This window comes from Neofelis nebulosa, chromosome 1 (genome assembly GCF_028018385.1).
Source record: "Neofelis nebulosa isolate mNeoNeb1 chromosome 1, mNeoNeb1.pri, whole genome shotgun sequence".
NCBI lineage: Eukaryota > Metazoa > Chordata > Mammalia > Carnivora > Felidae > Neofelis > Neofelis nebulosa.
Genome location: NC_080782.1, coordinates 751,758 through 1,026,552, shown reverse-complemented (window position 1 = coordinate 1,026,552; position 274,795 = coordinate 751,758). Strand labels below are relative to the sequence as shown.

Here is a 274,795-nt window from a genome sequence, read left to right as displayed (position 1 = left end):
CAGGGCCCCCCCACTTCAGACAGGGTCCCCCCCACCTTGGGCATGGGTCCCCCACCTCAGGCAGGGCCCCCCCACTTCTGACAGGGTCCCCCCCACCTTGGGCATGGGTCTCTCCACTTCAGGCAGGACCCCCACTTCAATCAGGGTCCCCTCACCTCGGGCATGGATCCCCCCACTTCGGGCAGGGCACCCCGACTCGGGCAGGGACCGCTCACAGCCCCCACCCTTCCCAGGGCTCCTGTCCTATCTGCGTGCACGCATTTCAGAACCACGGTGCTCGTGAAGATTCAAGTCTGTTTCTGTGTCATCGGGTGGCATCTAAGGAGAGCAGGATGGGTCGCTCGGGATCCTGCCAGGGCCCCTGAAATCACCACGGGGTCTCACCTGAGTCTTTGGGGAAGCTTGAAGGTCAAGACCCTTCGTGCTGGGCCTGTCAAGTTGCCCAGGGCCTGGACTCTGGGCTGCTCACTGGGGGCCGGTGAGCTGCCCGTGGGGCTGGCTGGATGAGGTGGGGACAGAGAGCGGCCGTCCCAAAGCATGAAACAAGGCAGAGTGGGGGGCATCTGTCTCAAAGCCAAACGTGAGCATAAAGGGAGAGCCACACTTCCGTCAGCCTTGGAGCTGAGGCCCCACTGTGGTTCCAGTCGGGTGTCGGGGCCTGAGGCCACAGGCGTGTGCAGGGACCGCCATGGGGCCGTGTGGGCGTCAGGAAGCTGGGCCCTCACGGCGGCTCCTTGGCCATCTGTTTCCCCGATGAGAAGGTGGAGGCCTTGAGAAGGGGGACACAGGACAGGCAGGGCTGCTGGGAACTCGGGGCAGGATGACATATGACAAACCCAGCCCTCATCCCCACGGGGCATCAGTGAGGAGGGGCTCCACCTGTGGCGTGCACTTGCTTATTGATTGACTTTTTCCGAGCAAGCACAGTCCTCCTGTGACTTTAAAAGGAGGTTTTATAATGATTTTTAAGTTTATTTATCTTGAGAGAGAGAGAGCATGAGCAGGGGAGGGGCAGAGAGAGAGACACAGACAGAGAGGATCCCAAGCAGACTCCACACTGTACTCAGAGCCCAGCATGGGGCTTGATCCCACAAACCGCAAGATCACGACCTGAGCCGAAACCAGGAGTCAGACACTCAACCGACTGAGCCACCCGGTGCCCCTAAAAGGACGTTCTAAACGTTCTGGACAAAGCAGTGCCACACCGTGCTCACAGTGCTTTGGGGTAAAGGTCGCGTGATGCTGAGGGGTACCTGGCCACCTCGGCACAGTCCGCCAGGGACTGAATTTACAAAATTCTGCTCCTGCCAGAAATCTCTACGACTCTCCATCCTGGGGTTCCCTGGCTGCTCAGGCAGCCCACTGAGGGCAAGGGGATGAGCCCCCTAACCTGGGGTGGCCTCGCCAAGGGCTGGAGACGAGCCCCCTGACCTGGGGTGTCCTCGCCAAGGGCTGGGGATGAGCCCCCTGACCTGGGGTGGCCCTGCTGTGGGCTGGAGACGAGCCCCCTGACCTGGGGTGGCCTCACCGAGGGCTGAAGACAAGTTCCCTGACCTGGGGTGGCCTCTGCGAGGGCTGGAGATGAGTTCCCTGACCTGGGGTGGCCCCGCCGTGGGTTGGAGATGAGCCCCCTCACCTGGGGTGGCCTCGCCGAGGGCTGGAGACGAGTTCCCTGACCTGGGGTGGCCTCACCAAGGGCTGGAGACGCGGCCCCTGACCTAGGATGTCCTTGCCGAGGGCTGGAGACGAGCCCCCTGACCTGGGGTGTCCTTGCCAAGGGCTGGAGACAAGCCCCCTGACCTGGGATGTCCTCGCCAAGGGCTGGGGATGAGCCCCCTGACCTGGGGTGGCCCCACTGTGGGCTGGAGACGAGCCCCCTGACCTGGGGTGGCCCCGCTGTGGCCTGGAGATGAGCCCCCTGACCTGGGGTGGCCTCGCCGAGGGCTGCCCACCACTCCTGTCCCACGGAGGGTGCCCCGGGCGACAAGGAGCCCACCGCGCAGGAACAATGGGTAAGCACGCCTCCCCTGGCGCCTGGAGCAGGGCTGTGCCCACAGAGCCCGATGAGCAAGCCGCTGTGGAACAGGATTAGGCAGTGGAAGGGGACCTTCTGCCCCGACCAGCTCCATAGGGGCCGGAAGGGAGGGGCCGCAGAGACAGGGAGGGCAGATGGACACCACGTGGGTGACCCCAAAAGGCTACGCTTCACCCCTGCCCTCTCTGCAGGAGGCCACACCAAAACCAAAGGAGCAACATGGCGAAACCCAGCCCTGCTTCTTCAGCCACTGAACCTTTCGTGCTCCGAGGTCGGGGCCTGGGATTTCCCACTGCGGTGGGTCCCGTGTCCCCTTATTCCTGCTCTTCCCCACGTCTCCCAGACCCCTCGGGTGTGGCGGCCCCCCCACCTCGGCCCCCTTCACTGCCCATTTGGTCCCCTAAAGAGCCCGCAGGAGGCAGGTGCCTTGGCTGTTGGGCGCAGGGTTGCTGGACCCACGGAGGGATCACCGATCATTTAACCACAAGATGAGAAGATTCAAGAAGACGTCATCAGCCCTACTGTGTCCCCGCAAAATTCATACGTTGACTCTCTAGCCCCCAGCACCTCAGAACGGACTCTATTTGGAGACAGTCCTTAAAGAGGTGATTAAGGCAAAACGAGGTCACTAGGGCAGCCCTGATCCCACAGGACCGGTGTCCTTGTAGGAGAGGAGGTCAGGACACAAGGGCAGGAGCCGGGCTACGCCCCCAGGAGAGGAGCCTCAGGAACCAGCCTGCCCAAGCCTGCCTCTGGACATCCCACCCAGGGACCACGGGACCACCGGGTGGCAGACAATGACTTCCTACTGTTGAGGGCGCCCACCCGCGGTGTTCCTACCCCCACCCTCCGGGACTAATGTGGGGAGCAAGTGGCCATTTCCAAGTATCTGGGGAGCCCCCATGTGGAGATGAGTAGACTCGTCACTGCCAGGTCCCACGGGCAGGACTGACGGGAAAGAAGGCGTCTGAGCCGTGGCTCATCCCCTGAGCGCTGGCTCGGTGCCCGGCCCAGAGGCCCTGGGCACATGGGTTAACCAGCCCTGCTCCTCCCTCAGAGCCACCCGCCAGGCAGGGCACGGGCAGCCCAGGGCCAGACATCACCCACCCCCGGGAACGTGAGCTGCCGCCATCGGGCCCAGGAGGGGACGCTGACCCCGCGGGGGGATGGCCCCGGGCAGGAGGAGACGTCAGAGGGGCACTGGGGCTGCGGGAAGGTTGCCAGCAGCTTACGGGGCTTCGATGGGGCCAGACTGTCACGGGCCTTACTGACCTCTACCCCTCAGGCCCTGGGGTGGCTCCAGTGCAGGGGAGGCCCACAGGAAGCCAGCCAGGGTGCCGGTGGGGGGCGTCCAGGGGCCGCTCTCCCTGAAATGGAGCACCCCTGCTGGCTGCAGCCTCTCGCGGGGGTGCCCCGAGGGAGCCGGCCTCTGAGGTCCCGGCCGCCTGGGCCACAGGTCCTGTATTAGAGAATCTCGGAGCGAAGGCCTCTCCACAAATGGGAACGGAGGGCAGAGTTGAGCACAAGACGTGGCGGCTGAGAGCCCGAGCTGCCGGGAGACCATCTCCCTCCGTCCAGCTGCTCCGGACCGAGACGCTGTGCGAGGCACCGCGCTTCACGGGCAAAGTGCCCAGACAGACGCGCTGTTCCCTGCACACGCAGAGCGGGGCATCCGGACGGCAGGAGCCCCCCGGAGGGCAGGGCTGTGGGTGTGGACCCGGGAGGAGCCGGCTGCAGCTCGCAGGCCCAGGAATCTCAGGCCCACGTCGCCCTCTGATCACTGAGCTTTGTAAGGCGGGTCGTCTGGGCTGGCGCTCACCCGCAGGGTGGGAGATCCGGGTGTGTGCGAACACCGCGTAGACACTGGCAGACGGAGCGGTATGGCGGCGACGGCCGAGGGCTGGCGCGGGAGGGGGTCACAGGCCCCGATACGCACGGTCCTCCCCCCTTGAGTCTGCAAACATCACAGCTGGAACGTTACACCTGATGATCCCGGGGAGGCGCCACCCCCCCCCCCCCCAGCATTGAATCTGTGCTACGTGCTCGGTTTCGCCTGGGTTGTTGCCAAAAGTAACAATGTTTCCCGCCCTATTCCTCGATACAAGCGACTGTACACGCCCCCACACACGCACACACCTGTACACGCCTGCACACACACGCATATACACGCACCTGCACACGTGTGCACACCCAATACCTATACCCGCACACACCTGCACCTGCACGCGCGGACACGCTTACACACGCCTGCACACACACGTCTGCACACACGTGCACAGGCACACAGGGCCCAGAGCGTGGCCGAGGCCCCGGGTGTGAACCTGCCCGTCCCTGGGTACCCCCCCCCCCCCCCCGTAAGCCTGCCGGGCCTCGGCCCCAGCTGAGGCTCTTCCGTCCACAGCCCGGCCACAACTGTGGCCGGAGAGTCTGCGTGAGCAGGGGAAGGACACGGATGGCGGACTGTCCTCAAACTGGGGCCACTTGTGTTCACAAACTTCTAACTCCCTTTCCTGGTTGCGGCCCTAGCTCCATGTGGCCTTCCCCGCTGACCTGGGCGTGCTCTCGCTGCCCCCATGTCCCAGATGGCAGTGCCCGCCTCCGTCAGACGCCTGGCCCGAGGGCAGGACTTGGGTGGTGACGGCCCCCACCCAGCCAGGGTCAGGCGGGACGAGCAGGCCTGGTACCAAAGCCCCCAGGCCGCCAAAGTGTCTCCAGTATTCACCTAACTGCCAAGTAGCTGCTGGGAACTGAACCGCGTCCCCCCGTTTGGAGATAGGAGGTCACCCAGGTTCGATGAGGCCCTGAGGCTGTGGCCCTGACACGAGCGGATCGGCGCCCTTATACGAAGGGGCACCATGGCGCGCTCTCTCCCTCTCTCTGTCTCTCTTCGTCTGGCTCTCCCTCTGTCTCTCCCCCGGACTCTCTTCCTCTCTCCCCCTCCCTCTGTCTCCCCGTCTCTCCCTCTCTCCCCCTGACTCTCTGTCTCTTTCCCCCTCCCTCTCTCTCCCTCTGTCTCCTTGTCTCTTTCCCCCTCCCTCTCTCTCCCTCTGTCTCCTTGTCTCTTTCCCCCTCCCTCTGTCTCCGTCTCCTTGTCTCTTTCCCCCTCCCTCTCTCTCCCTCTGTCTCCTTGTCTCTTCCCCCTCCCTCTCTCTCCCTCTGTCTCCTTCTCTCTTTCCCCCTCCCTCTCTCTCCCTCTGTCTCCTCTCTTTCCCCCTCCCTCTCTCTGTCTCCCTCTCTGTGTCTCCATCTCCTTCTCCGTCTCTCTCTCTCTGCCAGGTGAGGGCCCAGCAAGCTGGCAGCCGTCCAGGGCCAGAACAGCCTTCGCCAGAGCCCGATGCTGCTGACACCGTGATCTTGGACGTCCGGCTACAGAACCTGGACCAAGTGTCTGTTGACCAGGCGCCGGGTCTGTGGGTTCTGTTCCGGCGGCCCAAGCGGAAGGAGGCGGAAGTCACGTCTCAAACCCACCGAATCCTGCCACCACACTGCCTGCCCTGTTTAGACGGAGGGGGGGCGGGGAACTCTGGCCTTCTGGGTGGCGACGAGGGGAGGCCACAAGAAAACGGCCACGGAAGGGAACCCGGCTATGGGGTCGCCCTGCCCGCAGGAAGGCCGCCCGTGTGAAGCAGACACCCTGCCCGGCCGGCGGGGCAGGGGGGAAGCGGCAGAGACCCTGTGCCCGCGTGGCCGCCGTGTCCCCAAGTGTCTGTGGGCACATCCGCGCTTCCTGACCGGGCTTCGCGACAAACCCCCGCCCCCCTCGGAGAGAAAAGCGCTCTTGCTGGACCGTCCCTTTGGTGGCCAGAGCCACGGCCCCACTTGGAAGCAATCAAGCCCGTCCTCCAGGAGAAAGACACTTCAAAGACAAAAATCCTCAATGTGCCGGGAATAAACCAGCAAGCTGGGACTCCCTGAGGGAGGAGAGAGGAGAGAGGGGAGAAACGCCCTCTCCCTGGCTCTCGGGAGCATTTTAAAAGTTAAAAACGGAATTTTGTTTTGTTTCTAAGACTCACGTTCGTCAAAAAGGTCTCATTTAAGGCCTCGCGGTTTTGAAGGTCAACACTGTGTCGCAGTTGAAATTCACTGCCCTGAGCCACGGACGAAGTTAGGCGGCCGTAATCGGGGGACAGCAGGTGGCCGGCCCTGTGTCCGCAAATTGCATTTCTCTCCCCGAGAAATCCCTCTGTTGTGACGCGGCCGGACGAGGCCCCGCACCGTCCACACCACCCACCCGCCCCGGGGCCTTTGCCCTCGGCTCCCGCCAGGCCCCCCACGCCGGCCGCCAGGAGCTGGGGCGCGCTTGCCTCCTTCTAAATTAAAATTGTAACTCGCTCGGTCCCATTTACACAAGCCTCTGCTTTGACACATGAATTACTACGAACACGGGGGCAACATGATTGCTGAGGGCTCCAGAAAGAGAGTTTAATCAGAAAACACGGAGTCGTCCCGGCCGATTTATAATTTCGCTGCTCGCTATTCCTTTATGTTCGTGTGTGTTCAGATAATTAGATACACTGGTTCTTGCTTCCCGAGAGGCCAGAAAGGGCAAAATTCCTATTCTTTTTACATTAAAAAGATTAAATTATAATATAGAAAATCTGTAACTTTGGGTAGAAATGACACATTCACACTACATTAATTTCAGTGGTTACAAAGTGTTACAAATAATTTGTGTGTTCTTTCTTCTCTCGTAGGTGCGTGTGAATTAATTACCTACCCGATTTCAGTGCCTTTCAATGTCTTCTCACAGACAACCCGAAATTAAAAGAAAATAGGGTTTGATTTCCATTCACTGAGATGTGTTTTAGCCGGGTGACCGTTTACGTCTCTGTGCACAAACACGAGCACACGGGCAGTTAGCAGCCCCACGCACGAATACAAGCACTGCAGGACCATCACGGTCCACGGGAACAGCAGCGTCCACGGGGACAGCACAGTCAGCAGTGTCCACGGGAACAGCATGGTCCACAGGAACACCACGGTCCATGGGAACAGCACGGTCCATGGGAACAACACAGTCCATGGGAACAGCAGCGTCCACAGGAACAGCAGTGTCCACGGGAACAGCACAGTCAGCAGCGTCCACGGGAACAGCAGCATCCATGGGAACAGCAGTGTCCACGGGAACACCACGGTCCACAGGAACAGCAGCATCCATGGGAACAGCACAGTCAGCCACATCCAGGGGAACAGCATAGTCCACGGGAACAGCAGCGTCCATGGGAACACCACGGTCCATGGGAACAGCACGGTCCACGGGGACAGCACGGTCCATGGGAACAGCACGGTCCATGGGAACAGCAGCGTCCACGGGAAGAGCACAGTCTGAGAGACTCCCGATTGTGAACCAAAAGTGGCAAGCTTCAGTCTGGATACTTTGCAGACAGGAGCCAACTCACCGTAGCCACAAGGTGGGCCACTGGCACCCCAGGTCAGCAGACTCCACAGGAAAGCATCTTCCCGAGGGCTCTGGTGTGCAAGCTGCACGTGAGAAGGGGTCTGGCTGGGCGTGAGCGGCATCAGGCACCAAAATCTAAGCCGAAATTGCAATGGGAATCCTGTGAACATTTCGTTTACTTTTCAGAGTCACATTCCTGTCGCACAAAAAATTGATCTTCATGATGGCTCCTAAAAAATGGTGGCTCCAAGGGGCAGCTGGGTGGCTCGATTGGTTAAGCATCCAACTCTCGACACTGGCTCAGGTTGTGATCTCAAGGTTGTGGGACTGAGCCCTGCCGTTGGGCTCCTTGCTGCGTGTGGAGACTGCTTGGGATTCTCTCTCTCCCTCTCTGTGCTCCTCCCCCACTGGCGCTTTCCCTCTCTCAAAATAAATAGATAAACATTTTTTTTAATGGCGGTTCCAAAATGCCAAGTTCAAATGAATTTTCACAGAAGTCACCAAAGTATAAAAAAAATGAATACACATCCCAGGAGGGTTAAAATGCCAGGAAAATGGGCAAAGAACTGAGCCGATCCTTGGAAAGAGATAGCTGATGCCTGACAAGCCGCTCACCTTCGGAGCCGTCAGGGTCATGCAGGAGGAGCACCCGGCCCACCACAGGCTGGGTGACCCTCGCGGCCACTGGGACGCCACATGGTGGAACCAAAGTGAGACCCGCCCACCTGTGACCCCGCAGTAACCACCCCAAACCTGGATGCCCCAAATGACACAGGCTTGTCCCCTCACCGTTCCGGAGGCCAGAGTCTGAAATCGGAGGGTGTCGAGGTTTGGTCCCTCGAGCTCGGAGGGGAATCTGCTCCGGGTGTCTCTCCTCCGGCTTCTCGCGGCTGCTGCCTGGCCCCGCCCCTTGGCTCGTAGATGCGAAGCCCCATCTCTGCCTGTGTCTGGGTCTGTCTTCCCATGGCGCTCTCTTCCCTTCCTGTAGGGACACCAGTCACTGGATTTAGGGCTCACCTCCCTCCAGGATGGCCTTATCTTAACCAATTACATCCGTGAGGGTGTATTTCTCCCAGAGAAGGTCAAATTCCAAGGTCTGGAAAAGGATATGAATCTGGGGGGACTAGCATTCGGGACCCATTTAGACAGTCCAGGGCGATCTGCCCGTCTCTACAGCTTTAACTTACTGCCATCTGCAAAGTCCCGAACCATGTAAGGGAACGTAAGACTTCCGGGATTAGGACGCAGACCCCTTTGGGGGCCGTGACTCAGACAACCACACGGTATATACCCAGCAAATACGCCCCCGTGTCCGGCCACAGACGTGCTGGAAAGTTCATGGCAGAGCCAGTCTTCAGCCAAGAGCAGAAACTCCCAAATGCCCATCCATAGCAGAGGAGTGACAGTGGTTCACTCACGTGGCAGTGGACAATCTGTGCTCACGTGGCTCGAAGAAAGACCCTCACGAACTCTGTGTCACGCCAAAGCCAGATACAAGGGAGCAAACGCTGTAAGACCCCACGTGTGTGTTTGAATCTGAGATACGAGGGGAGGGACAGCTGAGCGAGGGTGGTAGGCTCAGGGTAAGAGCTGTCCCCACCCCCAGACTGGGAGGGAGCAGGGGATTCCTGGGGTGCAAGTGACATTCTGTGTCTTCCCCTGGCCACTGGCTTCACGGGTTCAACAGAGTGAGTGTTTATTCCTACGATAAACCCAAAAAGTTGTCAGCCGTGTCCCGTCCTGCCAAGGACAGCACCGGCCTTCCCCTGTCGGCACACAGGACCCTGCTTGACTCCAGCCCCCCCTCACCGAGCCCCCCACTGCTCTCTGCCGGGTCTCACGGCTCCTGGGGGCTGGGTGGCCTGTCCCCCGCTCGGCTCTCTTGGGACTTGCCGGTCTGGGGCAGCCTCTGGCCGGTCCCCCCAGGGGAGAGCTTGGCTGACCGGCAGGCCCCGAGGCTAAGAAGTCTTCGGGGACACAGAGGGTCTTTTTAGGTAAAAACTGCGGCCAGTGGTCTGCCTGCTGCTGGGTCTGCTTGTTCCTCGTCCTTCCATGGACCTGGCCAGGCACGCTGGGGGTGGGGGGTAAAGGGCCCGGCCTCCTCCCCGGCCCTCTCGGAGACACAAATCAGCTGCTTCCCAAACCCGGCGCCTCAGCAGGGCCCGTGTGCAGGTGAGGCGTCACCAGGGGGCGCTGCCGGCTCGATCACGGCCAGCGCCTGGAACTTGACCCGCGGAGCCCTGTGCAGAAGCTGTCAGAATTCCAGAAACCACGCCGGACTGCGCGTGGACCGGCCAGGGCTGCAGCCCGGGTTCAGCAACAGCCTGGGAAGAAGGCAGCATGGGTTTCAGTCACTCCGCACCCCAGAGGCTGGCCCTCCGGGAGAAGCCCCACACCCTCTCGTGTACACTCGTCCCCCCAGCATGCGCACTCTCGTGCACACGCCCGTGAGCACACTCACACAGGTGCACATGCTCACGAACACACTCGCACACATGCACACGCCCGCGAACACACTCACACGTGCACACGCCCGCGAACACACTCACACAGGTGCACACACCCACGAACACACTCGCACATGTGTACATGCCCGCAAACACACACAGGTTCATATGCCCGTGAACACACTCAGGTGCACACGCCCGTGAACACACACACACAGGTGCACACGCCTGCGAACACTCACACGTGCACACGCCCATGAACACACTCACACACGTGCATGCACAGACACAGGCACGTGGATGCATGCGTGGACACACAAGCATGTACATACTCGATGCACACACAGCCACACACGACCCCAGACACACACTCATGCTTGCACATGTGCACACTCAGGTGTGTGCACACTTGCTCACACGCACTCCAGGTGCAGATACCCTGCCGTGGAGGATGGGGCTCTGCTGGGGGATGAAGGCTGGGTCAGGAAAGCCGGAGGAGGCGGCGCCCCACTCGTGTCCTGTCCCCTGTCCCCTTGGTGTGGACGTCTGCTTCGGGCGGCCTTCTCCTGGAGCCTGAGGGAGGAAGAGGGCGCCCTGTGCCCCTGTCCTGGTCCCTCCTGACGGAGCCCGAGCATCCCAGCTCCATGCAGCACCCACACTGTCCACTAGAGGGGAGTGTTGGCTGCGGCTCCAGGGACGGGGCTCCGAGCCAGGCCTGCAACGTCCTAACTGTGGAAACACAGCCCGCCTTTTCAGGCCTGGGAAGGCCGGGAGCCCACCGTCCACGTTGGCCTCCCCAGTGAACCACGTCCTGCCCCCCATAACCTTCTCATTCACTGTTATTCAAAGGTGGTCCCCACACATCCCAGCAGGGACCCCGGGCCTTTCGAGGACACAGCTTCCTGGGCCCGGGCTGACCGAAGGGGCCTCTTAGGCACGGGACAGGGAAGCTGCGGTGACCTGGGGAGGTCGGGGGTGGGCACGGGGGCGCCTTCCCTGTCCCGGCACATCCCACCTACAGGGCCCCTCATCCCGTGGAAAGGCGGTCTAACTGGCCGCACGGGCCCGGTCGTGGAGAGGAGGAAAGGGCCCGAGGTTCCCCGCCCGGTGTCCCCACTCCTGCACCAGTGCCTCCAGGCCCGTGTCTGCCCCAGCCAGACCGCAGATGACCAGGAGCCGTGGGGACACAGGGCCCTTCTCTCCTCCTGCAGAAAAAGCTGGGGCGTCAGCACCTCCCTCAGGAGCCTGCAGACCCACGTGAGTGGGAGTCACGCTAGGAGCAGCTGGCAGGTCCACGACTGGGCAGTGGCCATCACGGGCCACGGCTGGTGCCAGGCGGGCCTTCTCGGTCAGCGTGCCGACCCCACGCAGGCCGCTGTGACCCGAGGGTTGTTGGAGTGGAGGCCGTGGGAAGAAGCAGACGGGCCAGCTTCCGCGAGGGGCCCCCTTTCGGTACCGGGGGTGGGGGACTCACTGAGCCCAGAGCCACCAAACCCCCGTGGGCTGCCCTTGTCCTCTGATGCTTCCCCACATGTCTGCCCTCCTTCCTTTGCTTTGTCCCTTGTGGATGTGTCCTGCTTTGTCCAAAGGGGTAAAACCCTCCACGTCTAGCCATTTTGTGGGGGGGGGTTTCTCTCCTTCCCACGAAGCTACTTTTTGGGTGCGACAAGCTTTTGAGAAGTCGTGTCCTCGTGAAATGCGTCCTTTCTGCCGAGAAGCAGGAAAAGCGAGGTGGAGGGAGAGGGCGTCGTGTGCAGTCGGCCGGGCTGCTGTGGGGGGCTGACTTCGCCAGGGCCGGGGGCTCGGCTGGCGAGGGCTCCGGGGCCAGCCGGTCAGAGAGGGCTCGGCCCCCGGAGGGGACGCACCGGGCCCCCCCCCAACCCCCGCACACGTGCCCTGGTGTGCACAGACCTGGCACATGGCCCTGGGGGGCCTACCTGGTCAGAAAGCCCTTTCCTCAAGGAATGACCGAGAAACCGGGATTGGGCTGGAAATGTCCCAATAGACAGCGTGGGGCAGAGCTTCCCACACCTGCTTCCTAACTTTCTGGTTCCAGGTAGCCTTCAGAATAAAATTGGAATAAAGCTGTGTCTGCAATTCAAATATATTTTCGCACTCAGCGTTAATTATAACGTGGTGTTTATCCCAGTTATTGGAATGTCTTCAAAAACACGATTTTTGATGCTTGTCAAATATCACAGGCTTCGGATTTGCCACAATTCATCGAACTGTTTGAAAGACGATGCACGATGCTTGAAAGACACATTTGAGTTCCCGTTCTGCTGCGGGTGACACCGGCGGCCTGGTCCGGACACCTGTCCTCTCGCCGCGTCCGTCAGGGACTGGAAATCCTCTGCGCAAGAGGCCACACGGCACGTGGTTTAGGCTCCGTGGCCACACGTGGTCCCCGTCACACACCGGGGTCGTCTGTCCCCGCCAGCCTTCACGGCTGTGAGACGTTCTTGGGCCCCGAGGCATCCGACTACTGCCTGCCCGCCCCGGGGAGTCCCGACGGCACATTACCAGCAGGCCCAGAGGTAGGCACTCTTCAGGCTCCCGGTCCACACTGCCAAATTCCTTCCAGGAAAAGCACAGTTCCGGGGACTCTCACCACATCCCCTGAGTATTCGCGACCCTGAGAGGTCTGGCCTGCTATCATGTTGCGAATTTCCAAGGCAAAAGCCAATCCTGTCTCGCGTCTCGTCCGACGTCCGTGACTCTACTTGTCCGTGTGAAGGATGCAAAGGGTGACGTGCGTCTTCCCCGGGCACGGAGCACCACGCCTGTTCAGGGTACCGGCCGCTGGGCCACGGAGGTCGTGCTGTTTCCAGTTTCTGTTGGCTTGGGGCCGTTGTGTTGCAGTGTTTTTAAACTGTCAAAGGTCTTAGCGCCTGTCGCTAAATCTAAATATTTTCATCTTCCTGTTTCTTTTTTACTTTATGCTTCAAGCGATGGTTGGAGCCCAGAAATCCCTGACAAAGACCCTCCAGGTGGGCTCGGGAGCCCGGACAGCCTGAGCCCCCCACCGAAGGTCCAAAGGGAACGGAAATTCTCACCTGTTGCGCAAAGCAAACGGTCCCACGGTAAACGTCACACCCAGGCGGAGACGTCCTGATCCAAAGCACATTAAACACTTAGCCATTTGTCACGGCTGCATTTTCGGCCTTTACCTGCCCCCACCACCCACCACGCTCACGTCTGGGCTGCATGCCCAGAAGCCGGGGGTGTCGGAGGCTGCCGGGCCGGCCGGCCCACTGCTCCCGATTCTGATCCCCCAGGAGAGAGGAGGCAGAGCTGGGTCCGGGACAGGGGCGGGGGGGGGGGGGGGGCGGGGAGGGGGGCTGCCTGCCACGGCCCACGTGCAACATCTGCCCAAGTCAGGGAGGCTTTGCCGGGACCGAGCGAGGCAGAGGCAGGCCAGGAGCGGACGGCGGACAGGCAGGATGCTTCTGGCTGGCGGCAGGCGTGGAGCCGGTTTTCATGTAAGGGGGTTTGATGACGTTTGCTCTGTTAACGTGGCTTCGCATAAAATCCACTTTCAACCCCACAAGAGGCAGAAAATGAAATAAACCGAGACGTGAGGGGCCCCTTGTCCCGGCTCCCCCACCCCCACCCCGGGCTTCCTTCTGGTGCCAAACATAGCCCCTCCCGGTGTGAAAGATGCTGCCGCCCCCCCCCCCCCCCCCCCCCCCCGTCCACCCCGTGTCCCCACCCTGGAAGCCGAGCAGCTTTACTGACGGGTGGGGTCTTCCTCTGCCGGCCGCCCCTCCCTCCCGGCCATTCCTGAAGAAGCTGTTCTGTGATCCAGAGCCCCGTCCAGCTGGGCGGCCCGTCCCCCGGGGATTGCCTGCCTGTGCGCCGGTCACCCCGCAGCTAAGGCTCCCGGGTCTTCTGTGGGGACGGCAGCCCTGGGGGGACGGCCTTGCCCAGAGGAACACGCCGGGTGCGACCGTGAGATTCAGGCCCCCCAGGCGGTCCGAGCTCAGGGGGCCCAGGATGGAAACAGGCTCACACGGACGCCTGGCGGTGGCCGTCAGAGGTGATGCCCACTTGTATCCACACGACAGTCTCCCCAGCCTTATGAGAGGCCAGCTGGCCACGGGGACCCAGCGTGTGGCCAGGTCTGCTGGGGACGATTAGCCCCAGGAGCCCGGGACCTGGCGTGGGTAGAGCAGACTGGGGCATCCTGTCACCATTGATGTCCAGGGACACCCGTGCCTCCGCCCCTCGGGCCTGGGGGGCCGCTGCTCTGAAGCCATCGAGGGGGCCGGGGACTGAGGGCCACCAGTGCCCATGCCAACCGACCGGGTCTGCCTCAGGCCTGAGGCCCGTGTTCCCTCTGCCCAGACGGGGGTCCCTCCCGGCTCCGCGTCCACAGGACAGAAAAGTCATGGACCCGCCCTGGCCGAACTGACGGACAGGGAGCACTAAGAACGGGCCGGAATTTACAGTCCTGGAAGCCTGCCGGGGCCCTTCCATTAATTCAACCAAGTTTTGTCCCGCTCCTGCCACGGCAGGTGCCGGAGGCCCGGCCACAGTGTCCTCGCCGCCATCGGACCTCTCTCCTCAGCTCAGCGTGTATGGCAGGCTGAGCCAGAAAAGTTCAATCCTGTGCCGATCGCCGGCCCAGGAGACCGGGGACAGCTCAGTGGGGCCCCCCGAAGGTCGTTGGCGGACCCACCCCGGTGCCCAGAGGCAGGCGGGCTCTAAAGTCACCTTCCCATTCACCCAGAAGAGGGGCGAGGCTGAGGGGGGCAGTCCGGTGAGTCCCAGGAGCTGCCCCCAACCGAGGAGGTAAGATGTCCTCTCCAGCCCCGGATGACACGGCTGAAACGTCAGGAAACCACGGTGGGACAAGGTGCAGGTGGCAGGAGAGCTCCCGAGACCTGCGGGCAGGGAGCAGGGGTGAAGGCGGGCCCCGTCAGCCTCCCCAACAGCCGCTCCCCTGCTCTGGGCCCGCAGGGTGCCTCCGCCCCACCTCATTTCCCACCCCCCCCCCCATAGCTCCGGCCCTGCAGCGGCTGTGCCCCGTGGGGGCGGACTCTTGGCCAGGGCCTCGTTGACTTGGTAACGAGAACAGAACAGTCCCTGGTCTCATGCTCACAGAGACCATCAGGGGTCAGTCGTGCTTAGACTTAGACTCACCGCCAGCAGAGCCTGCTTCACAAGGATGTGGAGAGCGCCTGCCAGGGCTCAGGTCCACCCTGGTGCTCGTAGGTGAGACATCTCCTGGGGGCCCAGGATCCAGGCAGGGCCGAGCTCCCCGTCGAGCGGATGGAGGCACGCAGCGTGTTGGGGTGCCCCCCACCCCAGGTCTGGGATATCGCTGGGCACTGAGGGTCCAGGTGGGGCGAGCCCAGAGGCCTACAGGGACCTTCTGGGAAGCAGAAAAGCCATGATCACACGCAGGGTTTCCAGGGGGCCGGCGGCCCCTCCCTCGCCTTCCCGCACACTCTGACGGCCACCGAGCCGGCCCCAGGTCACTGCTGGCCTGAGATGGTCGCAGCAGAGTGGAGACCGTGCTACCCCACCCCCACAGGTGTGAGATGGAAGGAGGTCTGGGGCCGGGGAGGCAGTGGGCGTCCGCTCAGAGAAACTGTGCGTCCCACAGGCGGGTGTGGGTGGTTGTCCGCAGGCTGGGCCGATGTCAGAGCAGCCCCTCTGAGCCCGTCGGTCCTCCCTCCTCATCAGCACGGAGCCGGCTCCAGCCGTGACTCAGAGTTGCCAGCTGGTTTCTATCCCACCTCTCTGTTCCCCAGGCAGTGTCTCTGAGGTCAGGAGCGTCCCCAACGTCCGTTCTCTAAGCGGCTGAAGGACTATCCATCGACATCTGAGTAATCTAAAAAGTTCAGCGTGACAACAGGCAGGGAAGTCAAAACTAAAGACACGGGGGGCTCGGAAACAGAACTCATAGAGCGTTGGGGGAGTGACGTCTACTCTCAAAACTCCCACAGATCGATGAGGGACACGCGGCAGGCAGAAGGAATGAACCAGTCACTCAAAGGAGACGGGCCCGCAAGAACGAGAAGCTGCCTGGACCACGCGAGCCGTCGGGAAACACACATGAAAGAACGAGCCGCCGTAGGGGGTGGTCTCCAGGCCGTGGGACCCAGGGTGAAATGCTGTCCTGGGTGGCGAGGTCAGCCACCTCCAGGAGGCAAGGTGAGCCACCTGTGGAGCATGCTGACCCAGCTGCAGAGGAAAGTCCCGTCTGGGCACCGCAGCCCGTCTGAGACCCCACCAGGCCCCCGGGACCGGGCAGGACAGGTGCACGCCCCAGGAGCCAGCCTGAGGCAGGAAAGGCCAGGAACTTTTCTCTGAAAAGAGAGCGAGGGAGCTCCCCATCAGGGGGTGGTGACTCAGGTGAGCGTCTTGGGAGCTCGGAGGGACAGAGGCACTAGGACACACAGACGATAGACAGGTGCAGGTGCCTGAATATGTCCAGGTGCTGTCCAGGTCCAGGTGCAGGCGCAGGGGCCTCCAAGAAGGCTGACAGAAGAGGAACACGCCTCAGGGGCCACGGCCCTAGGCGGGTGACACCACCACCACGTGCTCACGTTCATATGTGTGTCGGCAACGCCCTCAGCCTGGGGCACGGGGCGGAAACTTCCAAAGTTGCCCTTCTTCTGGGAGCTTTTTTGACACCAGCCCCTGCACAGTCTCTGGACAAACCCACGGGGCAGGCTCACTGCTCTGGGACAAGGGGCAGCAGACACTCCCCGGGCCTACCCGCCGGCTGGACCCACGCAGCCCAACCAGGGAAAGCGGGGAAGGAAGAGGGTCCCCAAAAGAGCCACTCTGGGGCCCCAGGGAGACAGCAAGCCCTCCCGCCCTCTTCACCCACACGTTAGGAGACGCCAGCAGCCTTCGTGCTGTCGGGACATCCCGCCCGCGCAGGTGATTGCCTGCCTCCTTCCAGGTAACCCTCACGACCGCGCTGGTGGGCACCCCTGTCACCTGTGCGACAGACGAGGGACTGAGTCCGAGACATCGGGAGGCTTGGCACGGCTGACCCCTCCCAGACCCAGGACCCGAAGCAGGCAGGCTTCCGGTCCTCCCAGAAGCAGATCTGATGTTTCCTCTGGCGGTCACACGAGGGACAGAGGAGAGAGCGTACCAGCCAGTGTCCCCAGGGGAGCATCAGGACGTACACCCAGGAAGAGACTCCTGGTGAAGAACTGGCATCTGTGGAAGCTGACAAGTCCCACGATCGGCAGGTGGCCGGCTGGAGGCCAGGACAGCCGATGAGCCAGTCTGAGAGCCAGCAGGCTCCAGACCCAGGAACACCTGCTGTCTTAGCTCTAGTCTGAAGGCCAGAAGGACCCACGTCCCAGGTCCAGACAGTCAGGTGGGAGCAACTCTGGCTCACGGCCTTTCTGTTCTTCTTTTTTTTTTTTTTTATTTTTATTTTTGAGAGAGACAGAGACAGTGCACGGGGGAGGGGCAGAGAGAGAAGGGGGGGGGGGAGAGAGAGAGAGAGAGAGAGAGAGAGAGAGAGAGAGAATCCCAAGCAGGCTCCGTGCTGTCAGGGAGGAGCCTGATGTGAGACTTGACATCATGACCATGAGATCATGATCTGAGCTGAAACCAGGAGTCAGATGCAACCAACTGAGCCATCCAGGTGCCCTCACAGCCTTTTATTTTTGAGAGAGACAGAGACAGTGCACGGGGGAGGGGCAGAGAGAGAAGGGGGGGGGAGAGAGAGAGAGAGAGAGAGAGAGAGAGAGAGAGAGAGAGAGAATCCCAAGCAGGCTCCGTGCTGTCAGGGAGGAGCCTGATGTGAGACTTGACATCATGACCATGAGATCATGATCTGAGCTGAAACCAGGAGTCAGATGCAACCAACTGAGCCATCCAGGTGCCCTCACAGCCTTTCTGTTCTAGTCAGCCTTCCACTGATTGGATGAGGCCCACCAACACTGGGGAGACCAATGTGCTTTATTAAGTCCACTGAGTCAAGTGCAGTCGCGGCCCAGCGTTGCTCCTGGAAGACCGGGGAGCAGGCCTCTCCCTCTGGAGGAGACCTTGAGTGGGACGGGGGCAGAGAGGCTCCACCGACGCGGTTGACAGGCACTTCGCTGGCTGCGGGGGGCGGGCCCACCGGCTCCTTGGCAGCAGGGGGCGTGGCCAGTGGCGGGGGGGGGGGGGGGGGACACCGTTCAGTGACGGCCGGGGGCGGGGCCAGAGGCTCCGTGGCGGCCCCGGCAGCTGCCACATAGGCACAGGTGCGCCGTTCACTCGCTGTGGCTTCTGGCTCCTCTGCTGGGTCCACGCCCCTCTCTCCGCCCGCCCGGCCCCCTCGGTGGGGTCGGGACCCTCACAAAGCGAGCGTGGACTCCGGCACAGGAGGAACTGGGGGAGGCAGCTTGGGGGCTCTGCTTCGTGAGCAGAACCGACCCAGCACAGAGACAGGGGCCACGGGAGCCACGGGGGAGTCGGGGGTGGGCGTTACTGTCCCAGCTTCACCGCGAGGAAGGCAGACAGCAGTGTGGGCTGCGAGCCCCTCCCAGAGACCCGACAGGGAGCGAGGGCAGGTGGGCAGAAAGGTCGGCGGACCCCGGGGCGGGACAGCGCCGGCCCCTCCGTGGTTATTGTCTAGCCCCGCAGGGACCACGCCGTACCCGCGTAGCGCGTGGGTCCGGATCCACGGCCTCCTCCCCACCAGGCTCCGGGCCGCGCGGGGTACTCGCTGCTGTACGTCCTCGCGCCGCGCCGGGGTCCGTGGCTGGACAGGGCCACGCACCTCAGTCACTGTCCAGTCGGCCCAGAGCCGACTCGGGACTCGGGCCTCCTGCTACACACCGTGCCCGACTCCAGGCGCATCACTCCGTGCGTTTAAAGGTGTTAGTGCGACTAGAGCAGCGTCACGCCCAGGCCAGGTCTCTGCCTTGTCCCCGCTCTGACCTCGGCCCTGGAGAGCTGTACTCACCAGACGGTCTTGACCTTTGTGACCTGCCAATGGTGCTCCTGCTCTCAGATAAACCAGAACGAGGTGACATTGTTGGCCGGGGGTGGAGGGCGGGCAGAGACACAGGCGCCCAGAGTAGAACCAACTGTTGGAAAGTCAAGCTGGGACAGGTCCTGGATCGTTCTGGATTCCCGCAGTCGGTTGTCAGATGGTCACATGAGCGCGTCGCGGCCTCACCTGGCCCCCACAGCCTCGTCCCCCCTCGGGGACCGTCGCCTGTGCTGCTCCGTTCCCTGCTGACTTTGGACGCGGGTGGCTGGGGTCTGGCCCGGTGGGTGCCCCCGAGCAGAGCACTGACAGAGCCACGGAACCGTGCAGGCTGAGGAACGGCATCTGGAGTCATTTCCGGGACTCACATCCTGAAATATGTCCGAAATGCCCGGAACCAGCAAGGGCGTGCTCGTGGAGTCCGCTGAGCAGATTAAACCACAGAACAGTGGAGCCGTCAGTCCGTCCAGGCCTGGGTGGTGGGTGCAGGTGGGTTCACGCAAGGAGGGCTGGGTGGGGGTGAAGAGAAAAGCACCGGGGGCGGGGGGGGGGCAGGTCCCGGGACCCCCCTGAGGTGGGAGCAGGGAGGCTGGCTTTGGCGAGCAGCAGGTCGGGGGACAGTGGCGGCAGAGGCTCCCATGTGCACCCAGGACCCCCCACCCCCGCCCATGGTCCTGTGGCTCCCACCGCCCTGGGTGCGGGACCGCCCAAACCGATCACGTGTCGGGAAAAGTCAGGAGACAACCTGAAACGGAAGAACAGACCGCCGTCTATACCTTTCCGGCCGCGTATCTGAGCCGCCTCGCGTCGCTCGTCTCTGGAGAAGCAGAACCACGTCGTCTGCTGAACTGGCACTTGACGGTCGCCCTCTGGGTGGGGGGTCACTGGTTCACTTTTTAATACATTTACTTCACTATTCCTAACTGGGTTCTCCTTTGGACCAGATCTCAACGCCTTATCGGTTCTCTTGGTGATCGGTGAGTCGAACGAATTCTTTGACAGTCGGCACTTTTTTAAAACAGGTTTTTAACGCGCCCTTCTCTGCACACAATTCTGCACGTTTAGAAATGACACAGTGGCAGACGGGCCAGAGCAGCACACGAGTCACTGACAGAGGCCGGTGTGACCAGGGAGTTTAGTCCGAGAGCCAGCGGGGCTTCCTAACACCAGACCCAGCATCAGACAGACTCACCTTCCCAGTGACACCTGTGTGGACCCAGCAGCACCCCCCTTGCCGAGAGGGGTCTGGGGGTTCTCGTTCCCTGGAGAGAGGTCCCTCCCAAGACCACAAGCACAGAGCGTCTTTTCTGACTTCCTGGCCGACAAGTCTCTCTGTGTTTCCCAGGGGAGCAGGTTAGGGGCGCCAAAGGCAGGAACGGCTCCGGTGGCCCCACCCACCTGGAAGCAATACCTGGAGGGCTGACACAGGAGACTCATTCCCGCAGCATTGCTGGGGGGGGGGGGGGGCGGTAAGCAGCTGTAATGAGGGCAGAGACTTCCAAAATTGTTAAGCTTACAATGGGTGGGACCGGAGTCTGCTAAACGCCACCCAAAATGCCACTACGGGCCCTCGAGAACGGCTACGAGCTGGTCACATTCAGGGACCCTGACCGATGTTCCAGCTAACCTCCCTGAGACCCAGAGCCCTCCCCCAGCCCCCGTGCCCCGAGCGCCTCCTGCTCTCGGATGGTTTTCTCCCAACAGGTGTGAGTCAGACGAAAGCTAAGAGGTGGTGGAGGGATCCGTGTGGATTTGGTCACAGGTGACCTTGGTGTGGCCTCAGGATCACCGCCTGCTGCTGCGGGAGCGCCGATCCCACCAGGGTGACGGTGGCTGGGGTAGACGCGCCCCACACGGGACGCCCAAGTGCCTCACACGCTTTAGACGCCGCAAAGACGCTGCCACAAACCCTTTCTCTTAGTGATTAGAGCACAAACCTGTTTCATCGACAGCCGAAGTTTTTGGGAACCCAGCTGAACATCTCTGCTGAGTCCCTTTGTCCGGTGTCCCTGAAGGGTCCCAAGGCCCTATGTCCCAAGGAAGAAGGAGCCCTTCTGGGTTAGCCTTGGACTGCTGGATGTCCGCCAGACAGAAGGGGGTCCCCGCTGGCCACGTGAGCCCGCCCTACGGCGCCCACCTCACACCCGCCCTCCGAGGGGCAGAGGGGCCCTTTGCTCGCTCACAGCCCTCCTGGCCCCGGGCAGGGGCCCCGCTCTCGTTGGGCTTCCGGCCAGGTGTCTCTCGTCGCCATAGTGACACAGACACAACAACCAAGGAGGGAGCCCAACCAGGAGCCGCACCAGGAGCCCCACAGGGCACAGGGCACAGGGCACAGGGCTCCAGTCAGCTCCACTAACGGAAGGGCTGCTGGAAGCCAGTCTGCAGCCACGCCTCTGAGTCCACGAAGCAGGAGCCCGCACTCCGCTCTCGAGGACCACGGAACCCGTGGGGCCACTGTAACTAGGCACCACAGACCTGTGGACAACAGGCCTGTTTCTCAGCAGTCTGGGAGCGGGGCGTCAAGATTGGGGTGCTCGCCCACGGAGCGAGGGGCCCGTCCCGCCACAGGTGCGCACCGTGTCCCCTCCCGTGTCCCCTACAAGGACCGCAATCACCGATCCCACTCACAAGGGCTCCCCTGGCCGTCCGGAGCCCCAGCCCCCGAAACCGTCACCACGGGGGCTGGGTTGTGAGTTGTGAGGAGACCCCCGCATTCAGGGCGCAGCCACCACTGACAACGCCAACCAGGAGGGGTTCACGGACCCGTGGCCTCCCACTGGGGAGCCGGGACTGGAACCAGCTCGGGACCACAGCTGCGCAGACCACGGGAGGTGCCGGAGAGTGACGACCCCGCGCCAGGTGGGCTGAGGGGCCGGGATGTCTCTCGTCACCCCAAACCTGGGAGTTCCCTGCCCCGGTCTCTGCAGATGCCAGTCCTGTGCTCTCCCCGTGGCTCTGGAGTCCCCTGCCCCCACAAGCGCCTGTGTGTCTTCCGTGTCTGTGACTCACTCTGGGTATTTCCCGCTGGCCCGTCTCCAGCCCACACGCTGTCTGCTCAGCTGTGTCTAAACTGTGTCACACCCATTCACTGGGCCCGAGATTTGTGCTTATTGTAATGGTTGGGGGATGTACTTAATCGTCACTGCTATTTCTTTGCTGCAATTCTGAATCTCGCCTTTTTTTGTCTTCTGTGTCCTTCAGCAATGTCACAAATGTTGAACTCTGCCTCCGGGAGCCCCCGTGTCTGGACCCAGCGTGTAGACGCTCCATTGCCTGCCCTCTCTCTCGCTGACGCGTATGCACATCTCCCCGTGCACCTGTTAACTTCTTACTTTGGGCCCCAAATTCTATTTGTAAGGTTTTAGAAAGAGAATCCGCGGCCAGAGCAATGGTCTGGTCCTGCAGGGAAGACACCAGCTGTGCGTGCGGCCGCCAGCCGAGGGCTCGATGTGATTGTTGTTGGCTTTCTCTCCACTCATTACATTCACTGGGAGACAACAGCGCAGGGGTGATTTCTCCGGGGAGGGGGGGCACAGGCTTCTCTTCTGACACTTTAATATCACATTGATTGCCAAGAGTCTGTAAACATCAAATCAATGGCGATGTCTCTATAATATAGGGTTTTGGGTGAGAAGTGTGAAATCGCCCGTCAGTGGAACAGTCGTCCCTGGAGTTCTGGGTCACGTGTGCTTGGGGCCGCCTCCCGGGGACAGAGTGGGCCGGGGGAAGGGGGACTCTCACACGCCAGTGCCCTGGGCTCCTCCCCTTCCCAGAGTCCTGGGGGAGGGGGCGGGGGATGCAGGCTCTTGCCCTTAGGAACGACCCACCCTGCAGCCCGCATGACCCCCCAGGTAGAGAATCCTTCCCTCAGAAGAAATGGGGACTGTCCCCCAAGTGAGACCACTTGGGTTACAGAGCATTTGGCATAGTCAGCGACTCCCTCGTGATTTGGGGCTGATGAAAAGCCACTCAGCTCTCGTTCCAGGATTTGTCCTTTCTAAGGCGTCTCGCAGAAAGCCCGTTGTGATCGCCTCGCCAGCGTCGAGGCTGAGGAAATGCCGTTCTTACCCCTGAGACGGGAGCCGGTTCTGCGCTGTGGGGACCCACCATCCCGGGACGTGGGACTCCTTGCACAGATCCGCACAGCCCAGGGCAGAAGGGGCCGCCCGTATCCCTGAGGACCGTTCAGGAATGTTCACCCCCGCGGGGCGCGGGGGTGGGGTGCGGCTCCCACATCCCATCCGGGCTGCTTTCTGTCACCTGCCTTGTTACTCACAACCACTGCTCGTTCGTCCCAGGAGACCCCGCGAGGGAGCCCCCGGCGGCTCCCGTCCCCCTCCCCGTCTTCCAGCTCGGCTGACATCTGGCCCCCACCGCAGACACCCTGAGCCAGATCCAGCCCAAACCTTCTGGAACCCCAGGCCCATGGAGCACGAGTGACGTGGCTGAAAGCCACCCCGTGTGGGAGGCTCCCCGGAGCTTTGACCTCATCCTCCTCCAGCGGCCACGCCGGACCCCAAGGACACTTGTGGCCTTTTGTGTTGTGACATGTTGCAACGCGGCTCTCAGGACCGTGTTTGAACAAATCAGACGGTGAGGATCACACTCAGTGCCCGTCCCCAGCGGCACTGGGAGGTCTGGATTAAAGTCATCGTCACAGATGCCGACCGCGTCTTGAGAAGCTAGAGGTCCCGCGGCAGGTGGTGCGTGACCCACCTGCTGGCGGCAGAGGCCGGGCCGGCCCCGTGTCCCTCCGGCTCCCTGCCCGTTTCGATGCTTGCAGGCAGCCCCCAGCCACTGACGTGAGCAAGGGCCCGAGGACAGACCGAAGACATGGACACAGGAAGAGAGAAAGCAACTGGTGGGGCCGAGGGCTCCTAAGCGGGAGCAGAGGGGCCCCCGGGCCAGCACCGCACTTGGCTCTGTGCTCGAGGTTCCCAGCACGCCGGTCCCCTAAAGCCACATGATTTCAGATGGTGTGCGGGGCCCTGGGGGGCTCACTCAGCCCAGAGGGACAGTCACCCTCCCAAGCGCTGGGTGGGCTCTCCAAAGGGTGATGTTTGAGTGTCCTGGGGCCACAGGAACAAGTGACCACACATTGGTGGCTCAAAGCCACAGAAATGTATCTTCTCCCAGCCTGGAGGCCAGAGTTCGGACATGGAGATCCTGCCTCTTCCAGCTCCTGGTGCCCCAGGCGTCCCTGGGCTGTGGCCACGTCCCTCCGGTCCCTGCCTCCGTCGTCCATCAGGTGGCCTCCCCGTGTCTGCACCTGATCTCTGCCCTGCCCCCTCATAAGGACACTTACGATGCATTTAGGGCCAACCGGCTAATCCGGGATAATCTCCTATCTCAAGATCTCTAACTTAATCACATCTGCTGAATCACATTTCGGCTATTTAAGGAAAGGTCACCTTCCCAGTTTCCGGGGATCAGGACGTGAATGTGGCAGCTGTGAACAGCCCACCACGGAGAGGGTGTGCGAGGATTCGGGACAGCCACGCCAGCCTTCTGCCAGCTGTGAGCAGAGGAACAGATCTGCCCAAGTCAGAAGCAGTGGACCCGTTGGCATCACATCAGACGGTCTCCGGTTTTCCGGGAAGGCCGGAAAGCGAGGCCTAGAAGAGCACAGGAGTGCGGGAGGCCAGAGGCCAGCCAAGGACCGGGTCCAGGAGTAGCCTGGGCAGGGGTCCTGCCTCAGCCACTGGACCCTGAGGGCTCCCAGTGACCCGGCCACCCATCCTGCAATGGATTCTGCTCTGACCCCGCTCTCTGTGTGTACGGGGTCCACGGGCTAATGCCTGGGGAGCCCCAGAGCACCAGGCCCCTTCGTGGGAGGTACCCCTGGGTGGGAGCTTCCTGGATCAGGGGACACGGAAGGGCCCAGGTAGGGGTAAGTTGCAAATGCAAGGAATAAAAGACAGAATATATGAAGACCCCAGGTCCCCTCCCCTGCAGGACCCAGCCATGCAGCAGGAAGGCAGCTGGCGAGGGGGAAAGGTCTCCAGGGACCTGACCCCCCCGGCCACCACTAAGTCCCTTCCCCGGCTGGCCAGGCGTCGCCTCTACTGGAGCTCAAGTCCACATGGCTCACCTCCGCTGACTCCCGAGCCACCGGAATCTGTGTGGTGGGGTCCCGAGTGGGGCTCCGGGAACCCGGGGCCACCAGGCCGTGCAGAGCCAGCATTCGCCATCCTGGTTCCCTCCGGGGGACGCCTGTACCGTGGGCCCTCAGGGCAGGGCTGCCCAAACGCAGAAGGGGGGGGTGGACGCAAGAAGGCCGAAATGACAAACATCTGCCGCAGATGTTGGGGTGCGGCCCCCACAGAGGTGGCAGGAAACCCACAGGCGATAAGAGCTGATCTCTAAGCAGTGTGTCCTCATCTGTGGCTCCTATGTCACATACCTCTAGCGTTGGCTTTTCTTCTATTGCGAGATTCTCAAAGCTCGTGACCCTTTCACTGCGCGTCTCAGGGCACTGCCCGAACAGCCACCTGAGGCCTTGGGAATAGGAGCACACCTGTGTGTGGAAGTGTGAGCCGGAGGACAGGACCCTGGCCAGCCCCGGGTCACAGAGCACAAGTGACCGTGAGCATTGAGAGCACCGATGACGGTCGCCTGCTCTGCAGGAAGGGGCTGCTCCCCCCCACCTGTCACCATCCGCCCCTCCCCCGTTTGTAAACCAGGAGTCGCACTGTATGTTTTCCGTGTGTTAGTGAAACACAGAAAGGTTAAGCGCCAAACCCAAGAAATGCCTAAATCGCTGGACAGATGTGTCATGTTCCCGAGGGGCGGCGCTCGGCGGTGTGGAGCGTCCACTCCGCGAATTCACTGTAACCCTAATCGGAATTCCAACAGAATCGGAGCCCCAGGATCCACGTGGAAGAACTACCAAGTAACAAAGAACTAGCTGATGCCGCGAAGCGGGAAGGGGGGAGGGGACCCGCCCGCGAGCTGGTGCAGACACAGTCACGCCAACGAAGCAGGTCCGATCACCGCATGACTTTCATGACTTGCAGATCCACGGAGGAAAGATAAATTGCTCGATAACCTATATTTTGACAAATGAGTGTACATTTGGCGGGGGGGGGGGGGGGGGCGGGGATGATACCCCAAAGATGAACTCCAAATACTTTAAGACCTAAACACCGACACACTACAAATGTGTCAGAAGCAAACAGAAGACAGTGGGTTTACAATCTTCGATCTTCGAGAATTCCGTCCTTCTTAAACCAGCTGCTAAAAAAAAAGCCCACCAGACAGAACAACTGGCAGAGGGACCACACGGAAACGCGAAACTTCTAAAACACAGTAGGTCAACAGACTGGGGAAATGTGCAACACACGCAGAGATCAGAACTGCCATCCAGCACGTGCGAGGAGCTCGGGAAACCCAGAAAACAGGGCGGATGTGCAACAGGTAACAGGTCACAGGCAGGCACTTCTCCGCGGAGGACGTGCCCGTGGCCGATGGCAAGCGAGCAAGTCCTCAAACTCCCCACCTCGCAATGAAATGCAAGTTAAAGTCACAACTCTTCGCTGCTCAGACTACAGTCATCGGGCCTTCCCCCAGGGGCAGGGGAGGCGGGTCTGCGGTGACCCCCCCAGGTGTCCGGTGTGAGCGTCCCTCCTCGTGTCCTACAAGAGACTCTCCAACGTGTAGCTGGGGGAGTCCGTGTCCCGGCCTCCCCGCACCTGCTCAGCCACGGGGCTGGGTCCCAGTCACTGGCTCGTGATCGGGGGGGCGGGGGGGGGTGTCTCCGGGTGAATGTCCTTAGGGAAGGGGACACACCTTCTTCCTTTTCCCTGGCTGGTTTCCGGGGGGACATGAGGACTGCATCTGGAACACGGGGCCCTGCCGCCGGCTGAGATGACAGCCCCGAGACGAAGGGGGCAGGGCCCCGTCTGACCCCTGAGCCCCCGGCAGCCAAGCCAGGACCATCCTCTAGATTTCGTTTCTGTAAGTCCTTGCTCCTTCTGATGTCCCGTCCACCACGGCTGAAGCAATCCTTACCGCCACAGGCCCTCCTCTCACTGTTGCTGAGAGTGACAGTGGGGGGGGGGGGGGGGGGGGGGAGGGGCATTTAGAATTAAATGTAAACTGTGGATAGTGGCCTGCCTCCTGGTCCTCAAGCAGTGTCCCCACTTTCCTACCCTCTGTTACGCCAGAAACGTCCTCCTGGAACCATCACTAAAATAGCAGACTTGACCGTGGTCCAAATGGCCGTGGCCAACGGGGCAGTGGCATTGGTGGATGGAGACAAGATCTGGGTTTGGTTGTGGTCGGGCAATGAGGGACATCATGTTGGGTTGTGGTCACCGGGTCCCGATGTCACCTCCAAAGCAGCACCCCATGCGGTCAGCGGATGGACTAATGGTGTCAACGCAGGGGACAGGGAAGGACGGCAACGAGGGGCCGTCCCACCCGTGTGGCCTCTTTGGGACCACGTGAAGGAGCCACGCCGGGTTGTGCACCTCCCCACTGGGGCAGATGAGCCTCGGATCGGGGTGTCTCCTGGCACCCCCCCAGCCTCCTTCAGCAGGGAGCCGCGTGGACACGTGGATCTCGGGATTCGTTCCCGTGCGGACACTGGACAACGGTGCCCAGCACTTTGTCTCCTCGTCAGAGCGGCAGGAAGGCTGGTCCAGTGGTGGGTTTCTGTGCGCTCTCCCAGGCAGGACAACCCGATCATTTTCCACTGAACGGACACTGGAAAGATTCACTAATTCAAATCTTCTCTTCTTCTGAACAGAGCAAATCACTCACTGAAACAGCTCAGGGATAGGGCTCAACCCCGACATGGGGACCCCGGCCAGCACAGTCCCGCGGTGACCCAGCCTCATCAAGCTCTGGGCCCAATGGGGCAGGCCAGACACCGGCTTGGGGGCCAAAGCTGGGACCGAGGACTGTGTCCAATGGGAACGCAGAGCCAGCCCGAGGCGCGGCCGGCGAAGGCAGGTGGAGGCGGCCACAGTGCCCCGTGTGAGCAGGCTGCGTGAGCCCTGGAGCTGAGCCAATCCCGCCCCCCCTCGGTGTCACCGGAAACTCCCACAGGATTTCTCCCGGGACGGAGCCGCCCTCCCTCCCGTTCTTCCTCCGTTTCTTTCATCCGTCACCTCCCGGGCCCCGGCCCTGGCCCCGGCTCGGTCTTCACGGAGCTCCGGGCCTCGTGGCCGAGGCTGACGGTCCACAGATGAGGCAACATGGAGGGCAAAGGCCACGGGAGAGGGAGGGCAGAGGGTGCTGACGCCTCAGGGGACGGAACAGTCCCCAGTGTTTGGGAGACAGGGCGTCCCCACGGGAGCCGGAGGAGGGGTCTGCCCACGTGAGACACGGGTGGGCCCCGAGGGACCGGCCGTCAGTAGTCGTGGCTCCCACGTGGCTCCCTCGTGGCAAGGCGGAGAACACGGTCACGAGAACCTCACACACCGAACGACGCGTGTCTGTGGAGTGTCGCACGCAGAAGCCACACGCAGCAGCAGGGGCAGGTCTCCGGGTGAGGTGGGGCGGTGGTGACAGCCAGGCGGGGCATGGGCGACTGCCGTCCCGGCCGTCCAGGTAGCCGCCACAGTGCCCCAGGCACCCAGCGATGCTGGGTCCCTGCGGACACAACTTCTGAGCGCTTCTGGAGACGTGCTTCCCTTTTCTGAGCAACAGAAGGAAGGAGGCGCTGTCGTCACGCTCCGATGGTGACCTCAGCGTGCCACTTGCAGCCCGGGCCTCCTTTCTCTCTGGCCGGGACACTGATGGCGTTCCTATCTCATCCCCACCTGCCCCCACCCGGGACCAGCAGCGCGGAGGGGTCGGCCCGTCCGTCAGGACAGGACCCACGTGCACGCACCGCTTTGCCCCGTGTTCTCTGATTTCGTGTCCAGTTATAACTGAAAATCCTAAAACCAGGGGAGAAAATACACCCGCCCGTCCTGTAGTTCTGCCCCAAGGCCACGGCGACCCAGAGGCACACTCCATCCTGGTCTGGAACAAACCCGCCTCATGGCTGAGTCCGTGTGAGAGCAGCCAGCTGGAGGGTTTAAACAGTGCGACGGGCTGGCTGTATTTCCAGAAACTCCGGGCGGTGTAGGTGAGGTTGCCAGAAACTCCCAAAGTTTGCTGCCGGCTGGGCACGGCCGGCGGGTCTCACCCTCGCACCCTCCCCTGCTCCCCGCGGGTCCGGTGGAGGGGCCACCGGGTGGGCGAGCGCTGTCCCGGCGTGGCACGTGGGGGCCACACGTGGCCTCATCAACCCGTCTGCCCGGCACTTGGGGAGCTTGTCCGAGCAAAGAGAAAACATTGATTCAGAGCTTAGCAAATAACGCTATCGATCGAAACAGGTCTGCCTTCACGGAGAGTAGTTTGAAATCACAGCGATTTTAAGGTAATGGTTGGTTTTGAAATGCTCATTTAGGTGCATTTAAGTGCAACTGTTTTCAAAACGTTATGGTATTTCTGAGAAAGCTTTCATGACACGGGGCAAATAGTGTCATTCGTGTCCTTACCACCATCACCAGAACTCAGATCAAAAGCAGGGCACGGACGGCCTCCGCCGTGCCGCTGTCGCCGGCCCCTGAGGGACCCCGGCCCCACGCGGAAGCCACCACTCAGCTTCACGAACCATGCGGCAGGACGTGCATGGGCCCTCGCCGCCTGGTTTCCTCCTGTCGCTGGGCACGTTTGCAAGGCGTCTGTGGCTATCATTGTCACGTCGCGGTGCAAACCGGGCACACGTCTTCATCCGCCCTGTTGTTAGCGGCACTCGGTGGCCTCCGGGCTGAGGCTGTGAACGTTCCCATCCGCGTGTTCTGGTGAGCACACGTGTGCACCTGCGTACCCCGGGTGTCCCTGCGCCCAGCTGCACACCCGCCGTCCACGATCCTGCCACCAAAGATTTCTCTTTTTCACCTTGGCCATTCTGGCGTGGAACAGAAACTCTTAATTTGGGTGTAAGTCGAATGTGTCTACGTGCAAATTTGTTTCCGGAGCCCCTGTTTCTTCCAGTGTCCCCTCAAGAGCCCACACCGGTACCTGTGGCAACATGAAAATAATCACATTTCCGGTAGCATACGACTCCAGCCTCGTTCTTCCTCAAGTTACGTTGTCTGCTACTGACTCTTTGTATTTCAATATACATTTTAGAAATGGTTTTTTGGGGTGCCTGGGTGGCCCAGTAGTTGAGATCTGACTCTTGATTTCAGCTCGAGTCATGATCTCACAGTTGGTGAGTTCAAGCCCCATGTCGGGCTCTGTGAAGACAACTCGGGGCCTGCTTGGAATTCTCTCTTTCCCTCTCTCTCTCTCTCTCTCTCTCTGTTCCTCCCTGGCGCACAGACTCTCTTGCTCTCTCTCTCTCTCTCAGAATAAGTAAATAAACTTTAAAAATGATTTGTCAATGTCTACATACACACACGTACTGAGATTTTCATCTGGAACACCTAGGAGAGAATTAATATCTTTAAACATGAGGCATCCTGTCCATGACCATGGTATATCTCTACCCTTTAGGACTTCTAAATTTTTTCTGAATGATGTTGTGTAAACGTTTATAAATGATTCTTGTACATCTTTGATTCTATTTTGTTCTTGGTTATTTTATTATTTTTTGGTGCAGTGTAAAAATTGTTTCTCTAATTGTCACTAACACAAAAAAATACAACAAATTTTAGGAGTGCCTGGGTGGCTCGGTCGGTTAAGCATCCAGCTCTTTATCTCAACTCAGGTCTTGATCGCAGGGTTGTGAGTTCAAGGTCCATGTTGGGCTCTGTGCTAGGCATGGAGTTTAAAAAAAAAAAAAAACTACAACAGGTTTTAAAATAGAACTATTTAGGTCTGCAGAAACATTGAGCAGAAAGTACACAGAGTTCTGTAGACACCGCCCTCTGGCCCCGCCTCCACCAGCGGTTTCCCTTGTCTGTGCCGACACTGCTACAGTCAATGAGCGATACTGATACATCACGAGTAATTAAGGTGCACAGTTCGCGTTAGGGTTCTTCCTGTCGCAGGTCCCACGGGTTTGGACAAATGGGTCATGACTTGTATCCAGCAGGTAGTATCACAAAACCCTAAAAATCCTCTGTGCTCCACCTTTTCATGCCTCCAACCTCCCTCACTGCTGGCAAACGCTGATCTTTCTACTGTCTCTGTGGTTCTGCCTTTTCCAGAATGTCACGGAGTTGGAATCATACAGTCTGTATGTATTGGGGCGTCTGGGTGGTGCAGTCGGTTAAGCGTCCGACTTCGGCTCAGGTCATGATCTCGTGGTCTGTGAGTTCGAGCCCCACATCGGGCTCTGTGCTGACGGCTCAGAGCCCGGAGCCTGCTTCGGATTCTGTGTCTCCCTCTTTCTCTGCCCCTCCCCCACTCGTGTGCTGTCTCTCTGTCTCTCAATAATAAATGTTAAAAAAAATATAGTCTGTATGTACCCTTTTCAGACTGGCTTCTTTCACTTAGTGATATGAATTTAAAGTTCTTCTGTGCCTTCAGTTGGCTAAGATTTTAACTTTTTATGCGTCTTTGCTCATGAGAGAAATCGGTCTGCAATTTTCCTCTCTTACATTTTCATGAGGTTTTGTGATCAAGGTTATGTGAGTGGCAAAAATATATATATATATATATATAATATATAAACATATTATATTTTATATATATAATATAATAATAATGATAAATATATATAATATATAATTATATAATAATAAATTATATATAAATTATAATAAATTATCATAATATATATAAATTATATATAAATTATAAAATATTATATATATATATGTGTGTGTGTGTGTGTTTTCTCCTTTCCTATTCTCTCATAGAATTTGCTTAATGTCTATGCTCTTTCTTTCTCAAATATTCGGTGGATTACATGAGTGGATTCACAAGGGAGCATCATTTCCTTTCTCAAGATACATCCAGCTTCTTTAACAGACACAGGAGCATCCCTGCTTCTTTTCTGTCTTACGTCAGTTTGGTTAACCGGGTTTCTCAAAGTGAGTGGTGCCCACGACTTTTATCTCATTGATTTCTGCCCTTGTATCATTTACTTCCTTCTGCTCATTTGGAATTTCATTTTCCATTTTCTAACTTTTCCAAATGGATACTCAGATTATTGATTTCCAAGCTGTCTTATTTTCTAACACATTTAAGTCTATGAATTTCCCACTAAGTATGGTGTTAGGTGAATCGCGCAATTTTGTTGTTGTTGTTGTTGTTGTTTTTCTGTATCATTCAGTTCCGAGTAGTTTTAAATTTCAATCATTTTAGATTCTTCTTTCCTCTGCTGCCGGAGGAGATGCATAGGTTATTTAGAAGAGTGTTGCTTGATGTCCAAACGTTTGGAGGGCTGTTTTTTGAGGGCTGTTTTTGCTACCGATTTTTAGCTTCCTTGTATCGGAGTCAGAAAACATTTTATTATTTCAGAGTTTGAATATACTGAAACTTGTATCATGGTCCAGCCCGTGATCAATGTTAGTAAAGGCACTTAAAACGAGCGTGTATCCCGCAGTCTGGTGAGCGAGCAATACCCCGTCGATGTCAATTAGACACAGTTTGGTAACTGAACTGTTCTGCTTGTCCTCAGTTCCTGGTAAGGGTAGATTCAAATATCCAACTACGATTGTGCATTTGTCCATTTAGGGGTTTTTGTCTTGTTTTGCTTCGTTTCGTTTCTGCTTCACATACCTTTGAGGTTAAGTTATTCGACGCGTCAAATTTAAAATTGTTAGGTCATCCCTGACTGGCTCCTGACCATTGCGGATTGTCCCCTGTTCCCTCTAACGCAGGAACTCTGCTCCTCGCGTCTGCTCTGTTCCTCATGTCAACGCTGACTTCGTCTGACGTTATTTCAGCCACGCCCGCTTTCTTCGGTTAAGGCCACGGTATAACTTCTTTCTCTTCTTTGATAACCTTTTCAAGCTGATGACCCTCGTGTTAATGCAGTTAACGATGATGTGAAATATGATTACTGGTATGATTCAGTCTAAATCTACGCTTTTGCTTTTATTTTCTTTGTTACCCCACCTGCATTTCGTTGCTTTATGCCCTCTTTCCTTCCTTCAGATTAAGCAAACACTTTCGTCATTCTGTTTCACTTCTGTTAGCCTGTGGTCGCTCGAACGGCCTTGCGCGAAGGGGGTTTGGCAACAACATTTTCCCGTCCTGGCTCGTGAAGAGTCAGGCTGCTTTCTCGCGTCCAGTCCAGCTGGCCTCTCTGTCTGCCGGCCTCATCGACCCTCCCGAGTCACGATCGCCCCTCAACTTGCTGTTGTGTTGTTGTTTGGTTAACGACTTCTTCACGCAAAAGGACAGCGAAACACAGGAAGGAGACGGAACACGAAGGCGAAGGGCGAAAGCTTCGCCCACTGGGCAGCGGGTGGGAGGAGGGGGCGGGGGAGGGGACACAGGGCGGGCTCTCCGCTGCTCAGTAAACTTCCAAAAACCTAGAGAAGACAGACAAGAGTCCTCAGTGCCAGAGACGTCACCAGGCATGTGAGCGTGTGGGCGTGCCTAGTTTATGACACAGCAGGTGGTGGCCGTCACGGGCTCTGATCAGGCCACGCTGCCTGCTGCAAAAGGAGGTGCGGCCTCTGCTGCTGCCAGAGGAGACGTGGTCATGGACCCTGTTGGACTCGGTCACCTACGTCCCTGTGTGCTCAGCTGTGCTCCCTGCCCGGAAGCCCCTCCCAAGCTCACACTCTTATCCCCTGTCACCCACCGGCTTTGTGTTTCCCAAAATCCTGCAAAACCGGGAGCTGGGCTCAGGCAGTGACCCCCAGGCATCAGGGCCCTAAAATGTCCGGGGCGCGACCGTCAGAGTGCAGACCCCCCAACACCACCGGCAGTAGGACCCAGTCGGTGGGGCTGGGACCCGTTTCTCAAACGCTGCTGGTCCGGGGCCGACCTTGAGAACGATAGACTGAAAATGTCCTGTTAAATGAGTTGTCGGGATCAATAAGAGCGTGGACCGAGCAAACAGCTGTGGTTGTTAAAGCTTCCGTTTTCGAGTGAATAACTTTTATAATAAAATACGTGACCGACGTATCTATTCATTACAGCGGACCCGGTCGGAATCCTTCCGGGAGGAACTTCATTATTGATTTTTTGTTCTTCAATGGGATAAGACCAGCCTGTATGTTTTCAACAGAATCTCTAATTCGGACTCTTCAATAATGAAAACCAGGTCCCCGGTAACCCCCCAACAGCGAAGTCCGGGCGTAACTCACTGCAGTCACGAACCAGGCCTGGCGGGCACGTCTGAGTCGTATCTTATCTCCAGTACAACTCACTCAACAGGCACGACGTTTCCCACTGCAGGTGGGCACGGGTCCAGGGACAGAACCACGGCCTTGCCGTCCCGGTGGGGCGAGGCAGGGGAGACCCTCTGCTGATGGGCAAGTGGCCGTTCAGGGGGGGTGGCCGTCTGCCTCCCTGAACCCCATCCAGAAACACCCCCCCAGACACACCAGGATAATGTGTGACCAACTATCCGGCCACCCCGTGCTCCAGGCAAGTCGGCCTGGTTAACCATCACGCTGATGTGTATTCCCACAGGTGGTCCTGCTTCTGTCTTGAGAAAGTGCCATTGGATGTGGCAGGGGTAGGAGCTGGGACGCTTGGGGCTTTGCCATGAACCGGGCAGGAGTGAATTTGCCCTTTTACATCTGAGACTTCACGTGGTTTTGAGGGCAGCTGGCTTCCCGGCTTGGTGCTTCCCTCCAAGTATCTGCTTCCAGAATCTGATATGGGGCTTTCTGAGGGCTGGTGTGGGGGCCTCTAATGCCACAGCTTCCTGGCGGCCCCTTCCTGCCCAGGAGGGACCAGCCTTCTCTCGGGTGGACTCACCGCGGTCGCCTGTGCTCTGCTGCCCCTTCCTTGTTCCTCAGGGCTGTCGGGGAAAAAGGAGCAGCCCCCAGTGTGTCCGTGAAAGAGTGGGCTTTTCAGAGTGTCCAAGGCTCTGAAATGAAAGTTGCTGGTGGGGTGGTCTCCTCGTAGGGTTGAGGGGGGGGGGGGGTCCTGGATACCTCCTGGGAAGCTCAGACCCAGAAGCAGCCAGCCAACACCCGTGTTCTGTCTTCTTTAGAAACTGGTGCTTGGGCGTCTGGGGGGCTCAGTCGGTTGAGCATCTGACTTCGCTCAGGTCATCAAGTCGCTGTCGGTCTGTGAGTTCGAGCCCCGCGTCGGGCTCTGGGCTGACGGCTCAGAGCCTGGAGCCTGCTTCGGATTCTGTGTCTCCCTCTCTCTCTGCCCCTCCCCTGCTCATGCTCTGTCTCTCTCTCTCAAAAATAAATAAATGTTAAAAACAAATTTAGAAACTGGTGCTCAACTTAATCATTCAAGTGCATTTGCAGTTGAAGGAAACTGTGATCCTTTTAAAAATCTCTGTAGCCTTGGCTCTCCAAACAGGACTGACTTACCAGCCGTGACCTAACCCATTATTTCCCATAAAACATACAGCCGTCAGAGTGCACTGATCCAAGCGACCATGCGAGACAAATACACCCGAGAGGACAGCGAGTGGCAGCTGGGACACACTGAGACCATTTTCCCCTCTTGACCGTAACTCAAACCCCCCAAATGAAGGAGAATTTACGAGTTTTATTTTTATCTACGCTCCTCAAAGACGTTTAGAATAGAACGAAAATATTCCAATGCGTAAGTGTGAGCCGTCCTCCAGGTAAAACATCAAATCTGAAGAAACGTATCACTTGATGGGCACATAGCAGTGAAACACTTAACGCCCACACACATCTCTGCGGCTTGCCCCTCACGAGCCCGCACGCTGGCCCAGCGGACACGCGACCGTTGCCGGGCAAGACACAGGGCTGGGTTCCTGGGGCCTCTGGCCCCGCGTCCCTCAGCCATCCACCCCCGACCTTGTTGGTGTGTTTCCATTGAAAGGCACCGTGTGGAACGTCTGCCGTCAGCTCTTCAACCCCGGACGCCCGGCCCACGGCCCGTAACCAGGCCTGCGAGACGCGTGGCCGAAGTGCGTTTTCTGTGCGGGGCACGTCACGGCCCCCGGCGCTCGGGGCCACCGGGAAGCACTTCAGCTCCACACCCAGGAGCATTTTAAGCCAACAAAGGCGCCAGCAAAAAGCACAAAAAATGCACAAAGCACGTATCTCGGTCGGCTGTGTAACGGCCACCTGTCTGTAGAAGGAGCTGAGACGGAAGAGCCAGGCCTCAAGGTCCCGTCACGCCAGCACTGGCGCAAACGTCCTCGAAGGCACCACGAGAGTTGGTCTGAGGGTCACGAGGACGTTTTGGTGAGCTGGCGGGTTGGCAAGTACGGACACGGAGCGTGACGGGCACCAACGGGGCTTGTCCCTCACTCCTCCGGGCGGGGACCTAACCTTCACCCCGGACAGGACAGCTCCTCCTGGAAAACGTGCCCAACCGGGGTGTGCGTGTCACTGGCACAAAATACACACAGGACGAGGGCTCAGCGGTGCCTACGAGGCAGGGCGGGAGCAGACACCCCTCTTCCCAGGGCCACGGTCCGCCAGCCAGGGACACGTCCGTCTGGAGCCAGCAAGCCGGACGAAGTCTGACCCCAGCCCAGTTCCTGGTGCTAACTGGACCTGCATAAATAGTCCCTCCCAACGCCAAAGGGCCTCTTGAACCTGCACCGCCACTCCGACGTCCGTGGCACGGCGGGCCAGGCGAAATACCACAGACGCGGAGCCCCGCGGGGAGCCGTCCTTCGCCCTCCGGGACTCGGGGGGCCTGTTTCTGGTGAGAGGAATCCCCGCAGCCGGCGACGGGGCCCCCGCGGTCGTGCCAGTGGTCAGTTAATGTGCAGGAGGGACGGGAGGCAAGGGGGGAGGGGTGGCGGGGGCTACCCTGGCCTGCTTCCAGGAGGAATCTGCTGGCCGAGGAGACGTGCTCAGAGGACACGAGATAACACGGAGCAGGAGAAAGGAAGACAAAGGAGAGACGCGCAGACAGACGCCAGACGCCAGAGACGGAGGCCAAACGGAGGCCACCACGCATCTGAGCATTGTCTCGGTGGGTGGCCACGCCTCGGCCCGCCGTGCCTGCCATGGGAACCGTTGAGCAGCATAGCCCGCGTGGTGTGGCCTCCTGACCCAAAGCCTACAAGAGCTGTCCTGGGGTCCACGCCGATGTCAGCGGTTGGATCGGCAAACTCACGGGGCGAGACGGCTTCCAGGGCAGAAGCCCCAGGCGACCAGACAGGCCGTTGGGCTCCCGGGGCCGAACGGCGTCCTCTCCTGCGCGCGGGCTGCGCATAGCCACGCCCCGTCGGCGTGCGCAGGTACCCCGAACACGCCTGAGCCAGAGGTCAAGGCTGAATCCACAGTGACCTGTCCTCCACGGCCTTCCTCCCAAATCCCACAACCCCAGACCGTCCACGAGAAAACCCACTAGACACGTCCTAATTGAGGGACATTCTCCAAAACACCTGCCCAGCCCTCCTCAAGATGGTCCAGGTCCCCAAAACAAGGGAAGTCTGAGAAACTGCCATTGTCCAGAGGGGCCTGAGGGGACATGATGTCCGGATGTCACATGGGACCCCGAGCAGGATTCTGGGACAGAAGACAGACACCGGGTGAAAACCGAGGAGATCTCAGGCCGCCCCGGGGGGCTCAGTGGGTTAAGCATCTGACTCTTGGTTCGGATCGGGTCATGATCTCACAGCATGTGAGTTCGAGCCCCGAGTCAGGCTCGAACTGTCAGGCGCTGACAGTGCGGAACCTGCTTGGGATTCTCTCCCTCTTTCTCTCTCTGCCCCTGCCCTGCTCTCGAGGTCTCTCTCTCTCAGAATAAATAAATACGTTTTAAGAACTGAGGCGATCTGAACAAAGGGATCACCACTATCCCCCAGCGAGCAGGTGTTGGCAGTACAAGTGGGGCGAGTGAGGGTCCACGGGAACTCTCTGCTGCGGTCCTCTGTAAATGCAAAACAGACCTCAAGTAACAAGTTTGCTATTTCTCTCTCTCTCTCTTTTTTTTTAAGCTTCTGCATCCTCCCTTATCCACTTTGGGTTTTGGGGGTTTTTTAAATTGTTTTTAATGTTTATTTATTTCTGAGACAGAGAGAGACAGAGCATGAGTGGCGGAGGGGCAGAGAGAGAGAGAGGGAGACACAGAATCCGAAGCAGGCTCCAGACTCCGAGCTGTCCGCACAGAGCCCGACGCGGGGCTCGAACCCACAGACCGTGAGATCGTGACCTGAGCCGAAGTCGGTCGCTCAACCGACCGAGCCACCCAGGCGCCCCAACAAGTTTTCTTTTTAAAAAGTGGATGATTTGTATGGAAACCAATGTGACAATAAATTTCATATATTGAAAAAAAAAAAAGTGGATGATTCGGGGATCCAGGCTTGTCCCCAGTGCTAAGTCTCCCCGGAGCCACACCCTTCTCACTCGGTGGCCACACGGACACGCCTGCCCCTCACAGTGAGAGAGGAGCCTGCAGACGAGCAGGGGCGGGCAGGGCCCCGGAGCCCCAGCTGCACAGGACAGCACCTGTCGACGTCACTGGGGAGAGTGTCCTGGGCAGCGCCTGCCTTCACCCCAGCTGGCGCATCCCCCGCCCCCGTGGCAGGGCCACCCACACACAGGCAACGACAGTGCATGAGGTGTGGAGCCCAGGCGAGCCGCGGAGCAGGGTCATGGCTGGCCTGTGGGTGCTGGGGAAAGCCATGCCTACAGCCCACCTTCAGAGTCCCACTCCCACCGCCAAGGAAACCAGAAGGAAAGGCGGAGAGGCCCCAACAGGGCTCTTGCGGGAAGGCTTGCCAGCGGGCACGGAGGAGGGGACCTGGGAGGGTCCGCCTGCCGAGGAGAGCCCCTTCCCCGGCCTTTCCTTTCAGAGGACAGCATGCTGCAGCCTCCTGGAGTGTCTCCATCCCGGGTCCCTCACGAGTAAGGCACGTGATAACCCCCAGCCTGCACGGCCACGGCCACCAACAAGATCCTTGTGTCAAACACAGTGCAGACTATAACACTTGGCTGTCACGGGCGTGATCACCGCGTCATGATAAGGCTCCTGGTTAAAGCCAAACTGTGAAAGAGGAGTGTGACTACTGGTATTTTATCGCAGAAACGGAACGCCGAGCTCTAAAGTGGTGCCCATGTCAGAGGCACCAGAGTTGTGTAAATTATAATCTTTCAAAAATCAACTTTGTGTCAGAAATCACTTCTCTGGGAGGAAGGGTATCAGTGGGCCAGCCGTGGGCCTGAGTCTGGGGGACAGTCCGAGGACGGGGCTGCCGGGACAGGAGGGCCCCCCCCCCCCCGCCGATGCCCTCCCGACCCGCGTGGCTGGCGGCACGGAGGTGAGGTGGGCAGACCCGTGGGAGGCGGGGGCTGGGTTGGCTCCGGGCCGGCCCCCCAGCCTTCTTCTTCCATCGGAATCGGAGTGGCTGGAGAAAAGTCCAACCCCCACAAAGGGGTTTTTCAGAATCCTGGTGGGCAGAGTGAGTCACCCCGGGGCAGGCAGGGCTGCACGGTGGCTCAGCTTGTGACTTTGACTGTGGCCCTGGAGAAGGAACTGATGTGACTGCATTCGCTCCCAGTCGCCTTTGCTCAGCAGGAAGGAGGAAACGGGGCTCGAGGTCTGGTGCGAACGCTGCGTCTGAGCTCCCCTTGTCCCCAGAGGCCCTGGGCAGGGGTGCTCGTGTCCATGGAAAGCAGACTCACCTCGATCCGCTGGCACAGGTGCCCTGTGGCCCAGGCCCTCGGGGATGGCGGAATGGTGCGCACCCCCGCTCCGGAGTCCCGGTCACCCTCGGGGACACTGAGCCCTGACCTTCATGTCAAGCTGGGCGTCTGAAGAGGAGGGGGAATCCCAGACAAGGACGGCGTCTGGCCGAGCTCCAGGACTGCAGAAACTCGAGCGGAGAGAGCCCAGGACCTGGCTTCTCACGCTGACTGATGGCCAGAACTGGTGCAAGCAGTCACGTGGAGTCACGTTGAGTGCCCTGGAAGTCCCACGCTCCAGAGCTTGTCCGAGGCTCGCTCTCACTGCAAGATGACAGCACTCCCGGACCGGAGCAGATGCCTTCGGGCAAATCCCCGCGGCCTTCCTTCACTGGCTGCCCACCCCGCCCCCCGTCAGCCCCCAGCAGCAGGGCCCCAGACTCAGCCCCGACCTCCCCTGTGCTCAGGGGTCCACGGCCTCCAAACCCCACTCAGATGAAGCCCCATCCGGAGCCCCAGGGTCCTAGCCCCAAGCGTCCAAGCAGACAGCGACAGTTGAGGCACCCTACAGACCCCCCCGGGGCAGGGAAGCCAGGAGCCTGAGCTCCAAGCGGAACAGAGAAGCAATGTCCCCACCTGACAGGCAGGACGGGGGAACCCGGGGAGCAGAGTGGCCATGAGACAGCCTCCCGTCTCCATGCCCCAGCGTGCCCCGTGTGGACACACCCGCGTGCTGGTCCTGGTCCGTGGCACGTGTCCCTGACCTGCTGATTTTGAAGAGTCAGCTGACGCGCTCAAGTACAAGTTCCTGTCTGCAGCAATCACCAAAGCTCACGGCCCACAGTCGCTCGAGGGGCGGTGGAGACATGGTCCCTCCACGGCCCCCAGATGCTCACAAACGGAACCCACATGCCATGGTGGCCTGGGCACTGTCCCCTGCCCGGCTTAGTTTCCCCAAGTGAAAGGCCGTGGCTACAAGGAGCTTCTGCTGGGGAAGGGGCTGTCCTGACATGCAGTCACACGGCCCCGGCCCTGGACACCCAGTGGTCTGGGGCACCTGGAAGCTGTGTCCGTGAGTGGCTCCGTTGACCCTGCGGAAGAGCAAGAAACTCAGGGAAGTGAGTGTCTGCCCGCTAGGAGCTGGGCGGAGATGGCCCCTGCCGCACCCAGCTCTTCCGGGCACGCCCACCAAGGCCCAGAACCTGACCTGAACCCAGACCCTCCGTACAAGGTGCACCGCTGACAGGGACGCCTGCGTGTGCCCCCCCCAGGACCCTCGTGCTCTGGGGGTTGCACCCTGTGCCCCTGGGGGACCCTTGCGTGCTGGGGGACGTTCCCTGAGCCCCCTGATTAGCATTCAGGGAGGCAAGTCCCCTGTGTCTGCAGCCTTTGCCGTGGAGGGGAGGGAAGGGGGAAGGGGGGAAGAGGGGAAGGAGGGGAAGGGGGTAAGGGTCAGAAGGGGGGGAAGGGGGGAAGAGGGGGAAAGAGGGGAAGGCAGGGAAGGGGGAGAAGGGGGGAAGGAGGGTAAAGGGGTAAGGGTCAGAAGGGGGGGAAGGGGGGAAGAGGAGGAAAGAGGGGAAGGCAGGGAAGGGGGACCAGGCTGCTCCTCCCGCCACAGAGACCCTACCCTGGGAGGGGGCCGCCCCCCCGCCCCCGGCAGCCTGGCTGAGGCTGGGGTCCCGCTTGCTCACGTGAAGGCCATGTTGCATCCCGGGGGCCCACCCCGGTTTCGGGGAGAGCCCTGACTGTGTCCCCCCAGGGCCCCTCCCGCCTGGACTCACCTGGGGGCTGACCCCCTGGTTCAGAGACCCCTGCACGCTCCCTCCAGAGGTGGTGCTGGGGGTCGGCCAGCGGCCGTCGGCCCGACCCCTGCTCGTCCCTGGCCTGACTGAGGCCTGCGAACGCGCTCTGTGTGTACAGCTGGACCCTAACGGGTCCGGGCTTCACAGGCCGTTCCGTGTCGGCCACTCATCCTCAAGTAGCCGCCCGGCAGCTGGCGGGGCTGCGTTCCTGGAACACTTCGTTCGCTGACCCCTGACCCATGACGGAGGCCTGTCCCTGCCCTGGACCTGCTCGCTAAGGGACGTCACCAGTGAGCAGGCCCCGGAGACCGCACCCGACTCAGACACGTGCGCCCACGTCTGGACGGCGGGTGGGGGCGTCCTGACTTGGCAGGCGCAGGGTCCCGTCAGGCCAGGCGCAGGTCCTTGCAGGATGTGGCGGCCTAGCGAATGTTAGCTCCACATGCCACACCCTCAGCACCTGGCTGCACAGCGGGACCTGGTCCCCGGGGCGGGGCACCCGCAGTGGCTGCCCCAGCAGCCTTGTGGCCTCTGGGCCCGAGGGCTTCGCGTGCCGGGTGTGGGTGCCGCCGGCCTCACTTCCGCCCGTGGCCCCGCTGGCCACAGGACGCTGTGCACACGGCGGGTGGGCGCTGGGTCCCGCCCCCGTGCGCTGAGCTCGGGATCGTGGGCGTCCTCCCGCCCGCGTTGCGGGCACGTCAGAGATGAGCAGAAGGCAGATGGTGCTCCCCTCGCTCGGGGGGCGGATGGAGCACTCAGTTTAAAGAGTGAAAGTTTAAGAGCAAGGACTGGCCGCAAAGGTCAAATGACCCTGATTTCAATAGAAAAGCATTAGGGGAGAAAGCCTTGTGTGCCAAGATGCCCACCGCAGGGAATGCAGGGTGCCGACAGGCACCAGCGACAGCTCCTGCCTCCCAGGGCCCGGCCCCCTCGGGTCATGCCAGACGCCAGGCCTCCGGCAGGCTACCATAAAAACAGTAAAATTCGCCCGCGTGTGGGGCCGAGGGACCGAACCCCTCATCCCACAGAGGAAAAGTCTGAGGAGCGTGGGCCCGGCCTCAGTCAAGGACACAAAGTGACCCGGCCCTCGCCGGCCCCGCACCTGCGTCACACGGGGCTGGGTCTGCAGAATTTCTGTTTGGCACACAGACCCTGCATCGTGACGCCTCCAGGCTCTCCCACCCTTTCCCTGCCTCACGCTGCAGAGTTCAGCCCGCTGCCCCACCTGCTCCCAGACACACTTGAGAAAAGCAAGCAGGGCAGGACCAGGTCGCGCTTTGGCTCGCGTGGCCCTCAGCCCCATGGGAGGGCAGGCGCCCTCGCAAAGCCCCAGGCTGCCCCCCCCCCCAACGCAGCCATCGCCCAGGCTTGCCCACGCTGCACCCCGTTATCTCTGTGTGTTGGGAGGGGCTCATCGGGAACCAAGAGACGGGAGTGGGGGCCGTACACACAGGGGTCAGGGGTCACTGCACCAACCCTCTGGACACCACGCTCCGGGGCCACGTCCCAGGCCAGAGGCACAAGGTCTGAAGGGAGAGAGGAAGGGGTGTGACTGAGGCAGGAGAGCACCTGGGGGAGGTGCCTGGAGAGAGGAGGCCCAGGGGGTGAGGTCAGCCCTGTTTCTGCCCCTGGGGGTCTGGGCCAAGTGGCACTTTAAGGATTGTGCCCGAGAAGAGGAGGAAACGTGTCCCTTCCTCTCCTGCTGAGTCCCGAAAGGGGCCCAGGGCCCCCTGCACGGAGGGGTGCCACCCTTCCATCGGGACCTGAGTGCATTCCTCTGAACAACAAGCACCTTCAGAAGATCACCCCACAGCCGGCAAGAAGAAACATCCAAATGTAAATATCTGAGACGGCACCGTGACATCGCAGAGCGTCCCGGCATCTGCAGCCCGACCCTGAGTGCCCTGCCCTCACCGGAAACACTGGCCTGGGCTGGGTCCCCGGGGAGGGGGCCGATGGCGTCCAACTTGCTGCCGGGATGCAGAATGTCCAAACAGGCCCACCCTCCGCCCCCTCCCGCCAGGGGCCGCCCTGCGCTCTTGTCATGACCCAGCCTCCTTCCGCAGCCCTGCTGGGGCACGTGGTGCCCCAGGGCGGCCGTGTAGCCCTGTGTGGCAGGCGCGGTCCCTCTCCGGGGCTACACCTGTGACTTGTCACCTACTGTCTGTCTCACCTGTCCAGGGTGGGGGCGTCCGGGGTCAGGCCACTCTTAGGACAGGACCCCACCCTCCCCACCTGGGTGCAGAGTGGGTGATCACGGCAGCCCAGCCCACCGCAGGGTCTCCCTGGACGCACTGTCCCCTGGGGCACCGGGCATCGGCGACCCCTCCCCCTTCCTTCCAGAGAACCATCCAAACAGCTCAGGAGTCAAAGCCAAAGAAACAAAACGGACCAAGAACTAAAGGCAACAACCCAGGCGTTGGGGGGAGGGCGTCTGCTTCCTGGAACCGGGCTCCCCGTCCTGAGCATGTGGGCTGACCTCCCGGTGACAGCAGCAGAGTGCTGGCCAATGCCCACCCCCCAGCACTAAACCCAGGGTTCGTGCTGTCGAGCAGGCCAAGAAGAGGTGGCTGTGAGGGGCCGCTGGACTCCAAGCGCCCCGGAAAGCGTAGGACGGGACTCCTCCGGGTTCACCTACTGAACCAGAATCGGGGTGCCCTCAGTTCCTCCCCGCCCGACGGGATGGCCTAGTTAAAGAGTTTTCTCTCAGCAGGCGCCTGTCTCTGATTCGTCACCCACAGCCGTGGTGACGCAGGGACCTTTCTGTACAAAGCCTGTCATCGATGGAACAGAGGCTTTTGTTGCCCAGAGATTTCCAGCTCTGAGTGATCTCACTCCATAGACCGAAGACGCCTGGCCAGCGGCCAGCGGGGGACAGAGGGATCTGTGTGTTGTGTTGGGTCAACATCACAGCACAGCCACGGCGGGAAAGTGGGACGGCTGTTCATAAAACTTGGACTCGTGTGAATGAGGTTTCTTTCTCCAAAGCAGCCAAAATGCCAGTCCACGCTGAAAGCCCGCCAGGGCTGCGGCATGTAGATTTAAAATAAAGTTGTTATAGGATCAGAAGCTAAGATAAATTCTTTTTTCTCTTACTCTCCTTTAACGAAGCTGAATGGAATAATTGAGATCAATATCCTATCCTTCAGACACGCATTCGGCTGAGAATGTCTGTGCCGGACGCCAGCCTGGACTAATCCCTTTGCTGACATTGTAAACGCCCGAAAGACCATCCCCCACAGGCTCTGACACTGCTAGACACGGGCGGGGCAGACGAGCCGCCACTTCTCTTTCCCTCCGTTCCGAAAACCCAGGCGCCGCGTCTAAAACCAGATCCACGAAAATTCTGTTAGCGGTGAAAAAAACCTTCCTATTGGAAGAGCAGTTTCAATCTCCAACGTAAAATAAAACTGGAAAGCCGAAATTAAAAATGCAAACGCCATAGTTTCATTATCAAATCAAATCAAACTAAAACCCTAACACTTCAGTTTATGACTGAGCCCTCGAAAGCTTCCTCAGCACCACCCGCCTCCTCACTCGCACCGGACCCCCCTCCCACTTTTCTAAGCAGACCCCAGGGTGGTCCCCTCCCTCCCCATCCCCTGTCCCCGCTCTTGGCCACACTGGGTTTGTTTGCCGTGGCTGAAACTTTCCAAATCACGGTCCGCCATCTCTGCCTGTCAAAGCCTGTCCATTCGGTCGCTTGGAAACATCTCGGGCCCCATTCAAAGTGCGGCCTGGGAACCCCCACCCCCACCCCCGCACTCTGCCTCCCATTTGTGCCTACGCTGTATTTCAGTGCTTCTAAAAAAAAAAAAAAAAATCCCCATTCAACTGTGGCTCTCGAGCTACGCCGGGGCATTCGTTACTCACACCAGCGGGTGCGTTTAGTTCCCGGTGGTTAATTTGACTCTGTTCGGTGCTCCGTAGGTGACCACGCAAACTTAGGTTATCACTTCCCTCCTTGATGCCCAGTCTCCATTTTCTGTCAATTCCACGATAAAAGGTGCCCTCCTCAGTGAGGTTTCTCTGGGATGTATTCCCAGGGGTGTAACTCCTAGGTCACGGGGCCTGGACATCACTTGCTGGATGTTTGCGAACTGTCCCCCACCCCAGGGGGGCTGCTCTCCTCCTTGTACCGTGTCGCCTCATAGCCCCCAACGCTTGGCCTTGTCAGAACCCCCAGGACTGTGCAGTGGCGGGGAGGAGGGGCGCACCTCCAGCGAGCGCAGGGGCAGGCGCACCTCCTAGTCCTGCGCCTCTCAGACCAGCAAACGGGAACGTCTTTCATCTGTGTTTTCTGCCGCGGGGGCTTCCTCTTCTGGGAATTGCCTGTTCACGTGCTGTGCCCATTATTTTGTTGTTTGTTTTCCTGGAAGCTGTGTACAAGTTCTTCATGTTGTGTGGGTGCTGATCCATTTGTAATGATATCCTTTGTAACTATTTTTTGCACAATTTGTGGCTTGTATCATCAGTGGTTTATTGCAAGACTTTTACACTGTTGTCTTACTTAAATGTATCAATGTTTTTCTGTATGACTTGTGCTCTTTGTGGGTTTCATGGGAAATCCTTCTCTATCCCAGATTCATGAAGATAAATTCATGAAGAAAGATTACACTTTCCACATTTAATCACTCATGTACTGTGGGGCTGGGCTAAATAAGACCGTGTGACTGGGGCGCCTGGGTGGCTCAGTCAGTTAAGCATCTGACTTCGGCTCAGGTCATGATCTCACGGTCCGTGAGTTCAAGCCCCGTGTCAGGCTCTGTGCTGACGGCTCAGAGCCTGGAGCCTGCTTCGGATTCTGTGTCTCCCTCTCTCTCTGCTCCTCCCTGGCCCGTGTGCTCTCTCTCTCTCTCTCTCTCTCTCTCTCTCTCTCTCTCTCTGTCAAAACTAAATGAATAAACATTAAAAAAAAAAAAAAAAAAAAAAAAGACTGTGTGACCACAGCCAAAACCCCTTCATCACTCCAGATCCCCACCCAGCACCTTCCAGGTGCTGGTTCATGTCAGGAAAGGAAATAAATAAACGCCCTGTCCTCTGGCGCTGACCCGCCCTCCGAGGCTGATGGCCAAACAGCGTCACGTGTAAGTGGTCAGGAAAGAGAGACCCGGGCAAGGGGCGCCAGGATCTGTCCCTCTGGCCACCACGCCCGCCAACTGGAGGTGACGAAGCTTTACACCAGCCACGAGCAGCAGCCCTGATCCTAAACTGGGAGCCGCTGTGGATCCAGGCAGTTCCCCCAGGAAAGGAGGCGAGAGCCCCTGTGGAGAAGCAAACCCCCGTTGTTGTGGATGGTGGGGTGGGGTCTGTGTATGGAAGGGAAGGCTAGTTTCCATGAAGGTTTCTGCAGAGCTGAGACCCTTATCCCACGCTAGCGAGGAAGGGTGTCAGACGGACGTGTCACGAGTGGGTCACTGTGCTGGGTTCGTCTGGCAGGGAGGCACACAGCTCAGCAGGGAGCCGGGCTTCTGGAGGTATGGGCAATGCACCCCGGCCCTGGGGTCTGGCGACCGGAGGGCGGCTCTGAGGACGGAACTTGGGCTTGGCCCATTGGGGGCCAGCGGGCAGGCCCTGGAAGCCTCTTTGCGGGTGCGGCCAAGTGCAGCCTGGACCCCTGCGGCCGACGGGGGACCCTCGCTCAGATCGCACGCTGGACGGACAGGCTGATCTGGGCCACGCTCCAAGTCCCTGCTGTGAGATCACGACCTGGGCCGAGATCGAGAGTCTGACGCTTCCCCAACGAAGCCACCGGGCACCCCTACTGTGACTTTGGACAAAGGGGACCACGCTTGGTTCAGCTCACTGTGCTCCTCAGAACCCCCAAGACGGGAGGCTCCCCTCTGGGCCCGGCCAAGTGGAGAGAGTCCTCCCGCACCCCGCCCCCCCCCGTGCCCCTCGCTCTGAGCCCCAACCCTGGAAACGGCATCCGCGGGCAGGACGAGCAGAGACCTGCTGCATCAGCGGTGTCTTGATGTGCCCCCTGCCCCGTGTCGGCTTCTCCCAGGACCCGACCCCCACCCCGCGCCCTGTGAGGTACAGGGTGGCTGCAAACAGCAGGGGCCACGTAGATGTCCGCGTGTGCAGCCGCTCGTGCATGGGGGACTCGGGACCCCTTGTCACGGCGCACCTGTTGGGAACCAGGCACGAATTTTTCGTGAGCACTTATCCCGGCGGGAGGTGGGTCTGGAAGGGCCCCGGGGCGCACTCCACGGGCGCCCCCCGCGGCCTCTCCCCGGGCGCTGCGCACAGGGGCAGCTGCGATCACACACGAGACCGGCTCCCCTCGGTCATGCTGCTCTGCTCTGTGCAGCACTTCCCCCGGGCTTCTGTTTTAAAGGTGGGAAGTCAGAGCTCCCTTAGTTCTTACCGCCTCCCGCAGTGGGATTCAATGTCTGCAGGTGCACGCGGGAGGACCCGGGGCCCTGACTCCCGCCCCCACGCGCCCAGCCCGCCTCCTCGGGACCCAGGCCCGGGACCACGCAGGGAGTTGTTCTCTTCCTAAATCTCTCTGATGGTGACAGAACAAGCCAGGTCTGGAGGCGGCCACTCCCACAGACACCGGGATGGAACTCGAACTCAGAACCGACGACCTTCCGGCCCGGCTGGTGGGCTCCACGGAAGCCCAGCACCCCACGGCAGTGAGGTGGGAGGTGGCCTTTTCCGACGAGGGCAGGCTTTGCCTTTGCAGACATGGGCCTGGCCACCTGTTCATACCTGACAGACCCAGGCGGGAAGGGGACACGACCTGGCCAAAGTTCCCGTCCTGGTAAATGATGGTGCCGGACCCCCACCTGCACGCAGGCTGCCCCCCAGGAGGGCCCCTCGTCGGTGTGCCTATTTACGCATAGTGGGACGTAGAGCCTTTGTTAAGTAGTAACAGACTCCAGAGTCGAAGTGAAGAACCCCATTTGCAACCTGGATCTAATTCTCGAAGCCGTGTGACCAAGTCCCTCCCCTTCAGAAAAGAATCGACACCCGCACTGACGAGCCGCGTCAAGCTCAGAGCACCGAGGATGTGGGCATGTGCCCTGGCCACCCCCCAAGCCCCCCGAAAGCGGGAAGTGAGTGCCACGTACTTGCTACGGTGGCTCACGTTCAGCCTGTGTGCCATGCGTCAGACCCCATCCTGGGCACTGCGGCTGCACTCACCTTCCCAGCCCTTCGAAAACCCTCCAGACCGGTTCAACCCGACCCCACCTTCCAGCCAAGGAGGGCACGGGAGGCGGACGGAAGCACCGCCTCCCCCCCACCCCCCAGGACTGCAACCCGTGCCCACGGCCCCAGGCCACCACCTTCTCGGGTCACAGGATGGAACCCGCGTAGGGAAGAAAGACTGGCCTGTGCAAAACCCTGGTCACAGGCACGGTGCTGGTTACGAGAAGCTTTCTGGGGCAGTCCTATGAATTCTGAGCACAGAGGGAAGGAAGATCGCCGAAAACACTGTCAGAAATCATTACCTATGGGGAGTTTTGTCCAAAGGACAACTGAGCCAGACTGAGCTTAGACGTGTTTGTCGTGTTGGTAGGACCCACCCTCCGTGGCGGGGCCCACGCTCTGCGGACCCCCATCGAATATTCCTCTCCAGCTGGGAACAAGTACCAGGGTCGCCTCGAGTTATCAACACATGTTCTAACTGGGGATCGTTCCCCAAAACCACATGATGAACAAAACACATCCCGTGTCCGTTTTGACTGAGCAAACAGCCCAGGGCTCAAGGACGCCCCCTCCCCCCACCATGTCCTGCCTCAAGCACAAACACCCGCTTCCTTGTTTGAAGATATGCTCTCTCCCGCAAGGCTTCAAAGTTGAGTGGCTTATCAAAGGCCTCCGATCCAATAAGAGAGTTCTTGGCCTCATCAAATGTTGAAAATATGTACAAGGATCCTCTTATGGCCAAATCCTGACGTGAAGAAGTCAGATCAGGTGATTTCCAGCCTCTGTTATGAGAGACCAAATGCTCTCGCTCAGGATGGTTTCCGTGTTTGCTAAAGCACGAGCCACTTGTGAAAAGCACACCTCCTTGGGGCCCGGGTCACCGCGGCTTGGGCGTCAGTGCACGTGAGGTGATGGGAAGAGGGCAGGTGTGCACGCAGGTGCAGTTTTGCATTCACGTGCCAGTGCCCACGCACGTGACGGCTGGACACCCGTGGCTCCCCTGCCCGGCCCACCCCCACCTGCTGTGCCCACTCACCTCTGAGGGAGACTGAGGCACATGATACCACCCAGCTGTGTGACAGGCTCTGTCCAGGAGCCTGCAGCGGGCAAGATAGGGAGGGGAGGAGGGAGGAGGGGAGGGAGCGGCTGTATGGGAGGGGGCGGCGCCACCCGCCAACGGCCCGGGTCTGGGTTGTAGGAGCCTTGCCTGCACTGGGGCGGTGGATGTTCCCACCTCCTCGTGCATTGCTATCTCCCGGCCTCGTTCCGGGTCTCAGGTCCTCCTGCCCGGGACCCCTCTGGGCCCGCCAGCAGGAGCTGTTCCTCTCTGCAAAGCGCCAGGACTTGGTGGCAGGCCCCCAGCTAGGTGCCAGGCAGGCCGGGCAGGCTGGCTTCACCCTGGGGGGCCATCTGCTTCTCTATCGACAAGGAGGCATCGCAGGGAGGAGAGCCAGCGGGTTCCCGGGGCCCGGACCACTGCCCCCGCCTCACGGCGAATCTCCCCCCTTGGAAACTCGCCCTCCCCCCAGCTAAACAAGATCGCTGTCTCTGCAAATTGGCAGAAATAATTCGACACAGCATCTTTCAAAGCCAACTAGGAAGAATTACTGTAAACGATTGTTTTTCATGCGGGATGGCTCCTTTGAGAATAACTGTTTTCATATTTGTGGGGTTTTTGACATTTGGGGAAGCAGAATTACATGTAAACATTTGTTCTGCAAACCCAAAGTGTGAAGAAAGTTGTGCTCAAGCACCAAAAAAAAAAAAAAATGCTTCCATGCCTCTGAGTTTCAAAACCCTCTTAAATTTTGATGAAGACCCATGGAAGAGATCATCACTTCAGATCATGTTTTACACGAGGATCGGTTTTTTTAACGTCAAGGAAAATAAAACAGATGACAGACGACGTGGCTAAGAAGTGTGCCGTGTGGATGAGTTTTTTAATCTCCGGGGCCCTTTAAAACTGCACCTCCACGATAGTCAAAACCTACACATAAAATATAACCTCAAGCATTTACGTCCCTATTTGATGTCAAATGTCTGCATATTTGAGGGAAGTGGTTCTATCTGGAATCCAAGTGTTGTAACAATAGGACCTCTCTGTGGAAAGCTGCCTGCGGAAATGGATGACCACGGGACAGTGCCCACCGTGGAGTCCTGACACGTGGGCAGAAAGAAACACCCCTGGAAATGAGGCCAGAGCCTTCTGTGGCCCTGGCTATGATCTTGGTCCCTCAGTCTGTTACGCCTCAGTTTGACTACCTATAAAAATGGCCCTATTTCACTCACAGAAGGTGTCTTGGAAACTATCTTGTTCCAAACAAATGAACTTCACGTAAAATGCACGTGGGCTGCACGGGTGTACTGAAAGCCATACGCACACGAGGGGCCGGGGCTAACAGGACCCCCAGGTCTTACCAGCCAGACCTGAAGGAAGTGCGGAGCTTTGAACAAAGGTGTCCAGGCACAGGGGACAGCAGAGGGGAGAGACCTGAGGCCACCTGCCCGCAGGGCTGGGAGGCCGCTCCGGGAGGGGCCACGCCCGAGGGGCCGGGCGGAGGGGCTCCCGCCTTCCCAGTGATGGGGGAGGCATTGCCAGTGAACAAGGAGTTGGTCCGTCCCGCCGGCCTGTGGAAGGACCCCTCTGGACGCAGGCCCCGAAGGTCTGCCTTACACAGGCCTTTGCGTTTCTGCGTTTTGACACCGGGCCTGCTGACCCTGGCGGGTGGCCCTTCCCGGAGCTAGTAACTTGCCTCTCACGTGCAAACCAACTCACCCCTCCTCTCTGTGGGCTCTCTACCCCCACCCCCGCCCTGCTCACTCGCCCTCCTCTGTGTCCCCCGGGGAAGCCGCAGTGAAGGGCGTTGCCCCCTCGCCCCGCTGCCTCCTGACGGCCCCTGGTGCTTCCCAGGGAGCACCCCATCCCCATGCCTAGGGAAGCATGAGGAAAACTTCATCCTCTGTCCCACGTCCACGTCTGTGTGTCTTAGAGCACCAACCTGAAACAGACTCCAGGTACCCTTACAACACATTCTCGTGAAGTGTGCAGTTAGCACATTCCAGAACAAGGCTTCCAGTGGACGTTTTAGTGGAATAGGACAGACTTAAAAAGAGGCGGCAAAAGGAATTCACCCTACCGGTCACCAGCGCACACGATTCCAGAGGCGCAGCGGTTAGAACAGTGTGGTGCCACCAGGAACTAACAAACCGTGAAATGGAGCATCCGGAAATGGCTTCACAAGCACTTGTGTTCGTGCCCAAAGGAGCCACAGGCCGGGGAGGCGAGCGGATGATGGTGTCGACTACAGGGTCTCGGTGTAGAGGAGAAAACGTGTGGATGGGTTGGAAACAACATGAAAGGCAGAACTGAAAAGAAGTATCAGAAGGAAACGGAGGAGAACGTCTCTGAAATCTGTAAATAACTCTAAAACTCCGCAAACAGACCCAGAACACTCAGCCCCACGCCCGTGAGCATATCCTGTGCTCTCGGTCCATCTGTGGAAACATTTCTCTCTGAACCTGCCTTCCTCAGACAGGAGCAGAGTAAGAACAAGGGGCCACAGGGACACCGCTAACGCTTCCCAGAGCCTGGCCCGCAGCTCTGTGCGCCAGGGTGTGTTCCAGAAGTTTCCTGGAGAACGCCGTGGGATTTGCCTTCCGAGTCCGGGTCCAAGGGCCCAGCTGGCAGTTTCTCCAAACTAAGAAACTAAGTCCCAGAGATGAATGTCTTTTTCCTTTCACTGAAAGAAAACTGCATATAACCCCTTGCCCAAGCCCAACTTCTCCTAGTCAAGCCTCCAGAACACTCTGGGACTTCTAGAATATTCCATCACAGGATTAAAACTGAAGCAAAGAAAGTATGAAGCAGTGCAAGACAATGAACTTCCCTGGACTCATCCCCTTGGGCCCTCCACTCCTCACCCTTGCTCTCCATAGACTCACCTTTCTGGGCCCTCCACTCCTCACCCTTCCTGTTCATGGACCCACCCTTCTGGGCCCTCCACTCCTCACCCTTGCTCTCCATAGACTCACCTTTCTGGGCCCTCCACTCCTCACCTCTGCTCTCCATAGACCCACCTTTCTGGGCCCTCCACTCCTCACCTCTGCTCTCCATAGACCCACCTTTCTAGGCCCTCCACTCCTCACCCTTGCTCTCCATAGACTCACCTTTCTTGGCCCTCCACTCCTCACCTCTGCTCTCCATAGACCCACCCTTCTTGGCCCTCCACTCCTCACCTCTGCTCTCCATAGACTCACCCTTCTGGGCCCTCCACTCCTTACCTCTGCTCTCCATAGACTCATCCTTCTGGGCCCTCCACTCCTCACTTTTGCCCTTGCTCTCCACGGACCCACCCTCCTGGGCCCTCCACTCCTCACCCCTGCTCTCCATAGACTCACACTTCTTGGCCCTCCACTCCTCACCTCTGCTCTCCACAGACTCACTCTTCTGAGCCCTGGACTCCTCACCTTTCCTGTCCACAGACCCACCCATCTGGGCCCTCCACTCCTTACCCCTGCTCTCCTGGATGTTTTCTGCCCTTGTTGGCCTTTGGGGTTTCTCCACGGATCTGCTTGTTGGGAAGGAGTGGAAAAGCCCTCTCCTTGTTGCCTGTCCCTGGATAAATTCTCACACTGTTCCACCAGCTCCCAGCTGGGCTCTTGTGTCTGTGATCAGGGCAGTTGGCAATTGAATGCTCAGAGGTCAGCTGTGTGCCCACGGCCATGCAGGCAATGGAAACAGCGCCCACCACAGCCCACAAGGGCTACCCTGCCATCACGCACAGCAGAAATGTGGGCACTGCACCAGTTTCCTTCTACAGATTTGACAAGCGAGGTTTGGAGGAGAGGTCACCTGCCCCAGTCCAGAGTGAGGCTTTGAAAGGTTTTGGGGACCTCGCCCCACTCTTTCGCCTCTGTATAGGTGAGGCTGTGGAGGGTGTCATGGACCACCGCAGAGTCACCGGCCTCTCTTTTGTCCTGTGTTCCTCTCTCCATCTAAACACAGGAAGGCCCCCAGCAAGGTCACACTTCACCGTATCAGCTGGCCAGGGTATCAGCTAGATTATCAGAGGGTTGATCGCTTCCTGACCTGCTGCCCAAGCAGGGACAGGGCTGGGGAGCCTCACAGGGCATGGACACACCCAGGACCTCATGGCCAGGCAGTCCTACAGTAGGGTCTGGCCTTCCCCTAGTCCCAGAGCAATGCAGGAAGCATTCAGACTACTTCCTCATGATTTCAGGCATCATGTGAACCGAGGGGCTGCTGGACTGTGTCCAAGTTGCCCTCCCTCACCCATGCCCGCTGCCTGCTTCAGGGGTCACCTCCTGCCCTTCAGGGTCACAAGGACAGTCACACACAGAAACTTAGCCCTGCTCACCACGTAGAGTTTGCGGTAAATTTTAGAAATTTATAAATTTTGATACCTTTTGCCCAGTTAATACTGTGCCACAAATGAAGGATCCCCAAATGCCTCCCCTTCTTGCAAGGGAGTAATTCCACGAACTGGAGTAATGAGCCAACAAGAAAGAATCCTTTGATTCACGACCCTGTTGAACCCCTGGGTCCCATCAGCAAATGCCTCTGTGCACCCCTCCAGCGGATGGCACTCCCCGGGTGGGAGACCGTGCGTCTCGGGGCAGGCCCGCTCTCGGGGTGCAGCTCGCGACGGGGACGGCGGGCACAGACGGACCCAGCAGCAGCGCCCGGAAACCTCCTTTCCCTCCCGCCGCCGCCCACGGAGGTCAGGTCCAGCGAGGGCAGGCAAGCAGGAAAAGCGGCAGGAGCTGGGTCTGGGCCCGTCCCTGTGGAGCTTCGACAGAGTCGGCGCGGGCCTCTGCACGTGCGGCCCGGCTCGTCGTGTCCCTCGGGATTTGGGCTGGGGCTGGGGCTGGGGGTTGGGGGCTGCCGCAGGACGGGGCGACGTGGCGGGCCTCGCTGCGCGGGGGGCCAGGCCCGGCCTGAGGGTCCCCGCCGTCTGGCCACTGCGGGAGGGGCGCCGCCGGAGTCTGGGCGCCCTTCAGGACCGACGGTCCGGGACGCCCCGCCACCCCCTGCGGGTGGGGGGTGGGGGGTGGGGGGGAGGGCGGGAGCCGAGGTCAGGCGCAGGGCGCGGGCGGGGCCGCCCTCCGGGCCCTCGGGGGCGGGGCTCTCGGGACGCCCCGCCCCCGTCCGCCCAGGCCTCACCCCGCCGGCGCCCCCCGCCCGCCCGCCCCGCCCCTCGCGTCACGCCGCCGCCGGCCTGCGCCTGCGCGTCCGCCAGCCCCGGCCGCCGCGCATCCTCGGCCCGCGCCCCGCGCCCCGCGCCCGCTCTGCGTCCCGCTCCGCGCCCGCTCTGCGCCCGGCGCCCGGCTCCCTGCGGCGGGCGGCGGTCATGAGGCTGCGGGCGCGCGGTCCCCGGGTCGCCCCCGCCTCCGGCGCGGGGGCCGGCGACGCGCGGCGGCTGGCGCCCCCGGGGCGGAACCCCTTCGTGCACGAGCTGCGCCTCGGCGCCCTGCGGAAGGCCCAGGTGGGTGCGCTCCCGAGCCCCTGCGGCCGGGGAGGGGGTCTCGCCGGCCTGGCCCCGCCGCCGCCCTCCGCGGCCCGCGACCCCCACGCGGCCCTGCCGCTGGCCGCGCTCACCCCGTCCCCGTCCCTTCTGGCTCGCCCCCCCCCTCCCCCCGGGCCGGGCCCCACATCCCTTCTCCCCACGCCCCCTTCCCGCCATCCCTGCATCCCCGTCGCTCTGCGCCGCGCGGTCCCCCGGTCCCGCGTCCCTTCCCGCCGCTCGCAGGCCCCACGAGGGACAGGCGCGGCCCCCCCGCCCCCGGGATGGGACTTTGTCGCTTGATGAGCTTCTTGTGTGGGGACCTCGTGGCTCGTTCGAGTCCGCGCGAGGTGCCTTGAAGGGAGCGGCAGGATGTCCGCCTCTGCGTTTGCAAGTTGTGTTCTGCGGAGCGTGCAGGGGGGTCCCTCCGGGTTCGTCTGTAACGGAATCGGCTTTATGTACTCTCGGTTCCGTGACGGGAGGGAACAGTGTGCAGTTTTGTTCGCGGCGCCCTCTGGTCCTGGCTGAGGATGGGGCCTGCAGGAGGCAGTGGGGCCCCACACTGGTCCTTTTCCTTCACATCGATCCAGGGTTTCCAAGGTGGGCTCCATTCCCTGACCCGGTGGGGTGCGCCCCCCAGTGGGGTGCGCCCACCTTGATCCCGTGGGGGTGCGCCTCCCCCTGACCCGGTGGGGGCTGGCACCCTGACCCGGTGGGGCGCACTTCCTGGCAGTGTTGGGCCTCTGGTTGTTCATTGTGTTTGCGTTTCTGTAAGACTGCTCTCAGTACAGCTTTTCCTTTAGCTCCAAAACCATAATAGAAACAGGTACAGATTTAGGACTTTAGCTGTTGTCCAGTTGACGGAGAGTATATTTTCCGCTGTGACAGAACTTTTTCGGGTGACACTTAGGTTTCTTTAATGCAAAAAGTTATTCACTTGGAACAATATCAAAGTGAAAAGTTCTTGAACCCAGTCTGAAGTTGTCGTGGGCTGCCTGCTTTTTCTCGAAGCATCCTCTAGGTGGACTTGGTTATTGTGGTGGGAGAGGGAAGGGTGGGCACAAGGTTGAGGACAGAGGACAGAAGGTCGGGTGGCATCCCTTCTGGTGACGGGAGAAAGCAGGGCCATCCCAGTCGGCTCCTGGGCCTTGTCCCTGTGTCTGTCTGGAGCCAGACGCCAGTCGCTGCCTGCGTGTGTGGTCTTTGGTCCCCCTCTGCTGCGTTCCTTGGCTCGCGGACTCGAATTCCTCACCTGCGGTGTCCTACCCAGCTGTGAGGGGGTTAGGAGCGCAGCAGCTTCCTCTGGGCTCCTGAATGGCCCCCCCCACCGGCCGACCCCCTTCGCGCCTGTGATCCATGGCTCTGAACCCTCTGAGGGCGACCCTGGGACTGAGCCCTGACTCTTCTTCCGGGTGGCTTCCAAGGCCCTGCCCCACCTGCAGCCTGACCCCTGGGCGCCAGCTGCTGTAAGCCTGCATCTTCCTGCCTGTGCCTCCTACCTCTGCATCCCTGTCACTTTTGCAGCCTCGCCCCCGTTACTGTGGACGGACAGGGGCCAGGTCTGTCCTGTCCCAAGCTATGTGCTTACTGCTCAGGCGAGGTGCACTGTAGACACTCAGCTGGCTATAGAGTGAGTGAACGAGCGAAGGGGGCCGGATGTAAGAGCCGAGCCAGAAATCCCCCACACCCCTCAGGCCCCGGTCGCAGGGTCGTGGAGCCACCGGGGTTTGGAGCAGCTCTAGGAGCTGTTCTTTAGCGCCAGGCAGAGATTCTGGTTTTAGATGTTGGCTCACAGCTTCTGGAAGACACTCAAGAAAGAACAGGTGAGTGGACTGTTTCAGCCCCTCAGAAAGGGAAGGTTACTTTGTATACACCTGGTCGCGCTCTTTCAGAGGCCGCGTCAGAATATTCGCCAGAATCATCCTGGTGTATTTATACGTTGGTGGCAAAGCTGTGGTTACTGTTCAGCTGTCCCCAGTGTGGTCTGGAGTATGTAACTTGTAAATGCTAACTTCCGAGTTTCGCTTTGCAGAAACATTTTGCTTTTCACAAAGCAGTGCTTTGCGAAGCTTTTTACTTCTCTGCACCGTATTATGCAAAGGTTTCCACAGAGGAAACTAGCCTGTACAAGCATACAAAGTCTGCCTCCCGAATCAGTAAATAAACCGATCCAGCAGTGACTGAGACAGCCAAGGGCTGCTCAGAGACTCACCTAAATTCCGAGTGAAGGGAAGGCGGTGAGGGCGCCTGCCCTCACCTGTGCCGCTGGGGAGGGGCTGTTAGTCACCTGCAGGCTAATGACCAGGCCATCTGTCATTTAGTAGCAGATTTAGCAAGGAGCTTAAGTATCTCTTTGGGCAGAAAATAACTCGTTAAGACATGAAAACTGAATAGTACGGAATTGGTTAGCCTCGTGGTGATGTGCTGTTTTGGGAGTCCTAAAGCGGTGTCTGTCTCCTGGGTGTTGGGGGTTACTTCCTGTTGAAACCCCCAGGTGTGAGTGCACCCCACTTCCAGCTCTGATGTTTCCTCATTTCTGAACTCTTGTGACCTGGGCCAGGGTTAGGGTTAGGATGTACTTCCCAGAAAGCAGTCTGGCTTCCTGTACACCTTGGAACGGAGTCCTTTATGTGAGGACACTGCGGGGTTCACCCTCTCCCAGTTAAATCCACAGAGAGCATTGCCATGAAGGCTGAACGCAGGGACAGGCTCCAACCCAGCACATTTGCAGGGAGGCCTGTGTGCAGTTTTAATCTCCCAGAGGCAGGTGATCTTTGTCTCCAAGTTCTGTCCAAATACATGAGTTTTGATGAAGGAAGGAAGGAAGGAAGGAAGGAAGGAAGGAAGGAAGGAAGGAAGGAAGGAAGGAGGGAAGAAAGAGAAAGAAAGAAAAGAAAGAAAGAAAGAAAAGAAAAGAAAAGAAAAGAAAAGAAGGAGGGAAGAGAAGAAAAGAAAAAAAAAAGGAAAGAAGGAAGGAAGGAAAGAAGAGGGAGAGAGGCAGGCAGGCAAGCAGCAGGTGCCCCTGGTTTCAGCCTGCATCCCGAGTCAGGTGTGGCCCTTCTGGGGCCGGGGGTCCCACACCCCGCACACTTCCAGGCCTGGTGGCTTCCAGCTGCTTCTCTGACCTGCCAGGCTTCCGGGCACCCACCCCAATGCTCCCGCTGCCCCTCTGTCTGGGTACTCCACGCATGAGACCGTACTCTGCTGAAGAGTGTGAAGGGGTGGGTAAAGGGGAGGGCAGCTTGACTCTGGTGTTCGTGAGCCGTGGGTGGCAATGGAATTCCGGGAGGAACGTAACATGGGAATGAGGATTTCCAGGACAGCAGGCGTCGCGTGGGAAGACACAGAGGGCCGGCTGCAGCGGGGCCCGGGGCCCCCCCAGATGCCTGGGAGTCTGAGGCTCTGGAGTGGGACCCTGGTAGCCTGAGAGCACGGCCTCTGTTGGTGCACGTGTGGCCCAGTAAGGTGCAGCGTCCTTGCCGCTGGCCGGCAGCACAGCCCCCGAGGCAGGGGGTGGAGGCCCCACGCCCATCCTGGTGTCCCAGGTGAGTAGACTCCACGTCCCCGGACGCCCAGGCGGGCTCAGTGCCCATGAGCCCTGCCCTCGGGGACTGGCTGTCTCTTTGAATGCACCAAGAGCCGCCTGTAATCCGGTTCTCATTTTCCGGAAGGGCGTGCACATCGCACTTAACTGTGGCTAGAGTCGAGGAGTGGGGAAGGGGGTCCGGGGTTGGAGAGACTTCACTTTTCATCCTGCCTGCTCTCTGGCCCTGAAACAGAGTCTTAATGTGTGTGTATGCACACACACGCGAGTATGGACGCATTCATACTTCATTTCAGTCGTGTTTCGCGTTCTTCTTCATTTCAGAGTACTGAACAAAGTACTGTCAGTTTTACGGCTCGTTTTAGAAAACGGAGGTTTTGTCCCTGAAACTGGCCAGTCAAGCGCCCTGTTGCAGAAGCCGGTGCTTGCCCGCCCTCTGCCCCCGCAGGCATCCACCCACCAGAGGCCTCGCCCCAGATGGTGGAGAAAGTCCGAGGATGTGTCCTGAGCGCTCTGTTCCTGCGAGTCTGAGCAGGACTCCCACAAATCGTGTTTCACAGAGCTTCACCCCTACCCTGCCAGAGACCTGGGGCCTTGCTGGCACTTTGCTCCTTCACCTTCCTGCCCCCGGGGCCTTCCGCCTCTCTGACCTTCACGTCCTGGACCGAACGTCCCGTCCCCAGAGCTCGCCCCTCACAGTTTGCTGCAGTGGGTCGGGACGAGGAGTGTTTCCCACATTTCTGGTGTTCCGCACGCCGTTAGTAAGTCTGCAGATTATTTTGCAAAGGAGGCCAGAGCGAAGGGTGTGTCTGAAGCCTGAGGACAGTGCTTGTGCTTCTCAGGCCCAGTCAGTCATCCTGCAGCCCTCCCTTTCACGATGGGCAGCAGCGTGACTGATTAGCACGTTCCTGGTGTTTTGTGTTTTCCCCGTGTGGTAGCCTTGCACACTTCAGTGACTGCACCTCTGCTAAATGCTGCCCTTAAACACAGACGCAGCAGTGGCACCCGCCTTTTCTAGCACAGGGTCCCCTCGTTCTCTCACACCTGCTGATGCCCCACGAAGCTGCCAGGGACCGGCCTGGGCAGAGCCGCTGGCTCCGTCAGTGCTCACGCGTGGGACGTGTTCCAGGTGCCTGGACACCGTGGCCTTTTTACTCCCACAAGTCTTACTTCCGTGTTAGAGCCAGCGTAGTGATTTCTTTTCCCACATAAAGTCTTTCTGAAGGACATCTTTAGCAGTGTTAATATTTGAAACCCGTAGGACGGGGACACAGAGCTGGGCTCAGACAGAGCCCCTGAGGCCTGGAGGGCAGGTCTGCTCCATATAGAGCATGTCCAGAAGTGACCCTGCTCCGAGACAGCCGGGAATCCGAGGGCTGAGGGCCTGGTTGGGATCAGGCCCTGAATGTTCCCAGCACAGGGCCCACAGCGGAACCCCGTCCCTGTAGTGCTAAGTCTCTCACCAGCAGGAAGGAGTTGAGTCCTTAGTCACTTCTGTGCCACGTGACTCACGAGCTCCACGTCCTCGTGGGCCCACGGAGCTCAGCAGCTCCCAAGCTCAGAGTCCCCCTCCCCCGCCCCCCAGAGCAGCCACGGCCACTGTTGCCTCCCGCCCCCACCCCCACGCCCTCCCATCCTGTCCCAGTGGCTTTTGTGTGCTGTGCCCAGGAGCGCTTGGACCAGCCCACTCCACACTTCCCCTTCCCCAGGGTAGTTGGGGTAGCGAGCTCCCAGGCCCCTCTCCACCCCTGCCAGGCTTGGTGTGAGACCCACCCTGACCCCACAAGTGTTAGGGTGGGCCGGGAGCTCCCTGCAGCTGGGGGGTCAGAGGCAGGATCCTCCCTACATATGAGGGAGGACACAGCTAGGATGTTCTGGGAGCTCCCTACACCTGGGGGGACAGAGCCAGGATCCTCCCTGCAGCTGGGGGGTCAGAGGCAGGATCCTCCCTACATCTGGTGGGGGGGGAGAGCCAGGATGCTCCGGGAGCTCCCTACATCTGGGGGGTCAGAGCCAGGATCCTCCCTACATCTGGGAGGGCAGACAGCCAGGATGCTTTGGGAGCTCCCTACAGCTGGGGGGGGGGACAGAATGTACCCTCGAGTCTCCTTGCAGCTGGAGAGGGACTCACACAGCTGGGGGCTGGAGGCGGCATGTGGTTAAGGGGCTCCCTGCAGTTGGGGGACAGGGCCTGGAGGTTCCCCAGGAGCTTCCCGCAGTTGGTGCCCTGGAGCCATAATTTTGGGGAAGCCAGCTGTTGGGGGTGAGGTTGAGCGGAGATGTCCTGGGGGCGCTCGGTCTGTGAGGGGAGTGGGGTAGGCGGTGCCTGGACGGGGGTGTCTGCAGCTGGAGGCAGGGCATCGTAGGGCTCCGGGAGGGGCCCCTTGCGAGGGACTGAGGATGTGCTATGACCCTGGGCCCCACAGGCTCTGTGGATATTTGCCGAACGATTGGAAGCCTCTGGAAATGCTTCAGCTCTTGAATTTCAAGATTCTTCTATTCAGATCCTGCCGAGGGCCCTAGAGATAAGGGATTTCCTGGGGCGCAAGGCCAGGTGTGTCTGTGGGGGTGAGCAGCTGGGGGGACCGGGTCTGTGTCTCTCAGGTGCGTCTGGGTGGGGGGGAGGGAGGATTGACAGTTACTTATTTTTCTCAGTCTTCTGCCCCCCTGCTGCACGCCAGCCCTGAGGCCCCCACCAGGCAGGGCAGGTTGGTGCCCCTCGCACGTTCCCTGCCCCTCGGACTGCGCTCTGCTCTGCTCTGCTCGTGGCTGAAGCAGTCCTGACCGTGAGGCGAGCGACGGTAAGCTGCTCCCCAGGACCCTTGCGCCCCCTTCCATGCCAGGACACGTCCCAACCTGAGACACTGCTGTTAGGAGCTGCGGGCTGTGTCCTCGGATGGATGGACCTGACCCGAGCGTCACTTTGTCAGGACTGAGCTTCAGGACCGGGCCCTGCTGTGTCCGGGGCAGCGGCTGTGGGAGGAACAGATGCTTCGTGGGCAGGTTAGCTCACAGCTCCTGGTGCGGCCGGAGCACAGGGACTCAGGTGCTCATCCCCAAAGGCCCCGCTGCATTCTGACCCTGTGCTTTGCTTCTGAGCCTCCTTTGCTCGGCGGACAGGGACAGGGGGCCTTCTCCGTGCTCCCTCCCTGCTCCCGCCTACTCCCTGATTGGTTGGTCAGGTCCTGGTCCCTCCCCTTAGCCCCCTTAGGTTGGGGGAGGCACTGTGCCTCTGGGGGCGGGGCGGCCCTCCCCTCCCAGTCCCTCCCTCACCAGGATGTGCCGCCCCCTCCCCCCCAGTGCCTCACCAGGACGTGCCCCCCTCCAGCTGTGCTCCCAGCCTGGGCTTGTACCCATCTGTGGGGGAGAGGGCTCCCGCCACCCTGTAGGTGGGAGCTCTGCCTGGAAAGCTCCCTTTCTGAGGACCTGTAATTACAGGGTGTCCTGGCCCCACAGGTGAGACGCCTGTGGAAACGGGTCAGTTGTCGCTGAGTTCCTACAGTCTTTAAATAGGGATCTGGGGCCAATTCCTGCTCTGGATGTGAGCCTCGTCCCCAGAGTGGAACGTCCAGCCCAGAAATCTTACTCTTTATGGTGTTTCTGCTTCTGTCCCGCTGGTCTGTTCCTGAGCACCTGCCAAGAGAGCCAGGCTGGGGCGCTAAGTTCTCAGGGTGACCCGGGACCCGTGAAGGGCCTCTGGCCTGCCTGGAATTTCAAGTCTGGGGGGGCACAGGATTGGCAGCGTGGAGTCACAGGGACCGGGGGGACAGAGCTCTGGGCTCTAGCTCAGGGGTCCTGAAGACTCTGAGGAAATGAGATTTTGCGTGAAACTCTGTGGATGGGAGGGGCGAGGAGAGGCGGAGGCCGAGGGCGTTTGCTGGCCATCTGAGCCGGGAGGGGCCGGCCGCGAACACCCACAACCGCCCCCTCCCCCACGCAGGGCCCTGCACTTCTTGTCTTTCCTTAAACCCCACCAGGTAGCGGGGAGCTCTCCCATCCCCTCCCCTGGAGGATAGGTGCTCCCTCCCCTCCCCACCCCTGCCCGCAGGCAAGCCCTCTCCCCTGCCTGCTGCTGCCCGCAGGGCTGTGAGCCAGCCAGGGCTGTCCCCACTGGTGTGCATTCCGTGTGGGCGTCGGGAGCACGCTGGCTCTGGCTCTCGATAGACACTTGGCGTGCGTGCACTGGCCCGGTGAACTTGTTCTCCAGCACATGTGTTCTGCCTACTCCCAGCCTGAGCCGCTGCCCACCCCCCCACCCCCAGGGCTCTCTGCAGGTGCACTTGGGCTGAAACCCTGATGTGGCCCGGACAAGAGCTCAGGGAAGCCCAGACTGGGGGGGAGACGGGGGCACACAAGGGGCCCTGGGAGCTCAGAGGTGCTCAGGTAGGAGCGGGTCTTCAGTGGAGGGGGCATCGTGCCGCTGCCCAGCAGTGTGCTCTCAGGGCTGAGCACCAGCGGGGGAGCCTGGGCAGCTGAGGTGGCGGCCGTGACAGTGACAGTGCGGCAGGGGTCTGGGGGTCTTCCTCTCTGCTCCCAGGCCCGTCCAGTCCTTCATTCTCTTGTCTGTGCAGCAGGGACACCGAGGTCCCTGCTTTCCCAGGCCTTTCTCCACCGGCCGCTGCGTCCCTCCCCTTCCTGGGGGCCCAGCCCCTGGTGGTTTTTCCTGGGGACCTGGAGTCTGTGTGGCAGGCATCTCCTGATGTCCCCGAGTGCCCTGCCCGCCCCCTCGGGGCCCCCCCGTGCCTCCGTCTCTGCTACATTCACCGGGGGCCCTGAACTGCCCTCCCGGCTGCCCGCTGACCACGCGCTTGGCTTCACGCCTCCCTCGCCAGCTGGACTGCGTGTGGGCCCTGGTGCCGGGGGCCTGCACACGGGGCCCCATGAAGTGCCTGGTGACAGACCAGACACAGGCCTGAGCCCCTGCAAGGCTCTGACCTCCACCCCCGGACCCTCAGACGCTCGTCAAAGGGCAGGTGAGGAGGACCGTGTAGTGCAGATTCCCTTGGTTACGGGGTGCGTGCCCCGGGGTGCCGGGGACAGAGCAACTCTGATCCCACAGGGAACCGCACAGTTGTTTGCTGCTGCCCGACGAGCCAGGCCGTCCAGTGTGTCAGGCACGGTGTGTGTGTGTGTGTGTGTGTGTGTGTGTGTGTGTGTCTCTGGGAAAACGGCTCTGCCGTTGGACTGCGTTGCAGGTTGCAAACTCAGAGCGAATTACCGAAAGACTGTCCTTTTGCAGAAACTCCAGGTTGGGTGAGTGTATTCGAAATGAGGTTTGAAAGCTTCTTGGGGCGCCTGGGTGGCGCAGTCGGTTGGGCGTCCGACTTCAGCCAGGTCACGATCTCACGGTCCGTGAGTTCGAGCCCCGCGTCAGGCTCTGGGCTGATGGCTCAGAGCCTGGAGCCTGTTTCCGATTCTGTGTCTCCCTCTCTCTGCCCCTCCCCCGTTCATGCTCTGTCTCTCTCTGTCCCAAAAATAAATAAACGTTGAAAAAAAAAAAATTAAAAAAAAAAAAATAAAAGAAAGCTTCTGGACAGACAGGACCGGGGCGCCGGACGGACAGGACCAGGGCTGCCTGCGGGTTGAGGGAAAAAGCAGGTTTTAGGAACGCTATATTTAATTTTAGGTTTGAGTGGGAGAGCTGAGAAAAAATAGCTTCTGTGTAGCGGTGAGCGTGGCCCGACAGTCACACGGCCGGACAGACGGCTTCAGAGTGAGGGACCGTGGGAGCCCAGGGGCGAGAAGACTATCACCTGCACACATCAGCCAGGAAAGGACGGTCAGTCCGATGGGGATTTGGCACCAGAGTAAACAGAATGACAGTCACGCAGGAGGCCCAGTGAAGACAGAGCTGTGCCTCCGACGTGACCCCCCACGTCCCTGTGCTGCCCCCGCCACGGATTTCTAGCCTCGCTCCGTGTTTTGTCTTTTCGTGGAGGGGAGTCTTTGCATGAGAGCAGCCGCGTATGAGGACGTGGGAGCATTGCAGCACAGTTCAGGGCGCGGCTCCCTCTGTCTGCTTTCCAGTAAGGAAGCTGCTGGAAGGAGGTGGTTATCCCCACCCCTGCCGCGTGCGTTTGGGGCACAGTGTGCTCCCCGTCCCCTGCTCCGTCCCCCTGTGGGGACACAGAGGGGATGTGCTTTCTGAGGTTGGCTTGCTGGGCAGGCATCTGTAGGGCGCTGGGTCCGCGTGGCCGCTCCCCTTCCGAGGCTCCGAGGCCGGGGGTTTGTGCAGGGAAGCTCTGGACTGCCAGCTGATGGCTCTCCTGTGACAGTTGCTGTACGTTTTCTAAGTTCTTTAGAAGGAAAGGTAGATGTATGTGTTTTGTTGCTGCGTCGAGGGACAGTGGCCCCAGGGGACATGGCTCTGCGGACCGCTTCCCTCCTGGACCAGGCTCAGGGGGCAGGGGGACATTGGGCATTGGCTTCCCAGTTTCGGAATATTCTGTCTGTTCTAAATCAGGATTTTCAAAAACAACTTGCTTTCGAATTTTTAACTAAGTGACGGCAAAGAGAAGAGAGCTATTCCCCAGGTAGGGTTCTCCTCTGTTTATCCCACGTTGCCCTGGCGATCTTTCTGTAGACTCCGTATGTCTCATCTGTCCTCTCCTCGTGGGAAGAGCCTGGAGCGACCCAGGCCAGCCCCCCAGGGTGCTGTGTGAGGAAACTACAAGACCCATCCCAGACGCCAGGGTGCCCTCAGCCCCTGAGCCCTATGCAGGCTCTTTTCAGAAGATGAGCCCCCGCTAACCCCTGAGCCACCGGGCCTACCTGATGGGACTAGCTGGTTCCCTCTCAGTGTGGCTCCCGGAACTGCAGCCCTTCGGGGACTTGGTCCTGAGGCGTCCCTTCAGCCAGTGAGCTGGGTCTCTGGGCTGGGAGCCCCCCAGTGTCCACAAGTCTGGGACTTCCCTGCTTGGCCCTGGGAGCCCGTCCTGCTGGGTGTGGGCAGGCCACCGCTCAGATGGCACCCCACTGCCAGCTCAGGGTGCCCGTGGTCCCCCCTGGACCCTCTCCCGTGTTCACTGTATTTGTAGCAGCCCCATTAATCCAGGCTCCACCATCCCCCCGGGCCTCGCTCCTTCGGGATCGTCTCCCTTCCCTGTGCTCACTGGGCTGTTGTTCTGGAGGAACGTGCCGTCCGAACACTGGGGTCTAACTGATGTGAAGGCGGTAGCCCTGTCTCCTCCCCCCGGGAGCCGGTCCCCTTGGGTCTGTCCCCGAAGCTCCTCCCCCAGGAGCCGGTCCCTTCTGGTCCATCCCCGAAGCTCCTCCCCCGGGAGCGGGTCCCTTCTGGTCCATCCGCGAAGCTCCTCCCCCGGGAGCCGGTCCCTTCTGGTCCATCCCCGAAGCTCCTCCCCCGGGAGCCGGTCCCTTCTGGTCCATCCCCGAAGCTCCTCCCCCGGGAGCCGATCCCTTCTGGTCCATCCCCGAAGCTCCTCCCCCGGGAGCCGGTCCCTTCTGGTCCATCCCCGAAGCTCCTCCCCCGGGAGCCGGTCCCTTCTGGTCCATCCCCGAAGCTCCTCCCCCGGGAGCCGGTGTCTTCTGGTCCATCCGCGAAGCTCCTCCCCCGGGAGTCGGTCTCTTCTGGTCCATCCGCGAAGCTCCTCCCCCCGGGAGCCTGTCCCCTTGGGTCTGTCCCCGAAGCTCCTCCCCCAGGAGCCGGTCCCTTCTGGTCCATCCCCGAAGCTCCTCCCCCGGGAGCCGGTCTCTTCTGGTCCATCCCCGAAGCTCCTCCCCCAGGAGCCGGTCCCTTCTGGTCCATCCCCGAAGCTCCTCCCCCGGGAGCCGATCTCTTCTGGTCCATCCGCGAAGCTCCTCCCCCGGGAGTCGGTCTCTTCTGGTCCATCCGCGAAGCTCCTCCCCCAGGAGCCGGTCTCTTCTGGTCCATCCCCGAAGCTCCTCCCCCGGGAGTCGGTCTCTTCTGGTCCATCCGCGAAGCTCCTCCCCCGGGAGCCGATCTCTTCTGGTCCATCCGCGAAGCTCCTCCCCCGGGAGTCGGTCTCTTCTGGTCCATCCGCGAAGCTCCTCCCCCAGGAGCCGGTCCCTTCTGGTCCATCCCCGAAGCTCCTCCCCCAGGAGCCGGTCCCTTCTGGTCCATCCCCGAAGCTCCTCCCCCGGGAGCCGATCTCTTCTGGTCCATCCGCGAAGCTCCTCCCCCGGGAGTCGGTCTCTTCTGGTCCATCCCCGAAGCTCCTCCCTCTGGCTGGCCACCAGCACCTGTCACACAGCGACCATCGGCTCAGTGTCCCCTGGTGGCACCATCCGGCTGTGCTGTTAGCAGCAATACCCGCGCGAGCGGCTCCCAGGGAGCTGGGCCCGCCAGCTGCACACACAGGCTCCCTGAGCTGTCACCCGTAGCGCCTTGTCACGCAGCTTCGTGGGAGAGGACGGTTGTTCACAGAACCCCAGGTGCACCTGGCCTCCACCACAGCCGGTGGGCCCCGGGGCCCTGTGTTCAGCCTCATGGCCACGGTGCCGAGCTGTGGTCTCCCACGTTCGCTTTCTCGTTCGTCTGTGTCCAGCAGCCTCCAGGAGGGGCGTGTGTGGCCTGCGGGCTGATTGGGTGCTCGCCGTGTGAGAGCGTCATTCCCCGAGACTTTCTAAGCTGCTGGGTGGAACTAAGTGCAGGGTAGGACCGTGTGTCACTGTGTGTGGCCGGCAGGCGCCTCCGTGTGTGTCTCCTGTTTTCTCAAATCACACGGAGGGTGCATCTTTCTCTACTGCATTTGGGAACACGTTCTCGTGTCCTTTGGATGGTGGTGGTTATCCTTTCTGCAGTTAAAGCACGCTGGCCCTGGAACCCGCTCTCCCTGCAACCTGCCCTCCCCCCGATAGCACCTTGCACCGCGGGCTGGGGTCCCTCGGTGTGCGCTGGGGGCACACGGTATCTCGGTGCCTGGCCAGCCTGTGCACGCCCTGCGAGGACACGTGTCACTGCAGTGACCTGGCCTGCCACAGGGCGGCACAGGTGGAGACACCGGGGACCCTTCCTCGTGTGCGCCCGAGGTCTTTGTCTCTCGTGCACCCTGTTGGCGGTTCTGTGTTGATTGTGAAACACAAGGCACTTGGACCAGCTTGCGTGACGATGATGTCGGTGGTCCTGGTGGCCTTCATGGCCTTGGCAGAGAGGAGGGAGTGGCTGCCACGTGAGCCTGAGCGGGGGTGTTGTGACCACAGCTCCAGACACCGGATCCGGTGTGCTCACTGAGAATCGGGGAACGTTTTACATTAGAACCGTCTTCCTACGGGAGGTTTGAGACAGACGCCAGTGTGCGTGCTCAGGTGCTGACCCCACAGACCTGCAGCTTTAAGAGCAGGTGTTTATCTGTCCCGGTCCTGGGAGCTGGGAGTCCGAGACCCGGGTGTGGGCAGAGTGGGTTCCTCCTGAGGCCTCTCTCCTTGGCGTGGAGGTGCCGTGACTTCCGTGAGTCCTCACCGGCCGTCCCTCTGTGCGTGTCTGTAACCTAGTCTCCTCTTCGTATAAGGACACCTGTCCTATGGAATTAGGGTCTGCTCTGGTGACCTGATTGTATCTTAATACCCTTCCCAAGGCCCTGTCTTCAGTACGGGCACGTCAGGAGGTGGGCTGGGGGTTGTGGCATCAGTACGTGAAGGGGGGCCCACGGTTCAGCCCCTAACACTGAAGCAGAGAAAACGTAGTGAGCCCCGTGCCCACCCTCGCCCACCTCAGCAGTCTCCAACTTCCGGCCACTCTGGTCTCGCCGATGCCCGCTCTCTCCCTGGTCTCACTGATCTGCAAGCAAAGCCCAGACTTGACCTGTAGATGCTCCCGGGTGCGCATGTCTCGAGCAGGGCCGCGGGCATCAACCCCGGAGCCTCACACACATCCTCCCCTGGAGCCTCCTTCCAGCTCCTTGCTTTTGTTTTCTTACGGTGTGTTTGGGGCTTTTGTCCCTGAGCGTCTTGCTCTGCGTTTTACCGATCGCCTCCCCGTGTCTCCCGTGTCTTCTGATCCAGAATCAGGAGGCTCTGTTTCTGTTGGCTTGTCAGGTGGCTCATCCACACGGCGCCCGGCTCACATGTCTGTCTCCGTCCACACAGGCCCCTTCACAGGGGTGTGTGCGAGTGGTGGGGTTCCGGAAGCCCGTGGGGACACTGCCGGGTTCTCCCTGTGGCTGCCCCAAGGGACAGTCTCGGGATGGACAGCACAGTGCCTGATTCTTCGTCCTTGTTGGCCCGGGTGCCACTCGGAGCTGGTCTCCTGGGGTCCGCAGAGGCCCCCGGTGAGGTGGGGCGCGTGCGCCTGGTTGATGGACTCGTGAGCACGTGTGAAGTTCCGTCATCGCATCGGTGGCTCTTGCCGTGCTCACAGTGGCATGTCTGCCACGGGGGCTCCCGGGCCCAGGGACCTCTGCCTGCCTCCCCCGTCTCCGCTGTGCCACTGGGCTCCAGGTGCCCCTTCCACGTTTTCTGCCCCTGCTGGGAGTGCCTTTGCCCAGGAGCCCTGGTTCCGTCTGGCAGGAAATAGAGCTGGGAGCCTGCAGGCGGCCGTGAGGGTCTCCTTGCGCCTGGGTCTGCTCCAGCGGGGACTCCAGACAGAGCATACCGGGCCGGAACAGCTGCTCTGTGACTCAGGGCAACCGTGAACCTGGAGGGCGGCGTCTGTTCCTGGGGACCCCTTTCCGACGGGACCGTGTATCGAAGCCAGCTTCCAAGGAGCGTGAAGCGACTCAGCCAGGGACTGTCACCGCAGGCGCCCCTGGGACTGGCTTTTAAACCCTCAGCTCATGGGAGGGCCGGCCTGGCACTTTTGAGGGTGACTGGGGCTCCCGACAGGGACAGGCCGCAGCCCTCGGAGCATCTTGGAGGGGACGCGGGTCCCGTGTTAGCAGCCTTTTCCTGCTTGGTCCGCAGCGTTCCTCCCCGTGTGCCACTGCTGCCCTGGCCCCCGCCCTGTGCCATCACAGGGCGAGGGGGGGGGGGGGGGTAGCATTCTCTCCCCGAGGCCCCGCTGACCCCGCCCTCCGGCCCAGGGCCGCCCTGAGTGGGGCTCCGGTGGGAGCGGGCACTCCCCAGCCAGGGAGTCCAGCACAGAGCTGGGTCTTACTCAGGTTGTGGGGAGCGGAGACCCGCTCTCTCCCCGGGGCCCCCCTCTGCCTCCCAGCGCACTCCCACTGGGGAATGGGACACCCCCCGCTGGCTCCGGGAAGGAAATACCGTGTCCAGCCTGGTCGCTAATTACAGTGCCTCCCGAACGTTGAGCCGGAACTGCCCGGAAACCGCGCAGTTGGCCCCTTTCGTCTGCTTGTGGCCCTGTTTGTTTTCCAGTCCAGCCAGGACGTTCTGAGCATGCGTTTCCTCGGCCCCAGCACACTTGAGAACGTCCGTGTGGCTGACACGGCTGCCCTGCCTGTGGTCCTGTGGCTGGAAACTCTGAGTGTGCTCCGACAGGCTGGGCACAGGGTGTGGTGGACAGCGAGGGCACCGGGAGGTGGCCGGGCCTGGGAAGGACGCAGGTGGGCCAGAAGATGCAAGGGGACAGGAGGGTCCAACCAGCCGGTAGCCTGGAATTCAGGAGAAGTGGCCACAGCCCACAGAACGTTCTGGAAGAGGCTGTAGGAAGCCTTCCAAGTCTTGCCCCTTCTGGGGACCGTTTGCCTCTCCGGGGCAGGGCTGAGCCCAGTGGACAGCACGTGGACCCAGTGCTGGGGCAAGGTCAAGGCAGGGTCACGGGGTCCTGGGGAGCAGCCCGGGAAACACACGGGGTCTTAGCCCAGGTGGCCGGGGCCCTCTTGCACCCCATGGGCCCCCCGAAGGTGCTCGCTTTCCCCAAGCCGCTCACGTGGCCCTCGTAAACCCGTGTCCACCTTCTCCCCGTCCTTCAGGCCCAGCCAGGCGGTCACTGCAGGCCTGTGACGCTCACTCACCACACTGTGCAGGAGCCCTGTCTGTGAGCTGAGGGCCTCGGCCCGTGCTGGGCACTCACACGCCCCCTCCCAGCTCGCCGTGAAACTCGGAAACCAGGTGGTGTTCTCGGGATGCGTGTAAGAGGTGTGCGAATTGTCGTCACAGTCAGTTGTGGTCACTCACGTGCTGTGTCCCGGGTCCAACAGCTGCTGGCCACCCACGGGAACAACGTGAGGAGCGGCACACATGCCCTGACTCGGGGTACCGGGCGGGTCTGGGTCACCCCTGGAGGGAGCGGGGCGCCGCCCCCCGGGGACCCCTCGCCGCCCCGTCCCCGTCCCCCTCCCCGTCCCCGTCCCCGGTTCTCAGAGGCACAGGGCGGGGCTGGCGCTCCCACGCCCTCCAGGAACCCGTGTGGTTCCGTCTTTGTCGACCCAGAGCGGGGGGTAGGCCCACTGGCGGGCAAACAGCATCGCGGCCGCACCCTCGCAGTGTGAATACTTCCTGGCGGGCTCTGTTCACGTGCTTTGCTGCCCGGTCGTCCCTCGGCCCGTCCCGCGCGGGCAGCAGGTGTAAAGGCCGGCCGGGGCGCCCGTAGCCAGCCGTCCGGAACTTACCGTGGGGCTGGAGAAAGCTGGGCGTTCTCAGTGTGGCAGTGGGAAACGGGACACTTCTGAAAATACTGCTCTGTGCTTTTACCTCAAGAAGTTAAGAGGGATGTTAGAGTCAGAGTAAGAGCGGGGTGCCTGTAGGAGCTAAAATTCATACGACCGACTGACTGGCCACAGGGACGGTAAACCCATCCAAAACTGGTTCAGTAAACAGATTGATAGAGTAGAAAAATACCGGTCAGAGTAGGCAGAAAAGTTTCAGAGGGCACGAACAATGCTGATTACACGGCAGGGCAGGGTGACGAGAGGCACGGGAGAGTGCCACGGGCAGCTTCTCAGGTCTCTTGAAGACGCTTGCGGGGTGGGAGATTGGTTAGGGGAGAAAAAACCTGCTGGGGACTCCCAGAGAGGATTTTCTCAGTAGCAGAAGCACTGAAGGATCACAAGAAGTGGGACACCTAGGTAAGCGATAAAAATCAAATTAGAACAGTGCTTGTGTGTGCATCTCCGTGGAAACTCCCCCAAGAGGCAGCTCGCTGGTGTGCAGAGGGGGCCACGCCACGGGATCCGCCGGAGGGAAGCTGTGGGTCAGGCTTGCCCCCGACTCGACCCAGCGATGCATCGGTGAGCAGACTCAGCAGTTCCTTAAAAAAATCCCCGACTCTTGGTTTCGGCTCAGGTCATGGTCTCACGGTTTGTGGGGTCGAGCCCCACGCGGGGCTCGGTGCTGACAGCGGGGAGCCTGCTTGGGGTTCTCTCTCCCTCTCTCTGCCCCCCTTGCTTGTGCTCTCTATCTCTCAAAATAAATAAACATAAAAAAAAGAAACCCCAGCGCTGTGACCAAGGTTCTCACGTCTAAAAGCAGCATGTGGTGGACGCGGGCTGAGCAAACAAATACTAGAAGCAGGAAGGACAGCGGGTTCGCGTTCACCCATTCGTGACGTAGAGCAAACCCAACTCCCAGAAACCCAGGGGCGGGAAGGTACTTTCTCGTCAGCAAAGCACATCTGCTAGAGCCCAGAGCAAGTCCGTGCTTGGTGGGAAACGTCGTCACCAGCATCAACCACAGGACAGCAGATGTGATGTCTGTGCTACGTTCACTTCCTCACCTTGTGGGGCCACTAGACAGTTTAAACTCACACACACGGCTTGTCTCCCACCTGCTGGGCGGTGCTGCTCCTGACAGGGGACCCGGGAGCGCCTGCAGAGAAACCGCAGGGCCGTCCAGTGTGGGTAACGGACGAGCAGGGGGGCGGCCGTGGGCCGTGCAGCCGGTCGGCCGGGAGCTGGGAGACGTCGCTGTGCACTTTCTCCTGGCCTGTCTTTTCTGTCCTCCCTGCGCCGAAACCTACACGTTCGAAGCGTGTGTTACTGCAAATAATTGTAAGTTGCATCTGTTGATCACCAATCCTTTGTAAGTTTAGGCTTTGCCATCTGTCCCCTGCCCTGTTTTCTCCCTGATTGCTGAGATGCTGGCCCTCTGAGACCGCGTGTGTCCCCAGGCGTGTGCCCCCAGGCGGGGACCACAGCCTGGTTCTGTGCGCACGGGCGCTTGGTTTTAGGAATGGCCATCTGTCCACCGTGTTCTTGCCCTGACCCCTCTGGTGAACCATGTGCCCATCCCCACAGAGCCCCTCCCATGGTGTCACCCCGACCAGACTGCCCGTTTGGAGGTGGGCTGGCTGTGCCCCGTTCTCTGCTGGGCTCCCGCCCATGATGCCCTGGGGCTGGAGAGTCACGGGAGTCCCCAGTGCTCCCTGAGCTCCCACATCTGCCTCACCGCGGGGAACCTCAGCACTGCAGAGGCGTCCTCGGGTTGTGCTGGGGCTCAGGCGTGTGCCGGGGCCGGCCCCAGAGGGGCTCAGGTGCAGGACTGTGGGCACCGGGGTTGGGGGACGGCGGTGCAGCCCAGAGCCTCAGCAGGACGTCCTGGCCACTTACCGCCACGTGTGAGGGCAGGCGTGGCATTTCCACGCCAGCTCCGGGGCTGGCTTCCCATGCGGAGTCCTCCGGTTCTGGAATGACCTCGCCTCTGTCTTCCCAGATGGCCTTCATGACGCTGACACTCTTCCCCATCCGGCTGCTGCTTGTCCTGATCGCGATGCTGCTCGCCTGGCCCTTCACGTTCTTCGCCACGCTGGGGTCCTCGGAGAGGGAGCCCGAGCCGTCCCCGGCCTCGTGGCGGAAGTAAGTCACCCGTCTGCAGGGCCACCGCGTACCCCGGCCTCTCCGGCCTTCCTCCCCCGCCTGGGCCCGGAGCACGCCAGGCTGCCCTCTCCCGGCCGGGACACCGCCGGCCACGTGCCCCCTTCCCCTCGGGGAGTGGCCGGTTCCACCCCTGCTGTGCCCCCACCCCACCCCTGCCCTGAGGGGGTCCTTCGGGGCCGGGCTGCTGTTGGCGTGTCCTCAGCACAGAGATTCCCCGCGGGTTTCCGTGTCCCCAGCCCTGTGAGGCTGTGTGTCGGCCGGCATCTGTCCTTCTCGCTGGTCTGGTCTCCGCAGGGTCCAGCGACCCTCCCTGCTTCGAACACCTGGAAGGTCCCTTGTGTTTGCTCACCAGATACTAACAAAGGAGAGCCGTCTGTAGACGGACGAGTTGTGAATACGTCTCAGCCAGAGACCCAACATGGACCTCAGGAAGTTAAATGAAATCACAGTATTTTCTTGTTTCTTCCTAAAGCTGTTCGCAGAGTATACGCATTAGTAAATGAAGGTGGCGAGTGTCAGGAGGACTTCGAGAAGTATTTCCAGCGTCCTGGAAGTTGTCGTTTCTGTCGTAAACCCGGAGACTTCCCCGCTCTCCACACCCTAACGCCTCTCGTCAGCCATGCGGGGCCCTTGAACGGTCTGTTCAGAAAGAGTTACTACTAGGCCCGCACAGGGGTCAGCAGAAAGGTGCACACGCCAGGTCCAGCTGCACTCGGTTTACCAACAGCTCTGCTGGAGCCCAGCCACACCCGCTGACCTGCGTACCGCCCAGGAGGGTGGAGTCGCCAGGGCGGACGGAGCCCAGGGTATTCGCTCCTGGGCCTTAAGGGGTTTGAGGGACAGGCTCGACTTCCCGCACCGGGAGCGTGTCTGCTCTCCGCTCTGCGGGAACACCATGCCCACGGCCGGCAGGCGGGCGCTGGCGGGTCCTTGGCGCCCGTGGTCCCGACACGCACCTGTCGTGCTCACACAGGGCACTGACATGCGGGGCAAAGACGGCCAATTTCAAGTCGAGCGTTTGCTGAGCCGGTGAGGAGTATGGTGTGGCCATGCCTGGGGACGGTCCAGGTGCCTGGGGGACCCCTCACACAGGGTCTTTGTGTGCACCCCCTGCCGTGTTTCACGTTCTTGGACCATCATCGATGCCAAGTGAGCCACAGTCTGTCTCCCTCCCAGAGGTCCCAAAGGCAGGCCGTGACCTGTTCACATTCTGTCCCCAGCACAGCCCCTGGCCCGGGGACGCCAGGAAGTAGGTCCCGAGAGAGGGACAGCTGCTTGGCATTCCTGTCCACTGGGGTCATCACTGGCTCTGGGGTCCTCGTTCTGACTTTTTGGGTTTCTTAATTCTCTTTGAAGAGCTTGCTTAACCTGGAGGGTGTTTTTCAATGTTTTAGCCCTAAAACAGGGATTTAGTATCAAATATGTAATCAAACAAAATCTACACCGAATAGAAACCAGAATTTCAGTGTCGCTAGGTTGAGAATCCATAGCTAGAAAGCAGAATTTTTTGTAGTTTTTGACAAATTACAAGTGATTTGACTAAAAATTTGAGGTTTGAGTGATGATAGGTTAACACGACTTCTTGGCATTTTTGTCTTAATTCCTTCCTTCTTCAGCTCTGTCCCTGGGCTGGGATCCCCTCCTCTGTCCACACACACAGTGCAGATTCTGTGTTTTCTTTTTTTTTTTTTTTTTTTTTTTTTTTTTAATTTTTTTTTTTCAACGTTTTTTATTTATTTTTGGGACAGAGAGAGACAGAGCATGAACGGGGGAGGTGCAGAGAGAGGGAGACACAGAATCGGAAACAGGCTCCAGGCTCCGAGCCATCAGCCCAGAGCCTGACGCGGGGCTCGAACTCACGGACCGCGAGATCGTGACCTGGCTGAAGTCGGACGCTTAACCGACTGCGCCACCCAGGCGCCCCTAGATTCTGTGTTTTCAAAGTACGGGACTCCGGGCTGCTCTCCATTCCCCGTGCCCACCCCGTGCGGCTCCACGTGGCTCCTTCGATGACAGATGGGCCACTGCCTCCCAGGTGCCTTGTGTGCCCAGAGCATGCCTGAGAAGTGTCCTCGGCAGCGAGAAGTAGAGGTGTCTGTGTCCATGGAGACCGCACGTCACTGTGCACACGTGTATGAGTGTGTATACGTTTATATGTGTCTGACCATGAGTACATGCCTGTGTGGGAGTGCAAGCATGTGTGTGTGTGTGTCCAAGCATGTGCACGTGCATATGTGTACCTGTATGTGAGCATGTGTGTGTGTACAAGCATGTGCGTGTGCATATATGTATGAATGTGTATGTGTGTGTGTGAGCGTGTGAGCACATGCATACATACATGTGTGGGCGTGTGTTGTGAGTGAGCGTGTGTTGTGTGTGAGCATTTGTGTGTATGTACATGCACGTGCAGGTGTGTATGTGCACACGTGTATATGCGTGTGTGGGTGTGTAGAGTGTGTATGTGTATGTGTGTAGAAGCATGTGCATGTGTATGTACGTGTGAATGTATGTGCATGTGTGCAAATGTGTGCACGTGTGTATGCGCATGTGGGTGTGTGCATGAGTGTGCATGCGTATGTGTGCACATGTGCAACCATGTGCATGTATACTTGCATGTATAGGTATGTATGTGTGTATGTGTGCATGTGTGTTTGTATACAAGCACGTGCATATGTATATATGTGAATGCATGTGTACATGCAAATGTGGGTGTGTACACGAGTGTGTGTGTGTGTGTGTGTGTGTGTGTGTGTGTGTGCGAGCGAGCCATGCACAGCCCTGCGCTGGGTCTGGTGCTGGAGGGAAAACACGAGTACCATCAACACTGAACTCCTTGAAGGAGAACGTGGAGACGAGATGCCTGATCCAGGGACTCAGGAGTTAGGAGGAAGCGGATTAGCGCGCACGGGCCTGTGCGGGAGAGTCGTGGGGTCGGCTGGGAGGTGTGCAGCTTTACGCCTTGCAGAGCCGTGCGGGTCTGAGCGGGCTGATGCTCCTCCGTCGGGGAGGGTCTTTGCCGAATGTAAGCTCCTGCCATTCGGACTTGCTAAAGGAAAAGCCTTGGGGCTCCAGGGAAGGGAGGAATGAGCAGTCTCACAAGACACTTCCAACCGCAGTCGTGGAAACAACCGGCCATCTTCTTGCAAAACCCGACCAGCAGGCCAGCGGTGGAGGATGGTCCTTGGCGTTGCCTCTTGGGCCCACTCACGTGGTTAGGAAGGGCCGGTGGTAGTCCCCTTGGGCCACCGCAGCCACGTGCCACAGGCTGGGGAACAGCGCGAGGTTGCGGGGGCTGGAATCGGGCAGATCCGGCTCCTGGCCTGCGCACGTGCTCTCTCGAGGTCCTCACCTGGCGGGCAGCTCCGGTCTGTCTCTCACGGGACACCTGTCCCATCGCGCCAGAGCCCCGCTCTTAGGACCCCATCGAACCTCATTTCCAGTTACAGACTCTCGTTCGCCTGTTGCTCATGGGATGCTGAGCCCGAGCATAGCCTGCACTTCTGCCCCCTCGTGTCCACGCTGCGATGATGCTCTCCTCCTGGGGGTCCCCGAGCCCCCGGCCCCCCATCACACGTTCCTCTTCTGCTGAGTGCAGTGACTTTCTGCAGGTTGGGGCATCGTCTGTCTCCTCAGCCTGGTTTGGGGTTCTTTTTTTCCCTTGTTTCTTTTCTCCAAGATTTTGTGGAGCATCGGGGTTTTTTCTCAGAGGACAAGCAGGAGAAACTGAGGTGCGTTTCATGTCCGGGAGTCTTTGTTTTCCCCTCGGTGTTGACGGGTAGCTTGTCAGGGCGCAGACGACGGGTTCCAGACCTTCCGTCCCCAGGGTTGCGAAGATGTGAGTGTGCCGTGGTGCCCGGGTAGCCCATCTGCTCTTCTGAAGTTTGGGCATCTTCTGTCCGTCCTTGGGAATTTGAAAAATTCTCGAAGGAAGTTGTAGGAGTCTGTGGTTTCGTGTTAAATTTTTCGTGTCCAAAGTGCCATCCTTTCTTCCCTGCCTGTTCCCGGGGGAATCCTGCTCACTCCTCAGCTTCCCAGGGAACTGGCTGCTTCTGCAGCGAGAGACTGGATTTGCCACACTGTTGCCTCGTCCTCTGCTCCTTTCACAGCGCCCCGTTCTGGATTCTAACAGCTCGAGGACGGTGTGGACCGCAGCCTCTCCCCTGGTCAGCCTCTTCTCCATCACGGGGCTGGTTGTGCTCACGTCTCCGGTTCTTGGGCTCCCGCCCGGGCGATGCAGCAAGAATGCCCTTGGGCGTGTACATCTGTGTCCTGCCTCTCTGTTCCCAGGAAACGCTCCGGGCACCTCAGGCTTGTCGTTGCTGCCTGAGCCTGGCCGGGAGGCGTCGGGCCAGGAGGCCTGCTCCACGTCCGCAGGCCTGCTCTTCCCAGTGGGCGGTGTCCTGGGATGGCATTCCCCGAGATCTCAGAGAATCGTCACGGGTGGTGCATCCGCCCACCCCCCGCCCCCGCCCCGCCCGCTTCTGCTTAGTGCCCTTTGGCCTGCTGGCCTGAGGGGTGGTGGGTGTGTGTCCCACAGAAGCATCAGGATTTGGTCCCCACTGGCCACCAGCCCCCCTCTCCTGCACCCGACCTCCCGGGACTGGCTCCCCTTCCGCCACAGCCTGCCCGGTGCCTCCTTCCTCACGCATCCGCAGGTGTCGGCCGGCTGATTCTTGCACGTGATCTTGTTAGGAAAAGTGGCACACGCGCACACAAACACGGTTAGCAGTGCGCTTGGACACGTAAGCAACTGATCGCACCCGGTCGTGGGCATGTGTGAGCCCGGCCCCCAGCTGGTGTACAGCCACACCGGGATTGTTCATCCCCTGTAGGCGACGGCGGCTCAAGGCGGCCCCGTGAGGGACTGCTGCTCAGAGCCGTCGGGCCTCGTCTTCCAGAACTCTCTTGAGGGGATCCGTCCCATGAGATTTCCGGCTCTTTTCTGTCGCTCAGTCCTGTCATCTGCGTCCGCACAGAGGTGACCCCTTCTCGCCGTGGACAGCCCGTGCCACTGGCCCCGGTGTAGTTCCGGTGACGTGGAAATGCTGGTCAGAGATGACGACGGAAGGATGTGCAGATTCAAAATGTCTGTATTCTCGTACATCTGAAACTAAATAGGAAGCAAATTCAGTTCATCTAGGCTGACTTTTACTTTCTTTCCAAAGTCATCGTCCACCTGATCTCCTCTAGAAAAGGCTTGACAGCGTGGCATCTGGTCCTGGGACCACGGGCAGCCTGAGGGAGGTGGGACCGTGGTTTCTCACCGCAGGCCTCTGCTCCTGGTCTCGGCCTGACTTCGCTCCTGATTTTAATTGCATTTCGGGTGTTTTAGCAGGCTGATGTTTCTTTAAAACCTGCATGCTCAGGATGCAAGTCCGTCACCTCCCAGTGCTTGCGGCCCCGGAGTCTGTGAGGTCGGGACTCTGTCTTTACACTGCTGTGGAGCGTGGCACGGCCGCTTCCGTTGTCCTGACAAAGTCACACTGTTGCACATCTACACAGAGGGACGAGAGCACAGCACCTGTTTTCTTCCCTCCTCCGGCCGGTGCACGTTTCGGATCAGCCTGGACGGCACCCTGGGTGGCCTGACGGGTCGGGTCCACGTGCACGGGGCCGGCCTCACGCTCACAAGCCGCGACGGAGCCGACCTGCGACCCCCCCCCCCGCCCTGCTTCGGTTTGACCACAGCACCTTCTTTTGCAGGGTCGTGGACGTCCTGCTCAAGGCCATCATGCGCGCCATGTGGTTTGCTGGAGGCTTCCACTGGCTGGTGGTGAAGGGGCAGCGGGCCCCACCCTCTGAGGCCTCCATCCTCACTCTGGCACCCCATTCCTCCTACTTCGACGCCATCGCCGTCACCATGACGATGTCCTCCATCGTGATGAAGGCAGAGAGCAGAAACATCCCAATATGGGGAAGTGAGTGAGCTCCCCGTCCCCATGTGGGCGTGCGTCCCCCCTCCTGCTGGGAGCGAGTCCTCCCCCCTCCTGCTGGGAGTGAGTCCTCCCCCCTTATGGGAGTGAGTCCCCCCCACCTCCTGCTGGGAGTGAGTCCTCCCCCCTCCTGCTGGGAGTGAGTCCTCCCCACTCCTACTGGGAGTGAGTCCCCCCCACCTCCTACTGGGAATGAGTCCTCCTTCCCTCATACTGGGAGCGAGTCCTCCCCCTCCTACTGGGAGTGAGTCCCCTCCACCTCCTGCTGGGAGTGAGTCCTCCCCCCCTTCTGGGAGTGAGTCCTCCCCTTCTACTGGGACTGAGCCCCCCCACCTCCTGCTGGGAGTGAGTCCCCCCCCACCTCCTGCTGGGAGTGAGTCCCCCACCTCCTACTGGGAGTGAGTCCTCCCCACTCCTACTGGGAGTGAGTCCCCCCCACCTCCTACTGGGAATGAGTCCTCCTTCCCTCATACTGGGAGTGAGTCCCCCCTCCTACTGGGAGTGAGTCCCCCCACCTCCTACTGGGAGTGAGTCCCCCCACCTCCTGCTGGGAGTGAGTCCTCCCCCCCTTCTGGGAGTGAGTCCTCCCCTTCTACTGGGACTGAGCCCCCCCACCTCCTGCTGGGAGTGAGTCCCCCCCACCTCCTGCTGGGATTGAGTCCCCCACCTCCTACTGGGAGTGAGTCCTCCCCCCTTCTACTGGGAGTGTGTCCTCCCCACTCCTACTGGGAGTGAGTCCCCCCCACCTCCTACTGGGAATGAGTCCTCCTTCCCTCATACTGGGAGTGAGTTCCCCCTCCTACTGGGAGTGAGTCCCCCCACCTCCTACTGGGAGTGAGTCCCCCCACCTCCTGCTGGGAGTGAGTCCTCCCCCCTCCTGCTGGGAGTGAGTCCTCCCCCCTAATGGGAGTGAGTCCCCCCCACCTCCTACTGGGATTGAGTCCTCCTCCCTCCTGGGAGTGAGTCTTCCTCCCACCGGGAGTGAGTCCTCCCCTTCCTATTGGGAGTGAGTCCCCCTTCTACTGGGACTGAGTCCTCCCCTCCTACTGGAGGTGAGCCCCCCCGCCTCCTGCTGGGAGTGAGTCCTCCCCCCTTCTGGGAGTTAGTCCTCCTCCCTCCTACCGGGAGTGAGTCCTCCCCCCTCCTACTGGGAGTGATTCCCCCCACCTCCTACTGGGAGTGATTCCCCCCACCTCCTACTGGGAGTGAGTCCCCCCCACCTCCTACTGGGAGTGAGTCCTTCCCCCTCCTACTGGGAGTGAGTCCTCCCCTCTCCTACTGGGAGTGACTCCTCCCCTCCTTCTGGGAGTGAGTCCTCCCCCTCCTACTGGGAGCGAGTCCTCCCCTCCTACTGGGAGTGAGTCCTCCCCCTCCTACTGGGAGTGAGTCCTCCTCCCCTTCGGGGAGTGAGTCCTCCCCTTCTACTGGGACTGAGCCCCCCCACCTCCTGCTGGGAGTGAGTCCCCCCACCTCCTACTGGGAGTGAGTCCTCCCCACTCCTACTGGGAGTGAGTCCCCCCCACCTCCTACTGGGAATGGGTCCTCCTTCCCTCATACTGGGAGTGAGTCCCCTCTCCTACTGGGAGTGAGTCCCCCCACCTCCTGCTGGGAGTGAGTCCCCCCACCTCCTGCTGGGAGTGAATCCTCCCCCCTCCTACTGGGACTGAGTCCCCCCCCTCCTACTGGGACTGAGTCCTCCCCTCCTACTGGGAGTGAGTCCTCCCCCCTCCTACTGGGAGTGAGTCCCCCCCTTCTACTGGGACTGAGTCCTCCCCTCCTGCTGGGAGTGAGTTCCCCCCCACCTCCTGCTGGGAGTGAGTCCCCCCCACCTCCTACTGGGAGTGAGTCCTCCCCCCTTCTACTGGGACTGAGTCCTTCCCCCCTTCTGGGAGTGAGTCCCCCCCTTCTACTGGGACTGAGTCCTCCCCTCCTAATGGGACTGAGTCCCCCCCACCTCCTGCTGGGAGTGAGTCCCCCCCCACCTCCTGCTGGGAGTGAGTCCCCCCCACCTCCTACTGGGAGTGAGTCCTCCCCCCTCCTACTGGGAGTGAGTCCTCCCCCCTCCTACTGGGAGTGAGTCCTCCCCCCTCCTACTGGGACTGAGTCCTCCCCTCCTACTGGGACTGAGTCCCCCCCACCTCCTACTCGACTGCAGCCTGCCCCTCAGGTCCACTGCTGTCCCGTCCTCCCGTCCTGTGGCCTGTTCCCACACGAGTGCCTCTCCTTCCCTTCCAGCTCTGATAAAGTACATCCGGCCGGTGTTCGTGTCCCGGTCGGACCAGGATTCCCGCAGGAAGACCGTAGAGGAGATCAGGAGGCGGGCACAGTCGAATGGAAAGTGGCCACAGGTAGCACAGTCGCGTGTTCGGCACGTCTGTCCTGAGAGATGTGAACTCAGAGGTGGGGCTGGGCGGTGGGGACCCAAAGGGCCGGGCCCCTGTGCCCCTGGGCTGCCCCACAAGAGAGTGGCCGCGTGGCCACGTGAGCCGTATTTTCCAGCGTCGGGGAGACTTATGTTATGTCGCCGGGGTCAGCGTGAGTGAGTTCCAGTGACTGCAACTCCGACCGGGGAGGAGTTTAACCGCATGTGTGGTGTTGCCGCTCTGGCCCGGCCCGGGTCCTTCCGCCCACGGCCTCGTCTGTGTGCCTTCTCTGCCTGTGTCTCTGTGGGCGCCCACTCTGCACTGGCAGTGTGTCCCCGGGCGGCAGCACCTGGGCCTCATAGCAGCTGTGAGCACACCCTCGTGAGCACACCCTCACGAGCACACCCTCGTGAACACACCCTCGTGAGCACACCACTCGTGAGCACTCCCCTTCCTGAGCACTCACCCTCGTGAGCACGCCCCTCGCGAGCACACCCCTCGTGAGCACTCCCCCTCGTGAGCACGCCCCTCGCGAGCACACGCCTCATGAGCACACCCTCGTGAGAACTCCCCCTCGCGAGCATATCCTCGTGAGCACACCCTCGCGAGCACACCCCTCGTGAGCACTCCCCCTCGTGAGCACTCCCCTTCCTGAGCACTCACCCTCGTGAGCACGCCCCTCACGAGCACACCCTCGTGAGCACTCCCCCTTGTGAGCACCCCCTCGTGAGCACTCCCCCTCGTGAGCACACCCCCTCGTGAGCACTCCCCCTCGTGAGCACTCCCCTTCCTGAGCACTCACCCTCGTGAGCACGCCCCTCGCGAGCACACCCCTCGTGAGCACTCCCCCTCGTGAGCACGCCCCTCGCGAGCACACGCCTCATGAGCACACCCTCGTGAGAACTCCCCCTCGCGAGCACACCCTCGTGAGCACACCCTCGCGAGCACGCCCTCGCGAGCACACCCTTCATGAGCACTCCCCCTCCTGAGCACTCACCCTCGTGAGCACGCCCCTCGCGAGCACACCCTCGTGAGAACTCCCCCTTGTGAGCACCCCCTCGTGAGCACTCCCCCTCGTGACACACCCCGTCGTGAGCACTCCCCCTCGTGAGCACTCCCCCTCATGAGCACTCCCCTTCCTGAGCACTCACCCTCGCGAGCACACCCTCGTGAGCACACCCTCGCGAGCACACCCTCGTGAGCACTCCCCCTCGTGAGCACTCCCCTTCCTGAGCACTCACCCTCGTGAGCACGCCCCTCGCGAGCACACGCCTCATGAGCACACCCTCGTGAGAACTCCCCTCGCGAGCACACCCTCGTGAGAACTCCCCCTCGCAAGCACACCCTCGCGAGCACACCCTCGCGAGCACACCCCTCGTGAGCACTCCCCCTCGTGAGCACTCCCCTTCCTGAGCACTCACCCTCGTGAGCACGCCCCTCGCGAGCACACCCTCGTGAGAACTCCCCCTTGTGAGCACCCCCTCGTGAGCACTCCCCCTCGTGAGCACACCCCCTCGTGAGCACTCCCCCTCGTGAGCACTCCCCCTCGTGAGCACTCCCCTTCCTGAGCACTCACCCTCGCGAGCACACCCTCGTGAGAACTCCCCCTCGCGAGCACACCCTCGTGAGCACACCCTCGAGAGCACACCCTCGCGAGCACACCCCTTGTGAGCACTCCCCCTCGTGAGCACTCCCCTTCCTGAGCACGCCCCTCGCGAGCACACCCTCGCGAGCACACCCCTCGTGAGCACTGTCCCTCGTGAGCACTCCCCTTCCTGAGCACTCACCCTCGTGAGCACGCCCCTCGCGAGCACACCCTCGTGAGAACTCCCCCTTGTGAGCACCCCCTCGTGAGCACTCCCCCTCGTGAGCACACCCCCTCGTGAGCACATCCCTCGTGAGCACTCCCCCTTGTGAATACCCCCCTCGTGAGCACACCCTCGTAAGCACTCCCCCTCGTGAGCACACCCCTCGTGAGCACACCCCCTCGTGAGCACACCCCTTTGCACACTCGAAGGAGGCTGTGTTGTGTGTAGGTCTGCACTTCCAGACTTTGGTAGAACCTGTGCTTGGAGAGGAAATCCGTCCGGGTATGCCTTCGTCCTGTGTCTGACCCGTTTCAACGGAGTAGATTAAACATCTGAAGTATGTCAGCAGCAGAGAAAATAGATTGTATTCTGAATTATGTCTAAGATCTACCTTTTTTTCTTTTTATTCCTCCAAGATCATGATTTTTCCGGAAGGAACATGTACCAACAGGACGTGCCTAATTACCTTCAAGCCTGGTATGTAGGGTTTTTTTTTTTTTAATTTTTTTTAACGTTTTATTCATTTTTGAGAGAAAAAGAGCATAAGCAGGGGAGGCGCAGAGAGAGAGGGAGACAGAGAATCCAAAGGAGGCTCCAGGCTCTGAGCTGTCAGCACAGAGCCCGACGCGGGGCTCGAACCCACGAACTGTGAAATCATGACCTGAGCTGAAGTCGGACGCTCGACCGACTGAGCCACCCAGGCGCCCCTGTAGTTTTCTTAATTCCACAGAGAAATTCCTCCTCGAGAAAGCAGGGGAGCCCTTGCTCCCATCGGTGCCTCCCAGATTTCCCACAAAAGTACACCCCAGGCCGGAGACGCTCCTGCGGGATGGGCTGTGAGCCTGGGGTTCCCCTGAGATTTCACAGCTGGCAGCCATGTTGAGGGTCCCTTCAGGCACCTTAATAAGACTTCTGACCAGGAGGGCGAGGTAGAAAAGCTCACATTAACTCCCAAGACCAGCATGAGAGGCGCCAGTGCGGGGCCTGCGGCTCGGGAACTAGGACGCTGCCCTTTCCCCCGCAGGTGCGTTCATCCCAGGAGTTCCTGTCCAGCCTGTGGTTCTGCGGTACCCGAACAAACTGGTGAGCGTGTTTCCCGGGGATTCCGGTGATTTACCTGGGAATGAGAGTTTGAAGACGTTTCAGGCGCCGTTTCTAGTCAATCCCGACATTCCAGAACGCTTCAGTATTCGTGCGTGAAGTCCTGTTTTTGTGGGTCGTGAGCGGAGGCCCTTCCTCTCTGTTCGGTCTGATGGTTTGATGTGAAACGGGCCCCCATGTCCCCAGGAGCCTTCACTGCCTGTTTACCGGGAAACATTAAAATTAAGAGTACTTAAGTTCTGAAAGGCTGGAGACGGCAGGAGGGAAAGGAACTAAGTGACTTGGTATTTAACACGCCGTTGTCGTGCGTCTGGCTCCGTGCAGAGGTCTTTGCTTGTGACAGAGCAGAGTAAAAGAAGGCGCGTGTGGGGCTCCGAGTGCCTGGGTGATCCTGACGGACCCCCAGCTCAGGGGAGGCAGGGAGCTGGACGAAGCCTCAGCAGGTTCTGGTCACAGGCCCCCGTGCCCTCCGCTGCCACCTCTGCAAGAGCATCTCACTTCTGCCAGAACCCCTGCCAGGGGGACGTCCTTGTACCTCGACAGGCGTCAGGCTCTCGTAGCTGAGACCGGGCCACAGGGACTCGTGTCCTTGGGCCCTGCCTGGGCACTGGATGCACTGGACTGTTTCTTGACGGAGGACACAGGAGGTGGGTTTGTCACACCGAGCTGTGTCTCTGTCCCACTGTGTCTTTGTGACAGCAGAACAGAAACTCCCCAGTCGCGGCACGGTGGGGTCTGGAGTTGCTGGTACGGATGGGGGCAGGATTGTGGGTGACGTCTGTGGGCGTGAGGGGCCTGGCCCACCTTCTGCTGGACCAGACCCCGTGCCTTCAGGTACAGACGGACACAAAAGAGGCCCCCAGAGTGGCCAGTGAGTAAATGTCACAAGCGGAAGCCACGGAAACTGACAGGTGGCGCAGTCTCGCGGTAGGTGACCGGAGAGGTGCGTGCGTCAGCCGGCGTCTGAGAGAGAATCTGTCATCGACGTGTAGAATTCTAGGTTTTCCACTTCTTAAATTTGCTTTGTCAACTTAGTTTAAGCAAACTGCCTCTCCTGGGTTCTTCTAGAAGCATTCAGCTTGGCTGCTTTGCAGTCTTTTCTCGTTGGTCTGTGTCGTCCTCTTCAGCTGCATAATTTCCCGGAAAACCGCCACTGACCACTTTGCACCCGGTCCTGTGCGGAGGAGGGTGGGCCAGGGCCCCGGGGTCGGCGGCCGGAGAAGCCCCTGAGGTTGGGGTCGGGGAGGGGAGGGTGTTCAGCAGCCTGTGGGAAGGACTTCAGAAGAAAGCCCACTGGGGGACCGGCGTCAGGGTAGAAACAGGGTGTGTGTCCTCTGACGTCCGTCCCCGCCCAGTGCTGGCACAGCAGCGAAGACCGAGGGTGGGGGGCGTCCACAAGTCTCGGGGTGCTGGGCACACACAGGCCCCGCAGTGGGGGTACAGGTGGGTGTGGGTTGGAACGCGCCTCACGCGGTAGGGACCGCTCCCGAGGCCCGCACAAGGCAGGCTCCTGGGCCGTAGACCGAAGCTGCGGGACGGCTTGAACAAGGGAGGGGACGAGGGATTCACCGGCCCTGGAGCCGTGGGAGGAGAGGAGTGTGTCTAGAGCGGCCCGGAGGTGATAGCCACCCGCCTGCCCCCTTGTCCCAGAGCAGACTGGGGAAGAAGAGGGCGCCAGCGTCTTGGTAAGAGACGGGCAGGTGGAGGCCAGGACGGAGGGCGGGCACACGCTGGGTCAGCTGTGACTCATCCTGCTCCTTTCTTGCCCCCCAGGACACCATCACGTGGACGTGGCAAGGACCTGGAGCGTAAGTGAGACACCGTGCGCTCTCACGCGTCCTGTCCTCCCCAGAAAGCACAGTGGCCACTCAAGCGACTGGCCTGCAGTTTGGCCTGCGTTGTGCACACGTGGGAAGTCTGGATGCGTGACCCGCTGCTGTTCAACAGCAGTTCAGTTCTGCCCCCTGTGCAAACCAGGTGTACAAACCTGGCCCGTTCTCACTCTCCTGGCGTCCAGGACCTAAGTTCGTTGTGGGAAGGTAACTGGGAGTGGCTCTCCTTCCCACTTGCGCCTGTCAGCTCGGTGACCACCGTCACGTCTGACATCTGCAGCTGCTAGGAAGGGAGGGGAGCTGCGGGGACGGCCCCCGTCTCAGGCCCGGGGGCTCCAGGACAGCAGGCCTCCCCACAACGCCAGCATTTGAGCTGCTGTTTGGCGGTGGGAAGGGGCTGGTGGAGCCAGGCCCCCAGGCCTTGCCAAGGCATTTGGAACGGGATGCTGGGAAGACTCCCTAAAGGGCAGCGTCTGCGCCGGCGAGGGGTGGGGGGGGAGTGATAGCGTTGCGGGGGCTGGAGTGTGGAGGGTGGGTGGCAAGAAGCAAGAGGGAAGCTGGGAAAGGCAGGAAGGGGCTCCTCTGGGCTGTGGCAGTCAGGCTTGGGGGTGTCAGTGATGGGGCAGAAGTCGGGTGTGCACGGAGTTAAGAGGGCGCTTGTCCACTGTGGAGGGTGAGCGATGGCCCGAGGACAGGACTCGGATGGTTCCCCTTGTCCAACTTCTGCAAAGAACAGGGTGGTGATGCTGGTCAGGAGCTCTAGGGCCGGGCCCGGAAAGGTCCGTGTCACTGGGGACGGCCAGGTGGGGGACAGTGTCAGGTAGGCGAGGTGTCCTCGGCTGGAGGACACACAGGGGAAACGTGGCATGCAGGGCAAAGGAGAGCTGCAGGGTCGGTGCATTTAGTAGGGACAGGGAAGTCCCCTGTTCAGTAAAGGTAGCCCCATCCTCCTCACTGCTGCGAGGTTCGGGTCAGGCTGTGGGAGGCTCGGCATCCGCTGAAAGAATTCACTGCACAGTGGTGCCCTCTGCAGGGGAAGGCATCCCGAGGTTCTGCTCCAGAATCGAAAGTAGTTTAAACAAAATCGAGAATCCTTTAACCAATGCTGTAAATCTGTTTGTTCGTTTTAAGGTTGAAAATCCTGTGGCTCACGCTCTGTCAGTTTCACAATCGAGTGGAAATCGAGGTTTGTATAGATGCGGTGTCCTCTACAATGTCATGTCGGGGTTTATAAAGGTGGGTACCGTAGTGTTGGCGTCGAGGTCTGCGTAGATGCACCGCGATACGGTGTCACGTCGGGCTCTATACAGATACAGCGTCGCACAGGGTCATCCTCTGTGCAGATACAGCTTAGGCAACCTTCACTGGGGTGTATACAGATACAATGTTGTATTAACGTCTGTACCAACAGATGTGATACGGCGTCTGCTGGTAAAGTTGTATGTTGACGTCTACACGGATACAGCGTTTCACAGTATGTGACTGGGGACTCTACGGATATGAGTTGAGCATTGTTACGTCCTTGTCCGTACAGATGTAATATCGTGTTGGTGTCGTGCAAACGCAACGTGACGTTACCTGTGTGGACGTGGTATTAGCGGATACTGTGTCATATTTGTGTCTGGAGATGTGTTGTACGACGTCAGGGTCTCCACAGACACGGTGTTACTTACGTGTTGTCGCGGCACATATTATACAGTGTCACGTTGTGTCTCAGTGTTATACGCATCTGTCTTGCTTTGTAGCTCCTTAGAGGTACTTCCCGTGGCTTTTCATCAATCGCATTGTGTCTCTTCATGATTTTGAATCCATTCAGATAGGATTTTAAAAATCCACAACCGTCTTTTAACGCGGTTAGCAAATTGGCGCATACGCAGTGAGTTATGTTTTGGCGTCTTTACGTGGTCTGATACTGGCGACGTCACGTGGCACGTGCCTCGTCCTGCCGTTTTCTGTTTGATGTTCGGTCGGATCGCATAACCTGCCTCCCGGCTTGCAGCCCGTTGGGTGTCCGCGAGTCACGACTCCTGTTTCCTCCGCTCTGTTAAATAGTCACAATCGTGCAGCCTGCATGTTTCATCCAAGTGCATGAGGGAGGAGGGTTCCTTTTTAAGAAGGGAACCAATAGGCTAGTCCCGCACCGCAGAGTAGGGATGGCCCGTTTGTGGCGTGGAGGGTGTCACGAGACAACTTCCTTCCGGTAAAAGTTGTCGTGTTGCACCGAACTTACTGATGAGCCTGGCTTTAGGCCGGCCTCCGGGTTTGTTACTGAACAGAAGCCACTTAATCACAACAGGCTGAAGCAAAGGGTCCCCGGCCCACGTCCGAGGGTGGCGGGCCTGCCCCTTAGAACTTTGTATGTGGCTCGTGTGCCGGTGGCCCGGAAGCAGCCGGTGCAGGGGCCTCGGAGGACCGTGCCTCTGGTGTGAACTCCATTTCACCCCTCGTTTCTGATGTTCTGAGTTCAAAAGACACAATGACTTTTTGAAATCGCTCTAAGTGTCTTTACTCACGCCATGCTTACGGGTGTCCGTGAGCACCTGTTGTGACTTCCACGGCGTCCAGTTCACGGTGCCGGGTGAATGAAGTCACGTGACGAGGACTGGTGGGGTTTCGGGATGTCCTTGTACTGTCAAACGTCTGTGGTAAAGAGAGAGGGCGTAGTGACACCTGCACACAGTGGGGCGGCAGCAGAGCGTGGGACTCACTCATTTAAAGCACCGCTCACGCGGATGCACACTTCCGTGGGACGGTTTGTCATAAGTGAAAATGCAGCGGATGTCAAATCTGGTGCTTTTTCATGAGGAGATAGTTTGTCGTGTTACCCCCAACACCAGCTGAGGCCTTTCGAGAGGAAGGCACACGAATAACTTTTTTGCATCCGTAGAGGAAGATTCCGTGTGAGATTGTCACCCAGTGCGCCTGCAGGCAGGGGGCGCTCCTGCGGAGGAGTCGTGGGTTGTGAGTGTTCACACACGTGTCCGTGCGTGCGTGCACGCGCACCGTGGCCACTTTGAAGATGGTTCTCACGGAAAGTGCTTTGACAGACCTTAATCGTGTCAGACTTGCGACCGTCACCTCCGGTGGCCTGGTGACGCCCGTGGAAGTAACTCGGCCTTCTCTGTGCTCAGTTCCTTCCCGTGTACAGCCCCTCGGACGAGGAGAAGAAGGACCCGGCCCTGTATGCCAGCAACGTGCGGCGCGTCATGGCACAGTGAGTGCTGTCCCTCCCACGCCCCGGGCGCAGGCCCCTGCCGCCACCCCGGTGCCCCTGTCACTGCCCGAGCATGGCCCGGGGCTGCCCCTCAGCCGCCGCTTCCTCCTGAGCCCTGGGAGCAAACCAGCCAGGAGCCGTAGGAAAACGGTCTCTGCAGAAGCGAGCGAGGGCCTGTTGAGGGTGCACACGGGCGGGGGGCGTGCGTGGCCACTCTCTCCGCACCTCCGGTGGCCATGGGGTCACGGTTCTGCCTCTGCTTCGTTGCTTAACTTGGTGAATTCAGACGCGTGGGTGGGAACCAGTCAGCCCCATGCCGGGTCTGCGCCCGAGGGCGAGGGGCCGCACCGCCTGGGGGCCCACGGGGCTGTCCTGTGTGTCAGCTCTCTGTTCACCGCTGCAGTAGCCGTCAGCCCTCTTCCTCCCTCTTCCCAAGTCAAGTGTGGGGATTGTACACGTAATCCCGGAAGATAAAGCGCTTCCGCAATGAGTGTGCCTGCCCTCAGGGAGTTTCTCGCTTTTGTTTCCACATCCTTCCCGGCCGTTGTGGATGGGGAGACATCAGCCTGCGCCCTCCGCACCCCCTCCCCCCGTGTCCTGTCTCCTCTCTCCTCCTCTCTTCTACTCCCTGGCAGCAGGGGCTGCCTCTGTGTGGCCACTGAGGTCCCGGGAGGGGTTCTCAGAGCTCAGGGGCTCCGCGGGGTCCCCGGCGGGAGGTCTGTGTGGCCTTGGAGGCGTTTTCACAGGCACTTTTGCTGAGCTGGTGTGGCCTGGGTGTGAAGTCAACCCTGTCCCCTCACTGTATACAGATCGCACCCCTGTGGCAACATATTCTGTGGGACTGTATAAAGCAGAACCCTAACCTGAACACACGTAAATTCGAACTCCGTGTGTCCACACGCCCCTCAGAAAGCTAGGCTGGGGACAGAGCCCAGCAGATGGCTCCGGTCCCCCTGGGTGCCCAGCCACTGGCAGCCCGTGTCCCTCCCGCTCTCAGAATCCCGGACACACAGGCAGCAGCTGGCCACCAGGATGCGCGTGACTCAAGGCAGGGCGTTTGGTGACACCTTGGTTCAGCCTCTCCGTAAATAATTCCTATGGAATCGAAGGCTTGACGGGTGTGAGTTCTTTTTAATTCCCATTCAAATAAATCAGCCATTAATGTTGATGAGTATCTCACAAACTCTGCCTGTTAACGGAGGACAAGCATCATACGTCGAGTGGCAAAGGGCAGAGAACCCAGAAACGGGGATGTGGGGTGTCCCCTTCCTGGTTCCGGACCCACCTGGGAACAGCCCGGGTCCCTGAGGGACAGTCTAAGACGCTCTGGGTACATTCCGGCTCCTGTCCCCACACGGGGATCATAGTAGCTGTGGGAGAGCCGCTTCAGAACCCGCTTCCTTACCCACGATCTCTCGTGGGACCGTCTTGCCACGAGAGGCTGTGGGAACGGTGGGAGGTGCTCTCCGTCATTAGGGGAGGGGCCCAGGGTCCAACACTTGGTGAGTTTTCTACCATCGAGGTTTCCTTTAATGGGAGACGCACATTTTTCAGAAGCCTGATGCAAGTCTTTAGGATGGCTGAGCCCCGCCTCTGACCTCAGGGCACTGTCAGTCTGATGAGAGCGGCCCCTCTCCACCGTTAGACCAGCGGGACTTCCGGGTGAGACCCTCCCCCCTCGCGGGGCGGTGTCCTTTTGGAGGCACCCGCTGGCTGCCTGGCAGGGGGACCGTGGTAATACTGTGCTAGCCACGAAGCCTGGGGCCCCAGGGTCCAAGTAACTGAAATTTGGGGTTTGCTCATAAGCTTTTCTGTTTAGTGCCACGTGTGGACTTGACACGTTGCCTTTCTGTGCACGTCGGCGTGCTGAGCACCCGCCACCCCGTGGCTCCGGTTACGGGCTCGTACGTGGTGGGTGCCCACGTGGGCTTGCGTGAGAACACTGGTGCAGGCTCTGGGGCGAGGGCTGCACCCAGGGCTGATGCTCTGGAACCACGCCGCCCCTGCTCAGACCCCCCATCCTCTCCTCCTTCCTCCAGGCGGGGTCCGTCTGTCCTGCTGGGGCCCCACCAGACACCCCCATCTTGGGGGGATGCAGGAGTGGACGGGAGGGGGCACTCGGGAAGCCACAAGGGTCCTGGCCCAGAGGGCATTTTCAGTGGGTTCCTCCCACCCGGCCTTCCCCGGCTTCACCTGCCTGAAGGCTGCCGGGTGCCAGAATCGCGAGGGACAGCTGTGCTGTGCCCGCAGGATCCAAAGGGACAGAGTGCTGGGCCGGGTGACGAGCCCCTGAGAGGCAGGCTTGAGAACTGCTCATCTGCTTATTAGAAATTTTCACATATTCGTGTGCTTTAGTCCAGTTTTTACAAGTTTTTTTTCTTGTTTATTTGTGAGAGAGAGAGAGAGAGACAGAGTGTGAGCAGGGGAGGGGCACAGAGAGAGGGAGACACAGAATCCCAAGCAGGCTCCAGGCTCTGAGCCATCAGCCCAGAGCCTGACGCGGGGCTCGAACTCACGGACCGCGAGATCGTGACCTGAGCCGAAGTCGGACGCTCAACCGACCGAGCCACCCAGGCGCCCCGGTCACGAGGAAGTTTGACGTTACCTGCCACTTCTTCTTTGTTCCCACAGCGCTGTGGGGGGTGATGTTGGGGCTGCAGGGAACGGAGCCTACAGGCTTCTGGAGATCGGGCTGTTGATAAGGTCGCCTTTTCTTGTAATTTACTAAGATGTTTGCAAACCGACTGAGACTCACGTCCCGCAGGGCCGTGAACTCTATCGGGTAACTGTGTGCTTCTTCCTTCTCTCAGCTTTAGGGCAGCCGGGAGTGTATGAGGAATGTCACCCGTGTCCCACGGGGGGAGGGGAGGGGTGCCAGCTTCGCCCTCAGCCCGCCCCACGCCCTCCCCAGCGCCGGGCTCCCGGGGTCGCCCTGCACGGGCTCCTTGCTGTGCCGCTTGGGGGGTGCTGACGGGGTGCCCTCCTCTCCCGCAGGGCCCTGGGCGTCTCGGTGACCGACTACACGTATGACGATTGCCAGCTGGCCCTGGCAGAAGGCCAGCTCCGTCTCCCCGCGGACACCTGCCTTCTCGAGTTCGCCCGGCTGGTGAGGGGCCTGGGGTGAGTCTGCTTTTTCTCACTCGAGCCGTCAGCCCGGAACGGCCCTCCCTCGAGGCTGTGGCGGGTTTGACGAAGCTCGAGTGGTTTGCTCAGCGACGGGAGAGCTCTGAAGGGCACTGCCGAGATGCTGCTTCTAAGACGGGAAGCTTCCGGAAACTTCTGTCAGGCCCTCGCAGGGGCCCCCACCCCTGCAGTTGTTGGTGATCAGGCTGGAGACGGCAGTGGGCGCGGAGGGGCCGCGGGGGCCGTCGAGCAGATGAAAGGACTTGTTCTCAGGGTTTTGGGGGGTTTTCCAAATACCCACTTCAGACCCCCAGCGCTCGGCAGCGGTCTCTGCGGGCTCTTCCCGGGAGGACCGTCGCAGCACGGCCAGAGGCCGCCCCCACTTGCCCGAGGGTGGGTCCCCACAGCTGGCGGGGCCTCGTTCCCGTAGACGCCGAGGCAAAATTATTAGAACACTTTTTTTTTTTAAACGAACTTGCCTCTTGTTGTAAAAGCAACTTCACTCTTTTCTTGAATTTTCTAAGAGTACATTTCCTGTTCTTAGCATGCTGTAATTTTATCGAAAAATGTCCTTCCTTCTCTTTGTGTGTAGGTTGAAACCAGAAACACTGGAGAAAGATCTGGATAAATACTCCGACCGGGCCCAGACGCAGGGGGGACGCAGGGTGGGCCTCCCCGAGTTCGCCGAGTACCTGGGCGTCCCCGTCTCAGACCCACTACAAGACCTGTTCTCCCTGTTTGATGAGGTGGGGCCATAGCCCTGTGAGCGGTTTCGAGGCAAAACCTCCAGCCTTTCCGTGTATATTGCTTTGTTATATGTTTGAGATGTTTATATGTTTGATGTTATATGTTTGAGATGTTACATGTTGAGATGTTTGAAGCATCTCTTGGAGACTTAGGAAGCAGGGCGGGAACGACCCCTCCACGCCCGTCCGACCAGCCCGCCCGGAGTTTTCTCCCGTGCTGTTAAACGCACACAGAAGTCGGACGTTTAAGTTAACGTCTGCTGGTAAACATACCTATGGTTTGGGGTTTTACGGTGGGACCGCCAAAAACCTAGTAATATCAGTGTCCCCTTCCCCAGAAATCCAGAATTCCCAAATAACGGGCCTGTTTCCCCATGATCGGCACGTGGGGTCGCCACGGACCTCCCGTCCAGCGCGAGAGGACCCCCCAGCACAGCGTCCCTCACCCCCGCCAGCCACGCGTCACAGTCGGGTCACGTGTCGTGGCTGGACCGGGGGTCCACGGCCACCCGCACCAGCTGGGCCCCGGGGGTGGACCTGGGAGACCACACGCCGGGAGCAGTGGCTGCCACGGTCGGCCGTGCCTGCCACGCCCGCTCTTTCCCGGATGTTGGCGTCGAGGGATGGACCCCCGTGGCGGCCAGTCCCACGGCAGGCCATGTGCCGAGCAGCCCCTTCAGCCACAAATGTGTGTGAACAGCACAGCACGCCACGTGAATATCACAGCGTGTTCTCTGTGGCGACGTGCCACGTTCTGTGCAGCCTGGCCCGTGGTGGGACCAAGGAGAGGCAAGCGTGTGACTCGGGCACGTCAGAGACGCCGCAGGCACTCGCAGGTCACGGTGACAGGCGTCCTGCTGACGCGTCGCAGCGCGTGGCCCCGTGTGCCGCCGTCACAAACCGGCGGGCTGGCCTGGAGGGGCCCCCTCACGGAAAGGCCACGCGCTCCCGTCGTCGGAGCCCCAGCCGTGGCGGTATTTTCACGCTGGCGCTTTGACATGGTGTCGCGTTGGAACACAGCAGCGAGCGGCGCCCCCGGCACGTGCATCGTGCGGGGACCCGCAGACCCCCCACCGTGGCACGCGGCTGGGTAGGTCTTACTTCCCACCCCAGGCGCCCAGTGGCCCTGCGACACAGACACTCCCGTTCCACACAAAGACCCTCAGACCCAGAAGCTAAAGGGCCGGGAATGCACAGGCTGAGGGGCCCGAAGTGAACTCACCTGCCCGCCCCCTGAGCTCGCTCCGGAGGCCACCCCGCCTGGACCACGGGCGTGGGGCCATCCCAGGGAAGCCTGTCCCTTCCCTTCGGGGGACGGCAAGGGACCCTTGTGCCCCCACCCCTGTGCCAGAAATCTCTCCATCCGCGAGGCCTCCACCTCCCCGTCCGCCCCCCGGCTCATCCCACGCCCCGTGGCGGCCTGCTCACTCAACAGCAGCCTGGCCCGCAGGCTCCTTGGGGATGTGCAACGTGGGTGCACGGCAGGCCAGGCTGGGTGCCCACCTTTCCACGTGCTCACCTAGGTTCTCGGGGCACAGATGAGAGCCTTGCTGTCTGCTGGGGTTTTTTCTAGAAGGAGAGCCTTAGGCAGCGGGCACCGCATCGCGTGAACTTTCCGGAGGAGATTCACGTGCTGGTCTCGTAGACTTTGAGAATCAATTGTAACGTCCTAAAAGGGTGTGTGCTGAGATCACCTTGTAAAAGCCAGTCGGCCGTGAATGTTCTTACAAAATACTCGTTTCGTGGGGCGCCTGCGTGGCTCATTTGGCTAAGCGTCCAACTTCAGCTCACGGTCTGTGGGTTCGAGCCCCACGTCGGGCTCTGTGCTGACAGCTCAGAGCCTGGACCCTGCGTTGGATTCTGTGTCTCCCTCTCTGCCCCTCCCCCGCTCACGTTCCATTTCTCTCTCTCTCTCTCTCTCTCTCTCTCTCTCTCTCTCTCTCTCTATTTCTCTCTCTCAATAAAACAGATAAACACAAAAAAATTTTTTTAATATGCATTTCATGTAAGCAGGTAATAGCAAATCAAGTGGAACTTTTTTTTTTTAAGTTTATCTTGAGAGAGAGAGAGAGAGAGACAGAGAGAGAGCATGTGCACACACGGGAGGGCCCGGGAGAGAGTGAGAGAGAGAATCCCAAGCGGGCTCTGTGCCGACTCGGCTCCATCTCAGGAACTGTGAAGCGTGACCTGAGCTGAAGTCCGGATCAAACACTTAACTCACCGAGCCACCCAGATGCCCCTGACCTTTCCGCTAATATCCAGGGATTAGCGTTAACACCCCAGCACCGCCCCGCACACGCGCGCGGAGGGACCGAGCGGCGCCCTGAGGATGTGTCTCTTTCCCAGAGTGGAGACGGCACGATGGATCCTCGGGAGTATGTCGTCGCCCTGTCCGTCGTCTGCCGGCCGTCCCGGACTCTGGACACCATCCAGCTGGCGTTCAAGGTAAGCGTGGAGTGCGTATGAGGTTAGTTTGTAGGGACAGTGAGGCGCGGATCACATCAGGCCTGCCGTACCCGATTACGGGCCCTTGCGGTACGGACGGACTTCCTCTCTGCCCAGCCGCCGTTCTCACGTAAGCTCGTATCGGCCGTCGTTTGTGAAAACGCCCAAAACGTCCTCAAATCCATTTCCTCCTGCAGTCCGTGATCCACACTCACAAGAAGGGCACGGGGTGGGATCTTTGTGAGTTCCGGGGCGCCTGGACAGGGCCGCCCTACGCCATCCGTCCGGCGCAGCCCGCACCCGGTCCGCTCTCCCACCACGGCCTCTTCGTCAGCGCGTCGGCTCAGGCTGCAGAGCGGCTGTGTGCCCAGCGCTGAGCTTTCCACCACATCCCCGGGATTCTGAGAGTCTGAGAAACACCCGTAACGGGGTCCCGGCTCACGTGCCCTCACCCGGCTGCCTCCCCCGGACACTGTCAGCTGGGATGGGGCTGGGCCGGCTTCACTCCCCAGAAACACAGTTTTGTCAGGGTCTGAGAATGGCTCCTTGTTACAGATGCACCTCCTATTCTAATATTTTTTGAAGGTTTTTGTTTTTGAGGCAGAGACAGAGCGTGAGCAGGGGAGGGGCAGAGAGAGAGGGAGACACAGAATCCGAAGCAGGCTCCAGGCTCCGAGCTGTCAGCACAGAGCCCGACGCGGGGCTCGAACCCACAGACCGTGAGATCATGACCTGAGCCAAAGTCGGACGCTCGACCGACTGAGCCACCCAGATGCCCCTAGATGCAACTCCTGTTAGCCAGACTCGTGAGAGCCTGATGTATAAGCCAGGCAGTGCTTGTATCTCAGTGCTGGGGTCCCACTGGACGGGCAGGCTTCTCAGGCCACTGAAGGAGGGGGAGCCCGGGAGAGGGTGGCCCCCGGCTAATGGGCAGACCGATGGTGACCAGCCCTGGGGTGCTCACGCTGCGGTTGACAGCTGGTGCCAGCCCCACAGGGACTTCCTCAGTCACTCGCCAGAACCTAAGCAGAAGCTGTTGGAAAAGGTCAGTGGGTCAGCCACCCCCTCAAGGTCAAGCACGGTGATGGCACATTCATTTCATTGAGCACTCACGCGTCCCACCACCCGGAGGCCCCCTGCCAGGGCAGCTGGGTGTGGCGCAGGCCTCTGTGCTCCTGGGAGTGGGAGCCGTGGGGTCAGGGCCTCTGCACAGTTGGGGGATCGTGGGTGACACCGGCCTCTGCCTGCAGATGTACGGGTCACAGGACGGCTGCGTCGATGAAGGCGCCCTGTCCAACATCCTCAAGACTGCCTTAGGCGTGGCCGAGCTCACCGTGACCGACCTCTTCCGGGCCATCGACGAGGAGGAGACAGGGAGGATCACGTTTGGTGAGCGGCCCGGGCACGGGGGGAGGACGGCTGCATGGTGCAGGCGTGTGCCCAGGAGGCGGGCCGCGGGAGACACCATCCATGCTTGCCAGGGCCCCACGGTGTCTCGGGCTACACAAGATTGTCCGAAGGAAGATTCTTCCCCAGACCTGGCGGGGATGGGTTAGGGCATTTGGGATCTGATCCCTGCAGGGAATTAATAGGGCCAGACTTCAAGCCCAGGCTCGGAACCCCAGATCCATGCCACCCCCAAGGGCAGCGGGCGGTGTGTGCTGAGGCCGGGCCGTGGCCGCCCACGGGGGTCCGCGATCCGGGTTCTCCGTGGAGGCGGGGAGCCAGACCCCTCAGGACTGACCGCTGCAGGGAGGGGGTGGGGGGTCGGCTCATCGCTTTCGGCCACACAAAGTGGGACAGCCAAGATCTTCAGGGACTCAGACCTGAAACCCACCCGCAGGCCAAGGAGGAAGGGGGAGGGGCAGTAGGACCCCCAGAAGGCAGCCCCCTCTGCACACCAGCCAGTGCGCACGTCTGAAAGTGAATGTTTCCTCGCTAAAAAAAACAGTAGACATTTGCTCAGGAAAGGTCATTGTTCGTGTCTTGTTTGGATGTGTTTTTAAATTGCGTCCAAATGTCAGACACGTGTGTTGGTTTAGCGTGAGTGTGTGTGTGTGTGTGTGTGTGTGTGTGTGCGCGCGCGCGCGTGTCTCCGCCTGAGGGCAGGTGGCGTTGTCCGGGCGCACTGAGGCGTGGTGATGACGTGCCAAGTGAGCACCTTCCAGAAAAGCCCTCCCACACCCAGGCCTAGAGCGTCTCCAAGCCGTTGGGGCGCCCCGGGGGCACTGCCCACCCCAAGACTGGGTCCCAGGCCTGGGAGATGACGCGGGGGCTCAGAGCCACTCAGGTGATCGGCCGGGAGGGTGACCCTGCTGTCTCCAGCGCATGGACGAGTCCCCAGTGGCGCCTGCCTCGCAGGCTGTCAGGTCACGGGTGTGGACACCTTGTCCTGCCTCTGAGCCGACTCCTGGGTGAACAGCGGCTCCTTTGCACGTGTCAAGCACCTGGAGTACGCCTGCGCCTCGAAGAGCACGTTCGCCTTAGATTTCCCCAAGGCGGCAAAGCCGAATGGCTCTGAGCCCTGTTCATGCGCAGCCCCCCTCCCCCCCCATGGACCCCAGCCCTCCCCCCTCCCCCCCATGGACCCATGCCCTCCCCCCTCCCCCCACATGGACCCCAGCCCTCCCCCCTCCCCCCCCACATGGTCCCAGCCCTCCCCCCTCCCCCCACATGGACCCCAGCCCTCCCCCCTCCCCCCACATGGACCCCAGCCCTCCCCCCTCCCCCCACATGGACCCCAGCCCTCCCCCTCCCCCCCCACATGGACCCCAGCCCTCCCCCCTCCCCCCCCACATGGACCCCAGCCCTCCCCCCTCCCCCCACATGGACCCCAGCCCTCCCCCCACATGGGCCCCAGCCCTCCCCCTCCCCCCACATGGGCCCCAGCCCTCCCCCTCCCCCCCCACATGGACCCCAGCCCTCCCCCCTCCCCCCCCCACATGGACCCCAGCCCTCCCCCCTCCCCCCACATGGACCCCAGCCCTCCCCCTCCCCTCCCACATGGACCCCAGCCCTCCCCCCTCCCCCCACATGGACCCCAGCCCTCCCCCCACATGGGCCCCAGCCCTCCCCCTCCCCCCACATGGGCCCCAGCCCTCCCCCTCCCCCCCCACATGGACCCCAGCCCTCCCCCCTCCCCCCCCCACATGGACCCCAGCCCTCCCCCCTCCCCCCACATGGACCCCAGCCCTCCCCCTCCCCCCCACATGGACCCCAGCCCTCCCCCTCCCCCCCCCACATGGACCCCAGCCCTCCCCCTCCCCCCCCACATGGACCCCAGCCCTCCCCCTCCCCCCCCACATGGACCCCAGCCCTCCCCCCTCCCCCCACATGGGCCCCACCCCTCCCCCCTCCCCCCACATGGATCCAGCCCTCCACACACACATGGACCCAGCCCTCCCGCGAGGGTGTGAGATGTAAGCTGGTTGCCCATGCAGAACCAGGCACAGGGGCCCCAGGTTCCGGACATCTGTCGCCCTATAACCCAGACGCCCGTCTTTTCAGCCGACTTCCGCAGGTTTGCAGAAGCGTTCCCCGACTTTGCGGAGGACTACCTCTACCCTGACCAGACGCGTCCTGAGAGCTGCCCGCGGACGCCCCCAGCTCCAGCCCCCAACGGCTTCTGTGCTGACTTCAGCCCTGAAAACTCGGGTGTTGGGAGGAAACCTTTCCGGAAGAAACTGGACTAGGATGAAGGTTTCTGGCAAGATGAGGCGTCTCCGTGGCCCAGTCACCACCCGCCTCCACGTGGCCGTGCGCCCGCCGGCCTCAGGCCCATCCACAAGACTCGGGCTCGTCACCCTGCTCCTCCGTGGACAGCCCTGCGTGAGGGAGGCCGCGTGGCCGGGTACCTGTCCCCGTCGCCCGGACCATCCTGGCTCGTTTCCACCACGGTCTCTGCCACGTCCCCGTTCGTGTCCCTTCTCGGCGGCTCGGCCGGCGGACGGGCCTCCACGTGCACGCGTGACACACACTTGAGACCAGGGCACGTCACGCGCGTTTCCATCCCAGCACAGACCGTCCGCTGACCTTGGGGGGTCACAGGCTGGCAGGGCCGCATCTAATTTTAAACGTTTCTGTATCTGTGGGCGCTCACGGGCGTTTTATAAACTTCGTTTAGATACTTCGGGAAGCTCACAGCGTTTTTTAAAAAAAAAACAAAACTTGTTTTCTACTTCATTTTTCCTTTCAGGACTAGAGGATATTTATTTACGGGCCCTTTTGTGATCAGGCCTGAGGCTGTGTGGGGCTTTGACTTCAGCCTCTTGCCGGCCTCTCTCCACCAGGTCCACCCGTGTCTGGGTCCCCCACACACGTGGCCCAGAGCTCCCATCTGCCTCTTTAACCCTTTTCAGACCTCTCTTTTCCACAGACATTACCAGCCTGGTGTCTCCGTGTAACGGGACGTGATCTGCCTCCCCGCGCACACAGCGGCCTCAACGGTGGTGCTGGGCCGGCAGGGGGGCTGCACCGGGCCAACGGGCCGGGCCCGCTGGGAGGCCAACCCTCATCCCTGCTCCCGGTGCTGGGTCCCACGTGTGCAGGGGGAGGAGCTGTGGGGGAAGGGAACCATGTGCAGGGAGCGGGAGCCAGTGCCGGGGGGACAGCCCGTGCGGATGGCAGGAGGTCCGGGGAAGGCCGTCAGGCCTCTGGTGAGCCCGAGGGGAGGAGCACAGCCTCCAGACACAGGAAAGGGAAGGTTCCTGTCGCCTCTCCTGCCCGGAGCTCAGCCCAGATCACTCCCTGGACACACAGCTGGAAACCTGTCCTTAAAGCACAATATAAGCGCCGCGGTCTCCACTCCGTTCCCTGAAGCAAAGCCTCTGGGTTTGCCTAGGGGGAAAGTTCTTCTGAATTTCTAAATAAGTTGTATTTTGTTCTTGGGCCTCTGCGTAGGAAGTGACCGCCAGGCCCTAAGTACAGGAAAAAGCGTTTGTAACCTCCCCAGGAGTTCTCGGTGCGCATTTCCATCCACGGCCACGGCCATGAGTGAAGGAAAAGCCCCCCGGCCTCGGCTGTGCCCCCTCCCCGGCCACACCAGCGTGACAGTGCCAGCGGGGCGCCCGCGGTGGCCAGACACAGCCTGGCGGTTCACGGCGATCCGTTTTGTGACTGTAGATGCATAAAGTTTTGTTTTTAAAAGAGAAAACGTACAAGTGACGGGTGAAGGAGGTGAATAGACGAAGATATCCCGAGGGGAGGCCCCTCCCCGTCTGCGCATGAAGGGCTGTTTGAACGGAATGCCGTGCGCGTTTTCAGGAAAAAAGCCTCTGATAAGCAGACTTGGGATGGATGTTTGTTCCTCCTGCGCTTCCGTGCGGCCTCGCACCTGCGGGCGTTCCGAACGTGGACATGGATGGACCCCTTTTGTGGGAGGTGGGGACGGAGACGATGGGGGCCCCGTGGGGACCGGGGGTCCGGGGTGGGCTCCGTGAAACAGCTTTGGTCTCCACTGGAATGAGTAAAGCATAAAGTCGTACGTACCCGAGGACACGCTTTGTCACGTGTCGTTCTTTATCGGAAACGCGACCGCAGACGGTTCTTGGGCCATGACCGAGAACCCGTCACGATGGGGTTTCTCGGGGCAGGTTTGGAAAGCCCCGGAATGGAAATTCTGCGGCTGACACCTCGGGAACCCAAACGTGTGCGGCCGCCCGCCTGCCCGGTGGGTCGGTTCCTCGCATTTCGCACACACCGCACACGCTCCGCCTGGCGCAGCCACGAGAAAGGGTCCGGTGTTCGGGCCTCTTCTCAAGGCCGTAAAGGGCTCAGAAGTGGAAGAAGAGAAACGGCCAGGTCACGACCGTCCCCAGAAGTAACCGCAACGAGACGGTTAAGTGGCCGCTCGCTCCAAGGCGGGAGAATGCGCCACGGCCGTGCTCGGTGAGACGCGCCAGAGAAGCCGGCCCCGCTGGGTGGGCCGGGAGGGTGCGCCCCGAGGTGGCACTCACCTGTGAATCGGTTTTTACTTCTTTGCCCTGTTTCTTGTCGTAACTGGGTGTTGCCTCTGAAGGGGTTCAAGTCACATTCGAAGCCGGGGGCTTCCGGGTGTAGCGGGAAGCAGCAGCCGCCACGGGCTGTGGGGACCGTGGCGGTGACAACGGTGTGGGCCTGCCGCGGCCTCCGGGCACTCGGCTCATCCACGTCCCCACCGGGCGCGGGCTTGACGGGGACGCGCACCCTCGGGAAGTCTCCATCAGGGACCAGGGGCAGAAGAGGCGTCTCCGCGGCCCCCGCCAGGCCCCTGCTGCGCCCCCAGGAGCCGCCGGTAGGAGGGCGCCAGACCCCCGGCCTCGGCCGGTGGACCGGCGCTCCGAACGCTCGACGGGCACTGCCCGTCCGTCCCCTGTCCGCTCCCGCACGCGCCTCCCATCCGGGGTGCTGCCCCTGAGCCACCGCTCCAAACAGACGCGTTACCTTCTCCCCGGGACTATCCCCGCCCGCGGACCTTCGCGTCCAGTCCTGGGCAGCGTGAACGCGGACGCGGTCACACACACCCACCCCCACCCCCCCCGGATGTTGTCTAACAGAACACAGAGCTCACGTCCACTGCCGTTCACGTTCCCACACACAGCACGGGAGTCCACGGAGTGGGGGGAGTGAGTGAACGGCCAACAACCTGCGGCGTGTGCTCCGTCGCACAAGCACACGCCGTGCACGCGCACACACCAGGCCAGGAAGGCGAAGGCGTCCGCGTGGCCGCTTACGGGGTTTCCCACCCGCACGCACGTGTCCTTGGCTCCCGCCGTCCCCGGAAAGTGAGTGTCCTTACCTAGCGGAGCATCTCCGTCCCGAGGTATCTGGAGCCTTTATCAGCCACGATCTTAGTGATGAAAGTGTCCAGAGGGCCACGGGGCTCCGCCCTCCCCGTCCTGCGGGGCCGCTGAGCTCAGTGCGGGGGAGAGGGGGGTCAGCTGTGTCCCCAGGCGGTGGCGCTCCATCCTTAGGAACCATGACCTCAAAGCGAAGGAGCCCAAAGCCGCGAAGAGAAGCGGAAGTGCGTGACCGGCCTCCCGGGAACGAGGGCATCCGGCAGGTCCCCCCCTCGCCCCGGGGGACAGGCCACTTGCAGACCCGGCGGTGTCCGGGCGGCGAGCCGGTCCGCCGGGCGGACAGCACAGGGAGGGGCGGGGAGTCTGCGCAGGAAACACGTCAGCGCTGCTCCCGCTTCCCTGGCCAGAGAACCACGCGCAGACGCGCAGCTGGAATTGGCTTACGGGGCTGGGGGGTGGGGGTGGGGGTGGGAAGGGGGGGTCTGTCCGGAGGAGGCACCCGCCTCGAGACGAAACCACACCAGCCCCCCCCCCCCCGTTACTACCAGGTGTCAGAAGAGCCGCCGCCCTGCCTGGGTCACAGGAGGGTCTCCTGCTAGGAAACGGCCCTCGGGACACGCCCACATCACGGGTGCCGCCCCGGGCCGGGTCCTGGCGCCTCGGGGCTCCTTCGTCCAGCAAGGCCAGCTGCTTCCCGGCGGGGGGAGCTCGGTAAGAGCAGGGGTGCAAGCGCACGCCCGGGCTTCCTTTGCCAAAGCCCCGCCCCTAGTGTCACACACGACATGCCGTGCGGAAGGAAGCCCCCGGTTAGGTGCGCAGACGGTGCTGGCAGAGGTGCCCAGGGCAGAGGAGACACACGCATGCCTGGAAGGAGCGTATTAAAATGAAGGAGGAGCCAGGGTGATCGGCCGGACTCCAGGGAGCGGCAGCGCCTCGGGGGCCACGTCCGGGACCTGCTTCTGTCAAGGGGGAACCAGTGTGACCACATCGGCCCGGGGGGGGGCTCCCAGTCGACCAACTCTGCTTCGTCTCAGTCCCCTTCCAGGGCCGCCCCGTGCAGGTGTCCACACGCTGCGTTGGCTGGGAGAAGAGGCAGCCGCCGTCCACCCCGTGTGTCCTGCCCTGGACCGAGTTCCAGAGACCAGACCCTCTGGGGAAAGTATTCTCGAGAAAATAGCCGTGTGCGGTCCCGGGGACACACGGGCCAAAAACAGAAGGAAACATTCAGTGTTCTGTCACTTGTGATGGAGCCCTGGAACGCAATATCAGGGCAAAAAAATGACTTGACAAAATAACAGCCAGGATTTTTGCAAATCTATATACTCAGGCATCCAAGAAACACAAGAGGCCACAAGCAGAGTAACTATAACAAACATACAGCAAGCCGCACTGTAAGAAACAAACAAAGGCCACTTACAGAGAGACCGTTGTCCAAGCAGCCAGAGAAGGGAAACCTCCACGGCCTGCACATGGAGACCGTGTGCATGAGGACTGTGCACGTGGAGGCCCCGTGCACGAGGACTGTGCATGAGATTGTGCATGTGAAGGCCCTGTGCACGTGGAGGCCCTGTGCGCGAGGACTGTGCATGAGGACTGTGCACGAGATTGTGCATGTGGAGACCCTGCGCACGAGGATTATGCATGTGGAGACCGTGTGCACGAGGATTATGCACGCGAAGACTGTGTGAACGAGGACTTGCACGTGGAGGCCCTGTGCATGAGGACTGTGCACGAGGACTGTGCACGAGATTGTGCATGTGGAGGCCCTGTGCACGAGGACTGTGCACGTGGAGGCCCTGTGCATGAGGACTGTGCACGAGATTGTGTATGTGGAGGCCCTGAGCAGGAGGATTATACACGTGGAGACCGTGTGCATGAGGATTATGCATGTGGAGACCCTGTGCACGAGGACTGTGTGCGTGGAGACCTTGTGCACGAGGACTGTGCACGTGGAGACCCTGTGCACGAGGACTGTGCACGTCGAGACCGTGTGCACGAGGATTGCGAGGATTTGAAAGTAGGATAGGATCGATGTGTATCCTAAGCCCCCAAAGAAATAAAAATGTAGAACGAAGAAGCCAATAGGAGAAGTAAAATATATTTTTAAATAATACTTTATCCAAACTAAGCAGGAAAGTGAGAAAAGGGAACAAAGGACAGACAATACAAACAGAAAACAGATAGCAAACGGTAAATTTCGATCCAACCATACCAATAATTATATCAAATATAGACTAAAAAACTCCTAAATAAGTTGCCAGGCCAAATTTTTTAAAAACCTAACCATTGCTATTTAAAGGTATATTGACAATGTTTAAATGGGAGGTGCACGTAGCGTGCAAACATAACCGTGAGGAAGTCTGTGTGGTCAGACTGTGGTTCCAGTGAGTGTGGAGGTGAGGGGTCACCTTCATGACCATCGAGGGCCCCGTTCAGTCGGAAGACACAATAGCCCCAAAGGTATATGAACCTAACGACGCGGCTCGAAATATACTTAGCGAACACTGGCCGAATTAAAAGGAGAGATCAAGAAATCAGCAAATCTAGTTGGAGGCTTTAACACAGCTCTCTTGGTAATCAATGGAACCACCAGGGAAAGAGACATAATTATGGAGGAAATTCGAACAACCCCATTTACTAAATTGACTGAATTGCTCTTCCAAGCGCGCGTGAAGCCGCAGACAAAACAGATGCGATGCCGGGCTAGAAGGTGCATCTCCGTAAACTTGGAAGTATTTGCACCGTGAGGAGCATGTGCCTCCTGGGACCGAGGCTGCAGAACACGGGCTCCGCCGGCTGCAGCCCAGCCCACCTGACCACACCGGAGACCTGGTGTCTCCCGGGGGCCGAGCGGGGCTCCTCCCCGAACGCGGGGTCGGTCCCTGCCGGGTGATACCGCCAAGGGCTGGGCGGGCCAGTTAATTCTTCTGAAGTGAATAGAAGTTAACGCGTCCACAGTTTTGCTCCTAGTGGCTGTGGAGGAACCAAGACCACCTTGGGTCACCCTCCCTCCGGGAACAAGCCGTCACGGAGGAGACACTGAGGAGGCACCAGCCCTGGACGAACGCTGCGCTGACCCGGCCGAACGCAGCTTAAAAGCACGACCTGGAAGAATGAGCGGGCTGTGTGTAAGTGACTTACCTGCAGCCGCAGAAGTGCCAGAATACTCTCAGGAATGCAAAATTGTGCGGCACCCGACACGGCAAAATCCACAACGCCTGCCATCCAGTCGGAAATCACCGGGATGCAGGAAAGCGGAAAAGAGAGCTCTCGTCAACAGAACCAGCCCTGGGAGGGACTCGGGTGATCGGATTTGCGGACCAGGCACTGACCGCTTGTCTCACTACACAACCGTATCACCTGCTCAGGAACCTCGTGGAGCCAACATGCAACGTGTTCAGTAGAGAATTAAAAATATCTTTTGAAAGACACAAATCTGAATTCTAGAGAAGAGAACGACAGTGTTTGAGATGCGAATGCACGTTTGGGATTAAGGATGGGTTTGACATCACAAAAGACGCGGCAAGTAAACTTGAAGATAAAGCCGTACGAGCAGCTCAAAACGAAATAGAGAAAAAAGAAAGAATTGAACCTTGCATCAGTGAGCGGTAGGAGCTCAAGCTGGGTCCCCAGAGGAAAAGGGCAAAGAAAAATATTTAAAGAAATAGCTTTCCAAATCCGATTCAAACTGCAAACCCATGGATCCAATTTGCTCGGTGAGCTCTAAGCACAGGAACCATGACAGAAACTATACCAGGCACATCATGATCGCTAAAAGACAGTGGGCCGAGGTCTTTAGGGTGGGGAGACAGAGGACCACCAACCCAGGATTCTTTACTCAGCAAAAATGTCAGAGAAAACAGAGAAATAAATGTGTTTTGAGAGAGAACAAGAGCACACACGAGTGAGCGGGGCCGGGGGTAGGGGGGCGGGCGGGGGGGAGACAGAGGGAGAGAGAATCTCAAGCCCAACTCGAGGGGCTGGATCCCAGGACTCTGGGATCATGACCTGAGCCAAGATCATCAAGATTCAGACGCTCAACCGCCTGAGCCACCCACCGCCCCGAGATGTCTTTAGACTTAAAAAAGCTGAAAGGATTCATCGCCGGCAGACCCTACCCAAAAGAAATACTAAAGTTAGTCCTTAAAGCAGAAGGACAATGATACGGTTTTGAAATCTGGACCGACAGAGAATGAGGTCCAGAGATGGGAATTACACTTCTTTTTTCATTATTTAAATCTTTTTAAAAGACAATCGACGGCCTGAAGGAAAACCGACTCCACGTGCTTGGGTTCCCAGCGTGCAGTGGCCACACGTTTGACCACAACATCACAACGACCGGGAGGGGAAAGCAAGTGCCTGCAAAGTCCTCCCACGGTGTGAGGAGGGGGTCGCATCACTCAACGGAAGACTGGGACAGGCGCTGAAGTAACACGACAAAGAGACGTAGCTAATGATCCCAACGAGGGGAAGTTGAATTTTAAAAAACGACTCGACCCGAAAGGAGGCAGAAAAGGAGGAAAAAGGGAACAGAGAACGCATTGGAAAAACAGAAAACAAATAGCAGATGGTAGGTTTGAACCCAACCATATCAACGTTCCCATCAAACGTAGATGATCTCAACACCCGCTCCACCCCAGTGACAGGAGAAACTAAGGATCGGGCTGAAAAGCAAGACCTAACTACATGATGCCTGAAAGAAACACCCTTGAAATAATGGGTTAAAGGGCAAAGGACAGATGCCGACGCTACTGGAAAGGAGGAGTGATGGTCCTAGCATCAAAGTCAATTTCGGAGCAGAGGTTATTAGGCTTCAGCTCCCCAGGAGGACGGAACGGTGCTACGTGTGTGACCCACACAGAGCTTCACGATCGGTGGGACCGGGACACGCAGAGCCGCAGGAGAAACGGGCGGGTCCACACAATCCACCTGGGGTCTCGGCACCCGCCTCCCAACCCGGATTGGACGAGTGTTCAGAAGCGCACAAGGATACAGACGACAGAAACCGTAAAACCAGCTTGCCCTGTTTGAGTTTGCCTATCACCCAGTGACACAGAATATACCTTTTCAAATGCGTGTGAAGCACCTACCAAGATCGTCCGTACTCTAGAATATAAGATGAGTCCCAACAAAATTAAAAGGATCCGAGTGTGTTCTCCAATGAGAAAGTAAGTAAATTAGGTACCGATACAAGAGATACATCCAGAAAAGAATAAAATATACACAGAAAATCCTCAAATATTCGGAGACTAATTTGGCACATCTATAAATGACAATGGTTCCAAGAGGAAGTCAAAAGGGAAATTAGGAAATATTTTGAAATGAATGTAAACAAAAATATTTCAAACTTTACGAACTTTATGGCATCAAATGCTTAGATTTAAAAAGAACAAAGGTCACGAACGAGTGACAGCCTCCACCGAAAGCAACCCCAGCAGGATTTTTTTATGGAAATTGGAATGTTGACTCTAAAATTCATACAAAAATGAAAATGACCCAGAATAGTCAAAACAGCTTTGAAAGAGGACAAAGTTGTGTGACTTTTATTACCTGACGAAAGAATGATCACAACACAACAGTGACCAAGATAGTGCTGTGCTAGTCAGCTCAGCCGCCATAACAAAAACACCATAGACTGCATGGCTCAAACCACAGCAAGTTATTTTCGCACGGAGGCGGGGAAGTCCAAGACCAAGGTCTGTGCAATTCAGTTCCTGGTGAGAGCTCTCTTCCTGATCGCAGAGGGCCGATGTCTGGCTGTGTCTTCACGTGGTGGGCGGGGAGAGGGGTCATCCCTTGTTATGAGGCCACAGTCCAACTGGACTGATGACCGCATTTAACTTTGCCTCCTAAAGACCCCATCTCCCATACAGTCACCCTGGGGTTAGGGCATTTTGGGGGCGGGGGGACACGATTCGTCCATAGCAAGAGTGGAACCAACAACAAAATGCAGGAATAGGTCAAGGAAACAGCTGAGAAATAACCCCACACCCACATATAGGGCAACGAGTTTTTCAACCAAGGTGCAAAGGCAGGTCAGTGGAGAAAAGATGTCTCTTCCACAAACAGAGCAGAAGCTACGGGCTGCCCACCTGTAGAATAACGAACTTCTGTCCTTATCTCGACCATGTCAGTTAAAATGGGTCATCTACCTAAATGTGCAACCTGAAATTTCAAACATTTCAAAGAAAACCTTGGTGAAAATTTTTGTGATCTTGGGTTAGGCGAATATTTCCCAAATACAGCACTTGAAAGCAAGATCCATAAAAGAAAAAAAAAAGTAAATGAGGTTTCATCAAAATTAGTGTCTTGTTTTTTGACAAACTCCATGAAGAGAATGAAAACATAATCCAAGACTGGGGAAAGGATTTGCAAATTACCTATCTGATAAAGGATTTATAGCTGAAGCATGTAAAGAACTCTTAAAACTCGAGAATAATGTAACAATCCAATGTGCAAAATGTCTGAACAGACACGGACAAGAACTTGATGGCAGCCACACACAGGGAGATTGCTGAAACATCTCTGTCGCTAGAGAAATGACAACTTAAACCAGGAGATACTATTACCAATTAGGACAGCTGAAGTGAAAAAGACTGACCATACTAGGTGTTGCAAGGATGCGGACCAACCGAAACTCTTATACGTGGTTCACAGAAAAGTAAAATGGTATAACCACTTTGCAAAACAACCTGGCAGTTTTTTTTTTTTTCAACGTTTTTTATTTATTTTTGGGACAGAGAGAGACAGAGCATGAACGGGGGAGGGGCAGAGAGAGAGGGAGACACAGAATCGGAAACAGGCTCCAGGCTCCGAGCCATCAGCCCAGAGCCTGACGCGGGGCTCGAACTCACGGGCCGCGAGATCGTGACCTGGCTGAAGTCGGACGCTTAACCGACTGCGCCACCCGGGCGCCCCAACCTGGCAGTTTTTAAAAACAGACACACATGTACCAGACGACTCAGCCGCTCCACAGCTGAGTGCTCACCCAGGGGAAATGAAAGCAGAGGTCCGTACAAAGACTTGTACACAAATGCACATAGTAGTCTTATTTATAATATCCTAACGCCCGTCAACAGGTGGAGGGTGCATGGGCAATGCTGGAAGTATATAGTATTTCAGCAAGAAAAGGAATTAACTGCTGATTCACACCATGACATAGAGTCATCTCAAATATGCTGAGTGGAAAAGAACATATTAAAAAACAGTGCTTACTGTATAGCTCCAAGTATATAAGATTCTAGGGAACATAATCTAGAGCTACCGCATCACAGGTTGCCTGGGATGGGGTGGGGTAAAAATGGATCACCAAGGAAGGGGGAGCTTGGGAAGGATGAGCATATTCATCATCCCGATTGTGCTCATGTTTCCACAGCCACACAAATAACCTATCAAACTACGCTTGAAATGTGTTTGAAATGTGTTTGCTGTGTATAGCTCAACAAATCTGTTTCTTTTTTAACATTTGTTCATTTTTTAAGAGACAGAGAGACAGAGCACGAGTGGGGGAGGGGCAGAGAGAGAGAGAGAGACACAGAATCCGAAGCAGGTTCCACGCTCTGAGCTGTCAGCACAGAGCCCGATGCAGGGCTCGAACTCACAAACCGCGAGATCATGACCTGAACCAAAGTCATACACTCAACCGACTGAGCCACCCAGCACCCCAACAACACCACTGTTTTTAAAAAGAGGACACAAGTGGCAAAATAATGACAGAAAAAGTAAATCGGTTTTGTTAGGATGGTGGGATTATGAATGGTGGTTCCTCTGTCCCCCACTTTCCTTCTTCTTTTTTAAGACTGTTTTGGCTGCAGTTGTCATTTCCATCTCCATATATTTTCTAGAATCTGTTGGTACATTTCTTCAAAAACAGCAAGATCGGATTCTGGTTAGTATCCAGTTGAATCTCTATGTTAGTTTGAGAACTAACATCTTAATAGTGAGCCTTTCCACCATGAACATGGTATACCTGTCCACTGATTTAGGCCTTTGTAGTTTCTCAGCGACGTATTCTAGTTTTTAACACAGAGTAGGTTTTTTACGAGATCTGCACATATTTTAGGCCGAGGCATTTGTTTTGGGTGGCACTGCAAGTGAAATTATTTTAAATTGTATTTTACAGTTGATTGCTGCTGGTCTATAGAAATACAATTGACTTACGTTACACCCCACGACCTTGCTAAATTCACTTGTTAATCCTAGTAGTTGATTTTAGGATTCCTTAAGACTTTCTGCATAATTATGTAGTCTGCCAATAAAGATTTTGTCATCTTCTTAATTTCCTTTGAAGTCTCTTACGATACAACCAAACCATTAGCCAATGCCCGTGAGTCAACTGAGACCTCTCTCTGGCCATCCCTCCGTCTTGGCTAAGTAACGGCCTGACACACTGCATGCTTCTCTGCCCACTGGGAACGTTTCCTGCACCGGTGCCTTCTGAGTGTCCCTGTAATGCTGCAGCCCTCCACCTCCTGGTGGGGCCGGTGTGTAGTCTACAACATATGGGATCCCCGTGTGCTTCCTCAGGCAGCCATGAAGCTAGAGGTAGGGGCTACACTCATGCAACAAGAGCGGGCCCTCGTCCGTGCAGCCTCGTGTGTCTTCAGCACCTACTCGAGCGTGATTCCGTAGATATAGCTTCCATTTCATGATGGCAGGTTGCTGTCAGTACCAAACTTTATGGGTTTGTGAGTTGGTTTATGATGGGCTGTTGAGGTTATGTGCTAACTTAGAGTTCCATAAGTTTCTGCATGACTCAGGAACACACCCATTCAAAAGGAGAATACGTATTTTAAGAAGACTATTTGGCTATTCTCCAAAACTCTACGTGTCTGCACTGTGGTCACCTACAGACGCTCCACACCAGAGGCTCCGTCTTCTAGAAACCCCTCCCACCCTATTGGTTCTGCTGAGAGGGGGTCCCTGAACCCGCAGCATTAGTACCACCCGGGAACTCGTTAGAGATGAAAGTTCTCAGGTTCCACCTTAGACCTACTGAATCTAAATCTGAGGGTGAGCCCCAGAGATCTGTGCTTAATGCACCAGAAACACAGTTTATTTAGGGGATTTCAATACATGCTACAGTCTGAGAATAGTCACACCCTTACGGAACCCTTCCTGCTCTGGGCTCTCCTCGAAATTGAACACATTGGGGGTAACTCAGGAAATGGGTCAGAGACGCATTCCCAACTGGAAACCCCAAAACCCAAAGACATTCACCACATATGCTGATTCTTCCTTAGACGTAGATCGCCAGATGTAGCTAGCTTTTATTTGGATGTGTATCTTGCCCGGTCCCAAACTGTAGACCCATAGAAATTTCACCAAGATGGCAAGCTTTGGAATATTTATATTTCTATTTTTTCCCGATCCTCAGTATGCTTGTGTCTCACTGAGGCATCTTGGTATTTTCTATTTCTTGCTCACCTGGTTGATTCGGCACGCCGTTGGCGGTGTGGACCAATGTCGTGCGCTGTGGGGTGGGTGACAGGCGATAACTGTCTGTGGACTGGACGTGACGCTGAGCTGGAGGGTTGATATAGTGCTGAGACGGGGGGCGTACTGCTCTCCCTGCCATGTGAGGGGAAACTGGCCTTACGGTCTTTCCGCATAACTGTTGGGGTGGGGGGCATTCACTGCATCGGTGGCTGCATAGACCAGGATGTGAGTTGAGTTACTGCAGTTAGGAAACCAGCCCTGAAGGTGGAGCTGAGCCCTCACGAGCAGGTAAAGCAGGTGGTTCTGAAAAGGTGCCAGGGGGCGGCTAAGAACTGAACAGGTGCCATCAGAGCTGACGGCATGCCTCTGGGGGGCAATGGCTTCCACTTTGCCTCCGGCTGTCTGGTCACTTATGACTGTCTCTTACCGGCAAATTCTAACCTAGAACTGTATGGGGCAGGGACTCGAGGACATAGAATTCCTGGTTCCTCCCTTGTGGTGCAGAGGAGATCCGAGAAGCAGGCGGTGGTGAGGTCAAGATGATAAAATAGAAGACAGAGCGCGTGGGGTCCTGGCCACGGGGGCGTGGTGGAGGAGAGCGTGTCCGAAGTTCCCAGAGTCGAGGTCATGGGAAATGCCGGGACGATGGCTGGGGCCAGCTGTTGTACCGGGCAGAGGCAGGAGGCTCTAAATCCCAACTGCCACCCAAGGCTTAAAAGATGTAAAGGTGATTGATACTTTTGCTGGAGAATTTGGAGTTGAATTAATGACAGGAGCGTGGAAAATGAACGAATGAGAAAACAGATAATAATTAATTCAAGGGACAGCAAAAGAATTCCACGAAAGGAGTTGAAATCCTAGGACGGTGCAGCTCGGTGTGAACAACATCAACACCTCAGTCCGGAGCTGTTACCCACAGACAGTCTGTGCGCCTCCAAAACTGGAGCCTCAACTCCCAGGGGCCCCAGTGTCGTGCACTGGCCGGAGGGGTCTGGGGGGCTGACTGGGGGTAGACGAGGTCATGCGGGAGGGGCCCGCGATGGGATCAGTGCCCTTTCGGGGAGAGGCCGGGAAGTGCACTCTGTCCATCCATCTCCACACCCCACTCGGCTCTCCTCCCCCAGCACCCCTCCCCGCCCCCCACGTGAGCGCGACCCCGAGAGGCTCTCCGGACGCAGACCTGCCCGGCACCCTGACCTCAGGCTTGCGGACTCCAGAACTGAGAGAAGTGGACGTGTGTCTGTACGTCTGAACTCCCCCCACCCCACCCCCCACCGTGTGCCTTGGCTTCCCTTGTTGGAAAGAAAACCTTTCTGTCCTTGTCCTTGTTGATTAAAGCTCTGTCACTCGGCCACTTCTTTCCCTGAAACCCGAGTTGTTGAGCCCGTGTGGGGAGAGGCAGCCCTTGAGCGACGGCCACGGCCGGGTGACGCATTCAGGGTGGTCTGGCCCCACCTTCTGAACTCCCTGTCACCTCCCCGAGTTCTAGGGACTGAGTTGTGTCTCTGTCACAGTCACGTGTTGAGATCCTACCCCTCTGGGGGTGCTTAGGTCATGAGGGTGCAGGGAGCTCCCTCCAGGTGCAGACGCAGAGACCGCTAGGGACCAGGACCCCGGTCGCCACTGAGTGCCTTGACCCTGAGTTGACAGCCTCCGCAATGAGGACAAATAAATTTCTTTGGTTCATAAGCCTCCCGTCCTGTGGTATTTTTATTCCTGTGGCCACGCAGCCTGAGGCCCCCAGTCTGCCTGGTTGTGGTTGGGTCTGGGAGAGCAGTTCCCGGGGCTCCGGGGAAGGGTCCTGGGTTAGCAGGAGGCGGGGTGAAAGGCAGTGAGGGCGGCCTCGGGGCTGGGGCTGGAGCAGTGCCAGCATGGTTCTGAGGGACAGGGATGCTCAGGTCCCCTCACACAGAGCACCGCTGAGCGACCGCAGGGGGGCCCAGACGCACGGCGCAGCCCCGACTGGCGAAGACGCCCCGCGGCGGCGCACGCACAGTGGGGAAATCAAAGGCTCCCCAGGAGGAAGGTCACGCCAGAGACTGGGTCCCCCGGAGGCGGCCGCTCACCTGGACACCGTTCCCCGCACCTCGGGGTCCTGCGCCTTGGTGGTGGCCTGGAACATGTACAATCTCGTCGCGGGCGCGTCGACAAAGATTCCGGGCCTGTTGGGTCCCAGAGTGGGGCGGGCACCGACCGCCGCGGCTCTCCAGGCCCCTCCGGAGAAACCGGCTCCCGAGGCGCACCGTTCGGGCCTAAGGTCCCAGTGGATGCGCGGGGCTCCAGAAGGCCCCGGGCGACCGCCAGGTACCTGGCGGCCCAGAGGCCCTGGCACGGGGTCCCAGGGGGCAAGGAAGTGCCCCGGGCGGGTCTAGCAGGTGCAGGGGTCAGCCCCGCGGGGCCGGGGACGCCGACGGGACAGCACCCGCCGGACCCGGGACCCCGCGCCGCCGGCCGAACCTCGCTCCGCGCGAGCCCCGGCTGGGAGACGCCCGGGGCGCCGGCCGCGGGAAGGGAGGCTGCTGGGGGAGGAGTCGGTGCCGCCGGACGGTTGGGGACCAGGGTCCGCGCAGCAGAGGGACGGGGCGAGTCGGGGCGCCCAGCTCGGCCCGCGAGTCCCAGCGCTGCGCCCGGCGCGCCCGCCGCCCCGCTCCCTCCCCGCCCGCCGCTCCCCCGGGGCAGACGCGGGGACACCGAGACCGGTTCCTCCGGGCAGCCGCCGTCTTGGGCCCGCGGCACCCGGAGCCCGGACGTGTCCCCGCTCCCACGCGTCCGAGGCCCCGGGATGCGCGACGTCCCCGGCGGAGAGGAGCTGCGCCGGCTGCCGGGCCCGGGGGCGGGGGCGGGGACGGGGGCGCGCCCGGGTCTGGTCCTCCGCCCACCCGGGGCGGGGAGGGGGCGGGGCGGGGCGGGGCGGGCCTGCGACACCATAAGAGCCCCGAGGCCGCGACCGCCCGGCGCTGCGGGACCCGAGCCGGCGCTGGAGCTTTCGCGGGCGCCCGGCGGCGGGACCCCAGCGCGGCGACGAGGCCGGGGCGGGCAGGTAAGCCGGGGCGCATCCGCGGGGCGCGCCGCTCCCCCCGGCGGACCCCGAAGCCCTTGGCCCGGAGGCGCGGAGCCGGGGCGGGCACCGTCGGGGGCCCCGCGGGCTGCAGACCGCGGCGTCTCCAAAAGTGGCTGACGGGGGCGTGCAGCGACCTTGAGGCGGTGCCGACAGGTGTGCCGCGAGGAGGCGGCGCGGGGACGATCGCGCCGCGGTGGCCCCTGGAGTGCCGGGGGGGGGGGTGGGGGGGTGGGAAGGGAAGAGGGCGCACAGGCCCGAACCGGGCGAGGCCGGCGGGAGCGAAGCAATCACCGATCCGGGTGATTTTCTCGGCCAGCGCCTCGTCTCGGCAGGAAGACTGTGGGATTGCAAAGAAGGGGTGCGGGCGCGGAGACGCGGGGCTCCGGGCCCAGGCTGAGGGTAGGGAGTACAAGAGCGAACAGGTTCATCAGCCAGCGCAGTGCCTCGTTCTGGGCGCAGAGCGAAGCTTTCTGAGAGGCCACGCCTTGCTTTCTGTACCCAAACCTGGCCCCTGGGGCCGTGGCTTCAAGATTTGGGTCTGCTCGCCCCAAATACTAGCGTGGGCTTCTAGCAGGCAATCCGGGGTGTGCCTGTAGTGGGGGGGGGGCTTGCTGTGGGCCGTGGGCACACTCCAGCCCTCCCTGCTGCACCCACAGGCCGGTCCCACTGGTCCTCAGTCCCTGCAGAGCCAGGCCCGGGTTTCCCATACATCTCGGGAAGGCTGGGTTTGTCGCTGGAGGAGAAGGGGCCGCACACAAGTGGTGGGGAAGTAACTTGTATGGTGAGTCCTTGTTCCAGTTTGAACGCAGAGGAAAATGACGCCCATTAGAGCCAATGTCGGTTATTCTGCTTCAACCGGGGCATGTGTGTGCGCAAGTGTGCGTGTGCATGTGTGTGCATGTGTATGCACGCGTGTGTGTGTGCGCACGCATGTGTGTGCGTGTATGTGTGCATGTATATATGCGTGTATCTGTGTGTGCATATGTATGTGCGTGTATGTGTATATGTGTGTATGTGTGTGTATATGTGTGGGCACGTGTATGTGTGCATGTATGCATGTATGTGCATGTATATATGTGTGTACCCGTGTGCATGTGTGTACGTGCGTGTGTGTGCATGTGTGTGTGTGTGTCTGTGCATGCGTGTGTGTGTGTACACGCACGTATGTACAATGGAAACAATCCTGATGGACCCCAAAGCCAGGGGTCCTGTTTGAAGGCACCGTCGCAGCCATCGGGGCCACCTGCTATGTCTGTGCGTAATCCTTCTGTTCTAATTATGCTGCACGGAGTTTTAGGAAAGTATCTTGGAAGCAGTTCCTTGGGAAAGTTTCTGGCCAGGGGACCCCGTCTGCCCCCAGCTAAGGGACGACAGTGCTGTGGTCTGCCCGCCTGCAGCGGGGGCGCCTGAGTCCCCGGCCACAGGTGGAGGGCATCACGGGGGCATTCCACGAGGAACGGAATCACCGTGGGCGACCCTGGGGGTAAAAATTTGTTCTTCACCTTTACTGTGTGTGTCAAGAACACATATGCACCTGCTACGAAGACTTAACTTTTGAATGGTACGTGAAGATTGTAAAATGAGTCCCTGGCAATGTGGGCAGAGGTGACGTTTTGCATTATTATTAAAAGTGCAATCACGGGCGCCTGGGTGATGCTCAGTCGGTTGAGCGTCTGACTTCAGCTCAGGTCGTGATCTCACGGTTCATGGGTTCAAGCCTCGCGTCGGGCTCTGTGCTGACAGCTCGGAGCCTGGAGTGTGTTTCAGATTCTGTGTCTCCCTCTCTCTCCCTCCCCCTCTCACGCTCTGTCTCTCTCTCTCTCAAAAAAAATTAATAAATATATAAACCTTTTTTAAAAAGCAGACTTAGAGATGACACAGTGTTGAACTTTGATAGGAACAGAGAGGGTGCTGGGGGGGGAGCAAGGCAGGTGTAGGAACAGAGAGGGTGCTGGGGGGGAGCAAGGCAGGTGTAGGAACAGAGAGGGTGCTGGGTGGGGAGCAAGGCAGGTGTAGGAACAGAGAGGGTGCCGGGGGCGGGGAGCAAGGCAGGTGTAGGAACAGAGAGGGTGCTGGGGGGGGGGAGCAAGGCAGGTGTAGGAACAGAGAGGGTGCTGGGGGGGGGGGAGCAAGGCAGGTGGCAGGTGTAGGAACAGAGAGGGTGCTGGGTGGGGGAGCAAGGCAGGTGTAGGTATAGAGAGGGTGCTGGGGGGGGGGAGGAAGGCAGGTGTAGGAACAGAAAGGGTGCTGGGGGGGGGAGGAAGGCAGGTGTAGGAACAGAGAGGGTGCCGGTGGGGGGGGAGCAAGGCAGGTGTAGGAACAGAGAGGGTGCTGGGGGGGGAGCAAGGCAGGTGTAGGAACAGAGAGGGTGCTGGGGGGGGGGAGCAAGGCAGGTGGCAGGTGTCTGTCCTGAGGTTTCCACGGGCTGTCCCGCACCCCCACAGGAACTTCCCCTCTCCTAGTGTCCTCAACCTTGGCCGTGGCGTCTCAGGTGCTCGGCATGTGCTTGTTCTGCCCGAGTCTGCTCTCGCGGCGAGGCGCCCCACGGTCCGGGCTCCTGAGCCGCTGCCTTCCTGTGTGTGCTTACTTCCTATGCTGGCTGAAGGCCGGAGGAGGACGCACCGAGTCTGAGTCCCCAGGCTGCGCACGAGTGAGAGCCAGCGCCCGGAGGTGCCAATGTCTTCCGGCGTGGCCCCAGCTAAGGAGCCCAACGCTACGGGCCCCAAGGCCGTGGAACTTGTCCTGGTCAAGGAGCAGAATGGGGTGCAGTTCACAAGCTCCACCCTCATCAACCCCACGCAGACCCCCGTGGAGACCCAAGAACGAGAGACCTGGAGCAAGAAGGTCGACTTCCTCCTGTCGGTGGTCGGCTTTGCCGTGGACCTGGCCAACGTCTGGCGGTTCCCCTACCTGTGCTACAAAAACGGCGGCGGTGAGTCCGGCCCAGCCCCCCCCTGCCTCGCTGAGCAGCTGGGGCGCAGGGTCCCTGGGGGCGGAGGGAGCCCGCAAACACGGAGGCAGAGGCGGGGACGGGGGCTGGAGCAGGCGAGGAGTCACCTTGCGGGGAACATTCTCAGGTGCCCGCAGAGCGGTACCCTTGGCCGACTTAAACCAGTGTCTGCGAAAAGGTGCGGAGGCCCTTGAGTTTAGAGTAGCGGAGAAAGTCCCGAGGCGATCGCATGTCCCTCCCCCTGCCCCGAAGCCAGCCAGCCCTTCCCCCACAGCTGCCTCTGGACTAGAAAACGAACACAGGCACGGGTCACCCAAAGCCCTCAGGCGGAGAAGCCCCTTGAGTTGGTGGCCGCTCCCCGTGGTCACTCAGTGCCGCACACGAGGGCTTTGGAAGAACCTCCGTGGGAGGCCCTCCCAGCCCCCACCCCGTGCTGAGGGGAGAACACTGGGGCCCAGGCAGGTACAAGGAGCCGTGGGGCCTCCCTGCCTCCCCCTCCCCACCCCAGGACCGGAGCCGTGGCAAAGCCCCCTCGTGTGGGCCAGGGCCCATGAGGCCCCGAGTTTTGTGCCTAGGACGGGGGGGGGGTGCTGCCACAAGAGGGCCAGGCGCCACCCTGGAGGGACCCCGGCTCCTCACGCGGCACCTGTCAACATAACCCCCGGCCGAGGCAGGCTGTGAGGACGGAGAGCTGGGGGTGGGTGACGGAACCCACGAAGGGCAGGACTGGAGCTCAGCTCCCGGCGGGCAGTTACAGCTCACGAGGGGCGGAGGCCGGCGTCTGCAGGGCAGGGGGGAGGCCGGACCCAGGAGCAAAGACGGTGTGTGGGCAGGGGCTTGATCTGCTCTGCTCTTGGGTTGATTTCAAACTTGGCCCAAGGGACGGCCGGGGTTTCAGTGGGGGGGGACGTGTCTGGGCGCTGATGACAGTGGGGGCCAGGCAGGGAGGTAGGGGGCTCACCCAGCCCAGCCAGGGACTTCCCCTCGGAGGGTGGCCATGCAGGGAGCTTCAGGGGGAAACCGGCGGGAGATGGGTGAACGCGGTCGTGCCCGCGACCTGGTGTGGGTGGCGCTGGGCTGGCCGCGCCCCGGGGAGCACACGGGCCCGTCCGCAGCCCGTGGGCTGACGCGCTGTCCTGTCCCACAGGCGCCTTCCTGGTCCCCTACCTGCTCTTCATGGCCATTGCTGGGGTGCCGCTCTTCTACATGGAGCTGGCCCTGGGGCAGTTCACCAGGGAAGGGGCCGCGGGCGTCTGGAAGATCTGCCCCCTGCTGAAAGGTAACGGCGGGACGCCCCCACACCCCGCCGCGGCACGGCCCAAGCCGCGTGCGTTCGCTCCCGCTTTGCTCCCCGTCTCTGCCCCTGGACGTACCGTCTCAACTCTGGTCCTCCTTTCAACCTGCGATGACGGGATTCAGGAGCGTGTGTCCCCGCCGTGAGGCCTGCCGTCCGAGAGCCGTGTTGTCGGCGTTTACGCGCTAGATAGGAAAAAACACCGTCTGTCCGTCGGTCTGCCCTCTGCCCGTCACGGTCCGTCCATCCACCCGTCGTCTCTCTGCGTCGGTTGGCCACGGCCGTGTACAACCCCCCCACGCGCTGGGCGGCCTGAGGGGTAGACGTTTGTTGCCTTACGTTTCTGGAGGCTAGAAACCCGAGATCAAGGTGTGCTGGTAGAAGGCATTCCTCCTGAGGCTGTGAGGGACAATCTGCTCCAGACCTCCCCGACACGCGTCTCTATAACTCTAAGGACGTCGGTCACACGGGACTGGGGCCCACCCTCACAGCCTCAACTTCCCTTGATTACCTCTGTGAAGACCCTGCCTCCAAATAAGGTCACACCGTGGCGTACCGGGGCCTAGAAATTCAGCAAGTGAATTTTGGAGGGGACGCAATTCAACTCATCACGTGATCTGTTATCTGCGTCCGTCTGACTACCTGTCAACCACCTATCACCTACCATCCAGTATCTATCCACCTGTCACCCGGTCATGTATCAACCACCTGTCATCTATCTGCCTGTCATCCTTCTTCCATCCCCTGTCCCCCATCCCCCTGTCCCCCCGTCCCCCGTCCCTCTGTCACCCATCCCCATCCCCCATCCCCTGTCCCCCATCCCCTCGTCCCCCCATCCACCCATCTCCCGTCCCCCATCCCTGTGTCCCGTGTCCCCCATCCTCCCATCCCCTGTCCCCCTGTCCCCCATCCCCCATCCCTCCATCACCCGTCCCCCACCTGTGCATCCCCCATCCCCGTCCCCCATCCCCTGTCCCCCTGACCCCCCCATCCGCCCATCCCCCGTCCCCCCTCCCCTGTCCCCCCATCCCCTGCCACCCATCCCCCATCCCCCCCAGTCCCCTGTGCCCCCGTCCCCTGCCCCCATCCCCCCATCTGCCCATCTCCTGTCCCCCGTCCCCTGTCCCCCATCGCCCATGCCCCTGCCCCCCATCCCCCTGTCCCCCGTCCCCCATCCCCTGTCCCCCCATCCCCTGCCCTCCGTCCCCATCCCCCAATCCCCTGTGCCCCCATCCCCCGCCCCCCCCACCCCCTATCCCCCCATCTGCCCATCCCCCATCCCATCCCCTGTCCTCCATCCCCCCATTCGCCCATCCACTGTCCTCCATCCCCAATCCCCCGCCCCCCATCCCCTGTCCCCTGTCCCCCCATCCCCTGCCCCCCGTCCCCCATCCCCCCAGTCCCCTGTGCCCCTGTCCCCCGCCCCCCCATCCCCCCATCCGCCCATCCCCTGTCCCCCCCAGTCCCCTGTCCCCCATCCTCCCATCCCCCATCTCCCGCCCCCCCACCCCATCCCCCATCCCCCATCTATCTCCATCTCTCTCACTTTCTATTCCCTAGCAGGCCCTAGAGAGACATAGATTTCTATTATCTAGGGATCTAGTTTTGTGCTGGGCCCTCCCTCCAGTCTCCTGCTGAGATGCCAGGGCGCCACGAGGCAGGGGCGCCTTGTACTGAGCCGAGGTAGAGTGCCTGGCAGCCAGCTCCTCTGCGGTCGCCTCCCTCCACCTTCGTGAGAAGCCCAGGGAAGGGCCCTCTGTGTTGTCCCCATCCCGGAGACTCGGGCACCAAGGATGATGTCCCTGGCAGGGGCAGTGTGGGATTGAGTCCCGGCCGTCTCCCCCTGAGCGCGGCCTCCAGGCCACACCGCGCCTGCGGAGCCCGTGGCTCGGGGAGGATTCGTGGGGAGACGCGGGCGCGCTGCCGGGTTTCATAACGAGAACGGCTGCTGAGAGATCAGTCCAAGGACTTCCCGAGAAATCCTTGAACAGTCGGTGTGTTTGCGGGAGGACGGAAGCCCCCCTGGTCTCCGGGACGCGCGAGGATGGGCCGGTGGGTCGTGGTCAGTGATGGCAGCTGCCGGGGCCCGAGGAGCGAGGACGGCGTGCGGCCGTGTGGCCGGGGCTCCGGGGGCACCGCCCGCCCGGCAGCGGAAGCACGGGGACTGGACCGGCCCGATGTCCCCTCTGGCGCTGTGCGGGTTTCCTTCTCGATGGCCCGCTTGCCGAGCTTGGGGATGGTACCAGCTTGTCCCTCCGCTACGTGACCGGTGGGTCCCCCAGACAGAACTCAGGAGAGGCCTGCCGCTCCCCCCCCCACCCCACAACCTCAGAACGAGGCCCGCGGCTGTGGCTTCTGGTGCCGGGCCTGGGCGTCCCCTCTGCGGGGCCACACCAGAGGCCGGACGCTGGTCTCTTCCTCCGTGAAGCCCCGATGGAGGGATGTGGCGGGGGAAGCAGCTGGCACCGGCGCCGAGAGCAGACGCCGCGGCGTCTCCGTGCGGGCGCGGCGTGGACGCGGCCGGAGCGGCCCATCTCCCGGGCCCGCGCACCGCCAGCGCCGTGGTCAGTGCTGTCCGTGCGTCCTCGGGTGACCCCTGGGGGGCAGCGCGGGGCGGGGGTGGCCTCCCGCTGCCGGCTGCCTTGTTGGCTTTGCGGGCAGCGGCCCTGTGCGTCGGCAGTGTGTCTGCTTCTCACGTGCCCCAAGCCGGGGCCCCGCGCTCCCGCCCGGACCCCCGAGCACCCACCGCCCTGCACCTGTATGTCCTGCCAGGGGAAGGAAGTTCTCCAGAGAAGCTGCCAACATAGATAGGTTTTTATATTGCAGTTTATAAAGCGTCAATAGTGACTGATTCCCGAAGATCTCAAAGGACGACTTAATCCTTGTTTTTTAAAATTTTTGATGTTTATTTATTTTTGAGAGAGAGGGAGAGACAGTGCGAGCAGGGGAGGGTCAGAGAGAGGGGGAGGCACAGAGTCCGAAGCAGGCTCCAGGCCCGAGCTGCCAGCACAGAGCCGGACGCGGGTCTCGAACCCACAGACGGGGAGATCATGACCCGAGCCAAAGTCGGGCACTTGCAGACTGAGCCCCCCAGGCGCCCGTTAGGACGACTTAATCCAACGGAGGGGTTAATAGGAAAACGTGAGCCCGGTAGCAGGAGCTCCAGCACCCTCAGGGAGAAGGGGAGCCCAGGTGTGGGGCGTCTCACCTCCCTCCGGCCCGGAGCACCCGCGGGCCGCTTCCTTCAGATTTCCCTCTGCCCCACAGCCCCACGTCCACACTGCGTGCAGCCCAAGACACCTTCTGTCCAGTTCTGGACACCCATCCGTGCGGAGGGCCGTGCTGGGGCTGCGTGGCCCCTGTGGGTGGACTCTCTCTCTCCCCCTGTCTCTCTGTCTCTCATCTCTCTCCGTCTGCCCCATCTCCCTTCCTGTCTCTCTTTTTGTCTCCCTGTCTCTCTCTGGGGTGGGGGGTGGGCTCCACCGGGATGCCCCCGCTTAGGTGGCCCAGTTACCTGCCAGACACAGACCTGCCTCCCGGTGCTTTGGAGACACGGCACCCTGTTTTGCCGAGTGTGAGACAGTTGTGATATTTTCGGTGTGATTCATCAAACTCCTCTTTCTAAAAGGAATTTAAAGTAGCTTAAAATGAGATAAAGTACACACAGTTAACTGTAAAGGCTAAAGTTTATAAAGTGAACATAAAGAAGTACTGAGGAAAACAGAAGCTTCAGAAACCAGACATTAAGACCCGTGGCTGGAATTCACGGTTAGTCCCGGGGTCCCAGGAGCAGGAACGGAGCAGGAGCCAGGGCTGGGGAGCAGGGGGGGGAGCAGGGGCGGGGTGGGAGCAGGGGCGGGGGGGGAGCAGGGGCGGGGGGGGAGCAGGGGCTGGGGGGAAGAAGGGGCAGGGGGGGAAGAAGGGGTTGGGGGGAGCAGGGGCGGGAGGGAGCAGGGGCAAGGGGGAGCAGGGGCAGGAGGGAGCAGGGGCGGGGGGGGGGGAGCAGGGGCGGGAGGGAGCAGGGGCGGGGGGGGAGCAGGGGCGGGGGGGGGAGCAGGGGCGGGAGGGAGCAGGGGCGGGGGGGGAGCAGGGGCAAGGGGGAGCAGGGGCGGGAGGGAGCAGGGGCGGGGGGGGAGCAGGGGCTGGGGGGGAGCAGGGGCGGGAGGGAGCAGGGGCGGGGGGGGGAGCAGGGGCAAGGGGGAGCAGGGGCGGGAGGGAGCAGGGGCGGAGGGGGGAGCAGGGGCTGGGGGGGAGCAGGGGCGGGAGGGAGCAGGGGCGGGGGGGGGAGCAGGGGCAAGGGGGAGCAGGGGCGGGAGGGAGAAGGGGCAGGGGGGAGCAGGGGCGGGGGGGGGGGAGGAGGGGCTGGGGGAAGGAGGGGGGTGGCCGGAGTGGGCGGGTTTCCCATGTTTTCCTGGGAACTCGGGACCGGGCGAGCCCGCCCGCTGGAGGGCGCTGTCCTACGCCATCCGCGACAGAAGAGTTCTGTCAGGTACAGCTTTATTTGAGGCTCCTGCAAGGAGGAACATCGCTGCAGCCGCCGGGAGGGGGCCCAAAGTGACACGAACGGGAGCGTGGTGATGGTGGCCCAGCCCGCGGGCTCGTGAGGCTGTGTCCACCTGGGACAGAGCTTGGAGTGACCCCACAAATAGCCCACCTTCACAGCCACCTTCCTGGGGACTGGGCCCTCTGCCCAGGCATGTGGGCACCTGGAGGGCAGCCCAGGGAGGCGACCCTCGTACGTGGGAGGGCCTCCGGTGCCCGGCTGCCACGGGGCAGGCCCTCGTGCTCTGGGAGCCACATCGACCCACGGCGACCTTGTCACGCTGGCAGGAAGGTGGAGAACCCTAGCTTGGAAGGGGGCTGTGCGCGGGGCACGGGTGCAGGAAGGGCCGCGGCCAAGGTAACTCTTCCTTCGCCAGGTGGGTCTGGATCTGCTTCGGGTTGGTTCAGAGGCTCCCTTGACTTCCCCAAGGGTCAGGCTGCACACTTTTAACCTCAGAATGGTTTCAAGTCAGGCATCCACAGTCGGCCCCCTGCCAGGGAGAACCTTCTGTGATGCTCTTCTAAACAGCACGGCTTCCCAGCACCGTGGCTTCCCCACAGCACGGCTGCCCGGGCAGATTCGCTGTAAACCGTGGCCCGGCCTCTCTCCTGGGAACCCAGGGAGCAGAATTGCAATATAGCTTGGTTTAGTGCTGACCAAGTCCACGTCGGAGAAGACCTTGCACAGAAAATTGTGTCGTGGTCACCACTGCTGCTGCACACGTATTCCGAGAGGGTTTGCACAACAGGGCCCATTTGACCTTAGGGCCCTCCCGATACGGGATCTGTTTAATGTATGTGCACCAATGAACTTTACTGCCTCTCTCTGCTGCCGGGGTAGGAAGGCGACTTCGGTGCAGTGTCCTGAGCATTGAATTACTTCTGCTCAGGGTTCCGTTCATAAAAGACAACCCAAGCCTCTTCCTATAAACACCACCTCGAAGGCATGCTCCCCGCCCTCCTGTCCCCTCCCGGCCACGAGCAGGCAGGACGGGGACGTAGCAGCCAAACAGACTTTAGTAAAGCAAGCCGGAGCTCTCGTCCACACGAGTGCTGCCTGCGAAGCCGAGACGCAGAGCTGGAAGGAAAGTACCCGTGCGTGGGGCCTACCGCAGGGAGCCGCCGTAGCAGGACCGGGGCGGCCTTGCCTAGCATTGAGCAAGGGCACCTTGGCCAGTGGGCGGAGGCCAGACCCATCTGCCGCGAGTCAGGACAGCACCGCCCCAAAGACCGCTTGCCACTCTGCCCTTGTTCACGAGGGGCCAGGAGGCCCTCGATGACAGATCCCAAATGCCAGGTTTCGTGACCCTGGAAAGGTCACTTGAAAAGGCCATCAGTGGCCTCAGGAGATTCTGGATGCTCATGCATGGCCCCGGGTGACTCCAGGTGGCTCTGGGTACCTATGAATAAACCCGGATGACTCTGTTTGCCCTGGGTCGTCTTGAGGGGGTGTGAGCAGCCATGGGTGGCCATAAATGTCTCTGAGTGGCTCTTGGTAGCTGTGTGTGGATGTGGAGGACCCTGGTTATCTAATGGCCATTGGTGGCCCTGGATGGCTCTGGAAGATACCGGGTATTCTTGGGTGACCTGTATGGTTTGGGGTGGTCTCTGCTGGGTCTTGCTGGTGCTCTGCGTTCCCGGGTATCCCGGATGGTCCTACATTGTGATGGGTGGCACTAGATGATTCTGATGGCTGTGTGTGGCCTGGGGACCCCGCATGACCATGTTGATGCTGAGCGGCCGCAAGTGGTAGTGGATGGCCACAGATGGCCCTTAGTCACACTGTCTGCGGGTACCTGGTTCTGCCAGGGTGGCCCTGGTGACCCTGCGTGTCTCTGGGTGCACAGAGATGGCCATGGCTGTTTCGGGGGGTTGGGCACCGTCCTTTTTCTGTGACGCTGGCAGGAATTCTGGCACCTGAGCACTCACTGGTTGTCTCTGGTACTTAGAAAAGTTGCCGGGCGTCCAAGGTCCAAGGAGCCGGCCTGGGGAGGGGAGGTGGCTGCGCCTGCTGACGCCGTGTGCCCCCGCCCAGGCGCGCTACCCAAGGCGTGTGCTGACGCCCTATGCTCCCCGCCCTGACGCCGTGTGACCCCGCCCAGGAGCGTGCTGACGTCATGTGTTCCCTACCCCAGGCGTGTGCTGACGCCGTGTGCCCCTGCCCTGACGTCGCGTGCCCCCCCCCCGCCCGCCCTGTCGCCGTTTGCTCCCCGCCCCAGGCGCGTGCTGACGCCGTGTGTTCCCTGCCCGGGCGCGTGCTGACGCCACGTGCTCCCCACCCTGACGCCGTGTGACCCCGCCCAGGAGCGTGCTGACGTCATGTGTTCCCTACCCAAGGCGTGTGCTGACGCCGTGTGCCCCCGCCCAGGCGCGTGCTGGCGTCATGTGTTCCCTACCCCAGGCGTGTGCTGACGCCATGTGCTCCCCGCCCTGACGTCGCGTGCCCCCCCCCCCGCCCACCCTGACGCCGTGTGCTCCCCGCCCCGGCGCGCGCTGACGGCGTGTGCTCCCTGCCCTAGGCGTGGGCTTCACGGTCATCCTCATCTCCCTGTACGTGGGCTTCTTCTACAACGTCATCATCGCCTGGGCGCTGCACTACTTCTTCTCCTCCTTCGCCGCGGAGCTGCCGTGGGTCCACTGCAACAACACGTGGAACAGCCCCGACTGCGTGGACGCGCGCTCCGCCGGCCCCGGCTCCAACCGCACCCTCCACACCACGCCCGCCACCGAGTACTTCGAGTAAGTGGGGGTCCGGGGACACGGCCATTCCGTGGCTGCCTTGGGCAGGGCGGGATGCGGGAGCCCCGGGGGGTCAGGCGCCCCAGCCGCGCTGCCCGCGAGGTGTGCCGAGGGCCCTTGCCCTGTGCTGCGCCCCCGTCCCGTGCCCGTGGGCTCTCGGGGGGCGCCGTGCCGAATCCCACCTCTGGTGGCCCAGCGACGCTCTCGCGGGGTGAGTCCTCGGCAACCTTGGTGTGGGTGCGGGAGGCTGGCGGAGGCGGCGCACGGAAGGCAGGGGGGCGGGGGGGGGGGGCCGGGCTCTGCCTCGTCCGCTGCCCCGGCCACCCCTGCACGCTGTGCAGGACTCGTCTCCAGCCTTGTTCAACACGCTGACTGTTGCTTTTTCCGAGATGTTCTGTTCCCGGTACAAACGCAACATTAGTTCTGGTCCGAGTCTGCCCTCGGTCCCCACGTCCAATGGCGCTCCCGGTGCCCCCCCTTCCAGCCCCTGCCCTCCGCGCCACTTGGCATCCACCACCTGCGGACACGTCACTCTGGCCGAATCTGTTCTTCTCGGGGTCCTTTCTGCCACGGCTCCTGCCCCCCTCGCTCTCATCCCACGTGGCCCGACCCAGCCTGGAAGGGCCGTCAGTGGCCCGATGGGTACATCGCTTCTCCTCAGAATGCAGACACTTGCCGAGGACCCGCTGTGTCCCAAGGCCGCCCTGCCGAGGCGATGCCGACCTGGCCTTGGTGGAGCGGTGTGCCAGAGACGCGTTGGTAAACGTGAGCGGGCCGGGTGGCGTGTGGGGCTCTAGTGGTGGGGGCTCCGGGAGCCCCTCCCCGGTCCCCGCGTAGCTCAGGCTGCCTCAGCGTCCCCACAGGCAGCTTCTTCCGGAGATGAGCACAGGGCATCCCGGGGGCTTCCCGCTGACGCCAAAATTTCACAGCCAGTGGGACGTTTCTTCTGGGGACTGAGTCTCAGCTGCCTGCTTACATATATTCTGTTAACGTTTCTATGTGAAAATGAGTTTGCTCACAACTTAGCAAAAGGAACTTCGACGAAAATAAAACAACTCTGGTTTCACCAGCAAATAGGCACGTTTGCAAAACACATGTGGAGTTGAAAACCGTGAGCTGAGAAACACAGTGTCTGGGTGCCTAGGCGTCAGACCCGTCCTTCTGAGAAGACCCAGGGACTGGGCAGGTGGACAGACACCCCCCCACCCCCACCCCCCCCAGGATCTCCATTTCTGTCCCAGAACGGTTCGAGGAGGCCTTTCCTGGGAGAAAGGGGCCCCGTCCCAGGCACAGGGGAGAGAAACAGCGCCTCCGGGCAGCCGGGAGACCCGACCTGCGGACGTCCAAGATACCGCCAGCAGGGAGGTGGGTGTCCTGGATTTGAGCTGCGTTTTGGACACTGAGACTCCGAATGCTTTGTTCTGGGATTCTGAGCCCCGAGCGGGGACCGAATCTCTGTCGTGGAAAGTGGCCTCGAGGGGCGGGGACAGGTCAGGTGGGTTGGGAGGGTCTGGGGCGATGCTGGGAGGATGTTCTCCCCGGACCGTGGCCAGGAAGAGCAGTCAGGGCGGGTGACCGTCGCGTGCCATGGGACTTGCTTGTGTTTTTAGGATGCCGTCGGTGGTGGTTGGCGACTGGAGGAGAGTGAACGGGGGGTTGAGGGGAGCGGGGGGGGCCGTGAGCCCCACCAGCTCTCCGGGGTGGCCGGCTGGTTTCAGAGGTCTGTCTGTCCCTCTTGACTTGCCCAAGAGACTCCGGCCAGGCGCGTCTGTGAGAAAGGAGACGGGGGGAAGTTTATCTGAGTGTGTGGGTGGGACTCGCAGTGCGACGAGGAAGCGAGAATTGCCCAGAAAAGGAGGAGTCGAGTTTGCCGTCGCTTGCCGCTGTCTCGCTAACTGCTCAGTTTCCCAAACGTGACGCTGACGGGCCAGGCCCCGGCTGCGTGTGCCCTCCCCCTGTGGCCCAGGCTCAGCTTGGCTGGGATCAGAGGTAAGGGGTCCGCAGGGGACCCCCTGCACCAGAAAGGGGAGATGAGGACCCAGTGGCGCGCGAGCACCTGGGGTCCCGCGGTCAGGCCCACCACGCTGAGAGACGCTCAGCCGCTCGGTGCTGGCTTGGGTCTAATCCGTCGTTACACCAACAAATTGGGGACTAAGGTTTCATGCTGAGGCGTCTCTCGCTATTTCGAGATGGATACTCGTGCAGTTTTGAAGTTTGGAGAGCTCACAGAGGCTGAAAGGTGCCAAGTGACACCATTGGGAGCCACCTGTCTTTTGTTTGGAGGCATGGACGGATTCATGGGGGAAAGGACTCCGCCAAGCACGTGGCTCCTCCTGAGACCCCAGAGTGAAAACTGATGGTGCTGTTACTCTCGTCACATCTTTCCCAAGAAAGCGGAGCCCCAGAACCGCTGTCCTCAGCAGCCCCTGCGCCAGCCGAGGGTCCCAGTTTCAGTCCCTGGTGGGCGTGCCCGAGGAGACCCTGCAGGCTCGGAGCAGAAGCCAGAGGCTCGTGGCTGTGGCTCCCAGGGCTGAGAAACCGTGCAGGGGACTCGCTGGACGGCCATGAGGGCCGAGCCAGGACTGCGCCCGTGGGCTTGGAGACCCCCAAACAGGCTCGTGTAACTCCAACCACTTTAAACGTCCCTGAGTCCCACAGACACTTATCAACACCACCTTCGCCTACTTTCCGCTGTAAACTAGAGAGCTGTACGTTTAAAGCTACTTACACGTTTGCCTCTAGGAGACGGCTTTAGCTGCTCCCCCAAAGCTCCTTGTGCTGTTTTCACTTTCTTTCGGTTCCAAGTATTCCCTGATCTGCCTGGTAATTTCTTCTTTGACTCATGGGAGATTTTGGAGGTTTTCTAGATACGCTTCTGTTCTTGATTTCTGATTTAATTCTGATTTAGTGACATAATATACGTATAAAGCCTCATCGTTCCAAACTCTACTGAGACCTTTCGTGCTTAGTGTGTGGTTTACGCTGGTGGGTATTGTGGGTGCACTGGCACAGAACGTGAGTCCTGCTGTCGCTGGGAAGGGACTTGCACCCACGGGTCGTGTGAGCTCCTGTGCCACCTGCTGGGTCTTCTGTGTCCTCACTGTCCGCCGTGCTACCGGCTGTGGGACGTGCTGTGGGAATGTGGGCTGTGCATGTGCCTCCTTGTCTTGATTCCATCGGCTTCAGCTTGACTTGTGCTTCTGGGACTCTGTGGCGAGGAGTGTGTGTGTGTGTGTGTGTGTCAAGTCTTTGAGCGGACCCATTTCCATATAAAATGTCCCCCTTGGTCACGTTCCTCGTCCTGGAGCAGCTTTGTCCAGCAGCAGCGTTCCTCCCCGGCCCCCGATGGGCCGTGTCTGCACTGGCACCTTTTCCATCCTGTGTTTTTAACCCACGTATGTCATAGCGAGCGCGCGTTTCCTGCAGGCGGCGTTGAGATGGTTCTTGCTGTTTCTGCAGAACAACCACCTCTGCCTCGTCATGGGGCTTTCCGTTCAATAATCACCCACGAGGTCGGGTTTAAGTCTTTCGTCTCCATGTTTTTCCTGTGTGTCCCATCTCTTTGTGTTCTGTTTCCTCTACTTGTCCCTCTTTTTGAATTCACGAACACTTAGGCTTCCGTTTGAGTTACACCGTTGGCTAATCAGCTATAGCGGCTCTTTGTTTTAATTTCTGTGGCTGTTTACCGGGTTTATGACCCACATCTGTAACTCGTCACGGTCTACGTTCAGATGGCGTGGTGCCACTCCACGTGGAAACTAGGAGCCTCACAACAACGTGCTCCCATTCCCACTCCTGCCCTTTGTTGTCACAGATTTTGTTTCCACAATCTGTTATGAACTCCACAACATGTCGCTACTATTTTTGCTTTAAACGGTCCGTTGTGTTTCGGGTACGTCTAAGTGGAAAAATACCTTTCACGTTTACGAGCACATCCGCTGTTTCTGGTGCTCTCCCTGCCCTATGCAGATCCAGATTTCCATTTGGGCATCATTTCCTCCTTTCTGAAGGGTTTCCTTTAACACGTCCTACAGCACAGACTTGCTGGCAACGAATTCTCTCTGCTTTAGTTTTTCTGAAACACGTTGCCTTCTTCTGGGGGGAGTTCCGTAAATTGTGGTGAACTATACATAACAAAATACATCTCTTTAACCGTTCTAAGCGTGCAGTTTAACATTACACAGTCACAGCACCGTGCAGCTGTCACCACCACCCATCTCCAGGACTTTCGCATTCTCCCAAACTGAAGCTCTGTCCCCGTGAAACACTAACTCCCTCCCCACCCCCACCCCAGCCCCTGGCGCCCACTATCTTGTGCTCTGTCTCTATGAATTCGATGACCGTAGGGACCTCATGTAGGAAGAATCGTTCAGCGTTTGTCCTCGTGGCTTATTTCACTCAGCGTGATGTCCCCGAGGGCCATCCCTGCTGTAGCAGCTATCAGTTTCCTTCCTTTTAAGGCTGATCACTATTCCACTGTATGGATGAACCATATTTTTCTTGTTCATTTGTCGATGGACACTTGGGTTGTTTTTCTGTCTTGGCGCAATGAACACAGGGGTGCAAGTATATTTTCGAGTTAGTGTTTTCATCTTCTTCGGATAAAGTTGACTTTTCATTTTGTTGGTGGTTTCCTATGCTGTGCAGAAACTTCCTAGTCTGATGTAGCCCCACTTTGCCCATCTTTAAATTGAATTGTTTGGGGGGCATTTTGTTATCGAGATACAAATCGTTCCATATTCTGGTTGTTACTCGCTTATCTATTTTCTCATTCTGTGAGTTACCTTTTTCTCTGTCAGTAGTGTCCTTTGATGCACAAAATTTTTGTTTTGATGAAGTCAGTTTATCTATTTTGTCGTTGTTGCTTGTGATTTTGATGTCATATCAGAAAACCCATTGCCAAACCCAAGGTCACAAAGACTTGCCCTTTTCTTCCAAGAATGTTATCATTTTACCTCTTCCATCCAGTCCTTTTCCCGTCTCGACTTAAGTTTTGTGTTGTGGTTGTAGGCCATGTGTTCCGCCTGTGTGTCTGCTAATTTTCTTCTTCCACGTCGGACGTAGTAAGTTTGACTTTTGCATTAGGTTTTGTCGTCTTCCTTTAAGGACTGTTAGTTGCGTTCTGGCGGGAAGTTAATTTGCTCGCGGAGAGCTTTATCATCTTGACGCCGGTTCGTAAGCTGTCTCTCGGTGGTTCTGGGCACTGCCGTGTGGCGCTTCCGGGCCTCCCCTGAGCTCCCCGTGTGACCCACAGGTGCCCCGCCCTGGCCTGTGGGAGCCCCTGGGTCCTGCACCGTGAATTGGTGGACACGGGGACGCGTCCTTCCCAGACCTCCGGCCGCCCGAGCTTTATCAACGCTGCCGTCACTTGGCGGTCCTTGGGACATACCTGCTCCAGCCTCGGGGACGCCCTGCCAGACAGGAAGCTGGGGCGTTACTGGGCTCACCTCATCCCTTGCCTTCTCCTGGGGGGGCAGCCCTGCATCATCTCCGGTCTTCTCTGAAAACACACGTTTGGTGTCCTTCGTCCAGCTTCCAATTGTCTGCCACGTCGCAGACCGGTACACGTGTGTGAGGCCTTGCAGGGAGGCCGAGGTGTGACTGGGCCTTCGGCCACGCGGTCTCCCTCGGTGCTGTCGTCCCAAAGAGACTTCTGTTGGTGAGGAGAGGGCCTGGGTGAAGTGGTCTGGCTGGGGGGCCAGGACACGGGAGCATCAGGCAGGGCCAGGGATGCGGGGAAGGGAGAGGAGAAGGAAGTCGTTGGAAATCGTGCTGCCAGAGGAGGCCCCGGGGAGGACAGACTCAGGGGAGGGCAGCCCTCGGGGAGGATGGACTCAGGGGAGGACGGGCAGGGCACAGCTGCCCGAGCGTTGTTGCCCCAGGGATCTCCACTCCTAGACCTCACACAGAAGACAGCATGTGTGTGTGTCGGGTCAGGGGCTCCTGTCACGTGAGGGGTAGCCTGCACTCCATAGAGGAGAGAGGTTGATGTGACACTTTGGTGGTGCTGAGGGAGCTGGGAGTGTCGAGTTGGGCTCTGTTCGTGCCCGTCACCCCCTTCCCCCTGCCACGAAACTGTGATTCCGGAGTCTGAAAGCCTGGATTCCTCCACCATGGCTCCGTGACACCTGTAGCTGGTGGGAAGCTCTGGGGTCCGCAGATTTCTACCGTGGGCATCAGGATTTTTCTCTTAGGACCTCAGCAAACTTGGGCAGTGATGGCTCCTTTCGTAACGGGGCCCCTGTGCTTCCTGGAGCAGCGGCACAGCCTGCCGTCAGGGTCAACCCAAAATCCTGGCCGCCGAGGCCAGGCAGCGGGTGCACGGCGAATGTGATGGTGCCGCCACCTTCCCCGCGGGCGGTCACGGGGACCTAAGGGACTACGGTGCAGGGAGGCGCCCAGGACCCCACAGGTGGCCACGGGAACTAAGGGTTCTGTGTATCTAAGGAGAAAGCCTGTAAAGAGGCGCCCAGGGGGGCGTCTGGGTGGCTCAGTCGGTTGAGCGTCCGACTTCGGCTCAGGTCACGATCTCGCGGTTTGTGAGTTCGAGCCCCGCGTCGGGCTCTGCGCTGAAGGCTCAGAGCCTGGAGCTGCTTCGGATTCTGTGCCTCCCTCTCTCTCTGCTCCTAACCCACTCGCATTCTGTCTCTGTCTCTCTCAAGAATAAATAAACATTAAAAAAGAAAAACATCTTAAAAGGTGCCCAGGACCCTCACACACGGGCACAGGATCTAAGGGGATGCCGCGCAGAGAGGCACCCGGGACCCCCGCAGATGTTCGCAGGGATCTAAGGAGAGACCGGCCTCCAGGGAGTGCTCCGTGGGCCACGAGTCCCGCTGCCTTTCTTCCTGGCCTCGTGTTCTGCCCTTAGGATGGGTTCCCTCCACGAGATGGGTCCTTGGGCAAGCCTGGAGCAGAGTCGTCCTGAGTCCGTTACCTGCGGAACCCTGCTCGAGGCAGCTGGAGCGTGAGAGCGGGTGCTGCCAGCCGTTCCGCCGTCCCCTGAGAGAGCGGCGAAGGCGTGTGTGTGACCCGAGCTCAGTCTCGTTTCTGCCGAGGGCGCCCTGGACCACCGCGCAGGGCACCACATCACTGAGCACCTTCCCTCTGGTTTCTGCAGCTCCGCAAAGCGGGGGCGCTGAGCGCGAGAGGTCGGGGCTGGGCTTCTGCGGGCTCCTGGCAAGATACAGCCCTCGAGGGCACGGGCCCCACCCCCCAGCCGCGCTGGTGGGCCTGACCCTTCTGAGTGGGGTCTCCGGTCCCATCGGGCCCGGGGATTTCCACCAGGCCTCTTGGGGGCGGGGAGTTCTCTGGGCAAGCTCAGCTTTCCGGTTCCGGTTCTGGGTAGGGAGGCAGCACCCCGAAGCACCCGCCTGTCCCAACCCTCTCCAGGCGAGGCGTGCTGCACCTTCACGAGAGCCGTGGCATCGACGACTTGGGCCCCCCTCGGTGGCAGCTCACATCCTGCCTGGTGCTGGTCATCATCCTCCTCTACTTTAGCTTGTGGAAGGGAGTGAAGACTTCTGGGAAGGTGAGGCCTTGCCCACTAGGGAGAGGACACACGGCCACGCTCGGGGAGTGAACTTGGGGGCCGCGGTTGGGGTGGGGAGTGGAGAGGTGGGCCGTGGTACGTTGGGGAGGGCACAGGTGGCTGTGGTAGGTTGACAGGTGGACAGGCGGCCGTGGGTAAGGAATGGCATCAAGAGAAAGGCGCTCACGGCAGGGTGTTTCTAGCGTGAACGCAAGCACACGTAAATTGGTTTTTGCCGATGAAAATATTTTGGTGGTTATCTGGGCACCCAAAGCAATTTTGACCAAAACGTGCATCGCTTGCTGTATGCATGGAGTAGGATACCAACCCCCGGGAGCCTCTCGGTGAAGATGGGTTCCTTTCCTCCCTCCGTCTCCCAGCCCGGAGTCGGTCGGCTACACGCCGACTACGCGTGCGTTTGCACACCCAGTGCAAATTCACTGCGTCTCACTCATCAGAGACTCAGCCCCTCCCGCCCACTGCTGCAGACCAAACGCAGAAGAGGAATGTCCCTTCTCTGCCAAATGGTCTGTTCCATTTTAATCCCTGGGAAAGTTACAGGGTAGAGGGCGTTAACGGTGCGCTGCAGGGAGACTTTGCTGAGCTGGCATCCTGAGACTGTTTGGGACGATGGGTTTCCCATCCGGAGGCCACCAACCACGGAGACGCTGTGCCCACCCTGCCGGGGGGTGGCCGGTGACGCCTGGTGGCACTGTGCTCTTCCAGGTTGTGTGGATCACGGCCACCATGCCGTACGCCGTCCTCTTTGCCCTGCTTCTTCGAGGACTCACTCTCCCTGGGGCCGTCGACGGCATCCGAGCGTACCTGAGCGTAGACTTCCACCGACTCTGCGAGTCTTCTGTGAGTACGGCCTCGCTCATGGCCCCACTGTGCGCACGTGCTAGCAGGCTCCGTGCCGCGGGGCTCCCCCCGCGTTTTGGGGCAGGGACCCCGAAGGCGGCAGCGGGGCCGGAGCCTCTTACTTGCCCTGCTGTGTCCACCGGCCCCGGGCCCCGCCCGCCGAGTGCACTGTCAGGCCAAACAGAGGGACGTGCGGGCACGGCAGGGAGCTGAATGGACCAAATAAGAAAGTTGGGGGAGCAGGTCCCCTGCTCAGTCTCTGCAGGAACAGAACAGAAGGCTGCTTCCACCTGGCACCTTCCGTGTGGCCCACCCCTCTCCCAGACAGAGGCCCTCGGCTTCCTCTGCCCAGCCTGTGCCAGCAAGTGTGGCCACGCACCTGGAACGCAGCCCGAGCTCTGGCTCCCTGCTCAGCACGGGTGCACGGACCAAGGCCCCCTCCTGGGGGAGCCAGACCTTATTGGTGACTCACGTATGGTGCCGTGGCACACGGGAGCCATCTAAGTCACGCCACATCAGAAACTAGGTCTGCGGCGGGCCATGCGTTTCTCCAGCACAGAACGCGTTCGTTCTGTGTGCAGATATCGGGGGACGGCCTCGTGAAGGGAGGAGGCCTGGCCAGGCCGTGGGACAGAGGTCTCCCAGGACAGGGAGAGAGAAGCCACAGCAGCATTTTAGGGAAACAAAACCCAGAAATGGGGGTGGCCATGGGCAGAGGCGGGTGGTGATGGAAAAGGCATTCAGGGCAGATCATTGAAAATTCGGGTGCACTAAATTTTTAGCAGATGGTGGGGACCCCAGTGGCTGCCCAGGGAATGGCCTCACGGGGAAGGGCGGCCGGGATTTGGGGGGACGAGGCGGGGGACCGGGGGCCTTTTGGATGATTGTTGCCTGATGCCACTAGGAGGCGGTGAGAGTCAGGTGTGGCACTTAGCCGCGAGGAGGGAAGGCGCAGCCCCCAGGTAGAAATGGGGGCAACAGGTAGGAGGGAAGGCAGGTGCAGCTCCTAGCCCCCAGGGAGCAGGGGAGTGGCGGGGCAAGGTTGTGCAGGTGCAGCAGCGGTCAGAGGCACCCACAGGCAAGGGCGGGGTGAGCAGCACACAGCGGTCCACGCGAAGACAGGCAGCGAAGCCGTGAGAGCAGCAGGCGGGTGCTCCGTGAGAGCGAGGAAAGCGGGAGAGCATCCACATGGTGGAAGGCCGATGGGCAGACACGGTGTTCTTGCAGGAGGAGGAGGCTGTGGGTGTCAGAGGCCAGTGGTGGGAGGAGGAAGAATTCGAAGAAAATAACGTGAGAACGACGTAAAGAGGCTAGTACTTCGAGCAGGAAAACCAGGCAGTGCACAGGAAGAAGCCAGACTGATGCTGCAGAAAGACGCTCATGTGTGAGGCAGAGAAGAGGAAATGGCAGATGTGAGAGGTTGCCGAAGATCAGGTAGATGATGGATGATAGATGGAAGGTAGAATTAATAGATAAATGGATGGATAGATGCATCGATGGATAGGTAGATAGGTCTGTAGGTAGGTAGGTAGATGATGGATGGATGGATGGATGGATGGATGATGGATGGATAGATAGATAGGTGGGTAGGTAGATAGATGATGGATGGATGAATAGATGAATTGATGGATGTTTATAGAAGTAGGTAGGTGGATAGATGCATATATAGATGATGGGTGGATGGATGGAGAAGTAGATATGTAGGTGGGTAAATAGATAGATGGATAGATAGTGATGGATAGATAGATGATGGATGGATTGGATAGATGGATGATGGATGGACAGGTAGGTAGATGGATGATGGATTGATGGATGGATGGATGGATGGATGGATGGAGAAGTAGGTAGATAGATGAATAGATAGATGATGGGTGGATGGATGGGCAGATGGATTGGATAGATGGATGATGGATGGATAGATAGGTAGATAGGTGGATAGATGGATGAAGGATAGAGGGATGATGGATGGATGGATGGAGAAGTAGATAGGTAGGTAGATGGATAGATAGATGATGGTTGGATGGATAGGCGGATGGATTGGATAGATGGATGATGGATGGATAGATAGATGGATAGATGAAAGGTGGATGGATGGATGGATAGATAGGTAGATGGATGATGGATGGATGGAGAAGTAGATAGGTATGTAGATAGATGGATAGATGATAGATGGATGGATTGGATTGGATAGATGGATGGGTAGGTAGATAGGTAGGTGGATAGATAAATTATGGATGGATGGATGGACAGATGGATTGGATAGATGGATGATGGATGGATAGGTAGGTAGATAGATGGATGATGGATGGATGGAGAAGTAGATAGGTAGGTTGGTAGATAGATGGATAGATAGATGATGGATGGATGGATGGATTGGATAGATGGATGATAGGTAGGTAGACAGATGATGGATGGATGAATAGATGGATTGATGGATGGATAGATAGATGATGGATTGATGGAGAGATAGATAATAGATGGATGATAGATGTTTGGATAGATAGATGATGGTGAAACAGGTGATAGATGGTGGGTAGTTGCTGGGATAATGAGTGGATGGGTAGACAGTTCGGTGACCAGTTGACGGACACAGAGGACGGGTGATGGATAGATGATGACTATCTTGGACCAGTCAGTGTGGCCCGTCCTCTCCAACCGCTCTGTCAGTTCAGGGCCAGGAAGGGACGTACACCAGGACAGAGCAGGCCCACGGCCCCTGGACTCTGGTGAGCCTGAGGTCCCGAGGAGACAGGTCCCTGCGATCCCGGGTCCAGAGGGCAGAGCCACTCCTGTCCTGCTGTGGGGTCCCGGCTTCCCTTTGCAGCAGCTCCTCCAGGCCTCCGGTGGGTGCGGCAGAGATGGGGCCTCACTGGCTTGCTGATGGTGCGGGGGTGTCCTCCCGGGGCTCCTCAGGCCCAGGTGCTGCCGGTATTTCCAACCCTCGACTCTTGGTGGCCACACACACACATCCAGTGACCCGGGCGTCCTTCCCTGGGGCGTGGCAGCGGAGCCGTGCCCCACAGGTGCGCCCGGGGACGTGGTTGCCCAGGCTGGCCCAGATCAGGTCACTGGCTCCCCGGCAGGCCCCCTCCCAGGCTCGGCCCCGACCCATCCCCCCGGGGCTCGGTCCGAGGGGACCTGCTGGAAGCCCAGCCGGCACCCTCACTACTCTCGGGAACGTCTGGGGCGGGGCTGACGCACAGGCTCCTGGCAAGCAGACAGGGCAGAGAGAGAGTCTGCCCCGTCCCTTCCGGTGTCCCTGCCCTGTGCTGACACAGAGGCGGCCCTGCATCCTGAGGTTCCGTTTCCGGACCCCCATGCGGACAGGGGGCTCCTCCTCAGGGGTCAGCATCCTCAGGTGCATCCAGACCCTCGTTCCTCCGTCGGCCGACCCTGGGGCCGCTTCACGGGGTGGGCCAGGTCCAGGCGGGGGCGGAGGAGACCCGTCCTGGGAGAGCTCCCCTTCCAGCGGGGGAGCAGAGGTCAGAAGTGAAGGAAGGAAGGGCGGTTCCAGGTCAGCCCGGAGTGGCTGCCAGGTGGGTCCCAGCACGGGTCTCGGGCTGGGTCCGGAGCTGGGTCCCACGGGTGGCAAGGAGCAGAGGCCTGGACCGAAGTCCGGGAGGCACATCCTGGTTGGCGAGCCGCACGTGCAGAGGCCGGGTGCACGCTGACCCGGCCAGGGCTAAGCAGGAGGCAGGAGCCCCGGTGACCTCAGCTCCTGCCTGCAGCCGCCGGGCCGGGCCAGCTGACCGGTGACCGGCACACGGGGGCACGGGAGATGGCCGAGCAGGCGTCCCTTGGCCCACTGCCCACTCAGCCACCCTCGGCCTCGTGCTGAGGCCCAGCCAGCTGCCTGTAGCACACCGATCGTCGGGGTGATCCCAACACCCTGAGCACGCCGCCCAGATGACAGGAGCCCTGCTGGTCCTGAGCGTGGGTGGACGGCCGGCCCCCGGCAGCCGTGGAGGCACTGCCTGAGGGTCCCGCCCACACGGGCCACCACGGGCCACCACGGGCCACAGGGTCTTGCAGACACGGGCCCCGGAATGAGCCAGCCCCTTCAGACGGCAGCTGTGGCCTCGACTCTGTGGGGTGGTTCCCCCAGGGAGGGGGCCAGCTGCTTTCCACCCCCAGCCAAGGCTGTGCGGGAGCGAGGCGGTGCCCACCTCCCCGAGAAGCTCCCATGTCACCTGGACGCAGACGCTCCTGTTGGACTTGAGATACTGTATCGGTCCAGTCATCGGCCACACGCCTTGTACACGTGCGTGCAGCCCCGGTGTCATCCGTGCTGGGCCGAGCAAGCACACACCAGTGTCTGAGTTGCAGTCAGGCCTCCCGGGCCCGTCCACGTGGGTCGCTAAGTGTATACCGTGTGCCACGGGAGAGACATAAAGCCGTGTCAGCGGGCACAGGTCCAATCGAGGCACCAACGTCCGTAGCATTAATAAATGAGTGACGGGGGGCGCCTGGGTGGCGCAGTCGGTTAAGCGTCCGACTTCAGCCAGGTCACGATCTCGCGGTCTGTGAGTTCGAGCCCCGTGTCAGGCTCTGGGCTGATGGCTCGGAGCCTGGAGCCTGTTTCCGATTCTGTGTCTCCCTCTCTCTCTGCCCCTCCCCCGTTCATGCTCTGTCTCTCTCTGTCCCAAAAATAAATAAAAAATCAGGTATTTAAAAAAAAAAAAAAAAAAAAAAAAAAAAAATAAATGAGTGACGGGTCTGGCCGCGTGGATGACCTCCTAACATTCCGGGGGAAGCTGCAAACAAGGCCCTAAGACCCGGCCCCTTTGCGTGCTGGGCTCTCGGGCCAGCGACATGGCAGGGTTATTCCCGGAGACGGTATTTGCCGCTGATCATGTGGTCGCTGTGATTTGCTGTTGGTAACAATGTCGTGTTTAAGTTCAGCCCTGTTCCACGGCCCCCGGTGGCGGTCTTTCGCATGATTGCCTGTGGCAGCCACCTCTCCTGAGCCCCTCCTGTCCCCTCTCTCCTCCCCGGCCCCTCTGGCCCCTCTCTGTCCCCTCTGCCCTCCTGAGCGTGCCCCCTGCACCCCTGCCCCTCCCTCCCCTCTGCCCTCTGAGCGCGGCCCCTGCACCCCTGCCCCTCCCTCCCCTCTGCCCTCCTGAGCGCGGCCCCTGCACCCCTGCCCCTCCCTCCCCTCTGCCCTCCTGAGCGCGGCCCCTGCACCCCTGCCCCTCCCTCCCCTCTGCCCTCCTGAGCGCGGCCCCTGCACCCCTGCCCCTCCCTCCCCTCTGCCCTCCTGAGCGCGGCCCCTGCACCCCTGCCCCTCCCTCCCCTCTGCCCTCCTGAGCTCGCCCTCTCTCCCCTGTGCCCTGCGCAGGTCTGGATAGATGCAGCCACCCAGGTGTGCTTCTCGCTGGGCGTCGGCTTCGGGGTGCTGATCGCCTTCTCCAGCTACAATAAGTTCACCAACAACTGCTACAGGTGAGACCCGAGCGCCTGGCCCTGCCCCAGGGCCTTCCAGCTCCCCGCTTTGGAGAGAACGTGTCCCCACACGCAGGGAGGGAGTTTGCTGTTTGCAGAGCCTCTGAGCCAGAATGGCTTTTTAAGTGGGAACTAAAAGGCGAAGTTACAGGCAAAATGTCGATTTTCCCTGTAAAGGAGGTACAGGAACACACGAAGTGGCTCTTCACGCCCCCGGGAGGAAGCCCCTCCCGCTCCCCCCTGAGGATCCCCCTCCTCCAGCCCCAGCTGCCCCTCCCCGCAGTGCCCAGGCTCAGGCCTCCCCCGAGACCCCCCCCACGACGAAGCGCCCCCGTGTCTTCCCACCGGTCCGGCACCGAGGGAGTGGAGGCCCCAGACCCGGTGCAGGGCACCCAGGGAAGGCCCAGTGAGCTGCAGCCACATGCTGGACCCCAAATGGTTGCAGAAACCAAAGCAGGTTCATCTGGGACCTGCTTTCTTTGATCCTTATGGGGTCGTGTGTGTTTTCTTTGCGTCGTGGGGACAAAGACTGCAGTGAAAATACAGTGTGCACGGCCGAGTGGCCGCACACGAGGGAGGACAGCCTCTGCCCAAGCCCACCTGGTCCTCACCCGGGTCCGGGCACCGTGCAGCTGCCCCTCCTCCACTCTGGCGCCCGATGGGCTGCCCCTGCCCTGCTGTCCTCCAGCCCTCTCAGTCCCCAGCCTTCAGAGCGGGGCCCCCGGGCCGGCGGTACGGGCACCCCCACACTGGGAACCAACAGAAGTACAGCATCTGGGCGCCACCAGACCCTCCCCCTCAGAACCTGCATTTTACCAAGATCCCCCCGAGGCATCTAGGAGCCCTGCCAGACATGGCTGGGGACACCCTGGGCTGTCTGTTCTGCACCCCCGGAGTCCCAGCATTGAAGGCGGGCACTGTCTCACCTTCGGTGCGGGGACACGGACGGTTGGTCACCCCGGGGCCCGGCCGGGGCTGCAGCCTGGACACACCCGGAGCCTAGAGCTGCTCGGCCAAGGGTCCCGCCACCGCGAGCACCAGGCTGTCTGCGGTACAGCCCGTGGAGAGGCTGGCAGGGTCCCTCAGGGAAAGCGCCCCTCCAAAGCCACCTGCCCCAGACGCGGTACGTTAAGAACAATGGCGGGAGATTGTCGCTGCGGCAGCACGTGGCGGGGCTGTCTCGTCCCCCAGAGACGCGGTCATCACCACTTCGGTCAATTCCCTGACGAGCTTCTCCTCCGGCTTCGTGGTCTTCTCCTTCCTGGGGTACATGGCCCAGAAGCACAGCGTGCCCATCGGAGACGTGGCCAAGGACGGTGAGTCCCCCGGGGCGCCCCCAGCTCTGCCTGCTCCACGGCCCTGGCCACCCCACCCGGTCCTCCCAGCGTTTACCTCGCGCAGTGGGAGGGAGAGCCGGGGCCTCAAGTGCAGCTCACGGGAGTGTCACGTGTTCCAGAGCGGAGAACGCACTGTACTCGGTGAAGCGACGCTCCCGCCGCCCCGCTCCCTCCCTGCTGCCCACGAGCTCCCGCCAGAGGCCTCGGAGCTGCAGCGCCAGGGTGTACCGCCCAGTCCCTGGGGTGGGAGCTGGCACACAGCACCCCCCTGGACCTCGTTGGCACCTCGGCGGGGGGCCCTGCAGCTCGGGGGGGGGGGGGGGTCCCTGAGCTACTCCAAGCCACACAGACGGCAGGGCTGGAGAGAAGCCGGGTGGCTTGGGACAGATCTGGAAGGGATGCGCATAATGGCCGGAGAGATCCTGAAGTCTCAGACACACAGGGCAATGGAGACGCATGTTCCCAGCCCACGCCCCCAGCCGACCCGCAGACAGCAGGTGTGTGAGTGCGGAAGTGGCCACGGGGGTGACACGGGGAGCAGGAAGCGTGCCCGGAGGCCGGGCTCAGGTGTGGGGTGCAGACGGGGCCCCCCGGGCATTTGTGGGGGCTGCCCAGTCCTGGCACGCGGGTGCAAAGTCCCGGCATTGATTGGGTCGGTGCGGGACTCCAGGGGCTCCTGAGATCACGACAACCCCTCGCCTGCCCAGGACTGCCTGGCGGGTCAGCGAGGAGGACTCTACCCCTGCGCCTCTGTCCTGACCCCTCGCTCCCTCTGAGAAGGCACCTCTCCTCCTGGGGGCTGCTCCTCAGGCTCGGGAAAGCCCTGAGTCTCACTGACTCATTTCCTCCTGGGTCTTTTCACTCGAGTCAGGGGCAGGGCAGCTGCTCAGGGAGGGGAGGAGGGGAGCAGAGGGCCGCCCCGCCTGTGCCCGCCGCTCGCAGCCATCACCCCGTCTGGTCCTTGCGGCGCTGAGGCCTCAGACTGCCTCCGTGAAAGTAAGAGGCGGAGGTCCGGCCTTCCGGGACTGGCAGGGAGGTCAGGGGCTGGGCGTGTGCTTCCTAAGTCCACACTCTTTCCTCCAGGAAAAAAATCCAATAAAGGCAGGAGAAGGGAACATACTGCAAATAAATACAGAGCGGTGAAATTTACTCACTGCTGCATTTATGCATTTCTCCTGCTTTTGCCCTTTTTTATGGGAAATAGTAATCGCTTACAGAACCCCCATTAACCCCTGAGCGCAGAGTGAATGTCTTCTATGCGTTTCCGTGGCCAGCAAAGTAAATGTCATTTAGCTCTAATTCTCGAGAAAACAGGGTGAAATGTTAACTGAGGTTCAGAACTGAAAGGCAGAGATACTGACACCACGTTCAGTCGGGCTGACCGCCATCTTTCTGGGTCCAAGGCTTAAGGCATTTGGACTTCAGAGCATCTTTAATGAGCCGCCCCTCACCCCCATGCTGGGGACTGTGCCCCTTCCATGGGAACAGGAAATGCAGGGAAGCCCAGGTCTGAGCACGGGGTCCCGCGCGGACCCTGGGACACCCTGGCTGTGGCCGCTCTTCCATTTTCCACCAAGATCCCTCAGTGCCCCAATCCCGTCAGCTGGGGCCCGCCATGGCCCTGCTGGAGACTGAAGGAAGATTCAGGAAGCTGTAAGTTATGGCCTTACACGCACAGGTGCAGCAGGTGTGCTAGTGCCCGTGAAAATAGTGAATTACCAGTTTCTCGTGGGCATATTTTTACTTTGGGATCATTTGAGACCACACCGCACTGAGTCTGGTTGAGTGCCGCACGGCTCCCATCCCTGCCTCCCTGCCGGCTCGGAGCCCACGGCCTCCACACCCACCCAGGCCGCACCCACCAGGTAAGAGGGCGGGAATGTGTGTGTCCTGCACCCAAAGCCCCCTGCTGGGGATGTCCCAGAAGGGGATGATCCCCAGGGCTCAGATGTGAGCAGAAACCTGCCCCTTCGAAGCATTCGCTGAGCTGGTATTTTCTATATTCGTTATGTGGTTTTCAAAGATCAGACACAGGGCGATTCGTTGACACAGAAAACTGTTGACGTGATGTTACGGGTACCATAGCGTGAGCGTGTTCGTGTGTGAGCGTGCGTGTGTGTATGCACATGCATGAGCGTGTGCAAGCTTTTACGTGTGTGGGCACGGGCACGAGTGTGTGAGCATTGTGCGTGGGCACACCCGTGTGAGCACGCGTGTATGAAAACGTGCATTTGCGGTGGGGCATGAGTGTGTGTGTGGGTGCGTGTGTCTCCAACGTGCAAGGGAAAGCCGATCCGGAGGTGTCCCTGTGGTTGTCAGGGCCGCCGGGCAGGTCGCCGGAGCCCCTCCCGCCCTGTCCCGTGTCGGTTCTGCCCCCATTTCCTCTGCAGCCCCCGCACCTGGCCCACCGAGGGACTGGAGGAACGTGGCACGGGCCCCCCGGCTGATTTCGGGTTTCCATTTGCCGGAGTCCTGGGCCAGGCGCCCACCGGGTCCTCAGGAGAGAGGGCTCTTCCGGGAGAACGGGGAAGAAGGCGACGGGAAGGACCCTGCCCCCTCCCCGGGCCAGGGAGGCAGGAGGCTGCCAGCCAGTAGCGAGTGAAGGGTCTGCTTTCAGGGCCCGGGCTGATCTTCATCATCTACCCTGAGGCGCTGGCCACGCTCCCGCTGTCTTCGGCCTGGGCCGTGGTTTTCTTCATCATGCTGCTCACCCTGGGGATCGACAGCGCCGTGAGTGACCCCCTCCCCCCACCTCGTGCACCAGAGGGGCCCTGCCCGTCACAGCCGGGTGCCCTCGAGGCCCCCCCCCACAGAGTCTCTGTGCTCACCCCCAGCCCCTGCCTGGCGGGAGGGAGGGACCCCACGACCGCTGGAGACCCTTCCGGAGGCGGGGGGGCTGGGCCAACTCCCCCTTCTTCCGCTCGGGGCCACCAGCCCCGCCCTGTGCCTGAGTCCCACAGACCCTAAGTGCACCCGTGCGGGGCCAGGGGCAGGGGCAGCACAGGGAATGGGGTGAGGACCACCCAGAGCCGGGGCCGGCCCCTCCTACTCACCGTTTTCCGGGACCCCTGAGCCCCCCAGGAGGGGTGGGCGCACCTGCAGGGCAGGGCAGCAATGGCACCACAGCCCGGCCCCGGCCCACCGAGTATCTTGCCTGTGGCCCCGTGCGTGTGCACGCGTGTGGGCGTGGGTGAGTGCGTGTGCGTGTGCGCTAGGGAGGCAGCACGTGGGCCTACAGGACTCCCTCGGGCTCCTCTGTCCCCAGTGCCTGCTCGGGACCAACAGCTGAGACCTCAGGGTCCCCATGGTTTCCTGGAAGGTGCAGAGAACCATGAATCCCTCCCTGTGTGTGGGTCACGGACCCTCGTCCTGGGCCCCGTGTCCCAGCCATCTGGTCAATGCCCACTGGGTGACCACGGCCCCGGGCCCCACAGCTGGTGGGGATGAATCCCATGAACAGCACCTCCCGGAGGAAGTGGTTTCAACAGAGTAGGGCAAAGAGGGCCACCAAGTAGGAGGACGCTTGGAAGACGCCCCTTCGCCATGGCACATGGAGTCCGGGAGGTTGTCCCAGTGAGCATGGGGCCCGTGGCCACGCCAGGTCTCCCCAGGAACCAAACAGGCCGTGCTGTGGGGAGACGTCCGTTTAGAGTAGGCGGGCGGGGCTGAGGTTTCGTGGCGGTGCCACGGGTGGTGTCCTGTGAGTGCGTGGCCCACGTTGGCCACTCGGGGGTCACCGCGGGGGACGGCGTCCGCCCCCGGGTCCGCGTTCCAGTGGCCGAGGGCACTCGCACCCCGGATGCCGTGCGGCCCCCACTTGCGTGCACACCCCGGGTGTGGGTTCGGTGGGCTTTGCGTCGACCGAGGCCCGCCCGCAGTGCCGCACCCCTGCTGTTGCTGCAGATGGGCGGCATGGAGTCGGTGATCACCGGGCTCACCGACGAGTTCCAGCTGCTGCACCGGCACCGGGAGCTCTTCACCCTCTCCATCGTCCTGGCGACCTTCTTCCTCTCCCTCTTCTGCGTCACCAACGTAAGTACCGGCTGGCGCTTGGCCTCACCCTTCTCATTATTAGCCCTTGGGGCCGGACAGGGGGCTGGTGCCACCAGGCGAGACAGAACCGCGTGTCCGAGAGCCTCCCCCCAGACAAGCCGTGACTTGTAATGACGCGGGTAGTTGTGGTCACACGTGGGGTAGCCACGGTCACATGTGAGCAGCCGCGGTCACACGTGGGGTAGCCCTGGGGCATGTGAAACAGCCTCAGGTTACTGCAGCTCCTGGACGCCCCCCCTCCCCCCACCCGCCGGGAAAATGCCTGTGGCTGAGTACCTGCCTGTTGGATCTGTGGGGTTGGGGGCTTGGGAGAGGCCTGTCCGTGAGGTCGGGGGCTCCCTTCCCACGGAGGCCCTACTGTGTTTGGCATTTGGTTGCTTTTCATCTCTGATTGCACCCAGAGCCCCAGGAGGGGAGGGGAGGGGAGGGGTTAGGGGAGGGGGAGGGGCGGGGAGGGGCGGGGCGGTCCTTCCGGTCTCTGCACGGAAGGCACATCCCCGAGAAGCTGTGTGTGGACTGGTTTTCAGTGCCTGCAGCCGGCCTGTGTGGGGAGTAAGAACGTCTATAGGCCGAATCCACAGGCCAGGTGTACGTTTCGGAAAAAGCGTTTTTGTGAGCGAGGGTTCCGTGGGCGGGGCGGGGCGTGCCACGCCGGACACCGCGAGCTGAGCCGGCTCTCCCCCTCTTGCAGGGCGGCATCTACGTGTTCACGCTGCTGGACCACTTCGCGGCCGGCACGTCCATCCTCTTTGGAGTGCTCATCGAGGCCATCGGGGTGGCCTGGTTCTACGGTAAGGACGGAGCCTCCGCCGGGGCTGGCTCTGTCCCTGTGCTGCCTCCTTTCCCACAAAGCCGCCTCGGAAAGGGGTGCGTGTGGACTCCCGGAAGCTGAGCGTCGTGGTTCCCATAGCGTCACCGAGGACGGGAGGCTGGGGAACCGTCTGCCGGGCGGGGTCGATGAGGACGGTTCGCCTGGATGGCGCGCACGTGCTTGCCGTGGTCAGAAGCTTTCAGTGTGGCCGCCTGATCGTGCCGTGCAGACGTCCTAGCTGGCCGCTGGCAGAGGAGGGCTTGTGGTGACTTTGGGACGCTAACGGCCGGTGGAGGTGAGGCGACTCACAGAGAAACAGGCCCGTTCCTTCCTGGGGAGCCTGACCAGCGACGCAGTTCACCGAGGGGGGAGGTGATCGGAGGCTTCCAAAGTGCCGCCGCTGCTCTCGTACCCGGCGTCCCCGCCGACCTGGGTGGCAGACCTCCCCGAGTCAGCCGCTGCCTCCTGAGTCCCAGCTACGAGCCCCTTGTGGTTGGGAGCCGCTGCGGGGCAGGCTGCCCCCAGACCCCTCCCGGGCTGCCGAGCTGTGTCCCAGGGCGCCCAGGTGTAGTCGTGACCGCCACGGGCACCTGAGCTGGAGGAGGCCCTACCCTTCCCCGTCCCGGACGGTGGGGCCGTGGCACTGGCCCCACCCGCCTGGCCGGGCTCCTGAGGGAGTTAGCAGAGAAAGTTCCGTGCAGCAGGCGCACCTGTCCGTGACCCTGTGCGACTGAGCTGCAGGTCTGTGGTGCCACACCAGGGCGGCTTGTGCGGGAGCCCCAGGGCCCCTCGAGGGGCACATCTCTGCCTCAGAGCCACGGACGCTTTGGCCTGAGGAGACACGTGGGCTTTGACAGCCTTCCTGACAAGTAGCTCCTATTCCAAGGACGTCTTTCCTGTTCTCTTTTCTACAGAAAAGGGAAACCTCGAACTCTGTGCTTTCATCAGCACCTGGAGTCGATGCTTTAGCACTTTAAGCGGCGCTCTCTCCCCCACCCCCCAATTGAGCCTCGCAGTGGAAGAGAAAGCGCCTGAAACCCACCTCCGGTCACGAGCTCAGTGCTGGTGGAGGTGCGAGGGGCGCCGGGGACCGCCAGCTCCCCAAGCCTCAGGAGACGGAGTCTGCGTGGTTTCTCAACTCACGTCCCCCGATCTAAGCCCACAGCCTGTGTCGCTTGTGTGGCTGCGTCGGTGTGCGGGGCTGTCTGCACCAAGCATCCCGAGCCGACGACCAGGTGCCAGGAGGGGCCGCGGGGCCGGCCTTGGCTCTGCCCGTCCCCGTTCCCCTGGTCCGTCCCCGCGTCTGGGGTTCTGATGATGGGGTTGGCGTGTGCGGAGGGAGTTCTGAATGGAGGTGTCTTCTCGTGACACCCCATCAGACTCAGAGCAGCTGTGGTCGTAGGAGCAGAGGCCAGACTCAGGGAGGGAGAGGTCACTGTTGAGGTCTAGAGAAAGTGCCAGTTCGTTAGGCTTCCAGCAACAGCTTTCCTTAAAAGATAGTGATTGTGGACGTAGGCTGGCACACCATCCAGCCTCGAAAGGAAGGACATCGTGACGCCCGCTGGGGGGCGCCATGCTGAGCGAGACAAGCCAGGTCAGAACGGGTGGTGGAGGGGAGTCAGCACTTCATGGGGTCAGAGCTTCAGTGTGTGTGTGGGGGGGGGGGGTGAGGTTCTGGATACGACGGTGGTGACGGCTGCACAGCAGTGTGAGTTAATGCCTCTGAACTCAACGCTTAAAAATGATTAAAACAGTCAATTTTACATCATGTACTTTACCACAGTTTTTTTTTTTTTTTTTTTTTTTTTTTTTTTTTTTTTTTTTTTTAATGTTTTTTATTTATTTTTGGGACAGAGAGAGACAGAGCATGAACGGGGGAGGGGCAGAGAGAGAGGGAGACACAGAATCGGAAACAGGCTCCAGGCTCCGAGCCATCAGCCCAGAGCCTGACGCGGGGCTCGAACTCACGGACCGCGAGATCGTGACCTGGCTGAAGTCGGACGCTTAACCGACTGCGCCACCCAGGCGCCCCTACCACAGTTTTTTAAAGGGAAAAAGGAGCAGTTGAGGCAGAAAGGCAGGGACAGCGTTGGGGCCTCACACATGTCCCTCAGTGATCATGATGGTAGAGGAGCCAACGTCACCCGTGTCACAACAGTGAATGTGCATGGGGACCTTGGCCAGCAAGACCAGTGGGCGGTGTCGAGGGGGTGGGGTGGGGTGGGGAGGGGAGCACCCGGCACAGGCCCGGGGGGGAGGGGCGGGGGGGGAGCACCCCGGCACAGGTCCGGGGAGGGGGGTGGGGAGGGGAGCACCCCAGCACAGGCATAGGGATGGGTGGGAGTGGGGAGGGGAGCACCCCAGCACAGGCCCAGGGGGTGAGGGGTGGGGGGGAGCACCCCAGCACAGGCCTGGGGGGGAGGGGCGGGGGGGGAGCACCCCAGCACAGGCCCGGGGAGGGAGGGGCGGGGGGGGGGAGCACCCCAGCACAGGCCCAGGGGGTGAGGGGTGGGGGGGGGAGCACCCCAGCACAGGCCCGGGGTGGGGAGCACCCCAGCACAGGCCCGGGGGGTGAGGGGCAGGGGAGGAGCACCCCAGCACAGGCCCGGAGAGGGAGGGGCGGGGGGGGAGCACCCCAGCACAGGCCCAGGGCGTGAGGGGTAGGGGGGCGAACACCCCAGCACAGGCTTAGGGGGTGGAGGGGGGTGGAGGGTGGTGGGGGAGTACCCCAGCACAGGCCCAGGGGGGAGGGGCGTGGGGGGGAGCACCCCAGCACAGGCCCACGGGGTGAGGGGCGGGGGGGGGAGCACCCCAGCACAGGCCCGGGGGGTGAGGGGGGGGAGCACTCCAGCACAGGCCCGGGGGGGGAGGGGGGGGGAGGAGAGCACCCCAGCACAGGCCCAGGGGGTAAGGGGCGGGGAGGGGAGCACCCCAGCAGAGGGGCAGGGGGGGAGCACCCCAGCACAGGCGCGGGGGGTGTGTCCTGACCAGCCTGCTTGGCTCCCTCCGGCCCAGGCGTGCGGCAGTTCAGCGACGACATCCAGCAGATGACCGGGCGTCGGCCCAGCCTGTACTGGAGGCTGTGCTGGAAGTTCGTGAGCCCCTGCTTCCTCCTGGTAAGCGCCCCGCGTGCGCACACGGCTCGGTCCGGGTCTCTCCGGGGCCGCACACGCCTGGGCTTTTCCCGATGATGGGAGGCCAGGGTAGGGCCTGCACGCTGGCCTTGCCCCGAAAATCCTCTGTGGCCTCCTGACGGCATCCCTGCTCCCCCTCCGGCCGCACTGAGAAGCCTCACCACCGGGTCCCCGTGCATCTCACCTCTGCCGCGGGGGCGAGGCCAGAGAGGCCGAAGAATCTGCACCTCGGGGGTGGGGTGCGGCACAGGGGCTCTAATGCCGAGGACGGGAGTGACTCGGGCTCTGTCACGAGCGCCCCCCTCGGGACTCTCCCCGGGCACCACTGGCCCGTCTGGGAGCTGCCTGGCTTGTGTCATCAGGCCCGGGGTCGCCTGTTTGATTAGCACAGGGCCACACGGGTTCAGTAGGGATCGTCCCCGGCTGCTTCCTCAACAGCAGAGCGGAGCAGTCGCGGACCGAGGCCCGGTGGCCCAGAGCGCCTGGACAGGTGACCCCGGGAGGCCGTTCGAGGGCGGTCTAGGGCTGAGCTGCTCACCAGGACGAGCATCCTGACCCCTTGGCCCTCCGCCCGGCCCGGCGGTCCCCGGCTGCGTGTCTGCAGCTGCTGGCGGTTCAGACGCGCCATCCTGGGCCAGCCTGTGGCTAGTGAGAGACGGGAGACAGAGAGACAGAGACAGAGAGACTAAGCCAGAGCCAGAGCCGGAGCCAGAGAGGCAGGGAGACGGGAGGAAGCGGGAGCCCGGTCGCCAGCACGGACAGGGTTTCTCCCCGAGCTGCACCCAGACACCCCGAAGCTGCCGACGGCCCCGGCCGGCGCCTGCCTCCAGACCATTGCGGCGGCGCTCCGAGAGCTGACGTGGCCGGGGCGCGGTGCGCGGGGGTGGGTTGTCTCCTGGACACGGTGACACGGATGGCGTGCGCCAGGCACGGCCACCAGGGGTGAGGGGGCGCGCAACCCCCACCCCACCCCCCGCCCTCGCGGAGCGGCACGTGAGCGCCCCCACCCTCTGAGGGGCACGGTCTGCGGGGCCCGGACCCCAGAGCCGCCTTGGCCGGGAGACCCTCCCCGTGAAACCCTCGCTCCCGGGCCACCTGGTCTGCCAGCTGAGAGCTGCAGCCTGAGCTCTGCCCTCACTTTTAGTTTGTGGTCGTGGTGAGCGTCGTGACCTTCAGACCCCCGCACTACGGAGCCTACGCCTTCCCCAAGTGGGCCAATGCCCTGGGCTGGGCCATCGCCTCGTCCTCCATGTGTATGGTGCCCGTCTACGCGGCCTACAAGCTCTGCAGTCTGCCCGGCTCCCTGCGGGAGGTGCGTGTCCACACGGGCCCCACCCTGTCCCGCCCCGCCCCCGCCGGGAGACCACCCAGCCCTGTGGGCGTCCACCCCCCCCACCCCCTACCTCCAGCCCTGCTCCTGCTTGTGCACCCCCACGACTTCTGACCTCCAGGAGGCGTGGAAGGGGCGGGGCCACAATGGAGAAGGCAGGTGCAGGAGGAATCGCGGCTGTCTATGTGCGTGTCCGTGGGTGCGCGTGTCTCACGTGCCCTCCCGTGCGCACACGTGTGTGTACCTGTCTGTGCACACTCGTGCTCCACAGAGCCTGGTGAAGGTGGGAAGGCAGCGGTCAGGGGCTGGGGCTGGAATCGGCGCCCAGTCTGTGTGGTGGGGGTTGCCCTGGGGCCCCCCGTTACACACCTGCTCCTCCACCTGTAAAGGAGGGGGCGGGGGACCAGCCACTACTTTATCTCCTGGCCCGGGATTCCTGGAAGCAACAAAGGACCCAGGCCTCCTTGGAAGGAACAGCCCGAAAGGTCGCTCCGAGGCCGCTCTGTGCCTGCGTCCCACACAGTTTCCTGGGGAGAGTGGGCAGCGAGCCCCGTTGCTGCGCCCTGGCCAGTCCGGGGACCCTGCTGGGGCCACACGGCTCCCCCACAGGCTGGAATGAGCAGTCGTGGCCAGTCGGGCCGGGTCTGGGGCAGGCACGGCCCCAGGTCCCTGGGATTCCCCGGAGCCTCTTGGGAGGGAGGGACAGAGGGAGCCCCAGGGTCACCGGAGCCCCAGGCAAAGCAGGCTGGCATGACGCAGGGGGACCCCTCACTGCCTGCGGGGCCCAGCCTGGGGCCCTCTCTCAGCCTGGAGCAGGCAGGGCTGCAGCTCCAGGGGCCAGACTCCGAACACAAACCACATAACATCTCAGTAGGTGAGGCAGGTGGGCTGTGGCGACCATGGAAGGTCCCCAGCCCAGAGACTCCCAGGGGGAGTGTGTGCCATTCACTCACCCGGAACCCACGGCCAGCTTGGTGTCGAGACAGAAACCTCGCCTTTCACGCGGGCTGGACTCTGCTCCAGGGTCTGGGGAGGCCAGGCCGTCAGCCCCAGCCTCACGGCGTGTCCTAGGGGCCTGTGCACTTCACCGAGCGCACGCCTGTACCCACGCCTCCCCTTCCTTTCTAGAAACTGGCGTACGCCATCACACCTGAGCAGGAGCGCGAGCTGGTGGACAGCGGGGAGGTGCGCCAGTTCAGGGTGAGTGCCCCCCCCCCCCCGCCATCTCGGGCCTCCCTGAGCCACGAGGCCACGTTCATTCCCTGAGCAAACACTGGGAGTGGGCCGTGCGGTGCCGGGCCTGCCCCCCGAGTACCCCTGTACCGGGCGGGGCGGCAAGGGGGCAGAAAGAGGGAGCAGAGGGGTCACGCGTGGGGTGCGGGCCCCAGGAGGGGACCTCCCGCGTGAGGGAGGGGGCTGCCCCACCAGGGACCAGGGAGGGAGACGGTCTGAAACAGCTCAGAGCCTTGCCCGCCATTGCCCTTGGGGGGCAGGAGGCCAGAGACCGGGAGGTCTGGAGCCCGACCTGAGGGGGTCCCTCAGGCTGCTTTGGGTTGTGGGGGGGCTGCAGAGAGGCAGGAGGGCGCCCGGGGTGGGAGGAGCCGGGTCCCACGGGGCCCGCGGCAGAACTGGGTCTGTCCCGTCCTTGGATTTCTTCCATTTAACTTTGGCGAGTTTCTCAAGTGAGACCCTGGGCCCTCCGTCTCCAAGCTCTCTTCTTCCCTAACAAAGCCCTCCACCACGTTTAACCTGGTGTTTTCCCGATCACTTAGTGCTAAGGGTATTTTAATTTTCATTGTGACTCCTCCACCCGCGAGGTGCCTTCGAGTCCCCAGATGTGCAGGGATGTCTCCTTGATCTGCCTGCGGTCCGTGTGTGAAGCAGTCGCATTTCGCTCAGACGTCTGCGACCCTGTTCCTGGAAGCGAGTGCGGGCCTGTGTGCGGCTGAGCCCTGACCCTTGGCAGACGCTAGCGCATCCTGAGACGAACGTGCCCTCTAGCCGCTGACGCGCTCCCCCTTCCGTCCGCCCCGCTAGGCTGTGGGCGCTGCAGTCCGTCTTGTACCCGCTCTGCCTTCGCCTTCGGCTTGGCTCGCCCAGAGGACTGGGAAACACTAGAATATGCCACCTGGGGAGCGTACCCGTCCACTTTCCCCCTGTAGCTCCAACAGATTTTTGCTCTGTATCCTAAGGCTGCTTCTGTAGTAGAGACACATTTAGGACGGCCACATCTCCCCCGGGACTTCACACGTCTTCTCTCCCTTGTGGTGCTTTTGCTGCTAAAGTTCTCTGGGGCTGAGATGAGTGTAGCTGCACCAGGTTTCTCCTGAGTCTCCCAGAAATACCTTGTGTAATCCTTTAAAATTTTTTTAATGTTTATTTTTGAGAGAGAGAGAGAGAGAGAGAGAGAGCGCACAAGCAGGGAGGTGCAGAGAGAGAGAAGGAGGCACAGAATGTGAAGCAGGCTCCAGGCTCCGAGCTGTCAGCACAGAGCCCGATGTGGGGCTCGAACCCGCAAACCGTGAGATCGTGACCTGAGCCACCCAGGCGCCCCTCTTGTGTAATCTTTTAACTTTCAACTTTGCGATCATCTCAAAATGTAGGCCTCTCTTGCAAACCTGGGGTACACCTGGAATTTTTTGCTCTGACAGAGAGGTTCGTCCATTTACATTTGTTGTGATTATTAATGTATTTAGGCTTGATTCCATGATCTTTTTAACTCTTTGCTGCATCTTTTTTCCTTTATTACCTTTTTATGGATCGCTTTTTGGAGGATTTGCTCTTTTTCACCTTTTTCCCCTTTTTCCCCTTTTTTCTGTTTGGAACTTACATACTCATATACTTTACTTACATAATTATACTTTATTCCTTTAATAGTTACTTTTGAAATCATACATACGTACCTCACTTTAAATATATAAAGTACCCCCATCCTTAATATTACAAGGACTTATTATGCGATTAGCGTCCGATTTCTGTCTTTTTTTTAACCCACAGATTAGACACATTATCACAATTATTGCTGTGTCGTATGGAAATGCTCTCTTGGGTTAACGTGCACGTTGGCTGTTTATTTTTCCTCCCGACGTTTTGGCATATACATCGCCCCTTTGAGGATCATTTTCTTGCTTGAAGAAACAATCCTTCAGACTTGCCTTTAAGGAGGGCTCCTGACAAACTTCCCGACTCTCGTGTGTCTGTGAACTTGATTCTGCCCTTACTCAGGAGACCGCTTCCGTGCGCACACAGTTCTCGGTGGACAGCTGCCGTCTTCTGGCATTTTGAGGCTGCGCTCAGCGGCTCCCTTTGCGCAAGACATCGTGCGTGTCCGGGGTCTGTGGACCGGTGGGTGTTGCCGGTTCTGGGAACTTTGCAGCCCACACCTTCCACCCTTGCCCGTTGCCTCTGTTCCCCTCGGGGCTCCGGTGTGTGACACTCGCCCGGTCCTCCGGGTCTCGGCTCCCTCAGAAGTTCCGTAAACTCTGTGACGCAGGCACGTGGACGTACAGCGCCCTCTTATCATTCGTGCACACACAGCTCCTCCTGTTAGATTTATCTGTCCGAGTAACAAAGCCCCGTGAACTGCCACACAGACGCCACGCTGAGAAACACGTGCACCTGCCCCGCCCCTCCCCCCACCCCTGAAGCAAACACAGTCCCCACCACTTTGGTCTCTCGCTTGACCTCTGCACCGTGCGGTCCCCGCACATCGATAGATACTTCTGTGTCCCTGAAAAGCGGACTGGTCGGAAGTGGGGCGTCCCCGTGGAGCTCTAGGGCTCCAGCCCCTTCCACCTGCCTGCCCTACACGGCCCTGCCCGGGCTGGGGTTATGGCCCTGCTCTGGCCCCCGGGGACCCCGGCGGGCAGTGTGTGTCCCGGCCAGGACTGCAGACGCGCCCTGCGGGTCCCCCTGGAGGGGGCGGGGAGCCCTGCCCCACCCGCGGTGGACTCCGCGTCTTCCCGCCCCTGGTGCGGCCGCGTCAGGAACGAGCCTGCATGTTCTTGTCTCGAAGCGTTTAAAACCTACAGTTCTTGCCATTTAGTGATCGAACGGCTTGTGCTCAAAAATAGGCCGAAGTAACAGCTGCATAATAGCAGGTGGTGACATTTGCCGGAGGACTAAATACCACTCTTGTCGGTCTTGGCCTCCCGGAGCGGTAAGTGGGGCCTGCCCCCGACTCCTCCGGGGTCGAGCAGACACAACGGAAGCGCAGGGTGCGGCCGTCCACGGGGACGGGGATCAGAGGCGGCCCCGGGGCGCCCGGGGCATCGCCGGTCGGCCAGCCGGCGTTGTCCGCCCGGCGGCTGGCGTGACACACGCCCCGGGGGCCCCGCCCCGGCCCCCCCACCGCAGCCCTGCTCTCCGGCTGCTCCTCGCCAACGGGTTTGTTTACCTGTCTCTCCGAGGCTCGGCGTGTAAGTATTCACGTGTGGTTTATGCACGTATGTTTACATTACGTGGAAGGCTGTTTACGCGAGGCGTATTCCTACAAGCTTACCGTGGGCGTCCGGCCCGTGGCGCCCCAGGCCAGCGTGCCCGGCTGAGCGTGCTGCGTGGCGGCCGGGCGCTCTGCTGGCGGGTCTCTCGGCCCGAGCGGGGCCCGCAGCCCAGGAGCCGCCTTTACCCAAGTGGCTCCCCGCTTTGCTCCTGAAGAGGCCGTTTCCTTTCTAGCTGCGCCACTGGCTCCTGGTGTAGAGGACGCAGAGGCCGGGGGGCCCCGCCGCGGGAAGCCGGGCTTCGGGAGAGACGGCTGCTCGGAGGGTCCCCCTTCTGCATCCCCGGGACCGCACCACGCAGAGGCTCAGCCCTGACCCCCTGCGCCCCTTCCTTGCCGCCAGGACGGGACTGGCCGTCCGTGCTGTGTCGCTGTGATCACTTGCCGTAGATCTGTGCCGTCCCCGCAGGTAGAAGACGTCCGTCCGTCCGCGTTCCGTGTGTGCCCCACCAGCTCCCCTCCCCGGCCGCCCTGCAGCGCGGGTCCTGCTGTCGCCCGTGTGTTGAGGAGAAAAGTGGTAATTGTGGATGCCAAGAGCCCAGTGCTTGTAACTTCCTGGGTGTTCCGTTTGGGCTCAACTTAAGAAAGCCCGTTGTCATATTTCGCCTCATTGTGCAGAAGGCACAGCGGGGAAACCGCACAAGGCAACAAACTGGGGGCCACCACGTGTCTCCACGCCACGCACCCAGTCGCTCGCGGCCCCCCAAGGGCCCCGGCGTGTGCAGCGCAGATGCTCTGTATTTCCTTCTAGCCAAGAGAAATAAAACTCCGGGGGGTCCGAGTGAACCCCAGTCAGCCGTGGCCACCTCACGTGGACCCCCGGCCATGGGAGAAGGCGTGCTCCTCACGTGTGGAGCGCGTGCCTACCTGGCGGGCCCTGACCACACAGCGTGCCCGTGGCAGGCGGCCTGGAGACCTGGGCCCTGGAGAGGAAGCCCCCCCGGGACTTGATTTCTCGCAGGCACACGTCGCATCAGTAACAACACCGTTTACGTTAGGGAATGGCTGTTTTAAATCCTTTTTCCCTGTGAATCAAAGCCAGTTCTCAGAACGCAGGGTTGGTTTCTGAACATCTGCTTGCCAACGTTCCAGTTGTCGGTTAAGGAATATCAGCCACGCCGGTGCAGACTGCGGCCCGCGTCGCCTGGAGGGAAGCAGCTGCCAGAAGTCAGAACCCTGCCGCGTGGTGGCCCAGCAAGGGGACCCTGGTGCCCGGGGCCGAGGAGCTCCCCGCGCAGGGAAACCAGCTCGTGTACTGTCGGGGGTCGTGGCCAACAGGAACCGGGTCTGCCTCCTTCTGAGGAGCTGAGTACTCTGCATAGATAACGGGTGTCGCATGTGTCTGTCTGTGTCCGTGGTCGGCATCTTGTGTGACGCATCACCAACAATAAATCCATGTGGGAAAAATCACCGTAGCTCTGTGGCTACCTTTTCTTGGCTGGAGCTGTGGCCTCACCCACCTTGTGCCTGAGGCTCTCACTCCTGACTCGGTTCTTCTAACCCAGCTCCCCCCTCACCCACAGGGAGCACAGCTGGGCCTCTGGGGAGCAGGCCTTAACCCGAGCCCCCCGCCCACACCTGCAGGTGTCCCCGGTGCCCACTGGCTCAGCCCCACCCTGGCCTGACTCTCCGGAGCCCTCATGCGCTCGTCCGCTCCCCTGCAGGCTCCCCACCCGTCCAGACTCCAGCCCTGCGGTCAGACCAGCACACCCCCAACCCAAGCCCTTCTTCTGGGGACAGGACACCAGAGTCCTGTGTGGCTCCCTGCCCTTGGTCCCTGAGAATCTCTCGTCCAGTCTGTGGCCAGAGGGGTCCCTCTAGATGCCAGTCAGCTCTGCCCCTCAGCTGGGCCCTCCCGCCAGGCTGTGACCCACCTCCCAGGACACCGGTCACTCCTACAAGGCCCCCAGCCCTGCCCCCGGCCGGCGGATCCCGCAGGCACACCCACATCAGGGCCCTCCTGCCCCCACCCATGTGACCATACTTGCCCCAGATCGCCCTCCCCAAAGAACACCTGGCTTCCTTCAGGGGCCGTGGGACACGCACAGAGAGTCTTCCTGTCAGTTCCACGGCCCCAGCCACGTGCTGCTGACCCAGGCCTCGACCATCCGGAGCTTCCTGCGCTGCTTCCCGGGGTCCTGTCTGCTGCATGGCTGCAGCCCGCCTTCCCGGGCCCCCAGGTGTCTCCACCTCTGACAGCCTCTGGAGGTCGAGGGTAAAGACGAGCCATCACAACGGGCCCCGGTGGGACAGAAGACCTGCCCCAAGGGGATGAGCCACGTGGGCCCTAGCGTGGCTATGCCAGGTCACCAAGGTGCCTCGGGAGCTGGCAAGGTCCACTCTCAGCGTCCGTGGCCTCCGGCAGGTCAGGCAGGACCCTGGCCTGTTCCGTTCCTGCTGCACCCTCCCCCGGGTGCCGGTGGCCACGGTCCCCCACGGGGAGGCCTCTGGGCGTCACATACCTGGGAGAGCGGTGGGGCCAGAGGTCTTGGGGTGGGAAGGACGTCCGAAACTCCTGGAGGCCAGGTTGTCTACGTCCCTGGACACACAGGGACACGCACGTACACACACTGTGCGTGCTGCACGTGCCACATACGTGAATATGCAGACACGTGGGCTGCCCTCTTCGTACGTGCCCCCCCACGGCACGTGTACGTGGACACACACGCTGCACACATCACACATGAGCACGCGTGTGCACGTCCACGCACTCCCACGCCCGGTCTGCAGCAGTCAGCAGAGATCCTCCGGAAAGCTGAGCGTGTGCAGTGCCTTTCTGGACGGTGCCAGGAGCTGCCTCCCCAGAGCCGCCGAGAGACCCGGTCTCCACAGCCCTTGGGTTATGACGGGAGTTTCGCTGGTGTCCTGGCCCCAAGTGTCCGGGCTGGGGTCCTGCCTAGGCAGTCCGTGGACAGGCAGCCGTGGGCTTCCCAGAGCTGAGCCACGGATGGAGGCGACGAGGGGCTTAGCCCTCGAATATATAAAGAACTCCTACAAGTCAATAAAAACGGGACGTTGTCGGTCAGTGGTCAGTGTTGACTCTGAGTCCAGTTCTGACACGCGGGGGTTTTCCCCACGTCGGGCAGTTCTGTGTGACCCCGGCGGGCTGTCTGGAGGTTTGGCTACTCTTGACACCATCCGCCAGATCCCACAGGCTCAGGGCTCGGTCCCACAAGACGTCCACTTCCGCTCTGGGTGAGTCACAAGTGCGGGCTGTCACCTGCGCTTCTGCCCGAATGGCCACAAGTCAGAGGTTCCCACAGCCCCCTCTTCAGGTTCAGTGCAATTGCTCGAGTGGCTCACAGATCTCAGAAAACCAAAGAGCACTGGTTTGTTACCAAGGATGTCAAAGGTGACAGGTCAACAGCCAGAGGAAGATATACACAGGGTGACATCCCCAGCCAAAGGATTTCTGGGATCTGGGCCCAGCACGGTGCTGCACGGAGCGGCCCGGTCCGCCAGCCGGGATGCCCCCTGAACCCCGTCCTTCTGGGTCGTGGGAGGCTTCACCGCGCACTGTGGCGGACTGAGTCACGGGCCACTGGCCGCTGATCCAGCCCCAGCCGAGGCTCCCCCAGAAACCAGGGGTGGGGCTGAACCTTCCAACCCTCAATTCAGGGGGTTCCTCTGGCAACCAGTGCTTCTGCGGGGTTTCCCACAGTGCCCTCGTCGAGGAAGCCCAGCGGGGCTGGAAAAGGGCTGTGGGTAAGACACACACTTCGCCCTGGTGGCTGCAAGTGATTCAGGAGCCGGGGACCAGGGACCAAATGCTGTAACACAAGATGCTCCCATGACTCTTCTCTCAGGAAACTCCAAGAGGTTTTGGGAGCTGTGAGCCAGGAGCCCTGGATGAAAACCAAACTTAAGTTGTAAGTTACAACGTCACGAAAACCCAGTAGGGAGACGGGCAGGTGCAGAGCAGAGGACGCGTGTCCCCGTGGCCGATGTGCCTACGGAAAGGTACTCAGGCTTGTTAAAGAAACGAGGATGTGCGAGGCAGACCAGCGGTGTGTGACACCGCCCGTCACCTGCCCCACCGGCAAAATTTGAGAAGTCTGCCCCCCGCCCCGTGCCAGTGAGCAGGCAGGGGCAGGGAGCCCCCGTGCATTTCGGGCAGGAAAGCAAATGAACACATCTACTCGCGAAAGCGTTTGCACGGCCTACAAAGTTGAACGTACCGTCGCAAGCCCAGTTTTGGGTGCTCCGGGGCCCCACCCCACGTGCGGTATTTCTTCCGCCACCAGGTGTGACCGTTCCCCACCTGCCCGGGCTGCAGCCTAGCAGTTTAGGTCCGGAGCACCCCAGGGACTGCCTCGCCCAGAGATGCCTGGCATTCAAGGCCCGCCCGGGAGTGGCCGGTTGCCAAGCCCCGGCTGAGCCGGGTGTACACGAGCCGGGCACCCCACCTGAGGCAGAAGTGTGCTCCGGGCCCCCCGAGGGTCGGGCCGGGCTCCACTGCACCTGAAACCAGACCTGTTCTTGGCCACCCCTCCCCCTCGCTTTCTCCTGAGGGTGCTCCCCTTCCGAATCGGGCGCACCCCCGCGTCAGGCTCTGCTGCTCAGGAGTCCCAACCGGGGATGACGTGCCCCCCCAAATGCCACAATTCCACCCCCAGCTATGTGCCCCCCCCCCAAGCGTGCGCACATCTGTCAGGAGCACGTGCGAGTGCTTACGAACGCACAAGGGGACCAGCGGAAATGCCGGTCAGCCCGGGGAGTGAGCACGGTCCAGCTTAGCAGGAGAGGACCTGTGGCAGATGGCAGTGACCTCGGGGGTGGCATCGGAGGTGAACTCGTGTCCCCCCAGCATGTCAGAGCAGGACCTTGTTTGGAGATGTAATTACTGTTACGCTAGGGTGATTCTGGAGGATATTCGAGCCCATGAGCGTTTCCGTGGCCCCACGCACTCGACAGCACAAGTGGTTGTCATTACACGTGTGAAGCGGTGTCCTACGTGGGAAAGACATTTAACGGGACGTAATTAGTTAACGCGAGGTCATAGGAAGGAGGTCTGAGTAACCCACCGTGTCTGGTGACCTGCAGGGGGAGGAGAGAGACGGAGACGCAGACGCGCAGGGAGAAGGCCGTGTGACCACAAAGGGACAGTATGGAGCGATGTGGCCCCAGACCAGAGGTCACTACCAGAAGCCAGGAGAGGAACATGGGATAGAGGAACTCTCTCTCAGGGCCCTGGGGAAGGGACAGCCCTGCCAATAGCTTGCCTTCAAACTTGGACTCTAGGATAGTGAGAGAGTATGTTTCTGTTGTTTTAGGCCACCCGGCCCTGGCTGTTCTGTGACAGCAGCCCCAGGGAACTAGAATAGGTGGTGGGTTTGCCCAGCATGGGAGCTCAGGTTCCCTGTCACCACATGCTGGGGTCCACCTCGCCGGTCTTCTCCTCTGCCTGTCCCTCTGTCTAGAACAATCTCCTTTCCACTCCCATCCCCCACTTTCTAACCACCGAACCCTCACACCATCCCTGCTTCTCTTGGACATCACCTCTAGAAGTCTGCTCTAACCCCTGCTCCTGGGCTCAGCCCTGGTACTGCTTCTTAAACCCTCCACTCTCCCCAGCTGGCCCCAGCAGGCGCCCCATGGAAGGGGAGTGCTGTCTCTCTCTTCAGTGGGCTGGGAGCTCCCCTGGGAGCAAGGACTGAGGAGTCGGTCTTATCATTTCTGCCAATGTCTTGAATAGGCCCCGTGCATGGTTCATAGTGGCACTTAATATATATCTACACAAAAATGAGTTAATGGGTGGGCATTTACATGAATGGGTGGATGAACGGATAGGCGGGGATTTGGTGAATGGGTAGATGGATGAACAGAAGGATAGGTGGAAGAAGGGGAGAAAGGAAGGAAGAAGGAGTAGAGGAATGGATGGGAGGGTGGGTGGGTGGATGATGAATGGATAGATGATGGAGGAATGGATAGATGAATATGCAGATGGGTGATTGATGGGCAGGTGGTTGGGTTGTTGGATAGTGAATGGATGGATGGATGGATGGATGGGTGGATGGTTGGTTGGATGGGTGGATGGATGGTGGATGGATGGTGGGTGGATGGATGGGTGAATGGTTGGATGGATGGTGGATGGATGGATGGGTGAATGGTTGGATGGATGGATGATGGATGGATGGAGTACTTGGATGGATGAGCAGGTAGGTGAATGGATGGATGGATGGATGGATGATGGGTGAATGGACGGACAATGGATGGATGGATGGATGGATGGATGGATGGATGAATGGTGGATGGGTGGATGGATGGTGGATGGATGGATGGATGGGTGAATGGTTGGATGGATGAATGATGACGGATGGAGAAGTACTTGGAGGGATGAGCAGGTAGGTGGATGGATGGAAGGATGGTGGATGGATGGATGGATAACGGGTGAATGGACAGATGATGGATGGATGGACGGACGATGGATGGATGGGTGGATGGATGGATGATTGGATGGATGGATGGAGGAGTACTTGGATGGATGAGCAGGTAGATGGATGGATGGATGGATGGATGGACAATGGATGAATGGATGGATGGTGGATGGATAGATGGATGGTAGATGGATGGTGGATGCATGGGTGGTTGGATGGGTGAGTTATTGGATGAATGGATGATGGATGGATGGAAGAGTACTTGCATAGATGAGCAGGTAGGTGGATAGATGGATGGATGGATGGTGGATGGATGGATGGAAGGTAGATGGTTGGATGGGTGGATGGATGGTGAATGGTTGGATGGATAGGTGATGGATGGATGGAGGAGTACTTGGATGGATGAGCAGGTAGGTGGATGGATGGGAACACAGATGGTGGACGGGACTATGAATGAGTGAAAGGTCCTGTATTACACCTAAAAGTCTGTCGTTCTGGTCCAATCTCAAATCCCTGCTGTGGGACTGGACATGAATGCTATATTTAGCATTTATTCTCCAAGGACATGGCACTCTTTAATACAAGTGAAATTAACCTCAAAACCCTGAAGCCATGTTTTCTCCCCACACTAACCTCCTGCAGAAAGCAAGCTCCCTGGGAGGGAAGAGCCTGCCCCTGCCCCATATCCTGTCTACGCAGGTCTCAGTCCCTGTGTCCACGCTGCACTTTACCATCGGATTTATGCTCTTCACCAAGTGACCTTTAGACACAAAGTCTGGCTGTTAAAGCCCAGAAAAGCCATGTGATTTTTCCTTTGAGAGAAGCATTTTAATAAAGTTTCTGTATCCGTGAAATAGGTGATATACGGAGTAAATGGATTCTCCGTGTTTGGCTTTTCTTATATTTATTCCACAATCCCGCTTTAATCTCTGTAGATGCATGTGACCAGCCAAAGTTCATGGCTTTTACCTGCTTCCCGATTACTGACAGCAGAGAGGTTGCCTTTTTTGAGATACAGTTAATTAGTAAGCCCTGTGTGCCGCTGTCCCCATGGAAGACACTGCCTGCTGCCCTCTTCTTCCCAAAGACCCCTGGGTCACAACCGCAGCACAAAGCCTGGGGCACCCACCCACCCCGCAGAGCGGGGTCCTAAAACCCAGCCCACCTGACTGCACAGAGAAGGCTCACCCCAGGGCTGGGAAAACAAAACAAAAGCCAGCGGCTCCCCCACCTGTGTCTGCAGGTGGGGGTGGGGGGTTGCCTGGACTCCCCCCACCCAGCTTCCCGGTGCGGAGTTGGCTGGGCAGTGGGGACAGTCCCATCAGCCAAGCTCGAGAGCCATGGCCTTCTTTCAACTGCCATTTTTGGTGTCCTTACACAGAATGGAAATGGCAGAATATTTCAATTTAGTGAGTCTGGCTTCATTCTTCATTTTAACAAAACAGAAAATACGAGTCAGTGCACCTGAGAACAGGGCAAGTTCCACTGTGTGGAACATGTGCTTCAGGTGTGTGCACATGAGAGAGAGAGAGCGAGAGAGGATCAGAGACAGAGAGAGATGGAGAGACACAGAGACAGAGCAGGGGAAGGGGTGGCGAGGCAGGAGGAAGGGGTGGCGAGGCAGGAGGAAGGGGTGGGGAGAAGGAGAGCGGGAGACACGAATTTTCAGGTCAGCTTGAAGACTCGGGGCCCTGCACCCCCTCCGTAGGGCGGGCAACCACTTGATGTGCTCAGGACGGTGGGTCACCCCAGGCCCCACTCTGCCCCTCGGCCCAAGCTGGCAGGTGGGGAAGGGGAAGGCCCAGGGCAGGCAAGTCTGAGAAGGGACCGGGTCCCGAGGGGTGGGGGTGGCCAAGAGGGGGATTTGAGGACAGCAGACTGCCCTCGTTGTCCGGGTACACGACAGAAAGGCAACGGAGCCCCGGTGGACTGGGGGGGGGGGGGGGGTGGTGCTGAGTTACCCCCGTTTCCCTGGGCAGAAGGCCTCCCAGCCTTTAGTGTAGGAATATGCACCGCTGTCTGCAGCAGGAGTCAAGGGCCCTGGGGCCACAGGTCACAGACACCTGCACGCACTGGCCAGGGGTCGACAGGTGAGGGGAATGGGTGCAGAGCAGAGCAGAGGCTGCTGATGTTAGAGAACCGTTCAATCACATAGAAATGCAGCCTGGTGTCGGCCGGTACCTCTGTGTCTCCGGGGAGGGAAGCCAGAACCTCTGACTCCAAAGCGAGTGTAGGACGCTGTGTCAGTCAGGATCCTTGGTAGGATCTGTCACCTCCACCCAACTAGAGGACCCGGGGTCACTCACAGAGGCCCCTGGGAATGGCCGGTTTGTGCAGGGGACATGGGAGCTGGCCTAGGGGCAGGCCTCCCCACCACCCCTGCCCTGGCACCCAGCCAGCACCTCCCACAGCCACCGCCAGAGCCAAGATCGCAGCGGAGGCTGGCTAGCCGTGGTGCACGTCCTGGGCACCCCACAGGAAGTCACGCAGGGACGGCAATGCCCCCACGGCCATCCACCCCGTGCTGGCTGCGGCGTAGCCCAGAAAGGGCAGAGTCCCTTTCTTGTGACTTCACTTGGTCTGTTACAAAGCCGTGAGTCTGACACCCAGGGGAACTTGCTCAGAAACTCAGACTCTGAGTCTCCCCAGGCTCCAGTCGTCCAGCAACGTACGGGGGACCAAAGACATCCCTCCTGTTCCTCCCGGCTTCCCCCTGCTTTCCCTGAGGGGCTTAGACTACCACGGGACCCTCATGACACTGGGAACTTCTGCCCTGAGCCGGCCCCTGCTCTCGAGGGGGTGCTATTTTCCAGGAAGGCTGCCCCCCTGGGGACGGCTGCCTCAGGTGTCCCTCCAAGTATACAGGGTGAACAGAAGGCATGGGAAAAAATAGCACAAACGCTATTTGCTTAGAAATCTGGCTTTTCCAAACAGAATGCAAAGGACTTCTGTTTCTGTAACTGAACTTTAAAAACCCAGCCAGTATTGACTTATGCACTAAATGTATTTGTCTAGAATTTAAATAATTTTACTTATTCCAGGAGCTAAATTCCTCTCTCTTCAAGTTATCAGTTGTATGGATGAAGGGTCCGGCAGACGCTTCGTCGGGTTCAAACCAGAACGCCTCCGCCCTGGGGCCTCACTGCACGCTCCTTCCCCGTCTGGATCAAAGGCTAATATTTGGAGAGGCTTTTCGACAAATGCATTCAAAGGCAGGTTACAATCCACCAGCTATTAAACATTCGGATATCCCTTAAGCCTTTTTCACACAAGAAACTTCAATCGAAGATTCTAAAAAGTTCTATTATACACAAAATGATCATTTTAAAAGCTGAGAAGGAAAAGGTGATAGTCACCTACAGATCCATTCCAGAAGGCGGCAAACTAACTCTTCCAGCCACGGGCGGGGGGGGGGGGGAAGTGGGGGCACTCTGGGGTCTGTGCGCCGAGGGGGACACACCGCAGGGGAGGACAGGCCTCTTCCACTCCCTCTGCTCCCTCACCGTGCCCGGACAGCTGTCAGAAGCCTTACGGGAGCTGAACCCTAGCAAGGGGCCCGACAGGTGGGGGCATGGGTCCCGGCCCCAGGACGACGCTCTGCAGGCCACCGGCTCCTGAGAGGGTGTTTCCAGCACATAGAAGGGGTGGGTTTTTAATCCAGTGAGTAGCTTTCTGACGGCTCCGCGCGACCTTCTAGCTGGAGATGCAAACAGATCGAAACTACCAGCTGAGCTGTCCTGCTGACCATGGACAGGGGCTGCCGCTGCCCCATGGGTCCCGGCGACGCAGCCTTGGCAGGCCAGGGGTGTGTGCAAGAAGCTGGCCCCGGGGCTGCTGTGCCATAGGTGCGCTCATTTGCTCCCGTCCCCTTCCCTGCGCCTCCCTCCCGGGGCAGACGCAACGCCACTGCCTGTCTGGTGAGATGAGTTAGCCTCCCCCACACACGCCAGCCCACCGCCGCCGAGGCCAGCTTCTCTCCACCCGGCCAGAGCCCCCGGGGGCCAGCACCCCACCTCCTGGGCACCTGCCCCCAACTCCGTGCCCCTCGGCCCTGCCTCCCACCTCCCACCCCAGCCCCTCCTCGCCCTAAGCAGTGGCTCTGGGGCCTGTGGGGACGTCCACAGGCGGAGGGATGCCTGACCCCCAACCCCCAGCAGGCCCAGGCCGGGCGGACATGGGTTTGGGGGTCCCACTCCACGCTAACAGGTATTTAGCCAGTATTTTGGCCGTATGCTGCAAGACAGAGGGACCTGCGTCTGGACACTGTGCCCTACTTACGAAATCTCTCTTCGCTGAGAGACAGGAGTCAGCAAGCCTGAAATTACTTTGTGCGTGTTCTCGAACCGAGCAAGCAGCAGATAATCAGAACCCGCTGCATCATTTGCAGGCGGAGCACAAAATGAGCATCCAGGGGCCCTTTTCAAAGCTCATTAAAGGGTCTCAGGGTGGCGGCCGTGGAGCTCTGAACAAAGTCCCCGCAGAGCGCAAGGCCCTGGGGGTAGGAGGGTGTCGCCTCGGGAGACAAGCAGCAGAGGGAGGGAGAGGCTGCAGGGAACGGATGGGCTGGGTGCCTGGGGGGTGGTGCAGGGTAGCCCTCAGCTCTGTTCCCAGACAGCCTGGGGTCTGACATCCACCTGCCGCAGGGGGGCGGGGGGGGGTTGGCTCCGGAGCTGAGACCAAGGAAGTGCCAGGAGGCTGGGCCACGTGAGAGCCGCAGGGCCAGGGTGCACCCCGACGGCAGGGCTGTGGGAAAGACCCAAGCCGGCCCGAAGGTTCCCACAGGCCAGGTTTGCCACAGTCTGTGCAAAGCTAACAATGCCGGTAGTGGCCCGGAGCCCCCTGTCCCAGTTCTGGCTGCCACAGGGAAGTGCCTTAGACTGGGGAGTCTGCAGACACATTTATTCCTCACGGTTCTGAGAGCAGGGCCTCCAGGCGCCACCCTCACTCACGTGGGCGGAGCGCACGCTCTGGCGTCTCTCCTACGGGGGCGCTGATCGCACCCTGGGGCCCACCCCGGGAACCCCGTCCCACCCAAGTGCCTCCGGAAGGCCCGCCTCCTGACCATCACAGCGAGAGTCAGGGCTGTGGCACATGAGTCCGGGGGACACACCTGTTCAAGCCCTGGCACCACTGAACAAAACAAGTGCCCACAAGTCCACAACAGAGGGAAGGCGGGGCAAGCTCCTCCTTTGGCAGAGTGCTGGGGACAGCAGAACCCGAGGCCAACGCCAGGGCCAGCGATCGTGCCGTAGGCAGGACCCCCGGGGGCGTTAAGTCAGCAGGCAGGTCCTCACAAGGTACCGAAGCGGGAAGTGGCAACTTTGCAGCAGAGAAGCCGCAGACGCCAGGTCGCCGAGCAGTCAGGATGACCCAGCGAGCGCCTGGCCACGACGCTCCCAAGTGGGGTCCGGCAGGGCTTCAGCAAGACCGCCAGGAAACAGCAGACGGGCCCAGGCTGGGACACGTACCTCACCATGGCCGATGCCCCCCAAACGTGCGGAGGACGAGGCTCCGCCCCCGGGGGAGACCCAAGAGACACTGAACGCGGTTGTGCCCTGGGTCAGGTCCCGGCCCGGAAAAGGAGCGCAGGGCAGGTTGCAGAGACCAGTCTCCCGGCCGCTGCTGTCGGGGAGCCGCTGTGGGCCACGTCCGTCTTCCATCGGGTTTTGTAACATATTTTGTAAGTAATAATTTCAGAGTGAAAAGCTGGACAATAAAACCATTAAAACAAAGATCTTCTCTGGTCCTCTGAGTCCATCCCACAGAGGACACAGTGCCATATGCTCCGCGTCACTGGGACAATTCCCTTCTCTCGCTCAGTCTCCCTGCCTCCCACCACACCTGTTAGTGGTGGAGTGGGGCCCCCAAATCCACGTCTGCCAAGAACCTCAGAGCAGGGCCTCGTCTGGGAACATGGGACCGCCCTGGAGCCGGCTGTGCCCTGGCCGACCCCCACCCCCACCCCGGCATCCTCGCAGGAGGAAGAGGGACACGCAGACTCCTGGCGGAGACGGGTGGAGAAGGGCTGACACAGCCACAAGCAGGGACACCTAGGATGCCAGCAGCCCCAGGAGCGGGAGGGAGGCCCCCAGGGGTTTGCCCTCAGAGCCCCCGCAGCCAACGTGCCCACTCCCCACTCCGTGGCCGTGGACTCTGGCCTCCAGGACTCAAGGGACCAGATCCCTCTTATTCTGAGCCTTGCAATCTGTAGACGCTCCGGGGACAGCTCACTTCGCCTACGTCCACACTAGCATCGGCCTGCTTCCTTCTCTCTGATTCTACGTGTGTGGACCTCCCGCAGAGGCCCGGCCTGCCAGCCCTGCCTCACCTCCCACGTGGCCGCTCCCCCAGACATTTCGCTTCCCTGTAACACTACGTGTGTTAACACCTTCTGTTTTCACTTCGGTTCACGCTCAGGAGACAGCTGCCTGCTCCTTCCACAGCCGTCCTTCCCTCCGCACCTGGACGTCGCCGGCGCTCTCCTGCACTTGGACGTTCCGGCCGTCTCCGATCCTCACTGCTACAAACACCACCACAGCGAGTGCCCTGTAGCGCAGGACAGATGCCAGCATGGCCAGCCTTGGGGCTGTGGGGACAGTTTGGTGGCCGCAGCCACGGCCCCTCCCCAGGGCAGCAGCATGCCCCGCGACCTGTTTCCTCATGAGATGCCTTGGAGGGCACCAGAGCACTGCCCTCGGTGCCGTCAGCGGTGGGAACCTGCTTTTGCACGTGAGGTCTGCTTGCCCACGTCCGGGGCGCTGCAGGGGTGGGGCGGGGCGTTGTCATGAGCGGTGGACATGTTTGAAGCCCAGAACCCGTCTCCGCAGCCCGGGGGTGAATTGAGTCTGGTTACAGATGTTTACCTGCGTGGCGTGTCACTTGAAAGGAAAACCCTCCGACAGCAGTAAGCAGATGGGCATAAACTGCCCGCCCCGAGGGCCCCCAAGGCCACTCTGAGCTGGGTCAGTCCCTGGAGGGGCCAAGCAGGGAAGTCCACGGGACCCCTGCCCAGCCGCCACCAAAGCACCCAGCGCTCACTGGCCCAGCTTGCCTGACACACGGCCCCTCCTGCCTATCCTCACCCCGGGTCTCGGGCACCACGTCTGGGACAAGCCACGTCTGAGTTCCCAACTCTCTACCCCCATCACAGATGCGCTGTCACCTTCCTGGCTTCTGTGGTTTCTTTCTCTCGGTGTGACTGCTGCTGTAGGTACGTGGCCACCCATGGTGCCACGTGGGCACAGCTGGGGGACCCTTCTCCTCACTGACTGGCCCCCGAGTCTGCAGGTGCATGGGGGCGCTGCTGACCACCCTGGTGCTCCCTCTGCTCCGGTCCAGCCCAGCTCCTGGGGCTCCGGGACCTGAGACACAGCCCATGTTGGGGCCTCCCGCCTGTGGAAGCCCCAGGACTCCGCAGCCACAGGCACATCCACCCCTTCTGCATGGCTCGGTCTCTAGAGAGGCAGGACCCTGTGCCCTCCCGAGGCACCCCTAGCCCTGCTCTCCTGCCTGGGGAGGACTCGCACGTCACCAGTTCCCCCTTCCTTCCTTCCAGATCCTCGCGTATCCACCATCCAGCCCTTCACACACTAGGGGGTGGCAGGCGGCATGAGCTCTGCTCAAGGGGCGTCGGTGGCCTGGCCCCCAGCCCCAGATGCTTCTTGCTTCAGTTTCCTTGTGTGCAAATGGCTCCAACGTGGGTAAGTTGTGGGCACTGAACTGAATCCATGCATGTTGTTCTCAGGACGGCGCCTTCACATGGCGTCTCTTCCTTCCAGACCAGCGGACAGGAATGTCGGGTGCCCTGGGGCCGAACCTCAAGTTAAGAGCACCACCTCCGAGGCCCTGCTCCACGCGTGCACCTGGTGTGGTTGCCGAGGGTCCACCGGTGCCCCTCAGCCTGTGACAGCGTGTCCGTGCTCCCGGGAGGCCCGGTGCCCTGGCGCCTGGGCTTACCACGTGGGAGGTCCAGAGCAGTCATTACCACTCGTGACCAAGGGGCAATTACACTGGCAATCAGAGCCCAGGCTGGGAGTCGGGGAAATGTCAGCATGAGAGACGAGGAAGCTTGATCAAGCATTAGGCACAGCCTCCAGCTGACTTCTTCCTGCCACTAAAAGAGCTGTTTCCATGAGCCAGTCGGCTTCCAGACATTGTTTGGCGGCCCGTGTGTTCCAGAGAATAGAATCCATTATTTGTTCAAGACGGGTTTCCTGAGGTAACTGCGAACCCCAATATTGACACTAAGTCGTATTAAAAGCGTTGCGGGAAGGCCAGCCTGGCTTTTTGTAAGATAATAATAGTGCTCCTGTGTTCTAAGGCTGAAACCTGTAATCTCATTGATTTTCCACCGGGAAATGGGGCTGTTGATGAGGCCTAACCCTGGGGACCATCAGCGCTGCCCCGAGGGCAGTGGAATCAAGGGACCCCTCCCCCCACCCAGCTCCCGACACCTGAACAGGCCAAACGTCCTCCTGAGACCTCCTAGCAAGACACTGGACCGCCCTTTCTCCTGAGACCCTCCTGGGGTGACACTGGACCTCCCCTTTCCGACACCAGCCCCCTCCAACAGGAGGCTGGGGAGCATCTCCAGGGACCAGCGTGCACTCAAGTGTCAGGGACGCAGAGGGACACACAGTCCTGGCTTGGCCCGCATCTCCCCCCTTCCCACGACCTCACGTGCCCCCGGCATTTCCTCCGACCCTCAAAACAACAGGGATTAATTACAGAGACACACTGGGGGGATTTGCAACAGAATTGAGGGCTGCTATGGAAGGAATCGTTTTCTGCAAGTTCGTCTGTTGAAGCCCTGACTCCTAACTCCTTAGAACGTGACTGCGTTTGGACGTCAGGTCTACAGAGGTGGTCAAGCCAAAGCAGGTCACTAGGGTGTCCCTGATCCACATGACCCGTGTCCTCCTAGGAAGACGAGACCGGACACAGACACGCACGGGGACGGCCAGGTGAGGACACAGAGTCGGCACATACAGGCCAAGCAGAGAGGCCTCAGGAGGAACCCGCTCCGCCCCCACCCGCGTCCCAGCCTCCCAGCCTCCCAGCCTCCAGCACCGGGAGAAGTAAATGTCTGACGGCTAAGCCGCCCACCTGTGGGACCCAGTTACGGCAGCCACGAGAACTCACTCAGAGCCCAGGGCCTGGCCCTCCCCTCTCTTACCCCAGCCCACCCGACACCTCGCGCACGGGCGTTCTAACCAGCGAAGATGACGGGGGTGGTCCACGCAACGTGGCCACTCCTCCGTGCCAGGCACAACTCCGGGGGCCTCTGATCCTTACCCTTCCTGACCGCTCTGCCGTGGGCGCACTATGCTGACCACATGAAGGAGAGCGCCAGGGAGCCCACACCTCACCTGAGAACGGGGGCCACCTTCCGGGCTCCCCGGCTGCGGCCGCCTGACTTTCTGAGATAACGCGAAGAAACCCACTTGATCCCAGAGAAGATGCGCAGAGCTGGGCGCCTACCCCAAACTGCCTCTGGCAGCTGTTCTCTCTAAGGTGTGCACCTAGGTGGCGCCTCAACTGCAGTTTCCAACTTCCCGGACCCAGCAGCCCACCGACAGGATCTTGTTTTTACTGGACGAGCCCCGCAGAGCCGGTCTCCGATGCACTGAGACCCGGTGACCCGCGGCGGGGGCTGCTCCTTAGCTCAGAAACACCGCAAGCGCACCACGGCCCGGGACCCGGAATAGCCACAGCTCCTGCTCCCGAGGCCGCTTATTCCCCACGATCAGGGAAACAGAAACGAAAACGACCCCGAGTCGAGGGACAGCATCTCACCTGTCAGACCGGCAGAACTCCACAGGTCGGACACTGTCCTCTGCTGGCACAGCTACAGAGAAACAGGTTTCCTCAGCCTTTGCCAGCAGGATACCAGCAGCCTGCCACCCGAGGGGAGGCGCCGGGCAGCCGCTGGAGAAGCGTCCCCACGTCCATCGTTTGAATCGACAGTTCCCCGTCCAAGGATCTACCTCAAAAACACACTGGCAAATTAAGACATGGAAAAACGTATGTTCGAGGTCACGCGTTATAGTCCAAGTTTTCATAGTTAAAGGCTAGAAACAACTCAGGTGTCTATTAACAGGGAGGTAGTCGAATAAACTGTTACACCCCCCAAAATGGAGAAGTGTGCCTGCACAAAGATAGAAGAAAGAGATCTATCTGCCACATGGGGTTTTCTCCAGGACACGCAAAAGATTGTAAAACTCAATGGAACTTCCAGAAATGAAAAACAGAACAACTGAAATGGAAAATTCACAGGATAAGCTTAGCAGTTTGGAAAATACAAAAAAGAGTCAGTGAACCTGGATACATAACGTTAGAAAGGGTCCAAACCTAAGTATGGGAAGGGGGAAAAATTGAAAAACTAAACAGACCTTCCTCACCATCGAACAGCGTCAAGCTGTCTGATATACACACAGCTGGACTCCAAAGAGGAGGCAGACCAAATATTTAAAGGCTTCTTGGCTGCACATTTGCAAATTTGATGAGACTCCCAAAGTAAAGGAGTCCGGTAAGCATCCAGCGGGACAGACAAGAGAAACCACGCTACCGCACGTCACCGCCGAATTGCTAAAAAGGCAATGGCTTTAAAAAAATTCTAAAACCAGCCAGAGAAAAGGGACACACTCTAGGCAGAGAAACAGGACCAGAAATAACTGTTAATTTCTCATCAGAAACAACACAGGCCAGAAGGTACTGCAACAGTGTGAAGAAAACACGCGTGTCAACCCGGGACTCTACAATTACTGAAAATACCTTTCCAAAAAACAAAGGCAGCCCAGGGGCCTGGAGTTCCAGCCGGTTCCTACCACATTCCCCCAGTCACCTGCCTCCTCTTTCCTTGGAACGTGACAGAAGCCACGGTGTCCTTCGCGGGTGCAGCGCCCGAGACCATCTCTGAGACCACGACAGTGCCCGTCGAGCGGGTCAAGCTGCCGCCGCAGGTGCAGGGTGCCAGCAAGCACATCGCCACCGACAGCGATGCAAGGGCATCACAGGCTGTGAGGTTCGTGTCCCCAAGGAGCAGGGGGTCCTGTCCTCCTGGCGTGGTCACCGGCCAACGTCGTCAGATACTTCCCCACCCAGGCTCTCAACTTCGCCTTCAAAGATAAACACAAGCGGGTCTTCCCGGGTGGTGTGGACCACAGAGCCCAATTCGGCGCTACTTTGCAGGGCATGTGGCATCAGGTGGTGCCGCTGGGGCCACATCCCCGTGTTTTGTGTATCCTCTGGATTTTGTTCGTACCCGTCTGGCAGCTGATGCGGGCCAAGCTGGACCGGAGAGGGAACCCAGGGGCCTCGATGACTGCCTGGGTGAGATCTACAAATCCGGTGGGATGGAGGGCCTGAGCTGTGGAGGGTGTTCTCATGTCCCGAGCTGCCTACCTCAGCGTCTGTGCCGCTGCAAAGGGGTCGCTCCCAGGTCCCGAGAATACACACACGTTCCTCAGCCAGATGACGGCACGACCCGTCACAGCGGCTGCGGGGCTGACTCCCATCTGTTTGACGCTGTTCATCGGACATCGGGTCCACAGGCTCGCTTCGCTGCCCGAGCAGGACACCCCACAAGGAAGGAGGCAAAGCTTTCTACAAGGGGGCTAGTCCAGCGTTCTCAGATGCATGGGGCGCTTCTGCACTTGTCTCGTGTGACGAGTCGAGAAGCTCGTGCAAGTTACGCTAGTGTTTCCCCCTGTGAACAGGCATGTTGTATCAGAGAACATCTCTTGAGGATTCTTGACAGACTTTTGGCCCTCTGTTTATCAACGATAACTACTGGTTGGAAATGGGAAGCAATGATGTTTGTCTGACCCTTTTATCTCTTAAGGCCATTTCCATGATGGTGGGACTCCGTTGTATTTTTTTATTTCAGTCACTCCTGAAAAATAAATTTGAGGAAATAAAAAAATGAAGGCAAGTTAAAAGTATTTTCATTCAAAAATGGTTGACACAATCCACCACCACTGGACCTACGTCGTAAGAAGTGCTTTAAAAAAGCCACGGAAGCAAAGGAGTAAAGAGCAGCTAGAAATCAAGACACGCACGAAGGAGCCAAGAGAGCAGGTGGGTGCACGTGAACTGATGTCAAGCATCTGTGCTCCTGCTTAACTTATTCAAAGCACAGCTGACCGTTTAAAGCAAAAAGGACGATGTTATCGTGGACTTGACGGCATACATAGAAGTGAAACGTATGACAAGTTAGAAGGAAGCAACAGGAGAACAGACTAGAACTTTGCTGTCCAAAGTTGTTACGGCCCATAGCAACTTTTTTCCTTTTTTCCAGCGATGTCTTCTGAGACACCAATAATAAAATAGCAAAAAGAAACTGCACCAAAATGAAAAAGCTTCTGCACGGGGAAGGACACAGTCAACAAAACTAAAAGACAACCTACAGAATGGGAGAAGACATGTGCCAATGACATAGCCAATAAAGGGTTCGTAATCCAAAATACATAAAGAACCTAATACGACTCAATACTCAAAACACAAAATTTCCAACTAAAAAACGGGCAGAAGACATGAACAGGTATTTCTCCAAACACAGAGATGACCAACAGACACACGAAAAGATGTTCAACATTCCTCATCATCAAGGAAATGCGAATCAAAACCACAATGAGGTAGCACCTCACACTCCTCAGAATGGCTAAAATCAAAAACAAAAGAAACAACCAGTGTTGGTGAGAATGTGGATTAAAAGGAACCCTCGTGCACTGTTGGTGGGAATGCAAGCCGGTGCAGCCACTGTGAACAGTACGGCGGCTCCTCAAAAAAGTTAAAAATAAGGGCACCTGGGGGGCACAGTCAGTTAAGCGTCTGACTGTTGATATTGGCTCGGTCATGATCTCATGGTTCGTGCGACCGAGCCCCGTGTCAGGCTCCGCGCTGTCACCCTGGACTCACATTTGAGGGGCCCTGGGAATGAACAACAGCCTCACCGTGCAGGAGAATGGTTAGCTTTCAAGGGTCCCTAACCAGACACCCACGCGCAACACGTGAGTATCCCACCACCAACCAGCAACAGGAGGGCTAACCCTGTACACAAGAGCTCCTATAAGGAACTGACAGTGGGATACGTCTCATGGGTGGGAAGGAAAGTCCTGTGGGAGCCATGCCCTTGCTAGGAGGGCCAAGCATCAGGCAGGTCCGGGCTGGACACTTGGGAGTGATCTGCAGTCTAGAAGCTGGGTCCCCAAGTCCCCGCAAGGCACCGGGTTTCTATCTGACCTTCCAGAAAGCCATGCAAGGCATTTATTTATTTATTTATTTATTTATTTATTTATTTATTTATTTATTGTCTCTTTATTTTGCGAGAGAGCGAGTGCAAGTGGGGGAGGGGCAGAGAGAGAGGGAGAGAGAAAATCAGAAGCAGGCTCCGCAGTCTTCTCGGAGTCTGATGTGGGGCTTGAGCTCACAAACCTGAGCCACCCAGGTGCCCCCATGCAAGGCTTTTTTACAGATGTGACATAGGGAAACTGAAGGACTTTGTAAAAATCTGCTTTTCACTCCTTTTCCTGATCCTATTCCTGCTAGGACCCGCATCCCCACTTTACACACGCCTTGTAGCACCAACAGTGCGTGTCCTCCTTATAAGGGACAAGAAGCCAACGTTTATCTCAAGTCTTCCGGCACAATAGACGACATCTAAGGAAGAACCAGGTGAGAATAACCAGACCACCAGGAACAGATGTGTGGATGCCAAGGCTCCCTGGCTCTGAGGATAACTGATGAAGGGCAGCTGGGGGACTGAGGGGACCTACACAGCAGGCCCCAAGCAAGATGAGATTCTCTCCTTTCCTTTCCGGAGTCTCCCAGACACTCCGTACCTGCATTCTGTTTATACCTTCAGTACACTCTGCACTCACCTCCTGCTGGCTCACATTCAATTTCTATCCTGCAGAGGGCCGGGGACACTCGTGCCTGGTCCCGCAGGACCCCCTCTGGATCCTTGGACCTGACCTGCCTGCATTGGCTTTAGATTCATGAGCGGCAGGACACTCTGCGTCAGGGTGTGGCTTTTGCCCCCAGTTGCCAATAAATCTCTACACCTGGGACAGAGTACAAACCAGATCAAAAGTCAGTCTGAGAGGGAGAGGAGTATGAACCTCAGCGTTCTTGGGGCTTTGCGGCCCCTTCCTGAGGCCTGGCTGCATCCTGGCCTTCAGATTCCACAAGACCCCCCATGTCCCTCGTGTCCCGCTGAGGCCCTCTTGTGCTCACACAGCTGGAGCTGGTCTTTGTTCCCTGTAGACTAATTAGCCTGGCATTCCTTCCTACACTGTGTAGACCAGAGCAGCAGAGTGCAAGCAGGGGCTCCTTAGGTGTGGCAGGAGCGCGATGGCTCAGGGGTAAAGGTGGCTCTGTGGCCTTGGTTGCAGAGGACTGGTAAGCCTGTTAAGAAGGGTGGATTTTACACTCAGGGTAAGAAGAGGCAGGTTTGCTAAAGCAGAGGACAGACCAGATAGGGGAGGGTGGAGACGGTCTGTGACACACCATTCCATCGGTTGAACCAACAGAGCCAGGAGTGGATTCTACAAGGGAGAACGTGCGGAGGAAAGTTCCTAGTGGCCCCCCCAATCTCTGGCCCAGATCCTAGGAGCAGGTGGTCCAAGGCCTCCCTGCGCTCAGCCTCAGTGCCTTGTTCCCGGAGGTCTCCATCTCTGCATGAAGTCACGTCCCGTCCACAGCACATCTACTGCCCCACGAATTCCCGCCCAAGCCCCCACCCTAAAGCAGTTTGCCTCCTCCTCTGAAAACCAGGAATAGCGCTTGCCATTTCTCTAGGTGCCTCACGCGAGTCTCCCGCCATCAGGCAGGAAAAGCAAGCCCCTGCAGAGGGCTGGCCCGCGGCCCGGGGAGCTCTGCCAACTTAGCATGGAAGCAGGAAGGGCGCGGGCCCGCGGGCGAACCGGGACAGCTTTCCCCCGAAGGTTCGCAGCGCCGCCGAACCTGGGACTAGGAGCTACAGCCCCTGGCTGAGCAAGCCCGGGTGCGGGCAGGGGCGCTTCAAGGGGAAGACCCCTCCCCAGGCCCCCCTCTCTGCGGTGTTGTTTCTTCAAAATCGCACCGCCCCCCCCAAGAGGCTCCTATTGAAATAACCACCTGAAATCAGGTCTCTAATTTTCGGGAGTCTATTGACCATTTTCCTCTATTTTGACGTTAACTCCAGACGTAGAAAGGGTTTCAAGAACACCACACGGTCTCTGTATCGCCTCCAACCAGCTTTCCCAAATGTCAACATTGCACCCACTTGTGGGCCCGGTAGGCCTGGGGACAGCGCAGTCCCCCCGGCTGGGCGGTAGGGGGTGGTCCAGCCAGTGTCCGCGGATGTGAGGCGGTGCCTCGGAGACCCCGCGACCCCAAGGCGACGGCTCCGCTTCGGCCCCCGGTCCATGCCCCGCCTCCGCCATGCCTCGCCTCCGCCATGCCCCGCCCCCGCCTCGACCCGCCCCCGTCTCACCGCCCCTCCCCACCGGCCCCCACCGGCCCCCTCCGTCCCCGGCCCCTCGCGACCGCCTCGCAGCCGCGCCGCCGCGCCCCATCCCCCTCTGCCTGGCGCCCCCTGCCGGCCGCCTCACCACCCGGTTCCCCGTCCCGCTCCCCTCGCGACCCCTCCGCCCTCGACAGGCCCCAGCCCAAGCGCCCGGAACCCGCGAGGCAAGCCGGGAGGAGGACGCGGGCGGGAGCCGTCACCAGCGTGCGTCGCGCCCCTGACGCGTGCGTGCGCGTGCGTCGTTGGCTGGACTGCGTTTCCCAGGGGGCCGCGCGGCGCGCCCACTTCCGGCGGGAGGCACGGGACCCGGAAGCGGCCGCGGGGCGGCGAATCCCGCGGCGACAGGTCGGTCGGAGGGCGGCGGGAGCATGCTGGGCGGCCGGCGGCCCGCGGTGCGCGGTGCGTTCGTTCCCCCGCGGCGGTGGCGGCGGCGCGAGACGGCTCTTGCGTGAGCGGCGGCGGCCGGAGTGGCCGGCGGCGCGCCGGGCGGGCGGCGGGGCCCGCGGCTGCGAGCCGGGCCGGGGTGGGCGCCGCTCTCGGCCCGGGGGGCGGCGGCGCCATGTGGAGCGGTCGCAGCTCCTTCACCAGCCTGGTCGTGGGCGTGTTCGTGGTGTACGTGGTGCACACCTGCTGGGTCATGTACGGCATCGTCTACACCCGGCCGTGCGGCAGCGACGGCAACTGCATCCAGCCCTACCTGGCGCGGAGGCCCAAGCTGCAGGTGAGCGCCGAGGAGGTGCGGCGGCGGGGACTACCTGGGGGCCGGGCTGGGGTCCCTTCTTACCGAGCCAGGTCCAGGACAGCCCCCCAGCCCCACTTGCTCCAGGTCTTGGTGCATGGTGGCTCCGGGAGGGCTCGGGGCGCTGCCCCCTTACCCCTCGTCCCGCCTCTTGAAGGCGCCCGGGTCCCTGCCCTGTTCTGCTCAGCTGCACGCCTCAGCTTGTTTGCAGTGGACACAGCAGATCCTTTCCTGGCGCGATGGGAGCTAAAGTGAAACCTTTTCCCATTTGGTAGCTGGTCAGATTGCCACCGCGGGTGTAGCAGTTGGATGCGTGTTTTCTGCCGAGGGGGGGTGTGGGGGGTCCTTGCAGAGCTAACTTTCTTGACGCTCCTTTCCAGCTCAGCGTGTACACCACCACGCGGTCCAACCTTGGTGCTGAAAACAACGTGGATCTGGTCTTGAACGTGGAAGACTTTGACGTGGAGTCGAAATTTGAGAGGTATGATTGGGGGACAGCGTGTGCCAGTGATGGGGTAAGTGCTGGTAACGTTTAGGTTGTGGAAAAGGCAGTGTCATGTGTAAGGAAGTTAGCGTGGAGAAGCACTGTTCCCTTCCGTCTCGTGAGTGGGGCGGCTTTTAACTGCCCTCGTTTGTGATACGTAAACTAGCCAAGTTTTGTTCTATGTGAAAGTAGGAGGTGATGAGTTTGTTCCTTAAAAGGTAGCTTCCAGTGTCCGACGGTCCCAGGATGCACGGCAGCCATGGGCGTTTCCAGAGGACGAGATGAGGTGGGGGTGACGTGGCTTCCCACAGCAGACAGCTTGTCTCTCTCTTCCTGGCGAAAGTTGCCAGTTAGGTCAGTGTAGTGATGTAAATGCTCAGGTACGAAGAGGGAGCGTGGGAAGTTATACTTGCTGTGTCGTTCTAGCTTTAAGATTTCAGAAGTAGAAGTCGAAAAGCAACCTGCTTGTCCGGGGTCCCCTTTTTTCCTGTGTGTCGTCTGGGTGATTTCAGACAAAATAGCGGGAATGTGTGGTGCGTTGGCACGAGCGTCCTCTGGCCAGCCTGCCCCATTCGAGAGCTGCGGGAGGCAGTGCAGCAGACAGGGGAAATACGTGCGGTTGGGGTCAGCCACTGCCTGCCTGGCCACGTGAGCCCTGTGACCAAGGCGCGTTCCTGCCTTCCCTGAGCGCTGCGAAATGTAGGCAGGAAATGCTGCCCGTGGTTTTAGAAAACGGTCTGTGAGCATCTGCACTTTCAGGATTTCGGTAAAGTCTTTGCAGGTGGGTGCGTTTTCGGTACGTCTGAGCTAAAATTAGTTTGAAACGGCATGATTTATAGAGGTACTTGGGTAACCTGTGCTGTGTGCACGTACAAGGCAGCTGACATGCACGTGCTTGTAAAACAGGTCGTTTCTTTTGTTTTAGGACGGTTAACGTTTCCGTACCAAAGAAAACTAGAAATAACGGGACGTTGTATGCGTACATCTTCCTCCATCATGCTGGCATTCTGCCGTGGCATGATGGGAAGCAGGTGCACCTAGTGAGCCCTCTGACCACCTACATGGTTCCCAAACCGGAAGAGGTCAACCTGCTCACGGGTGAATCCATCACACAGGTGAGTGTGCCTGTAGGTCACTGACCGACTGAGGCCTGCGCTCTCCCTGTGGAGTTCACACCCACAGGTTTCTGCACGTGCAGCTTCCACCGGGAGCTGGGGTGACCGTTGGGAAGGGAAACGGTTTGATGTAGGGACAAGCACGTCTGTCTTTCAGCAGAATTGCTTCCTGTGACTCGCAGGTAAATTTTATGCCAAGTTAGTGACGTAGGCTCTAAGCAGTGCAATGACAGGTTACTTCTCAGGCCCTGGGCCCTCTCAGCCTCCAGGGAGTGTGTGTGCACCCCATCAAGGTGTGGGGCCGCAGCCTTCGCTCACAGCTGGGGGACTCACTGCCCTGTGTGTAGGGCAGGACGGCACTTCGGTGCGTCTTCTCAGTTGTCATTTGTGATTACGGGACAGATACCTGTACTGCACACGTCCCATACTGCTGTGAAAAGCTGTGTGTACGAGGCGACTAGAGTGGCTTAAGTGGTTATGGACGATACTGTGGGTAAAGCAGAGGAATTCTGTCTTTGGGTCTGTGTGGACCAGAAGGTGAGCTCGTTTACAGATGGGAAGTGTCTGTGAGGCTGCCCCATGCTGGGTCTCCTCGGAAGGACTCCCTCGGCTGCTGTTTCTTGGGGGGACTGTACGGCCCCGCCTCTCGGGGCCTTCCTAGGGAGTCAGTGAGGTGGTGGGTGTCAGTGTGAAGTCATCTCTGCAACGTACAAATAAACATTTGCGGTTCGTATTACTTAGAAAACCATTCTTGACGTAACGTACCGGAGCTGTATTCTATCTATTTTGGTGGGAGATACACGAAATGGTTTCCACCTGCAGGGTGGAATTTGTCAGTTACATCTGGGAGATCTTCCTGGCAGTCGTAGCTCCTTTGCTGAATAGAGCTCTGTGTGCGACTGACGCCCAGCCCTGACCCTGTCTTTGCAGACGACGTGACGGCCCGGGCCTAGGGCCAGTGTCCTCAGTCTCGCTGCCAGCTGCAGGGGCTGTGAGCTCCGATTGCCTGCCCCCTCCTGCAGGTGTCCCGGGACTCCCTCTTCTCATGGTCCCCGCTCAGGCTGGGGATCTAGATGACAACCCTCTGGCTCGTGTTAAGAGAAGGAAGTGAGGGGCGCTGCTCTGGGGGAGCGGCGGTCACGCCTCCACCCAGCACTGGGCTTTCCCTGCTGAGCCGCTCATTTCCTTTAGCAGCAGATAGAGGCAGAGAAGAAGCCACCGAGTGCCCTGGACGAGCCTGTTTCTCACTGGAGACCAAGACTGACGCTGAACGTGATGGTGGACGACTTTGTCTTTGACGGGGCCTCCCTGCCTGCCGACGTGCATCGGTACATGAAGATGTAAGCACCGCTGGGCCCACCGGGGAGGAGGGTGGCTCTTCGCAGCGCACGCCCCCGTGCCCAGCCTCGAGCTGGTGGTGCAGGAGTGGCCCCGGTGTGTGGGGTGTGGAGGACACCTGGGGGTCCGTGGCCCACCAGAATCCAGAAATGGGGGCCCGCAGTGCTGCCTCGAGCACCCCTGAACCTCTCGAGGTCTTGCTGGTAGAGACTGCCACCAGGGCGTGAGACCGTGTCGTGCTGCACCCCCTGAGACTTTTGTCCTATCTGCGTACTGATTACCTCTGTTAGGACCGCGTGTTTTGTTTTAACTTGACCTGTTTACGTTAACTTAAAAACTAGTCTTTGGATCGTTACGTTTAGTCATTAGCATCGCTAGTTAAACAAGCATTGAAATCGTGTGAATGACTTAGACCGCCTTGCGTTTTGGGGGAGCCCGCTGTTAAAGTAAGGTCTGTTACCGATGTCACACAGCACCTAAAAACGGTTGCAGTGAAACTTGTCTTCCTTCACGTGTTAGTTGTGAACGTGCTATCGTCGTGAGGGTTTTTTCTTTTTAATGCGTACGTGTCATTTTTGAGCGTGCGGAACAGTCACGTAATTAGAAACGTAAACGGTACAAAGGGTCACGGAAAGCCCCCCACTCCTGTTCTCTGGCCCCCACCGCCTCCAAGGTACGGGAGGCAGGTGGGTTTTTATTTCCACTCTCCCTCTGCATCCCTGACCATCCCGCATCCGGGCACAGATGGGCCTGTCACTCTTTTGTGGCCTGGATGGTGTTCCGCTCTGTGGCCACTGGGGTTTCCCTCCCACGGCTGTGACTTCAAGGAAGAACAGCTGGTTAGAGCCCTCGGCCTCCGTGGGCAAGGTGTGTCCTGGGGCTGTGTGCCCAGAGACACCCGAGGACATGGGCGGGATTTCTCCGCACTGCGTCTCCGAGCCGCGTCTGATTCCTCTAATAGTGAAAGTGTTCACGGTGACTCTGGGAACTGCTTGATCCCCCAGGATCCAGCTCGGGAAGACCGTGCACTACCTCCCTATCCTGTTCATCGACCAGCTCAGCAATCGGGTGAAGGACCTCATGGTAAGTGTGGCTCCTCTGGGCTGCTGTCGCCCCGCAGGAGCTTGCTGCGTCTTTCTGACTTGGCAGAGCTGTGCTCCGGTCTGCCTCTGACTCCCTTCCTGAGCCCCTGTGCTCTCTGTGGTGGAAGGCTCTGGAACAGTTCTGTATTAAGTGCTTGGATGGCGAGTCTCAGAGCTCATTGGAGAGCCGAGTGTCGAACAAACAGTTCATGAAGGTTTTTCCATCAAGCCCTAGTTGTTTGGCTCAAAGGCACAGATGGGCTCAGGGGGTGCTGAGCAAACTGCTCCCTTTAGAGCTGGCCCCACACAGTGTCACCGCCTGTCTTGGAGCCCGCAGTTGTTCCCCCCGACCCCGGGTGGCCCTGGGCAGGGCTGAGTGTGGGAGTGGAGGAGAGCTGGCACCCTGCCCTGCAGGGTGGATTGGAGGGCCAGTGCAGGATGGCCGACTTCCGGGCAGTGACAACAGCAGTGACCATTGACACGGAGGGTCACCTACGGTGCCCCAGGCACCGTGCCGAGCACTTCACAAACGTCCTGGGGTCTCGCCCCATGGGCTGTGGAGCTGTGGCACGAGCCGGACCGGTCGCCCTCCCCGTGACTCCTGGCCGCCATCCCAGTCTGTGGGCGTTTACCACGCGCTGGAGTCCGTGCTCCTTGCTCACAGATGAGACAGCCTGGGCACGGAGAGCTCGGGTCCCCGTGGGATGCACGGCAGTGAGCGGAAAAGGAAGCACCTGACCCGGGGCCCAGCCTCGCGGGCCCCCGCCCCAGCTCTGCCTCCCCCTGCTGACCAAGGAGCTCAGAAATGACCGTCACACTGAACTGCTGTTCACTGAGGCCCCACGGGGTCCTTAACACGCGGGGTCCTGCGCTTCCTTTGGGGGTGCCACCTAGACCTACGGGGCTCGTCGGCCCCGGGCAGACCGTCATCCTCCCTCCTGCTGTGTGCAGACCTGGGGCCGGGCCAGTTCTGTCGAAGCGCGTGGTCAGCTCTCTGGGGGCCCGGGGCTGCCATGGTGCGGGCAGTGGTGTGGAGAGGCTGCTGGCTGGCTGGGCCGCTGGAGCTCCGAGGCCGTGTCTGCAGGGCGCCTGCGCTCTCCTCATCATGTGGGTTCAGTGGCCTCGTGACGTGGCACTGCTATTTGGACGTGGAAACGAGCTCACGGGCCGCCGGCGTTTCCTGTGGCGTCTTCGTGACACGAATGCTTTGTCTGGATCAGGGCTGCTTTCTGGAAGGAACGCCATCTTTGGGGAACAGCTAATCTGCTGGGGTTTAGGCAGTGGCACCTGTGTGGGTGGGGTTGGCCCATGCCTGCCTGCCCTGGAGCCAGTGCGCCACTGTGGTGTGAGGGGGCCCGGCGCCTGGGCCTGGTGTCTGGTCAGTCCTGGTTGGGGGTTGGGGGGGCCCCAGCGCCTGGGCCTGGCGTCTGGTCAGTCCAGTTGGTGGGGGGGCCCTAGGCCTGGCGTCTGGTCAGTCCTGTTTGGGGGGGGGGGGGGGGCCGGCGCCTGGGCCTGGCATCTGGTCAGTTCTGGGGGGGGGGGGGGGGGGGGCGTTCCAGCTCCTGGGCCTGGCGTCTGGTCAGTCCTGGTTGGGCGGGGGGGGCCCGGCGCCTGGGCCTGGCGTCTGGTCAGTCCTGGTCGGGCAGGCGGGGGGGGCCGGCGCCTGGGCCTGGCGTCTGGTCAGTCCTGGTTGGTGGGGGGGCCCTAGGCCTGGCATCTGGTCAGTCCTGGTCGGGGGGTGGGGGGGGGTTCCCAGCGCCTGGGGCTGGCGTCTGGTCAGTCCTGGTCCGCCCCTGTTGCTGGACTGGCCACGTCGCTGTTCACCCAGGAGGGTCTGCCGAGTGAGCTGCTGTGGGTGGAATCGGGTGGCATCATGTTCACACGACGGGGTGTGTGGTGCCCGTGGACTCACCGGCCCTGGAGGCGTGGAAGGCCACCGCAGCCAGCGTGGGCCGCCAGAGCCCACGACCACAGCCGCTCGCAGCTGCCCCTTGCCTCCGCACACTTAGCTCAGGCATCCCATCTTCCTGAGGCTTTCTGTTGTCCCCTGCGGGGGGCAGGCCGACCCTCCACAAGTCAGCCTCTCCGGGAGCATTCAGCCCGCACACCGGGGCCCCACGTGCCACCCGCCAGGTTTCCCTTCCCTGCGGAGAGGTGCGGAGGCCCCGCGGGGCCCGTGCCCGGCTCGTCCGCAAGAGCGGGTTCCTGGTGCGTGCCGGTGCTGCTCGTGCCGAGAGGCTGGGGTACAGGGCCAAGCCGACACAGGGGTTCGAGAGATACGGGGTTCAGGTGGCAGAGGAGACGAGAACACGTCGCTCAGAAAAGCTTCGAGCCCAGGGTGAGGGCGAGCGGAGAGAGGCGGGAGCCACCCCTCCCCCCCACCCCCCGCCCCCTGGGATGGGGAACAGACGGTAGTCGAGTAGGCCCAGGGGTGCAGCGTCGGCCTCCAGTGCACGGAGCCGTGGTCGGTGGGGAGCCTGCGGCGTGGGGGTGAGCCGCGGGGCGAGTGCCCGGCAGCGGGTGGGGGGCAGGCGGCGGACCTGGGAAGGGCGCGGCCTCACCGCCCTGCTGTCCTTCCCGCCAGGTCATAAACCGCTCCAGCACCGAGCTGCCCCTCACTGTGTCCTATGACAAGATCTCGCTGGGGAGGCTGCGCTTCTGGATCCACATGCAGGACGCCGTGTACTCCCTGCAGCAGTTCGGTGAGGCCACGGGCCGACCTTTACTTCCGGGTCCGGGAAGCCGCGCTCAGGGCTCCAGCCTCGGTGCCTCCTGCTGGTGTCCTTGACCGTGGCTCCCGTCAGAGCGTCGGGTGTCCGCTCCCAGTGCCGAGAGCTGTCCTCGTCTGTGGCCGTGAGCGTGAGGCGCGTGTCTGGCGTCGGACGTCGCTGACCTGGCTCGCCTCGTGCCGTTTCCTTTTCCGTTCAGGGTTTTCAGAGAGAGACGCTGATGAAGTGAAAGGCATTTTTGTCGACACCAACTTGTATTTCTTAGCCCTGACCTTCTTCGTCGCCGCATTTCATGTGAGTGGGCACCGGGCCGGGGGTTTGCGTGGTGCGGCGTGGCGACCTGAGACTCTGTGGCCGCCACGCTGGGGGTCCCTCTCCCGGCTCAGGACGGGGTGTCTGCACCTGGGGCGCTGATCACCTTGAGGACTTGGGGTTTGTCTGCTGGCCCCGGGGGTCATCTTGAAAAGAAATCCAGACTCCACGAGATCAGTGAATGGCTTTGCAAAATAAGTATCTCATCGTATAATTCTAGCGCAGTGGTTTCGATGTTGAAAACCCAGCCTTTGCGTAGAATCCCTTTTTGAGCGTGGAGTCTTACAGCTGGTGGAGGAAAGCTGTCCCCCACGTGGCAGCCGTGCTAGATCTGAGGTCAAGGTGGGCAGGCATGGGCCCCCAGTGCCTGGAGATTGGCTGCCAGTCTGGCTAAACTTCCCAAAAGCGTGCTGGGAAATAGTGGTTTTGTTAAAGGAGCAGGGTGTGAGAATGACCTGTGTGCACGGCCTGGGCACCAGGTCAGAGCCGGCAGCACCTGGCGAGGGAGCCGGGACGTGTGGCCCACGACAGCGGTCAGATGCCCCGCGGTCCCAGCATGCTGGGTGGGGCACGAGGCCGTGGGTTTCCGAGGTGTGGCGTGTGGCATCCGCCTGGCTGTGTGCTTGCGATCCGGGTCCCGTGCACACCTGTGCTCTCGCTCGGCAGAGACGAGCCGTCGGAGCGACGCGAGCTGCACGTTGCCGTCCTGTTCTCTTTCCAGCTTCTGTTTGACTTCTTGGCATTTAAAAATGACATCAGTTTCTGGAAGAAGAAGAGGAGCATGATTGGAATGTCCACCAAAGCAGGTAGGTGCCCTCAAGTTTCGGCCGTTCCCAGAGTGCCGTGTCCTGTTGATGGATACGGATCTCTGGGCTTCGCCTTGGAGCTTGGGGTCTGCGGTCGTCTCTGGTCCGTGCCAGTCGGGGAGCCGGCTCTCGCGCAGGCGGCGCCTGCGAGTCTGGACCCTAACATGGTGCGGAGGGGCTGTCTGTGGCATGTGAACCCGAGGCCATGCGCCAGGCCCCCCCGGCAGTGACACCAACGCGGGATCTTGGCCTCCATCTGTTTGGCTGCTAATCAAGCGTCTCAAGAGGCAGTTCTTTTCCTTCCACAGAAATGACGTGCCCAGGGGTGGTCCGGGCACCTGGGCTGGCCCCCGGTGTCAGCCGGGTCTCACATCCTCCTGTCCTCCTCTGGTGTTCTTCGGGGGGCACAGGGCCCCTGCTGAGTCCTCCGGCCCTTCCTGGGGAGTAGCCGTGAGCGGGGCTCGTGGGTCCCCGTCGGTGCACACGGGGCAGCCAGGTGTCCCCCTAGCAGGCATCCACGGGGGTTGGCCCCACCGCTCCTGCCCCGCGAGAGGCCCTTAGGAAAGTGCATGTTTTCAGTCAGTTGTAGCGTTTTGTAAAGTTCGGTCTTTATGGAGAAGGTATAGTTTTTAAAAGATGAGTTTCTCACGGAGCTGGGAGGGAAACAGGTAAGGGGAAGAGGTCAAGGAGGCGGGTTCTAATCCCCACCAGTGACCCCTCTGGTCAGCGTGCTCTCTGTGTGTTTGTGTACCTGCACACACGTTTCTGTAGTGAAGGGGAGCTTGCGTTCCGTGCTGTGGCCTCTGTGGTCGCTGTAGAACATTTGCACGTCACACACACCTTGTCCGGTGCAGTGGATGGAGGGGGTGAAACCCTTGAAGCTTTGTGTACGCTGTGGGGGGGGGGGGGGTACGGGTAGGAGGGTGAGTGTGCACGTGGGGGGGTGGGGGGCGTGATGGGACCTGTCAGGTGGGGTGTGGACAGGGCGCGGCCGGCCGCTCAGCACAGCCCCCTGCCCTGCCCCCAGTGCTCTGGCGTGGATTCAGCACAGTGGTCATCTTCCTGTTCCTGCTGGACGAGCAGACGAGCCTGCTGGTGCTGGTCCCCGCGGGCATTGGGGCCGCCATCGAGGTGAGTCGTGTGGCTGTGCTCGGCCGCACCTGGTCCCGAACCACGGGAGAGACGTGGCCCTGCCGGAGGCAGGGAGGGGCGTAGCAGCTGCCGCAGTTCCGGAACGCCAGAGCCTGGCTGCCAAGGGCCCTGTCGCTGGGGTTGGAGCTTCCGCCCATCACACCTGTCCACGCGACGTGTTTTACCAGGGCAGGCAGGGAGCCACACGACTCGCCCACCGCATGAGGCCGTGTGGGACGTGGTGCCCCGTGACAGCCCGGGCCGAGCTGGGCTCGGAGAGCGGTTCCGTGGGGCGGGTGGCTTTGGGCCAGGACACGGCGGGGAGCAGAGGGGGTGGCGGGCTGGGACGTTCTCTGGCCTCCGGGGCTGCCCTGTCCCGGGCCTCAGCCCCGGCCACAGTTCTCCGCCCTACCCATGCGCCGTGGGCACCGGCACGTGTGGCCGTTGGGCCAGAGACTGCACTTGGTCTGCCCGTGAGCCGTGCCGCGAGGACGCCCCCCCCCCCCCCCCCCCCCCCCCCCCCGTAGCCACCCGTCACAGCGCGGAGACCCAGCTCACCGGGTTGTGGAGGCGGGTCCCCCGAAGACGGCAGGACTCAGGGCAGAGGCGAGGGGCCTTGCAGTGACCACCTGGGAGAAGGGGCCGGTGAATCAAGAGGCAGGAAGGATGCCGGCCCAGAGGACGGCAGCCAGGCCGAGTGCCGGTTCCCTCGGGACAGAGGGCGGCCGAGCTCAGTGTTGGCATGGAGCCCATGAGCACCAGTCAGCCTTGGTGGTGTGACTGGTCAAGGCTAGGGGCGCAAGCAGGCACACACTGTGGTCCGTCACCTCCCGGGGGTGAGTTCTGGAGACTCCTGGGTCTCAGAGCCGTGAAAGTGTGTTTCTCGGTCTTTCTTTCAGCTGTGGAAGGTGAAAAAGGCCTTGAAGATGAGTGTTGTTTGGAGAGGCCTGAGACCGCAGTTCCAGGTGGGCGTTTGTGCAGTAACAACTGTCCCCCCACCCCATCTGCTCCTGGACGCTCTGTGCCTCTCCCCGCCCCACTCCTCGTCTGCCCCTTGGATGGTCTGTGCCTCCCCTCGCCCCCCCCCCCCCCACCCTGTCTGCTCCCTGGACACTCTGTGCCTCCCCTGGCCCCCGTCTGCCCCCCTGGACTCTCTGTGCACTGCCCCTGCCTGCTCCCACTACCCCATCTGCCCTGGATGCTCTGTGCCTCCCCCCGCCCCACCCCTACCAGCAGTCACCTTGTTCCTTTGTGTGTCGGTCGCCAGCCCATTCTCAGGTCCCAGAGTGTCTGCCTTGCGGCTGCTAGCTGTGCCCCAGTCGGACGCCGCACTCGGGGGCTGGTGATCCTTGGGCCACCTGGCCAGCCTCCGGCTCCGAGCCCCCCCTCGGCAGACATAGGTGTCATCGTGCAGTGGAGGCCGGTCCCCTGGCAGCCCTGAGGTCTCCTGGCGGGCCAGCGTGGGCAGTGGCTAGTGTGGGCCCCGCGTGGGCATCCCCGTCAGGGACAGAGTGCTCCCCCTGCCCTGGCGGAATGGGATGCAGGCGTGCTGGGCTCTGGGCGCTCTTCCCATGCCCGCAGGCCAGTGTGGTGCTGCCTGGTACCCCGTCCCCGCTGGAGTCCAGCACGTAGTGCTGCTCTGGGTTGGCCCTTGCCCCCGGTGACAAGATTTTGCCGCGCCTCCGGGCAGACCGCCTGGGCTGGGGTGCAGCAGCAGTTTGGGGTTTGTGGTCCCGAGCCTGACTCCTGCTGGGAGGGACCCGGATCCAGGGAAGCTCAACACCCCGTCGAGGACGGGAAACTGGGGACCGGGACAGAGTTTGTCCTGTTGGGAACTGCCTCTGTGAGTCTGCCTTCACTGACCTGAGTGCAGTGCAGGGGTGTGGCCAGCACCATGATTGCTGGGGGGGGGGGGGGGGGGGGGGGGGGGGGTGCATGGCCCAACAGGACACACCGGCGGATGTGCCTCTGCACACGCGGCACGTGTCTGGGCCCCGGGTGGCCCTGATTGCGGGGAGGTGGCTGTCGGGGGCCGCCTGGGCTGAGCCCCCTGCACCGCACAGCTGGGCTGTGCGTGCCTGCCGGTCCATGTGCAGCCATCCCCGCCAGCGGCCTGGAACTAACGGGACTGTGTTGGGTTCTGTGACAGTTTGGCACTTACAGCGAGTCCGAGAGGAAGACAGAGGAGTACGACACTCAGGTGAGTGGTGGGGGGTGGGAGGGGATGCCAATCAGCCTGGGCTCTCGGACTTGGGGGCAGGCTCCGGGGCGGCTCCACGTCCCGGCCTCGCAGGAAAGCCGGGCCCGGTCTTCGCGGGCGGTCGGGAGGCCTCCTCCTCTCCTGTAATGAGATTTATTTTTGGGGAGTTTGCGGTACGTGCTGTGATCTCCCGTGGTCACCGAGACCCCGGTGACCCTCATCATCCCCAACCCCCCTGTGCGGGTGTAGCTGCAGCTTTCGGGTTGCCTGGAGACGGCTCCCTTGTGGGGACGGTGTTAACTTGCCGCTCGGACGGGCACGTGTTTGTGTGCCAGGGCCGAGGCAAAGCTCAGGGTCAGCATGGTGACGAGCCCCAGCCCCCGAGGGCACTCCGCGCACACGGCTCTAGCCGGGCGTCTCCAGATCCGTTTCCCATCGCTCCTGATCAGCGACCGGGTGTTCACAAGCCGGACGGATGCTGTGAACGTCCGTGTGGCATCAGGCCTAGCTTCTGGAGCCTCGTTCTGCAGGCGTCTGCCGTCCCAGCACCGTCCCGACTCGGTTCCCCAAGGTCGTTGGCCTGTGTGCCCTCCTTGCCGGTTCCCCTGTCCGGACTCAGGTCCCCAAGGTCGTGGCCCATGTGCCCTCCTTGCCGGTTTCCCCGTTGCGAGTTGGCTTGTCACAGAGGCTCCGTGTTCCCGGCAGGCCATGAAGTACCTCTCCTATCTTCTCTACCCCCTGTGCATCGGTGGCGCCGTCTACTCCCTGCTGAACGTCAAGTATAAGAGGTAGGACGTGCCAGCTTCCGTGCTTCAGCCAGGGACGCCCCTGGGCCTCCGTGCCGGGCCTGCCCCTCCTCCCCCACCCACCCCGCCTGGGAGACACACGGCCTGGCCAGAGGGCACAAGGCCGGCGTGTGGTATTCCCCAGGCCTGTTCCCCAGCAGCAGGCACGGAGATGCAGGTGTCCAGGGCCCTGGTGTCAGGAACGAGGGCGGACGTGTCTGGCGAGGGGAGCCTAGGGCGGGTGGCCTGGCCGCTGCGTTCGGGACACAGGAGCCCCGGAGACGCGACCCTGAGGGCTGGGGGTTCTGACGGAGGACACCGGCCAGCTCAGCCCTGCAGCTACCACCTCACGCTTGCGCTCCGGGAAGAGGGCTGTCCCCGCGGGTCCCCCCACCAGCACTGCAGTGTCCGGGGGGACGGGCGCCGCGGGACAGGGGCAGTGATCACGGTGTCTCTCTTGCAGCTGGTACTCTTGGCTGATCAATAGCTTCGTCAACGGTGAGTTGTGGGGATTCGGCTGCGCCAGTAGCACCTGTGGCTGTTCCTTGTGGTTCCCGCACGTGGCCCGTGTGGTTCGAGGACGGGCAGGCAGGACCTCTGCCGCCAGCCACCCCTGCTCCCTTTGGCGGGGCCCCCCCGACACCTGGTCTGTCAGCGGTGGCCCCGCTCAGGCTGCCCGTGAAAACGCTTTGGGGCGGGCAGGAAGTAACGCCGTCCGACGTGCAGTTTCCGAAGGCGGCCACGGGGCTCGTGAGCCCTGTGCGTGGGCTGGGTCTGCATCCTCAGAGGGCACAGACCCAGGACCTGACGGGCCTGGCTGCCCCGCGGGCACTCGCGGGCCCGAGCCGTCTGCGCAGGACACGGTGACCGGCAGCCGCGCTGGGTGGTGGGCGGGGCCGCTGGCAGAGAGCCGGTCTCTGAAGGTGGACCCGGGGCCACCCCAGCCTGCCGTCCTTCTCCCCAGGGGTGTACGCCTTCGGCTTCCTCTTCATGCTGCCCCAGCTCTTCGTCAACTACAAGGTAAGACCACGCCCTCCCCACGCTCGCCCGCGTCCTCCCTACGCCGGCCGCTGATCTGCCGCGTCTCGCCCCCCAGATGAAGTCGGTGGCACACCTGCCCTGGAAGGCCTTCACCTACAAGGTCAGTGCCCCCCCGCCCCCCCCCCCCCCAACTTCTCAGGGCCACCACGCCCAGTGGAGGGGTTTTCTCAACCGCGGGCCCCCTGGTGGTGACTTAGGGACGCTGGTTCTCGAGCTGTCACAGCAGCACGAGACGAAGCCACATTCCTTTTCGGGGACACGCGCGAGAGCGCACACCCCCAGCCACCCCCAGAGGCCCACGTCCACGCGCGGACGCAGACCCTGGGCTCGGGCACACCGGCCGGGCTGCGAAGTGCCGTGACACGCTTGTCAGGGCGGGTGGAATTAAGGTGTGCTTTCCTGTTCGTTCTGTGAAGACGAGTGGCTCTGAGGAGGAAGAAGCCGGGGTTTTCAAGGGAGCCCTCGTGGGGGTGCAGTATGTGGAGAACGGGTGCGCGAGGGGGCGCCTCGGCGTCCAGCATCCTTCCGCACCCGCTCCTTTTCTCTTATCTGTTGTCGCCGGGACCCCGCTGAGCGGTGAGAGGGTGATGGGCCCCGGCCCCTGGGTAGGTAGGCGTCCAGGAGACCCTGACGGCCGGTGTTCACACCTCCCCCGTCCCGCGTGGCAGGCCTTCAACACCTTCATCGACGACGTCTTTGCCTTCATCATCACCATGCCCACCTCCCACCGGCTGGCGTGTTTCCGGGACGACGTGGTGTTCCTCGTGTACCTGTACCAGCGATGGTGAGTGTGGCCGCCCCTCCCGGGTCTTCCTTGGGCACGGAGGCAGTTTGCAGGTGGCGTGTGTCACCTGCAAGGCCGAGTGAGAGACCACCCCACGGCCTAGTCGGGCAGGACGGGTCTCTGCCCGAGCGACTCGCTCAGTCCCTGCTGCTCACGTGCCCCCGCCCCCCCCCCCCCCCCCAGCGTGGCGGCAGTCGCCACGAGCACTGTCTGGAGAGCGCGGAGGGGCCGCCACCCCCAGGGCCTGGGGACGGTCATGGAGCTCCGTCCTGACAGTGAACACACGTCAGGCGGGCACGAGGGGACTCCAGACATCCCTCCTGCGGCAGCTTGGGGTCTTGTGTCCTAACTGCTGGGACTCCAGCCCCTTCGCGGATGGCAGAGCCCGGGGGCCTCTGTCCTTGCAGGCTGTACCCCGTGGATAAGAGCAGGGTGAACGAGTTCGGGGAGTCCTACGAGGAGAAGCCCCAGCGGAAGCCCCACGCGCATTGAGTCCCCACCCGGCCGCGTGCGGTCAGCCCCTGTGCGGCAGGGCTGGGTTGTCGGCGGAGTATTTTCGGACGCTTCTGGTGGAATTTCCTGGACATTACACCGTGTGCATTGCCAAAACCTGAACGTTTCCCGTCGCCCCCCGAGTCCCTCTGCGTCGTGTTAGGGAGGGGCTCCAGCGGACAGACTTCTGGCCCCCGCATCAGGCTCTGACCATCGGAGGCTCGGCACGGAGGGTGGGGAGCCCGGGCCAGGGGCCTCTCGAGGTGTCCGGAGCGCTCCCCACACGCGCAGGTGGCTCTTTAAGTCCATTCCTTGGAGACTGGGATCAAATGGCTTTTTTCCTTTTTGTTTAAAATTTGACTATTTTAAAGCTTAATGTACGTATGTTTCTATTTTAAAATAAATTTCTTTGGCTGTGACGTTTTTCCTGGCCCGGTGGAGCGTGTCTCCTCTGGCTCACTTTTCCTGTTCTCAGAAACCCACGCACGACGTGGGCTCACGTGTGTGCTTGCCACAGCAGTGGAGGTAAAGACCGCCTCCCCAGCTCTCGAATCGCAAACGTTCCTGAATCTCCGGTGTTGAACGTGTTTTGCACGGTCACCACCAGTCCCCCAGACGGTGTTTTTCAGAAATGCTCTGGGTTAAGGCGGAGATGAGCTGCGCGGCCAGGCGGGCCTGTGCTCCGTGTGGTTCTTCGTGTCCGTGAGCACGCGGGCAGTGTGTGCCGTGGGGCTGGCTTTGAACTCCGTCTTCCGCTGTGTCCACCCTGGCGTTCTGGGCTCCTCCTCCCAGGGTAAAAGGTGGGGCCAGTCGGAGTCTGAGGAGGCCCAGGCTGAGGGAGCACATGTGCGTCCTACCTGTCCCCACAGGCCACGCGCACTGTCGCGGGGGTCTGTTCGCAGTGGAAACCACACGTGCGTGCCACTCAGGAGCCTGCGGCTTCTGGCTCAGCTGTGTGAGCCGCACGCAGTGAGGGTAGGAAAACAGTTCACGTTACCCTGATTCAGTTTCGGTGTGAGCACGCGTCAGGAGCCCGGTAAGGAGCGCACAGCGTCCCCCAGGGACTACCCGCCTGTTGCACCCACAGGGCCAGCTGCTCAGAAGAGTGCAGACGTCCCTGCTGGCTCGGCCTGGGGGCACGGCACCTGCCGGGTGCTGGCTGCGTTGTAAGTGAGAACGTCCAGGTGTCCACCTGTGCATGGGGCCCGCGGGGCCTGGGAGGTTCCGCCGAGGGGGCCCCTGCAGGTCCCGGGACAGCACCACCAAGTGGCTTTCAACAGCACACGCACGCACGCGCACACACACACACACACACACACCCACCCCGCCTCGTGGTCGGGTTCCGCCGGAGACCCCGGCCAGAGCCCAGCCTTTCCCAGCTCCTGGAGGGGCCGCGTCCTCTGTCTGGGTCCCTCCCTCCGCACCTGCTTCCCGCCTCCATTCTCCCATCCCCCCTCCCTGCACTGTGGTGGCCACGTCTGGCCACGGGGCGATCCAGGGCCGTCCCCCCCATGTCCGGGCCGTACCGCAGTCTCAACTGCCCTTCCCAGGGCCTGGGGTGGCACGCGCCTGCCGCGGTCCTCCGGTGCCTCCTTGGCGCCCCGCCTCCTCCTCCACCCTTGTGTGTCCTGCCGTCCAGAGTGCCTTCTGTGCCCCACACTGCGGGGGAGCACTCCCTCCGGCTCTCTTCACACGGCACAGGGACACTGGAGCAGGAGCACGTGTGTGTTCTTGTACCCACCACCCAGGTGGGGCTCCCCCATCCCTCCTGGCTGCTCGTCCCCGGAAAGCATTTGGCGACCTTTGTGCCCATCGGCTCCTGGGCCTGTTCCCAGCCCCGCCCAGAATCCCACGCTCGACTCTGGCTGCCTGGCTGCTTTGGTTCAGGATTCTCCCTGGCCTTCATCCCAGCCGTGGCCGTGGCATTCGTTTATCCCACGTAGTCTTTAGCAGACTGTGGACAGACGGCAGGGTTTGGCCCACTTTGGTATTGGGAGTGTGTGGGCGTGTCTTCTATGGACACGGGGGGGGGGGGGGGGGGGGTCCTGGCGAAGCAGAGCCGACGCCCCCAAGCCCCGCGCGGCACACCCGCCTTGCACCGAGTGCTGCCATCTGGTGCCCACGAAGGGCGACCTTACCGAGGCCTGGGTTCGCATTTCCCAGGCAACAGGTGGTGCCGAATGCCTTCTCATGTTCTTCCTGTCCATCTCCACACATTTCTTGGATGAAGGGCCTGTTCTCTCTTTCCCTGTAATCCTGTTTCTAACCGCCTTCGTGCCGCCCTGCTGGCCGGAGCGACTTCGCATAAGGCCAGGAGTGCGCGTCCCTGTTTTCTGCTCTGGAAAACCTCCCTTTTGTGACCGCTGGAGCCTCTGGGCCCCAGGCTTCCTTGCTGACTTTCACCGCTGCCTGTGTCTCTGCTGTGGTGAGAGTCCCACACGGGCATGCTCCTCTGGAAGTTCTGTTCCGTCTGTCTAAAGAATTTGTCCATCTGGCCTAAGTTGCTCATAACACCCTCTTGTGCTTCTAGCCTGTGGGGCCGTGTCTGCCCCTCCGCCCCTGGGTGGTCGTGTCCCCACAGACTGGGTGGTGAGCCGCTGGATGACTAAGCGGGCAGGTGTGCCGCGGGAGTCACACGGGCGGCCCTCAGACCCCGCAGCTGGCGGTGGAGCCGGTGGCGGGGGGGGGGGGGGGGGTCCTTCTAGAAAACTGTCACCTAAACGGCATTTGTTCCATCCTGGAGACTGAGGCTCGGATGCTGAGGCCGCAGGGCCGGCTCCTTCTGAAGCAGAGGGAGAGTCTCTTCCCGCCTCTCTCCTGGGCCGAGAGACGGCCACCGTCCTCCCCACGCGACGTTCTCCCTGAGTGTGTGTCTCCAGGTTTCCCAGTTTGATGAGGACGCAGTCACGTCAGGTCAAGGCCCACCATGAAGACCTCACCTGGGCCCGGCCGCCTGCAAAGACCCTGTTTCCAAACAAGGTCACGCTCGTGGCCTTGGAGGTCAGGATGCCACCACGACCCTAACACCTTCTGACATAAGCATTTGTATTTTTGTCTTAATTAATCTGCCTTTGTCAGTTTTACTGTTACGGGCTTTTCCAGAAAGAGTAAAAGCTTAGCTTTGCTTGTTCTTTTTTTTTTTTTTTAACATTTTTTATTTATTTTTTTTGGGACAGAGAGAGACAGAGCATGAACGGGGGAGGGGCAGAGAGAGAGGGAGACACAGAATCGGAAACAGGCTCCAGGCTCCGAGCCATCAGCCCAGAGCCTGACGCGGGGCTCGAACTCACGGACCGCGAGATCGTGACCTGGCTGAAGTCGGACGCTTAACCGACTGCGCCACCCAGGCGCCCCAGCTTTGCTTGTTCTTTATATTTTGTTTTCTCCTTCACAGATTTCTGCTCAGGTCTTTATTACGGGTTTCTCTGTATGTTTATTCGATGTATTTCGATACCCTCTTCCATAGTTTTGGAGATGGTTAGTTGGCTCATTAATTTTCAGCCTCTTTTTCTCAAACAAGACATTAAAATTGTGTTCGCGGAGTTTCTACTTCTGGACAGGGAGAGGCAGCAGGGTCCCATCCAAAAGGACGACAGTGGGACAAAATATGTGAAGTGACTGTCCTGAAAACCTGGACATCAGACACGGAGGGCGGGGGGTGCGCCGGGGCCCCAGGTCTCCCTGCGAGTGATGGGGCTGGGAGTCTCAGGGGCCGAGGTGACCAGAGTGCTCAGCACCGGTGCTGGATGGGAGGGGGCTGCACGGGGCCCCCTGCTCATGTGTGTATGTCAGGAAACGACAGCCACTGGCCAGGATCTGAAGGAATGATCCGTGCAGCTCACACACGAACTGCAGTTGAATCAGCCAGAGCAGAAGCCTCGCAAGTCAGGAGCACTTGCAGGGGTCCAGCCTCAGTACTTGGGGGGAAACTTAATGGCAAACTAAGCACTGTTTCTGTCCCACCAACAAAGTTTAAAGACAACATCTAAATGGATCAAGCTGTTTCCGAGGACTTAGTGTTTCCCAGTAAAAAGCTTAAAAATACCCTTCATCCAACAAGGTGAAATTCACAATGTCTGCATCCAAATTACAGATCTACAAAGAAGCAAGAAAAAGAATCCACAAGGAGAAAAGTCGGTCAACTGTAGCTGAACCAGATACGGAGACAAGGTTATTGAAGCAGTTGTTAAGCAGATTCTACATGTCCAAGTAGCTAGCTGGGAGATTAAAGAATTTAAGTGGAAACAGGAAAATACATTGGGCAGGATCGCTGGAAGATGAGGTCTTACACGAGAAGAGATTAATGAGTTTTAAGACAGCAACTGTGTGAATGAAACAAAAGAGTGAGGAAAGACAAGAAAACAGCATCCGTGAACTGTGGGGGCACCTTGGGGGCTGCTGTGTGTAAGCAGACCTCCCCCCAGCAAGGGAACAGGAGCTGGGGAGACATTTGAATAAATGATATCTGACAACCTGTCAGATTTGATTAAAAGATTCAAGAAGCTAACCAAAAACCAAGCAAAAGAAACAGGACGAAAACTAAAAACTGTGCCAGAGAAACAACATGGATGATATCCAGAGGAACAGCAAACAACACAGGAGATTTCTCACAAGAAACAATTCAAGTTAAAAGATATTTTTAAAATACTGAAAGGGAAAAAAGCCTAACTGAATTCTTTACCCAATATAAGTAAATATAAAAATATATTTATTAAAAAATATATTTCAAAATTAAGGACTTTTACAGACAGAAGCTGGAACAGCAAATCTGTTCTATAAGAAGTGTTCAGGGGCCTGGGTGGCTCAGTCGGTTAAGCGTCTGACTTCGGCTCAGGTCATGATCTCGCAGTTTGTGGGTTCGAGCCCCGCGTCGGGCTCTGTGCTGACAGCTCAGAGCCTGGAGCCTGCTTCGGATTCTGTGTCTCCCTCTCTCTCTCTGCCCCTCCCCTGCTCTTGCTCTGTCTCTCTCAAAAATAAGTAAACATTAAACAAATTTTTTTAAGTGCTCAGAGGAGTCCTTCCAGCAGCAGATGGAACTCTGACCTGAGAAATAGTAACTATTGGGCAAATATAGGCACTTGTTTTCTTACTGCTTAAGTTGTTTTAAAAGATAACAGGCCACTTGAAGCTGACATACAGACAATGTTCTGTGGAGTTCCTTACACGTGGAAGTAACATGTCTGCAATGGTCGCACAGGTGCAAGGAGGGCTGTGCACGGACACTCGTGAGGTCTCACGCTGGATGTGAGGACTGATATGTTCTCGGGTAGATGAAGAGAAGTTAAACACGTTCTATAAACCCGACAGCAGCCTCTCAAATATACAGTTACTGCTATTAAGCCAAAAAAGGAGATAAAATCATCATTGAAAAGTACTCGATGCAAGAGAAGGCACAAAAATATGAACAGAGGAACAAAGAACAGACGGGACAAACAGAAAAGCCAACAGCAGTGCAGATTTCAACCTGTCACAGCAATGCTCACAATAAATGTAAATGGTGCAAACACCCCAGTTAAAAGGCAGAGACTGCCAGACTGCATGAAGAAGTAAGGCCCACTTGTGTGCTGCATATAAGCAAGCCACCCCTTGGAAATACAAGGACACAGACGGGTTCAAAATAGAACACTGAGAGAAGACCCACGATGTTAACACTCACAGAAGGGAAGCTGGGGTGACTGTATTAACATCAGGAAAGTAGATTTTAGAGGAAGAATATTACCAGGAAATAAAGTCTTTGCATCAAAATAAAGGTATAATAAGTTCATCAAGAGGACGAGATAATCCTGAACGTTTATGTGCCCAATAACAGAGCTTCAAAATATATGAAGCAACAGTTGTCAGAACTGCAGGGAGACGTGGGCGACTTCAGTGTCTCTCGGTGATTGATGGGCCGATGCAGCAGGCACACGGCAGATACGCGAGAACACGGAGCAGTCGACCTGCGTGACCCACAGAGACGCACCACCCAGCACCAGAACACACACTCTCCTCAGGAGCACACAGGACAGTTACCAAGAAAGACTGTTCTGAGCCACAAAACAAGCCCAAAGAAGTGTAAATGGTTCCACTCAGACACATTCTGTTATGTTAGAGGCCAGAAACAGACCTCTGGGAAACCTCCAGATATTTGGAAATTAAATATCACACTCTGAGATAACCCGTGGATCAAGGAAGAACTCAAAAGGGAAATTGGAAGGTATTTTGAACTGAATGAAGGTAAAGGTTGTTATATTTTGATAGTGAGGCCAAAGTCCAGCTGAAGCTGCCTGTAAAGGGACACACCTTGTGCTAAAAACCTAGAAGAGAGAAAAGGTTTCAGTGTTCTCAACTTCCACCTTGAAAAACTAAGAAAGTATGGGGTGCCTGGGTGGCTCGGTTGAGCGCCCAACTTCGGCTCAGCTCGTGATCTCACAGTTCATGAGTTTGAGCCCCGCATCGGGCTCTGTGCTGACAGCTCGGAGCCTGGAGCCTGCTTCAGATTCTGTGACTCCTCTCTCTCTGCCTCTCCCCTGCTCATGCTCTGTCTCTCTCTTTCTCAAAAATAAATAAACATTAAAAAAATTTTTCAAAGACACCAAAAAAGCAAATTAAACCCAAAGTAAGTCAAAAAATATAATAAACAGCCATGAAACAGAAAAAGTAATTTCAAAAGTTAACAAACTCAAGCCTTGTTCTTGGAGAAGATGATACAGCTAAGAAACCTGTAGCCAGGCCAAGCAGGAGAAAGGAAACCACCCATTCTGATATCACGTGTGAGGGAGATGGCCTCACTACAGAGGCCACACGTGTTTACAGAACAGTAACAGTATGGACAAGTTTATTCCAATATGGCCAATGATCCGGACAGATGCACAGACCCCTGGAGACACACAAACCACCAAAGTTCGTGCAGGAAGAACAGGTAACCTGGGTAGCCCTCCATTTATTTAAAACGTTGAATTTGTGGGGCGCCTGGGTGGCGCAGTCAGTTAAGCGTCCGACTTCAGCCAGGTCACAATCTCGCGGTCCGTGAGTTCGAGCCCCGCGTCGGGCTCTGGGCTGACGGCTCAGAGCCTGGAGCCTGTTTCCGATTCTGTGTCTCCCTCTCTCTCTGCCCCTCCCCCGTTCATGCTCTGTCTCTCTCTGTCCCAAAAATAAATTAAAAACGTTGAAAAAAAAATTAAAAAAAAATAAAACGTTGAATTTGTAGTGAAAATCTTCCCACGACGGAAGGACAAGATGGCTTCGTGGGTGGATTCCACTGAACGCTGCGGGAAGAAATAATAACGCCACAGAGAGTCTTCCAGAAAACTGAAGAGAATGGAGCGCCTCCCATCTGGCCGCACCCTCGTGTCAAAGACGTTGCCGGAAAAGAAAACTATGGACGGTGCCTGCTGAACACGTGACTCCAACCAACCACTGCACCCGCCACCACTCCTGTCCCGCGTCACACTCGTGCGTCCGCATCCCTGCTCACATTGCCTTCCATCATCGAGGGCCTCCCTCTCGAAGTCCATTCTTCAGAAAGTTGGCTGCTGGCAAAATCCTTCAAGGTTGGTTCAGATGAAAATGTCCTAATGCCCCTCATCTTTAAAGGCCACGTGTTTCCCGGGTGCCCACCCCCACACTGTCGGTGGGTCCTCATCAGCCTGCAGTCACGCCGTGTTCCTCTGTCCATCCTGGCAGAGTATTCATGTCTTCCTTCAACGATAGAGAAATCCCAGCCACTGTCTCCCCGAGAGCGCCTCTCCCCTCTTCCTGTTCTCTCCTTCCAGGACTGTGGCCTTTCCTTCCAGGACTGTGGTCTGTCCTGACCTCTTAATCGGTTGTTTTCTGTGTCCGGCCTCCTGCTCTCTGTGCGTCTTTCAGTCCTGTTTCCCACGTGGCTAAGTCTTTCTCCTTTGGTACCCGATTCTCCCTATTTAATCTTGTATTATTTGCTAATGCATATAATTCCAGACGTTCTATTTGACTCCCTTCAAGCCGCCTGGTCTGATTTCAGGGGCTGGCCCTGTACTCACGCCGTACCTTCCGCTGTCGTTCCCAGATGCAGAAAACAAGTCCCCCTACAATATGGACCCTTCCCAACAGCTGCAGAATTTGCGTATCTGGTTCTGCTGCTTTGTTGTTTGACCCTGCTCACCCTCGGTCATGCTTTGTCGTGCGCTTGGAGGGTTTTGATTGTGTGTTCACATGTGGCTGACAGCAGGAATCCTGAAACCCAAAATGTTGAAGACTCCTTCCAGGAGGAGCTGGAGCGTGGCCGTCCACATCTGCTGGGAGCCAGGGTCTCTGTGGACATGTGATGTGTGGGTCTTCCCGGGGCCTTGAGTCACACAGGTGGAGAGACCAGAGAAGGTCGATTTCTGAAGATTACAGTAAAAAGTGTAGACTCTATTCCTGGAGCCATGAGCAGATGTTAACAAGGACAACCAGACGTGCCGTGTTCTTATCTGCTCTTCGAAGTCGTTCTGGATGCCGCGGGGCTGGGGGGGCGGTGCGGGGGGGGGGGGTTGGTGAGCGAGATAGGAAGCCTGTTGCAGCCGACCAAGTAGGAGGTGAAGCCGGGGAGTCGAGGACGTCTGGACCAGTGGCTCTGATCGTTATCCTTCACGGCGGCAGAGCCGTGCCCCTTGTGACCACGGGAGTTCTCGGGGAACAGGCCGACGCCCGGGTCTGCTGCCGTCACCTCCTTCCCTGCTCCCTGTCGTTCCCCACCTCGTGCCGACGGCAACCAGCGGCCAGTCACTGGTTTGCCCCTTCCTGAGTGTCCAGGAAGTCAGCCTTGTCGCTGGGCCTTGCCCGCCAGGGAGCCGGGATGCGGCCGGCGGGGGCGGGGGGCGCGTGCTGTTCGCAAAATGAGAGATTAAGGACATGATTCTGTAAGTAAATTCCACCTTCCAGCCTCCAAGTGGGTAATTTTATCTTACCATTTTCTTAAATTTCGACAAATAAGTTTTTTTTTTTTTTTAAATTTTTTTTTTCTCAACGTTTTTTATTTATTTTTTTGGGACAGAGAGAGACAGAGCATGAACGGGGGAGGGGCAGAGAGAGAGGGAGACACAGAATCGGAAACAGGCTCCAGGCTCCGAGCCATCAGCCCAGAGCCTGACACGGGGCTCGAACTCACGGACCGCGAGATCGTGACCTGGCTGAAGTCGGACGCTTAACCGACTGCGCCACCCAGGCGCCCCTCGACAAATAAGTTTTAAGAGTGCGGAAATCCAGAGCTGGGCACACAACGGGAACCGAGCTGTTCGCCAAGATACGAGAACCAGACACCTGCACTCGGAGGGATTTTAGCCCTAAGTGCTTTTTATTGGCTTTCGTCGGGCGGTTGAGGGCGGGAGAGAGAGCGCACGAAGCGGGGGAAGTAGGTCGGGGTGCATTAACGCGGCAGAGCAGCCAGGGGAGGGGGCGAGCGGCGTCTTCCGCTAAGGGGACGGGAAGTACGGCCCTTCTCCCGGGAGCTGCCACCCGGCCTCGCGGCCCCAGGCGCCGCGTTTCCCGAGGCCCCCGCCCCAGCTCGCTGCCCCGCACCAGCCGTGCTCTGTGGACACGGGGCCCTGCACTTGGAGAAGCTGGGTCTGTGTCTGGCTCCGCCCCGAGTGATGGGGGATTTGGGGAAGCCGCCGCCCCTGAACCTGTAGGAAAGGACGACGCTCGTGCACCCACTTCCCAGGCTGCTCAGAGACAGCGGCGAATGTGCGGAAAGCTGCCAACAAGGCCCGTTGTCCCTCTGTGGCTCCTGCTCACCAGTAAGGGCAGCCACCCCCTGGGCGTGGCCTGGACGACTCGGTCGCCAAGCAGACACCTTTTTACTCTGCTCACAGGGACCTGTCCTGCAGAACTGGGCACGGAAAATAAAACGGGGGCTGCTCTCAGCCCCAGGTTGGGGTAAGAGTAGCAGCTGGAACCGGGGGCTCCCTGGATCCAGAGAAGCTGGGAGACGGACAGACACCGAGGTTCCGGGGGCCACCCGCCACCTGGGAGACCGGAAACCGGCAGGGCTGGCCGGGCGGCCGCTGCTGCCCACACGGGTGCTCCACGCTGCCAGGCACGCGACCCGTGTCCTCTGCTCCGTCCCCGTTACGTGTTGGTTTGTTACGATTTCAAACCCGCTTGTCTGTGACTTAAGTTGTCTTGATGTCAGGGTGAATCTCTTTACTCTGGGGAGGCTGACGGGGGGTGTTGTCTCAGACACCTGTTGCTGAGAAGCACTGGGGTGCAGCTGTGGGTGGGGACGCAGAGATGGGAGCGCACGGAAGAGCAGCCCTGATGGGGGGGGACTTAGGGGGGCTCCCGGATCTGGCAAGGCCGGACTCCGCCGGTCTAAACAGCTCGGCCGCGGCCAGGCGGCTGCCACCGCGGTGAAGCCGGGCGGCAGCCCAGAAGGGGTCCCCTTCCCGCCGACACGGCACCCACTCCCAGCTGGCTCGGTCGACACCTCTGAGAACCCACTCGTAGAAAGGTGCACCCCCAGTGAGTCGGACACTATTCCTTCCATCTCCCCCTTGCCTGGGACATTAGTGTGACGTGTGACCCATCTGCCATTGGCTTCAGTGTGCTGTTCCCGTGTTGTTTATTCAGAGACGTCATCGCACACACGGCCGGCTCGGGTGAGAACCCCCACAGCGAGCCTGTGTTAGATTAGTGGGAAGACAGTGGCAGTCTCCGAGGGCGGTTTGCCTCAGACAAAAGAACCCTCTTCCCAGTGGGGACATGTGGCGGCTTTGGGTCCCTGGGGTGCCACACGGAGGTCCCGCTACACCGCCCACTTTGCTTCCAGAAAACAGCCCCGAGCCCCAGGTCCCCAACCCTGCCCTCTGCGCCCCTCCCTTCAGCCTGTGTGGTTTGGACGGTTCTCCTCCCGTGACTCCTCCCTTGTGCTCCCTGAGCCGCGTTCCCTGCCCGTGGGGTCCCGGAGTCGCAGCTGCCCACGCCCAGGCGCCCCCGTGCTTCCCTGGCGGCCTGCGGACAGTCCACACCACCTCAGAGAGGCCCCCAGAAGAAACGGTGAGGGCAGCGAGTGCTGGCGAGAAGCCAAAGCAGCGGAGCCCTCTGGGGGCCGGTGCCGCTGGGAACACTCAGCCCTGCAAACACAGTGGACGGTGGGACCCGACACGGCCCTCCCGGACCTTCATCCAGGAAGACGACGAGCTACGTGATCAGGCACAAAACCCCGTCTGCGAACACGGACAGCAGCTCTATCCGCAACAGCTCTGAGGCAGAGGGTCCCAGATGTCCTTCCAGAGGCACGCGGTCACGTTAACGTGCGTCCCCAGCACAGGACCGCACTGCCCCCACAAGAATGGCGCTGAGTAGAAAGTCAGTCTCCATTTACATCTAATCCTCAAAACGACAGTTTGGCTGCAGAGCCGGCCGGCGGTTGGGGCTCGGGTGCCGGAGGGCGGGGGGAAGCAGCGTGGTGCCCATGGAGCTGGTGGCACCGGTCCGCATGGTGACAGCAGCGCGGGTCACGCCCACAGGGCGGAGAGAGGACAGCGGGCTCTGTGCACGTGCCGCCCCAGGCTCGGCCTGCTGGCTCTGGCCGAGGGTCAGCCGGGTCCGGGAGATCATCCGTCGGGGCACCAGCACCCGGAGCCATGGCCTTTTAACAGCTGTGTTCTCTGTCATGCTGAGCGTCGAGGCCACAGTGGGCCAAGGATGCCACGTCCTGTCCCGGACCCTGGGGATGTGGCCTTGCCTGGCACCAGGGACTCACAGCTGGCATTTCTCCAGGAGGGTCAGAGTCGGGGGCACGCAGGCTGACGCAGAGGCTGGCATCACAGCAGCTGGGAGGGCGCGCGGCACGGAAGGCCCTTCCCGGGAGCAGGGACCAGCAGGGCTTGGATCGCACCGGCCCGTCTCTCGGACCCCATTTCTCTCTTGTGCTGCCTTCACGGACAGCCTCCACGAAGACGCCGCCTTGCGCGGTGTTCGTGTTGGCCGTGGCCTAACGGGCTGACACCTGTCGGGAGTTGATGCATATTTGCCTGGGAGGTAAGGGGGAGGGCACCCGGTGGGGGAGGGCGCCTGGCCAGCATGCCCCCCAGAAGCCACCCCCCCCCCCCCGTCCCCCTGCAAGCCCCTCCCCGCACTGCCGCCCAGAGCCGGCTCCCCTGCCGGGGCGGCCTGCCCACGCCAGCCCCCCCAGGCCCGCGGCCCCGTGGCAGCCCACGAGCATGCGGAGCAACTTGCTGCCTGCTGGGGAACCACGGACTGACCCTCCCCCCTCCGCCCCAGGGCTCAGGTCAGGCCAGCAGGGCTGGTGCTTACAGAACCGCGTTTTCCTCCCTTTGTTCAGACCACCCTCGTCACTTTCTGGAATCCCTCGTAGACCGGGGACAGACGGCCTATGGACACCCTGCAGCTCCTCCCCCAGCTCCCTGCACACGTTGTCAGCCGTCTCCCGACGTCAGCCTCTCTCGCAGTGCTGCGCCCCCCATGCACGGGCTGGGGGGCCCTGCAACTCGTGCACCAAACGGACAGCACGGCGGCATTCTGGGCTCCTGGCACAGACGCCACTCTGTTTAGAAACCTGGAGGGGGGAGCCGTGAAGCCCACGGGCTGCCTCCCAGAAGGCCCTGCACGAGACCGTCGTACTTTATCTTAAGCCAACAGCACAACTTTCTCCTTGGAACACTGTTCATGTTTACGGCGCAGTGACTTAAGACCACCCGCTTCTCAAGACAGGTTAACCACACACGTACGGCCAGGGGGAGTATCCTGGAGAGGAGTGATTTCCATTCAAGCCGGGGGACGTTTCCTCACCGTCAACACGGTATTGATCACACCGGTAGTTTTCTGCCTCACTTTCTCCTAGCCTCCTTTTTCCTTTTTAAATATGTTTTCTGAAGTCTCTCCAGATGAACCAGAGTAACTTCGTTTTTGGAAAAGAACAAATTTCCCCCAGCAGTGCCAACCCTCCAGCGGCCGAAATGAGTGGTTCTCAAACAACCTTGGAGATTCCAGTGCTCCCTCCGCAGAATTCTAGAACAGCAGCACGTAATCCGAGTATTCCGCAGAAGGGCAGACTGCCCAGCGAGCCCAGTAACTATGCAAACCCTCTGCCCCCTCGGGGCCCAGAGGGGAGGCCTGTATAAATGCTACAGCCAGGAATAAAAGCGATTTCCCGACGCAGCTTCCTACGTTATTAAAGGTTAACATTTGTTTGGCCATCCAGTGTTTGCCAAGCTCGGGCACGTCGTCCCCGTCAGCCTCCTGAGACCCAGAGGTTTGTCTGCTTCTTAGGGAGTCAAACTTGGACACGCGGTGGCACCTGGGTTCAGGTGAAATCTCGTCTGGGGGGCTCCTCCAAAGTGCCTTGTTCAAGTGTCACGACCAGCATTGTCAAAACTGGCCCCCTGCTCTGGGTGGGGGGCGGTCAGTGTTGTGGGGAGTTTCTAGCTGGGCCGCACGGGGGACTTCTGGCTCCTCCAGGGGCGCTGCAGGCTGCAGGCAGGTCCGTGACCTGCGGGCGGAGGCTCTGGGTCTGAAAGGAGCCTGCAGGTGATGCCGCCGGGGTCGTGGGCCTCCTATCTCTCCCCTCCCTGTCTGGACATGGCTTAGGAGGGAATTGATTTAGGTTTTTTGTTTACGGTGGGGCAACAGAAGCCTAAGAACCTGAAAAAGAGAGCCCACAGCCCAGGTCAGGAGGCGGCCGTGCCGGCGGCTAAGTGCTGCCGCCACCAGCTCACTGCCCACCGCCCTCAGTCACGCCCCAGGCCCACGTGGACCAGCGCTGACGACCTCGGTCCTTGCGCATCTTCGCACATCTGCAACCCTGCTCCTTCCACCCCACTCCCACCCCCGGCTGGAGCCCCAGCTCAGTGCCTGGGCCACGGCCTACGTGACAGTGACAAACCACAGGCCCCTCTCAGGAGGCGCTGAGCGCGCACCAGGTGCCCCACGTTAGGGCTCCCCCTGGGGTACTCCCCAGGTGACCCCCCCCCCCCCGACTCCATCGCTGCCCACTGTGCGACCCTCCCTGGGACCGCAGCGTCCTGGAAGGGCTCGTGGTCCCTGGGCGGGGAGGCTGCGGTCAAGGGACGCAGGGGGCTCGCCACACCTTGGTGCGAACACCCCGAAAGGCGCCTCCCCGGCCAGGCCCCGCCCCTTCCTCCGCGAAGCCCCGCCTCTTCGCACCGACACCCTCACCCCCCCCCTCCGGGCCCGCCCCTTCCTCCCGCGGACCCCGCCCCTCCCCGACCATGCCGCGCGCGCCCAGGTGCAGAGCGGTGCGCGCCCTGCTGCGTGGCCGCTACCGCGAGGTGCTGCCCTTGGCTACCTTCATGCGGCGCCTGGGGCCCCAAGGCCGGCGGCTCGTGCGGCGCGGGGACCCGGCGGCCTTCCGCGCGCTGGTGGCCCAGTGCCTGGTGTGCGTGCCCTGGGACGCGCGGCCGGCCCCCGTCGGCCCGTCCTTCCGCCAGGTGGGCTGCCCTGGGGACCCCGCTCGGGCCTGCCGGGGTGGGAGAGGGAGGGCTGCGCGCTCAGGCCCCGGGGCGCCTCCGTCCCCAGCACCTCAGGACCCCTCCACCCCGCAGGTGTCCTGCCTCAAGGAGCTGGTGGCCAGGGTGGTGCAGAGGCTCTGCGAACGCGGCGCCAGGAACGTGCTGGCGTTCGGCTTCGCCCTGCTGGACGGGGCCCGCGGCGGGCCGCCAGTGGCCTTCACGACCAGCGTGCGCAGCTACCTGCCCAACACGGTAACCGAGACCCTGCGCGGCAGCGGCGCCTGGGGGCTGCTGCTGCGCCGTGTGGGCGACGATGTGCTCGCCCACCTGCTGACGCGCTGCGCGCTCTACCTTCTGGTGGCCCCGAGTTGCGCCTATCAGGTGTGCGGGCCGCCGCTCTACGACCTCTGTGCACCTGCCGCCACTCGGCCCCTCGCCTCCTCCGGCCACCGGCCTGGGACCCGGATGGACCTCAGACCCACGCGCCAGGCCCGAAACGCGGGCGCGAGGCGGCGTCGGGGCGGCGGCGGGAGCAGCCCGCCTCTAGCCAAGAGGCCCAGGCGCGACGTGACCCCAGAGCCGGAGCCACACAGGCCCTCTTCCCGGGCCCCCCCGGGCAGGGCCCACGGGCTGAGTGGCGGCGAACCTGGCGCAGTGACATCTGCCAGGGCCGCCGCGGAGGCCAACTCCGGGGAGGGAGGGCCCCCTGGGACTCGGCTCACCTCCGCAGGCGCACAGCTGCCTCGGCCCCAGGGCTTGCCCCTATCACACCTATCACACCCTGAGACCAAGCACTTCCTCTACTGCCCGGGAGGCAAGGAGCGGCTGCGCCCCTCCTTCCCGCTCAGTGCCCTGCAGCCTAGCCTGACAGGGGCCCGGACACTCCTGGAGGCCATCTTTCTGGGCTCGAAGTCTCCGCGGCCAGGGGCTGCCCGCAGGACTCGCCGCCTGCCCGCTCGCTACTGGCGGATGCGGCCCCTGTTCCGAGAGCTGCTTGCCAACCACGCCCGGTGCCCCTACGACGCGCTCCTCAGGACGCACTGCCCGCTTCGAGCCCCGGCCCCTGCGGAGGGGTCTAGCGACCGGGCCGGCGGGGGGGCGGGCGGCTGCGCCCTGGGGCGGCCCCCGGGAGCCCCCGGAGGCCTGCTCCAGCTTCTCCGGCAGCACAGCAGCCCCTGGCAGGTGTACGCTTTCCTGCGGGCCTGCCTGTGCAGGCTCGTGCCCGCTGGACTCTGGGGCTCCCGGCACAACCGGCGCCGCTTCTTGAGGAACGTGAAGAAGTTCGTCTCCCTGGGGAAGCACGCCAAGCTCTCGCTGCAGGAGCTGACCTGGAAGATGCGGGTGCAGGACTGTGCCTGGCTGCGCGGGAGCCCAGGTGAGGAGCCCGGGCGAGCAGGTGCCTGCTGGACCCCTCCCAGCCTTCCCGCACAGGGGATTCCTGCCTGAGGTGGGCGGTCCACCTGACTCCACCTCGGACCCCCTCCCGGCCTGTTTGCATGCACCTTCCAGGTTCTGACGGATTCAGGCAGGCCCTGGGTGCCAGGGACAAGCAGTGATCAGATGTGGCACACACACGGGCAGGGCTATGGCAACAGACGGAAGTGTCCAGAAGCTCTCACGAGCGTACCTGCATGTTGTTCGTCGTCCTTTTTGACTTCAAGGTTTAGCACCTTGAAACGGTGCCGCACGGATAGGAGTGGCCGCTGGGATGAGAGCCCGCTCCTCTGGGGGCGGGAGATGAGGCTCCAGGGTTTCCACACACATCCGCTCAGCCAGCATGCGGGTCCAAACGCCACGGCAGGGCTGGCAGAGGGGGATGGGGCCCCAGCCCCATCTTTTGGAACAAGGGGGTCCCCGGGGAGCAGCGGGGTGCTCTCCTGCTTCAGGGAAGTGGGCTGCCTGCGGGGCCTTGACTCTGAAGCTGGGCCCGCGGCCTCCCTCCCGCTTTCGTTGTCTGGGTTTGATGTTGAGTTTTCTCCGGTCCAGCCACCATCCAGCCCCCTGCTGGCCAGCACCCTCCTCCTCGGCACACCGGTGCCCGGAGTGCCAGGGACCAGCCAGGACAGACCGGGTGTCTGCCACTTGGCCTCCCCCGAGCTCCCGGACGTCTAGATTGAAGAAGACTGCGGAGGTTGGCAGCTGGGCTGTATGTCGCAGGCTCCGGTGGTGGGGAGGGCTGGGCATCTCCAAAGACCTCCCTTCCAGTGGCCTCTGCGGGGGGCAGTTCCCCAGAGGCTCTGGGGCCAGCTGATGGCAGGCAGCCAGGGCGACCTTCTGATAAGTTGGGTTTGTTAGTTGTTTTTTTTTTAAACTGTGGGAGAACTACACACAGCAGTGGCCTGTTCTCCCGACAAATAACTACACAGGAGACACTGCTGAGCGTAAGCGTGCTGTCACACGGCAGATCTCTAGAACGTTCTCGCCTGACGTGCTGATGTATCCATAACCAGCGGCTCCCTGCCCCGTGCCACGCGGATGGGCCTCGAAGGGTCTGGCACCCTCGGACAAGCCTCCACAGGGCTTGCGCTCTCGGGCCGTGGCTCACTTTGTGGAAAGGGTTGAGTTCTGTGGCTCTGTCCCAGCGTCACACGAGGTCTGCCGTGCCTCTGTGCACGGCACACGAAAGGGGGCTGGTGCTCCCCTGGGGTTGAGGGCCGAGCCCCCGCACCTCCCTGTGTCCCTGCACCCTCGAGCTGTGGCTCTGGCCATCTGCTCCTTCCCAAGGCCGTGGTCGCACCAGTTGCCCACCGGGCCGGATGAGCGATGCAGGGACAGCCTTGGTCTCTAAGCTCTGCTCTGGCGGTCGTGTCTTCTCACCCCCTGCACCCCCCCTCCCCACTGCTGGAGCACCCCTTCCTCTGTGCAGGTGCTCAGTTCGCAGCCCCCGGGCTCCCTTGCCTCTGTCAAGCCAGCCCTCACCATTGTCCTGCCTGTTGACTCCCGTCAGAAACCTGGTCCCCATCCCTGGTGGCCAGACGGCCGGGCTGTCCACGTCTGCCTCCGGGTGTTGCTAGACGTCACACGGTGGATTCCTGGTGGAGACTCTGGAGGTGCCTCAGCACCTCCCACTCACTGCCTGTTCCCCGGAACCTACCATGGGCTGGCGGCTGCCCTTGTCTCCTTACCCTGGGCTCACGTGGCTCTTGTAGGCTGTGCTTTGCTCCCGTCATCCTGTCCCGTTGACTTCTCTGTGACCACACGATGGCTTTTCCTAACTGTGGGTGGGAGTGTGGCCCCCCCCCCCCCCCCCGCCGCCGGGGCCCCTTTGACCCTTGGAGTAGAAAATGCTGTCTCAGGGCCTCACTGGCTCAGCTGGGTCTCTGGGGACCGCATCCCACCTTCCCCCAGGGCCACCCGGACTCCCTTCCTAGCTTCTCAGGGGTGAGCGGCTGTGATTCCCTCCTGGCTGTGCCTTAGCTGCGCCCCAGGTTTCCACGTGACGTATCGTGTTCCCATTTCAATCTTCTCCATCAGCCAGTTATTCAGCTGCTTGTTACTGGTTTTATTGACAACAGGAGCTGTGCAGCAGTGTGTGTGTTAGACCCATTTCTCTGAAGCTGTGCAGACACGTGTTCCGTGTGCAGGCATGTGTTATGTGTGCAGACGTGTTCCGTGTGCAGACGTGTGTTGTGTGTGGAGACAGGTGTCCCATGTGCAGGCGTGTGTCCCGTGTGCAGGCGTGTGTTCCGTGTGCAGACAGGTGTCCCGTGTGCAGGCGTGTGTTCCGTGTGCAGACGTGTGTTGTGTGTGCAGACAGGTGTCCCGTGTGCAGGCGTGTGTCCCGTGTGCAGGCGTGTGTTCCATGTGCAGACAGGTGTCCCGTGTGCAGGCGTGTGTTCCGTGTGCAGACGTGTGTTGTGTGTGGAGACAGGTGTCCCGTGTGCAGGCGTGTGTTCCGTGTGCAGGCGTGTGTTGTGTGTGCAGACAGGTGTCCCGTGTGCAGGCGTGTGTCCCGTGTGCAGGCGTGTGTTGTGTGTGCAGACAGGTGTCCCGTGTGCAGGCGTGTGTTCCGTGTGCAGACGTGTGTTGTGTGTGGAGACAGGTGTCCCGTGTGCAGGCGTGTGTCCCGTGTGCAGGCGTGTGTTCCGTGTGCAGACGTGTGTTGTGTGTGCAGACAGGTGTCCCGTGTGCAGGCGTGTGTTCCATGTGCAGACGTGTGTTGTGTGTGCAGACAGGTGTCCCGTGTGCAGGCGTGTGTCCCGTGTGCAGGCGTGTGTTCCGTGGGCAGCTGGTCGCCTGCGGCACGTTGCGGTGCTTGTGCCCCAGGCGTCTCCCTCCCCGAGGGGAGGCGCTGACGGGGGTGTGGGCGTCCTTGGGGGTGGGCTTGTAGGTTTTATCAGGTGGGAGCACATTTCAGAATCCTGATGTCCCTGACGATCGCCTCCGAGTACCTGTTCCCTTGAAGTGTGTGTTCGTGCCTGCAGGGCGCCCGCTGGCCCTCTGGGAGGGCGCTTGCCTCGTGCACACTTCTGATCCGTTGCAGCCCGTGCCTGGCCCTCCCACGGCCTCGTGGTTCGGCTCCGACCAGCAGCACGAGCCGGACTGTTCATCCTCCCTGCCATCCAGCCTGGTCATCTCTGCCACTGGCCTGCAGGCTCTCGTGTCTTTCCCGTGACCACAGTTGAGCCTGGATGCCCCCCCTTTCTTCCCGATCTGGCCGCCTTTCCCACGCGGGTCCTCCTTCCCGTTCTGCCCCTGTGCTCTGTGTCTTCTCGGTGTCCCTCCCCCTGAGCAGCACAAGGGCCTAACCCCCACCTCGGTGTCCCCACTGCCTTAGTTCTGTCCCAAGCTGGGGGTCGTTGTGTGCTCTGTGGTCAGTGTGGGCGAGCTTTGTCCCCTGCCCTGCCCTCTTTCACCGTCCTGTCCTCTGTCCCAGACCAGCTTCTGGACCCCCTTTCTTCTCCTTTACGGTTTCTTCTGTGTCAGTTATTGGTGGTGAAGCCCCCAGCCGTATACATGCCACCGCCTCTCACCCTGTGAGACCTACTCGTGACGTTTCTGGGTGCACGTCCCCTGCTGTGCGTCCCACAGGGTGGGGGGCCCTGGTTCATGTCCCCGGGCCCCTGGCGTGCGTCCCACGGAGGGAAGGGGGCCCCGGTGTGCGTCCCCAGCCCCATGTGAGTGTTCACGGCCCCACAGCGTCTGGCAGCCCTGAGCTCCTGTGTGGCCACCTCTGCTTGTCTGAACCTTCGCAGGTTCGGCCTGGGAAACCGCAGGCATTTCTGGGTCCTGCTGCGGCTGGTGATGCCGCTTAGCGTCCGTGCGTCACCGTGTGGAGAGCACGTCTCTGCTTCTCCGTCACCCTGCTTGTAAGCCGGGACTGATGATGGAGCCTCGTCATCTCTGGCCGGTAGAAACGTAACGGGGGCACGGGTAACTTCGGCTTTCTGGTAGCCACGTTACAAAGTAAACAAGGAGAGGTGAAGCTAATCTACTGACGTCTTTTTTTTTTATTTATTAAAAAAAAATTTTTTTTTTAACGTTTATTTATTTTTGAGACAGAGAGAGACAGAGCATGAACGGGAGAGGGTCAGAGAGAGGGAGACACAGAATCTGAAAGACGCTCCAGGCTCTGAGCTGTCGGCACAGAGCCCGACACGGGGCTCGAACTCACGGACCGCGAGATCGTGACCTGAGCGGAAGTCGGACGCTTAACTGACTGAGCCACCCAGGCGCCCCTACTGACATCTTTTCTTAAAGCCCAGCGTGCCCAGAACATTCTCCCCTCGGCACGTGATCGCGAGAAGCATCATTACTGACGCGCGCCCCTCCTCTGGCTGCGTCCCCGGCCCCCCGCCCCCTTTCAAGCAGCCAGTGGTGGCCGCCACGGGCAGTGCCAGCGAGGGGAGCTCACCGGGCGCGAGGCTGAGGCCGGGTTCTGTGCCTTTTCCCGTTTCAGGGGCCCGCTGCGTCCCAGCTGCCGAACACCGCCGCAGAGAGGAGGTCCTGGCCAAGCTCCTGTGCTGGTTGATGGGCACCTACGTGGTTGAGCTGCTCAAGTCCTTTTTCTACGTCACGGAAACCACATTTCAGAAGAACCGGCTCTTCTTCTACCGGAAGACCATCTGGAGCCGGTTGCAGACCATAGGAACCAGGTGTCGTAGTCAGCGTCACTCGATCGTGTCTTGTCCGGTGCGTGCAGATGAGAGTCCCGAGTCCTGCCCACCCAGCGGGCTCCGGGCTCCCTGTGGGCCCCTTGTTGGGGGAGCCACGCTGGGCACAGACTCCTGGCACCAGCCCCCTCCCGCTGCCGCTTACCTGTGGAGTCAGAGTTTGGGCCAGCTGGGCTCTAGGGTCTCAAAAGCAGAAGTGTGTGCCGAGTGGAAACAACCGTACGGGCAGGTTGTTGGCTCACCCCTGGCATATGGCTCAGATTCTGTTTTAGTCCACACAGAATAAATGGGACTGTGTCACAAGTTGGTAAAACCTGGCCTATTTGACAACGGATCTGGGGGAAGTGTCTGGGGACGCAGGAGGCTCCCGCTTGAGTGGCCTCCAAGTGGCTGCTACGTCTGTCTCCGTTGCCCAGAGGCTGTTTTACGTAAAGGACTGAAGGATTGCGGTGAACGTAGGCTGGACGGGGTCCGGTCAGGGGATGGCGTGACTGGTGGAAACCCGAGCCCTGCGTCTCTGCAGCCTGGCCGACGTGCCCAGCGTCCTCTCGGGCCTTGGCAAGGACCCTAATGGCGGGACCAGGGGTGCTGAGCCGTGTCTGGCATGTGGGTGGAGCCCACGACCTGAGTCGAGATGTCTTCTGCGAAGGAGGCTGGGCCGGAGTCCCCTGAGCCATGTGGCGCTGGGGCCCGTGTCCTCCTGCGTCTGGAAGAGGGTCTGGAGGCCTTTATCGTAGGTTTGAGTTAATAGACAGCACGGCCTATTTAATAACTTAAATATTTCCTGGTACCAGACCCAAAGCAGCCATTGAGGCTTCTTGCGGGGACTGTGGAAACCATCCCCCTGCCACGGGGGGCATGTGACTACCACGGTGGGCTGGGCAGGCCGCCAGCCCAGGGAGCACCTGCCCCTGCCTGTGGGTGGTTTTGGGGGAAAGGGTGAAGGTCACAGGTGACGAGCCGGCAGGTCCACAGAGAGATGATTCTCTTCCCCTGTGGGGGCCGCACCAGTCACCGCCTCCCCCTACCCTTGCCCAAAATTCCCGCCTAGTCCCAGCCTGTGCCACCGGGGGCTCTGCGCTGGAAGGAAGCAGGTGTCCTGGCACCCTCGGTGGGAGGGCGCTCCAGCAGGCAGCCGGCCACGGCCACAGCCACAGCGTCCCGGGTTGCTGGGTGCCTGACTGTGCCAACGTGCGAGCACTGGTGCCCTCCGCCAGGCTTGCCCACCCTGGGCTCTGGCAGGGCTGTTGAGCCGTATCCCACGAGGTTCTCTGTTTCAGACAACACTTCAATAGTGTGCATCTCCGAGAACTGTCAGAAGCAGAGGTCAGGAGACACCGGGAAGCCAGACCCACTCTGCTGACATCCAAACTCCGCTTCCTCCCCAAGCCCAGTGGGCTTCGGCCAATCGTGAACATGGACTACGTTGTGGGAGCCAGAACGTTCCGCAGAGACAAGAAGGTCATCGCTATTGTTTCGCTTCTAAGCAAAGTGCATTTAAACCCCAGCTTGGTTTTGAGGCCGACAGGAGGCCCAGAGAGGGGTCTGTGGCATTGCCAGATCCACGGAGGGCAGAGCACCACGGGTGGGCTGTCCATCCAGGTGTGGAGAAGGAGCTCAGTGGCAGGCCTGTCTTAGGAGACGCCCAAGGTGTCCCCCCACCCCCCCTCTGTGGCCGGGGGCTCAGCAGGTGAAGGGTGAGCCCTGTCACCAGCCGCAGTTTGTATACATAGTTTCCAGGGTCGTGGGACAGGTCCCAGGGAGGCCCCAGGGGCTGGGGGTGGGGCATGGTGGGATCGGCCACCTGGCCCTTCTGGGCGCTGGGTGGGTGAGGGGACGTGCAGAGGCAGGGAGCCGCCTCCTCTCTGGGGGCCCGGTAGGTGGGGGCGGGGAGGTCCGACCCGGGCCCCCTTTTGCCTGGAGTTCTCTGATGATGCTGCCCGTGTCCCTGGCTGGCCCCACAGGTCCGGCATCTCACCTCGCAAGTGAAGAACCTGTTCAGTGTGCTGAACTACGAGCGGGCCCGGCGGCCCAGCCTCCTGGGGGCCTCTGTGCTGGGCATGGACGACATCCACAGGGCCTGGCGTAGCTTCGTGCTGCGCGTGCGGGCTCGGGACCCAGCGCCCCAGCTGTACTTTGTCAAGGTGGGCACCTGGCTCCGGTCCCGCCGTACCAGAGGGAGAGCCGGCCGGGGACACGAGGCCCGCGGGAGCGGCCCCCCCCCCCCCCCACCAGCTGGCCCTGCACCGTGGGCTCTGGCCAGGGGGTGGGAGCGGCTGGCCTTCAGGCCCCTGCGTTCGCCCCAGTGAGGCGCCCCTCGGTGGAGCCACGTCACGTCTCGGGGAACCTGGAAGGACGCAGGCCTCCCCTGGGGTGCCGAGTCTGGGGGCCACGGGACAGGTGTGTGCGGGGGCAATGGGGCTGTCGGTGGGCGTCAGGGTCTCTTACCTGGGTCTGCTGACGGCAGGACCTGGGAACCCCGGGGGCCGGGTGAGCACACGAGCAGCTGTAAACAGACGCCTCCATTCCCACGCAGGTGGACGTGACGGGGGCCTACGACGCCCTCCCTCAGGACAAGCTGGTGGAGGTGATTGCCAACGTGATCAGGCCTCAAGAAAACACGTACTGCGTGCGCCAGTATGCAGTGGTCCAGAGAACCGCCCAGGGGCACGTCCGCAAGTCCTTCAAAAGACACGTAAGACCCAGAGGGGTGTGTGTTCCACACCGAGGGTGTCTGTGGTGCGGGTGTTTCTTCCCAGGCCCCTGTGCTCACCGGGGAGCCCCCTCCTCCCACCACTGCCCCCTGTGCTCACCTGGCTTCCTCCCTCCAGGCCCCAGGTGGCAGCTGCGGGCTGTGGTCATTGCCCCTGTGCAGCCGGAGCAAGCCCCTCGGGCACCTAGCACTGAGGGTTGGTAGGACTCCAGAGGGAATCACGGCATTGGCTCATTTCTCTGAAGTCCCTCCTCCCTGGACCTGCCCCCGTCCATCCTGGCTGCTTAGGTGGCCCCGGACCCCAACCGCCATCCGCTCGGGCTCCACCTGCCACGACAGGGGTCTCGGGAAGGTGGGCTGCCCCCAAAGACTGGACCCCCAGCGGCTTCCTTCGGCATGGCCTCAGTTGTCAGGGGGTGTGACCAAGGGGCTGTTCTGCGGTCTGTGGCCGTGACCTGCTCCCGGGGCCGTTCCCAACCTCCACTGTCAGACGGCGCCTGCCTGCCCCTCATTGCAACTAGGCCTCCTGGCCCCGGGGGGTGTGCACCCGTCTCACGCCCCCTCCTCTTTGCCTGCAGGTGTCCACCTTCGTGGACCTCCAGCCTTACATGAGACAGTTCGTGGAGCATCTACAGGAGACAAGCTCCCTGAGGGATGCCGTGGTCATCGAGCAGGTGGGGGTCAGGCACGCAGCTCGCTGCCAGCGTGGGGCGTGGACGTGGCTGAGGCCGCCGTCCGGCTGGAGGAGCCCCCAGGGCAGCCTCTTCGTGAACCACACTGCCAGAGGCTTGCAGCTGCCTGTGGCTGCCTGTCTCCCTTTCCCACCGGGCCAGGTTCTCTGCTGCAGTCCAGTTTGCTAGACGTCCTTCCCCTCAGCTTTGACCAAGGCTGAAGGAACAGGTGCCCCCTTCCTTGGGACAAGTCGGATTTGCCCTATAGCCCCACCTGGGATCGACCACCTAGTGGGAACCCGTTTTTCCTGCGTGTAAGCAGGGGCTGTTCCTGAGTGCGGGGCCCTCGGTGACGGACCAGCCCACGCAACACCAGTTATCAGGGACAAGCTGGCCCCCCCCCCCACTGAGGCTCTGACGTCCCGACCCCTTCTCCCCAGCCGGGGCCCCACCGGGTGATGCAGGTCACACCGTGGCGCGTGCCGTCTGGGCCTGCGTGGCTGGAGCCCGGCCGGGGCCACGGGCCACCCGGAGCAGCGTCCGGCACGGTGCGCCTGCCTGTGTGCATCACGCGCCCTCGCCCGCCCGTGTCTCCCTTTGTTCCCCCAGAGCTCCTCTCTGAACGAGACTGGCCACAGCCTTTTCCACCTCTTCCTGCGCCTGGTGCACAACCACGTCATCAGGATCGGGGGCAAGTAAGTCGGGTCCTTGGCACCTTCCCGTCCTGTGAAACCCTCTGTGCTGGGTGGGGTCACGGTCCGGACAGGCGCTGTGGCCACTCGGCCGGCATAGCAGAAGCGAGGCTCCCGGGGTTCCAGAAGCCCTTTGGCGTTTAAATGCTGGTAGATAATTTTTCTGTCTGTGCAAACAAGACTTAGCTTCCCTGGGTAAGCAATTGTACGAGGACCCCAGGGTGCGTCTGCTGAGAGCAGGTCCTGGGGGTTCAGGCTCACAGCCAAGGTCGTTGGGGGTCAGCCTGGAGGGTGGGCACCTTCCGTGGGACCATGCCCTGTGCACTAAGGGTGGGAAGCTTTTTGGGAGGGGCTGTTATGTTATGAATGACCGTAGTTCTTGTTAAAACGTAACTACGTGAGGAGGATAAGCCAGCATCTTCCTGAAAGGCACCCTCACAAGTGCACAGCAAGGTGAGCCTTGACGAAGGAAGTGCACCGGCTCGTGCATGTAAGTGGCACCGAGGTCAGAAGGGGACTTTCTCCGTGGACAGGGCCACACCCGTGACACCCACTTGCTGTCTGCTCTGATCTTTAGGAAAAGGGTCGAGCCCCTTGTGGCCGTCGCACGTGTGAACAGACCTCGGTTCACACGCCCCCAGGTCTGCGTGCCTGCGTGTCCGCGGGATGCACGGGAGGCCCGCCGTGGCCTGCTGCCACCTGCCGCTACCCACGTCCCATCCCCTAGGTCCTACGTGCAGTGTCAGGGGATCCCCCAGGGCTCCATCCTGTCCACTCTGCTCTGCAGCCTGTGCTACGGGGACATGGAGAGCAGGCTGTTTTCCGGGATCCAGCAGGACGGGTATGGGTCCCCTTTGTGTGTGTGTGTGTGTGTGTGTGTGTGTGTGTGTGTGTGTGGTCCTGCCTCCAGCCGCCTCGTGTCTCGGGTCCTCTTGACGCGGACGGGGCCACCCTCTTGTCTTTGTGTCGGGTCACGTGGTGGGCAGCAAGCAGGTCGTGAACACAGGCTCATAAGCGGCTGCGAATGCGGCCAAGGCTCGGGCTCCCACCGGAGCCGCACCCTGGCCCCAGAGCCCGGCCGCCGCCCAGCCTACCCCCCCTCGCCCCGCCCCGCCCGAGGTGCGAGTCTTGAGTCAGGTTCTCTGGAGAGAGTTACTTCGTTCCCGTCCTGGTGAACCCCGACACGGGGTCCCCCGATGCAGTGCTGGGCGGTCCTCTCGTAGGGTGCTCCTGCGTCTGGTGGACGACTTCCTGCTGGTCACGCCTCACCTGGCGCAAGCCCAAGCCTTTCTCAGGTAGGGGCGCTGCCCGTGTCCCACGGCACGGCTGTGGCTCATGAGCCCTCGCCGACTTGACGGGCGGAGTAGTAGTAATTCTCGCCTGGCGGCCGTGCCTCCCAAGTGCCCCAGCCTCGGGCGAACGGCGCACTGTGCGTCCCGGCTGTCCTGAGAGCCAGGCGGCAACCACGCTCGCTGAGCCTCGAGGGGGCTGGAGCCTCGGGCGTGGCGGCAGGCGTGCGTGCTGCTATGGGTGGGGGGGAGCGGGCTTGGGTGGCCAGGCGGGCGGGGACTGTGTCCCCGGAGGCCCCCTGCAAGTCAGGGTGTGTGCTGTTCTGGGCAGACAGCAGAGGGGCAGGGACACCCCCGATGGGGCTGTGCCACACACGGAGGGAACAGAGGTGAGGGCTGCACCTCCTGGGGCATCTTTCTCTCTGCAGGCCACGTGGGAGGGACAGCGGGTTCAACGGTGCTCCGAGGCCTGGGACCACGTAGGGGGCTGGCTCATTTCTGCAGAGTGAACATGTGGGGGGCCGGCTCATTTCTCCAGAGTGAAGTCTCAAGTTTGGGGTCCTTGCCTTGGGAAGGGCATCCCCAGCACTGCCCCTCCGGGGCCCCAGGAATCCAGGGCTGATTTTCAAGTGTGCTTTTCCAGAGAAGGAGAAGATCATTAAACCCAGGGGCGTTTGCTCTGGTCACTCTGCTATCGTTGGACAGAGCCATCTGGGCAGCGTCCCTGCACCCCGAGCCTGCCCACAGGGGTTCCCGGCAGCCCGGGGCAGGATTCCCACAAATGTGCACTCCTCAGAGTTCAGCCCAATGACAAATTTGGATCCTCGGGCACAGCCATGTTCTAAGAGCTCCTTAGCCACACGTGGCCAGTGGCTGCCTGGGGGTTCAGCACAGGGTCCTGCTGCCATCACAGAAAGTTCTAGGGATGACGCTACAGGCAGGTGGCTCAGTGTATGTCGGGGTTCCACCCAGGATGCAGACCACTTGGGGCAGATATCCTGTGTCCGGGGGGAGATTTTTGAGGATTCATTCAGCCCTGGCACCAGCGTGGGTGGGCCTGGAGGCCGGAGGTCCACGGGGCAGGCGCTGGGGCTATGGTCTCAGGAAGACGCTCCCTCCTTGGTTCACCCATCCTGTGTGTCAGGCCCTTCCTGATGCAGAGCCCGCCCATGGCAGACAGTCACTTCTTTTAAAACTGGCATATTACAGTTGTGGACCTTGTCAGCCGCCACTGTGACACTGTGACCTGTAGCTGTACATGTGGACGCGGCTGGCTGTCCCCAAGAGGGTTTCAGCCCCTGAGCTCTGCCTGCCCCCCGGGCCCCGCCTCCCCCATGGTCAGCTGGTCCCGAGCTGACAGCCCACCTGGGACCTGGGGCCTGGGGCCTGGGACCAGGGTCGTCTGGTGTCTGCTCGTCCCCCAGGTTTCAGCGTCAGCCCTTCCCCGGCCCAGCCACCCTGCTCTGGGCGCTGGCCTCGCTCACCCAGAAGCCTGTGGGGACGGGCCCCTGGAGTCAGAGCAGGGCCCTGCCTGGCTTCCTCGGGCACCTCGCTGGGGCCTGCAGACCCCCTCCGGGTGGCTGATGCGGCCTCTCTGCCCCAGGACCCTGGTCAGCGGTGTTCCTGAGTATGGCTGCACAGCCAACTTGCAGAAGACAGCAGTGAACTTCCCCGTGGACACCGGCGCCCCCGGCAGTGCGGCCCCCCTCCAGCTGCCCGCCCACTGCCTGTTCCCCTGGTGCGGTTTGCTGCTGGACACGCGGACCCTGGAGGTGTTCTGCGACTACTCCAGGTGCGTGTGACGCAGGTCGGTACTCCCCGTTCCTGCCTCCGTGTGACCCCGAGAGCTCAGGCCAGCGGTGCCCAGCTTCAGAGGGCGCGGTGGGCACTCGCCAGGTGAGCGGTTTCCTGGGCTTGTTCTTGGCAACAGGAATTTGTGCGGCAGACTTGGGGGTCACCAGTGTGTTTTGCGGGGACCTGCTGGGCACAGGTCTCTTTAGGACCAGGGCACACGCCGTAACGGCCACCGTGGCCTCGCTGGGTCGCCTTTACCCCTCGGGAGCGGGGCCGTGGAGCATGGGGGCTGCTCTGGACACAATACTGTGGCACCTCAGGCTGCCGGGAAAATTACCACGGGCAGGGCCGCTAAACCAGGTGTTCATGCACTCACATCCTGGAGGCCATGAGCCTGGGATCCAGGTGCGGGTGGGCTGGTTTCTCCTGAGGTCTCTCTCCCTGGTGTGTAGACGGCCGTGGTCCCCCTCGGACCTCCTGCCCCCCGTGTTCAAGGGTCACTGGTGTCTTTTTCTTCCTCTAAGGACATCGGTCCTGTTGGATCTGGGCCTATGGCCCTAGCCTTAATCACTTCTTAAAGACACTGGGGTCGCGTGGGTTAGGGCTGCCACACATGGATTTTGGGGACACAGTCGAACCCCTAACAGCCAGCTTCCCTGAGCCCGCGAGCTCCCAGGCTGAGCTCAGGCTTGGCGCGGACACAGACAGACTCAGGATGGATGTGGATGCACGAATCTGCCTTTTTATGAATAAAAAGTACAGATTGGAGATTCCAAGGCAGTGGGGGATGGCGGGCCTTCCGCTTTGCTGTGTTGGTGACCAGCTGTCCCGGCTTGAACACTCCCGGTCACACTCGGTCCCGTTTTAGGGGTGCTCTCTGGGGAGAAGCAGGTGCAGACGCTCCCCGCTGCCTCAGCCCTGCTGCCCCCGCCCCTCACTCCGGCCCTCATCCGTGCTCCGTCCGGGGGGGCCCTGGCCTCTCCCCCTCCCCCCGCGCCCCTGTCTTTGGTTGTTCCCGGCTTCCGGCCCTCCCTTGCCGTCTGGGCCCCATCACACTGCCCGGCTCTCTGTGCCCCAACCACACTACTTGGTCATAAACTGCACGCCAGTTTCCTGCTCCCCAAGAAGCTATGGCCATTTTGGGGACAGCATCCCATCCGGGGACTGTCCCTGGGTAAGGATGATGCCCCAGAGCAGGTGGGTGTCGCCGGGCAGCTCTGCTCCTGCAGGCCCTGTCAGCAGGTGCCCGTTCACAAAAGCGGCCCCAAAGGCCCAGCCGCGGAGGCAGAGGCGCCTGGGAACCCGCGACGGCACTCGAAGCAAGGGCTCCACGGGCCGAGGAGGAGGGTGAGCGCCGTTTTGGGAGGGACAGTGACAACGCAGACCTCCCAGTCTTCCCCGAACCCCAGATCAGGCGAGGTGGGGGGGTGGGGGGGTTCCGGGCAGTCATAGCCGGTGACAGGCGAGTTCGCCTTGGTGCGGCGGGTGGAGCCAGGGTGACTTTATGTCTGGGCGAGTCGGCCCCAGCCCTGCCACCTGGCGCCCAGGAGACAAAACAGCAGACCCAGCGCAGCACGTGGGTGGAGGCCATCCTACCTGGTGCCGGGGGCGGGGGTGGGGCGTGCAGCCTGGGTGGGCCTCAGGCCAGGGTGAGGTGGGGAGTGGCTCTGAACACCTGTGAGCAGGAAGGGAAGGCCACCTCGCAGCCACGTGTCCTCGCTGAACCCGATGTCTGGGGCCCACAGCTGCGTCTTGGGCATGTCCTTCGGGGGCGGGTTAGGGACCGGCCCCGGTCACCCAGCGTCGCAGGGAGCGGGATTCGAACGCGGGCCCGGCTCCAGCACTCTCGCTTCCGTGCACCGAGCTCTGCACGGGTGGACACGGGGGCTTGTAGCAGACGGCAGCAAGAGGCCACGGTAGCCACCGGCACGGAGCAGAGGGCGGCGGTCCTGAGTGCGGTCGGCCGGGACCAGCCCGTGGAGGTGCTGGCGGAAGGCTCTGCCCACCCACCTAGGGCGCTCAGGCCCCGTCCGTCCCTCGGGCCCCTCGGCAGTGCTGTGGCTAGCCTCGTGGGCACATTCCTGAGGGTGGGGCAAACTGGACTGACTTTTCTGGAAAACAGTAAATTCACATTATGGTCCTTGAAGCGTTCATACGTTTTCCCGGTAACTGCACATCCAGAAACCCGTCCTCCAGAAAAAAATTCCTGGATGTTGTCAGAGATCTCACCTGACCGTTTGGGCCGCGTGACTTAGCACAGCCAACAGCGAAACGACCTAAATCGTGGCCGTGTAGGTGTTGATGCCTCACCAAGAAGAAACCTTATTCTGCCATTAGAATTGCTGTCAAGAGGCACCCGGTGGCTCAGTCAACTAAGCATCTGGCTCTTGATTTCAACTCAGGTCACGATTCCAGGGTCCTGGGTCCGAGCCCTGAGTCAGGCTCTGCGCTGACGGCACGGAGTCAGCTTGGGATTCTGTCCCCCTCTTTCTTTCTGAAAATATATAGACGTTTTTAAAAAATTGCTGTCAAATAACATTTAATAAGATGAGAACTCGGACTCGAGACAAGTGTGTCCCAAGCTGGTACTAAGGAACACGTCCCAGGACACATGTCACGCGGGTCAAGGGCTCATTTTGGGGGCTCAGGTGCAGGGAGGCGGTGTGGCTGGAATGCCCACAGGTGTCACTGCTGCCGAGTGGGTGACTTTCCTCCCACTGCCCGTGTCCTCCACATTTCCCACCTTGAGACCACGTCAGAGGGGTCAGGCTGTCTGTGGGGCGACCTCCTCCTCCGAGAAGCCCTCGGGGCTGTCGGAAGGCACCAGGCTGTGGCCTCAAGGCCCCAGCTGCCCGGCGGAGCCTGACGAGACCCCAGCCAGCCTGGACCCTCTCCCAGGAAGGCGCGTGCTTGCGTGTGATCAGTGCGTTGGTTGAGTCGCACAGATCTTGCCGGTGCTGTGTGCCGTTTGTCAATAACAAACATGTAAATGCCCTGCACCGTGACCCAGATGCCTGTGGTGCGTGGGTGCCCCACCCCGTCTGAGTCCTCGTGCCGTCTCCCGCTGCCACTGGCCCTGGCTTCACACGCGGGCGGGGCCGGGTGCGGGCGGGCCGACTGCGCGCCTGGCGTGTGCGGAGGGCTGGAGTCTCGGGGGCCCCCCGCTCCGGAGTCTCGGGCCCCGCTCTCGAGTCTCAGGGGCTCCCCTCTGTGCCTCAGTTACGCCCAGACCTCCATTCGCTCGAGCCTGACCTTCAGCCAGGGCACCAGGCCCGGGAGGAACATGCGTCGCAAGCTGCTTGCGGTCATGCGGCTGAAGTGCTGCGCTGTGTTTCTGGATCTGCAGGTGAGCCCGCGGCCAGGGGGCACCAGCAGGTGCCCGAGCTCAGCCCGGCCCGCTGAGAGCTACGCGTGTTAAATACATCAGTGTTTGTGTGTGTGCGAGTGTGAACATACGGGTGTGAATGCCCTGAGTCCCGCCTGGGCCCCTCGTCCTGGGCACCTGGGTCCCTCCCCACAGAGGGGTGGGGGTCCGAGGCCTTGGGGCTCAGGCTCTGGAGCCACTGGGCGCTCACATCCTGTTTCTGCCTGGCTGTCCTTCCCTCCAGCAGCCCCTGCCACCACGGCAGGGCGGGGCCGCCCAGGCCACTTCCTTCTGCCTCCATTTGACCTGGTGACAGAAATTGACGTTCCGGAGGCATTTGCAATGTTTTTCTTTCTTTGTGACCCAGGTAAACAGCATCCACACGGTTTATACAAACATTTACAAGATTTTCTTGCTGCAGGCCTACAGGTGGGTTCACCAGCCACACCACCACATGCCACAGGACCCTTTGTGCCCTGGGCCTCCCTCGGCCTGGAGCACGCCCTGCCCTCTGGGTCCCAGTATCTGCAGAGTTTTCAGTCACACACGCTTTGGCTTCGTGCATGTGCACGGATGCTTCTCAGCGTGGGAAGTGCCTGTGTCACCAGGCAGTGAGGGGTGGCCAGCGTGGCCTGGGGTGTCCCCACTCCTGTGTCCTGACCCAGGACCTCACAGGGGCCTCGGGTCTCAGGATCAGGCCAGTACAGGTGAGGGTCCACAGCTCTCTGATGTCCCCCGGAAATGGGTGGTGGGACGTGGCTCCCGAAGAGCCCAGCGGTTATTCTCGCCCCACTGATCATGTGCGTCTGGAACATTCTCCATCCCTGGGAGCTTCCAGGTCGTCCTGCTGAGAACGGGGACGTGGCTGGGCAGTCGTGGATCCCTTCCGTGCCTGTGCTTTTCTGAGTCGTGGGGCGGGGGGGGGGACGTTTCCCCCTTCAGGCTATGTCGATGCCTCAGGTCACGTCACCGGCCCTGGCCTCAGGGTCGCAAAGTCGGGCTTTGCTTCAGCTCAGGGGAGCAGGCAGCCTCTACCCACAGTCAGGACAGACGGGTGTGTGCACCGTGGGGCCAGACAGGGGCCGAGCATCAGTGTAGAGCCCCCCAGAGTCCGCGTTAGCTGGTTGTGTATTTGTTGTGGAACGAGGCAACTGTCTCACGGGAACTGGGCACGGCTGGGTGGCTGGGTTTCCTCCCAGAAACCCCCTCCAGGCCCCAGAGCACCTGTGCCCCTTGCGGCCGTGGGGGCGGAGACTGCCCGGCGTTCGTCCACCGTCGTGTCCCGGGAAGGCCTCGCTCAGGGCTCCTGTCCTGTGCTCTGTGGTTGTAATGCTGCCTTTCCCTGCGTCTTCCAAACCCCCTGCCTCTGCTCTCGTGGGCGAGCTGTCTCGAGGTCTCTGACAACGTGCTCGCTATAAGCATGAAGGTCCCCCCATCCCCCCCGCCCCACCACACACAGCTAAAGACCGAGGTGGACACATCCTTGCTTTGCAGCCTTCCTGCAAGGGCAGGCCAGTTCCCCGGCCAGCTCCACGCCCCGGTGGCCAGGTCATGTGTACCTCAAGGAGGGGCCCCACTCTCGTGTCCCCACTTGTGGACCTGTTCCTCGTGAGCCCAGGGACACCTGCCCACCAGGGAACATATTCAAATCCTGGGTTCAGGCGAGGAACCCTCGGCAGCTCTGTGCTCCTCGTGAGGGTGCATGTGGCCCCAGACGGCGGGTACCCAGAGCTACTGGCTTCTCTGGCCACATGCAGAAGCATCAGCCGTTTCCAAATACAGAGGCTGTGGCAGGTGGGAGGCCCTAAGAACACCACCCTTTCTGGGGCGGGAATGTGGAAATGTGAGGCTGGCCAGTGATGAGTGGGCGAGGCCGTGTGTGTCCACATGGCCCTTGGGGCAGGACCCTCTCGTGCAGTGTCCCATCGGAACCCTCGGGCTCAGCTCCTTTCACAGCTGAGGGTGGGCGTCGGCCTGGAGGCGCTGGGAGAACAGCGTCCACTCAGGAGGGGTTCTCCACCTGCAGAACGTGCTCCCCCCCAGCGCCCTCCCCCAGGGCTCCAGGGACCGCCCTCCCCCCCAGGTCCCTCCCCCAGGGCTCCAGGCACCGTGCTCCCCTCTAGGGCTCTCCCCCAGGACTCCAGGGAATGTGCTCCCCCCCAGCGCCCTCTCCCAGGGCTCCAGGGATCACGCTCCCCCCCCCAGGTCCCTCCCCCAGGGCTCCAGGGACCATGCTCCCCTCTAGGGCTCTCCCCCAGGGCTCCAGGGGACGTGCTCCCCCCCCAGGTCCCTCTCCCAGGGCTCCAGGGACCGCGCTCCCCCCCAGGACCCTCCCCTAGGGCTCCAGGGACCGTGCTCCCCCCCAGGTCCCTCCCCCCGGGCTCCAGGGACCGTGCTCCCCTCTAGGGCTCTCCCCCAGGGCTCCAGGCACCGTGCTCCCCCCAGGGACCCTCCCCCAGGGCTCCAGGGACCGTGCTCCCCTCCCCTGACCCTGGGACATTTGTGCCTTCCAAACCCAGCTCTGGTTCCTGCAGGTGGGAAGTATTTCGCACACCAACATGGTTGCCACACCTGTAAAGACAGGTTACTGGTGGGGCGACGCGCGCGCAGAAGGGGCCCAGGTGGTCAGTGAGCACGTGGCGAGGCCTTGTCGTGTGGTCGGCCACGTGCACGTGCATCCACGCACACACATGCCCGTACACGTGCCTGCCGGCGGGGCACGCGTGCACACGCACGTTCCAGCCAGGGGACGCTGCACTGACCGGTGTCCCTCACTCAGGTTCCACGCGTGCGTGCTCCAGTTTCCGTTCAACCAGCCGGTGAGGAAGAACCCCTCCTTTTTCCTCCGTGTCATCGCGGACACCGCGTCGCGCTGCTACTCCCTCCTGAAAGCCAAGAACACAGGTGTGCGCAGTGAGCCGGCGCGGCTGGCGGGTTCGGGGGGGGAGTCACTCGGGGTGCCGGCAAAGCCCAGGCTGCTCGCCCGCCTGCTTCCGATCCCGGGCGCCGTGTGCTCCAGGAGCCCCCGTGCCGCACCTGCCGCCAGCGGAGTCGTCGGCGGGGGTGGGGGTGGGGGCTTAGGGAGGCCGGCTCGTGCCGCCTGCAGATGCGGTGGCCTTTGCCGACGGCGCACTGGCCTCTCGCCCGCCCTCTGCCCGAGGGCAGTGGTCCTGTGTGCTGGGAGTGTGACGGTCATTCCTGGCCTCCTCCTGGTCGGCACCTCCGTCAGGCCCGGGCGCGTTCACGCCTCTCCCCGGCCACTTGGGCAAAGGCGGGCCAGGGGTCGGCAGGGGGCCGGCCCCCGCACCGGCTGCCCATCCCAGGGGAACGTGAGGGGTGCCCACGTGGGCCGCTGGCCCGCCTCTGCCTGGCGCTCCCCGTCTGCAGCTCGGCCTTCCTCCGGGCACCCCCAAGGATGGTCTCCGCTCCCCGTGGCCTCTCCAGAAGGTTCTGGTCCGTCTGCAGCCCACGCCGAGCCGTGTCCCCAGGGTCCTTGCTGTTTCAGTTCTGTGCAAGTTTCTTCGGAAAAGTGGAAGGAAGCATTTCAGCCATCAGGGTCCCTGGTGCTTGTGTTGGGGCCGTCCTTGAAACAAAATCACCTGTTTGACCCCTGGCCTCTGCCCCTGCTCCTGGGCTCGGGGTGGCAGGCAGGGACCCCAGCTGGCATCGAGAGCATCAGAGGGGAAGAGGGCGGGCAGGGCCTCAGCGGTCCCTGTGTCTCTCCCCCCACCCCCCAGGGCTGTCCCTAGGGGCCAAGGGCGCCTCCGGCCCGTTTCCTTCCGAGGCCGCCCGGTGGCTCTGCCTGCACGCCTTCCTGCTCAAGCTGGCTCGTCACAGCGGCACCTACAGGTGTCTTCTGGGACCGCTCCGGGCGGGTGAGTGGCACAGCGAGCGCCAGCCCCTGGGGCGCCCCGCTGGGCAGGCACAGGGCCCTGTCCTCCCATGTGCTTGCATGGGCAGCGTGGCCCCTCCACGTCTCACTGGATGTGGCTGGGTCTGGAGCCCAGGTGATGGGGTTCAGGTGTCCCGGGTTGCAGGCTCTTTCTCACCGCAGGACCTGGGCACCCACCGGCCACCCCACCTCTCCACACCTCCTGTCCGTGGGGAGAGGCCCCCCTCCCTCCACAAGGGAGTCCCCCAGGCCCCGCCCCAACACTGGCACAGGGCCCCCAGCAACAAGTCTTTCCCAAACGCCCCTCTTGCCCACCCCACCTGGTGCCCAGAGCCTGGCCTGTGCACACAGACCGTGCCTGCCTGGCCTTCAGCGGAGTCCCGAGGCCGGGGGTTGGGGAAGGCGTTTCTTCCAGGCCGGTCTGATTTCACTTGTCCCTTACAGCCAAAGCACAGCTGCGTCGGCAGCTCCCGAGAGTCACCCTGGATGCCCTGGAGGCAGCAGCCTCCCCGGGCCTGCCCGCAGACTTCAGGACCATCTTGGACTGATGGCCCGTCCTCCTGGCAGGCCGGGGTGGGCTCCACGTGGCTCCACGTCACGGGTGGGGGGGGCCAGCTGACCATGCACCGCTGGCCAGGCCGGTGCCCGTGTCCTTGTGGAAGAGAGCCCACCCACCACCAGCTAGTGATTGGGGTCCTGTCCCTCAGCTGCTGACCAAAGGAGGGGGCAGGTGGGAGAACCTGGCTGGGGCGTCAGGCCTTCTGAATAGAGCACGTCTCGACCTTTGTCACGCCCCCATCGCACCCCCTGCTGTGGGGCAGCCCCAGTCTGGAGTGCGGGCGCAGAGATGCATGTGGGGTGCTCGGCGGTGGATGTGGGCTCCTTCCCTGACCTGCGTCCAGATGCATGTCCCATCGAGCTTTCTTCCTCAGAAGCCAAGGGCCCAGTCAGCTGTTTGAGACCCATCCCTGCCCCTACCTGTGACCTTGCCCTGCCCCTCCCACCATGCGCTGGCCTCCTGGAGCCTGAGTGTCTGGCACGCCCTGTCCACGGCCACCCCCACTTCCGGACTCTTCCCTGCTGGCCCTTGCTCAGCACACGGTGGCCCCAGGTTATCCTGGGGGTGCTCCTCTGCGTGGCCTCCTACCTCTGCACCTGCCACCTCCCCTGTGACTCCTGGGGGCCACGGGAAGAACACTCAGCCCTTGTTCTCATAGGTTTAAATGTTCCCATGTTTGCATTAAAGCACACACTGTGTGAGGTATCCATGCCGTTCTCTGTAATTACAGAGACTTACACTTGTGCCCCTGCATGATGTGCGGGATCCTTGGCCTGGCAGAGGTCCCAGGGGGCTTCTGGGGCAGGGATGTGGAAGTGGGGAGGGGGAAGGGGCGCCTCCCTGGGGCAGGTGCGGCTGGGTAGGGAAGGCCCCAGCCCAGCACGCACGCCGTCTTCAGCCGGCTCTGGCCGCACCGTGGGCCCTGGAAGTGGGGGTGGGCCTGTGCCCAGGACACCGGGACTTCCAAGCACATTTCTCCTCTGGCCGCTAGCTTCAGCGTCCACATGATCGGCGCCTTCCGGAGGGTTCCTCGGAGTGGACAGCGGGGGCATGATACGGGGGCTTGGGGGGTGGGTGGTAGCCCTGTGTTCTGGACCTGGGCCAGTGGATGTGCCTGTCCTCCTGCCCTCGTCTGTCCCCTCTGTCACTCTCCCATTTGCACATCCTGACTGCCGTGGGGCTCCTTAGTTCATGTACGGTCACATCTGTTTAGCTGGACTGTCCATGCTCGTGTAGAGCGGACCGTCGGCCAGCAGCACGGGGGCCTGGGAACAGGTGTCCTGCGGTCACCTGTGTGAGGTGGGGCTCAGTTGAACAGGTGTCCAGCTCTGCAGGCTGGGCTGCCTGAGCGGGGTCCCCGAGGGTGAGAACTTCACAGGGGATCCTGCTCGCACACCCGTGGGCCTCCCTGGCTGGACAGCAGCAGGGTGCCCCAGACAACCTTTTGGGGGAGGCAGAGCAGTTAGAGGTGACCCGGGGAGGTGAGGTGGCAGATGTCCTGGGGGTGTGACTGCATACAGGCATTCCCCACCCCAACTTTCTGATTCAGCAAATCTGGGGAAGGCCCGGGATTTGCACCTTTATGGAGTTCTAAATGAGGCTGGTCCCATGGGGGACCCCATGCTGAGAACCACTTCAGGGTGGACGGGGCCATCTTTTAAGCAGTGAGTGGCCCCCGGGGCAGAGCAGGCAGTGTGGCTCCAAGGTCAGGGTTAGGAGTTTGGAGGTGTGTAGAGGGCAAGGTCATGGGGGACACAGCTGAGGCCATCGGGGAAGTGACCAGAGGTCCTGGAGAGGCCTCATAGAAAGTAGAGGGTCAGGAGCCCCGCCCCGGCCCCTTGGGCTCCCTGGTCAGACCCTCACCCAATAGGCCACCCCGGGCTCACAATCCCTGGGAGGTGCCCCAGGAAAGGATGTGCTGTCCTTGGGGCTGTGGGCTTTCTCAGGGTGCCCTGCTTCCCATCCATTAAGGATGAGCCCACGTGTGGGAGACACTCGCGTGCCCTTGCAGACCACCAGGTGGGGGCTGTCCTGTGCATGTGGGGCTATGCAGGGTGCTGGACAAACATCCTTGAACAGATGGAAAAAGCTGGAAGGATTGTGCAGAGGGTAGCTCAAAGGGGGCATAGCCTGTGAAGAAAGGGCCCCACCAGGGAGCTGGCTCTCTGCCCTGTCCCCCGCAGCAGTGGGAATACCCGTAAACGAGCAGTTCCCAAGGCTTTCTTCCAGGGTGTCCCTGATGGGGCCACATGACAGATGTGGTGGGATACCATCAACTGGACCTTGGACGGGGTCGATGCTAATGCAGCCCAAGTTATCCAGGCGCGAATGTGTCTCATGTTGGGGTTTATGGATATTGTCTTTATGGCTGCTGCCAGGCTGAGCATCCAGATGACTGAGCTGACACGTTTATGGCCGACCCAAGTCCAGGGAGGACGTCGTCAGCGCACCGGAGGTGAGCAGTGCAGAACTGAGCCCCACCCAACCCCCCCACCCAGCCCCGTGGTGCCCTTGCTTTGTAAACACAGGGAGGACAGACTGCCCAACACGGGGGACAACCCCAGGACCCCGCACCGGACGTCTGGGCACCCGCCGCTGGCCCCCACCCACTCACGTGCCAGGGGCCCGGATCTGACGTTTCCATCACAGACCAGACCCAAGACGGCACCCACTCATCCTCTACACACACCAGAGTCTTCTGGTACAAGTATTTTGTCGGCATTTTGCTCAGGACCACGAATCTGTTTTGAAGTGCTAAACCCTTGAAAAGACATGTGCTTGGTCAGGCTCAGTCACTGAAACTTCCTGGTTTTCCTCTTTTGAAAGCCACCGTGTGCACTGCCAGACCTCCTCCAGGTGAAACGTGGAAATAGGATTTGTAAAAGGCAAAGGAATTGAGTTTTCTGGCCTTCCTTAGATCTAAGCTGCATGTAGAGAAGCTCTTTCACTCATGCACCCTGCAAACGTGTGTGCAGTAGGTGAGTTCAAGGTGAGTAGCTCAAGAGGAGACATAGATGGTGTCCCCAGGACCCCCGAAGCGCTGAGTGGTTTACCCCTTGAGCCCCGGTTCCTGCCCCTCCCTCAACTGCCATACCCCTGGGTGCGTGCTTGGCACCTGGCCACATGGATACTCTCCTGTGGAGGACACTGTAGAGTAAAGGGCTTCCCAAACCTGGGTGCCCTCAGAATTGCCCAGGCACTGTAGGAGGTGGAGTAGTGACCCCCCAAGGGCACCTGCTTCCTAACCCCAGAACCTGCAAGTGTTGTGTGACATGGCAAAGGGGAATTATGTGTGCAGGTGGGATTAGGTAGCTTATCAGTTGACCTCAAGATGGGGAGATCATCCTGAATTACCCAGGTGCACCCAGGGTGATCACAGGGTGAAAGGAGGATGGAGAAATGTGGGGGGAAAAGATTCGCTGACCTCACTGGCTTGTCAAGGCAGGAAGGGGCCACGAGCCCAGGATTGCAGCATGGGGGCCAAGGCGCAGAGCTACCCGTGGGACTTGGGGCACATTTCGGGGGGGGCACTCTTGAGTTAAATCCTTTGTAATACTCAGCTCCACTTGGGAGTGGGGGAGGGGGCAAGAGCAGCCGCGACAGGCGTCCTGGACAGGGCCCCCTGTGACCCTCCAAGAGACTTTGTCGGCCGGGACTTTTCAGCACCCCGGACAGCGCTTGTCCTGCCCAGCAACAGGAAGGCCATCCGTGGTCTCCTGTGGCAAAGTCACACAGCAGGCCTGTGTGTCAGGGCCCACCTCCTTAGATCTGATGCCTGGTTCACAGTGTTGTCAGAGGAGAGAGAGAGGGAGGAGGAGGAGAGGAAGGAAATGGATGGAGGGAGTGAGGGAGGAATTGGATGGATAGAAGAATGGAGGGAGGAAGGACCCGGGTGGCTCAGTTGGTTAGACATCTGATTCTTGATCTCAGCTCAGGTCTTAATCCCAGGGTCCTGTGCCCTCCTGTGCACCCCTTCCTCCAACTCTGTGTTGGGTTCCATGCTGAGCGAGGAGCCCGCTTGAGATTCTCTCCCTCCCTCTCTGCCCCTCCCCTGCTCTCACTCTCTCTCTCAAAAATAAACAAATAAATATTAAAAAAAATAAGAATGGAAGGACAGAGATGGGGGAGGGAGGGAGGAAATGGATGGATGGATGGAAGGAAGGGGTTGGAGGAAGGGGTGCATGGGAGGGCCGGTGGAGCATGCTGGAGCCGAGAAATGAGGAGGCGCCCCTGCACGGAGGCTGCAGGAGGCGTGGTGTGCAGTGAGTGGTGCCACTGTCCTCTGGAAACAGTAGGAACCTGTTTCTGTTCCTTCTTAACACATATTCGAGTCTCTGAGAAAGTGTTTAGAGAACAAAGGGTAGTGTTTCTCAGAAAGAAGGTCGGGAGAGCGGCCAGCACTCGCTGGCCCTGGCTGTGGCTCCAGCCGGACCCCAGCCCTTGCCTGTGCTCACGCAGGGAGGACCCATCCTGGGATGGGAGTGGCTGGGCCATCGCTCTGCAAGGGCTCCCCGCACGTGGGTCATAGCAGACTCTGCCCATGCACGACCCGAGTGCTCCAGGCACGGAAAGGGGCTTCTGTGGGCGAAGGCTTCGCTTCAAGCTCACCATGGGGACAGCCTCCACTTTTCCTTGGAGGTCACCCTTCAGGCTCCTTCAACTCTTACGGTGCCAGGCCCTCGGCTGCACAGGCCCTGAGATGTCTGCACAGCACCCCCCCCCCCCGCCCGTCCTTCTGCCCGTGGATGCACCTGTTGGGCTCAGCGTCTGGCCACCCAGGTGGCAGGGCCCCAGGAGCTGGACACCAGGCTCTCTCCCATTTGGAGGACAGTGTGGACCATGGGGATGGAGGCAGGCTGTACCCGGAGCAGGGCCTGGGGAGCGCGACGGTGTTGGGAAGCAGCAACCACAGGCCTCAGGATCGGGGCAGGTGTAATGTGAGCACGTGGCACACGGGCTGGCCCTCCCGGCCACCCCCTGCCCAGCCCTCAGCAGGCCCCTCCACCCTACAGCTTCGGGCACCTGTCCCGCCCGGTGTCCTTCTTCCGTCTGTGTGCAGTGAGCAGCTGGGCCAGTGCCACGGCCGGGACCCACAGTATAGGCAGGAAGCACAGGAGGACACAGGCGGCCTGCACCCAGCCCGGGTAGGACTTCTCCTGCCGCGACGGGAACCACACCTAGAGGGACACGCGGCCACGGTGACTGAGTGGTGTGGGGCGGCCTCACCCTGCCTCTTCTCCAGGGGAGGGGGGGCGGTATGGGGCCCTGAAGCCTTGTGGGGATTGGGGGTCTGGGGTTCGGGACACTGTGCCCTGCAGAGAGCCTCCCACCGGCCTGAGGGGCTGCTCCAGCCTGACCTGCTGGACATGGGCGGACCCTGTGCCCCCCGCTCCCTTCTCTGTAAGGTGGGGCAACACCGCCCACCTGACTTTAGGCACCACTTTTGAGGCCAGCGTGAGACACTAGTATGTGAATCTGATAGGGCAAAATTCGTGAAAATTCTTGAGAAATGTGCCACTGCTCCTTCTGCAGTGTCTGGCAATGTCACACTGGGGAGAAGACACTGCAGCACAGACGAAGTTTTGAGGGGCCAGAGGTGGTGGCCGGTCAGGGCGTCACAGCTCCGAGTGCAGCCCGGGGGACAAGGGCTGGCCCCAGGGAGTGACCTATGCTCCTGTTGTCACGCGGCTTGGTGGCAGCTCAGTGACACTCATCCTGCACGCCTTCCTTCAACTCGGACCAGGAGTGGACATCCGTGGGCCAGCCCCAAGGTGTGTGCGAGGGGTGGCTCAAGGCCACGTGCCTGCGTGAGCCGCTCCAGGATCTGAGGGTTGCTCTGGTCCCCCCACCACTGACCGGGGCCCACGGCCCCTGCCAGAGTCAGCTCTGACGCCCCGTGGGACGCTGGAGTTCCGGCGGCCTAGGGTCTCGGCAAAGGCGGCCCACAGGGCCACGTAGGGCAGCACCGGGGAAGGGCCAGGCCAGGCCCCCCGGAGGACGTACATATTGGGTGTCCCAGGCCTTGTAGCTGAGTGGCGTCCGGGCCAGGGTGGCAACGTAGGCCACAAAGATCGTGAGCAGTAGCAGCGGGCTGACAACCTTCCAGGTCACCTGCCAGTAGAGGCCGGGCCGCCTCCCCGTCATGCTCTCTATGTCATCGCTGAACCTGCCACAGGGACACCGGGCTCGGGCTCACTCACAGGGCCACTGAGATGTGGCCCACGGGGCCGTCCCCCACCTCCGCGCTGAACTTTCTGAGCCACCGCCAGCTGGGGCAGCACTCTCGGGTCCTGACGGGGACTCACCCCACCCCCCCAGGCCTGCGTGGAAAAGGTCCGAGCAATCAGGTCGACCAGCCGGGGGAGAGGGCTGGACAGGCGGGCCTCCTGGGGCCTCCCAGCCTCTGCCAACCCCAAGGAGGAGGCCAGCCCGGGCCCTAGTAAGTTGCCCCGGGCAGGCCCCGTGGAGCTCCCCCTGAGGGAGGCTCCAGCTGCCGAGAGACGGTGTGGGCAGTGGAGCCCCGACGGGCCCCGGCCGTGGGAGGGCAGGAGACGCCAGACCTAGTGCCCGTCAGGGCCTGCGGGGTCGAGGACCCAGGACGTGTGGCGGTCCCCCAGTGTCTCCTGAGACCCCACGGCTGGTTGTACCCAGGGCTCACTATGTCTCCCCACGTTGTGGGCCAGCCCCGCTCCTGCCTCTCTAGGTGGCCAGAGTCCCTCCTTGGGACGAGACCTCTGGCCCCTGTACCCACAGAGCAGCGATGAAGGCCCTGGCATGCAGGGCCTCCCGGGACCCCTTGAGGAACAAGGACAGAGGTCACAACTGCTGGGACCATCTGAGCAGGGCTATGGTTGGGGCAGCAGGTGTGTGACAGGTGAGACTGACAGGTGTGAGTACAAGTGTGAGCACAAGTGGGACAGGTGTGAGTCCAAGTGGGACAGATGGAAACGGATGTGGGGACAAGTGTGACAGGTGTGAGTGCAGGTGTGCAGTGGGCCAACGCGGGCAGGATGGGCAGGACCGAGAGGGGCGTTCTCAGAGGCCTCTGGGTTGGGGGCAGGGCCGTGCGGCCCTGCTACTGCCTCAGTGTCCACTTGTCCTTGGACCTTAGCAACCTGCCCTGCCTGGTTGCAGACCAGCCATCTTGCCACCACCACCGCCCCCCCCCCCAGCAGAAGGTTGAAGGCCGCGCAGCCAGGGGGAGCAGGGCCCCCAGGGCGCTTCTTGGGAGCTCTGGGAGCCGCCCCGTTTGTTTTGGGGAGAGGCTCAGGCGGTCCCGCCCCGTCCTGTGCTGCCCGGGAGACCAGCTGCTGGATGCCCGGACGCCGTACCCTCAGGGGCGCAGGGAGCAGAGGGCGGGGCCCCGAGGGGCGGCTCACTCACCGCTGCACCCCATAAATGTAAGCCACCCCGACCACTTCAAAGAACGCAAAGACCATGAGGTTCAGAGGCGCAGCATAGTTGTCGAAAATCTCCAGCCAGTAGTTTCCCGACCGCAGCGTGAAGCAGATCGCCGAGAGGAAGCAGACCAGGCAGGCCAGCCCTGGGGGAACGGGGCCCCCTGGTCTGAGCGGCACTCGGCCTCCGCGGCCCCCGCCCCGGCCCGTGCGCCCCCTCTCCTCGTCCGCTCCTCCCGCCACCTCCCTGCGCCGTGGCCAGAGACAGGAGGGCACGGGATGGCGGCTTGGCGTCGGTGAGCAGTGCTGGGGCCGGTCGGTGTGGGGGGGGTCGGTCTGCGCCTGCCCGACCCCCTGCTCTCCTGTGCTGGCCCTCGTGGGCTGTTGGGTCAGGGAGAGAGCCACTGAGACCGGCCCCGAGGGGTGACGAGCCAGACCCAGCCTTCCCCGGGGACCGGGCCACAGCCCCAGAGCCTTCGTGGACGAAGGGTATCGGGACGGCGGGTGGGAGGACGGGGGATGGGCCCGTCCACTCACCAGTCAGGACCTCCTTGGGGATGAATCTGTGCGTGACCCCCATATCCAGGAGTGGCGTGATGATGCTCTCCATGTTCCCGAACATGGACGACAGGCCCAAGGTGAACAACATCCCAAAGAAGAGCACGGCCCAGCCGGGGGCCCCCGGCATGTGGAGGATGGCTTCCGTGAAGATGATGAAGGCCAGCCCCGTGCCGGAGGCGCTCTGCAATGCACGTGCGCCAGCAAGCCCCAGGTGACACACCGTGGTGACCGACCCCCTCCCCCCCCCCCCCCCCCCCCCCCGCCAAGGGGAAAGCAGCGGCCCCACCCTTTCTGGCCTCAGGACCAGCCACAGCTGTGCCCCTGAGGGGACAGAACCTCTTTCCCTTTAACACCTCGCAGCCAGCGGGTGACCGCGGGCCCCGGGACGTCGGGCTCAGGTGCCCGTCAGCTGCCCCGAGAACCCGCCTTCTGATGGCCCACCCCAGCCTGCTGCCCCACCCGCGTGACCTGGGCTCTGTGCACCAGCAGCAGCCGATGTCCCGGGCCGGCCCACCCCAGCCTGCTGCCCCCGCCAGACACACTGCATCTGAGGCCACAGGCGCTCCGGAAGCCAAGCCTGGCTGACGCACGGGGTCGGCCCAGCGTCCTTTAGCCACAGCCCGCAGGCCGGTCTGGGCCAGGCCTGTGGAGAAGGCTTGCGGCCCCTCAGGTACCTTGTCCAGAAAGTCTTCCAGGCGGCAGGTCTCCAGGCCGAGCCGGGCCACCCTCTCTGGCTGGGTGGCGTTCAGGTGCGTTAGGGCGGCAGCATAGTCGTCCCTGTCGATGCTCTGGTCCGGGAGCTCGAACGCGTTGATGAGCCGGAGGATGTTTCTGCAGAGACACAGGCCGGCGCACGCTGGGCTGCGCACCCTGCACCCCGGAAGCACCCGGGAGGACAGCAGCACTCGCAGGGGGCTGCTGAGGGACCGGGCCTGCGGGGACGCTCCCCGAGGGCCACAGTGGGGTGGTGGCAGCACCCTGGCCTCCTTGACCTGGGCCCCGGGGCGGCGCCCTGGAAGTGTTTCAGGAAGAACCGGGGCCCCTGCTTTCCGGCCGCCTGCTGCCTCCGTCAGACGCTCCCGGTCTTCAAGGCTGGCGGCTCACGCACAGGCCAGTGGGCGTCCCCGGGCGTTTCGATCTGCCCACTTGCTGTGTGCGTCCGCGACCCTGACGTTAGGACCGGTGCTGCTCCTGGGGTTGGCAGTGGCCGGGCCCAGAGTTGCACCGACGCCCTGCCTTCCGCGAACACCTTCACAGTCCGCTCAGTGCCGTCGTGATCGCGCTTTTGTGCTCTTTGCCGGTGATTTGCTATTTAAAATGTGCCCCGAGTGCGGCGCTCGAGTGCTGTCTGGTGTCCCACGTGCCAGGCGGCCGAGCCGGGGCGCACAGGGGAGCCTCGTCAGCCCTGCCGGAGTCACTGCCGCCACCCTGGGCAGTGTCCACGGGCCGACACTTGTTCACGGTGCTCCGTGGAAACAGCTGGAAGTACCGACCCCCCCCCCCCGGCCCCCACTGGGGGTCACGCTGTTCACCGTGTGGGCGCTGCGGCCTCTGGAACACTCCGCAGGGTGCACGCGCCCCGCTGTGCCCAAGCTCAGGCTGCCCGTGGCGCAGCTGCTCTGTCTCCCCCTCCGCCCTCGGCGTGGCCCAAGCGTGGTCAGAACAGGTGGCGCTGTGGACAGGGGCCTGGTCATGGGGCCACTGCGGGCGCTGTGGGCGCTTGGCAGCTGGTACGGGGTGTGCCTCTGCTCCCCTCTGGGTTCTGGCGGGCGAGCCACCGCCGTCTGCAAGCTACAATCAGCCGTCTTAGCGCAGCTGGGCCGTCGATGCAGTAGCTCCAAATGTGAGGCCATCCTGACCGCCTCCATGGCCTGGGCTGTTGTGGCAAATGGCCACAGACAGCCTCGAAGCAACATTCACCCTCCCGCAGCTCTGAGGCTGGAAGTCCCAGGTAGGGGTGTGGGCAGGGCTGCGCCACGTCCTGAGGCTCCAGGGGAGGGTCCTTCCCGCCTCTTCCAGCCCCTGGTGCCCCAGGCGTCCCTCCAACCCCTGTCTCTCTCATCACATGGCCTCCTGCGTGTGCGTGCGTGTTCACACGTGTGTGCACACATGCATGCCCCTGCCTGTCTCTCATGAGGAGCCCGCTCACTGGGTCAGGTCCTCACTCAGCATGACCTCATCTTAACCCACATCTGCCAAAGACCCCATGTCCGCATCAGGTCACGTTCCAGGCTGCGGGTGGACGCGGGCTTCTGGGGACGCTCCACCTCACTCCCTAGGGATATAAGGGTGGTTGTGCGGGGCCCTGTGCTCCACGGACAACTCACCCCCAGAGCCACCACGGACACTGTGCTCACCTGTCCAGGCAACGCCCATGGTCGTTGGCCGCCTTGAATCCCAGAACGGAAAACATAGCAATGGACGCGTAGAGGGAGGTCAGGCTGTTGACCAGGGAGATGATCACTGCGTCCTTCTCACAGTTGTTCCTGGCGGACACAGGCACATTGTGCCACTGTGCTCCGGGCCACTACGCACACACACCCCCAAGCCCCCCCCGCACACGGAGCTGGTATGCCTGCGGCCCTGAGTGCCGGTGCTGTCCCGACGGTCTCCGGACTGGCTCAGAACCCTCCCTGCTGACCCCCTCCCTGACCACACCCCCCGCTGACCCCCTCCCATTGACCCTTCCTCACTGACCCCTCCCTGACCACACCTCCCTGCTAATCCCTCCCACGGACCCCCCCCCGACCACACCTCCCCGCTGAGACCCTCCCCACTGACCCTTCCCCACTGACCCCCTCCCTGACCACACCTCCCTGTTGACCCCTCCCACTGACCCCTCCCTGCTGACCCCTTCCCTGCCCACACCTCCCTGCTGACTCCTCCTGACCATACCTCCCTGCTGATCCCTTCCACTGAGCCTTCCCCACTGACCCCTCCCTGCTGACCCCTTCCCCACTGACCCCCTCCCTGACCACACCTCCCTGCTGACTCCTCCCTGCTGACCCCTTCCCCACTGACCCCTCCCTGACCACACCTCCCCGCTGACCCCCTCCCTGCTAACCCCCTCCCCAAAAGCCTCCCCGCCACGCACCCACCCCAGCTCAGGGCTGTGGATTGGCTAAAGCCCTCGGCCCCCACCCTGCCCCCAAGGCCTGGGCACAGGTCGCCGAGGATGACACAGGGCACCATGGAGCAGCCTTGCTGAGATGGTCTCCTCGCGAGAGAGCACCCGAGCCCTTTGGAGCAGGCTGGGCGGTCACTTGTCAGGGGCAGTCGTGCGAAGCACCCAGGCCCACCACCCGCATCCCCACCCCTGCGCCTCTGAGGGGAGAGGTTCTGACCACCGCGTAGAACCATGTTCGTGTGGAGGTGGCCTGGTTTACGACGCGGCGGATGGTGCGTTAGTGACCGAGCAGCTCGGGTCTCCCCCACGAGGTGGGAGAGTGAGCAGTGACCAGGGAGGCTGACACACACTGGATTTCTGCTTTTCTGGCCTTGTGCCTGGCACACATACATGGTCCCGTTGGCGTCAGCCTTGTTCCTGGGATTGATTATCCGGCACTCTTCCTCCGGAACACGCCAGAAGCTGCCGTAGGGGCCCTAACCCCCAGCCCTCAGGGGATGGCTGAGTGACTGGTAGAATCCCCACGAGTCCCTTCTTATCACAGGTTCACAGCAGTTCACCCTCCCCCTGCGCAGGGTGTCCCGACGCGGGCGCTCTGTGCTGCTCCCAGGAGCTTGGGGACAGGAGGCCCGGAACCCGCCCTGAGTCCGGCCCCTACCTGGGCGGGTTGTAACTCGCAAAAGCGATGTGTCCTCCAAAGGCCAGGGACAGGGAAAAGAATATCTGTGTGGCTGCGTCCAGCCACACGCGGGGGCTCTGGAGAATCCGCACCTGGAAAGACAGGGGGGCCCCGTCGTGCAGCAGACAGGCCACACTGAGCGGGGAGCCCACAGCCCCGGATGGTCCCAAGCGGGACATGTTAAATAAAGCCACGGCTCCCATCTGCGTGGGACGCACGGGCTCTGAGAACGCGGCCGACAGGCCTCTCAGGGCTGAGGTCCCAGTGACAAGACGCCTGCTTCCTCTGCTCCTCGAAGACGTGGGGGCTCTGAGCGACTGAAGGGCCCCGGCAGCTCCACGTGCACGCGCTCCCTGGTGTTGCTGCTGCGGGGGACGGGACGGGCAGGCCGAGCCCACGCCCTGTGCAGCCCCCGGAAACTCCCAGGGGACGCCGGGGGCCCACAGAGCGTGGGGTGGTCCAGGAGGGTGCGGGCTGCGGCCCTTCACCTGGCGGGGTGCACGCAGCGGGAGAAGCCCTTGGAGGTGGGGGGTCTGGGCACTAGGGGCGGGACGTCCGGGGCCCCGGCCGGCTTCTCCTCTGAACCCCGCCCGCAACGTCCCTCAGGCACCAAAGTCCACGTGTCACGAACCAAGCCCTCCGTCTGCTCCCTGCACTCTGACCCTACCCTCCTCCCTGAGACCCCATAGCATCCCCCCCGCCCTCACCCCCACACGGCCCCGGGTGCCCTGGCCTGTGGCTCATGGCCATGCACATGGCCAGGGGATGGAGTGAGCTGGGCTGGGCTCTGGCTCTGACTCAGGTGTTTCCAGGAGCCCAGACTTCAGTTCAGACCAACTTACATCTGGCGTGAACAGGTACGTTAACCCTTCGACCGCCCCGGGCAGGCTGAGTCCTCTGATAAGGAAGATTGTCAGGACCAGGTAAGGGAACAGGGCTGTGAAATAAATTGCCTTAAGAGAAAAAAACCGTTAGACTTTGCAATGGTATCTGTTCGGTACAAAACCTTTAAGAGGCAGACGTGACGTGAACGCCTCAGTGGCCAGGCTCCCGTCTCTCATCCGGGATTCGGACTGGGGGGAGGCGGCCAGCAGCCCGGGGCCTGGGGGTGTGGGCCCCAGTCAGTCTCTGAGGGTTGGGGGCTCACGGGGATGGTCACACGTGGGTTCACATACGCCCTTGTGTCTGTGGGTGGGCACGGTCCCCATGGGGCAGGTGGGCCTCCCTCCTCCCCCCCCCCCGGTGCCCACAAGTGGCCACTTCGCAGGGACCACACACCCACCCGCACCCCTTTCCCCAGCCTAGGACCAGGGCCCCGTCAGGTGTGGTCAGGGGTCCACACAGAAGGAATCCACAGACGACGGACGGTCTTCCCTCCCCACCGCCCCCAAGTTCCCGAGCACAGACTGACTGGGGAGCCGCCCGGGTGCCTCTCTAGGGCGTCTGCCGCAGGGTCATTTGGAGTTTCTGGGTGGCTCATTGGGCCTCACGGTCGCTTTGGTCTAATTCAGTCGTTCCGGTCCTCTAAGTCACGAAGATGCTCACGTGAGAGCAACTACAATGCTCACACCCGACAGTAAGTGTGCAGGCACGTGCACACGCCGGGATCTGCGTGAGAGGGCACAGCTGTGTGCCGGGAGCCGCGTCGCTGGCGTTGTGAGGGGGGATGCGTGAAGCCCCGGGCCCGTCCGCGCCCCCGGAGAAGAGAGGGTGCACGCCCGAGGTGGGCTCGTGGGCCCGGGCCCGGGGCCCCCTGGGTCCTCTCTGCTCAGGAACCACGTAACTATCGCTACAAGACGGTACGCTGTTGAACACAAAATGTGCCAGCCACGCACCCGCTGCTCACAGCGGTGTTTGTGAAACGTGCGCCAGTCGGGGGAAGGCGAGGAGGCAGTGCAGCGGGAGCGAGGGCCCCGCCTCACTCGGTGGGCAGCATCGCTCCCAGAGGGACTGATGGCCGAGCCCCGAATCCATCCCCGAGACCGAACGGTCGCCGCTGAGAAGCTGGCACAGGACGTGGACGGGCGTCACCAGAAATACCCGGGGATGGGGAGAAGCGGGGACGGAGAAGGGAGGGGACCTGCGGGAAGCAGGATGGCGGGCCGAGACCAGATTCAGAGTCGCACCGAACGCAGATGGTCTGAACAGCCAAACAAGGGCAGGGACTGCCAGCCCAGGAAAAAAAGCAAGACCCGAACCGGGTGTGTCGACAAGAAACACGACTGACTCGTAGAGACCCGAACAGGTTAAAAGGAGAAAGGGCAACACCTGCCACGTTCACAGGGCTGCGCAGGGTCCTCACACCTGCACCCTCCCAGCAGAGCCGCGCAGGGTCCTCACACCTGCACCCTCCCAGCAGAGCCGCGCAGGGTCCTCACACCTGCACCCTCCCAGCAGAGCCGCGCAGGGTCCTCACACCTGCACCCTCCCAGCAGAGCCGCCCAGCAAACGCTGAGCGGAAGGGAGCTGGGCAGTGGGGTCCGCCCCAGGGGCTCACCTTCCCCGTGGATTCGATGCCTCTGATGACACACACGTACACGACGGCCCAGGACGCGGCCAAGCAGGCCAGCAGCCGCCACTGGATGGAGCCGCTGTCGCTGATGTCGGCCGTGATGTTCAGCGTCCGCCGGTACCAGAAGTAGCTCACCGGGCTGCTGGCCTGGCACTCTGCCTCGAACCCTGGAACCCGGGAGGGCCCGTCAAGGGCTGGCCACGGGGCTCGGGCCTGGATCCGGGCTCTGCAGGCCTCCGCCCGGGAGTGCAGTTCGTACATAATTGTCCTGGGGCTGCTGGCTGAGCACCAGGCACAGCAGGTGAGACCCGTGCCCTCTGCTGCCCAGGGTGTCCAGCTGAGGCCTAGAGGGCTGACCCGGGCAGCTTCAGGGCCCAGACTTGCCCCCCGCCCCCCCGCCCACGCTGGCCTTGTTCAGAACGTGCCGAACTCAAGTTAGTATCAGCAGAGGCAGGAAGGGAAGGGGGGTTAACACAGCTGGGCAAGCAAACTGGAAGACAGCTTTGACAGTGTCCCCTGACGGAGCGCTTGGCCCAGGTCTGGACTTAAGTCAGCAAGAGCCGAGGTGACAGCCACTCACCCTCCCGTCGCCGGGCAAGCACGAAGCTGTGCTGTGAGTACAGGGGTCCCTGGGGGCCCCGGGTCCATCAGGGGTCGGAGTCAGTGGGGTGAGAACGGGATTTCAAATGTGATGCTTCGGGGAGCCCGTGCGGGGCCCCTGGGAGCCAGGGCACTGAGCCTCCCAGCCCTCAGCACTACCTGTGCGGTTGAGGTCCAGCGGGCACGAGCCCCAGGGGAGCGGGTTCTGGAAGGAGTTGAGGAAATACCACAGCACCCATGTCAGGACGGTGTTGTAGTACAGGCTGACCAGAAAGGACACGGTGAGGCAGCCCAGCCCTGCGGACGGGCGACAGTCAGCGCCTCGCCGGGGTCCCGGACACCCCGCTCCTGCTCCCTGCCGTCCCCAAGGCCTCCCGCTGCCCGCCCTGCCGCTGGCCTGCCTCTGGCCGCGCTGGCCTCCCGGGGAGGCCTTCAGGAGGCACCGTAGCCACCCGGCAGGGGGTGTCGTGTCACAGACCCAGGGGTGCCGCTCGGCCCCCCCCCCCCCGCAGCGCCCACCTCACAGGCACCCCAGGGCCTCCCCGGACACTCGGGAGCTCCCAGGATGTGTGGGCTTGGCGCCTGTGGGACACACACCCACGTGACTGGGGACAGCCTGCCGCCTGCCTCCTCCTCGCGCTCTCTGGGCTCACCCCACACGGCGCCCCGCACCCGGGTCCCCGCTTGGGCTTTGGGGGAATGAAACGGCCTCCTGGGATGGGCGACCTCAGACCGAGACTGGAGCTAGCTTCACAGGGGTGCCACCACGTCCGTGTCCTGCCCGGTCACGTCCCCATCACGTCAGGGCATCTTCGGGGCGGGTGCAAAGCCAGCAAGCGTGGCCTGGCGTGACGAGCTGACACGGGGCTCCCGCGGGACCCGCGGTCTCCCGCCCTCCCAACCGCTACGGGCCGGGGGCAGGGGTGGGGGCAGCCTACCCACTCCGCCCAGGTAGGGCGACACGGCCTTCCACACCCCGACGCTGCCTGTCCGCAGGTGCTGGCCGATGGCCAGCTCGATGTGGAAGAGTGGGATTCCCTCGAGGACCAGGGCGACGAGGTAGGGGATGAGGAAGGCCCCTGCGAAGACACAGTGGTCGCCGGAGGGTCACTGTCTGCCCGGTGGGGCCTCGGGCTCGGGGAGAGGTGCCCGCGGCCTCCTGAGAGGGGACCCGGGCCCGCACGTCGGGCCCTGGTTCTGCCACCGTTCGAAGCTGCTTGACACGTCCCACCGTGTGACACTGTGGCGGAGGGTTTCCCGCCACAAAGGGCAGTCTTGTCCTTACGGGGACGCCCCGAACCCCCGTTACGGGCCCTCCTGTGACGTGGGGCTGCTCCGTGCTCTTGGGGGAGCGCTGGAGCACGGTGACGTCCCGCCTGAGTACGGGCTGGGACCTGTCTCTCCACGCCTTGGGCCGAGCGGGGCCCCTGCTCCCTGTCCGGGCGCCAGGAGGTGTGGGGCGGGGGCTCCAGAGGCCTCCAAGGGGACCCACACGGGCTCCCCGCAGAGCACCCCTGGGGTGGCTGGGGGAGCTACGCCTTTCCTCACGGTGAGCCAGCCGTAGAAGGAGCGGAAAAGCCACGGGGTTGAGGAGTGAGGCGCCCGGCCTCTCCTGGAGCCCGCAGCCCCGAGAGGTCCGACCTGGTCGCCTGGGGGGGCTCCTGTGGGGAGATGCCGGTTCCCTGAATCCCGCTGGACTCACAGATGCTCTCATTCTGCCGGGGGGAGGGAGTCCCGGTCCCGCTACGGTGGGAGCCGCATTTTCTTCCAGGTAAACGCAGTCCGTGGACACCCTGGCCCTTAGACGCTCCGGGACTGACAGCCGCTCCTCCCCCCTGCATGCACGGGCCTCAGAAACGCCAGGGAACCACACTGGCCGAAATGGGTGCAGGGCAGCGACCGTGCTCCCCGTGTCTGCCTGGCTCGGCTGAGACTGACTCTCCCCCATGAGCCGTGGGCTTGCCCTCATCGTCTGCCGGCGTCCCCCTCCTCTCTTGTGTCACCATCAGACGTTTTGACACAGAGTTGGGGCCCCGGACGGGGCTACATGGCTACAGAGCCCTCAGCCCACATAAGCTTCTGCACAGGGTCCAGTGTTTGGGGCAAAACAGTGCCTGCTGGGGTCGTCCATGTAGCAGCGAACAGGTGGAGGGTGAGGAAAGTACAATTCTGAGGACACTCGGCCTCAGTGGCCACCCGGGGAGGGGCGGGGAGGGGACAGGGCCTCAGGTGCTGGCTGAGGTCAGTCGGGCAGGGAGCACCTGGGGGAAGGGGAAAGGGCCGGGGGCAGGGAGGGGACAGGGCCTTAGGGGCTGGCTGAGGTCAGTCCGGCAGGCAGGGAGCACCTAGGAGGAGCAGGGCCGGGGAGGGGTGGGGAGGGGAGCTTGTCTTCGTAGCTAAGCTGGTGCAGCTGAGTCTGCCGTGCTTGGGGGAGAACAAACAGAGCAGGTCTGTGATTACAGAGACCGTGCGGTTAGGAGGGGGCATCTCGGTGCGTGAGGGGCGTGTAAGCCCTACCCAGAGAGCGTGCCGACCGCGGCTTAGGTAAAAACCGCGCCTGTTGGGGGATGGCTGCCGGTCCCAGGAGGACCCACGCATGTGCTTCGAGGAGTGGGACTCGAGCCCCACCAGACCTCCAGGCTGGCGATTCGGTGGGCTGTGCCTCCGAGCGGAATGTCCACGAGACCCCGAGCCACGCGGTTTGGAGAGCTTCCAGGCCGGTGAACACGGGCGGTGCTGGGAGGGGGCTGTGCCCGGAGCTCTGTCACCCCCACACCTGGCCCCGTGCACGCCTTCCGTTTCCTTATAAAAATCTGGTAACAGTAGCGAACTGCTCTCCTCAGTTCTGTGAACCTGACGTGGGGCTGGGCGCAGCCCTGAGTTTGTAGCAAAGTCAGGTAAGAGCTGTGGGTCAGCAGGGGACCCGCCACCTGAGGTCCGATCCTGAGCTGGGGGCCGTGCCGTGGGCCGAGCCCTCGACCTGAGGGGTCTGTGCTCAGTTCAGGGAGATGCGGCGGAAATGGGTTAAATTCTGCTGAGTCTCGGAGAACCGGTTGGTGTGGCAAAAACACCCTCACGCGTCCGCCGTCCGAGCTCGAGAGAAGCGGGAACTTTTCTCGTCTCGTCCCCGCCGGTCTCCGGGGGCCGCTGAGACCACACTTCACGTGCCCACGCGGGGCGTCTGGGAGAGCCCCGTGCATCACCAGTGCCATCACCACGTGAGGGGGCCGGAGGCGACGTGCACCCGTGCCACGTGCTCAGCAGGTGGAGGAAAAGACGGCGCGTGTGTTCAGAGCCCCACACGGCTGAGAATCAGCAGATCAGGATGGAGAGAACGGCCAGGGGACAGAGGAGAAGACAGGAGAGTGATGTGCTGTCTGTGTGGAGGGTTGACGCGGTGTTGCCAGCGGGAAATCCTTCCCCCCGCAGTCCAGACCCCACCCGACGCCTGCGAAGCCCTGAGAGTCTCGTGCCCGTTGACGACCCGGCCGTCAAGGTCACGTGGGAGATCAACAGCCAATACAGAAGCCAGTGCAAGAGAGGAGCATGGCGACTTTCCCTACGGGACGGCCAACCGCAGTAATTAATTCCGTGCGACTTTCCGGGCAAGGTTCTGTCGCCTGGATGGGGCCTCCGGAAACGGAAGTCCGGAACGCGGCAGCGCGGAAATCCTGGACCGCTTACGAGATGACCCACCCGCTTGTGTTGCGACAGACGCGGTTAGAAGGGTTCCTGGGCTGAAGCCCGAGACCCCGGCAGGTGCGCGAAGAGGCCACTAGCGGGTTCCACGTCCCTTTCGCTGGGAAGCGCTGACCGCTCACCAAGAAGCCGGGTGGGTGTGAGAGAATCGCGTGGAGGTGCCCCCAAGGGTTTTGCTCAATTCTGTGACGCTGTTGCCCTTTACAGACCTGAACAATCACTAATGAGAGAGAAAGTATCCACCCTCAGGAGCGTGAGTTCGCGCAAAATAAAAATGTGATCTGTTATCTGCTTATCACTTAGATCTTCTTATCGAAATAATCAGTAGTGGCCAAAGTGAGACAAAATAGGGCATTCTCACACGTGAGGGTTCCTTGTTCAGGAAAAGCAGGAGTTTTGAAACGTACTTCCTGACATTTCACCGAGAGCTTTCACACCTGGAAATAGGGCCTAAAGGAAGCATTTAGACACCAGGACCCCCTAGAGCCCTGGGGGAAGGCAGCCCGGCGCATGGCCTGCGGCGATGAGGGTTCCGGAAGGTACGTCCCTGGACGGTCCCTGCACGTCGCAGCGCTGAGCCAACGGGCTCCCGCCTGTGTAGGCTCGACACGGCGCACGGGGCGGCACTGGGGCCTAGGGAGCGAGCCGGTCTTCCGCCCCGGGCTTTGCGTGGTCCGTGCCAAGGAGCCTGTACTCTCAGGCGCCCTCCCGCCCCCGCCCCCATGGACGCTCCAACACCCGTGGGCCAGCGGTTCCAGGACACAGGTCTCTTCCAGCTTCTGGTAATCAGAACAAAACTAACAAACTTTCCAGAAGCAGTATCCTCATAAACAGGGAAGCCATGCCAGACAGTGGCCCGGCCACGCGGCTCCCGGAGACCCCCACCCACATTCCCCCACCATGGCCTGACCACTGTCTGCCTACCGCTGCCAGGGGGGCCACTGTGTGCCCTTGAAAGCGGGAAGGACGACTCCCCATCAGAAAAGGGCGGCGTGGGGTCACCTGTGCAGATTTCCATTTCTTCTGGGGGGGGCCAACGAATCTCCCCTGAAGGAGACGCTCCCCACATTGCCAACCGGACGCCTGGGGGACCCGGGAAGATTGCCCCGTGGGACTGTTGGGGGCCCTCGGGTCTTATCGGTGCAGAAGGAGGCTTGAGGGCAAGTTGACCTGGCACCGAAACCAGACGGGGCCCGAGGTCGGACCCCAGAAGAGGACCAGCCTGGCCCGGGCGACGTCCTGTGTCAGCTCCCGAGGGCCCTTGGTGACAGGGCGGTGGCCTGACACCACCTCGGACTTGGGAAGAGATGAGGGCGGTCTGGCCGTGCGAAGGCCGGGCGGTAGGCGGCCCGGCCAGCGCGCACCTGCAAACCTCAGGGGAACTCGGGGGAGGGCGGTGTGCAGAAAGCACCCCTGAGTCCCGTAAGGCCGAGACGCCCTCGGACTGGACCTCGAGGGCCGGGATGCCCCCCCCCCCCCGAGGCCCAGCCCACGGCTCACCTCCCCCGTACGTCTGGCACAGGTACGGGAACCTCCAGATGTTGCCCAGGCCCACGGCGAAGCCGATGCAACTCAGGAGGTACTGCAGCCTGTTGTCCCAGCTGGGCCTCTCGTGCCCGCCGCCGGCCCCGCGTGGGTCTGGGCCCAGGGCGCACGCCATGCCTGCCACTCGCTCCCTCACGGTCCCCCTCACACCCCACGTACGTCCGCGTTATTTAAAGGAAAACCAGCGGAGCCCGTTAATTGGTAACCCGGGCCGGGTTCCTGCTCTAACTCGGGCGGTTGCTCCCTGACCCCACGGCCTCCGCCCACCACCCCCCACCCCCCGCCCCCCGGCTCCTGCCCGGCCGGTGCCCCACCACCTCGAGAACATGCCCGCAGCGGCGTCCTGCTCCCTGTCGGGGACCTGCAGGCCCCCAGCACCGGGGCACGTTGGGTTGTTTTATGAAAATCATTGCCCTTCTCGTCAACTGATTGAGACACGGTTGCAGCCTCACTCGTCGCCGTGAGCAGTGGCCGAGCCCAGGCCCCGCGCCCTCGCCCGCTTTCCCCCGATGGCAGACACCGTGTCCAGTCCCAGTGGGACGCTGGCCGGTCACCTCGGCACACGCCCGCCACCTGAGGGTCCTTCCCGGCCCCGTCTCTCCTCTGCACTGCACCGTCATCTCAAGAAGGTTATGCGAGCGGCACCCGTGTGTGGGACCTGGGGGCGGGCCTGCGCCACGCGGCCGTGACCTCAGGCGGCCCATCGGGGGCACGGCCACCAGGCTGTCCTCCTCACGGTGGCCGTGGACAGTGCGTTCACCACGCAGAAGGGCGTGGTCTTCGTGCAGACGGGGGACAAACGTCCGGGGAGGGAACAGGTGGCCTCTGGTGTCCTGTCCGCTCCTAAGCCACGTTCATTTTCCGGAGATTGAGTGTAAACTCCTGGCCGGTGGCACATGTCCCTCTTCCGGGGATGGGCACACGAGCTGAAGGTCCGCCTCACCCCTGCACGCCCGTGTCCCAGAGGGACTCCCCAAGGGGGGCGAGTGTCAGGGGTCAGGGCCGGGGGTGGAGGCGCTTCTGTTGCTTCCCAGCGCCCACCGGCACCGCAGGCAGCGGGTGGGATGGTGTGACGCCCACAGCACGGGGGAGGGGCGGGCTCAGCCAGGCCGGGGGCCCCGCGCGGTGGGCTCGAGGGGGACGGGCAGACGCAGCAGACTCAGCCCGGGCCACCCGCTGAGGCCCCGGACCCGCGGACGCCCCGTGGACGCCTGCGGGACAGGCGGGGACCCCGGTGGACACACTTCCAGGGGCTCCTTTCTGGGTGGCAGGGGGAGTGAGAAGGCGAGGGGAGGGTGTAGCCCCCGCCCAGCCCACCTGACCTCTGACCTCACAGGGCGCCGCGGCCTGCCCTTCACGGGGCCTCTCACCCCGCCCCGGGCTCCGCGGGCACAGCGACGTGGACGTGGCGTCCACGTGGCGCCCCCAGCCGGACCCGCAGTCCACGCCGCCCGGAGCTACTGGGGCTCCCCCGTCTGCTCATCCCTCTGCCTCCAGACAACGTTTAGGCCGAGAATATGAAATGGCGATTTATTTAGACCGGTACACGTGATGCCCACGAGACCTGCGTTTCCAACAACTTGCAGAGACACCGAGTCTGTGAGCAGGGCACTGGCCGGGGTTGGGACGACCGGATGATCCCCCCCGGGTCACACCCCCAGAATCCTCTCCACACGCCCCAGGGGGCAGCGCACGGACCGGTTACTGCAACTGTGTTCTCACAGCGGGGGTGGGAAGGCTTCGGGGAGAGGCCGAGGGGAGGGTGGAGGCCGGGGCGGGGCGGGGCGGGGGTCCCGGGAAGGCCCGGCACGCGGGGCTGCAAGCCAGCCACCCGCACTGCCCCGAGGATTCCCCAGGTGACGGCACAGGACTGGACACGCCCCGATGTTTGGAGGTTCGTAGCGGGGGCTGCAGGGCTCCGCTCCGTGGTCACTGCCAGATGGGAGGCGATGGGACAGGGACGTCCCGGTGGGGGGGGGGGGGAGGGGAACACGGCGCCAGGACCCAGGTCCCCACCCCTGCCCAGGGGATCCTCAGAAAGTCCAGTTTAACTCAAGTCTCCAGGCTTTTTCTGTGGAGGGTGGAGGCGACCGGCCCATTAAGAAAACCACCCCAGGGGGCGCCTGGGTGGCTCAGTCGGTTAAGTGTCCGACTTCAGCTCAGGTCACGATCTCACGGTCCGTGAGTTCGAGCCCCGCGTCAGGCTCTGGGCTGACGGCTCAGAGCCTGGAGCCTGCTTCCGATTCTGTGTCTCCCTCTCTCTCTGCCCCTCCCCCGTTCATGCTCTGTCTCTGTCTCAAAAAAAAAAAAAAAAAAAAAAGAAAACCACCCCAAGTGCCACGTGACTGAGACTGGCTGTCGAATCCCAGAAAACAACCTTCACGAGCCCGGGAGGGAAGAGCCAGAGCCCGACTTCACTCAGTGGCACCAACTTCACCACGTGGGCCGTGGTGCCCACGGCCGAGTTACCGTATAACTGGCCTTTCCAACACCTGGCTACGCGTTCATGCGGTTCACTTCCTTTTAAGGAAAACACAAAGGTGGTTTCCGCCTCAGCCTGGCCGAGCTGAGCTCCGTCTAACTGCTCATCTACCTGCGGCGGCAGAAGCAATGATTAACTGGCTTGGAACTCACTGGAATTCACCGAGCTGGCACTTTGCCAGAGCTCGGAGCTTGGGGGGGGCGGGGGGGGCAGTGGCATGGTCAGGCCTCCGAAGGACCCAGCCGAGTCTTCTCAGGCTCACAGCCAAGGGGCCTGAGAAGGGCCATCCTCAGGTGGGGCACCAGTGTCCCGACCTCACAGGTACCTCCTAGGTCAAGGGTCGACAGCAAGGTGAAGGTGGGTGGCAACGAGGCCGGTCCTGAGGGGCGCAGGCGAGCAGTGCAGACGCGGCCTCCCCAGGACGCCGCAGCTCCGACTGTCCTCGGAGCGTGTGCACACAAACACGTATGCACGTATTTATATGCACGTATTTATACTCGTGCACACAATACATTATACACATGCCCACCACGTACTCATGCACGTGTACACACACACATTTCAACATATATACACACACAGGCATGCACACATGCTCACATACACCCCCCCACGCTCACATGTATATACATGTACTTGTGTATATGCTCACGTGTGCACATGCACACACATGCACACATACACACATGCACACACATGTACACGCGTGCCTATGCGTGCACACACATATACACACAGTATGCACATGCATACCCTCATCTGTGCACACATACACACCCACACGTGTACACACACACACACGCGCACACACTTTCAAGTGTGTGGCCTGGACTCCCCCCCTCACTCCGACGGCCACACGCCCTGGGCCAGGCCGTTTAGTACTTCAGGTCCCCATTGATGGAGGTCGTGGACACCCTGCTGACCAGCCCCTGGCGGTCCCCCCGTCTCTGGCAGTGGTTCCTGATGAGCTTGTAGATGGCGAAGCCGGGGATGGCCAGGCAGGGCACCCCAGCCACGATGACCACCACGGCATACACCCAGCCTGGGTACGTGACCTTCTGGGATTTAGGAAACTCCTCCTGGGGAGAGAGCAGGGGTGACAGCCGCATGTACAGCCAACAAGGTCTCCTACGGGGTCCGCACCCCTCCCCCCGTAGGTCACCTCCCGGCCCTCGTGGCACAGGGGAGGGGCACCCTGGGCTCCCGACCCCACAGGGAGCAAGACCCCCACTGCCCCCTCCGCTGCAGCCCCTCGGCTCACATAGGCAGGGTCCCAGACGCTGTAGATCAGCTCCTCGTTGACCTTGACCACAAAGAAGAACAGGAAAATGACCAGCATAAGCAGTGGACTGACCACCCTCCACGTGACTTGCCAGAAGATGTTGGGCTTGTGGCCAATCATGAACTCGATGTCCCTGTTGAACCTGGACACGGAGGTGGGAAGAAAGCTGTCACCGGGACGTGGTCAGGCCTACGATCCCCTCAAGGCCGAGGGCGGCTGGCCTGTCCAGCCCAGACAGACGTCACCGTCTGCAGCCACAGCCTGGCCTTTCCTCTGACCGGAGTCCCGGCCGTCCCTGTGTGGAGGTCCGGGCAGGCGCTCGCCAAGCGGGCTTAGAGCTCCGGGGATGAAGGGCAGGCCGGGAGGCCGTCCCGTCCCAGCCTCCCTGCAGGGCAGCGGCTCCACAGCTGGACAGCCCCCACCCCCCACCCCCCCGCCCTGGGCCGGACTGCCTTCTGCACCAGAGCCTGCGTTCTGCAGAAATGAGCGTGGCACCCGAGGAGCGTGGCCACGAGCTGCCCAGGACGCGGAGAATCCAGAGGACATTTCTGGGAAGGTACCGCTGCCCAGGCCTCAGCCCCAGGCTGGACCCAGCAGGGCCGGGGAGGCCGGGGTGCGTCTCCTCTGTGCGGGCCCATCCCCCCGTGTGTCGTGCGGCGACCCCCACGAGCGTCTGGCTTCGCGCCGTCCCGGGGTGCTCACGGATGGCCGCGCCCTCACTCACTCGGTCACGGCCCTGCATCACAACTCTCTCCCCCGAGTCTGCTAGAGCAGTGAGCGCGGGCGGGGCAGCACGCGTCCCTCGGTGGCCCCCGGGCTGGTTCGAAGCGTGTTGTGGCCCGGCGCGGGCGAGCTCTCACGGGTACAGAGGCCGCATCCCGACATCGGCGCGCCTCCAAGGGCTCGTGCGTGCGCATTGGTGCTGGACACCGGCCGGCGGTCTCTGAGGCCCTGGTGAGCCCGGCCCCTGGCGAGGGCACCTCGGCCACGTTCTGGGCCCCGGCTCACCTCCGAGCGGGACGTGATGCCCTGAGCGTCCGGCCGTGCAGACCACTGACAGGCCCACTCACCACCTCTCTTCACCTGGGGCTCCGTCTGGCTGCATGGCACTGTCTCCCCTAGAAAGGCCCAGAGCACCCGTGCCACGGAGCTCCCCTGGCCACGCGCCCCTAGTCGTAACGAAGCACACAGCACCCCCCCACCCCGGGCCAGCAGCCCTGGGGCCCCACAGGGAAGCCTTGCTCTCCACGGCGAGCGCCCTGCCCTGGCCGCGTCCAGCTCTCACTTCCGCTGCTCGCGCCCCACCCCCGCGGCTACTCAGCCCCTCCTGGTCCATCTGCGCCCGCGTCTCATGTAGTTCAGGCTTCGCGGCCTGTGAGACACGACAGTGCTTCGCCTCCGTGTGGCACAGCTGTCCTCAGTTAGGAATTTTCAATCGCGTGGTCAGACCGGAGGGGCCTGTTTCCGTGTGGTTGCCGATTCCTCTCTCCCACCCCCAAGACTGCGTGGCCTGTCAGTGCTCATCCGTGCTGGGTCTGGAAGCACCCACGGCTGGAAGTTCACACGGCTCCGGGCGGCCCGTCTCCTCTGCCCACGGCCCCGCCGACCCATGCCCCGCGCGCTCTCCAGGGACATGCACGCTCGGCCCCGCGTCACACACGCCCGTCTTCCCCTGCCCCGAGCGCGGGAACTTCCTGCCTCCCTCCTACCTGTCCACACCGTACACGTAGACCACGGCAAACATCTCGCAGAAGGCGATGATGAGCAGCGGGATGGAACCGGCGTAGCTGTCCAGCAGGGACAGCCAGTACTGGCCCGAGTTCAGCGTGAAGATGAACGCGATCAGGTACGTCCCCAGGCAGATGAGGCCTTCGGGACAGAGAACACGGCTGCTGCGGACCCAGGCCCCGCGTCCCGGCCGAGGCCGCAGCCTGGAGGCTGTCCCGGCCCCACATACCTGTGAGCAGCTCTTTGGGCCACTTTTCGGGGATGATCCTGAGGTCCTGCAGGGGCACGACCACGCCCTCCATGTTGCCAAACATGGACGACAGGCCCAGGCAGAAGAGCATGATGAAGAAGAGGACGGACCACAGCGGGGACACAGGCATTTTGGTGATGGCCTCCGTGAAGACGATGAAGGCCAGCCCCGTGCCCTCCACGCCCTGCAGGGTGGGCAGCTCCATCAGCGAGGCACGCGCCCTCCCGAGGGCCCCTGTCCTTGCCCGACCCTGCACCTGCTGAGCCTCCCCCCCACCAGGGCCCCTGTCCTTGCCCATCCCTGCACCTGCTGAGCACCCCTCCTCCGCCCCCCGCACAAGGAAAGCGCTGATTTCAGCCATCCGGGAAAACCACCCGAACTCATCTCTTGGGCCCAACTGCATTTTTAAAAGCTGACTGAGTTCAAACACCAGGAAGTGGGTGGCACTGCTTGGCAGCAGTCAGGGCCCCACGCGGCCCAGACAGACATGTGGCAGGCACGGCAGACCGTCTGCTCGCTGACAGGTGTCACCCCACAGGACGCTTCCTGAGCCGCTCCCCACGCAGCTGGGCTCAGAGCTCAGGATGACTTTACTAGCCTGAGCACGCGTCCCGAACAGACGCCCTAGGGCTGTGAACAGTGGGCCAGGCTGTGCGCGACGACGGGCTTGCGGACGCAGAAGTGCCAGGGCTCCGCGTGGCACCCCGGCTGACCCCGTGCCCCTGCCTTTGGGCCCACGTGGGTCAGTGAGACCTCTGCCTTGGGTCCTCCCTCCAGGCAGTGGGTGCTCCTGGCGGGGCTGAGAGGCTAAGTCGGGAGCCCGGGGCCCCCGTGTTCCCTGCAGGTCACGGGCTCCGGTCCCGGGGACCCACTCAGAAGTCAGGGACCCCAAAGTAACTTCACGGCATCTACAAGAGTCTGTGGAAAACGTGCCGCTGCCCTCCACACACCAGCTCCGCCCTGCGGGGCGAGCCAGGACTTTGGGAGGATGTGGTGGCGAAGGGCAGCGGTGTGCCCGTGCGAGGAAACTCAGGATGACCGGGCGAGCCCAGCCAGCCTCGGGGCACAGACTGCAGCAAAACCGAGGCAGACACAGCAGCCTGGTGGCCTGGGGCTGGGGCTGGGGCGGCGGGGACCCACTGCTGATGGAAAACTCGTGGCCAGGGCCCTGGTGGCATGTGGCATGCCCCCAAACACCGTGCGGCTCCAAATAAGAAAATTGCAGAATTAAAACTGGTGAATTCGGGCTCATAAACCTTAACGATACGGAAACGTTACTCATCATTAAAATTGGACTTAGAGGGGCGCCCAGGTGGCCCGGTCAGTTGAGCGTCGACCTCGGCTCGGGCCATGATCTCGCAGTTTGTGAATTCGAACCCCATGTCACACTCTGTGCAGACAGCCTATCCGTGCAGAGCTTGCTTTGGATCCTCCGTCCCCCTCTCTCTGCCCCTTCCTACCTTGCGTTCTCCCAAAAAGAAGATAGTAAAAACATGCTTTTAATAAAAGGGAAAATAAGACTGGAGTTCAAAGGCAGTGGCACATCGGAGGAGATCTGCAGCTGTACTAAGGTGTCAGCCTCCCCGAGTGACATATGCCAATCGAGCAAGATTGCGAGACGGTTATAAGGACACTGGCGTTTTTGTAGGAGGAACTATAGTAAAAGTAGCCCACGGGGTGTTTTCACGTGTTTGACGTGAGGCACTGGAGGAGGCCAGGCCCGTGGGCACCGGGCTCCCAGGGGAAGCTCGGCGCCCGCCCCCTGCCCCCAGAGCCCGAACCGCAGGGGCGCCACCCAAGGCACCGACCTCCGAGAGGAAGGAGTTCATGTCGCAGGTCTGGAAATGCAGTTTCGCGTAGGCCTCGGGCTCCGTGGCATTGAACCACTGCTGCACCTCCGCGAAGTTCTCCTGCGTCACGTTGCCCTCAGGCAGGTCGAAGCCGTTGATAAGCGTCAGGATGTTCCTGGAAGAGAGCCAGGCTGGCTGCAGGCCCGGGGGGGGGGGGGGGGGGGGCGGGGGGTGCTCCCTGGAGGCAGTTTGCAAGCTCCTCAGGGCGGGCGAGCCACCTACGTGTTGAAGCAGTCGTCAAAGCGCTCGGTGGCACGGAAGCCGATGATGGAGTAGACCACGGTGGCCGCGTACACGGACGTGAAGCCGTTGATGACCGACACGATCACCGAGTCCCTCTCACAGTTGTTGCTGCAGTGAGAGCACTGGCTGGTCACTGACGGCCGGGGACGCCCGCCCGGCCCGTGTCGGCGCTCAGCGAAGACGGCGCAGCTGCGTCCCGACCCCGCTCTGCCCTTCTGCCACTTCCCCACGCCCCCATAGCCGCCAGTCCTGGACACCCCGGGTTCAAATCCCTACTCCCCTGGGTCGTGAGGCTTCGAGGTGCCGGGCTTGGCCAGGACCCCCGACTCCCCCTGGACGCCCAAAGCCCCCCTGCAGCCCAGAGGGCCCAGAACATGGCCCCTGACCTCCCACCCCCACCCGCTGATGCCAACACCCTCCTTCCAGATGCTTCTGATGGCCGGCATCAGAAAGTGGGATAATAAGGTGTTGGCGAGGGTGTGGAAAAATCGGGCCCGCCACGGGACGGCTGGGTGAACACAGCGTGCCCGTCCACACACCGGGCGTGGCTCGGTCATGGGAGGAAGCACGCCCCGACACAGGCTGCAGCAGGGCCGGACCCCAAGGACATGGTGCGGTGACGGAAACCAGACGCAGAGGACGGCTCCCGGGAGTCCGTGCCCTCAAAACAGCCCAAGAGGCGGGCGGCGGCTGGTTCAGGGGAGGGGGCACGGGGCTCCCTGGGGCGGGCGGCATCTGCGGGGCCTGGAGACGGCACTGGCACGACCCTGGGAACGTGGGAGCCCAGCGGGTGAACGGCCCCGGGGCAGGGCGGGGGGGGGAGCATGTCCTGTTCCGCCCAGCACCAAGGGCCCTCCCCCTCCGCGTCTGCTCCCGAGGCTCGCTCTCTGCTGGACCACTGGTCCCAACCGGAAGGTCCTGGAGACCCTGGGGGTTTGGGCCCCTGCCGTGTGGGTGTCGGCCTGGGCTGGGCTGCAGGGACGGGCGCCCCTGGGGGTCCTGGGTGCCCGGGGGCGAGGGGGGTGGAACACCAGGGCTCAGGGTCACGGAGACCGAGGTGCCAAGGGGAGGCTGGGTCGTAAACGGGCCTCACTGGAGGGACCCCCCTGGTGAAAGCCCTCCGGAGTCACCAGCCCACCTCTATGCACCCCGTGGCCGCCCCCACTGCTGGGACCCAGGTCCCTGCACCCACCGCCCCCGCCCTTGGTAGGGAGGCCCGCCCACACTCACTGCACAGAGTTGTAGCTGGAGAAGGAGATGAGACCCCCGAAGGCCAGCGAGAAGGAGTAGAAGACCTGAGCCCCCGCGTCCAGCCAGGTGACCGGGTTGGCCAGCTCCGTGACCTGTGGCAGGACAGAGACCCCTCAGCCTCACTCCCAAGGTGCTGGCTGACACACGGCCCGGTGGCGGCCACCCTCTGTCCACACAGCCGTACTTGAGCCGATGGGCCCCTGACGCCCCCGGCCCGGCCACCCCCTGCCTCTGGGCGGACCTCAGGGGACTCACGTTGGGCGTGAAGAGAAACACGATACCATTGGTGGCTCCCTTCAGTGTCAGACCCCGGATGAGAAAGATGGTCAGGACCACGTAGGGCAGCGTGGAGGTGACGTACACGGCCTGTGGGCGGGGCAGGTGAGGGGGGGGGTGGGAAGAGAGGGCTGCGGGTTAGGACCCCCTCCCGGGTGCCCCTGGCCCCCAGACTCCAGGCAGGGAGGTGTGCCCGACCCTCCACTTCCCAGCGTTCTGCGGGACTGGGACCATCTGGTGCCTCCCGACTGGGGATACCGTGGGTCCCACGGCTTCCTGAGCACGTGGGCAGCAGAGGCCCCGCCCAGACAGCGGTGGGGGGGAGGGGTCACGACCCTCACAGCGGCCGAAGGTGCACGGGCGCCCCCCAGCCCCGCGGGCACCTTGCCGGTGGTCTCGATGCCGCGGATGGTGCACACGTAGAGCACGCTCCAGGCACAGGTCAGGCAGAGCAGGACCCACCACTGCACGGAGCCGGAGTCGCTGATGGAGGTGGAGATGTTGAGGGTCTCCCGGTACCAGAAATAGTCCACGGAGGAGCTGCGCGCGCACTCCTCCACGTAGCCTGGGGGCGGGCACTCGCACACATCAGAGCGGGCACGGGGTGCGAGCCAAGGTGAGGAACGGGGACCGGGGGCCGAGCCATGGGAAACACAGGTCGTGTTTTTGAGACATTGACAGCGGGGACGTTGTATGTGCCCGTGCACACCCACACATGCACACCCGCACACACACCCATACATGCGCACATGCGCACACGCACACCCGCACACCCGTGCACACACACCCGCACGCCCACACACCCGCACGCCCACACATGTACACCCCCCCCACGCATGCACACCCACACCCGCACATACACGCATACACATGCACATGCGTACCCACAAACGCACGCCTACACATGCACGCGTACACCCGCACACCCGCACATGCACACCCACCTATGCATATGCACCCACACACGGTGCACATTCACACAAATATGTGCACACGAGTGTACCTGCACGCAAACACACCTCCCATGCATACATGTGTGCACGTGCACACAGACCTATGTGTACATGCGCATATGCACACCCACACACGCGTGCATGTGTGGGGTGTGCACCCGGGCCTTGACTGCCTGCCTTCTCCCTCTTGTCCCTGCTGCAGGCAGACAAGAACCCCACAGGCTTGGCCCGGGGAGGGCTCACGATGCCGTCCCAACAATGTCGGGGAGCGGCTTCCGGGACACCCCACTCACACCCCCCCCCTCCGCCGGCAACTCAGAACCCCACGCACGGCTGTCCTCGCTGCAAGGCCCAGGCGGATGGGCAGCACCCCCTTCCTGGGCCACACCGCCCCTCCTGACGGGGAAGCCACCATTTTTAAGGGCTTTTCTCCTGCAACGTGCCCTTCTTTTAATGCCCTGTTGCCTTAAGTATGCCCTGGGTTTTGCCCGACCTGAGCTCCAGGCATCCAAAATCTGGAAAATCAGAGGGTAAGTGTCCGTGGACGGTCAGCCCGCGTGATCAAAGGTGCGGCCTCCCCACCCTGCTAGTGGCAGCTCCCCAGCTCCCCGGCCCTGCCCAGGGCTCACCTGTCCTGTTGGCGTTGAGCGGACACTCACTCCAGGGCAGGGGGTCCTGGAAGGAGTTGAAGAAGTACCACATGACCCAGGCGATGATGGTGTTGTAGTAGAGGCCCACCATGAAGGACACGAACATGGACGCGATGCCTGGAGGGACCAGACCGTCACTGCTCAGGAGTGGGGGTCACTGCTGGGAGAGGGGTCAGTGCCGGGCGAGGGGTCAGTGCCGGGCGAGGGGTCAGTGCCAGGCAAAGGGTCACTGCCGGGCGAGGGGTCACTGCTGGGGTGAGGGGTCAGTGCCGGGTGAGGGGTCACTGGTGGGCGAGGGGTCAGCGCCAGGCGAGGGGTCAGTGCCGGGCGAGGGGTCAGTGCCAGGCAAAGGGTCACTGCCAGGCGAGGGGTCACTGCTGGGGTGAGGGGTCAGTGCTGGGTGACGGGTCACTGGTGGGCGAGGGGTCAGTGCCGGGAGAGGGGTCACTGCTGGGTGAAGGGTCAGTGCTGGGTGAGCGGTCACTGGTGGGCGAGGGGTCACTGCCGGGCGAGGGGTCAGTGCCAGGCAAGGGGTCACTGCTGGGTGAGGGGTCACTGCTGGGGTGAGGGGTCAGTGCCGGGCGAGGGGTCACTGCTGGGTGAGGTGTCAGTGCCTGGCGAGGGGTCACTGCTGGGTGAGCGGTCACTGGTGGGCGAGGGGTCACTGGTGGGCGAGGGGTCACTGCTGGGTGAGGGGTCCTGGTGAGTAAGAGGTCACTGCTGGGGTGAGGGGTCACTGCTGGGTGAGGGGTCAGTGCTGGGTGAGGGGTCAATAGTGGGCGAGGGGTCACTGCTGGGCGAGGGTTCAGTGCCAGGCAAAGGGTCACTGGTGGGCAAGGGGTCAGTGCCGGGTGAGGTGTCACTGCCGGGTGAGGGGTCACTGGTTGGTGAGGGTCAGTGCTGGTGTTAGGGGTCAGTGCCAGGTGAGAGGTCAGTGCTGGGCGAGGGGTCACTGGTGGGTGAGGGGTCAGTGCTGGGGTGAGGTGTCAGTGCCGGGCGAGGGGTCAGTTCCAGGCGAGGCGGTCACTGCTGGGTGAGGGGTCACTGCCGGATGAGGGGTCAGTGCTGGGGTGAGGGGTCAGTGCCGGGCGAGAGGTCAGTGCCGGCTGAGGGGTCACTGGTGGTTGAGGGGTCACTGCTGGGTGAGGAGTGAGTGCTGGGTTGAGGGGTCAGTGCCAGCCAAGGGGTCACTGCTGGGCAAGGGGTCAGTGCTAGGCGAGGGGTCAGTACTGGGGTGAGGGGTCAGTGCCGGGTGAGGGGTCACTGCTGGGTGAGGGGTCACTGCCGGGTGAGGGGTCAGTGCTGGAGTGAGGGGTCACTGCCAGGCAAGGGGTCAGTGCTGGGGTGAGGGGTCAGTGCCGGGCGAGAGGTCAGTGCCGGGCGAGGGGTCACCTCCGGGTGAGGGGTCACCGCTGGGGTGAGGGGTCAGTGCCGGGCGAGGGGTGAGAGCCGGGCGAGGTATCAGTGCCGGGTGAGGAGTCACTGGTGGGCGAGGGGTCAGTGCTGGGTGAGGTGTCACTGCTGAGGTGAGGGGTCAGTGCCGGGCGAGAGGTCAGTGCCGGTGAGGGGTCACTGGTGGGTGAGTGGTCAGTGCTGGGGCGAGGGGTCAGTGCCGGGCAAGGGGTCACTGCTGGGTGAGGAGTCAGTGCTGGGGTGAGGGGTCAGTGCTGGGCGAGGGGTCACTGCTGGCTGAGGGGTCAGTGCTGGGGCGAGGGGTCAGTGTCGGGCTAGGGGTCAGTGCCGGGCGAGGGGTCACTGCCGGGCGAGGGGTCACCCCCGGGCAAGGGATCAGTTCCGGGCGAGGGTCACTGCTGGGTGAGGGGTTAGTGCCGGGTGAGGGGTCACTGCTGGGTGAGGAGTCAGTGCTGGGGTGAGGGGTCAGTGCTGGGGCGAGGGGTCAGTGCCAGCCGAGGGGTTAGTGCCAGCCGAGGTGTCACTGCTGGGGAGGAACCTCCTTGCTGACCTTAAGGAGTGGACGGAGGAAACTTGGAGAGCAAGAGTGTGGCCTCAGCAGTCAGCCCACCTCCGGGCCATCCAGCCACTCCCGAGCCCTGATCAGGGCAGGGAGTCAGCAGGGGCGGGGGTCTCTACTCTCCCCGTGCGTCTACACCCTCCAACCCGCTGGGCGCCTGGGGACTCAGGATGGTGTCCGCTGCCCCGCTGGCCCCCGGCGGCCAGCAGTGACCCAGGCCCTGACCTGAGCTTGTAAGGAGGGGTCTGCGAAGGCCCGGGGGGCGGGGCCCAAGCGCTGGGCCCCTCTTCTCCCTGAAATCAGGCAGTGAAGGCGGGCAAGGAAGGAGGGGCGCCTGCTGCCAGTAGGGGACCCCGGCAGAGCCCGGCGGCGCACCTACGCCCTTCAGGGCCGGGTGGATGGAGCTCCAGACGCCCACGCTCCCCTTCCGCAGCCTCTGCCCGATGGCGAACTCCAGGTGCAGCAGGGGGATGCCCTCCACGACCAGCAGGATGAGGAACGGGATCATGAAGGCCCCTGTGTGGGGAGAAGCGGCAGCGTGTCAGAGGACGGCTCACGGGAGGGCGACGGGCCACCCCTGGCGACGCAGGCGTTTGTAGGAAGCACCTGCAGAGACACACACTTGGGAGATTCCCGACCACAAGGCCACGAGCACCGCCGCGCAGGGAGCCACCACGCGCCACCTCCCGACGGCAGCCCCCGGAATCAGCGGAGGCGTCCACGTGCGGGGGGAAGCCGGGTGCGAGGGTCAGAGGGGAGAGGTCACGGGAGCGGAGGGTTCAGACACCGACCCGGGGGAGTGCACGCCGGGGTCCTTGATCTGAGCCTCGGGAGGCTAGCTGGGGAACACTGAGGGCCTCGGAAGGCCCTGACCCGGAGCCGCGACCACATGAGGGGATGCAGGGACCCCCGGGACTGGGGGCACCAGGACCAGGCTGGCTCAGCGCAGGACAGCAGGTTGAGACGGGAAATTAGCGAAGGCGGCGGGCTCGGGGCCCCTGGGCCGCTCCCTCCTCAGGCCGAGCGCGACCTAGCAGAGACCAGCACAGCCGAGGTCACCAGAGCGTGAACTTCGGGCCAGGTTGCAGCTGCGCTGTAGGGACTGCTGACGAGGGTCTGGACACACTGATGGCTTCAGGACTGACCGGTGCGTTCGGCGGGGGGCGGGGGAGGGGCGAGCATTCGGTCCCTCTCCTGGGCCATCTGCCAGCATCAGCCTATACCCCCTCTGCCCTGGGTTCGCTCCCTGCCTCTTTCTCCTCTGCGGGGTCCCTTGTGTTGGGAGGGACAGCCCCACCCCCACCCCCGCGCAGAGCCCAGTGGCGCTCCCACCCCGCAGTGGGCCATCCTCGGTCTGCGTGCTGGACTGCCTGAGTGGCCTCCCTCCCAACGCGGGACTCCAGGGACAGGCCCCTTCGGATGCCGAGGTCAAAATTCCAGGACAGCAAGGGGCATGGGCCACGACTGGGGATGTGGCCCTCAAGGTGACAATGACAGAAAATCAAAGAGCGAGGACGGGCACGGGGAACGAAGACCCACCAGCTGGATCCCCTTGGGTCTGGGGGCCCAGCCCGGGCCACAGGCTCACGGGCAGGGGCCACCTACACCCCACCAGGACCTGCTCACCGTGTCACCGTGTCACCGTGTCCGTGAGGGTTAAGATAAAAGAAAAGAGCTGCCTCTCCAACGTTTTCTTAGGGGCTTGATTTGAATCTCTAAGCGGGGCGCCTGGAAGCTCGGCCGGTCAAAGGCCCAACATCAGCTCAGGCCACGATCTCACTGTGAGTTCGAGCCCTGCGTCAGGCTCGCTGCTGTCAGCACAGAGCCCACTTTGGATACCCTGCCCCCCTCTGTTTCTGTCCTCCTGCCACCTCGCGTGCTCTATCTCTCTCAAAAGTAAACATTTTTTTTAAATAAAAGAAAGAAAAAAAATCTCTGAGCAAAATTACCAAGAAAACAAGTCCGTTTGGGGACAAGGCTCCAGAATGTCCTTCAATCTCCCCTTTTCTCATGACGCCACTTTCACCCACCAGCCTTCCGGTCCCTCCATCCCCATCAGGAAACTCCTATTCATCCTGGGAAACCCCATTCGGATAGCCCCTCTTCCAGGAAGCCACCTCGTTCTCCTGGCGCCCTCCCTCACACAAGCTCCTCCAGGTGGGCGGCTCCCCTGAGTGTGAGGCTCCGCCCCGGTGGGCACAGCCAGTGGGGGAAGGGGGGAGGAGGGGTCAGGCACATGCCCAAAATGAGCCGTCTGTGCCCCCACGTTGTGGGGCCCATCCCAGCGAGGCAGGTGGGTCTGCCTACCCAGTACCCTGGCCCCGGGCAGCGTCCAGCCTGGAGCAGCCCCTCGGCCCCATGCTCTTTTCCAGGGATGAGAATGTTCTCCAGCAAGGCCGAGAGCTCTTTACAGATTAGGCCCTGGGGGATACGTGGCTTTTTTTTTTTTTTTTTTTAAACCCAGCTACTTCTTTCCTTCCCGTGGGTAAAGGTGGAGGAAGCAGGGAAGGGCAGAGGAGGGAGAGCGGCCAGCAGGCACCGTGGCGCCTGGATGTGGTTCCAAAGGTCCCTGGAGACGGGCGTCCCTGTGCTGCCCAGGCTTCCGCACCGGTGGACACGCGCGCACACACACGCAGAGGCAGCCCGCTGCACGGGGGAGGGGTGGACGGCACCCAAGGGGGACAGACCCGCTGGTGCGGAAGCACGGCTTGCGTTTTAAGGAACCGGGATACAGGGCGGGGAGTCTGGAGACCCACGGGAGGCCCAGTTGTGTTAGTCCTGAGGGGTAACCACACTCTCAACAGGCCGCCAGGGGCTTTGTGGGATGTGGGTGGCACTCATCACGGAATTGGTTCCGGGAAACTGGCATCATTTCCCCAGGCTCCCGTAGGCGATGGCGACAGATGTGTGCGTGGGGGACCTGCCTCCCTCAGGGTCCCTCCCCCTCAACCCTCTCACTGTCACCCCCAAGGTCCCTCCCCTCCATCCCTGTCACTGTCATTCTGAAGGCAGATGTGGATTGCTGCCCCCCACACCCCCACCCCCGGGCCTTCCCGCCTTCCGTCCACAGTCCAGACCAGACTGAACTCTCCAGAAATCACCCAAACGCCAGAGAGCCATCTTGGGCGAGCCGTTCTGCCCTCCCTGCCCCTGGGGCCTGCACCTTAGAGCCCGTGCCCAGGTCCTTTCCAGGCCCGGGAGGACAGCACGGAGTCACCATGGCCAAGGCACAGAAGGGCGATACTATCTGAGCTCACAGAGGAGCAAACTCCTAAAGAGAAGTGCACCCGGAGATGCGTCTGACAAGTGGCAGCAGGGACTCTGGGGGAGGGGACAGACAGGGACCCTTGGAGGAGTTCCTGATGCCAGCTCTGGGCTCGGCTCACGTGCCCCTGCCCAGCACCCCGGCCCAGGCCCACGTCCACACACGGGTTTCCTCCTAGGTCGGCGTGACCCACAAACCCTGCAGCACCTTCCCATACCCACCCCAGTCCCACCCCAGTCCCACCCCAGTCCCACCCTAATCCCATTTGCATCCTATTCCCACCCCACCCCCCTCCGATGCTCTCTCCTGCCCCAGGAAGCTTCCCTGTGAGAGCGCGTGCCCCGTGCACGCTCTGGGTCAGGGCGTGGGGTGGCTGTGTGCCACCCCACCATGTGATGTGGGGATAAACCTGCCCTTCAGGGGCTCGTGGACCTCTGTCACTTGCAGAGGAGCATAGAGCCCGGTGCCCAACTCCCACTGAGGTGGGAGGAGCACTAGCCAAACACAGCCCCCTGAGGTGGTGCAGGCGGAGGACACAGCCCACCCGGGAACCACCTGCACCTGCGCCCTTCACAGCGCTGCCCCGGGGACCCCAGTCAGAGAGACCCAGCGTTGGGGACCTTTCGAGTGACCACACAGTCTCCTAACGCCATGCGCCAGAGGGGGCACTGCGCGTGGGTGCACGCGCGCGTGGGTGAGTGGGTGTGTGCATGCATGCGTACGTGCGTGTGTGGGTGCACGGGCGTGTGAATGTGTGTGTGGGCGCGTACTGTGCACGCATGCGTGCATGGGTGCGCGCGTGTTGTGTGGGTGTTGCGCGGATGTGCGGGGGCGTGTGTGTACACGCGTGGGTGTGGGCTGCGCGTGTGTGTAGGTGCGTGCGGTGTGCACGCATTGAGAGCGTGGGTGCGTGCGCTCGTGGGTAAGTGGGCGTGTGCGTCAGTGCGTGATGTGTGCGCGCAGGTGTGTCGGGTGGGTGCGTGCGTGCGCACCGCCGCGGATACAGCAGAACGTTGTCGACTGAATCGAAATCAGGGTCTGGGATGTCGTTTTGTCTACTTTTCTGACTTTTTTTCCCCAAAATATAAAGTTAAAAATAAAGTAAATGAATATTTGTCGTACTTTGCAAATTACCCAAAAGTCCTGGAAGTAGTTGGAGGCATGTTACGTCTTCACGGAACCAGCTCCCTCAAGTCACGCCACCCCCCCACCCCTTACAGCTGGGGCCGCAGGCGTGGGAGGCGTCGCAAGGAGGGTCACCGGCTGCGGTCACCTCCCTACGGCCCTCCGCCTCCTGGGCTCGGCTGCTGGCCTCCCGGTGGGCGTGGGTGGCCTGGACGGGACAGAGCGTGAGCCACGGAGGGTCCCGGAGCGCAGAGGTCGGACCCCCAGCCCCGGCGCCAGCGTGGAACCTCGCTGTGGGGGCGCAGGGCAGGCCTCCGCTCCCCGGGCTGACTGGGGGACAGCCCGTCAGTCTGCAGGGTCTGGGGGCACGGTTCCCGCGGGTGAATACAGCACCAGGACCGCAGTGCAGGGGTGCAGCCAGCCCCCTTCCCTGTCCAGGGGGCAGGAAATCTGCGGGGTGCTGGGCTCCCAGTTACAAGTGAGCAGGAGCAGGCTGGGACCCTCTCTTAGGGCGGCCCTGGGGGGCACGTGAGCGGAAAGTCCCAGAAGGAAGGGGCATTGGCCCCAGAGGCAGCTGGGAGGCAGGCTCAGGGACCGACCGCAGAGGCTGCACTGCTGGGGCCCCTCCTCCCTCTGGCTCCCCCTGTGCTGTGGCTGCCGCTTCCGCTTCCGCTTCCGGAGTCAGAAGCTGGATCAGGGGTCTGTGAGACCTGAGGAGGCCTGAGGTCCCTCCCAGACCTTGGGAAGCTCAACCCTGGGAAATTCAGGGCCCCTGAGGCTGACCCAGGAACGAGCACTTCTGCCTTTCCCGGGGATGCTTTTAGATCACAAAGCCTAGGTGAGAGCCTGCGGGTGCTTCAGAGTAAGAAGCAAACAGCCCCGCAAACACATCACTGGGGCGCCCGTCCCCGGGACAGCCAGCCTGCTCTGCACAGCCCGTCTCCCCAGTGAGCACCTGCCCCTGCCCCAGACCCCTCCTTGTTTACAGCTCAGCCCCAGCCCAGGGTTCCCCAGGGCTGCGGCCGCGGACTCATGGAGGTTCCGTCCCTGTCGCCCATAGGGCCCGGAGGCGGGCGAAGCGACGATGGTGAGGACACAGAGCCAGCGTCACAGGGCTGGGGGAGAGGGAGAGGGGCAGCCTCGGCCTGTGGAAGGAGACCACTGCGGTCCAGGCAAGGCCCTCCAAGGCCTCTGGGGGTGGCAGGGCGGCCTGAGGTCAGGGAGTCCTTCTGTGGGTCGCCTGCTCCCGGCCCAGCTCCCTCCTCTATCCAGGCAGGAGTGCGGTGCCCGCGTGGTGGCCCTGCGAAGGGCTGTCCCCCACTGCCCCTCCCGCTCTTGGAGAGGGGGCTCCATCCAGAGGAGTGGCCGGTACCCCTCAGACCCCTCACATCCAGGTCAGGTGTGCTCTTCGAGGACGCACACAGACGCTTGGACGCGCGGGTCCGGGCGGCAGACATCCCTCGCCGGCCCCACGAGCCAAGAGCAGAGCGCTGTGGGGGCCCGGACCGCCCTGCAACCCTGCCCAGCCCTGCCCCCGCTGCGGACGTGGAGGCTGAATCCACAGGGGAGGCAGGTGGCACTCCAGGGGGACGGCGTGTGTGACCACAGCCCCCGGGGACTCCTTCCCCTCCCTGCGAATGGGCTCCTCGGTCCGGGGCCCCATCCCGTTGTTCACAGGCGGACCCCCTTCCAGCCTGGGGCTCACCTCCGCCGTGGCTCTGGCACAGGTAGGGGAAGCGCCACACGTTGCCCAGGCCCACGCAGAAGCCCACGCAGGTGAGCATGTACTGGGCCTTGTTGTCCCACTGGGGCCGGGAGCCGGCCTCCTTGGCCTCGATGCTCTCCAGCTGGTCCAGGGACGGGATCCGGTCCTCCAGGCCCGGGTTGGGCAACACGAGCCTCACCATGGTGGTCGCAGGGCCGGTCCCTGGTGGCCCAGGCGGGTCGGGAGCCAGAGGGCGAGTGGCCGCAGGCCCAGAGCCCCAGCACTTTATAGGGAACCTTTGGCACCTCGCCCCGAGCACCTGGCGTCAGCAGATCTGGAGGTGAGTCCGCCCCAACTGTTAATGCCTTATCTGTGGAGGCGCCGCAGACCCTCGGGACTGCCCCACAGGCGCTGGCCGGCCCCTCCCACTGAGCAAACGCAGCCGCCAGGGCTCCTGCCCCCAGGGTGCTAACTTCCCCCCCTCCCTGCAGGACACCGCTGCTCTCCAGACCCTGGGATGCTCGGCTCAGGCTCACCGTCACACTCCCCAGCGGCAGAAGGAGGTGGGGCGGCCCCCCCTCTCCCCGGCTCTCTCTGCCAGCAGGCTATGTGCGGGGCCATCCCTGCCCCGCCCCACCCCATCCAGGGCCGTGGGGTGGACCTGGGCCCTGGGAGCAGCCCACTCCCCTACTCACTCGGAGTTTGGAGCCGCCTGGACCCCTCCGGGCCCCGAGCACCAGGCTCTAACCAGCTTCCCAGGGAGCTTTGGGTCCCCGCTGGCATCTGGGTACCGAAGCCCCTTCAGATGCGGGGTGCCTGTAGGTGGGCCCCTGGGACCCACAGCAGCCCCCCAGGGCGCTCGGCTCCCCGGGTCGTCACCCGGCTGTCCCCCAGCCTCTCCGGGCAGCTGCGGGATTTCTGTCCTCCTACCCAGCGCCGGGCATGGGGCGGCCCCTAGAGGGGTGGGGGGACGGCAGTGGGAAACGGGGTTCCACTGCGGTCAAGCAGGGAGGCTTGGGGGGCCCGCGGCACACGCAGAGAGTGTCGTAGCCTCCACCTGGTGCCCTCTGGCCCCGGGTGCCCTCCAGCCCAGCCTGGCCTCTAACCTGGGAGAGCAAGGGAAGAACCCCACCTGAGGGTTATGACGGCCAAGCCGATCCTGAAGGCAGAGCAGAGTTTGGGACAGAGTTAGTGTGGGTGGGGACGTGCCCACCAGCGATCTGCACCTGGCAATCCTTCCGGCCCGCTGCCACTTTTCCTGGGTCACTGACCAGGCCACACCCAGCCCCCTCGGGGCCGTTCCCTCGGGAGCTCCCTTCACTGGCCTGTGGGGTCAGCTGGGTGCAAAGCCCTCTCTGATGGCCCTGTTGACCGACCTCCACTCCCACCCGGTCCTTCCCAGAGGGATGGGCTCTGTCGCTGGGAGTCCTTTGCTTATCTGTCTCCCCAGTGACCCGCTCCACTGGACAATAATGTCCCTTCCGGCCCGGGGCTGCCTGACCCTGACCCCACCCCACTTGACTGGTTCATGCTGACATTCGAGGAACAATCCAGGGAAGGCGAGTGAGGGTCACTCGGGAGGGGTGAGTCAGGAGTCCGACCTTTGCCCTTAGGACAGGGGGACTGGGGAAGGGTGGAGGCCGGAAGGGAGGAATCAGGTTAGAATTTAGGCGCATCTGGTTCCTGAGACGAGAGCAGGACAGGCGGACAGATGCCACCGCAGAGACAGAGAGGGAGAGACAGAGGGACAGGAGAGGAGACAGACGGAGAGATGGAGACAGGGACAGAGGGACAGAAACAGAGGGAGAGACACAGGAACAGAGATAGAGGAAGTGACAGAGACAGAGGGAGAGACAGAGGAACAGAAGGGGAGACAGAGACAGACAGAAAGACAGAGACAGAAGGACAGAGACAGAGGAGAAACAGAGGGAGAGACACAGGAACAGAGACAGAGACAGAGGGAGAGACAGAGACAGAGGGAGAGACAGAGACAGAGGGAGAGACACAAGGAGAGGCACAGGAACAGAGACAGAGACACAGGGAGAGGCACAGGAACAGAGACAGAGACACAGGGAGAGACACAGGAACAGAGACAGAGACAGAGAGACAGAGGGAGAGACAGACAGAGGGAGAGACACAGGAACAGAGACAAAGACAGAGGGAGAGACAGAGAGACAGACGGAGAGACAGAGAGACAGAGACAGAGGGAGAGACAGAGGGAGAAACACAGGAACAGAGACAGAGACAGAGGGAGAGACAGAGGAACAGAGAGACAGAGGGAGAGACAGAGACAGAGGAACAGAGACAGAGACAGAGGGAGAGGGAGAGACACAGGAACAGAGACAGAGGGAGAGACAGAGACAGAGGAACAGAGAAACAGGGAGGAAAGAGGTGCCCCAGGCTGGCCCAGGTCCAAGGGGTGGGGACGGGGATGGTGGACGGTCTGGACACAGGGCGGAGGTGCTACCTGGACCCTGAGGGCCAGCGGGGGAGAGGAGTCTGGGCTGAGGTGGGGAGCAGCCCAGGGCTCTGTCCTGGGTGTGTCCGGAGTGGGGGCCCTCCCCACAGGAGCCCTGGTGTGGGGGAGGGTCCCCGCCCCACCACAGGCCCCCCTGAGGGGTGTACCTGGGGCTTCCTCTGGGCAGCTCTCTCTGGAAGCTTCCACAGGAACCCAGACCCGGACTGCCTTCCCTGTGGCGGCCAAGGCCCCCACCCCTTCAACCGAGCCTCAGCCCCAGATCAGATCTCGGGGCTCTGAGCCCCAGCTTCCCCATCTGTAAAACGTGATCGCGGTAGCCAACTCCACGGCTATCTTCCGGGAAAATATCTGGAAAGTGTACCTGGGTGAGAGAAGGCCAGGTGCCTGAGAGCTAGGCCTGAGCAACCAGGGTCCCCACAACAGGGACAGGGGCTCCAGCCAGGCCCCAGAGCTTGCTTGGGCCCCACAGCAAAGCAGTACTTTCTGCCCTGCCCTGGGGTGCGGTGGAGTGCCCCCAAGGCCGGGTGCCCGGGTGCCACCCACGGGCTCTCCGGGCTCTGCCCTCCTAGGTGGGGGGCCGGAATTGGGGTGTGGAATGCGGGGCACAGACATAGACCCAGCAGGAGGTGGGGGGCTTCTGCCACAGCCCCCATGAGGCTGCGGGCCCTCGTGCTCCCCTGCCTCCCCCCACTCCCCCTGCTCCCTCCTGCCACTCCTGCCCCCCCCCCCGTCCCCTCCTGTCCCCACCCCACTCCCTCCTGCCTCCTCTTTCCCCCTCCTGCCCCCTAGAATCAGCTCCTGCACTCTAAGGCCAAGGGTCTCAGTGCCAGGAGTCCCACCCGACCTGCCTTGACCCCGACCCTGTCCCCCCACTCCGGCTCACCGGGCCCACATCCGCCCCAGGACCTTGGCGTTCTGGATGCTCCCCCTGCCTGGCTCCCTGCAGCGTCCACCAGGCCACGGTCCCCCATGGTCAAGTGGTGACGTGAGCACACAGGGCTGCCCATTGCCCGCCCCTCTGCTCCCCTCTCTACTTTCCTTCCCTGGTGGGTGGCATCATTTCCTTCTGAGGCGCGGTTCGTCCTGTTATTTCTCTAACTGCTTTTCTTCTCTCTTCCCCCGAAGGCCCGAGGCTGCCTGGGCTCTCACGGTTGGCCAGATGAAGGGGTCCCGCGGCTGTCCCCAGATGGGTGCATCCAGGGAGGTGGCCGGACAGGCACCTGGGCCTCCGTCCCCAGCTTCGCTTGCCCAGGGGCCACGGGAGCCCCGCAGCCACGCTCAGTGGTCTTCGTGGCAGGAAGTGCCAGGCAGTTCCGGTGAACAGGTGAACCGACTAGATGAGCCTTTGCTTTTACTACGGTCATGGTTGGAAACAGACTGAGGCGCTAAAGCATCCCCACCTCCCGACCCCTGTCCGGGTGCCGGGTCCCGGGGCCTGAAAAGTGACGGCCCCACCCTCGGCTGCACGGGGTGGACACCTCCCTCGCAGCCCAACAAAAATGAGGGCGCATTGTGAGCAAACGGAGGTTTGTCGTGGGGCCGGCAAGGACCCCGAAGTGGAGCCCCTCCCCCCCACCTCAGACCACAGCCCCTCCCCACGTTTGCCCAACAACTTCTTTTACAAAAGAAGGTAAAGGCCCCTGAGCGTTTTCAGCCCCCCACTGCAGATGAGCTAAGCGTCCCCTCCCCTTGTTCCGTGGACCCCAGGACCCCCCACGGCCCACCAGCTGCCCCGGGACACTCCGGGTCCTGATAGACGCGGGACAGGACGATGAACGTATTCTCCTAACTCAGCTGGTCTGCTCTGTTGTACGAACAGGGGACAGGGGACACGTAAATCACAGGACACGTGTCCATCCGCTGCTTGTGTCATCGGTCAGGCTTCCTGGCAGCAGGACACTGCGAGGAGCGAAGTTTTCAGAAGCCAAAAGTTGCTCGCGGGATCTCTACTGCAGGGTCTGTGCACAAGGGCCGAGGGTCACCTGGATAAGTGTGCACATGCGTGAGTGACACACGCACCCTCACTGCCTCACTGCTTGAAATTATACTGTCTGTGCACGATTTTTATTTTCCTTTTATTAAATTAAAAAAATTTTAAACTGAATGTACAGTTTCACTCATTTCATTTTTTTCACCTTCTATTAAATTTTTCTTTCCGATGCCACGTTTGATGTGGAACACGAGAAGTACTCAGTGTGTTGGGTGTACCTTCCGTGATTATAGCAAATTTCCCGAATGTGGCTCATCCCCGCAGTGTCCATTTTCCCCGAAATAAATGTATTTGTACGTACGTGTGTTTGTTACTGTCTTATGGGTTGATGACCTTCCATAAAGCAGCCATATCCGGGTAACAGTCACCCAGACAAAGGCATAGAACATTCCAGAACCCCAGCGCCCCCCCCAAGAGAACCGCACAGGGGGCTCAGCTCTGGTGGGCTGTCCCTTCCTTCCCTCCCTCGGAGATGCCTGCTCAAGTGTCCTTGTCTCTGGAGGCTCTGCCCCTTCCCGTCAACCTGCAGGGTGGCTTGAGACATTCTGGAACATGTGTGCCGCGAGCTTCCTCCCCACGCAGCCGCTGGCCTGGCCTCGCTGTCCCTGGTGTCTCCCTGCTCCCTGCCCACACAATCGATGGTGAAGATGCCCTCACGCTTTATTCTGGAAGCAGTGGGGTTTTGCCTGAGACTAAGTGCCCCCCCCTCGAATTATTTCCAGGGCAGCGGGTTCTCTAGAGGGGTTTACCCCAGGGCTGTTTAGACGTGGCCTCCCCGCCTTCCACAGGGCCGCTGGGCCCACACTCCTGGTGCTGCCCCATCTCCTGTCTCTCCCTTCTCCTGTCTCTTGTCTCTTACGTCTCTCCCGTCTCCCCCATCTCTGATGTTCCCTCAGCTTCTCTGCACGTTTTGTCGAGGGCACACGTCTTACTTGTGTGGCCTTATAGCGAATGCGCCTGAAAAAGCGTGTCCCCCTCTGCTCTCCTTCGCGGACGTGCTCTGCTCACACGTCCACACGTGGCTCAAACGTCCACAGCGAGCCACCCCCACGGAGAACCTGCCGGATTTGCAGCGGCGCTGGGCGCCTGCCGGCCCTCGGATGGAGGCCATGGGCCCAAGGAGCAGCAGGTTCTCCTCCTGCAAAGGAGCAGGTCCCTCCGGGAATCCAGGCCTCCTCCTCCTCTGGAAGCTCCGCGGCTCGGGGTGGAGGTCCTGAAGGCCTGTCGTGAGATCCGGTCCGGGGTGTGTGTGTGCTGCTGTGAACCGCGTGGCTCCTCAGCGTTTGCCTCCCGGCGGCCTCCCCTCCCTTGGAAATCCGGTTCTAACACTGGCGATCTTTGATTTTTACAGATAACTTCAACACAAAATCACACCGACGGAAACGACGGTTTTTCATCCTTTTGCCTTTCATTGTTCTTGCCTCATGACAGCTCGTCGGGCACGACGCGGGCACACGCAGTGCGAGCCACCCTCCCACTGTCACCCCTGGGCCCCTCAAGGACGGCGGGGACTTCTGCACAAACACCCACTGGCCTTCCTTCTCCCGGTAGCAGCTTTACCAGTGGTTGTGAACGGGCGTCAACTCGATGAAATGCCTTCCTACGTTTGCAAGAGGGTTACCAGAGGGTTACCAACTTGCCGCCCTTCATCCTCTCGATGTGGCAATTACACGCCTTGACCTTGCCCCGCGAAACAGTCTTGCATTCTTGGAGTAACGCCACTGTCCCTGGCGCACAATTGTTCAGTCGCCGGATTCGGTTCAGCCCAGGTTAGTTTGTGGTTTTTACAACTGTTCCTGAACCGTGTGAGTCACTCCACAATCGGAGACCCCCCCCCCCCCCCCCCCGCCAACCTCAGGCAGCCGGCTGTGCAGAACGAGGGGACCAGGGCTGGCCTGCTCACTGCATTGTCACTAACAATAGAAATTTTCACTCAGAAATCTTTGCTAGTTTCATAAGTTTAAGAACCCGTGAGGGCACCTGGGTGGCTCAGTCCGTCGAGCATCCGACTTCAGCTCGGGTCATGATCTCACAGTCCGTGAGTTCCAGCCCCGCGTCGGGCTCTGTGCCGACAGTTCGGAGCCTGGAGCCTGCTTCCGATTCTGTGTCTCCCTCTCTCTCTCTGCCCCTCCCCCACTCATGTCTGTCTCTCTCTGTCTCAAAAATAAATAAACATTAAAAAACAAACAAACAAACAAACAAACAAAAAAACCGTGTGGCTGACAGGGACCAGACAGCTATGGAAGCTGTTGCAAAGTGGATTTGATCCTTGATCAACTTTGTGGTTTGGTGTGCCGGGTTTTATTTCAACAGGCCACACGTTCAGCGTTAGATATTTTACACCTTAATCTTCGGGGAAGGAGGATACCCCCCTTTGAAATCATGGAGAATGGGTGGAGGCGTCTGTGTGCTGGGCAGGAAGCCAAGGGGAGGGGCACCGCCCTGGGACGTCCCTCTCCCAGGGCGTTAAGGACAGGATGTCACCCTGAAGCCCTGGGGCCCCTGGCATGGGGGGGGGGGGACTGGTTGCTCATGACACATGCCCAGCTTCTGCTGTTCCCTGGAGCTGAGGACTGGCCACAGCAGGTGAGGGCGGGCCCTGGGCTGTCCCGTGATCACCAAAGTCATTAACCTTTGTCTTAAACGGGGTGGTTTGTTTTCATGAAGGAGCCTGAGCCGAGTTACTGAGTCATCACAAGTCACCGGATGGGATGTTTGATGCTTCCCCGCCTCCCCGCCCCCCCCCATTCCTGGACTCCAAGGGTTATCTTCACCCCCACGGAGTCGCCTCTGATCTGTTATCTGTCTTTCCTGTGCCTCTGCCTTCCCAGGGGAAGGGGGAGCACTGTCTCTCCAGGGGCAGGGGGCTGAGGAGGCAGAGGGGGAGAGATGGAGACAGACGGAGAGTTGGTGTCCCTCTGTCCTGCTGCCTGGCACCAGCAGGTGCCCAAGGTGATGGCACGCATTGGCAGGAGGCTCTGTGCCCACAGGCTGTGCTCACTGGAGCAGTTGCCCACACCCCTACAGTGCAGCTGTCACTCACCCTGGCCCAGAGGGAGGCCAGAGTCACCTGGAGTCCCATCCCTGCCTATTTGTTTACTGCGAGTTATCAAGAGAAATGGTTGTTACTGACCTGGGTCTTTGAGGACATCCCCCCAGATA

General features: G+C 61.3%; 6 protein-coding genes, 3 long non-coding RNA genes and 1 pseudogene across 21 annotated transcripts; 7 read left to right on the top strand and 3 right to left on the bottom strand.

Annotated features, from left to right (window-relative positions):
* Window positions 1-54,718: 54,718 nt before the first annotated feature.
* On the top strand, window positions 54,719-99,981 carry LPCAT1 (lysophosphatidylcholine acyltransferase 1). Of its 3 annotated transcripts, none has more exons than XM_058712584.1 (14): window positions 54,719-54,956; window positions 73,045-73,187; window positions 78,912-79,126; window positions 81,377-81,489; window positions 83,729-83,789; window positions 84,337-84,395; window positions 86,187-86,221; window positions 87,377-87,431; window positions 89,377-89,459; window positions 92,454-92,579; window positions 93,175-93,328; window positions 95,675-95,773; window positions 97,024-97,162; window positions 99,281-99,981. In XM_058712584.1, the coding sequence occupies exons 1-14, from the start codon at window positions 54,822-54,824 to the stop codon at window positions 99,463-99,465; spliced, it is 1,602 nt and encodes a 533-aa protein (XP_058568567.1). In that variant the 5' UTR covers window positions 54,719-54,821; the 3' UTR covers window positions 99,466-99,981. The 3 variants fall into 3 exon arrangements, with proteins under 3 accessions (XP_058568567.1, XP_058568644.1, XP_058568691.1); XM_058712661.1 differs by lacking the exon at window positions 54,719-54,956 and adding an exon at window positions 56,741-56,797; XM_058712708.1 differs by lacking the exon at window positions 54,719-54,956 and adding an exon at window positions 61,296-61,319.
* Window positions 99,982-114,929: 14,948 nt separating this feature from the next.
* Window positions 114,930-156,980, top strand: SLC6A3 (solute carrier family 6 member 3). Its single transcript, XM_058712128.1, has 15 exons — window positions 114,930-115,027; window positions 117,654-117,980; window positions 119,146-119,277; window positions 126,354-126,573; window positions 133,966-134,104; window positions 134,831-134,965; window positions 140,304-140,407; window positions 141,599-141,723; window positions 144,362-144,474; window positions 145,648-145,776; window positions 146,489-146,588; window positions 149,624-149,724; window positions 150,887-151,054; window positions 152,201-152,272; window positions 155,747-156,980. Exons 2-15 carry the CDS (start codon window positions 117,725-117,727, stop codon window positions 155,768-155,770), a joined length of 1,818 nt encoding a protein of 605 aa, XP_058568111.1. The 5' UTR covers window positions 114,930-115,027; window positions 117,654-117,724; the 3' UTR covers window positions 155,771-156,980.
* On the bottom strand, window positions 155,492-158,230 carry LOC131502322 (uncharacterized). The gene is made up of 2 exons (XR_009257015.1): window positions 158,033-158,230; window positions 155,492-157,770 (listed from the first exon to the last, which is right to left on the bottom strand). It is a non-coding gene; the product is annotated as an uncharacterized LOC131502322 (long non-coding RNA).
* A 12,621-nt stretch (window positions 158,231-170,851) lies between these two features.
* On the top strand, window positions 170,852-173,566 carry LOC131489245 (ADP/ATP translocase 2-like; annotated as a pseudogene).
* A 4,179-nt stretch (window positions 173,567-177,745) lies between these two features.
* On the top strand, window positions 177,746-192,912 carry CLPTM1L (CLPTM1 like). 4 transcript variants are annotated; one of them, XM_058712204.1, is made up of 17 exons: window positions 177,746-178,176; window positions 178,575-178,675; window positions 179,604-179,793; window positions 180,985-181,133; window positions 182,136-182,214; window positions 184,798-184,915; window positions 185,142-185,236; window positions 185,976-186,060; window positions 187,088-187,191; window positions 188,091-188,156; window positions 189,341-189,391; window positions 190,097-190,179; window positions 190,640-190,674; window positions 191,141-191,196; window positions 191,273-191,317; window positions 191,886-192,001; window positions 192,185-192,391. In XM_058712204.1, the coding sequence occupies exons 1-17, from the start codon at window positions 178,015-178,017 to the stop codon at window positions 192,348-192,350; spliced, it is 1,701 nt and encodes a 566-aa protein (XP_058568187.1). In that variant the 5' UTR covers window positions 177,746-178,014; the 3' UTR covers window positions 192,351-192,391. The 4 variants fall into 4 exon arrangements, with proteins under 4 accessions (XP_058568187.1, XP_058568264.1, XP_058568350.1 ...); XM_058712281.1 differs by having other exon boundaries at window positions 177,747-178,176; window positions 180,988-181,133; window positions 192,185-192,389; XM_058712367.1 differs by lacking the exon at window positions 192,185-192,391 and adding an exon at window positions 192,409-192,912 and having other exon boundaries at window positions 177,748-178,176.
* Window positions 192,913-202,762: 9,850 nt separating this feature from the next.
* Window positions 202,763-205,611, top strand: LOC131501666 (uncharacterized). Its single transcript, XR_009256852.1, has 2 exons — window positions 202,763-204,475; window positions 204,780-205,611. It is a non-coding gene; the product is annotated as an uncharacterized LOC131501666 (long non-coding RNA).
* A 1,063-nt stretch (window positions 205,612-206,674) lies between these two features.
* TERT (telomerase reverse transcriptase) lies at window positions 206,675-230,865 on the top strand. 7 transcript variants are annotated; one of them, XM_058711759.1, is made up of 16 exons: window positions 206,675-206,904; window positions 207,019-208,300; window positions 212,825-213,020; window positions 214,319-214,499; window positions 215,003-215,182; window positions 215,575-215,733; window positions 216,330-216,425; window positions 217,032-217,117; window positions 217,842-217,955; window positions 218,338-218,409; window positions 220,007-220,195; window positions 223,417-223,543; window positions 223,929-223,990; window positions 226,341-226,465; window positions 227,299-227,436; window positions 230,391-230,502. In XM_058711759.1, the coding sequence occupies exons 1-16, from the start codon at window positions 206,686-206,688 to the stop codon at window positions 230,393-230,395; spliced, it is 3,231 nt and encodes a 1,076-aa protein (XP_058567742.1). In that variant the 5' UTR covers window positions 206,675-206,685; the 3' UTR covers window positions 230,396-230,502. The 7 variants fall into 7 exon arrangements, with proteins under 7 accessions (XP_058567742.1, XP_058567470.1, XP_058567213.1 ...); XM_058711487.1 differs by lacking the exon at window positions 230,391-230,502 and adding an exon at window positions 227,898-228,717; XM_058711230.1 differs by lacking the exon at window positions 223,929-223,990 and having other exon boundaries at window positions 230,391-230,865.
* A 2,061-nt stretch (window positions 230,866-232,926) lies between these two features.
* Window positions 232,927-248,280, bottom strand: SLC6A18 (solute carrier family 6 member 18). Of its 2 annotated transcripts, none has more exons than XM_058711877.1 (12): window positions 248,088-248,280; window positions 243,827-243,967; window positions 243,048-243,185; window positions 242,274-242,569; window positions 240,619-240,729; window positions 239,756-239,868; window positions 238,328-238,456; window positions 236,645-236,801; window positions 235,947-236,151; window positions 235,396-235,555; window positions 234,016-234,178; window positions 232,927-233,189 (listed from the first exon to the last, which is right to left on the bottom strand). In XM_058711877.1, exons 1-12 carry the CDS (start codon window positions 248,245-248,247, stop codon window positions 233,019-233,021), a joined length of 1,944 nt encoding a protein of 647 aa, XP_058567860.1. In that variant the 5' UTR covers window positions 248,248-248,280; the 3' UTR covers window positions 232,927-233,018. The 2 variants fall into 2 exon arrangements, with proteins under 2 accessions (XP_058567860.1, XP_058567901.1); XM_058711918.1 differs by having other exon boundaries at window positions 242,274-242,455; window positions 248,088-248,278.
* A 2,303-nt stretch (window positions 248,281-250,583) lies between these two features.
* On the bottom strand, window positions 250,584-267,485 carry SLC6A19 (solute carrier family 6 member 19). Its single transcript, XM_058711099.1, has 12 exons — window positions 267,165-267,485; window positions 261,445-261,585; window positions 259,077-259,214; window positions 257,878-258,059; window positions 257,474-257,584; window positions 257,198-257,310; window positions 255,947-256,075; window positions 255,683-255,839; window positions 253,854-254,058; window positions 253,606-253,765; window positions 251,876-252,038; window positions 250,584-251,693 (listed from the first exon to the last, which is right to left on the bottom strand). Exons 1-12 carry the CDS (start codon window positions 267,364-267,366, stop codon window positions 251,490-251,492), a joined length of 1,905 nt encoding a protein of 634 aa, XP_058567082.1. The 5' UTR covers window positions 267,367-267,485; the 3' UTR covers window positions 250,584-251,489.
* Window positions 267,486-270,434: 2,949 nt separating this feature from the next.
* Window positions 270,435-271,933, top strand: LOC131501204 (uncharacterized). The gene is made up of 2 exons (XR_009256689.1): window positions 270,435-270,967; window positions 271,463-271,933. It is a non-coding gene; the product is annotated as an uncharacterized LOC131501204 (long non-coding RNA).
* Window positions 271,934-274,795: the final 2,862 nt, after the last annotated feature.

What these genes read in the sequence shown, in the direction of transcription:
- LPCAT1 (XM_058712584.1), top strand. Translation starts at nt 54,822, where the DNA reads ATGAGGCTGCGGGCGCGCGGTCCCCGGGTCGCCCCCGCCTCCGGCGCG. An exon ending in CGGCTGGTGAGGGGCCTGGG is followed by an intron (nt 92,580 to 93,174) that starts GTGAGTCTGCTT and finishes CTTTGTGTGTAG; the next exon opens with GTTGAAACCAGAAACACTGG. An exon ending in CCATCCAGCTGGCGTTCAAG is followed by an intron (nt 95,774 to 97,023) that starts GTAAGCGTGGAG and finishes CTCTGCCTGCAG; the next exon opens with ATGTACGGGTCACAGGACGG.
- SLC6A3 (XM_058712128.1), top strand. Translation starts at nt 117,725, where the DNA reads ATGTCTTCCGGCGTGGCCCCAGCTAAGGAGCCCAACGCTACGGGCCCC. An exon ending in GAGTGAAGACTTCTGGGAAG is followed by an intron (nt 134,105 to 134,830) that starts GTGAGGCCTTGC and finishes GTGCTCTTCCAG; the next exon opens with GTTGTGTGGATCACGGCCAC. An exon ending in CGGAGACGTGGCCAAGGACG is followed by an intron (nt 141,724 to 144,361) that starts GTGAGTCCCCCG and finishes GTCTGCTTTCAG; the next exon opens with GGCCCGGGCTGATCTTCATC.
- CLPTM1L (XM_058712204.1), top strand. Translation starts at nt 178,015, where the DNA reads ATGTGGAGCGGTCGCAGCTCCTTCACCAGCCTGGTCGTGGGCGTGTTC. An exon ending in GTACTCCCTGCAGCAGTTCG is followed by an intron (nt 184,916 to 185,141) that starts GTGAGGCCACGG and finishes TTTTCCGTTCAG; the next exon opens with GGTTTTCAGAGAGAGACGCT. An exon ending in CAGAGGAGTACGACACTCAG is followed by an intron (nt 189,392 to 190,096) that starts GTGAGTGGTGGG and finishes TGTTCCCGGCAG; the next exon opens with GCCATGAAGTACCTCTCCTA.
- TERT (XM_058711230.1), top strand. Translation starts at nt 206,686, where the DNA reads ATGCCGCGCGCGCCCAGGTGCAGAGCGGTGCGCGCCCTGCTGCGTGGC. An exon ending in ATGCCGTGGTCATCGAGCAG is followed by an intron (nt 216,426 to 217,031) that starts GTGGGGGTCAGG and finishes TTGTTCCCCCAG; the next exon opens with AGCTCCTCTCTGAACGAGAC. An exon ending in TCCGGGATCCAGCAGGACGG is followed by an intron (nt 217,956 to 218,337) that starts GTATGGGTCCCC and finishes GTCCTCTCGTAG; the next exon opens with GGTGCTCCTGCGTCTGGTGG.
- SLC6A18 (XM_058711877.1), bottom strand. Translation starts at nt 248,247, where the DNA reads ATGGCGTGCGCCCTGGGCCCAGACCCACGCGGGGCCGGCGGCGGGCAC. An exon ending in GTGCCAGACGTACGGGGGAG is followed by an intron (nt 243,968 to 248,087) that starts GTGAGCCGTGGG and finishes GTGTCTTCGCAG; the next exon opens with GGGCCTTCCTCATCCCCTAC. An exon ending in TACATTTATGGGGTGCAGCG is followed by an intron (nt 234,179 to 235,395) that starts GTGAGTGAGCCG and finishes TCCCTGTGGCAG; the next exon opens with GTTCAGCGATGACATAGAGA.
- SLC6A19 (XM_058711099.1), bottom strand. Translation starts at nt 267,366, where the DNA reads ATGGTGAGGCTCGTGTTGCCCAACCCGGGCCTGGAGGACCGGATCCCG. An exon ending in GCATCGAGACCACCGGCAAG is followed by an intron (nt 257,585 to 257,877) that starts GTGCCCGCGGGG and finishes CCCCGCCCACAG; the next exon opens with GCCGTGTACGTCACCTCCAC. An exon ending in GCGTCTGGGACCCTGCCTAT is followed by an intron (nt 251,694 to 251,875) that starts GTGAGCCGAGGG and finishes CTCTCTCCCCAG; the next exon opens with GAGGAGTTTCCTAAATCCCA.